Source organism: Python bivittatus, unplaced genomic scaffold, assembly GCF_059951505.1.
Source record: "Python bivittatus isolate LINGU-HERP-01145 unplaced genomic scaffold, Pbiv_v1 ctg000560_np1212, whole genome shotgun sequence".
Classification (NCBI taxonomy): Eukaryota; Metazoa; Chordata; class Lepidosauria; order Squamata; family Pythonidae; genus Python; species Python bivittatus.
Window position 1 is genome coordinate 6,230,231 of NW_028277083.1, and position 210,050 is coordinate 6,440,280.

At 42.8% G+C, this 210,050-nt stretch overlaps 11 protein-coding genes across 19 annotated transcripts; 4 read left to right on the forward strand and 7 right to left on the reverse strand.

Annotated features, from left to right (window-relative positions):
• Window positions 1-1,187: 1,187 nt before the first annotated feature.
• Window positions 1,188-15,446, reverse strand: PMS2 (PMS1 homolog 2, mismatch repair system component). Its single transcript, XM_007425155.4, has 15 exons — window positions 15,143-15,446; window positions 14,557-14,690; window positions 14,322-14,408; window positions 13,341-13,443; window positions 11,676-11,859; window positions 10,713-10,880; window positions 9,147-9,244; window positions 8,577-8,676; window positions 7,862-7,946; window positions 6,396-6,548; window positions 5,174-6,017; window positions 4,412-4,579; window positions 3,743-3,843; window positions 2,998-3,167; window positions 1,188-1,805 (listed from the first exon to the last, which is right to left on the reverse strand). The coding sequence occupies exons 1-15, from the start codon at window positions 15,214-15,216 to the stop codon at window positions 1,662-1,664; spliced, it is 2,613 nt and encodes an 870-aa protein (XP_007425217.1). The 5' UTR covers window positions 15,217-15,446; the 3' UTR covers window positions 1,188-1,661.
• A 796-nt stretch (window positions 15,447-16,242) lies between these two features.
• AIMP2 (aminoacyl tRNA synthetase complex interacting multifunctional protein 2) lies at window positions 16,243-22,582 on the forward strand. 2 transcript variants are annotated; one of them, XM_088148068.1, is made up of 4 exons: window positions 16,243-16,399; window positions 18,564-18,770; window positions 19,818-20,049; window positions 22,058-22,582. In XM_088148068.1, the coding sequence occupies exons 1-4, from the start codon at window positions 16,385-16,387 to the stop codon at window positions 22,441-22,443; spliced, it is 840 nt and encodes a 279-aa protein (XP_088004194.1). In that variant the 5' UTR covers window positions 16,243-16,384; the 3' UTR covers window positions 22,444-22,582. The 2 variants fall into 2 exon arrangements, with proteins under 2 accessions (XP_088004194.1, XP_088004193.1); XM_088148067.1 differs by having other exon boundaries at window positions 16,250-16,537.
• Window positions 20,061-39,037, reverse strand: EIF2AK1 (eukaryotic translation initiation factor 2 alpha kinase 1). Of its 3 annotated transcripts, XM_088148064.1 has the most exons (16): window positions 38,679-39,037; window positions 34,550-34,708; window positions 33,397-33,533; window positions 32,607-32,638; window positions 31,824-31,923; window positions 31,327-31,407; window positions 30,638-30,738; window positions 29,975-30,031; window positions 29,557-29,851; window positions 28,976-29,084; window positions 28,720-28,826; window positions 25,083-25,203; window positions 24,906-24,985; window positions 23,712-23,945; window positions 22,983-23,125; window positions 20,061-21,898 (listed from the first exon to the last, which is right to left on the reverse strand). In XM_088148064.1, exons 1-15 carry the CDS (start codon window positions 38,923-38,925, stop codon window positions 22,994-22,996), a joined length of 1,992 nt encoding a protein of 663 aa, XP_088004190.1. In that variant the 5' UTR covers window positions 38,926-39,037; the 3' UTR covers window positions 20,061-21,898; window positions 22,983-22,993. The 3 variants fall into 3 exon arrangements, with proteins under 3 accessions (XP_088004190.1, XP_088004189.1, XP_088004191.1); XM_088148063.1 differs by lacking the exon at window positions 20,061-21,898 and having other exon boundaries at window positions 22,635-23,125; XM_088148065.1 differs by lacking the exons at window positions 20,061-21,898; window positions 34,550-34,708; window positions 38,679-39,037 and adding an exon at window positions 34,085-34,497 and having other exon boundaries at window positions 22,635-23,125.
• On the forward strand, window positions 25,642-28,263 carry ANKRD61 (ankyrin repeat domain 61). Its single transcript, XM_088148178.1, is given in 4 exon segments — window positions 25,642-25,785; window positions 26,911-26,966; window positions 27,254-28,138; window positions 28,140-28,263. Coding segments are annotated over 4 exon segments (1,209 nt in total).
• A 5,027-nt stretch (window positions 39,038-44,064) lies between the features above and the next one.
• USP42 (ubiquitin specific peptidase 42) lies at window positions 44,065-73,505 on the forward strand. 3 transcript variants are annotated; one of them, XM_088148069.1, is made up of 17 exons: window positions 44,065-44,136; window positions 52,671-52,917; window positions 54,562-54,762; window positions 55,477-55,587; window positions 55,889-55,991; window positions 56,095-56,162; window positions 56,269-56,339; window positions 57,449-57,531; window positions 58,086-58,197; window positions 58,516-58,656; window positions 60,189-60,289; window positions 61,427-61,580; window positions 62,615-63,364; window positions 66,393-66,484; window positions 67,690-69,000; window positions 70,043-70,365; window positions 72,066-73,505. In XM_088148069.1, exons 2-17 carry the CDS (start codon window positions 52,680-52,682, stop codon window positions 72,116-72,118), a joined length of 3,912 nt encoding a protein of 1,303 aa, XP_088004195.1. In that variant the 5' UTR covers window positions 44,065-44,136; window positions 52,671-52,679; the 3' UTR covers window positions 72,119-73,505. The 3 variants fall into 3 exon arrangements, with proteins under 3 accessions (XP_088004195.1, XP_088004196.1, XP_025020497.2); XM_088148070.1 differs by having other exon boundaries at window positions 67,693-69,000; XM_025164729.2 differs by lacking the exon at window positions 44,065-44,136 and adding an exon at window positions 44,469-44,942.
• A 274-nt stretch (window positions 73,506-73,779) lies between these two features.
• Window positions 73,780-128,123, reverse strand: CYTH3 (cytohesin 3). 2 transcript variants are annotated; one of them, XR_015797421.1, is made up of 15 exons: window positions 127,791-128,123; window positions 100,245-100,327; window positions 99,706-99,770; window positions 97,651-97,717; window positions 94,759-94,877; window positions 88,228-88,308; window positions 87,139-87,251; window positions 85,766-85,914; window positions 84,490-84,602; window positions 79,213-79,291; window positions 79,050-79,121; window positions 78,137-78,291; window positions 75,093-76,882; window positions 74,211-74,963; window positions 73,780-74,133 (listed from the first exon to the last, which is right to left on the reverse strand). XR_015797421.1 is itself a non-coding variant. In XM_088148073.1 (13 exons), the coding sequence occupies exons 1-13, from the start codon at window positions 127,816-127,818 to the stop codon at window positions 76,810-76,812; spliced, it is 1,194 nt and encodes a 397-aa protein (XP_088004199.1). In that variant the 5' UTR covers window positions 127,819-128,119; the 3' UTR covers window positions 75,560-76,809. The 2 variants fall into 2 exon arrangements, 1 of the variants encoding a protein (XP_088004199.1); XM_088148073.1 differs by lacking the exons at window positions 73,780-74,133; window positions 74,211-74,963 and having other exon boundaries at window positions 75,560-76,882; window positions 79,213-79,289; window positions 84,491-84,602; window positions 127,791-128,119.
• Window positions 128,124-133,848: 5,725 nt separating this feature from the next.
• LOC112542893 (uncharacterized) lies at window positions 133,849-150,374 on the reverse strand. Its single transcript, XM_025176837.2, has 6 exons — window positions 150,328-150,374; window positions 142,133-143,029; window positions 141,296-141,396; window positions 137,955-138,114; window positions 136,642-136,822; window positions 133,849-134,204 (listed from the first exon to the last, which is right to left on the reverse strand). The coding sequence occupies exons 2-6, from the start codon at window positions 142,952-142,954 to the stop codon at window positions 134,011-134,013; spliced, it is 1,458 nt and encodes a 485-aa protein (XP_025032605.2). The 5' UTR covers window positions 142,955-143,029; window positions 150,328-150,374; the 3' UTR covers window positions 133,849-134,010.
• Window positions 143,952-148,326, reverse strand: SMIM10L3 (small integral membrane protein 10 like 3). The gene has a single exon (XM_088148076.1). The coding sequence runs from the start codon at window positions 147,676-147,678 to the stop codon at window positions 147,292-147,294; it is 387 nt and encodes a 128-aa protein (XP_088004202.1). The 5' UTR covers window positions 147,679-148,326; the 3' UTR covers window positions 143,952-147,291.
• A 56-nt stretch (window positions 150,375-150,430) lies between the features above and the next one.
• On the forward strand, window positions 150,431-166,307 carry RAC1 (Rac family small GTPase 1). 2 transcript variants are annotated; one of them, XM_088148074.1, is made up of 7 exons: window positions 150,525-150,697; window positions 158,790-158,861; window positions 159,708-159,825; window positions 162,766-162,822; window positions 163,839-163,901; window positions 164,485-164,644; window positions 164,979-166,307. In XM_088148074.1, the coding sequence occupies exons 1-7, from the start codon at window positions 150,663-150,665 to the stop codon at window positions 165,107-165,109; spliced, it is 636 nt and encodes a 211-aa protein (XP_088004200.1). In that variant the 5' UTR covers window positions 150,525-150,662; the 3' UTR covers window positions 165,110-166,307. The 2 variants fall into 2 exon arrangements, with proteins under 2 accessions (XP_088004201.1, XP_088004200.1); XM_088148075.1 differs by lacking the exon at window positions 162,766-162,822 and having other exon boundaries at window positions 150,431-150,697.
• Window positions 166,308-167,065: 758 nt separating this feature from the next.
• On the reverse strand, window positions 167,066-187,342 carry DAGLB (diacylglycerol lipase beta). 2 transcript variants are annotated; one of them, XM_088148072.1, is made up of 16 exons: window positions 187,183-187,342; window positions 183,788-184,001; window positions 183,118-183,269; window positions 180,392-180,566; window positions 179,251-179,509; window positions 178,355-178,477; window positions 177,271-177,398; window positions 176,192-176,318; window positions 175,480-175,563; window positions 174,506-174,583; window positions 173,900-173,980; window positions 173,661-173,788; window positions 171,495-171,563; window positions 171,325-171,397; window positions 170,287-170,540; window positions 167,066-169,339 (listed from the first exon to the last, which is right to left on the reverse strand). In XM_088148072.1, the coding sequence occupies exons 2-16, from the start codon at window positions 183,880-183,882 to the stop codon at window positions 169,144-169,146; spliced, it is 2,022 nt and encodes a 673-aa protein (XP_088004198.1). In that variant the 5' UTR covers window positions 183,883-184,001; window positions 187,183-187,342; the 3' UTR covers window positions 167,066-169,143. The 2 variants fall into 2 exon arrangements, with proteins under 2 accessions (XP_088004198.1, XP_088004197.1); XM_088148071.1 differs by having other exon boundaries at window positions 183,788-183,918; window positions 187,183-187,309.
• A 1,420-nt stretch (window positions 187,343-188,762) lies between these two features.
• Window positions 188,763-205,311, reverse strand: KDELR2 (KDEL endoplasmic reticulum protein retention receptor 2). The gene is made up of 5 exons (XM_088148077.1): window positions 205,098-205,311; window positions 197,249-197,349; window positions 195,045-195,203; window positions 193,024-193,276; window positions 188,763-190,570 (listed from the first exon to the last, which is right to left on the reverse strand). Exons 1-5 carry the CDS (start codon window positions 205,186-205,188, stop codon window positions 190,536-190,538), a joined length of 639 nt encoding a protein of 212 aa, XP_088004203.1. The 5' UTR covers window positions 205,189-205,311; the 3' UTR covers window positions 188,763-190,535.
• Between the last annotated feature and the right edge of the window lie 4,739 nt (window positions 205,312-210,050).

Below are 210,050 nucleotides of genomic sequence, written 5' to 3' on the forward strand. Positions count from 1 at the left end.
GAAGTTATCAACAAAAACAATTGGCTTTTCTTATCCTGATGAACCTCTTTCATATTTGCTCCTTCTTCAGGTTGGACCTCTATTTTTTCCAAGAAAATAGGGTCACTGTAGTTATTCGGGGAAATCAGGGAGTGTCTTGGGAAACAAGATTTTCCCTACTAATTCTTCAATACTTTCCTAACAGACACAGCCTGTGTCCAGTCTATTAACTCAGGTGCGGCTTCTCATGGTTATGCATTATATTTTTTGCCTGTATGGTAGTTAATACCAGACTTCAGGTTTATCACCGGGACCTTTACGCTGTTGTGTTTTGACATCTTGCCTTCACCTGTCCTAGAGGGCAAGTTTCAGAAAATCTATTTTGCAGAAAGGGTGTGTCTTGCCAGCCTGGGAATATCAAACCACTGGTCCACGTGTTACTCTACTGCAGTATTTCCCAACCTTGGCAACGAAGATATGTAGACTTCAACTCCCAGAATTCCCCAGCTAGCGTCCTGGCTGGGGAATTCTGGGAGTTGAAGTCCACACAGCTTAAGCTTCTCCAGCATGCTAGCAAGGGAATTCTGGGAGTTGGTCCACACATCTTCAAGTTGCTGAGGTAGAGAATCACTGCTTCTACTATAGCTTCTATAGAGGGACATACATGGAGGTTTTAACACCTCTAACTAGCCCGTTCCTTAAACATCTGAATGAATTCTGTATCCAATGTCATCTGGTAGATCAGGAACCTAAATAATTCAAATTGTTGCAAAGTTTACATTAGCAGCCTGTAGAATCTATGCATTATTGTTGGGAAATTAATTGTTGGCTGTACTGTGTAGCATATTCCCTAAAGCCTGAGAGTGCTGTATTGTTTTAGTCTTATTATATTTTTCCTCTTTTCTCTATCTTACTTCATCGTACGTGATCTAATTGTATGATGGGTCTGTGGCTTGTAATAAAGTAACTGATCGATTCAAACTTTATCATTCATTCGCTATTAGATAAACCAGTTACTAAAGACTGGATTACTACAGAATAATTGTTTAAGCCTTTCATCTCATAGTTACTAAAATGCCATGACACCAGTGTCCTGTAAAACTGACACTTGGCATTAACCATCCGTATTATGCTTACAGGAACTGGCCATCCCATTTTAGGTTGTAGATGAGAACCACTCCGTTAAAGCACAAAGAATTTTTAGGTATTTTAAAAAGAATCTTTATTTTAAAAATGGGTCTGCTATAAAACAGGAGGTCCTCCAAACAGAGTATGTTATGTGCCCTTAATTCTTTCTGTACACAGGGAAGAGGAAATCAATAAAATGAAGAGCACGGGCAGAAAACAAATGTTCCCATAAGGGCAGCCATAAAACAAGCCCATTTGGGGAAAAAGAGGAAGGGCAACACTATGTTTTCTGGCCATTTTTTCAACATAAATGCGAAAAAGTCTTCTTTCGGAAGGCAGGAGATGGAAAGGTATTGTGTCCGTATTAACTGAACCACCTGGAGGGTCTCCAGTCCTTTTGAAAGAGAGAGAGAGAGAGAGAGAGAAATGTTCTTTTGCAACACAAAATAACGATTTAAGCTTCTGGTCCAGCAAAATCAAGAACCTGGGATTCTAAAACGAGATCACGATTGCGTTCCATGATAAAGAAGTGCTAATACAGCATGAACTGCCTGTCACTCTTGAGTAATGAGGTCCAGGTTGACCAAATGTCGTATTGTGGGTCTGCCATGCGGACAATTCCAAGGGTGCTCGATTTCACCCATGTGAACGATCAATTTCTTCATTTCACTGGCAGTGAGTGGGGTTCCAATCATCACCTGTAATAGGAACAAAGTCGGAGTGTCAATATCCATTCCTTTTAGCTTGGCTGCTCCCTTGTTCTTTGAAATACCCCTCTCAAGGTCCTTTTCATTGAGAACTTCTGGAGCAGTGTTTTTCACCCTTGGCAGCTTGAAGATGTGTGGACTTCAACTCCTAGAATTCTGGGAGTTGAAGTCCATGAATGCTGGCTGGGGAATTCTGGGAGTTGAAGTCCACACATCTTCAAGTTGCCAAGATTGAGAAACAGTGGTCTAGAGCAGTGTTTCTCAACCATGGCATCTTTCAGATGTGTGGACTTCAACTTCCAGAATTCTGCCAAGGTTGAGGAACACTGATCTAGAGGACATGCCCAGTGAAAAGAGCTATATAACCCAGACCTCTCCTTTTTACCCCCAAAGGCTTGATTTTATAAAGAACTGCTCAATTGTGAAAGTCATGTAATGAGCAGATCTTCCACATGATTTAAAAGAGGAGCAAGACTCTGAACTTTCCTTAAGTGGCTACTCTGAGAAAAGAAGGAGGCATTTGATGTTAATCAATATTCTCCAACTTAACTACTCATTCATTTACTCTGTCGTAAACCCAAGCTGCTTGGTTTGCAAAACCGCAGGAGTGGGAAGGCAGGTTGGGCCTACGTAATTGGGGTCCCTTCAATGCAGGGAGAGTATGTGAGTTCTCCTGTTTTTCCAGCTACTCCAGGATCACCCCAAAGAGACTTGGGAAGGCAACCAAGAACTACCCCAAATTAACAGAACTGAAAATCTTCTTAAGTGGCTCTTCTATGCCTAAATAATTAAATCACAGTGCAGAATAAAATGAATCAAAGATAGCAACAGAAACCAAAGATGGGAGGGTCCGTCTGTTTAGCTTCCATGGGAACCCGGCACCTATGGATGCTTCCCTTGGCTCCGTGACCAAAAGGGGAACCCCACCTGATGCAAAGCAAACCCCCGAGGTGGTTCTAGGGTCACCTTTATTTACATGAATGCCCCTTGGCCTCACGGTCTCCAGAGACTTCCTTAGGGAGTTTAAAAAGTGGGTACAGCAAGGCCCACTGACTCTTCATAATGAAGCCCTGTGCGGGTAAACATTTTCGGAGGCTGCCCCAAAGTGTTTTGAAAAGGTCCAGGGTCCCCATCCATCCAAAAGGGTTACCAAGCCCCAGTCTGCAGCAACTGCAATACTTACGGATTTCCGACACGCCCGAGAAGCAAACATTTGCCTTACTCTGGATGGCCTGCACATGATTCCTGGAGAATCGCTTAACATAAAGATTAATTCTTCTATGTCTTGAGGACCAAAAGTCCAGTTTCTGCTGGTTGGTAAGGATATGAGCTTAACTCTTTGAGTTACAGGAGCTGAAAGGTTTTAAAATAACATCACTGACACGGTCTCAGTGTAAAGACAGTGAGAACATTTTAACATCAAACCCAGCTGCTCGCGTGATAGACCTTGTGAGCTAAGTTTTAAACCTAGGGGATTTTTGGGGGGGCAGTAAAAGAATATCCAATTGGACCCCACTTTCAAAGACTGTTTAAATATCACTATTTCAGACAACTTTAAAATGAAATTGTTTGACATGCTGATTTTTCTATTTTAATTATTTGAAAGTTGTTTCATACTTCCATAGCTGAGACAATCTGCAATTAAAATAATGGAGCAAGACTACCCGCATGTGCTACAGAAAATCCAGAGTGAATTTTTAAGACAGTATTTTTCCAGCAACTCTCCCCAAACAATTAGAAAGACAATTTCAAAAGCTGCTTTTTATTCTATTTTAGTCAGCTAAGATCTAAGTCAGCAAGGCAACCTGGTTTTTTTTTTTTCCAGTTTCCTAATGGATAACAGGGAAGAAACTGATGTTTCCCCCATGCTAGAACTTTCTCCCCATTTCCCTTACAGAAACTAGGAAAGATTGTAGGCCAGAACTCACCATTTTCATCAACGACAAAATCAAATCCATTTTTTTGGAAAATCTCCAGATTATCCATCAAGACACTTTTACTCACAGCAGTTAAATTAAGATTTTGAGGCCTGAAAAAGCGGGGCACAGAAAAAAAACAATAATAGCCATTAAATCTGAGGCAGCCCTTGTGGAGCTGGGAGTGTGTGTGTGTGTGTGTGTGTGTGTGTGTAGAGAGAGAGAGAAAGAGAGAGAGAGAGAGTGTAAATAAATAATACATTAAAAACACTGAAAGCCCAATATGAGCCATTCACTATTGTTCATCTAAAATTTGCTATCAAGTATCCTGTTTTTGTATAGCCAAATCAGTTTACAAACTGGGGGAGGGAGGAGATTCACAGGCGCATACATAGAGCAGAGAGAATATGACAGTGCTGGCTGTGGGTGATGGGAGAGATTATCAGACTGGGAAAGCCTACCTGGCAGTAAAAAGCAACACAGCACATCACAATGCAAAGAATCAGCACTGACAATGCTAATTTAGCTCAGAGCTCGGTTCACACTCTACATTCAGCTATGACCCGGTTTGCTTGTTCATGGCCTAGCATGTTGGATGAACACAAGCCAACTATGGCTCAATTCAGGAAACCACACTGAAATGAGCCACGGGTGAACTGGGACAGTCGAGAAGACACTCACCTGATCAGCTTCTGCCCCTGCAGGACCGTGTGCTCCTGTAACATCTCAAAGTTGTATTTCTCATCTGAAGCGTGCTGATCAACGATGAAGAGGTCTGATTTCAGCTTGGTGATGATAAATCCTAGATTAAACTGGCCAACTATATCCATCTTAGCAAACATGTCTTTACTGTATGCAGAGGGAGAAACAGAAAGATATGTTGACTGTAAGATGCATCTGCTCTTCAAAGCAGCCTTTTTCAACCTGATGATGTCCAAATGTGTTCGACTGTTCCCAGCAGTGTTTCTCAACCTCATCCATTTTAAGATGTGTGGACTTCAACTCCTAGAATTCCCCAGCCAGAATAACATTTAGCTTATATCCATAACTACATAGTCACCCAGAGTCATAACAGGTTAGGGCAGCCTATAAATCTGACAGATTGTAAAGGAATCTTTATAAGTATAATAATATAATATAATACAATATTGATTAATCAAGTTTGTACGGCCGCCCATCTCACAAAAAACGACTCTGGATGATGTACAACAATCCAATAAAACAACACATATATAAAACAATCGATATAAAAATCAGTATTAAAAATGATACAGAAAAGCAAAATATACAAAGGGAAATAAGAATATCCACCTCAGCCATGCAGGTATCTAAGCATGTCTCCGGTTATTTATAATATAAATAAATGAATAAAGAAATAAATGTACAAAGCTATCATCTGTCAATAGCACTTATTTTTTAGAATGGCTCTCTTCTCTCCAATACCTTATTTCCTTTCTTAACTCATCCTCCGCCGTTTTGCTTTCCTCCGGGCTAATCTTTGCCCTAAATTTTCTGAATTTCAGCATTTCCCCTTTGGTCTCCTGGCGCCTAATTTGCTTCTGGATTCGGTCTGCCAAGGTGCTCCAAGAGATGGTCAGAGGCACTGTTCTCTTTTCTATTTTCACTGGGACGTCGTACAAGGGCTGGGCTCCAGAGTCCTGCTCACGCGTCATCTCCGAGGAACTGGCTTTTGGGGAACAAGGTTGGCTGTTCTTAAAACGTTTTGCTTTGGGGGATAAATTCCCTTTGCTCTGGTTTGATTCAGAGGGCCAGAAAACCCCACTAGATCCACAGTCGCTGCTCTGAATTTCTTCTCTAAAAACACGGGGTTCTTTGCTGGGGGAACTAACAGCACTTTCAGCTCTAAGATGGGCACTCATTTCTGGGGTGCTCAAACTCCCATCTGACCCAGCAGAGGCACTGCCCAAACCAGAATCGCTGTCTTCAATTGATTTCTCCAACTTCCTGCCTGCAAGCGGGGATCTCCTTGAATCGACCTCGCTTCCATCTTCAGCCTCCTTGTTAGAAGCAGTTTTCTTTGAGGGAGAGGCTGAAATGCCAGCAAACATTTGGAGTTTTCCCCGGTCAGGGGACCTGCATTTCTGTTTGACTTTTTCAGCCTCTTGAAAAGCAAATGTCTTCCCTTGAGAAAGAGAAAAGGATTTCCTCAGTCGAGCAACGGCCAGGTCTATTTTTGCTTTCCCGCCCAGATTTGGAGGCAAAAAACTGCATGACGTTTCCGAGGGACGCACTTCTCTCTCGTTTTGGAGAATGCTTTTCAAGTTCCCTGCCAAAAAGTATGAAAAGAGAACGGTGGTGATTTTGCTAGCCTGGTCTTCGACTTCCCACTGATTTATTTATTATTAAAACTGATAGAGCCGCCCATCTCATATACATGACTCTGGGCAAAAATAAAGATAAAAAATAAAAAAGAACGGTATGATAAGGAAAATATACAACAGGAAAAAAAACAATATAGAAGCATATTAACAAATCATCATAAAACACTTCATAAAATTCCACCCGGCTGCACTCTATCTGCAATGGATCATAATCTTCCAGCTAGCAGATCAGGGAAGTCTGAGCCATTGTTATCAATCTGTCTTAAAAGCTGCATACAAAAATGGAAATGGGTTTTACTTTAAATAGCAACTTGGCTTCCTACCTTCAACATCCATCAGCTTTTGATTGACCTCCAATTTATTAACGTCCCTGCCAAACATGGCCATCAGTGACGTTTTTAGGATGGCTAATAGAAGCTTCTCTTCCTGGAGCAAGATCTGCCTTTTATCCGGCGTCACGTTGACGTCCACGCATCCTGAAATCAAAAATATTCACCATTTTTTGGTTCTCCTCCTTCTTTGCACTTACGGATGGGCTCCCTTTTGTGACGTGCGGTGCTCATGCAAAGTTTCTCTGATACTGTGTTTTGTTCTCTCTTAAGAGAGAGAGATTACTGAAAAGTTCCTTTCCAGATTCTAACTGGGAGACCACAGTTTCCCCCATTCTATCTCGTGGGAAAATCATTCAGAGTTTTTGTTCTCTCTTGCATTTCGTTCACTTGTCGGTTACATCTGTCAAAAAGCAAGACTATCCCTTGCTGTCTTGTGAATTTGAAAAGCTGGCTTTAGTCATGAGATAGCAGAAGCCTCTGCTAGACATTGGTTAACAAAAGTAGCAGCTGCTTTATTTTCCTGAGCATGTACTGAATTTTTATCACACTGTTGAAATTGCCAGCCTTCTTGTCAACGGGCTAATTCAAAACTGGAATATTGCTTGCAATCGAATTAAACATCAGCAGCAGCAACATACGTTAAAAAAAACTCCACAGTCAGCACTCAAATATTAGAATAATGGCTATAAGTCCAACGTTAAAGATTAAAACTTCCATGGGAAAACCATCCACAATAACTCAAAAACCATAAACACAACTGGGAGGGTAGAGAATATATCCAATCATTTGGGTTGGAGAACTTCTCTGAACTTGGATTTTTATTTGCAGACATTTCGTTACCTGTGCTTTGGTCTTGGAGAAGGGAAGTTTGTTGGTTAGCTGTAGAAGATGCCTCTCCAAGGTCATAGCTCTGAAGTTCTTATCTAAGAGGGTATGGAAGCATCTTCAAATGAAAAACCAAATTCAGAAAATTCCTCCAACCCATCATAAATGGGACTTCTATCAAATGGTCCCAACACCATCTCCATCAAGATGACCATCAATCACCAAAGGCCCTCTGGACCAATTCTGTCTTCACTGCTCTCTGGAAGACCTGAACCATGGGGGACATTCTAATATCTAGGAGATAGCACCAACCCACCGTTTTAAAAATATATTCTGATGTGATGGAAATGGTCGGCTTTGATCCGACCATCCCCGCTGTCTTTCAATGGGAAGTTAAACTTCAGACCATGTAAACTTTCCAAGTTGGTATCTACATTGTCAGATTGTAGTCTCTTTGTGTTTTAAGGCAGCTGACAACTTTGTTTTGAAAATAAAAGCTGCTGAAATAAAATTCTGTATTTCCAATCAAGCTGTGTAGAAACAGGAGATTCATTCCAAATGGTAGTCAGGGACACAACTGACAAGCTTACACATTTAGTTAAAAAAAGGAAACAGCAGCACATAAGACTCACCAGATTCTGCACGGATGTTAAGAACAATAAATGGATATTGGTGCTTATTATACATATGATACACTTCATTCACAACTTTGGAAACCTGTTCAGAAAAAGAAGAAGAATAGATGTCTATTCCTGCTCAGTTTAATTCAGTTGAGACTTAAAACATTGGTTCCAAACCAGTGTGGTTTATTTATTTTAATTATCTGTTAAAATGTCTGACAGCCACTTTGGTATAGTGGTTAAGGCACCAGGCTAGAAACTGGGAGACTGTGACTTCTTGTCCCACCTTAGGCACAAAGCCAGCTGGGTGACCTTGGGCCAGTCCCTCTCTGCCAGCCCTGGGAAGCAGACAATGGCAAACCACTTCAAAAATCTTGCAAGAAAACTGCAGGGACTTGTCCAGGCAGTCGCCAGAAGTCAAAAAATGATTCAAAGGCATAAAAAAAAAAGTTTAACGTTTATATCACCCAACAGCTGAAGCTCTCTGGGCAATTTACAATAAAAGGCACTAAAAATACTGTTGGAAGAAAAACATATTCAATAAGATGAGGTGAAATGCAAAATGAAAACACCATACATTCTTGACAACAGCAAGGTGGTCATTCAGAATCTTAAACAATATGGATTAAAATACAATTGCAACTCTGAGAGCAGAGCCAAGAGAGAGACTGAGTGCCAGAGAGAAGTTAAGACTAAGAACTCATCCCACTGCAGAAGAAAAATGTACCTTTCCTGGATCACACGGCCGCTGGTTAATAAAGAAGAATTGCCTATCCGCAGCACTTCTCCCATCGCCGTGATTGCAACGGGAAACAAATCCTGTGATGCTGTTTAAAATGAACACGTCAACAAGAGAGTCCCATAAAAACAAAGATTAAAAAAGCTGATCATTTGACGTATTTTTAAAAAGACCCAGATGAGGCTTGTGGAAATTCTCACCTGCACTTGCTCAAGAACAATGTATATTCCTGAAGTATAATGAATAACTCTTTTAATCCAAAGCCCCTCGATTTGAAAAGCACACGATCCCTCTGTTCAGCTTGTTTATCAAAAGATCCACACTTTTATCCAAGAAAATCATGCTCCCCTTTCACTTAGATGGGATTGCTTCATCTGAGTGCTCAATGCAGAAATTAAAGGAGGTGGTTTCAAAACAGCCCTCCCTTTTGGCTCAGAACGACAACCAAAACTAAGGATATGTTGTGACTGGCAGCCCTGAATCTCTGGTTTTTAAGCCCAGATGAACAACAAAGAGGAAAGAGATCCAGAAAAGGTCTTTCCCATTTTTTTTACTCACGTATAAAGCTTAGTGGGCATATCAGAAAAATGCAAGCCATATTCTTCACAGACTTCTCCGCTCGGAGGCAGCTGTGCAAACGGAATCAGGGTTTGTACCTGGAAAAGAAATAACAAACTATACTGAAATTGAATTCCCAGATGCCCTAGTTTGCAAACCATAATGCAAATCTAATCGAAGCCTTTCCTCTTGCTGTTGCCTCAACATTTCTAATACAAGATTGGCCCAACTATCTGGACCGAGCCCCTTTTCTGCCTGTTCTACCTTCTTCTCTGGTTTAACAACAGGCTTAGGCAGGAACCCTGCCTCTACCAGAGTAGTAGCCTCCTCGGTGTCCAAAGGAGAATCAGCCCCTTCTACCGTTTCCATCCCTGCTTGTCTGATGTAGGCTCTAGTGAGGGGTCTGGTTTCTGCAGCCAGCACATTGGCTATTGCCTGCAAAGTCTGAGGTCGGCAAGGACGACATTCCCTTCCTTTGGCAACTAAGATTTGGTTTGTTTTCTTTTCATGTACAGTGCTTAATGAGTCCTTTGGGTCTGAGCCAACAGGAGGGGAGGGAGGGAGCACAGGATCCTGCAACTGTTTCTCAACAGCCTGCTCTTCCGCAGCCAGAGTCAACCAACCACATTATGACTCGATGCGATATACAGGCCAAACTTCCTGCTGTCCATCTTTGAAGCCCACCTATGCCATTTTATAAACATGGTGCTTCCTGCCATGTGCTAAGTTTTGGACAACCCCAAAATGGCAGAGTATACCCTACAGAGCTGAATTGGCAAGCCCACGGGGAACTTACACATGTCAGAAACCTGAATGCAATGCCAGTGGATTCAAAATCACAGGTTCCCCAGAAACGTTATTTTGAATTTAGGCTTCAGCCAACTTGATTGAAGACATTGGAACAGATCTAACACTTAGCTAATATTATTACTTTTTCCTTGAAGCATGACTGTTGGCAAATGTAGAGCTTCGTTGCAGTCCTTAGAGGAGTTGTTTTTAAACAGAGGATCAAAAATTTGTAAATAAGGCAGTTTTTAAAACAATTGACCCCCAAACCCAACCACTCTTTAGATATGGCTTATGCTTATGTGATTTATTTTTCTTCCACCCAAAAGATGATTATATTTGTTATATTGTTATATTTAGTATTTATGTATAGGGTTTGGTTTATAGGGGATTTCAATGGATTCAGTTTTTAATTATTTATGGGTTATTTTAATTGTTATAGGCTTTTGGTTTTTTAATTGTGAGCCGCCCAGTGTCACCCATTGGGGGAGATGAGCGGCATACACATTTAATAATAAATAAATAAATAAAATTTTGTGACTGTGTTAACTTTTAATGCAAAATAGAGTTCCTGGCCTTATTGCAGATTTTGTCCCATCACTGAATACAATAACAGGTCACCAAACAGAATACAGTTTCAAATGCATAGTATTGATTTCCACTGAATTTTAACCCCTCTATTTAACTAGATCTCCCAAGCTGTAATATTCAAAGGCAGTTTTCTTCCAATCAGCAACAGCAACAGCCACAGCAACTGCAACAATTAATACATAAAAATACCTGTTTTTGTCCAAATATGGCGCCAATATTTTCCTTTAAAGTAGAGCTTCCGCTGGTCCACACCACAGCTTGCTTTTTCCCTTGACCAACCTGGTTGGTGCAGTTAATTCGAATCCCAGTGCAAATGATGCAGTACGCTTGCAATACCTGAACCATTCTTCCAAACTCCTTTGGGCATGTAAAATAGAAAAAAAGTTATTTTTGAGTGAAACCATAATTATAAAGAATAGATCTTGCCTAGGTTTTTTCCCCCAACATACAATTTGTGATCAATGCCTTCCTCTCATCTTTTTAACGGTTTCCTAGTTAACATCTCCACCAAAAAAAAAACAAAACTTGGACATACAGTATGTAACAAGATTTAGTGATCATGAACAGTATGAGGACAATAATGAGCTGAGAATCTTAATCTATTTAAACTTAAATCTACCACGAGAAGTTCACTAAGCACGCTTAGGTTCCTTGTTGCTATTACAGGCATCTAAAAACTAAAAACCAAGGCATTCTTTATTGCAATCTTTGTACAGTTCTTTTTCAACAAGCCTCTCTTTTTATTGGAGGTGGAACAGTGTGGCGCAAATGAATGTACATGCCAATTTGGGCATCAAATCTAAAAAAGATGCTCATTTAAGATTTTCCTTTTGCATATATTTTATCCTGCTTATCTATTGCCCAGCAGTCAAACTGCAGTATTCAAACCTTACAATAACATATGTAAAGCATGGTACATTTTTCAGGGTTTTATGCTCTCCAGGGTTTAGAACCACAAAAAGATATCTACGCATGCATTCAGGCTGAAAGTCCTTTTTTTAAAAAAAAAAATCTATTTACTCAATTTACATCTCAGCAAGGGCTGGCAGTGCTTTATTTTTAGTCACCTTAGTGGTACTTGTCCTCATTTCAGTTCCTCAGGAAGGTTTCTTTCTTCCTGCCAGAGTTAAAAGCAAGGTCACTGACTCCTACCTTCTTTATGTTACGCTGAAATTCTTTGTGTCGAACTGGCAAAGTATGAAACAGCTGCTGGACGCTGACAGTGGTCCCCTGTGGCCGGGAGAAAGGGACTCTCCGGGTGATCTTCCCGCTGTGATCAAACGCCAGTCGTGTCCCGATATCGGCAGACTTGTGACAGGTGACAACGGAAACGTTGCTGAGCAAAAGAATGCGTTCGTTTTCACGGTTAACAAGGAAACGCAGAGAGGCGAGGAAAGACTCGAATACAGAAGAGGGACAAGCCTGGGGTTAAGGCAATCCTCCCAAAAGATGAGGCGGAAGAAGATTAAGCACCTGCAGAGAAATCCAATATACTGCCCATTTTCCCCACCTGGTCAGCTGGAGTTGCCAATTGATACTGAATCAGTCTTAGAGATTTCTCCCCACCGAAGGCAAGCACTCAACGCCTGCAAAAATCTGCCACATGGTGCCCACCATTATACCCAACTAGTCCTAGTTGCCATCATTAACCAAATCCCACGGTCCTTAGGTAAGGCAACTTCCTGCTGGCTTCCCACAAGCAAAGGCAGTGGGGAAGCCGCCCAGGAAGTTGCAAGGCCCAGGTGGTTTGCAAGCAAGCAAGCCGGCAGGCAGGTAAGTGACTACTGCCAAGTGGGGGAGGGCACGAGGGGGTGCACGAGAGGTGTGGGATTGGTCAGGAAGGGTGCGAGGGGGTGCGCAAGCGGTACGGGTCAGAGAGGGTGTGTGAGAGGCATGGTGCGGGTCAGGGAGGCGGGTGCAATGGGGTGTGTGAGTTGCCAGCACGGCGCAAACACAGAGGGGCCGGGGAGGGCGAGACGTTGACTTTCTGGGGAAGCTGGCAGGGAAGGATGCAAATGGTGATCACGTGATCGCGGGGTGCTGCAACCAGTCGTAAGTGCGAACTGGTTGCCAAATGCCCCACTTGCAATCACATGACCATGGGGGTGCCGGGATGGCTGGAACTCTGAGGACTGGTCGTAGCCGCTACTAGTTCAATGCCATCGTAACCCTGAACGGTCACTGAATGAATGGTCATAAGTCGAGGACTACCTATATAATCATTACTTGCATAGTCACTATGTGTTTACTTTCTGCTAGTCAAAGAACAAAGTAAAGGTATTACATTATGTTGTACTATATACATATATGTACGTGGACAACTAGAGGCCATCACCCCAAAAAGGGTAAGGCCAACCCAACAAATTAAACATTTAAATAATTAGCAAAGGAAGCTAATTATTAATGGCTAGCAACTAAGAATAGTTCACTGCAAAGGAAAGTCTCCCGTTTGTAAAATTAATCAGTTCCCATTTGCATACATGCACACAAAGCATTCCCTCCCCACACAAGGGCACACAGAGAATGAAGCCACACAAACCTGGGTTCAGCAGAATAAACCTGCACACGCTTGTCCTGGTCTAGGTCATACAGAGCTCAAGGGCCCTTCTGCCTCTTAAGTGTACAAAGGCTGCTGCTATGCTGGGGATAGATCTGCTCTGCCCAAATTACTCTGTATAAGCTGAGATGGGAGCTGGAGATCTATGCAATGTTTTCCCCTTTGTTTACAGCAAGGAAGCAAGCTTTCCTGACTGAAGCTGGCATAAGATTCACCAACCGTTCTAGCTAGAACACTTCCCACATGGACAAGCTTCTTACCTTAACGCACACAAGGAACTCAGAGCTTCACCTCGAAAACCAAACGTTTCCACATTGATAAGGTCAGAGAAATCTTGGATCTTGGAAGTATAATGCTTCAGTGCTAGAAGAGATATGTATCTCTTAAGAGAAGTAAGAAGAGGATGGGCCAGGAGGCAGGGTTTCTCTGGGCTGGCCCCCCATTATGGGACAGACTGATGCCAGAGGTGCACTGGCTCCCCTTTTTCCTGGCAATTCAGAAGGCACTGAAAATTATACATTTTTAACAGGGCTTTGGCCCCTAGCAAGGAACAAATAGTGACTGTTTAATTTTCCTACACTTTTGGAGGATGAGGGAAAGGTTATTAATTGATGTTTATTGTATTGATTATTTTGTACCCTACCAGGTCATTTGACTGGGGTGGTTTGGAAATGCTGGAAAAGAAAGCAAGGAAGGAGCTGAAGGGCTCTCACCCTCCTCTCACAATCTCACACCATTGTTAAACCTCATGAGAGCTTGGTGATCTCACTCCCAAATCTTGAGAGATCTTGCGGAAAAAAAAACCCACTGAAATGTTGCAAGGCGATGCTAATCCTAGCACATTTTTAAATGATTATATATAATTTAGGTGCAGGCATTGTTTGGGGTGCCCAGGCACCCACAAACATCAGGTTGCCAAACTTTGCATTACAAAGAAAAGAATAACAACAATCCAAGAGGTTCAGTTTTCAAACATCTCACCACACCAAACAGCGACCTTATTTTTTTTAAGATTGGATGATAAAAGTAATTCTTTGTGAAAGAACTATGTATTAACTGTAAATAACATTAAAAATGAATAGACATGCTTCACAGTGAATTATTGTTTTGTTTTCAAAAGCACTACGTCAGCTTTCCCAGATTCAAAATCTGCAACTGGATACAAGTAAAAATTGTATCAGAACAAAAGTTGTCCAAAATATTTTTCTTTGCCTATGAAAAATGCACGAAATGCAGCATACTTAAGCCTGCAAAGTTTTCCTCTTCTACACCGCAGCCATTATCAGAGACTTCAATAAGATCTGTTCCATAATCTTTAAGCTTCACTTCTACAAACGACACAAAAAACAAAACAAATAATGAAGATTAAATCTCTACAGACATTTTCCTGCTTTCTTCCCTCCAAACACCAATAGGGAGCAACAGCATGACTAAAACAGCCGAGATTTAACAACTTTAAAGCAACAAGTAACTTACCAACATTAGTGGCACCAGCATCTAGGCTGTTTTCCACCAGCTCTTTCACGGCAGTAGACAGATTCAGCACCACCTGGCCTGAACAGATCTGATGAACTGATCTCTGGTCGATTGGCTTGATCGCTTTTTCCACCCTTTGAAAGAGAAAAAACAATAAAAGAGGCCTTGTTTCTTACACACTTCGCTGCTCAGAAACCATTACGGGACTCAGGACTGTATTCTGTGGTTTCTTTCATTTCCGCTCTCGGACTGTAACGTTACCTTCATTCTGAATCAGATTTTAAACCGTGCTGAAAGGCAGCCTAGGAAAACTCGCTTTGGTGGGCAACACGGCCTCTCTTAAAACCGGACCCAAGAATTCACTTTCCCCTCTGGGCAATATCCGGAGACCTGCAGAAACAGCTTTGCAGCCATTGGCCCAAAGAGCGTTTTTTGTGTCTGGCTTTCCTGTTTTCATGTGTTTTTAACCGTTTATGAACCGCCCAGAGTCGCTGGGAGTCGGGCAACGCATACATTTAATAAAAATAGATTTAAAAGAGTGGTTCCGATTTACAAGAACGGGAAGTCAGGTTTTATACACACTTACACTGGAGTAAATTCCATGCTGCTCGGAGCTGCAATTAATGCAATTCTGGCCTGCTCACTTTTCAAACGGGGCATGCAAATGACATGCAAATAGGATGCAAATGAGCGCGAAGGGCGCGGTTCGGCTCTGTCCCGCCCATTTTCCCCTCAGTCGATCTCACGGAAGGAAATCAAGGATCGGGCCGGGGCTCTACCCGGGCCCGCGCCTCCCTTCGACCCCGCGACCGAGGCGCGCCGCTCCGCCCCGGGCGACGCGAGGTCTCTCCCTCCGCTGCATCCCTCCAGCTACCCAGGCTCGCGATGCCTTCTGGGTAAAATCCTTGTCCTCCAATCGGCGCGGCGGAGCCTTCTCATTGGCCCATCAGCGCACCAATCAGGGAGGAGAAGGGATTAAAAGGAAGGAGGAGAGGAATCCTAGTGAAGCCCGTCGAGTGAGGAATGGGGGAGGGGAGTCGGATGTAGTGACCACCACTTCAGGTACGCCATGGAACCCAAGGGCCTCCCAACGCCGAAATACTGTGTTCAGAGCCGTGTTTCTCAAGCTCGGCAACTTTAAGATGTGTGGGCTTCAACTCCCAGAATTCTCATCAATGACCATGCTGGCTGGGGAATTGTGGGGGCTGAAGTCCACACGCCTGGAAATCGCTATGGTTGGCCGCCGTGATTTAGAGTTTTAAAAAATCGGCATTAAATCTAAAACAGAAACGCTGGCTGAGAAGGAGGTCATGATAGTACTGCGAAGAGCATCCCTCAATCTCCGCTCATCCTTGTGGAGCTCCGTTCGCACGAAGCGCTGACCTGGTTGCTGAATTCACCCGTTTCCTGGGCTGGGCTACAACACGCCGAAGCAGCAACTCCCCCAGCCTGGCAGGGGGCGCAGAGGCGTCCGCTGAGCCTGGGCCCAAGAAGCGTATTTGAGTGGAAGCCGCCCTTCCCCGCACGAGGCGACGATGGACTCGCTTGTTAACCCGAAGTCCAGGGTCAGCGCCGTTTTGCCCGCCCTCTACACTCCGTCCTTCGGGCTTGCATCAGATTGCGGCGAAGGCCAAGTCCGCACGCGGCCGACGCAGAAGCCCCGCCCCTTTCGGCCGCCGGGAGCCGCCAATGGCCTTCGCGGCCGCGGCGAGCGAGCCAATCGGAGGCGCGACGGGCAGGGGGCGGGGCGGGCTCCTCCGACGGGAGCCGCGCGGGGCGGCGGCGCGTCACTCGGCCGTCGCGTGAGGAGAGGCGGCGGGCGGCCGCGATGCCGATGTACAAGGTGAGGCCCTTTTGCGACGGGTCGGGCCCGGCGGTGCTGGCCGAGCACCTCCCCACCTGCATGTACCGCGTGCGCTGCGCCCACCGCCCGACCGAGGGCGGCGAGGGCTCCGGCCCTTCCTCGCCGCCGCCTCAGCAGGTAGGAGCCGGCCGGCCCTGCGGCGCCTCTCTTGGGCTGGGTGGGTGGGTGGCGGGGGGCCGCCGAGGAAGGCGTTCCCTTCCTTTCCTAGCGCCTTCGCTTTCGGACTGCCGCTCCCATCCTCCCCAGCACCCGGTTTCCGCCCTGCCCGCAACCCACCCCCTTCGGACTACAGTCCCTATCCGCCCCGCCCCTTTTTTCGAGCCTGCCTTTTCTCGTTCCGCCCCTCCCGAGTGTGCCTGGCTCCAGGTCCCATCAGCCCCAGCCCAGGGCGGTGGGAGTTGTGGTTCGAAACCTTTGGCGGGGCGGCCTTCCGCAGAGACCCGTTGGGGCCCCGCGCAGACGGGGTTGGCGAAGGGGCCCCCTTCCCTCGCCCCGGAGCGTCCCCGGATTCGGGTCCGGCTGCCTCCCTTTCGCTTTCCTTTCACTCCAGGCCGCCGACCTGGCCGAGTCGCCTCCCTCCCCGAGGTGGGGCCGGGCCAGCCCAGCCCAGCCCAGCCCGGGTCCGCCCGCTCTTCTGCCGCTTGCTTTGCCTTTTCTTTCCTCTCTTCACTGGAGAACGTACGCTCATGATCCAAAAGGAGGCGGCGGGGGCGGTCCAGAGAACCGCCGCCTCGCAGCAGGGCGCCCGGTGCCAGGGCATCTCGAAGCAGGGTGCAAAATGCGGCTGGGCGGAATGCGGAGCCGCAGCGGCTTAATCGGGAGAGGAAGTTTCTCCCTGCCTTGTTCCCGCAAAGAAGGCCTGGCTGAAGGGAATAGGTGCGGCAGGGGAGTTACAGGGCATCCCTCGGAATGTCCTCCTTCCCCAGTCCTGGCCCTTGTGTAATGCGCTGGATTACAGTTCCCTGAATGCACAGCCACAGCAGGTGTAGCTCCCAGCACAGCTCGGATCAAGGATGGTGAATTTAAACAAATCAGGGGGAAATACGCTGTGTGATCAAATGACACACACATGCACCCCTGGCAGACTTCCACTGAACGGAACGATGTTTATATTGCTGTTTTTATGGTGCTCTGTAAAGGGCCTTGGATTACGTTTTGACCAATGGCAATATTTACATTGGTTTTAACATCAATACATTGCTAATTTTCTCTTTTGATTTTAATGTGTGAATCTGTTTGAGAGTTTATTACAGTTTTTGAACATTCCTCACCTTAGAATGGCAGGAAACGATAGGAAGAGTCAGTGACTGGGTTCAGACATCATAAGACATAATACAGTTTGTTTGGTTCAGATTAGCTTTTTAAAAAAACAGCCATTATGGTTGATTCAACATGGCTTAGCATAATACAAGCCCAGTTGTCACAGTAGTAATGCAAGCCAAGCTCCAGATCCTAAGACAGCTGTACCCATATTCCTTAAAAAATATTTGCACATGTTGTTGAGACTTGACTCCTACATTATGCTGGTGACTGTTTTTGATTAGGAAGCCAGTTTTGAGAAATAGACCCAAGTGTATAACCAAAGACAGTTCAACAGGCAGACAACTTTCAAGGAAAACTTTGACTCAGTTATTTTAAAATCTACAATAATTTGTCGGTAAAAGACGGTATCTGTTAATTCTCCTCTAAATTTGGTGCAAGCTTTTAAGCCAAAGCTATAATACAACAAATGTTTAAGACGACTTTGGTTGTAGTGGGAAAAAAATTGGTGTTCTTTTTCTGTGAACTTAGGGAACTGCATGAGTGGGCAACAGGAATTCCAACTCTTTGTATCCATCTGTTTGGAAGGGGTAATATTTTTTTTCTTCGGTGGTTTTGAGGCTGTCCCCTGGTTGTTAATGCAGCAGTGTATTAAGTATAAGCTAATTAATCATTACTGGATCTGTACATATCAGCAACAATCCCATGTGTGTATTCATGATATCAAATGCTGGTTAGAGAATTAGTATTTTGGATAAGTTCTAATAGAAACCCATTCAATTAAGTGGGATTATGGTACCTACAAAGGGACATCTGAAATATCCAGTTTTGTTCTGACACAATACAAAGCAGCTGAGTGAATGCTAACTTAATTTTCATTTAGGATGAAGTTGATCCAGCACTCCAGGAGCTTGAATCCCGCCAAGAAGAGATTTTGAAACGCTTGCATGAATTGAAAGCTGCTGTGGATGGGCTCTCAAAACTGATCCAGACACCCGATGCAGACTTTGATGCCACTAACATAATTCAAGCTGATGAACATGCTCCTCTGACCGTCAGCTCTGCAGAACTTGATAGTTTACTTGGCAAGGTAAGTCTGGATGAATTTTTCCTTGATTGTTTACATTCTGCCTAGTGAATAATTAGCCAAAGTTGGTTGTTGTTGTTGTTGCAACTTGCAATAGCAAGTTGCAGCCTGACCAAAAGTCCAGATACATTTAGTGATGGTGATTCTACAAAGTTATATTGCAAAAGTATCGACCAAATGGTAATATAATTTTGTCCCAAGTCAACAGTGATGCCAGAGTTGGATTTCAGGGCTTTAAGGAAATGGAAAGTACACTTGATCATTCAAAATTGGCTTAAAAATGAGAGGAACCTGTTTGTTTTTAGTTATTTACAAATAGTTACTTCAGCTAGCATGAGCAAAAAGCGATTTAAATTAAACTGTTGTTAGTGATGAATACCACCTTGTATGTTAATAGCTAGCTAAGTAAAAATAACTAGCCCTTTCTCCTTTATCTGGGAGTGGCATTTGATTCTATTTCCTATCACTTGGTATATCGGAGTTGGTACAAATTTTTTTGTGCAGTTCCTGACCTTTGCAGAATATTATCGCCTAAATGTTGAGTTGCTATTAGTAGTAATTGCCAAATTTTTCCATCTTTGTGCATATGCGATATTTCATGTCTTAACATTGTACGTGTTATAGGATGGATTCAAATGTAGTGGTGCAACAGTACAACAGAACATTGTACTGTTCTATGACTACATATGACTAAATCTGGATCCAGTTCAGCATCTGTTTAAGACAGAGATTCGTTTTTTTGTTTGGGCACTCTATTCTTGTAACAGTCTCAGAAGTCTAGCATTTTCAAGCTCTCAAAGGTGATGGCTGGTTCATCTCTTGCCACCTACAAAAGCCATTTATGTGGTCTATCCCCTGCTTCTTCTCCACAGCTAGTTTAAGCAGGGTGGAAGATGAAGTGAATAGGCAGTGTCAAACTGCAGTTAATCTATGGAAAGATAGTTGCAGTACTAAAAAAACCGCAGAATATTAACTATAACGTGTGGAAAAGCTCTAAAAGAATGGAAATCTCCTGAATAGCTCACTAAAGGCAAGTCTGTTTTAATGCAGGACTATGGCGCTCTAAAGGATATCGTGATCAATGCCAACCCCTCTTTCCCTCCATTATCATTGTTAATACTCCACAGTTTGCTGTGTGAGAACTACAAGATACTTTCAACTGTTCATACACACTCATCTGTGAAAAAAGTGCCAGAAAACCTCCTCAAATGCTTTGGTGAGCAGACAAAGAAACAATCGCGCCATGAATACCAGTTGGGATTTACTTTAATTTGGAAAGACGGTAAGTCCATGGGCATTTATTAATAGCTGCTAGAACTGTTAGAGTTAGCTTATACCATCTTACTATCATAACTCATAACATGAAGATGTATGCTTGGATCTTTGTATCTAAAATGGTTTTAAGTATGTCTCTGCAAGTCAGGATCAGTTTATGAATGAGATTCAAATCGTATTTTTGTTCTTCATGGCATATTTTATAATATGAACTGTGGCAAAGAACACAGGCCTTGCCAAAGTAAGTCTTAAAAAGAATTAATAGCTCTTTACAGTGTAGTCACATTTTATAGGGCACTTTGTTGTACGCCGCCCAGAGCTGCCTGTGTTGAGATGGGTGGCTATATAAATTGGTTTAATAAATAATAAATAAATACATTTACAATAGATTGTGAGAAGATCTGTGATAGGTCACAGCTAGTTATGCCTAATCCAGATATTTTAAAATCTGAGATACATAATTCTATAGTATAATGACATTTAAAGCTAAACCCTGGGCAGCCCACTCCCTCTCCTTAGAAGTAGTAAAGGTAGGCAATGGAGCTAGTGGGACACTTTCCTGTTTTCTTTATTTTCACAAAAATCCTAAGGTTTTCAGGAATTCCCGTTCTTAGAATTGATTATGCGCCATCAAGTCATTTAGTGACCCCACAGATATTTTCCATGACAGTCTGTCCCCAACCTGATCCTTCAGCTCTTCCAATAGTTCCTCCATCTTGCTGCTGGTCGTCCTCTTCTTCTCTTTCCTTCCACCTTTCCCAGCATTAGAGGCTTCTCCAGAGAGCTGGGTCTTGGCATAATGTGTCCAAAGTAGGATAATTTGAGCCTGGTCGTTTGTGAAAACTCTGGGTTGATTTGTTTCGTGGACCGTTGGTTTGTTTTCTTGGCTATCCACAGTATTCTCAGAGTCTTCTCCAACACCATAATTCAAAGGCGTCAATACTCTTCCTATCCTGCTTCTTAGAAGGTAGTTTGAAAATGCCCTTTTAAAGATTCCTTTACCCAGCTAATACAATTAAAATGATGAAATTAACTTGTAATGAATTATAGAACAAGCACACTGCCAGTTCTTACTGGCCTTAAATTCAATCCCTTTGAAGTAGATGCAATGAGATTTTACCTGTGGTTATGAATTGGAGAAATCATTGTTTGAAAAGCGTTGAGGGTACCTGAGCAATGTAGTGACAGGAGGAACTGCACTGATTAGACTCAGTGTTGCAGTGAATACTTTGGCAATGTTAGCTTGGGCTGTTCTTGCTGAATTATTATCTCAGCTATTTGTCATTCTGAACCGAATCTGACAGCTAAGCATAGCTAGCATTATCTTTGGAAGAACTCAAAACACGAAGAGTGGCACATCCATGCACTCCCTGTCTACTTCAAGGACATTGCCTTAGCTAGAAAGAGAATCATAGGGCAGTTTTGATGTAGCTGCAAGCTTTCTAAGGTGAAGATGCACCTTCTGTTGTTGTGTCTGCCTTTTGGAAGGATCCTCCCCCCCAAGATTTGGATGGCCCTGATCCACTTAGCCTTTAGGGGAATTTAAAAATCTGGCTTTCGCTCTAAGTATTGGGCCAGGATGATAACTGAACCCATCTTCCAGGAGATAGTGTATGATTGGTGAGTCTCAGCTTTGTGTTGTTGATACGGTTGATGGGTTTGTTTTTGTTGACATTGGATGTTTTTATTTGCACCATTATTTGGGGGGGTGATCTTTATTTGATGTATACTGCTTGGAGTTGCAGTTGGGTTGGGTGGCTACATAAATCTTTTAAATATGACGCAAGATGGAGAAGGAAAGGCTGAGGTATTTGAAGATGTTTGTTGCTTGCTGTTCATCTTGAGGTATTCGTTACCTGCAGAGCAATATCTTATGTGAAAAATCAGGCTGGCAACCAAGGAAATGTCTCTTCAAACTCCATGAGACCAAAAAGATGTTTAGAATGAACAGCGAATATATACTGGCTCTTCAAATGTCATCAGTGTCTAATACTCTATTGGGATTATCATTTCAGTGCCAAAACCCCAGATGAAGTTCAGCATTCAAACCATGTGCCCCATCGAAGGAGAAGGAAACATTGCTCGGTTCTTGTTCTCCTTACTTGGCCAAAAGCATAATGCAGTTACAGCCACTCTGATAGACAGCTGGGTCGATACTGCCATCTTCCAACTCCAAGCAGGAAGCAATAAAGAAAAAGCAGCAGTTCTGCGATCCATGAATGCAACCCTTGGCAAGACCTCCTGGCTGGTGGGCAATGAATTGACGGTAGCGGATATTGTGGCCTGGTGCGCCCTTCAGCAGACAGGGAGTACGGATGCTGTTCCAGCCAACGTGCAGAAATGGCTCCGATCTTGTGAGAATTTGGCACCTTTTAATTCTGCTCTCAAGTTATTAAAGTAAATTTCTATCCTGTGGACAGGCAACCAAATTCAACGTTTTCTACATCTTATGTTCTGGCTATGAATCTGGGATGTTTGTTGGACGAATGAGATTTTAGAAATAGTCAAGCTGTAATGCCAATAAAGATATCAGAATTGTCTTTTGTAAAATGATACTTCTTCAGCAAGAAAACGAGCCCCTAGTCACTTCATGGACATATCTACGTGGTCTCCTTGGCAAAAATTTGGGCCAGGTTTGCCATTTGAGATGTTTTCCTCTTAATATTCCCACTTAGCCTACAACCCTGGAATCTCCTGGCAGTCTTTCATCCAAGCAGTTTCCAGACCCAATTCTGTTTAGCTTCTTTGGGATTACCCAAGATTGGCTGGTCCTGCTATCTGCTGTAACTACAGCATTTTTGTTAATGTAAGAAACTGAAGAATTTCAGGAACACTTATCTGTAATTTCTGCTCAGTTCAAATGAGAAACATCCACATTAAGACCTGGAACATTTTATATAAAAAAATAGGACAAGTTAATAGTAATACACTTACAAGTACCTTTGGTTCACTTAAACAGGAGAGCCAAGTGGCTTAATTCTGTCTCTTTCATCCCTCTCTTGTAAAAGTAATTTAATTTTTTCTTTAAGCAGTTTGATTTCTTCTTCTTGCTTCATTACTTTCTGCTGAAGAATACAAATGACCTAAACAAAGCAAAGCAGACAATTATTGCAGCCACCCTACATCCAAAATAATACTAGTCCAGGAAGTAGAACATCTGATAGTACAGCATAATTTTTTTCAATGGCTATTCACTTCCTTTTTAAATTAAGAATACCCAGCTTAATTTCACTTAAATTATATTCGTGGTTCACATTTCAGCATGTAGGAAGTGTTGCATCTCAAACTATGTTGGGACATCATTTGTGGGGGAATACTAAATGAAAACCACAATTTACTATCTGGCCAAAGAGTGCTGTCATCTAAGGAAGAATATCTCAGATTCTCCTGTTCTGGCATTTCCCTTCCGCAGCCTTGTCTTGTGGCAATTCCAGATGACAAATGTAATTTCTAATTTATTACAATATTTTGGGATCCATGCCTCTGAAAAAGGAAGTCTTAAAAAAAAAAAATAAGGATATAACTTCAAATGTTACACCTTTTGTCCATTTGGGTTATCAATCTATCTGTGAGCCACACCCAGGAAGCTGTCTTACATAATAGAGGCCCATCTACTCCAAGTATTGCAAAAGGAGCCCCTTGACAGGAACAGATCTTGCCAACGCTTACATTTGCTGAGTTATGGAAGAGTTCACTTTCCAGAAGCTGAATGGCTGTTGGTCTATGTGAGGATACATTGCTGGTCAGCAGCTTCACATATTTGGACTGTATTGGCCATCTTCCACTAAAAGAAAACGGGAGGCTGCCACGTCTTAAGCCCATCAAAACTTCTGTTCTCTCCATTTCTGTTCCAAATGGCTGGAAGAGTTCAAACAGGATGACACCCAAGCTGTACATATCCGACTAGGGAGAAAAGAAATGTTCAGGGTTACAACTCTTTCCAGATTTTAATACAATTTTTTAATATTCCTGTCCCTCAGGATCATTGTTGGGATGTGCACTGTACAACAACAGCTATATAGTGCCTCACACTTGACCCATACACTAGGGAGGCAAATTTTGGCAAAAGCAGAGAGGTGGGCCAGAAACTTTTCCAGGTTGATATTTCCCACTTCAGGCCACCTTGGCAATTTCAAAGCTGTACAATGTTTGCCTTTTAGGCGATCGTTCTAAAAAACTGAGAAGCCCAAATACTTGTACAGATGCTGGTTACTGAGGGGATAACTGGGATTGGACCCACATAGGAAAATGGGACACTCACATCCTGTCTATTCACCAAACACCTGTCATAGCCACTGCAGCCAGTCTGCAATATACCCATTTTCCAGAAGGGACAAGTAAGGATCCTGTGTCCTTTCCTCTCAAGCTTCCAGTGTGCTCTCTATCCCCCTCTAAGCTTGCTTGCTTGGGTGGGTGTGCGTCTGTGTCTTCCTGGATAGGCAGGCAGACTTCTAAGGCACAATACAATCACTGTAATTTTGTAAGGAATAAGCATTCTTGTAAGTCAAGGCACATTTGTCTTTCACACCGCAAACACCTCTTTATCTTTTAAAGAGAGATTGCCTCCCAATATTTTCAAAGCCGATGGCTAAATGGCTTGGTAAGGATTAAAGACTGCTGCTTGCTGTTGTTCTGTTATTTCTTATGGCTGCAAACAATCCCTGTGCCCTACTTCCTTCATGGGAGCATTTGGACTTTCAGTAGTTTTCCATGTCGAGGGTTTCGTGCCTTTTTAATTAGTTCACCTTTAGAATTCTTGGATCGGCATCCTGCCCTTTGACACCTATGCTAAAAAATACAATTTCACAACTGGGGTCCTGTTAAAAAAAGCTACAATTACACTGGAGGTTTGGATGGCTGTACCTTGAAATCATAGTAAGAGCCTTGGAGTTGTTCAGGTGAAGCATACAGGCAAGTGCCTACTCCGGAGGTATGGATGAATGCTATACCAAAATAGAGAACGTTAGCGTTTTTTTAAAAAAATCCAAAATTGCTATCCAAATCAATAACTGAAGCTCTACTGGAGTGCTTTATGGTTACCATTATTTTTCTCTGCATGTAGCAAGTGGGTTGTATCTTCCTCTATAATATCTCTACAGGCTAACCCAAAGTCTCCTATTTTCACATGGTGGTCAGGTCCTTGTAGAAAGATATTTCGGGGCTGTGAAAACAAATGGTGAATGTATTTCAGAAACGTTGGCCCACTTGACGTGTGAAATTTAGATTAACTGAAAATGTTAAAATAGAGCGAAGAGCTAAAGCTATATGCTAACCAGATTCTGGTTGTCAACACCAAGTAGGGGTTCTGACCTTGATGGCCCTCAATGGCCCCTTCCAATTCTAAGTGTCTTTTCCAGTGGTGATGTAAGCCTGAGCTGAACATGTCATCATTGCAGAGGTAATACATCTCTCTGCTGGCCTGAAACCTTTCAGAGTTAGGCCACTGGAAAGAACTATGAGATCATCTCCTAACTGGTTCCAGAACCAGGCAGACGTTGGGCACCATCATCACAAAGGGACAATGGCTCACACATAAGGTTCTAAGCCTCTGAATTTGCTCTGTACCAAGTCTTCTAAACTAGGCATTTCCTTTTCTGAGATGGGTAATTTGGTAAGAAGTCCCTGGAAATGGGAAAGTGAATGGACAGAAGAAAAATTAATTGAAGCAATAATGACCAATGATACATCGATGCTTCAAGATTTACTACCCTCCCATTCAGTCTACCAAACCGTTATCTGCCAGGTAGCCATCTGCCTAAATCTTAAAGACTATAATATCAAGATACATAGAATTTGATGTAGAATGCTCAAAAGCCAGTATTTCTGAAAAAAATGTTTAATTTAGTACAGGTAGTCCCCAGTTTCAGAACAAGTTCTGTTCCCAAGGTCTGTCCTTAAGTCAAATTTGTATGTAAGCCGGAACAGTATTATTGTATAATAGAGGTAGTCCCCGAGTTAAGAATGCCCAATTTACAGATCACCCATAGTTAAGAACTCAGTCTACTGTAGCAAAATTTTAGTTAAATACACAATGATTTGAGTTAAATACCCAATGGTTCGAGTTAATTACACAATACTATTTATACAGTATTATACAATAATACTGTTCCAACTTACATACACATTCAACTTAAGGGCGGACCTTGGGAACAGAACTTGTTCTTAAACTGGGGACTACCTGTACTGTATAAGTAGTAGTGTGTATTCAACTCAAATCATTGTGTATTTAACTTGAATTTTGTTACAATAGGCTCTGTTCTTATGGGTTGTCTGTAAACTGGGTGTTCTTAACCTGGGGACTACCTGTATTACAAATTCATTCCAAATATTATTTATATGTTATTTCAACCTGACTTTTTGACAAGCAGCAGAATGACTCTGCAATCTTATGCATATCTAAAAGTAAGATCCACTGACCCACTCTTAGGATTTAAAGCTAAATGGGACTTAATTCTGAGCTAACAAGCACAAGTCTATGCAATGAGGCTGTAATCTTACACACAAATACATTGGATTAAGTCTTCACTGAAAAAGGGTTCTTTGGCTAATCCTTCAGATATTTATTCCAATATAAATTATAAAATATCTTAGCAGGTTTCCTGCAGAGGTCCCATGCTTTCAAAACAATCAGCAAAATATATTACAATTAAACTTTCTGCAATCAGTTTCTGGGCATTAGTCAAAGTTCACATCAGATTCAGAGAATAAGCTACTATTTGAGACAGTAGAACAAAATGTATTATAAATACAGTAGAGTCCTTCAGACGGACTGATTTAATTAAAGTACATCAAATATGATGAGTTGTTCCAATAGCTTACATGTTACCAACTATCAGTTTTATATCTTCTTTCTCCCCTACTGTCAAAGAAACAGCAAGGAAGGTATGTGCAAGATAATATACACAACGAAGATCCTGAAACGAGGTAATGTCTTACCAAATATCAGAGGTCATAATATGGGATTTGGGAAATGCTTAACAGGAAGAAAATTCCCAACCCCTCTTAAAGGCTTCACCATCAACATTGCCAACCCAAGCTGTTTAGCAGTGAAAGACCAAATTATGGGAAGTCAACTTTGGTTGGTTGGCTGGAGTTGATGATGTCCAAAATATCTAGACAGCGCCATGTATTTTACCCGTACATATTAGACATTACAGTACAGAGAAAAAGGGCTTGCAAAGTATTTATTTATTTTATCCCTGCCCAAATAGCCACCAAACAGCAGAATGCTCCCAGGAGATCCATCACAGAACAGAAGAAAGGAATGATAAAAAACATCTCCCTGTCAAATTGAAGGAGAACGTCAAGACCATAAACAGTTACATGTTTGGCCACCATGATCACCATCCTCTCCATTTAGCTGTAACAATTGGGTGTCATCACGTAATACCGGACCTGCTGAAGCGGGGGGCAAAAATAAACGACAGAGCTAAAGCAGGCCAAACTGCTCTTCATCTAGCTTCAGAAACCCTCAACCAAGAAGCCATTAAAATGTTACTCCGTTGTGGTGCCAAGGTAAACTGCACAACTCCGATTACCGAAGAGACCGCGCTCCATTTGGCTGTCCGCTCCTCTTCTTCCAAGGCTGGCATTGTCTTAGCAGCAGGTGGGAAGTGTGTTGAGCTTCTGCTGCTGAATGGCGCAAATGTGCACATGAAAGACTGGGAAGGCCAGGAAGCCATTCACAGCGCTTGCCGAAACGGCAGAGAAGACATCATTAATCTCCTCTTCAATTATGGGGCAGACGCTAACTCCTTAACGCAGCAGGAGGAGTCTCCCCTTTTCCTATTCCTCGAAAAAGCAATAAATCTAAGAAAGGCCAATGTTCTGAAGAAGCTGCTAAGCCAAACATATCCTCTGAAGCTCACTAACTATGAAGGTCGCCTACCTCAAGTGCTTGGCCATCCCAACTGGGAACCGCTGAAGGACATGCTCCTGCAAGCGTCTTTAGAAGTGTGGTCCTTGCAGGATATTTGCAAATTCAACATCAGGAAGATATATGGAGGAAACTTGAGATATTGGCTCAAAGGGATAATCCCAGCCCAACTGTGGGACTCTATATACATTAACCAAGAGTTCTCATATGCTTCAAAAATAAATGATTTTTGACTGTGTGCAATGTGCACACCAGTCAAGAGTAGGAGAAATTAGGCCCTGTGATGCTAACCAATGTATCAAAAAAATAAAGACTTGGCTTTGTGTTCTGAGTCCATCCACATGAACATTTATTTCAATACAGTGCACTCCATCTGTTGAAATATTTATAAGAAAAATGGGAAGGGATTTCTACCTTTAGAGATGTGCAACAGACATACAGCAGAGCCTTTTTAATCACTATTAGAAGGAATGTAATTATACCTGAACACAACAGAAATTGGGGAAAACTCAAAAACAGGGAGAGGAGGAAATGGCATGCATGGTAAATAAATATATATTAAAAAGGTGTTCATCAGTTTGAAGTGACAGAAATTTGTGTTTAAGGAGAAGTTTCTACTGTTCTCCATATCTAATATGATGCCAATATATAGGTGTTTTTTAATTCTAAATATTTAACTATATATCCATGTTCTTAATGCACTATTTGAATACAGAATTTATAAGCATTTTTTTCTGTGGCATATGTAAGCCACAGGCTTATGGAGCTTCCATAATAGCTTTAAAGGAGTATTTTACTTACTTTAATGTCCCGGTGCATGACTCCCATACTGTGGATATAATACACTCCTTCTAGCAGCTCTTGGAAAATCTTTAATGTCCAGTGTTTCTCAATAGGGTGATAAGAACCTTTAAAAAATGTGGAGTGTTTAATGTTCAGTACTGGAATGTCTTACAACAGCTTGTTAACAAGTCTATTTTAAAACAGTGTTGTTTTAAAAAAAGAAAATCAAGCCAGCGGTCTTTTCAAGAACAGTTGCTTAAACTTTAAGGCTTACTAGAGGCATCTGCTGCCCTCAGACATATGTCATTTCTGGTAGCAATCCAGTCACATAAGGAGGTTTCACACAGTTGCATTTGTATGTGAAGCATCAGGTGATACTCGGTCTAAGAAGAAAACAGGAATGCACACTTCTTTAATGCACCGCCACAAACATGTATAATACTATAGCAAACCTAGGAAAGGCCATGCAGTTCCTAAAAATCAGAACTGCGGCAGATAATTTACTGAAAAATCCTTCCTGCTTTTCCATCCTCAAAACTCTTCTGGGTCATATATGGGGTAGGGAAGCCTGACACAGATGATGCATTTTTGAGGACTGCTTATCAAAAGTTCATATTCACCAACTTCTGAATAAATACACCATCCCTCAACACTCAGACCGTTTCAGACCTGCATGTAAAAACACCCCTCCCCACTTCACTCAAACCACGTGGTTCACCAGGGCTGTGCAAATCCTGAAGCATCTTTTTCACATAATTAGCACAATCCTACTCCTTCCCTTTAATAGTACTTAAAACTATTCTGCAGAAGTATCAGAGCATAATTAAAACATATTCAATATGAATTTGTGCTTACTGTACAGGGCTGATGCCAAGACATCTCCTTCTGCAGATCTTCTTCATCGCTGCGAGAATCACTGGCATTTGCATGGTCCCTATTTTGACTACTGTAATATAGGATTGATGACTGATTTATGCTGTCCCTTAATCTGCTGGTCATGTCATTTTCGCCACTGCTCTCATGTGTCCCTAGAGGAAGTGCGCAAGCATTCATTTCACTTCCTTCAGAGTTTCTGCTGAGAGAATCCTCTGGGCTCCCATTGGCAAAGATAATGGAACTGTCTTCCATTTCTTGAATGGAACTCTGATCCCTGCAAAAAAGCGAAATCAAGGCAGTGAAGGAGACTGTACATCCTTCACTGTCCAAGAAAAAAAAAGAGGGCTTTTCTTTGGAAAAAAATGAGGCTGTTCTTGTGGAATCCTAGAATACGTACTCAGAATTTCCTTGCCCAGAAGACATTTTGAGAGATGGAAGATCCAAGACTGAGTCACCTATAATTGAGAAACAGGACATTTCATAAAGATAATATTATACTGCTGGGTTCATACAAGATGGACTAGGTGAAAATCAAACTGGATTTTACTATGTTTTGCAATTCGTTGGGGGCATTATATAATATGTGAACATGTCTGTTAATCCAGGTTTAAGATTGTAGGTCTGTACCCAAACCATTATCTCACTATTTATTAATACCATGAAACTTTCAAGTTATTCAGCTTTATAAATATAGTGATGAAAGACGAGGAACCTGCAGTCATCAAGAGGGCTGGGAACTAAATTCCAGTCTCCCTCTCCGTTAGCCTTTCTGGCAAGGGCTGATGCCAATGACACTGCCTTGATTTCACTTTTTTGCAGGGACCAGAGTTGCATTCAAGTCCAGCAACATCTGAAAGACCACATGTCCCTATCTCTGGGGTCAGCAACAGAAGTCGTACCACAGTGTAAACAGTACAAGTTACCACGTGTTCTTTTTTCAATATTAGTGACATATTTATTAAGGGTGTAAGCCTCATCAGGTCCCTGCCAAGACACTAATGGAGAAAAACTTAAAAGGATGATTATGGATTATATAGAGGGCGGAATGAAGTTATACTCCCCTTTTGGACCTGTTGGTTGAACATGTTCCATCCAAGCAGTGTGGTAACCTACAATATTAGGATGCTGCAGCTGAGCCAAGACCTTCACTTCCCGCAAGACCTACAAAAAGATCAAAGAGGACTTGTACTTGGCATGGCCAGAGGAGCCACTATTTCCCAAGCTGTCCACAGTGTTGCCTGGGGCCTTTCACTTTTGCCCTTACCCACTAGCGAAAGATGTAACTTCCCCAATAAGGGGACCACAGGCCTAAAGGCACCCCTTGAAAAACTCGGCACCCCAGGCAAATGGTTTGAGTTGGATGATGGGAAAGACTCCTGAAGAGCTGGGCAACGTTTCCCTCCACCCCCCCATGGGCATTCCTCTGGGAATACAACGAACAAATCGTAGGTGGGATTAACGAGCAGGAATTGCCAAAGTGAAAAGTGAGTGGGGTTACCCATTCAACCCGTTTCCTTCTCTCTCTCCCTCCATTCTTCTTCCCGTGCATGGGGGCAGGAAGAGAGTACCTTTGCTAAAAGTCTACATCAACGATTAGCAGAAGTTTTGAAACAAGACCATGAAATAGCAACGTTTCTGCTTGCGGGCCAGAGACTTCCTTTAACTTTAAACATCAACTAACCCCGAGCCGAGAACCACGATGCCTGCCTTTCCACAACGCCCTCGAGCAAACATAAAACAAGCACATACCTTCATGCAATCTCGTTTCGTGGCTTTCTTAATCAGGATTTTTTTAATCGCGTAGAATTGACTATCAAGTTTATTTCTGACCTGAAAGTAGATCAACAGGGCAGAGGGATATAAGAGAAATTTAGACTAATTTCTCTGATAGAGCGTCCTTTTTGCAAAGAAGTTTAATCCAGACACAGTGATTTCAGAAACACATATATAATCTGCCAGATTCAGAATATGGGCATCGGGTGGCAGGTGGGAAGAAACACATCATGTGTATCATGACATAATTGCACAAACAATACAAATTACATAATTTCACTTTTCAGCAAATCCAAACAATCTTGTGGTTTTAAGAGCGTATTCTTGCATCACATTCTATAAGTCTACTCAGAATAAAATCTTAGATATATTCAAAGAAGGCCTCCCAGAATTTCGATCCACCACCAATGAGAATTATTCTCCATTCCATTATAAACAATGATAATGCTGCTAATATAGTCAATTATAAATACCTTATATACTGTTCCATATCCTCCTTTTCCGAGCCTCGAAATCTCATCAAATTCATTAACATAGCGGGATGTCTGTGCTTCAAAGAGGATTTCATTTTCCCTAATTTTTAAAAGAGCATATTAATAGTTGCTATATACAAATCAGCAGTGCGAGAACAATCACCAACAGACAAATCCACCGTAGGACTTCCCGTCATGGATAGATGAGCAAAGTATGGAAGTAGGAAAGACAGTATCTTTCAAGCAGGAGAAAAAGATCAGCTGTCCCTAACTGGAGGCCTTCTAGATGCACTGCCCTGCACTCTTACCGCTCATCACTAAATAGAAATATCAGTGCAGCTTGGGAATCTAAATCTGTGGAAGCAGGGCTGAAAACCAGGAAGTTTTGCAGTACTTGACCCTGTCTCTACACATGCAGCCACCATCCATGTAGAAAAATATCCAGATTGGTGACAGCCTACCAGGATCACACTGTTGATTTATATCCTGCCTTAGACACATCTCAATTTTTCCAATTCAGACAACGTGGGAAAATTCTCCCTTCGGAACAGAAACCAAAAGACTTTAGTCTCTTCTTGGGATGCCCAAGACTTTTACATTACATGATTTTTGATTCCAACCTGACATTAACCTGAATTTTATATCTGCAATGCAGGAACTCCAGAAACCAGTGCTGAATGCACTTCATAGAGAATAAAGCTCTACCAAGCAGTTTTAAAGTCAATGTGTTTAATAAAATAGGCAGCTGATTTAAACATTACTCACAGGGATTTGAACACGTACCTGTTTCTGCAGGAATCACCAAGACCAACTTCCTACATAATACAAAGAAAGAAATGTCACAGTCGGGTTCAGTAACAAACGCGCAATCCAAAAACAAAATCTGATTAGTGAAAATAAAACGAAAGCCAAGAAAGCAAAAATCAGCAGCCTTTAAGCACAAATGTTAATCCAGCAGAGAAGCCGTTTTGAGCTTCTTTTCCAATTCCTTCTTATTCCTATTCTCCAGGTATTTTACAAAACCGTACCTAAGGAAACCGAACATTAAAAAAAAACAAAAACTACACACCTTTTCTGGTCACCCAACGGATCAGATCCATGGTTTGAAGATCTGCTTGCAAAGCAGAGTTTGCATTAATTGTGCTTAATAGGAATAATAAGCTGCTCTGAACCACAGTTGCCTTTTTAAAGTCTGAAAGCTGAACCCTCTGTTCAGAGTTTTTCTTCAACTCCCAGGATTCCCCAGCCAGTCCCAGCCAGCCCCCCGCATCTTAAAGTTGCCAAGGTTGAGAAACACTGCTCTAGTTTATATTCTACCATGCAGTTAATATAGCCTATCGTTTGGCATGACATCCAAATGAACCGGAATAATGGTGTTTTGTTCCCTCCTCACCCTCCTTCAGCAAAATAAGATGCATCAGCTGTAATAAACCCACCAAAACCACAGCAGTGAACTGCCAAGATTCCCCATTTTGCACGAGTATTAAAAGAGTCATCCTGGACTGATCTGAAACCCCATATGGTGTGCTAGCATGCTTTTAATGGACATGCCGGGAAGCAGAGAGAGAAATACCTCACTGTGTATTTGCTTGTTGGCGGCTTTCATTAGTTCAGTAATAGCTCGATTATGCTGCAGTCGCAAACTGCTGAATTCTTCACAGACGGCGAAATCGGAAAGCAAGCGCATCTGAGTAAATGTTTTACAGAGTACTGTATGAAAAAAAGAGAAGGCCATTTGAAAATAAACCTAACACTATTCAATGCTTGCGTTCATTATGGTTTTATGGCCTCACTCTACTTAAATTGCTTTTATTTCATTTAAATTATGTTTACAAGCCCCGGAGGGTGGCTTCAAGAATAATAAAAAGCCAGATATTAATACAACTAACAATTATAATAAAACTAGCCTCATCCAGCCCTCCAAATCTAAAATCCAGTAAATAATAGCAGCTAAAAACCATCAGCAGGTAAATAAAAAGCAACTTAAAAGAGAAAAACAAAGGGAAAAGCGGGGAGGTTTTAAACTTCCCTATAAGACTTAAGGCTTAATTGCTCAGGTAATGCACTGCAGAGGAGGAAGGCCAGGTCACTATTAAAGGGCCCTTTGTTACAGTGCTGTTGTAACGTAACAGTAGACAAGAGTAAAGCTGGAAAAAAAAATGAACCCACAATGATACATTCATATAAACTGAAGCCCACCACCTGGCATGTTGTGGCAATCTGAGTATCTTTAAATATCTAAATACAGAGACATGAAGTACCTATTTAATCTATACAACTTTAACCAATCAAAAGATCACATTTCCCCATGTCAGGAGCTTTGAGGCCAAATGTGTGTCTTGGACTTCTGCAAAGCTTAAGATCCCCCTATTTCATACCTTCAAACCTGAAAAATGCAAAAAAAAAAAAGGGGGGGGGACATAAAATACAAAAAATTTCAGTCCAACCCATGGGGTATCATTATGACATCACTGGCCACACCCTCAATACAGCTGTGGGCGGAGCAAATGGCAAAGTATATCTGCAGGGCCGAAAAAAATTGCCACTTTAAGTATGGACAAAGAGCGTCTTGAACGTGTTGATCTTTTTATTCTCTACCCTTCTATTTAACATGTTTATTGAATGTAATAAAACTGAGATCAAGCGAATGCTGCTTTTTGGTGTTACTCTCTGGGAAGTATTGTCCCCAGTCTATTCCACAAGCTCAATTCAAACTCTTCACTAACATTGAAACAAACGCCTCGAACGTGTAGGATCTTGAGTGTATATGTGGCAAAGATGCTCCAGCAGAGAAACTAGCAGGAGCTGATTGGCAAATGAGGACGTGATGTTCATTAATTTCTGGGAACCATTTGCACCCCGAAATTCAGTGGGCCAGTCAGAATCTGAAAAAAAAGAAAGAACAAGAAGGAAAGTGGATTACGTCTAATTTGTAGTACCTTGAAAATAAGATCTAAAGGAGTTTCAAATACGTTGGGCTGTAGTGTAAAGAACCCAGATTTCTTCAAAGGCCATTTGATTTTCTTCCCCCTTCTTTCCGTACCCTTTTGAGAACAGATGGAAACTGTGAGGAGTGCAGCAATAATCCATTATTTATCTCAGCCTCCTATCGACGCCATGGAATATCAATGCTGCAAAGCTGTTTTATGGCCATATGAAGGTGCAAGACCCATGTTCATAAGAGAAATGCTTTGTTTTCATGACAAATGGGATGTAATAAAGATGCAATCCATCTCTAGGGCTATATCAGCAGGGTTGCTTTAAAAAAGCATGTGTGTAGGAAGCAATCATCCCCAGAATTATTATACAGTCTATAAGTAATACATGTATTGTTATATGGACAAACTGTTATTACTCATTTATAAAAAGCTTTATTGCTCTTTCCATCTCCTTGTTTTATATTTATGGTACGAGCTACAGTAGTTATAACATTTTTAATAAAGAAAATGTGAAAGAAAAATATAGATTATCGCATACGATAATTTTGCCTGTGTTTATCTGTGTGCGGACAACTAAATTGATTCCGTCTCATACAGAAATACTATAGCAAGAAATTCACATGCAACTTGTGAGTATCCACCACATGTATATACTGCAGTGAAAAAATACTAACACAACTACATTGAAGCTTTTGGGCAATAGGTGATTTCCTCCCAAGGTGTGGAATTCCAATTCCCGTTAATTCTCATCCAGCCTAGCCAGTTATAGAGAGCATGGGATCTGTAGTTCAACAATACCTGGTCACTCAGGGGACCCATTCCTCCTCTATTCTACCCTCTAGTTATCACATGATCCCTCTTTGCACCAGTAACCTGCAAGTTCATCTGGTTATTTACATCATTACTATTATTATTATTACTACTACTACTACTATTACTATTATATTTTTATCCTACCTTTCTTTATATATTTTTGGTCAACTCAAGGCTTTATCTTAGGATAAATCAATTCTAAACAGGAAATAGCTTAACTGCTGAAATCCTTGTAACTCTATCCCTTTCACGCCAATCAATGTGCTAAAAATGTTGTGAGATTTATGCCCAGCCATAGAATTTACTTTTGAATTGGTCTGGGCAACCAACCCAATATCTGTGCAGCAGACCTGTTTTTAAGCAAGCATAGTTCAGAATTCCAAAGATCCTAGTTTCCATCTGAAGTAACAGAAATGACGCTGATGCAATGATACTGCAAACCAAGTCACAAGGCCCCTTCAGAGCAATGATGAAATAGCACTTTCCCTCATCTGCCTCAAGGTAAAGAAATGAGATCCAACCATGTGAAAGTTCAGCCATCCAATATCCTTCAACACTTAGGCTATAATATCTCAAATAAGGTTCTACAAGGAGAATATTTCCAAAAACAGAGAGGAAAGGAAAAATAAAAAATGGCAACAGAATTACATGGAAAGTAGCCATTTAACTGAAAACCCAGAACCCCAAAATGCCTCTTCCTTGTTTAGCAAGGAAGATTTTTCCCCTCAGGCAGAACCGAAGGAACACTAGCTCACCTCTCATTCTGAATTTTAAATCTCTGCCCAGAAACTCTGAACTGGGAAAAATGCAAGGCTTCCTATTTTACTTTTTTTAAAAAAATACACATAATTTAGCATTTTTAAAAAAGGTATCTTCTTTCCAAAGCAAGGCTGTCAACCTGCACAGCTCAAAACTGTATTTTCTAAGTTCACTTTACTTCACAGAGGAAATATATAGATGTAACAAATAAATTATTAAGCTATCTTTGACTGTTCCACTTCCTACATCAGGGGTAATACCTTAATATTCCAGCCAAAATCTTGCATGTAGAAAACTAGCATGTTAGGGAAAAGGCTGCAACTGACCTTATCTTCCAGCCCAACCCTTTTTCTAGATGCAGGTAGTTTCCAGCAAAAAAAGCATTCAAACAGAAATTGAACAACCCAGGGGGGAAAAATGCATATGGTCTCTCATGTGGATTAAGTCTCCCAGGTGAACTTTACCACAAAGCTATTCCCTGCTCAGGGGCACTCTGCTAAGTGTGTTTTGCAAATGTGGAGGTGGGTGGAGAAAATTGATTCCATTCCTGGAATTAATTAGCTTTCTTATTAGAGGCTGCAAGTAGTAATTTGCACTTTATTATGCATCATTTGCCTCCATCTTCCTCCATCAACTTTGTAACCTCCTCTTGTTGAATGTCAGATTATAAAGGCTGCCGGGCAGGGACCTTTGTCTAATCCATTGAACAAAACACACTAAAGAACAGGGGAGGGGGTGTCCTTGTGTCACCTAATGCAACTCACAAAACACTAAACAATACCCAGAAATGTAATTATTATCTTGTGGGTCTATTTTTTTTTGCATATCTATATTTTTGTTTATTATTTGATTACTTATTGTTAATCAATAAGTAATTAGTTACTTATTAATACATTGACTTATTATTAGTTGCTTTTTGTCATTTGAGGCATTACTAGTATTGCTTTTATCATGTCACTTTGTTGTAACTTGCCCAGAATCTTTTATTATTGCAATAATAATAATAATTAATATTGCAATAATAAAAGATTCTGGGCAATTAATTATTATTATTATTATTTGGGAGGGCTACAAAAATTGCAAAATAAATAATTTTCTATGGGTGTACACGTGTGGGTGTATATTGACACACATACACACAATTGTTTATATGCACGCACAAGTTATAGATGCATAACTATATATCAACTTGACCTATGAACTACAATTCATACCTGTATTATCCAGTTAAGACCCAGCTGTGATAATGTACAAGTATGATATCTAACCCATTTATAATCCAGAACTACATCTATAATAATCTAGAATTTTATATACTTATATGTTTAAACATACACATCTTTCTCTCAAATAAACGTATTTTTATATACCCATCCACTTACAATCCACAACTGTATATATAATAATCTAGGCTTTTATATACATGTATGTGTATATTTATGCATACACATATATCACTAAAAAAAATCTCTTTATGCAACCCACTTTACAATCCCCAGTGCATACATAACAATCTAGGGTCTCTTATGTATACATATATGTATCAAACACACACACTCTCTCTCGCTCTCTCTCTAAAATAACCATCTTTTTATACACCCCCTGCTTCCAATCCACAATGGTATATATAATATTATCTAGAACGTTATATACATGTATATTTATACAGATACATACCTATATCACTAAAAAAGCCATCTTACACACCCCTACTTACAATCCCCAGATGCATATACAATAATCTACACACACACATACACCTCTCTCTAAAATAACCATCTTAGACACCCCCGCTTACAATCCCTAGTGGCATATATAATAAACTATATAAAAGAGACCCTAGATTAGTATGTATGTACGTACGTACGTACACACACACACACAGGTATATATACATTTTATTTTATTTATTTATCATATTTATATAACCGCCCATCTCACACAAGGTGACTCTGGGCAGGGTACAACAATAAACATTCACATTCTCTCTCTCTCTCTCTCTCTCACACACACACATATATACACGTACTCTCTCACACACGTGTGTATATATGTATACATATATATAGATATATACACACACACACATGTATATACATGCCGTACTGTACATACACGCACCCCTCTCCCTCACGAATAACCACCTTTTCCTCCCCCCACCTCCAACCTACTCACCTTCCCTACCATCGACACGCGCGCACGCATTCCCACACACACGCACACAGACACCCGCTTTCCGTTCCCGCGCTCGCCCTCCCTCCCTCCGGGGCCACGGCGAGGCCGAGGGGCCCCTTCCCGCCCTCCGCGGCCCTGCAGAAAAGCCCGCCACCCCGGCCCCGCGCACCGTCGAAGGGCAGCTCGGCTGCCGGCTGCTCCTCGGGGAAGCCGAGGGCGGCCCGCGGCCCCTCAGCCCGGCCGCCGCCGGCCTTCCCCCGCCACATGGCCGCGCGCCTGCTGCGCCTGCTGCTGCTGCTGCTCCGGAGGCCCGGCCCGGCCCGGCCTTCGCTTCTTCCTCGCGCCAGGCCCGCCCGGCTCGGCGGCGCCCCCTGGCCGTGGCCGCCCCCGGCCGCGCCCTCCACTACACGGCCCATGGTCCGCACCCCGCCTCAGGCCCTGGGAGGTCGGGGACTGTGGTGTCAGGAAGGGCGGCCACCAAATGTTGGGGATGAGGGTGAGGATGGACTCGGGATGTGGCACTGCATGGCCTTGGATGCTGAGGCGGAAAAGCAGAACCTGGTGGACTCTCTGCCTGCCACTGAACCGGGTGGACTCTCCCCCGGCGACTCCACCTGGTGGACTTTCCTTCTCTCAGTGAACCTGCTGGATTCTCCCTGGACTGAACCTAGTGGATTTGCTGCCTGTAATTGAACTCGGAGGACTCTCCTCTAACTGAACCTGGTGGATTCTCCATTTGCAATTGAGCCTGGTGGACTCCCAGCCTCTAATCCAACCTGGTAGACGTTCAGCATCTAATTGAACCTGGTGATTCCCCCTGTAACTGAACCTGGTAGATTCTCCATCTGTAGTTGAACCTGGTGGACTTTCAGCCTCTAACTGAACCAGGGGATTCTCCGCCTGTAATTGAACCTGTTGGCCTGGAGCTGGGGAGGCATTAACCGGCCAGACCCCTGAAAACAGGGCCTCAGAGTCAATGCAGGCGGCTGCAGACATGGGTCAGACAGTCAGATCCTGATCTGGGGAGAGGCCAACCCATAAATACACTGCCACTAAAGAGGGCTGAGCAGAGGAGATCTGCAGGACCCCTTGAGAGAAGAGGATTCAGATCCTCTCAGTAAAGCCACACCAGGATCTCTGGCTGGACAAGAAAGCAGAAAACTCCCCGCTTTCCAACCTGCATTCCTGCAGCTTCACTTCCAAGTTCCCGGATCTGTGGACGGACCTCTGGTTTGACCTTGCACTCCCATCTGCAGACCCTTCTCTGCTGTAGACCCACAGCCAGCTTCTTACAGGAGCCAACCGCCTTTGCCTGTTTCCAGCCAGCAAACCTTCTTCCCTGTTATAAGCTACTGGCAGAAACTCTAATCTGTAAAACTAAGACATACTTTACCTCTTCCTCTGCTCCTGTGGAAGATTTAGGACAAACCCATGAAAGCTTTAAGATTTGCAAATTGCCTCGTGCTGTTACCAATCTACGACTTTACACAGGATGGGAAGGGGAAAGCATTCATTGCTCTGCATCAGCAGCATTTCATGCCTTAGCCCTCTGCACTCAAGTCTATTTACTCTGAAGTCCCAGTACTGAACTCGGGGTGATTTACACCTTCCCACACATGCATCTTATGTCCACGTTTATGTCCCTTCCGCATAAACATAGGGTAGACAGACTCAATTTTCTGATCTTGGCTGGTCTGGAGAAACTAAAGAGGATCAGATCTGCTTAACACTTGGATGGAAGCACACCAAGAAATTCTACAGGCTGTAGGGGAAGGAAGGAAGGAAGGAAGGAAGGAAGGAAGGAAGGAAGGAAGGAAGGAAGGAAGCCATTTCCATTATTGTTGTAAAAAAAGCTGCATGGGCAGGATTATTCAGGATGGAGCAAACTAGTTTCAAATTTTAGGCCCCTCTATCAGTCATTTTGTAAATTATTTATTAATAATTGACATATTCACTCTCCTGTGCATCTTCCTTCAGACATTAGTCCCTTTATGTTTAAGGAAACATATTCTCAGGTAATAGATTGACATATATCTATTATTCAATAAACCTCGGTTAAAGTAAACATGGATTAAACCAAAACACTTGTACATGTGTCTTCATACATAAGTTCTTCGTAAATAAGTTCCAGTGGCTGCGTTCACGTGACACACTCAACCACATACTGTACTAACTGATCACATTTTACCCAACTTCTTATGCCATGCCAGACAGTTAAGGCAGCTTATGGCTGGTAAGTTGTGGGTGCCCAAAAATTAGGTAATCAAACATCTGCAAGCACTAATGAAGTAAACATCAGGTAATGAAACATCTGCAAGCAAACCACCAAACTCAGAAACCACTAAGGATTCGCAGTTCAACCCTGAACTACAGATACTGTATTCTCTTCTATTGCAGCACTAAGGACTCCCATAAAATTAGGTCAGATGAATACACTGCAGGTAATTCAAAAGCATTTTCTCGCAAGTGAAGGATGCATAGGAGCAAAACATATATTTGGAGATGTTTCTAAAAGCCAGCTCATGTCAAAAATGAGAAATGAATATTAGTGAGAACAGCTAGCTTTATTATCATTTGCATTTCACTGAAAGTAATAAATGCATTCCCGCTGCTAACATAGCATTCAGATCAATTATTTTATTTAAATTCGGATGGGACCTTACATGATAAACCTATGCAAAATTAATCCCATTAAAGCTCGGTGAGGCTGGTTGCTGCTGAATTTCATCCATGATGTTCTGGATGTATAGTTTTGGATCTGGTAGAAAAGAGGCTTCCTAATTTGTATGGGTATTCAATAGGAGGTCTAAAAAAAGCCATATTTTACGCAGGAGCCATCTGTGTCAAGCTAATGGGGCCATCCATTTCTCTGGGGAATATGCAGTTCAAGAACTCAGCAAACCGAGAGATGATTAATTAAATCATATCTTCCCAGTAATTGTAGTGAAGGCTTCTGTTTTTTCATGATCTGTTACAAAAATTTAGAATGGACACTCCTGTTCACCTTGATGTTTTCACTCACCGTAGTTTCCCCCAATTTTCTAGAGGATTTTTTTTGTCTCCTGTCAAAACCCAACAGATTTCAAAAGTGAGTGCCTGCAGAGTGCTATTGAAAGCACTTGCAAATCCTGAATTTTTGTTATCTACCAGACACTGTTCTACATTCACACATCTTTATCATTTTTTTTCTTCCCAAGGGCAGAGATGCTTGTGGGGGAGACATAGAATTTGGGGAAGATCTATAGCGTTAATATCATTTTTCTGAACTAGGTACGAAACATGGGATAATCTACCTCATTTTGATGAGCTCGTATGAGTTGGCAGTCAGTGTTCAGACATGTCTTTCAGAACTTGGAAATGTTTACTGGGGGTGTGGGTAGGAGTGTACCTCTCTTCCAGCTTTCTGAACGGCGAAATACCTGAATAAATGAACAACTGAACTGCTCTTAGCAGCTGTGACATTAATAACTGGTGGTATTGAAAGTTTATTTATTTAACATATTAGATCAGGGTTAGGGTTAGGGTTAGCCTGGGTCCCTCCAGTTCTGTTAAATTTTAGAAATGCCTGGTTGCATCTAAAAATCGCAGACTCTGCCAGGTTGGAATGAGGGATAAGCAAACTCAGGGCCTCCAAGCGGGTTGAATTTTTATTCCATGAATTCTAATCCACATGGCCTGCAAAGGAATATTGGAGAACCCCAAAACTCTGCATGACACCAAGCTGCTAGTTCTTAAGAAGTGACATAAACATTTTCCTACTCTTCTGTGCTTTCTACATCTCAGCCATGACTTTGAAATTCCAGCTGTTCTGATGGGGTGTTCTGGAGCTTCACTGTAGTGGAGCAGTCTATCAAGACATCTCTCTCAGCCCTGTGTTCAGTGCTTTCACCAAATCTCACAGCTCCTTGGTCTGTGTATCTTTAGTACAGAACAATCTCCTTCAACTCTGATTTCTTTTTATTTTCGGTGCAATTTCATTTTTTTTTTCCTTTTGGGAAAGCTTCTCCTTTCCCAAAGAACCAAGGATGTAAATTGCCAGTTTATCCTCCTAACAGCTTTGTGAGGTAGACAACTTTGACAGGTTGACAAGATACTCTCTGGTCAGCAAGAACTCACAATAAAAGAAAGATCCAAGTGCAGATCTGATTGAGCCCAAGAGCTGAATGTGCTTCTGCTAGTGTGGTAGCAGCTCCTTGAAAATAATGCCTTATCTAAAGAGGGACGGGGCCCAACTCACAGCAGAGCATGTGCTTTTGAATGCCAAAAACTCCCAGTTCCATTCCAGATAAGGAATGCCATTGCCTGTAGCAAAATCACTATCACACCCCTACAAAACTGAATTTGACACGAATCTGTGGTCTCGCTTCTATGCCCCAAAGGACCCTTTTAATCGGGACTAGAAACATGCTTGCTTTCTGACCTAAGGATTATCGCTCAAGGGTCAGCATCCTCCGCGATTGCAGTCTCAGATTCTCTCTGCGTCTCAGGCAAGCCTTTTTCAGAAAACCAGGAGCCCATGGATGAATCGATGCAACATGCTAACCCATGGTTTATTGATTGGTTTCAGGGGATACGTGGAGTCCCCTCAGTTTGCACAACACTTGGAGGTGCCAACGGACCCATCCCGCGTGTGTTAGCCCTGGGTGTCGGCTGAACCGGCCAAAAGACTAGTGACTTTCATGATCAGCGGCTTGACTCAATATAAGGAAGCTTTCAGTGTTTCTCAACCCTGGCAGCTTTAAGATGCGTGGACTTCAACTCCCAGAATTCCCCAGCCAGCCGGCTGGGGAATTCTGGGAGTTGAAGTCCACGCATCTTAAAGCTGCCAAGGTTGAGAAACATCCTCCTAGAAGCTTGGCAGGGGAATTGCTTTCAGAATGCCATCAGATGCTTCAGGAATTCCCCCTCGCTTTTGAACCCGCCTTTCCAAACGCAAGCTTGCCAAGGATGCTAGTCCCCAAGATTTCTTCCCCCTCCCCCCCGGTGGGAGACGGGGGGAGGGCGATCAGGCAGCCTTCATGCGGGAGACGATATCGGGGCACCACTCCCACTGGATGGGACGCAGCCTGCCATCCCGGCGAAGAAGGAAGGAGACGATCAGGTCTGTATTTCGCCTCCTGCTGCTCAGCCCGGCCGCCCCTCCAGGGGTGCCGGACGGGAATGGTGGGAACTGGAGTCCTCAGCCCAGGCTGCACCCATCCGACCTGGCCTGATCTGGAAAAAGCACAGCGGGGGTGGGGGGGTTGGAAGCGGAGGATGGGAGGCCACCCGGCGATCAGCCCGCCCCGGGAAAAGGCCAAGTAGGAAAAGCCGCTCCCGTTTCACGGCCAAGACTCGGGAGGGCGCCCGCGGGCGCAGCCCGTCTCCCAGCGCGCGGCGCCGGCTCGGCCCCGCCCCTCCCGGCCCCGCCCCGGCGCCTGCGCGCGCAGCGCCCCCTGCCGCCCGCCGTCGGTAGCGGCGGCGCTGGTCCCCGTGTGACCCAGAGCCGCGCCGGCCGCCGGAGCCCCGGATGCAGGAGGCCGGGCGGATCGGGGACGTCATTGTTCCCCGACACGGGCGAAGCAGGAGGCGGAGGCGGAGCGGGCGGGCGGGCTGAGGCCGAGAGCGACCCGGCAGCGCCGAGCCAGGTAACTGAGGCGGCGGGAAGGCGGGCGGGCCGGCCGGCCGGGAGAGGAGCGGCGCGAAGGCGCGCTAGGCCGCCGCCGGCCCGCGCGGCTCGGCCCGGGCCGGGCCGGCCCGGCCCGCCCCCCTGCTGAGGCGGGAGCGCCCCCTCAGCTGGCCGCCGCCCCCTCCCGGCCAGGCCCCGCCCCTCCCTCGGCCGCCGGGCTGCCCACCCCCGCGCGGGGGCCGGGGGGCGAAGGCCGGGCCCCTCCTGGGGAGGCGGGGGCGTGCACGCGTGGGGTGGAGGGCCGCGGGGCCCCCTCCTCCTCTCCTCGGGGGCTGGGGGCGCACCGCGGGGAGGGAGGTGTGTCTGCGCGCGCGGGTGGGGGGCTCCTTCGCGCTCCGAGGCCGTTGGGGGCTCGGCGGGCGGGCGGGAGGGCGGGCGCGTGCCTCCCGCCAGGGCCCCCGCGACCCCCGCCAGGCCCCCGCGGCTCCGCGGCGCGGAGGGCTCCCTCCCCGCGCCTGCTGGCGGGCCCCTCCGGCCTGCCCCAGCCGGCCGTCCGGCGGCGCGGGTGGCCCTCCGACCCGGCGCGGCGACAGGGAAAGCGAGCCTTGCTCGCTGGGGATCATGGGCGTTGCAGTCCGGCCCCCGGGCCGGGGGAAACCGAGGGGCGGTCCCTCTCGCGGGCAGCCGAGCCCCCCGCCGGAGGGCCGCCTCTGCTCACCTGCCGCAGCGAACAATAACCACACCTGTGCGAAGACCCCCCTTGTCCGACCCGTGTCTGGAGAGCGCGAAGTGCGCGAGGCTCCGCGTGCGGCGCATCCCTTAAAGGTGCCCTCGGGCTTTGCCACGGACGCGGCGTGGGGTGTGCATCCTGGGGCGCGGATCCCTGGGGTTAAAGCGGGGGAGCGCGCACGTGCGATACAAAAGGATTTGCAGAGAGAGGGCTTGTGGGTGGCTTTGCATAGGCATCCCTGTCTCCCCCTGCCCTCCTTTGTCTGGGGACTTCTGAATTATTTCGTTTTTCACCTCTTCAGGTTTCCCGTGGGATGGCTTGGACCCTGTGGCTCCCTGTTTTTGATCCGCCTATATTTTGAGCAAATACTGCTTCCCCTTCCTCTAGTTTGCAAGCAGCCTGCATTCGCTCTCCCCTTCCAGGGCGCCCGGTCTTTATTTTGCATTACTTGCCTTCACTTTTGCCTTCTCCTTCTGTTGCCCAGTCTACATTCCTCCTTTTGCTGTTGAAGGGGGTGGATTTTAAAGTCACTTGTCATTGGTGTTTCTTCCCTGGCTTGGTTGCCATGGCCACTGCCTCTCAAATGAGTGATTCCTTTACAGTCCCGTCTTCTCTTTTCCTCCCCCTGCGTCTGGGAATCAGGCCTTGATACGGTGGGGATGGAAATTAACAGAGGCCGGTGCTGTGGATTCTCTGCGGCGTCTTGGGCCTGAGCTGGCACTCCTGTTTCTCTCTTTCCCTATTTGAGGAGAAGTGTTGCAGGAGATGTCACTGGATTTGGACAAGGGTGGTGAATCTTTCTCCTGCATGAACATTTGCTGGGTGACGTGTTGATATGAAGTTGCTCTTCCTTTAGTGCAAATGATAGAGCTCCGACACAGTAAATCCCAAGGTAGTAGAACTCAGAATAGGACTGTGAATATGGCTTTGCCTTCCCACATAGGATGCATGTCTCTCAAGGAAAATGTCTTTCAGATGCTCCTGTAATATTAATTTCCAGGGCTAAGGGAAATTGGCTTTTTATAGATTGTCTGCTTGCTTTCACTGTGGACTGATTACTGCTCTGTGCTGCTTTATAGAAATATTAGCCTCTGTTGGCATAAATGATGTCTTGTAGCTATGAAACTGTGACCGTAAATCTACCTTAAAGGTGCCCTTAAACACACAGAATACTCCTTGCAAGTTAATTGCTTATTCAGGCGGGCGAGATCAATTCCGTTAAGAGAACCAGTTAACTTAGTGGTAAAAGGCTGTTGTTAAATTGAAAGGATTCAGGCAGCAGACCAAAGCTGGAGGAGGAAAAAGAATTAGAAGCTCTTAAAAATGAATCAGTTTAGAATCAAAAGTAGAGGACAGTGCACTGTTTTACACAAAAATAGAACTGGTGGAAGTGGGAGTTTATTGCTAGAAATTCACATTCATACTCATCTAGGTCTCTAAAATAATTCTTGATTTCTAATTAGAGATCCAGTGCATTTAATCAAGGCATTTGCTTTATGGTAAGTTGTGTTCTGTTGAGTTCCAGGTACGTTTTTTTTCCAAAGGGAATGCAAATTTTAAAGTTCAAAGACAAGCGTGAACCATTTATCTTCTGCTTACACTGTGATTGTTAAAGGTATTGTTCTTTCTGAGGTTGTGTTAAAATAAATTTTAAAACTATACTGCAGTTCTGCTTCCAGTTCTCAGTAGTTGGGCTACCTTTGTGTATTTTTGATTTGTGTAATAATTATAGAAATGCCAGATTTTAACAGATGCATGCTTTAATGCAAGAAGTTAATAATATGCCAGATAGTCCTACAGTGTTGTGCCTCCCATTCCCTCCACAAAAGGCTCCTGTCTGTAACACAGTAGTTCACACATGGGCAACTTTCTTATCCAGCTTGAGCTTCCATATAGAAACAATAAATATGCATCTGTAAGGATGTAATGTTTGTGGTGTATGTGCTGAGCATCAGATGATGGAGGAATGAAGCATTACAATATTCCAAACGATAGCCATGAGATATTTAAGCATTTTTTCTTTGTAAAGTGTAGGGGCAATTGTCACATGTTAACTAGCCCAGATTAAGTCATAGAAGGGACTTGGGGAAGGGAGGGCTAACTGGAATTAAGATGGAAGTTACACAGAAGTAAAAAAGGCAGCTAAAATGCTCATGTTTCTCCTTGTTTACATTAATGATGCTCATCTAGCTACATTGCTGTCATATATTCTGAGGAATATAGGAGGGGAGAACTGCCATATACTTGATCCCATGAGCATTAGTGCATTAGCCCATATTGTCTCCTTTGCGAGTGTCTCTTCAGGGATTTCAGGAAGGTCTTTCCCTTCACCTCAGACTGGATCCTTTTCCTGGATCCCAGGGATTGGGCCTCCTACATCCAGTGCATGTGGCTTGCTTCTGAGTTCCCCATCCCAGTTTTAAAAAACTAGTTGTCTCCCCATATCCTCATAATAAAGAGTCCAGTGGATTCAAGACCGTTTGTATATTGTCCTAAACTCTAATATATTTGGTTTGATTTTGATTTAACATAGCTTATGAACCAAGCCATTGTAGTTTACAGTATAAACCATGGTTTATGGGGGCCCTTTGAAAGGCTGGTGGCTGCAGCACAGTCTCTCAACTTGCTGGAGGGGTTCAGGAGGCTGACATCACCACAAGGGGTGTGACCAAAAATGTTAAGCTTCTTTTGGGGGTGGGGGGAATTCAAGGATGCAAACAAGAATGAAAGGCTTTTGGAGGCAAACCATTACCATCCCCACCCTTAAAAACCCTCCAAACTCGTCATGGTGAGGGAGGTTTAATGGTGGTTGTGAGTCTTAGAGAAAATCCACAACCATTCCAAGCCTTAAAAAAAATTTTTTTTAAACCCCAAAACCTTAAGCACACAAAAAAAGCCAAAATCACATTGCACAAATCCAGCCATTTGGTAGAGTAATATTTGGGTGCTGGGGGTCACAGATTGCCCACAGCTTAGTTTCACTAAGTTTACAGTTTAGTAAAACTTGTGAATAGGTTAGTAGGGCTTGTTCAGGAAACCATGGTTCAAAAACCATAGTTAGGTGTGATGTTCGAAGCCTATCTTCTGTTTCGTTCTGCTCCTTCTCAGTCAGCTGACACACAGTTGTGGTATCAGGGTACAGACATGCAGGGCTGGCTTTTGGCTGAGGCTGAGCAGCCAGAAGTTAGGGAGTGCCAACGCCACCCCACTTCCAAATCATTCTAAAAATGCAAATCTTTGCAGCAGCGGGAGGCGGCACCATCAGTCAGCGTGGCCTAAGGGCGCCATATACCCTTGAGCCGGCTTGGCGTGTGTCTATTCTTCCTCCTTCCGCTTCATGCAAAATCATAGGTGAAAGGCAAGGCAAGGCCAGTTAACCCAATGGCCTTTTTAAGTCCTTTCTGACTGCTCCTGGAAAAGGGAGTGTGGCATACTTGGGCCTTCCAGTTTTCCATCAGAGAACTTATCATAAGAAAGCTAATTTCTAGTTAATGGAAGAGAGACAGCCCTGAATCCCACTGAGGGTGGTCTGACCCTAAATGAATTTGCACGGACTGGTGGGATCACATGTCATCTGTTCATTCTGAGGGACGGTGGGGTCTTTTAAGCCTGCCTTTTGGAAAAAACAGAAATTATGTAACAAAGTTAGTTTGTATGTGGCTTTTAACTCCCTCCCGGTTACTGTAGCTGATTAAGAGATATAAATATTTCCTTTTACCCGATTCATCAGTTGTTTGTTTTTGAAGGGAGGATCAAATACACTGTAGCTTCATTTTCAGCCCTTCATATTTTACCCTTTTCCTTTTGTCATATTATGCACCCTTCTTTCCTACAGGAAAATCCCACTCCCCCACAGAATGTATCCTTTGGATTTGCATCTCCAGGCAAATAATCTGAGTGGTTGATAATTCTGAGTTCTCTCTTATTGCTAGCTTTGCTCCAGGCACCCCTGGAATACTGTGCCTGTAGTTTATTGTCATCCAAATGAATTTTGGCTTCTTGTCTTCTTTCCTGCTGGTTTTTCCCCCCCTGTAAACAAATCTCCTAGATGACTTGCAAGTGAACTCAACCAGCAATCCTGTAATAGGGTTCTTTGTAAAACAAGGGACTTCTTACCTCCAATCTGCCTCTTTCCCTTCTCTTTGTACATTGTACCTTTCCTAGTTAATGGGAAAAGGAGAATTCTGCTTAAGATGTGCTTTCATTGCTATTCAAATTAAGGACAATCAGCCACATGCAGGAAATGAGTAAATACTTGAGCATGTTGGTGCAGAGGCTCCTTTCTCAGTGTGATTTTTATTCTACGATTGTGCAATTTTAGTAATTTGAGCCTTACAATTCCGTGAAGGAAATGTGATTTAATAGGGACTTCTGAGAATGTGTGGTTTTCTAGAGCAAGGAAAGCTGTTAAATGTTACTTTATTTAATCTGGTGCATGTAAAAACACTTCCAGTATTTGTCCATTCTCAGTCAAACCACAGGCTTTATCAGTTGAGCATCAGGAGGTTGTTGGGACTTAAAAGTTTTGCAGATTTCACAGTAAGAATGTCAGATGCTGCCTTTCAGTGGACGGATCACTCCTTCTAGCCCATGTTTTGAAGGGTGTCTTTCCAAGATTTCTGGAGTTTTCCAGGTCAACCTGGAGATGCGAGAACTTGGAATGGATCTTTCTACATTGAAAGGAGGTATTCTGCTAGTAACCAGGATCCCTTTTCCTTGTAACTGCAAAGAGATTAATTTCAGGAAATTGTCATTCATATTGAAATGAGAAAGCACTTCATCTTGCAATGGCTTAAAAGTTGGGCTTTTAAAAAACAAATCCTTACTCCCCCATGAAGTTTACTGGTAATCTGGGAGCCAATGTTTCTCAACCTCAGCAGCTTTAAGATATGTGGACTTCAACTCCCAGGATTCCCCAGTTGAAGTCCACATATCTTAAAGTCGCCAAGGTTGAGAAACACTGCTGGGAGCAGTCATCCCTCAATGGGTTTATAGGTTTATTTATTTATGTATAGTACTTCATGGAACTGAAGTACTATAAAGAGTAATTCCATTTCAGCCTTCCCTTTTTCAGCCCCAGGGCCTGCTCCAGCAGCTTAAATAATAACAAAATAGGCTTAAAACAACCAGTAACCCTTAACTACCTCCCCACCCCAATCAGGAAAAAATGGGAAATCGTTCGTTACACACGCAAGCTTCTACAAGTTGTTTCTGCTGTTAGTTCTTTGGCTTTGAAAAATGCAGCACCATGATGGTAGCTTATTTTACACAGTATATTTTAGCTTTAGTGGGCCAGTGTCCCTGTGAGTAACAACCAGAGTGCCTTCTCTAGGCAGCAGCATGATGGCAGCTTTGTGTGTTTCTTCATCCCTGTATGTATGTATGTATGTATGTATGTATTTATTTATTTATTTATTTAATCCATTTATATGGCCACCCAATTTCTGCATGGGCTGTCCTTGAAGCTCTTCTGAAGGCTACAGCTGGTCCAAAATCCAGTGAAACAGGCAGTAATTATCAGTCCTCATTATACCGATGTGTCACTGCTGCTTTGCGTGCTGCGTTGGCTACCAGTTGGCTTCCGAGTGCAATCCATGGTGCTAGCTGTCACCTATAAAGCCTTCCTGACATCATTCATTCATTATGTGCCCTCAAGTCATTTTCAACTCCCAGCGACCACATAGATAGATTTTTCTCCATGACGATCTATCCCTAACCTGGTCTTTCAGGTCTCCCAGAAATGCCCCCATTGGCACTGTAACTGAGCCCATCCACCCACTGCTGGTCATCCTTTTCTTCTCTTTCCTTCCACCTTTCCCAACATTAGAACCTTTTCCAGAGAGCTGGGTCTTCGCATAAGGTGTCCAAAGTGTAATAATTTGAGCTTGGTTATTTGTGCTTCAGGTGAGAACTCTGGGTTGATTTATTTGTTGATCCGTTTGTTTGTTTTCTTGGCTGTCTGTGGTATTCTCAGAGTCTTCTCCAACACCAGAGTTCAAAAGCATCAAAACTCTTTCTATCCTGGTTCTTTGAAGTCCAACTTTTGGTTTCACAGGGAGTATCATTGCTTGTGCTGTTCTGAACTCTGTAGGTAAAAAGACATCACAGCATTTCAGTATCTTTTCCGAGGCCTTCGTGGCTGCTCTACCAAGTGCTAGTCTGTGACCTGTTTCTTCTCTGCTTGTTGCTTAACTCTTGATGGTTGATCCTAAAAGTCAGAAGCTATCTTCTGAAGATATCGTTCTTCACTATCAATTGGTTGTTGTACCTGTTGGCATGAGTTTGGTCTTCTTTATATTTAATGTTAGTCCCATTTTTTCACTGTGCTCCTTGACTTTTATTTGAGTGACCACCTGTCTCCTATTGTTTCTGCCCATCCGGTATGATCGGGCAGAGCGGGTGCGTTCTTGGTGCCTTCAGTTAAATGTTGTTATCTTGCAAGACTGAGGAAGAATGTCTTCTCTGTTGCAGCATCTGCCCTCTGGACAGCTCCCACCCATCAAACGTTCTGGAAGTCTCTGTTCCTAGGCCTGCGGTTAGGGTTTTTGTGGGGTCCCTGGCCCCCACAATTTTTTTTCCTGGATGTTATTTATGTGGCTTTTGTCCAGACAGTCATATTCCTTTTTTTTTTTTAATTACATATTCTTTTTAGGAATTGTAAACTGCTCACAGAATCTTTTTAGAATAGGCAGCCTCAAAATCCAATCAATCAATCAATCAACCCACAAATTCTGGGTGGCTAAAATAGGGGTAAAACATATTTTTTTAAAAGCCAAGAAAGATAAAAAGAACACAAACTATAGTTACAACCAACTACAGTCATATTCCCGACCTCTACAAAATGGGCTCATCCCAACAGTTTATATGACCCAAAGGCAGTTGTGCATCAATTTCCTGTTTTGGTTTTAGCATCAGAGGGAAATGTGACCTCGGCTACACTAGTGTTCCAAATGGGAAAATTGGCAGAATGTTAGGTTGGCCAGTGAAACTTGGGGGCTCATGTTATTGTAGATGCTGAATTGATTTAATTTTCTTTAGCGGCCAGTAAACCTAGGTATGTCACTTTCTGTTTCACAGATATTGCCATCACTTCTTTGGGTGGAATTAAATATACTGGGTAAAAGGGTGGGGATGTAACTGTGCATTTTATATTATTTTATTGATTTTACTAAGTTACAAGTAATAGAAATATCCACAGCTATGTTTGTATTGTCCAGTTGCAATTCGTTTTTGTTTTTTGGTTATGAAGCAGGTGTGTGTGTGTTTTTAAAAATGAATGCTATTTTGAAATTAACAACACCATGAGTTGCTGGAGGAGCTAATGCTACTACGTAGCCATGAGATATAGTTTTCATAAGCTTTAGCTGTTGTTTTTTTTTTAATGCCTGCTGCTCCTTCAAAACTATTAGAGAGCTCTCAGTAGCCAGAGTACTAGAAAACAAAATGATAATGCATTTCTTCCATATGAAAGATTCACTTCTCTTTGGCAGACTTTCCTTCATGGAGGAAAAGAGACCGTGTGTTCTCTCTCTCTTTTAAATGAACTGAATTCTTTATTCTCCCCTTGCTGGCTGAGTCCAGGTAGTCCCCAGTTGAAGACTGAGTGCCGTTCCCAAGGTCTGTCCCTAAGTCAAACTTGTCTGTAAGCCGGAACAGTATTATTGTATAATACTGTATAAGTAGTATTGCGTATTTAACTCAAATCATTGCGTGCTGTAGTTCTCTGAAGTCTAGAACAACTGGAAAGTTGCAAGTTGAATAAGGACTGCTCTGCTTCTCCTGCTATATGCTAAAGATTTTTTTCCCCCTCTTTTCTTTTCCAGAGATGAACCATGACCATAGTTGACAAGACGTCTGAGTCCTCAAAGCCCTCGGCTTCTGAGAAGCAGCCTTTCAGCTCCGTGGCGCCAGCTTCCGGTGATATGGACTCAGGCTCTGCAGGATGGGGTGCTGTGTCTTCTTCGTTAGAAGTGCCAAAACACAAGATCTCCTTGGGACCAGTGCCAGGAGCTGCAGTTTATTCCAGTGCATCAGGACCAGATAAATGCAAGCCTTCCGCCAAAGAGCTGTGTGAGTTACCAGTGCTGTTTAAAAGCACGGACAAACCCTTTTTAATGATTATCGCTACACTGCAGTTGGGAAGAGCTGTTCTTGGTGATTCTCGGTTATTCTTTCATACAAAAATAAAACAAGGTGCTTATGATAACACTATCCAAGAGTGTTTATGGAGGCAAACAACATTAAGAAAAGTTACAGTACACCTGTTTCTCAAGAGCATTTTTAGCTTTTTATCAACTTACTGTGGCACATGTTCTGCTTTCTATAGTGCCAGGTTGCCAGAAAAATGATAAAAAAGGGAATTAATAAGCTGTAAAAGCAACCCTCCCAACCACCCACAGAGGTGTGGGTTCCAGGACAGGCTGCCTTCCAGTCTAAAAAGCAGCCTGGAGGTTTTGGTTGCAATGATTTAATTCCACAGTTTCCATTTTCATCTGCATACATCTTGGGGCTTTGGAATAAGTTGCACCAACATCCATTTGGAAACTGGAGGGTAAATTTGGCCATGAAACCTCTTTGAATTGGAAGTTACTTTTGCGTATAATAGCATGCTCTTGGCTAGCTGTCCATATAAAACAACCCATTAATATACAGCCTGTAACTCCTTGGTAAATGAAGCTTTAAGCGTCTGCTCTGGGGGCTGATTCGTACGCTGTGCATCACCTCAAGCTCTTTTTTATATTGGATGACCTCTTGGTAGCCAAGGAGAAAACGTCCTGTAAGCCAGCGCCATTTCCTGACTCACTGGCAAAGTTCATTGTGCCACTTCCTGAGGGTGATGTGTGCAGGAGGGGGGATGGGGAGGGGGAACATATTCCCATGCTCGTGTGAGTTGCACAGGGAAGCGATGCACTTAAATTACTTGTTTTGCCTGGCTGCATCTCAGGAGGTGAGAGCTCCTCTCACATTCCTCCTACAAAGACCAAACTCCACCACCAGCTCATTCAGATTTATAAGGTAAGCCAAACCCTGCAGATGTCCGTCACTTGCATAACCTTCCTTCTGAAAAAGAATTGTAATTGTCACAGCAGATAGTGTGCAAATGTGTATTTCTCTCTCACACACACACACAATCCCAAAGACGTTTCCCCTGAATGGGAGAGCAGATTTTTATATTTTATCATTGCAAAATGGGCAGCAAGCCAGCACCATCAAGTATTCCTTCCTGTATGTTTGAGAAGAGAAATGCTTTCTTTCTGAAAATGTCCACTTAGTGCAGGCGTGCCTCCTTTAAAATTAAAGAACACATTTCTTTTCCTTCAAATTTCTGTTTCCTTAACCTTCATCTTTATGCTGTCTAACATATTGATAAAAGAAGCCACACCTTTCACTGTAATACCAAAAAAAAAGGTCAGCTAAGTATCTCTCATGAATTGTAAAAGGGGGAAATAGAAAAAAAAGTGACAAATTAGATTCTGCCTCAATAAATTTGCTGGCTTTAAGAGCTGAACATGACACTTTGAATTGTTTTTACTTTAGGGGTTAATCCAGCTATCCTTATGAACCCTTTGTTAATTAATGTCAGTGTTTTTCAGCCCTTCTTTCAACTGGAGCTCCCGAGGCTCCTACTTTATCCAAGAAATGGGAAGAGTTTATTCCTTTGCCTAATTTTTTTTTTATAACCATAATTATTTCCTGATCTCTAATTTCCGACAGCTATTGGTGATGGGATTGCGGCGCCCCAGAAGGTCCTCTTTCCGGCAGAGAAGATCTGCTTAAAATGGCAAAAGATGCATCGAGTTGGAGCTGGTCTCCAAAATCTTGGCAACACTTGTTTTCTGAACTCAGCTCTGCAGTGTCTGACGTACACCCCTCCCCTTGCCAATTACATGCTTTCCTATGAACACTCCAAAACCTGTGAGTATGTTTTATAACGTTTTCTCCTATACATTGAAAAAGAAAGTCTCAGCTGAAAAGCATATTCTTCAGAGGGTGGTTCAGTCTGAGTTTGGTTCTGTTTTTTCCCCCAAATATGCAGGAACAGCAAGGCAAATATTTCTATACAGAGGAGCCACTCCAAGCCTATGTTTGGCTAGATATTTTCCCAGATGTTTATGTCACGTATAGAAATTGCCTTGCTTGCTCAATATGTTGAATATTTTATGTACTCTTTATTTATTCAATCAGTGATCATTCATATCGTAATGGTATATGGGAAAGATGTTGGGAGACGGGGAAAAGAGATGCTGCCTAGGGAATAGTCAGATAAGAGGGAGCATAGCCCACAGCTGGATAGTGGACAGGGCAAGAGGCTCAGAAGGGACCCTCCCTAACTTCTCAGGTTGTAAAGGAGGCAGGGGCGGGGGGAGGATTGCACTTTCAGACTTGCAAGATTCTGTTAATGTAGCTTTACAATAAGGCAGAATTAGCTCATCTGGTCATGTTTCCTGTCTGGTCTACCTAGTAAGGCTGACAAATATTTGTTGGCTCTTATATGACCCCAGTCTCCTCTTCCTCCTCCCCCTTAGTTTCTTGTGGGGATTTAGGCTGCCAGAGGTATTGTTCTATTTATCAAGTATGCACATTTTCATAATGGGATATATCGTTTTTTTTTTTCTTCTTTGCATGCAGGTCACGAACAAGGATTTTGCATGATGTGCACCATGCAAGGTCACATCAACCAGGCTTTTTCCAATTCTGGCAATGTCATCAAGCCGATGTCTGTCATAAATGACCTTAGACGTAAGCCTCTATCAGTGCTGGCGTATGTGTATGCAAAGGGTTGTGACATCCAGTTGGCCCCCTTGGCCACTAAGCTGAACCCAGGGGTTGAGTGGTGTGTTTTGACCCCTCTGTCATACTGAGAATTTCTGTTCCTTTGGATTCCCCCCCAAAAAGAGAGCTATATGCTGTCTCTAATAGGTTATTTTGTACCTGGAAGGGGGTTGGTTCAGCTTAATAGGCCTGGTCTGCACTTTGATTTTTATTTTCTTACAAAAGCTTTCATAAAATATGTAATGTGATCTTCTCCTTTGCTTATTAGGAATAGCAAAACATTTCCGTTTTGGTAATCAAGAAGATGCGCATGAGTTCCTAAGGTACACTGTTGACGCTATGCAGAAAGCATGTCTGAATGGTAGCAACAAGTAAGCGGCAATCCATATTTCTTTTCTTGATTATTTTCATTCCTAGATAGATAGGTGGGTTTTTAATTCTTATGTTTGATCTACCTCTGTAACTTATTTTTAGATTGGACAGGCATACCCAGGCGACCACCTTCATTCACCAGATATTTGGAGGATATCTCAGATCTAGAGGTACACCCCTAACTAGCTCCCCTTTTTGAATATTTTTTAAAGTTCATTGAGAATATCGAATATTCTGATTTTTACTTTCATAAATCTCCTTTTTTTTTAATTTCAGTAAAATGTATGAATTGCAAAGGTGTTTCAGATACATTTGATCCATATCTGGATATTACATTGGAAATAAAGGTACGTTTTCATTTCTCTTTGTGGTGCTTTGTTTCATGTTTTGCAAATTCTTAATTAAACTTAGTGCAATACATCCCTGTGAATGACTATTTTTTTCACAGTAGCTAGCAAGAACAAACGTAGACATTTTCCCCATGCTTGTAAGCACCAGTGATATGCTGTTGGACCAGATCAATACAGCCATCTGATCTAACCCCTGACATCTTAGGGCAGTGTTTCTCAACCTTGGCAACTTTAAGCTATATGGACTTCAATTCCCAGAATTCTGGGAATTGAAGTCCATATAGCTTAGAGTTGCCAAGGTTGAGAAACACTGTCCTACAGTGATGCTTCCTATTTTAGAAGCACAACAGGCATGTGATCTAAAATAATGGGGTTTTTGGAGTCCTTGGGGTTCCCCGAGCTTGGTTCTTTTCTTGCAAATGTTTCATACAAACGTTTGCAGGAAAAGAACCAAGCTCAGAGAACCCCAAGGACTCCACAGTTCAACCCTGAATGTTTTTTCTGTTGTTGCTGCCCTCCTCCCCACTACAGTAGCTATAGCTAGCTATTCAGTGGTATTTATGCCTCAGATCCTGAGGAATTCCACTTCATTGTCACGATCAGTAGTTAACAGTTGAATATTCCATAATTTTTCCCTTCTCAACTCATGACTCTTGCCCCTTCTCCTAACAGTGGATTTTGTTTCTTTAGTAAGGCTTTGCATGAAGAATGTGTTGTTCTTTTTATGCCCCTATTTAAAACCTTGGAAATTACATTATTGTTTTGCTGAGCAGAGGGGATAAGAAAGGATACAGAGAATTGATCATTCTGCAGAATTAATGGTGACGAAGCATTAGATAGCCGGAAAGGGTTCTGTCCATTTAGAACAAGGCTGCGCCCCATTTTTAGGCCAAGAGCTGCATTTATTCTTGGGGTAATCTGGCCAAGGGTGCTCTGGAAAAAGTAGCTGGAGGGTTTCTCTGGGTCACAGCAAGACTTTTGAGGTTGTCCGGTTGTGCACTGCTGCTACAAAGATTCCAGCAAGACCTAGAGCTATCGTGAGTATTTGTACTGAATTATTTGCTTGTGAGTGCTCCTAACAGTTTTTTCCCCCCGTTTTCTTTCAGTCAGCTCAAAGTGTCAACAAAGCTCTGGAGCAGTTTGTCAAGCCCGAACAGCTGGATGGTGAAAATGCATATAAATGTAGCAAGTAAGAGGGAGAATTAATATGTTCTATAATTAATAGACTGATTGATCTCGGGTGTCTTGCATGGTTACAAAACCTGAGATTTAATGCCAAACAGGTTTTGCTGTGTTATAATTTATTTAGCCAGTCATGGTATGTATGTCTATCTTTTTTGCTCTGTGTTTGCTTCCTAAATGCACATGACATACTTTGAGGAAAATGAAAAGGCCACCTCCTCTTACATACCTCGGGCAAACTCTACGGCAGTGTTTTTCAAATTTGGCAACTTTAAGATGTGTGGACTTCAATTCCCAGGGTTGAAGCTGGGGAACTCTGGGAGTTGAAGTCCACACATCTTAAAGTTGCCAAGTTTGAAAAACACTGCCCTAGGGGAATATCAAAGGAGGTGAATCTAAGGGTGGAAGGAAGAGAAGAATGCATTGGCTGCTCTTTCATGTCTTTAAGCAAATCTAAATCTGTTTCAAACACCAATTCCCAAATAGAAAGTAGTTGCGTGAACTTCAGGAAATGGTCAATGTGAGGGGGAAAAAAAGTCTTCAATCTCTCTTATGTTTTAGGTGTAAAAAAATGGTTCCTGCATCCAAGCGGTTTACGATACATCGGGCTTCAAATGTCCTCACCTTGTCCCTCAAACGGTTTGCAAATTTCAGTGGCGGCAAAATCACAAAGGTAAATTCCATGATTCATGGTCATGGCGTAGCCCTATAGCAACATGAATGTTAAAGACTTGAATGTACACTACTCAGCATAGAATTAAGCCAGATGAAGGTCTGTATAAATGAACAGTGCTTAGGAGGGGGTGGTGTTAGATGCTCAGGGTAACCAATTTGCGGCATTTCCACAAACATAATTGTGTGAACTGATGTTCTCTGTAGAGACAAGTATAAAAGCTTTAATTTTTATGAGGTGGTTTCTCTGTGTGTGTGTGTTTTTTAAACTAGATTCTGTATGCAAACTCAGAAGTACCTCTCTGTCTGTTTGGTTTAGGAGGTGAAATACCCAGAGTATTTAGATGTCCGACCGTATATGTCCCAACCAAATGGAGAACCAATAATTTATGCACTTTATGCAGTGCTAGTCCATACGGGCTTCAGCTGTCATGCTGGACATTACTACTGCTACATAAAGGTAAATGTGTTCTTGTGTTTCCCGTCTCACTGTTCTCAAACATGAAAGAAGTTGTGTCTGTTTTATAATAACTGGTTACAGTTTGAAATGGGTGAGTAGTACAGACAGAAAGCAGTACAGATTGTTATCACAGCGAAGTACGAATAATTGATTCCACTAACCCATAACTCTGAATACGCTGTTATGTGAAATACTAAACGTAAACCAGCATAAAATGTAAAGGCCTAACTCCCAAATCATATAGGGGTGATCCTTGTGCCCTGGAATACTTAGACGTCCAATATCTGCTGTATGTCATTTCAGGTTTGTTCGGTCTCATTTATTATTTTATCTTTTCTTTCCATCAAGGTGTTCAAAGCAGCATTTGTCCTTTTTTAATTACTATAATAGTTCTGTGGGTAGGCCAGGCAGAGAGTGTAGATAGCAGCATAATAAGCCACCCTGGGTTTTGCTAGGTGGTAGCTTTTCCAGATGTGCGATCTTATTATGATTTATAAATTAAGATTTATCGCGTAGAGTGTGAGCCAAGCCATGATTTAGTGCAGTGTATGAATACATTCAGTGATGGCCCAATGTGAGTTTGGCAAAGGGATTGAGATTTGAACCCAGGCATTTAATTCTTTAAGGCAGCGTTTCTCAGCCTTGGCCATTTTAAGATGTGTGGACTTGAACTCCCAGAATTCCCCAGTCAGGGAATTCTGGGAGTTGAAGTCCACACATTTTAAAGTGGCCAAGGTTGAGAAACGCTGCTTTAAGGTATTGCATGCTCTCAAGAAATTTGTGCTTGCTTTTAGATTCTAGTAAATGCTTATTCTAAAACTTAAAAGACTATCTTAGTCTCTTTTTCCTTCTGCAATCCTTTCCCTTCTCGTTCTGCTAAACAAAATATCTGATTGTTTAGTAACAAGAATGGCTCTGTGTATTTCATTTAGTCCCAGTAGAGGGCATAGTTTCTCCTCCCACCAGCTTTAAGGAAGGCCTTTTATTTTCCAATTAAAACTGAGCCATGCTCTTTCTGAAGAGCATACCGCAGCTGCTTTTTCCTAACTTTCTGTCGCTGTTTTCTGGAGCGTACACCGAAGTGTCTGCAATGGTAATGCATCTTTAAGGATGTATTGCTGTAGTTTCCTGCAGAAATGGTGGAGGGGTTGAAAACAGTGAAGCCAAAAACGCTGAAAAGCAACAGATACAAAGGTCAGTTCTGCAGGCTGGGCCTCCTTCCAGACCCAGCATTGACACCGGACAGCCCCGTCACATCTGTGGCCCAGAAAAGCTTTTATCCATTTTGGCTGATCACCAGTTGCATCCCTTTCTAGAAGAGGAACATCTGGTGGGATCCAATTCCAGTCAAAGCAGGGGCTCGGTCTCCCATCCACCAGTTTCGTTTTTTTAAAAAACACCTCTGATGTCTTGGTGGGAGCCAAAGGTATTCTTCAAAATAAAGGTGACGCAAGAGGTTGGGGTTTGGCTTTGCCTCACCTTGGAGAATTGATTTACTGAGAGCAATAATTTTTTGTTGTTCTTCTTTTTAGGCCAGTAACGGGCAGTGGTACCAGATGAATGACTCCACTGTTTCCAACAGTGACATCAGAACTGTATTAAATCAACAAGCCTATGTGCTTTTTTACATCAGGTAGTGTCAAGCGCTCAAAATTCGATTTTCTACCCTTGGCACAATGATCTGTCTTGCATTTTTGCCCCACTTCTGGTCTACTAACCATATTTGCGGATTTGGATCAGACAGCAAGTCCATCAGGACCAGCTGCTAGATCTGTGGGGGAACTGCAGTATTTCAGCAAGGGATTTTAATTACAACAAGCTCTTTTAAAAAAAAGTCAATATTAAAAAAAAAATCATGTCTCTCAAAACGGCCCACAGGCTGTGCCATCCAACTAAAAATCCAGGACGTGCACTAGGCAGCAGGAAGAGAAAAAGCAGAGGGAAGGAATACGTTCGCTAAGGCTAGAACCAAGCAGGGAGATAAAGCAGGCTTTTTTTGTCCATTTGGGCCAGGCCAGAAACTTGTCTGCAGGGGAGAAGACACGTGCAGCATCATCCCAGTGATCCCTATAGCCTGGCCGAAGGATGGGACCCCAGATTGATACTTTTCAGCCCTCCACCCTAGGGCAGCTTATCCCCAGGATTCTTTCTAGCAGAGTGTAATGGTCTGTGAGAATGTCCTGGAGAGATAGGAGGAGGGGGAGCAGCAGTCTAGGCAACACTCAGATAAGCGGCAGCTGAGCCCTCAGAAGGAATGGGGGTGTGGCAAGCGCCTCAGTAGGGACCCTCCCTAGTTTCTTGGCTGTAAATGCGGGGGGGTGGGTGGAGATGTACTTTCAGACTTGCAAGATTCTGTTACTGTAACCTTACAATAAAGGTAGTGTTAGGACTCACGGTTGGTACTTCTTGTCTGGACTACCTCTAAGGGCTGACACAGAGAGAGGAAGGAAACTCTCAGCAGCTGCTCTTTCTCTAGCCGATATAAGCGGCCATGACCTCTTCTTTCTGGAGCCAAGAATCCAGCTGCCAGCCTTTCTTGGTCCCCCGATCTGTGAATGGGGTCAGAAGGATGACATGGGAATCCAACTGTTGTTTCTCAGACTCAAGTTTATAGTGACACTAAACCACCACTTAGGGGTTTTTTTGTGGGGGGGAGGAAATATGGTAGGGTATAACTGTGATAAATAAGGATGCCAGCCTAAGAAAAGAATACCAGGTTGTTGGTGAAAGGAGAAGTGAACATGGATTAATGTGACTTTTTATTTATTAGGTCCCATGACATGAAAAATGGTGGCGAACACATTCATTCGGTTCATGCGCCAGGGCAGTCTTCTCCCCGACCTGTTATCAATCAACGGGTGGTCAGTAATAAACAAACTACTCCGGGGTTTATTGGACCTCAGCTCCCTCCACACATGGTTAAGGTAAGTTAAGGGGAATCAAAGAAGCTGTTTAGAGAGCCAGGATTTAATTTCTGAAATAAAGTTCTTATCACACCTCCTTTTATAATACATTGATAAGATAAGGGAAATAAATGTTGCGGCACTTTCAGAAGTTTGGTTCAGGAAGAAACCTGTCCATCAGGTGAAAATGTTCAATGTAGCATTAATATTTTCATATTTAATGGAGCAACTCAAGCTTTCTCCCAACTTTCTTTATGCTGCTTTGATTCTGAATTGGCTTGCACGTGTATGTCCTCAGTCTTCCTTCTGAATGTTAAAGGAAGATTGTACTTGTGGAACAAGAGCAGAGAGGAATGATTGAGGCTTCTTCAAATGTAGCTGAGCTATGAGAGTTCCATTGACCATCCTGGAGCAACTGTTTCCCTCTGTAAGAGCCACATACTTCCAATCGGATTCTCCTAGGATGCTCTACCATAAGTAAAGCTGTAACTACAGCAACTGCAACTGTACTATAAGTAAAGTTCTGTGATTGTTGTGTTAGAAAGACAGATCCTCTAAGGCAAATATAATTACAGATATCTAATAGGCTGAAATAAAGCTCTAGTGTTTGTCTGCTTCTAGAGGAAGATTTGTGGTTTCTTTTCCTGAAATCCTCAAATTGCAGCAGCTCAGTTCAAACTTTGTGGCAAGCCATGAAGTTTGGACTCAGTGTCACCACAGTAGAACCCAAATGATGATTTGAACATCTAGGTGCACTCACTGTTTGTATTGCTGGCGTTTCCATTCTCTTAGCCTCAGATTCTTGACCCGCCACAGGACAGGGCCTGTGTACTGGGCCTTGTACAGCTGTAGCTTCATCGACAGTTGGCCAATTCAGTCATTGTGCTGAATGGCGTGACAGTTCAGACACCACATCAAACCATGGTTGAGGAAATGCAACTTTGGCTCTATTTCTGACATGAGGAAATACTAATATGGGAGGAAGGGTTGAGGAACTGACGTCTGGGATCTCTTATTTTCTGTTTGTTTGTTTTTCCCCTTTTGTATAATTACAGAATTCAAATCATTTGAATGGAACTGGATCCTTGAAGGAAACTCCCAGCAGTACTGTGGCAATTGCTAGCAATGCTTCCCTAGTCAAATCTCCTTCCGCACCTCCTGCCATGTCCATCTCAAATTGGACCATGAACAGGTCAACTGCTGCTGCCACCCCAGATCCTTCCAAGAAGCCAAAACTCACCCTCAGTATTCACAATAACAAGCTGCCTGCTCGCCAAAGCGTGTCTCATGCCAGCTGTACCTTGGACAACCTCAACAAGCCTGCCCCATCCTCCACCATTTCTAACCCTTCTGCAGTGCAATCTACCTCAAGCACGTCCACCGTATCGGCTGCTAACCAAGTCTCCAAACCAACCACCCCTAGCGAACCTTGTTCCAAGCTGATAATGAACGGCAAGTCCAAACGCAGTCCTAGTACATTGGTCCCTTATGGAGCAGAATCTTCTGAAGACTCTGATGAGGAATCCAAAGGCCTGCTGAAGGAGAATGGCCACGCCAAAGTGTTCAACGGCATTTTATTAGAAAACGCAGCTGGTGGGCTGGAGAACTCTTGCTTGTCCTGTCACAACCCTGAAAAGGAGGGGCCCCAGCACGAGTTGCCCCAAAACATTACCGTGGTGGTCTCAATTAGCCTCAACGATGCCCCTAAGCAGAATGGACAGTTATGCAATGATTCCACCTGCCAGGTGAAGCCAGTGAAATTGGCAGACAACCCGTTTTCCAAAACCAATGGATTGCCTGGAAAAGTGAGTGTATTTCTGTGGTTTGGAATAGTTATGATTCTGGTTCTCAGCAAGCCTTAAGTTGCAAATCTGTGATCCCAGAAGATTGTCTCGGAGCCTCATGAGGCAACCATCTTGCTGGGATTAATGAGGTCTGAGACTGAATGAGCAGTGGGCTGAAGTCCCTATGCCTTCAGTTACTGTGAAGCTAGAAATGACCCAGAGCCATCTTCAGGAAGACAGGTGTTTCTTCCTCAAGTCTCTAGTCCAGTGTTTCTCAACCTTGGGAACTTTAAGATGTGTGGACTTCAACTCCCAGAATTCCCCATGCTGACTGGGAGTTGAAGTCCTGGGAGTTGAAGTCCACACGTCTTAAAGTTCCCAAGGTTGAGAAACACTGCTCTAGTCAGTTGTTCCCTCCCCTTTCCTTTTGTTAGTTACCCATAGTTTAGTATTTCCTATGCAGTCTTGGAATATTAATACTGGTCAGGTCCCCTCTTAACCAGGATTGGAGACCTTTTTTAGATTCAAGCTGAGATAGGGCCACAGATGAATACTAATGCTGAGTAGGAAAAGACAGGTGCTTAATGCAACAATTCTGGGAGCTGTTCGTGTTGGAAAGCGAGTGAGCGTTCTTGAGGCTGCTCTGTAGCTGGCAATCTCTGCACTAACAGCCCACCTTCTTTGGGGCCACACGTGTCACAACTGTCACCGCCAAATGAAATTGAATGTGCTGGATTCACGCGTCCTGCAAAGCTGTGATGTGGTTTGTTTTGGTTTGGGCAGAATGTGTTGTGCACACTCAGCCACAGTTAACCATAGTTAAACCAGGGCTAAGCGCAGAAGTTGACAAACTGTGGCCCTCCAGCATGGCCAACGGTGAGGGATGCTGGAACCTGCAGTTCATCATCTGGTGCGCCACAGATTGCCCCCCCCCCCCGGCTTGGCTTGTGGCGTGAACCGTGCCACGGCCTGGCACAGAACAGGACAGCCTATGAATTGCAGGTTCTCAGACGAATATCTGGGCCTGGAAAATGCTCCAGTTGCGTGATGGAGATGGGGGGTCGGAATAGATACTCCCTTTTGAGCTCCTCCTATGATGTATCGACCCACCCCTCCTGATGGGGGAGCAGGCGTAGTTAATGAAATAAGCCACTGTAGGCAGAGTTGCTTGATTTGCATAATTTATTCATGTCACAGAATCCGGCTCTTCTGGGCGCAGAACTTGACTTCTTTTGCATGACGTATGCCCAGCCATGCTCTGCCCTTATTCAGGGAGCATTCAGACAGCTCGGGTGAAGTTTGGAGGCAACACGCTAGCAGCCCTAGCATGCTTTGCAAGTTCAGAAAGGACCTGCGGGGCCTGTGACCTAAGGTTGCAGAATATTCTCACTCCCTTCCAGGTACGCTCCTGTTAGTCAGCTCTGCCCACCTCAGGGGCTTTTGCCAACCTGGCCTGCTGCCTGGGATGGTGGGAACTCCAGCCCAGGGATCTGGAGGGCACCAGATTGGGCAGGCTGGTATGCACAAGCTGATTCGTTGCTGGCCCATCCCCTGCAATGCGCCTTTCCCCTAGTCCCCGACATGCTGTGGCTGCCTGCTCAATTTTTGTTGGACTGTTTGGGGTGGGGGGAGTTACCACCTTAACGCTTCATAAAAATATTTTGTCCTTCACCTGATCTCCCTTTGCACCTCAGAAGTCTCCTCTGGGTTGACTGAGTTCAAGCCACCTGAACTTGTGGGTCCTTTCCTAAGTCAAAAGTTGTTTGTAATTCCTTCTCTTATGACACAGTCAGCTCGGTGGAATGGCCATCCTCATGGATGGTTCTGTACTTTTCCAAACTGAGAAACTTAAACAAGTTACTTCTAGCCCAGTTTCTCCAACTCTTTTTTGAACAAGTTCCAGATAGGGACAAGAACACGAAGCTCATTTAAACAGGAAAAATGACTTTATTTAAAGTCAAAGTCTTTTAGGCTGGTATGTTTCTTAGAGCAATCCAAATGCATCACCCCAAAAAGGACATAAGTGTTTTTCTTATGGTGAACACAGTTATTCCCATTATGGTGTAATGGTGGCTAGAACAGTCTTTCCAAGCAGTTGCCCTTGAATTATGCTAGATTGCAAGTTCCAGGGTTTTACACCATTAGAACCAGCAGGGCTGGGAGTTGTGGCCCACTTACTTCCTTTGAAAGGCCCTGAGTTGGGTCAAGGCCAGAGGAAGAAGCTTGGGTGGGGAGGGGTGGGGGGGTTGCTGGGGTCCAGGCTTTGTATGGCCATGAAGCTCATGTCATCTTGGCTTCATCACTGACGCTTTTGCCAAACTGCCACACAAAGGAACGTCCTTGGGGTTGCCGTCTTGAACTCTTTACAGAAAAGGTGGCTTATAAATCAGCCTCACATACTCAGTGGCATAGGAAGACAAGATGTAAATCCAATAAGCCAATGAAAGGAGAAAAATAATACAAGTTCCGCTCCTTTGTAAATTAATTGCTGGCTAAAAGGAGAGGTAAGGTTATAGGGTGGGGAAAGGAAAGGGAGTAAGATTGATAGAAGTAACAGGAAGAACGAAACTGCAAACTCTGGGAATAGCAGTCGGCGCAAGATGGAGAGCTTCTTTTCTCACATTGTTTAAGCACCCAGAGCTTCAGCAAAGTAATAAAAATACCCTTGTACGCTAGGAGGGTAAGGGGAAAAATACTGTCTGTATTCATAGCTCTTCCTTCTTTAACTTCAGAGTAAGATTTGGTGCTTCTTAACTGGAGAGGAAAGGCCAGAGCATAGTGCTTAAAGCTAGCTTCCCGTGCAGGCAGCCTCAGGGTTGATCCCTAACTTTCCAAGAAGATGACCACTGAATTGCTCTAGATCAGGTGGGGACCCCTGGTCCTATTCTTCTTCCAGGTGATGGTTGTACTCTTCTTGGGAGCAAGTCAGGTGTGCATATTTTACTGCTACATGGGAGTGGGGTCTTGGGTTTCATACTGGAGTCTAGACCAGCTGATCCCATTGCTCAGTCCTGTCATTTTGTTAACCTTGTCTGTTCTGAATCTACAGGGTTCTCCAGCAGCTTTGTCCCCAGTCCCTGAAGAGAGGGTCCTAGACGCCTTCAGATATAAGCAACCGAAAATCTTGCCCGGGGAATCCAGGTAAAATGGTCTTCCTTGATTCTGAATCTTTGAATTTGTTTTGAATTTTAAAAGGCAGATGATTAGCTCTCTTTAAAAGAAACACATCACGTCTTTAAAACCAGGTGATTTCAGTAATCTAGATAGCCAGTAGTATAGCATTGTAGTTTTGGTGCTGGCCTGGTACTGGGAAGATCCAGGATTGAGTCCCCACTTGATCACAGGGTCTATAGAGCTACCCATCTCTCAGACCAACCTACCTCACAAGGTTGTTGTAGAGGTAAAATTAGAGGAGACTCCTAAATATACCACCTTGAGTTCTCAGAAGAAAGCGGTGCTAAAAATTCAAAAGAATAAATACATTGGTGCTTGGAACACATCTAGACTTAATACACTTCTTAGCTAGATATTCAGGTGACGTAGATGCCCACATCATTCTGTTTTATTTTCTTTCTATTTTTTATTATATTTTCCATGTTTCCCCCTTTGGGCACATGAATTTATATTTTGTGTACGCATAAGTAGCTACGCTCCAGTTAAACAAACTGAATTGATTTAATAGACACGTTTTATTGCTTTCAGTGGCATCAGGGTGACTATGATTTATCCGATTTTGTAAAAAGGGGAAAGTTGACTTGTCTTCTGTTGGTGTGAGCATACATGTGGCACCTTTAGAAGACACGCTGTCTGCTTTTCAAGGTCGATAACATGTATTTTCTAGGATAATGCCTGGTCTTGGCAGATTTTATAAATTCTTTCATTAAATGGTTTATAGTTCTTTAAACTCAGAATTGCCGTCTTCATTGATTTAAAGTTTCAAGTCATCATCTTAACTGCTTGATGGTGTGTCCTGCTCCTGTGCTGGTAAATTCTTCCTGCCTACTTCAGGAACTGAGGGAATCCGGGTGAAACAAGGGATCGGAGATAAGAAAGGGAAGCAGATTCTGAGGCTGCATTTTTAAGCTGCCTTGCTTTGAAGAAAAGGATCTCCATGTCTCTGTGTTTGGGGCAGTTAGAATTTTATCTTATGAGATGAGGAAGACAAACTACTTTTGGCAAGATAACCTTTTTATGGGCCTCACAAAATCTGTATTGTCAAATGCCGAGAGTGGTCCCCAGTTTTTTTTCCCCCTTTAAAAAAAAGTTCCCCAGAAGTTAAAAGTTCCTAGAACATTTAAGAAATGCTCATGTTGAAATCCTTCTCGCATCTTTCTCTTTCTGACCAGCAGTGCTCCTGAACCAGAACAATCGTTGGCCGAGGGTGCTTCTGAAAAGGCCTCCAATGCCCTTCCCAACAGCATCCCAGCCCCCTTGCCACCTTTGGAGCCCGACGTCACTTCGACCACGGAGGATCCTTGTGAAAGGACCGCCCAGACGGAAGACAGGCCGCTCAAGAGTGACAGGCAGCACGATCCTCAGTCCGGTTCCCCAGGAGCAGAGGAAACAGCTTTCCCTGGACAAGTGGATGGGGAAGCCCATCCTGAAAGGGCAGGAACATCAAAAGAAGAGAAGGCAGCTTTCGAAAAGGGCCCTGAGCTTGCCGAAGGAAAGGTGGGGCCCACGGAAAAAGATGGGCAGAGTCCCCGGATAAGGTCGGACGGTGAATGTAGGCCTCAGAAGCTAAAGGCCCTGCTAAATGCAGGCGAGAAAGGTCACGAAATGCAGGACAACCCCCAGAGCAGTGAGGATGCCCCGTGTGCCGAAAATTCCCCCGTTCCACAGCCCAAAATTGTCGCCGAGAGCCCGTGTTCAAAGGAGGAAGGCAAGCCGGCGGAGAGCAGCGAACCGGTCCGAAGAAGTGTCGAAAAGCCAGGGCTAAGGTCGCCCCCCAAGGAGAAAGCCCACACCTACAAGAAAACTGACCAAGAGCATTACCGTTCCAAAAGGAAGCGCTCCGAAAGCGAGGAAGAGGCGGCAGATGGGGCGGCCGGCCGGAGCCAGCCCGAGGGACATTACAGCAAGCAGAGGTGCGCTTACAGCAGAGAGCGGGCTAAGCAGCAGGACCAGCACCGACGGGAACACCACGGCACAAGCTACTACAGATTCCCGGGCAGCCCCGATCCTGCCAGGAGTTTGGGAAAATACCCTCCTTACCGATCCCGCAGCAGGGGGAAAACAGACTCTGAGCGGAGCAGGCACTGTTACGGGAAAGGAGAGAGATCGTGGAGTAGGGAGAGGTACTACCAGGAGACCCCAAGGAGGTGGGATGGATGTCGATCTTACAGTTACTATTACTCCACTTCCCACGTCCCCAGGCATAATCAGGAGAGGAAATTTGCTCATTCTGAGAGAGACTATAGCAAATCAAGTCACGTTTACAGTAGCCCTTATAAGTACGATTATTATAAAAGCCGGTGGAGTCAAGACCAGGACCGGAAAAGACGCTCCCCAAACCCTGAGGCGAGCGAGTGCATCCTCGAAAAGAGACACCCCAAAATCTTGCAAAGCAGTTCTCTCAGTGAACAAAGGGGGAGGAAACGCAAGAAGTCCAAGAAGAAGAAAAAGTTAAAAGATAAACACAAAGAGAGAGATTACAGGTGAGCGGAGGAGGGCGGGAGGCTGGCGACGTAATGGGAGTGGGTCACATATCTTTCGTTTTATTAACCTATACCAGAGTCACCAACCCTGTCCTCTCACAGGAGCCGAGATGTCCCACTCTGCCCCCCAAAGGTGGCTGAAAGATTTCAGGAACTTTAATTTTTTTTAAATTATTTTTATTTCGTTTGGAAAGGTCTGGCTGATGTGCTGTGGCCTACCTCTGAATTAACACTTACTTTTCAACAGAATCCTCCAGGAAGTGGATATAGCTTCATGACATCGGTGTATTAATATTATGGGAGAATTGTGGTTGAAATGTATGAACTATGGATTAATAGGGTGGGCTTTAAGCACTTTCCTTTCTTTTAGCCCTAGTTCCTTATCTGTAAAATGGGTCGCACAGCAGTCTTCACTCCCCTCTTTTTGGAATGGCTGAATGAATGAATGAATGAATGAATGAATGAATGAATGAATGAATGAATGAATGAATGAATGGAAGCCACAGAAAACTTCTCTTCATTCAAGGCACGAGGACAGCCGATAGGTCCTGTGTCTACCTATTGCATCGGCCTCTTCACTGAGTAAACTGCATAGTAATTTAAAACGTACCTTTTTCTTGCAGTTCAACAGAAAAAACAAAAAATTCCCAATGCCTTGCAGGGATGAATAATAAGATGATAATCCCATCAAATTTGCAGACTTAAAGGCGCAATGCAAAGGCAAAGCCCCTGGGAAGGATGCAGGAACAAAGAAAGATGAGATCCCGATTGGGTCCCTTTCTGCTTCAACAGGCAGATAGATGGTCTCTCTGGGCAGATCCAAAGTTTGTTTGTTTGTTTAAATTCGTTATGGCTGCCCAACAGCAAGGGACAGTTAGCAGCAGGAGGAATCCCTTCTCCCTGAAAGCATCAGTGCTCATAAACGTGTGCATAGGAAAAGGTTAGGAAAAAGTTAAGGGAGCCCTCCTTAAAGGGGCAGTGGCTGCTTGGATCACAGTGGCCATGTGGCTTTTCCCACCTACTTCTTTTTGCTTCCCTTCAGGCATCGCCATGATTCCGACCCCTCTCCCTCCAGCTCTGAGGCCGAGACCCACAAACATAAACATAAGAAGAAGAAGAAAAAGAAGAAGAAACATACCAAGAAATCAGAAGACTGCAACGGAAGCTCAACACCCCTCCTTCCCAAGCCAACCGCCTTGGAAATCAAGAATTTCAAAACCTGGGAGGTGCCCAGATCTTCTTCAGAGGCTTGTAGAAAACACAGCCCAACTTCCCGCAATGAAACCACGGCTGTTTGCCAGAAAGCAAAGGGCCTTGAAAGGAGCAACAGGGATGGCTTCTGTCCACTGAGAGATCATAAGATTGGTAAGTAAGGGAGGCTGGGAGGAAGATGATCATTGGGGTGACTCAGTCCTTGCCCTCCTGTCATTCTTTGAGGTTCTTAGAATCATAGAGTTGAAAAGGACCACATGGATCGCCTATTCCAGGGTTTCTCAGACTTGGCAACTTTCAGATGGGTGGACTTCAACTCCCAGAGTTCCCCAGCCAGCATGGCTGGCTGGGGAACTCTGGGAGTTGAAGTCCACCCATCTGAAAGTTGCCAAGTCTGAGAAACACTGATCTAGTCCAACCCTCTGGGCAGGAAAATTAATGAAAGTATTCACAAGAGGTAAAACCTCCAGAGTTTACAATTTTTTCCTTATCTTCAAGCAAAATACAGACACCCATAATTCACGTGTTATTTCTGGTCCTAGGTTCTAAGGCCATAGAAAATCATTCTTGATCATCTTCTCTGTAGCTTCCATTTGTGTACCTGGACACACATCTCCCCTCAGTCTAGCTGAAGAGCCCAAGTCTCTTCAGCCTCTCCTTTTAGCTTACTGTTATTATTATTATTATTGCTCACCTTCTCTCACAATTTCATGCAATGGCATTCCAGCTCCATTTTTATGCCAAAAGTCTTTTAGTAAAGGTTCAGGTGATGGAGCCAAGGGCACCAGCTGATCTCTTTTCTTTCGGACTTCATCCAACCACAGTTATGCCAACCAACCTTAGAAGCAAACTCCAGCAGACCCTTCTACCTGCAGGGTCTAATAATGGGCCCTGCCTTTTGCATTCAGAGTTTGAGAAGGTCTGGATCATGCTCATCTGGACCACCAAGCCCCCATGGGATTATTCTGATATAACCCTAGCTTGTCGCTTTTGGAAGCCAGCTAGAGAATGGTAGTATTGCTGGTAGCAGATACCAAATTCCAGCAAGTATTTCAGAATGCTGTCTCTAGCTGGGTGCATTCTGGCCAAGAGCTGGGCATCCTCCATTTATTTCAGTGATTACTGTACTTATTTAAAAGATTTATATTTATTTATTTTATTTATAGATCAGATTTGTCACCACTCATCTCGTTGAAATGACTCTGGGCAGTTTAACAACAGAGTTAAAATCCATTAAAATGCAATATGAAAACAATCTTAATAATAAATAAATTCCAAGAATGATGGAGAATTGGCAAATAACTCAGGGAGCATCATCAGGGCACTAACCACCCCCATATATGGCCGTCCATACTTTATAAAATAACTCTGGGTGGCTAACAGCAATTAAATAACCAAAGGCGCAGAATTAAAAAACCCTTTCAAACCACCAAGCGCCCTAACAGTTCCATCGCAGAACCACAAACGCCAGGCTCACCTCCCTTCCTGACCCAGCATCGTAACAGCCTTCTTGAAGGCAAGGAGAGAATCTGTGATTCCAAAGTGAAGGATTCCTTGAGCTTTCTAGTATTTGTTCAGTTTTTTTTATTGTTATTTGTGGCTAGGAGCTAGATAACCACCATGGGAAGGGAAATGTTAAGCACCAGTTTTAAAGCTGCAGAATTGTTAACGATTGCTGGCTTTTTCTGCATTCTCACTGCTACGGACTAGTTTGTTTCAGAGAAAGACGAGAAGTGATGGTTTTTCAGCAGTGCAGGTGGTAGAGTTGTCACATGCCAGTAAGGCTGAGAAGTGTTGGGCTACGAAAACCTCCTCTTTGCCTCAAAAATCACATTGTCATCCTTGCCTTTCAGATCCGGAGTGTCCATTGGAAGCTATTCCTTCACAGCTTACAGTGTATTTATAAACCGAAAAGCGATTAACTCTTTAATTCATAATTGGTGCTTCAGAAAATACTGTACAGGATTTTACCATTGAAGAACCCCCCCCCTTTTTTTTTTTAGTTTTTACCTAGAGTCTTTCTTCTTTTTTTTAAAAAAAAAATTTCTCTGCAATCCCAAAACACAAGAGGATGGACACTTTCTACAGCTGCTGAACATTGTGAACTGTCAATGTCACAGTGAGAAATACTGCCCTGGATCAGAACATCTCAAATGCTGCTTCGTTCCACGACTCAGGTTGAATGTGTTTGTCCACGTGATGTTGCTCCAAGTCTACATATTTGGCGCAAGGGGCGAGGAAACTACAGAATTAGCAAGCTGCAACTGATAGTGTCTATTTAATTTAAATAATTATTTAAACATTTCACACGCAACTTGGATTTTTGCGAGAGCTCCATCGGTTTCCCTCGGATGTCTGCTACTAGAAACTCAACGTCATTTCTTTTGTTGGATTCCAGTCTTGGACTTTGTGAAGTGTGTGCTGTTCAGACGCTTGCCAGTTTTTGAATGTATCACAGAACATGTCCGAAGACCGCTTGTCACCGCAGCCTGTCCTCCGGCCTAATCTTTGGGTTCCCGGAATTCATTTCAACACCAACTGGCCATTGCAGTGTTTGGGCAGCCAGTTTCTTGCGGGAAATGCTTCTGCCTCTGTTTCCCCCACTTGAGCGATCCTTGTCTGCCTTTTGCAGCGTCTCCTGCTGTACCCTCCTGTAGGCCCTCAGCTGCTCCTTTTTTATTTCTATCCCTCCTTCCCTCCCTCCCTCCATCCCTTTTCAGCTTTTCTTCCTGTCCTCTGTCGCTTTGTCCTCGGGCATCTATCTGCTCTGCAGAGTTACTCTACTGCTCTTTAGAAGCGCTCAGATTGCGTTACTGTATCTGGGCTTCTGGCCTACGCCGGAAGTACGCAAGAGCAGGTGCCGGGTCCATAGCTGCCGGAAGGAGCCATTTTCATTCTTCCGCTAAGTTTTTATTGTGTTTAATTTTAATGTAGTGATGCTTGTCTTGACAGGTCTCAGCCATCTGGTTCTTGTCCCTTCAAAGTTTCTAGTTACAGACACGTTCATACTGTGATTTATTTTTATTTTTATTTTTTAATGATGAAATGCTATCAAACTGTGATACACTTAATTCACTGGTCCTGCATCAGGAGACAGAGTGGGGAAAACTGTATTAAATACAGTTCATCTGAATAATCTGTCTGATTTATACAAGCCGTGTTGTTCAGAGATGTCTAAAGTTTGATCTTTGTTTTTTTAAAGATAAAAGCACTTGCCCCACTTGTAAATATATGGCATGTAAAATTTATATAGTATATAAATCCAACAAATCAAATCAAATGCGTTTCTGTGGTTAGTTCAGTTACATCTGACTGTAGCTGATGGGTATGAACTGTTGTTTCAGCACAAATCCTCTGAAGGTCACACGAGTTTAACCAGCTCTTGGTTCAATTGCCGTTACCAGCAAGGTCTCATTTACTTTCCCTCCAGTACTTGAGTGTTGTAGTGTTTAAGCAGAAATAGCACCCCTTCGTCAAATTCACGTTTATTTTTAGATAAAGTGACGGCTTCGTTGCCTAAATGGATTTCAAAGCAGTCGTACTAGATCGCCACAGGTGGATACGGAATTAGATTGCGCACTTTATTGGTAACCAAGCACTCAGTCAATACATAAATGTACACTATATACATTGACTTTACATTTAGTTGTTGATAAGAAATATTCTACAAGAAAATAGAACTGGGGAGTTACATACTCATTTGCGATACCTGGCCGAAAAGGTCCCTGTACAGAAAGAAAATTGGTTCCCTTACTACCACTAGCCAATCTCAAGAACACATCCCTTGGGTCATGATGGTACCAAGGCAAGATTTGTTGACAAAGCATAATAGGCTAGGATCACATCATAAGCACATTAAGCCAAAATTTCAGCTAGGTTAGAAAAGCGTTCCTCAACCGTAGTGACTTTAAGATGTGTGGACTTCAACTCCCAGAGTTCCCCAGCCAGCTATGCTGGCTGGAGAACTCTGGGAGTTGAAGTCCACACATCTTAGTGGCCTCAGCTGCATCTCTTTCAGTCATAGAATCATTCCAGTGGGCCACTAAATCTAGCAGAATTATGCCACAGAGGATGGCCCTTGATTCGTTAACCATGGCTAGTAAGGAGCCAGCATGATGCCTTCATCTGTCTCTTGAGCCTTTTTTCCAGCAAGCACACCTAGAAAGATACGTACTACCTTTGTAAAAATAGGGTTTTTCTTTTAAAGTATGAAGTCTTCTAAATGCTCTTAAGCTTAAAAAGTTTTTAATTTAGTACCACACATGGCAAGCCACCCAACATCTTCAGGTGAGCTTCCCAATCCAAACTCCCTGTTACGTTTCGCACCCGTCAGGCCAGCTGAACCTAAAGTGCTATTCAACTCTCTCTGCACCCCGACGACTCAAAAACTAAAGAGCCTAAGATTGGAAGGATAACAGTGACCCAAGGTGAGCAAGGCAGAACACAAGGCTGTCAGCTCTGGGCTCAAAAATCCAGACGAACACCAGATGACAGCAGGGATCCAGCAGGCGGTAATGGTCAGTCCAAGTTTTGTAGCCCAAAGATGGTGCCCGGTAAAAATGGCATTCCATTTACCTTCTCAGTGAGGGAAGAGGTGAGATGGAGACCAGAAGGACTGAAGTTTTTAAAGGAATGCTTGGTTCCCCCCCACCCCCAAATATCTGGGACAAACAATAGAGGCGGTCCATCCAAATGCTCCAAGGAACTTTTGGGTACCTCCTGCTTTATTCCCTAAATCAGTGTTTCTCAACCTTGGCCATTTTAAGATGGGTGGACTTCAACTCCCAGAATTCCCCAGCCAGCCATGCTGGCTGGGGAATTCTGGGAGTTGAAGTCCACCCATCTTAAAGTGGCCAAGGTTGAGAAACACTGCCCTAAACCAAGCCTAGGCTCCCTCTTATCATGAAAGTAATAACAAATAAAAATTAAGAGCAGAAATTCTTAGGCAAGTTCTTACAAAATGGCAGGATTTGGGATGGGGAGGGGGTTTGGCCCATGGGCCCAGAAAAGGTAGTCCGTCCTTGGCACGCAATGGGTGCACACACGTAACCACCACCACCACCACTCAAAAAAATTGCACAGGACAGTTACGGATGCATCTCACAGATCAAGCCCTGAAGATGTACCCAAGATTATCCACTGGTATCCAAGAGTAGACCGTCATCTGTGCGGTCAGTATGAGAAAACCAACTTCTAGAACACAATTTTGCCAAAGCACAAAGAAGGATCAAAGAGGAGATTTTGATATCTTCAGAAAGCTAGTACCTTGAGTAGCCAAAAACTTTCAGAGGCCTTTTAAACTAAACTAAAACTAAAACTAAACTTACACCTTTTGTAACTTCTTTACTGACCTTATGACTAATTAAAAGTTTTGGCTCAGTTGGGTCCCTGTTAACACTGTTGTCAATGCTATCCGGTTGGTGACCACCAATGCAATTTGTTCTTTTGACCTTACTGAACTTCTTGTCAGCCACTGATGATTCTCCTGAGAAAATACTGTTAGATACATACATTTATAAACAATCTATATGCCTAGCAAGGGTATTGCTTTCTCATTCACTAGGAAGCTTACAGATCATTATTTATTGATTTATTTTTTGCCCACAGAGGATTTCTAATCAGAGGGACTGAAAAATGCAAAACATCTCTGGTTTTGCTTTCTTTTAGGAATCCCTCAATCTTATGGGTTCCAAATAGAGGGCTGAATAGACCTAACCATGTGAGATTAAGATCCTCAGAATTTCTAATATATTCTGACCACAGTAGATAATCCTTTTCTCACTTGAGGCTTTATGCTAAATCCACCTCTTCATCAGAGGCTTCCACAACATCTGACAGTTTCATGTACACCACAAGGCAAGTCCCCCTATGTCCTTCTATGCAAGTCCTTCTATGTGGACATGTGTAAAAGGGGCACAGCTTACACAGTGATGGTGTGACTCTCGGTTTGTCATTTTCCCCCTCCCCACCCGCCAATAGCTCTTCTTTTTTAGCAGGCACAGCAGATCCTGTAAATCCAGTTTTCTGGAAGTAGAATGAGAACTTCCTAGAGAAGACAATACAGAGGATTGCACTAAAAACCCAAGAGAAACAAAGTTGGGGAATTCCAGTTGGGGAAAAAAGCAACATCTTGGAGAACTTTTCCAAGCAGGACCATCTGTTGAGGAGAGGGAGATGTGATCACACATCAGCCACACTGGTGGGTTCAACATTATGCACAACAGTCTGGACATAAGCTGTATGAGCAAGACTCTAACGATACAGAGGAAAAGATTTCCCTGTACCAGAAAGGCCATAACATTGACTAGTCACAATCCCCAACAATGCCTCCCACACGTAAAGAGGGACAGGAGATGCTTAGATCATTTTTGGTTCCACCACACCCCCAAAAGGGGCATAAGGCTCCCAATTCGTCCATTCCCCCAAATGACCCATCCCTCTAACTGAAGGTCTTCCAGGAGCTTATGGTAGGGTAGAAGACACATGGGCAAAGGGAAAAACAGATGCCACAGGAAAGAGACAAGGTTGCTGGAATGAGGCTGGTTTCCTTTGCACTTGCGCTTGGCACATGGATGGTGAGAGTCTTCCTCATCACGGCTACTTTTTATTAGCAATCCTCCTCTTCCGAGTTGCCAGCATGTCATAAAAGGGATCCTTGCTGATGCTTGCTCTAAAGAAAAAACAGTTATTAGGCTGGGTTTGCACATTGCCCTAATTCATGGTTCCTCTGGACCAGCGTTTCTCAATCTTGGCCATTTTAAGATGTGTGGATTGGGGAATTCTGGGAGTTGAAGTCCACACATCTTCAAGTGGCCAAGGTTGAGAAACACTGGCCTGGACCATGACAAACTATGGACAAGCCATTGTCTCTCCATGCACATTGGGCGGTTACTTTCCACCTGGTTTCTCAACGCTAAGGTAGCGTTGACTGAATGGCAACCCCCTCCCCATGTCTCTGGTTGGGTTCGCAGATTGCATTAAGCTAGGTTTGCTTTAATCATCATTTGTTGAACAATGGCTGGATTCTCCCAGCACAATAAGCTAAAAGCAGCAAGGCACACGACGGCTTAGTATAAGGAGCAAACCAAGGATTAATTTCCTGCATTTCTACTGTAAAATATGGTTCTCCTTCTTCTCTGATTATAAGCCAGGCGATGCAGTTATTAGGGCATTAGACAAGGATCGGGAGATCTAGGTCCAAATCCAAGCTAAGCCATGGAAACTCACTTAGTGATTTTGGGTTCGCCAAAATCTCTCAGTGGAACCCATTTCATAAGGTGGTTGTTAGGGACAGAATTGGAGGAGGGAACATGTTCCATTTTGAGCTCCAGGAAGTAGCATGAGATATAAATTAAGGGAATATATACACATGAAGGAGAAAACAAACTCCTATTGAATAGGTACAGAATTCCTACATACAACAGCCAGGACCAGAGATCCAAGTGCCTAGGCGTAGAGCAAGTCTCATGGTGCACCAAAGACAAGGAAATGAACTTTACAGGCTGAATTCACACATCACACTAAGCCACAGTTTGTTGATCCATGATTTGTGAAGTAACCAACTTCACTGACTGGTTTCTGGTCTAGCACCAAGTCATTATGATGTAATGCTGGAGGTGCTGGACCAGAAGTGGAGAGACCCAGGTGGTAGTCCCCTGCTCAGCCACAGAAGCTCCCTGAAGGACTCTGGGCCAGTCCCTCCCTCACAGCTCAACCAACCCCACAGGGTGGTTGTTGTAGGGAAAAATAGGAGGGAGTGCTATCTATGCCCCCTTGAGTCCTGAATCAAAGTTAAGATATCAATCAATATAGGGTGAACAAGTATATACGATATGCAAAACTCAAACTAAGCAAACCACTTTAAGCTGAGCTCTCTGTTCAGATGGCCTTGTGCCACTCATCTCTGAATTAAGAAAGCCCTCACTTGATGGATTTAATCCACTCTTCTTTTTCTTCAGGTGTGGGAGCAGATATCCTGTAAACCACGTGGTTGCCCTCAACCACCCGGCCATCAGCTTCAGTCTTGCAGGCTTTTATCACCTGTCCTTTGTGGCTAGGGTTGTACAGCTCAAAGCAATTCTAGGGAGGAGAAAACAAACCAAGATTGATAGTCTAGTAGTCTCCATTTGGCATGGAGGTGCTATGCTGCAGAAGCGAACATACAACAAGAGCTTCCTTTGACAGTTGTTACTATACAGTGTATTCATATATGTCATTCTATTTTATATAAGTCAGTATAATTTCTCCAACCTACTTTTCCATTGGTTTAATAACCAAAGTGGTTTACAACTCAAATCAGCAATCCATAACATAACAAAGCAAGACTTAACAATGACCTGATAATCAAGAACAGATAAAAACTAGACACAGAAATTGATATAATGGTTACAATTGTATGACTGGTGATTATAAGGTTTTTGGATCTGAAGTTCTTAATTAAAAAAAAAAGTTGAACAGCAGGGTTGGGGTGGTTCAAGGAAGTCAAGATGGTGACCTCGACCATATGACTGAAGCTCTTCGCTTGTAAAAAGGGAGAAGGCGTCAATCATGTGGTGGTGGCTGTCATTTTGACTTTTCTGAGCACCATCTCTCCGCATACGTCCCCACCCAATTGTGTATCAGCAATTTTCTATTTTATTTTAGCAGATGTTCACATTGCTAAGCAGTTGAAATGCATCTCCAGGACAAGAGTTTATCAGCAAGCTGAGGGTAGAGAAGCCAGCAGGTACACCCAGAAGAGCTGCTCATTAGGGATGAGGACTGATGGATAGGAATCAAGAAAGGTCCCTGGGAGAAAAGGATCTTCTGAAGAAGATGGGGAAGGAGGGAGATCTTACTGGTTTTCTTGGATCCTCAACTTCTTTGATGCTGAGGTTTTCCAATGGGATAATTCCTCTGGGTTCTTTGTCCTAGGAATCCAGGAAAAACAGTATCCAGTCAATCAGTTGAAATAACTTGGATGTAGAAGTGACGTTATCTGCAACATCAAGCCATACTTACGGTTGTGTATTCAAAATAATAGAGGCAGTTATCAGTCAGTATAAACCATCTCCTTTTCCACGTTTTCACTCGTCCACCTACAAGACAAAAGGCAACCCCCTCAGTTAGATTGGGTTTCATCCTAAGCTACCATAGATGGGACAAAATAGAAAAACTGGTTATCTTGTTACTTCATTAAATGATTAGGTGGGTCAAAATCAGACGATTGAGGGGGGAGATGGATACAGAAGTAGGGTTAAAATGAACACAAGGTTACTGAGAATCTCCTTATCCAGAAACGATAGCTGGGTTGGTTTGCTGAGTTAAGCCACGGTTTGTGTAACTATGATTTGACAAGCCACAGTTAGCTGAGTTCAGACACAATACTAATCCATGGCTTGCCTACCCATTGTCAACTGAGCTGACACTGGCTGGGTTCACACATCTCATGGAGCCAAATCCAAATGGCCTGCATTATAGCTTAGCATGATGTGTACATCCAACCAGTATTATGAAATGCTGTTGCCTGCCTACATTCTTCAACCATCTGAACACTAGGGGAAAAACCTTCCAAAAAGTATATTAAAAAAACCTTCACTGTACTGTATCTGAAATGGAGTCTTCTCTCCCTTTCCCCACCAGTATATTCAAAAGCTCGTTTGATCAGAAACGAAAAGAACAAGGACGCCTTCTGTTCCTTTCAAGCTCATGATTTAACCAAACGGTTATAGAATTCAGGCTGTCTGCATCAGTCCATCCAGATTCTATTCCTCATCAAACCACAAATCATTTGGAATTCTAGAAGAGGCCATGCCAAGAAAAATGTAAGGCTTGTGGTTGGAAAAATTTGGAATTCACACTTCAGTACTAAAAGATGACTTACCAGTTGTAATGTTGGGAAAGGACGGGGGAAAAGTTTGACACCCACAACTTGGGGGCTGATGAGTGATAGTTCAAGTCAAAGATCTCAAAGAGATGTCAGGAACATCTTCTTGACCCACCCAGCAGAAGGTAGAACAAATGGTTCATTTGTGTTCCAAACTCTTGCCAAAAGTTTAGGCAGAAACTATTTTTGACGCTCCCAAAAATGCAGCCAAGGATCTCTTTAATTAGAGATTTGAGAGGTGCATCACCCCCATTTTATCTCATTAGCCTTCATTCTCTGCATAGCCAAATTCATTACCAATTATTCCAGAAATATCACTACATAGAAGAATATGTCTACAAAATTATCATCTCTTCATAATCAAGTCACTCAATTCAGGAATAGAAAACCCTCTGCACCAAACCCCTTTGGGAAGATAGCTCTGCATTCGTGGTGGGCCATTTATTATTTTTTAAAAGACCTCAAACTCTAGAACAATGGCAGGAATAGGCCACACATCCTGACATTTTATTTCTCGCTCTGCAATACGAACTCTAACTCGAAAGGCCATATTTTGTCTAAATGAATGAAATGGAAGTTCATGGAGACTTTGGGCCAAGCACTAACTCTCAGCCTAACCTATCTTACAGAGCTGTTGGGATAAAACAGAGGTGAGCATTTTATGGACACCGTCTTCAATTCCTGCTGGAAAGGCAGGGGTTGGATGGATGAAGGGTGTTTAAGAGTAAGTTAAAGCTTCCGTAACATTCACATGAATGTCTAATTTCCTACCACCAGCAGACCCATGTTGCATAACCCTAGCAGGGCAGGAGGAACAGCCTTTTCCTGGTTGGTGGGTAGATGGATGGGTGTTTGAGGGCACCAAGCAAGGAATTCCAGAAAGAAAACACTCAGGATGGTGGTGAATTAATTGCAGAACCTGGGCACTTCTAGGAGCCACCCAGAACTTGATTTAATTGCACCAACCGGATCAAACTCCTACTCAGAATCAGTGGCAAAGATGACTAGCTTGAGGTAGATCCAAAAGCTGGTGGCACGCCAACATAAATGAAGGATCAGCCAGCAATGGCAACTGCTTATCTTAATTTGGAATCCAAGTCCACCCAGATCATTGAGGGCCAAGCTCTTCCTTCAAAGGCAGTGCTAAAATCCACCTTATTCTTTCTCCAATGTTTCCTTCTGCAAAAGGGGCCTTTGTTTTTCTACCTTGTCCTCAGTGTGCTTTAGAATTTCTTCCAAATTTCTCTAATTTGCATTTTTCCACTAAGGGATTTTCAGTATTCAAAAGGTGAAGGTGCTGGCCACGTACCAGGTAAGCAAAGAAGGCATTAAAGAAGAGACAGTCTACCCTCTCGCTACCTCGTCAGGAAAATGCACATGACCCACAGAACAGTTCCTTTTCAGCAGAAACATCAGAGAAAGCAAAATAACACATTCCAAAATTGGATATATTTATTTCCTGAGCAGAAGAGGAAGTAATTAAAACCAGACCTTGGCTATTTACAATAAATGGTTTAGTCTCAGACAGTTGAGCTGAGCGGTTGCCAACAGACACTGTTATTTGGAATTTTTTAAAAAAAAATCTTGTCCAAAAAAACCCCTCCCTGGGATCTATTGCTTGCAAAGATTTTGTCCAGCTGCAGTGTCTACTAATATGCAACAGGGATCTGATTTCATCTTCCACCCCCTCAGTTGGCCCACAATTAATCATTATGCAATGTCTCCAAATTCACCCAAAATAAACTTGGGCGTTACCAATTTTTTTTTCCCCAGGCAGGGGGGGAGGGAAGGAAATGGAATTCTTAGCACTACCCCAAAAAGTATTTATTTTGGGGTAGAAGGGAGAATAAAAGGCACAGCAAAAGCAGCAGGAGGGAAACATCCTGGAGAATTGGAAAGTAGATGTTTTTCGTGCTGCCGAGTTATGCAGAAATTGTGCAATGTAAATTTCACGCAGAGAAGCCTTCTAATTTAGATGGGGCAGTCGTATCATTGAAGGTGATGGACACCTCGTTGTAAAATATCCAGGAAATCATGCAGACTTTGAAGGGTCCTGTAGGATTGGGAAGAGAAAAAAAATCTCTTTGCCAGTATCTCATCTCATATCCGTTCTCTATCAATGAAAGTGACACCTTTAGAAGAAGACTCCGGATTCAACCCGATGCAAACATCTGCTAGGGCTTCTTAAAAAGGCGAGGAATGGGTTTCTATCACTGCTAACCCAGGGGGATCACTAGGGCAACCCCCCACTTGTGATCTGGGAGAGGGCAGATTTGCCAAAGAAGAAAACAAACCTCAGATTTCTGGCAAAGATTTCTGGCAATCCGGTCCCTAGGAGGAGAAAAACCATCTGCCGTTCATGGACTGTTTTCCCTCCTCCGTAGCTTTAACATACAGTAGTAGCCAACTCTTGCCTCTGAAATGGACAGGGTGAGACTCTGAAACTTGTCCTTTTCAAACAGACAAGTCAGCAGTAAGTTAGCTGGGAACGAAAGCAGCTGCGCTCTGGGGCAGATGGTCTCACGAAACCTTTATTTGTAACTAAGCCCTTTTCAGAAGAGTGGAGAGTTTGGACCCAGAATATCAACTGGCCACCATGTCATCAGAGTCCAGGTGACTTTGGAGAACCTCCGGTTTGGTTAGAAATGCCTGCTTTGGGAATGCGCCAACCACCAAGATTCCAGGTAGACTTGGATGTGTAAGGTCCAGAGGCTCCTTAATGAAGGTAATGATTAAACCAAAAGATGGCTGAAATCTCACTTGATGGCCAATTCCAATGTGTCTACTGAAGGTTCTCCACTCACCATTTTCGATACTTCATTTTTGTGTTTTGTGTGAGGGCCGCCTGAAAAAGTCACTGTGCCTTGATTTATGTAGCGGATGTGAACTTTGAATTTAAAACTTATTTAAAATGGGGGAAGGTGCCCCAGTACGACTCCTGCAGATAATTTTCTGGTTTCCTGAAAAACATTCCAGAACTCCTCTACCAATGGAGAATTCTGTTTTTACCCTTCATATAAACTCTTTCTTGTTTGAATTCTTCCAATTGCTAATCCACCAACCTTGATAAGTCCAGCTACATGTCCTTGGTGCATAACCTTCTCATGATTATCTTATCACGGCAACAGCTGAGTACAACCAGACGGTATTTGTTAAGAGCTGTTGCACAGGGATCAAACATAGAAGAGAAAGACACCAGTAACTTGGGCAGGAACAAAAATGTACTACATCAAAACCTCACTTTAGCAGACTAATGGGAGAGGGGGTGTCCGTTATTGACAAATGTCTGTTAAATCAGAAAGTATTCTCCCACAGCAATTTGCATTCTTTGCGCCCATTTATGAGGAATAGTGACACTATTATGCCGATGGCATTCATCGGTGCAGAAAATTGGTCTGTTCCATGCAAAACGTCTGTTGCATCAAAACCCAAGAAATCGAGATTTTAATGGGAAATAAAGGGAAATTCACGGGCTACTTTGGTGCTCTAATTCCACAGAGGTCAAACCACATGGTATCAAACTGCCCTGAATATCAAGGGGGTCAGTGACAAAGTGTTAAGACGTTACCAAGGACTCTGCAACTCGCTAAGGTTTCCGATTTAGGCGCACGCCATTCTGCAGGCTGTAGTGCGGTGTGGTCCAAACTTGGCCACTTTAAGATGAGTGGACTTCAACTCCCAGAATTCCCCAGCCAGCTGGCTGGGGAATTCTGGGAGTTGAAGTCCACTCATCTTAAAGTGGCCAAGTTTGGACAACACTGCTCTAGTGACAAGCACAGAAACGTCAGCAAACTGATGTTGAGAAAGGGGTTAAATGAAGACAGAACCAAGCAACAGAAGATGAAAAGAGGGATACGTACCTCCTAACGCAGAATAAGAAGAGACAGCCAGTCACAGAACAGAAAGGTGATAGATCTCAGCCCAAAAGAAAACAAGAAGGTACGTTTAAACCACTCATTCCCCAAAATCGTAGCCCCAAATCAAACCAACAGAAATGCACAAATAACAGAGTGGGAAAAAACAGAAGACATCCAGGTATAAAAGAAAAAGGCATGTTTCTTTTGGGTGTGGACCCAAAAACCAACAGTAAACGTACATTATAGCATATTGACGAGAGATTATTTAAACCCAACCGAGCTGTTGATGCGTGAGCTCGGATGCTTGAAAAAGGAGAGGAATGCTTTTCGGATGAGATGGGCAATCTCAGAAATCAAATTTCACGTGCCGGAGTAAAAGAATCAAAAAGCAGGAGTAGGAGATCATGAGGCGGAAGGATTGCCGATGAAATAATGCTTCAGCAGAAAGTAACAATACTGCCATTCTGTTCGATTTCCAGCACAGCAGTGGAAGAACAGAAAGGAGAGAGGCAAATCAACCATATGCCAAGGAAAAAGCCAGAATTTATCTACTGACCTAATTTCAGGAGCCAGCCTTCTCGATCCGGGTTAAAAAATGTGTGGGTTAAATCGTTCCCATCGTCTTCTGGAATCTTAAAGGGCTCGTTTTTAATACTTTCATATAAATTCTAGAAGAAAAGAGAAGGCAGAAAACTTTAACACCATCTGGCCAGAGATACATTCTGTTCAGAAATCTCAAACAGAAATCAAGAGTCTGTTCTTCTTCGAGGACCATTTGGCAACATCTTCTTTAGGACATGTGACAACTTCAATAAGTAATTGTTAAGCGCTTGGAAATGAAATACAGTTTGGTCCACAATCTACAAATGTGTTTGGGATGTATCCAAAATGTAGTGGTTGTATAAGTTGGGGAAATACCGATTTCGCAAGGCAGACTCGTTCTCTCTTTCCAAGAGAAGGCTTCCCACTCTGAAGAAGCCTCATCCAAGGCAATCTTGCCAGATCAGGAAAAACAGAGTTTCCTGCAAGAAGGACAGTCAACAGGTCGCCACTACAGTAGAAAAAATATCTAGATTGTCATTTGAGAGCCACATGCTCCTCTACAAAGCTGCCCGAGCAACAGAAGGAAGGGGTGTGCAAAAAATCATCTCTAGGCAGAGACAGAAGTTTTCTTGGCCAACATCCTGGAGAACAGTTGCAAGACAGAGGAGTAATCGTCTGGTAGATGGGCCAATAGTCTAATTCAGCATAAGGTAGCACTACAATCTAAGGCCTTTGAATACATGAAGGCATTCCAATACATTGTATAAAGAAGGAGTAAAAATCAGTGGCCTGGTCTACACCTTGCAAGACATCGTGGTTGCATGAGTTCCGAGATCTCTGGTTTATGCATTATACTAAGTCATGTTGCTCCTTACAGTGTGTGAAGCCAGACAGGGCAACACAGCAGCTAGCATGTTGGACTAAAACCAGGGGCCAGTTTGTTGTATCACCTCAAAGCTTGATGGTCACCGTTGTGCTAGTCCCTCACTCTAAGGTTACTCCATTTCATAGTATTGTTTATACTAAAGGATCAAATTCAAGGGCAACTGTGTATATCATCCAGAAATCTTTGAAGACTTGATGGAATGAAAAAATAATAGGACCAATAATAACAATACAACTAATAACAACAGGAATACCATCACTTCTCTACTGAGATCTAACGTCCCATGATGTGAACCCTGTTGTGTTGGTTTCCACAGTGATCAGTACCAAGAGCAATGTAGTTATTCCTTGGCCCCACTTCAAAGCCCTACATCACGTGCTCATCCCTTTCAAAGCCACTTACCCGTAGCAGTTCTTCTGGGAGGTCTCCACCCTCATTAATACCTCGGTTCATAGAGATAAACCTCTCCGCTGTTGGCTTGTCTCTTACATTGTGGTTGTGTAGACTTGTGTTCAACATAATGATTGCGAACGAGAGTACGTAGCATGTATCTGGGAAACAAAACATCAAAGGAGGACGTTTGCCCCGCACAGCTGCTTGTAAAACCAGCCTCTGGCACATGAGGAATAAAGTAAACAAGCACGTTCTCATCTCTTACTACCCCCAGCAGAGAGAAAAGCCATCCTGCTGGAGTTGTGTTGAACTTGGGACACAAATTTCTCAGGCATGGGTCCAAGAAGGAAAACTTAAAGCTGTATTTCAGTGTTCTAGGCATGAAATTACTACTGGCAAATTATTCTCAATGTCATGCCATTTCATGACCAGACAACTTCCCAGGACAAAAATGATCTTCCTCTTGCATGTTTTGGTTCAGGGCAATCCTTCTATGATGGAGCAACCCACAGTATCCAATGAATTTGAATTGTTTGACTATGGTTTTTTCTGCCTGTGCTTAAGAGGAGTGGAATCCTTTGATCAAAGCTAGTTTGCAACCTGGTTTGGAAGGCAGCCACAATTTGCCCGTTCAAGTGAAGCAGGAAGCTCTGTATTGTGTTATACAAGAAGTAAGTCAGTGAGCCAAAACATGGTAGAAAAGGAAGGAACGTATGAAGTTGATGTATCTCATCTGGAACCCTATTAACATGTGTCATAAATAAATGGCATCTATGGAGACTCCATTGTAACATGTTTTGGACCAACCCATCCCTGTGACCAAAAGATAGCTTGGAATCTAGAGATTTGATTCTACACTCCAGAAGAAACCAGATCATTACAGGGTTTCTTCAGCTTAGTTTCTGTCAACAGGGATTCACCCATCACATTAAGCTTTAACTTGTTTTTTTTTTTTTTGGTGAGGAGGTCTTGAACTGTTAGATGAAACCAATCATTGTTTTATAATCATTCCTAGCAGAGATCATCTCTTTGCTCAGAAACAACAGAAAATAATATTTGGACAAAGATGATGAAGATGGTAAAGCAGGATTTTTCTTACATTCTAAGATACAACTTCTACCCATAGTTTCTTGAATAAATCATAGTGGCCTGCTTCACACATAATGCTAAGCCATACTGTGTATCTGGCCAATTTCCCCACCTTCCAACCCCTATTGCTCTAAAGAGGTTTCCAAAAACATAGCAAAACAACAGTTGTCACCACTGACAACCATTACAACAGCCAGCCAAGCCATTACAACACCAAACAGGTTGAGACTTGCAGAATGTGGGAGCCCAACTGATAGAGGCAAAGAGCAGCAGGAAAGGCCACATCCACTAACCTGTAGACTGGAAGACCCCAGGGTTACAAAGGCAGTAGCGTGAAGCAAATGCTTCCATCATACGATCAATTTTTTGAGCTTCTCCAGGCAATCTAAAACTCCACAGGAATTGCCTGCAAAGATATCCAGAAAGTTGTGGACAGAGTACAACCCAAGTCCAAGCCTCTTGCGAATAAAAGGAGACTCTCATGAGTTCAGGCGAATCAGAAATTAAACATCTGTATATCAGATTGGGTTTGAAACGTTTCTCTGAAGGTCATCTTGGTAGCTTAGCAGCTCAAGCAGGACAAGGTTTGCTGATTACAGAAGTCAGCCAACCTGATCTCTTTGTCTCCCAACACAACCTTTTGACCTGTTGCAAAAGATCAATCAAGCCAACCCTTTCCGTGATTTCCACAGCAACGGTCTGATCCAGCGGATTAGATGGTGCAGGCCGTGCACAGGAGAGGATTTAACATTTAAGAGACTTAAACATGGCTTAAGTTTCAGCTCATGTCCAGATGGCTTCATGACCACGCTAAGCCATGACTGGTGTGATCCTGGCGGCCTTCGTTCACACTATCTATGAACAGGTTCCTGCCACGCTTGAAGCAACAATAGAGTTTGTGCCCTGTACAAACACAGCCAAACAGGGACTTATTCAACCAACTGTGGTGAAGTAAATCTGACCCTGGTGATTGTCAACAGGGGTGGTTAAAAAATCAAGATGGCAGCCAAAAGGGGGCGGGGCTTCCATCATGGGGTTGTGGCTGCCATCTTGATTTTTTAAATTATCCCCGTGGACACACCCAAGATAGCCACATTGGTTAAGCCATGAATTATGCTAAGAAACCACACCAGTTGAATTCCCTTAACACCCCAACTATTACTGTACAAACTATCTTGTGGCTTAGTGCAGGAAGCCGTGCGTAGTGCTAAACTCAACAAGTAGGGCCACAATTCTGTATGCAGATATGGAGGGTTAAGTCCACGGATCTTCCTAACACCAGACAAGTCTTGCAAATAGTGGGGGGGGGGGGTTTCCTGCTTCAAAAAGGCAAAGGATTTTTAACGTCATTTTTCCAACAGCCTTTTAAAAATATTTCTTACCGTAATGCTTGGACAAGATTGAGATCTGCAAACTCGTGGAGTTCAACAAAAGCCTGAAGGACTTTGATATTAAAGTCATCCCTGTAAAAGAAAGAAAAAAATGTTGAAATAGCAACCATTTCATTTAATATTCAGCTGTTGGGCTGTTGAGGTTGATGGTTTGGGGTTTTTTTTCGTTTTAGTTGGCCTGTTATCAAGCTGTACTCATTGGTCCAATGCTAGGCAGTCCTCAACCATAACCTTAAGAAATTAATCTTATTATTAGCTGATTGAAGAAGGCATTCATGTCAAAGATCATATGATTCTATTACTATAACCAAGATTTTCTTTTTCCAAAACGCATACTGATTATTCCAGCGACAGTGAAATTCATCTCCTCTGGCTTGATTTCAAACAGGACGCACCCTCCTCCAACTGGTAGGTCCCCCTCTCCTGCACGGCTAACCATCACGTCTCCATCACAACTGACTGTTACATTCAGCAAAATATCAGCTTGCCTGCTACCATAATGAACCAGTTTGGTGTGTTTGGTGGTTAAGGCACCAGGCGAAGAAACTGGGAGTCTGTGGGTTCTAGTCCACCTTAGGCACAAAACCAGTTGGGTGACCTTGGGCCAGTCCCTCTCACTCAGCCCCAGGAAGGAGACAATGGCCAACCACTTCTGAAAAACCTTGCCAAGAAAACTGCAGGGACTCATCCAGGCAGTCTCTGAGAATCGGACATGTTTGCAGATATGGGGGAAAAAAACATAACAGGGAACCACTATGCAAATCACTTGTATTTCCTTTCTCAAGGGCAAACCGAGAGAACCTGTCCTCACACAGATTGCCTCCTTCAAGAGTCAGCAGAATGGAGTTCCAGTCTGTCATCCTATTCCAATGAGAGACAGGAAACCCAGAAACTTGGTTTGTTTTTTTCAATGAGCTCTTGGGACTGTCATGAAGCCAACGGCACTCCAAATTAGAACCTCTGAGCAAATCCTTCAGTCTTATTTACCTTCCATACCTTGTCAAGTTTTCTGTCAAAGATGTGAACGCTAAGGTCATGATCCAGCACCCATCACATTTCTTTAACGTAAGCAATAATGCCATTAAGACAATGATTTAGCATCAGTCAACCACGCAAGGATGAAGTCCTGCAATCCACACGGTGTGTTTGAAAGTCATAAGTAGATTAAAATGTTGCAGATCCGCTTCTACCCCAAGAAAGGGTAGGCGGATTTTTACAGCAGTTCTCAAAGTGAACACCACAAACCTTTCCAAGAATTTTAATTAGTATGTCGAAAAACCCACTAATTAAATTGGAGGCAAGCAAGTTGTTGTATAAATACTGTGGTGTGCTTGCCAAGGGGAAATAAATGTGGTGGATCAAAAGGCGTGTTTTTTAACCTTAGCACAATCGTATCAACAACAACAATGATGATGCAATTTAGCAAATATGGTCCAGGAGAATCTTTTGGAGAAAGATCTCAAGATCTTTTGGAGCATTTCAAAGATCTCAAGATCTTTCTCCAAGACCTCACTCTTAGTTATAAAATGCTCCAATTATATTGAATGAAGATTGGGTCCAGTAAAAGAAAGTAATATAGAAGCAACAATTCCTGTTCTCTCTGAAAAAGAGCGCATAAGCGTGAAAGATGGTTGCAAGATTCCCAGCTACTACATGAATAAGTTCATATAACATGTTAAGCCATGGGCATCTCGGTCTGTGTACAGGGGACAACAAGAGGGGTTACTTGATGCCATATGCATTGTGACGTCATTATGCAAGTGATATCATGGTGCACATAATATCATTATGGCTTGTACAAGATGCCCTCTCCTGAGAAATCTGTATGCAGGCCAAGAAGCAACAGTTAGAACCGGTCATGGAACAACCGATTGGTTCAAAATAGGGAAAGGAGTACGACAAAGCTGTATACTGTCACCCTGCTTATTTAATCTATATGCAGAGTACATCATGAGAAATGCCAGGCTGGAAGAATCACAAGCCGGAATTAAGATTGCAGGGAGAATCATCAACAACCTCAGATATGCGGACGATACCACCCTAATGGCAGAAAGTGAAGAACTAAAGAGCCTCTTGATGAGGGTGAAAGAGGAGAGTGCAAAAGCTGGCTTGAAACTCAACATTAAAAAAACTAAGATCATGGCATCTGGACCCATCAGTTCCTGGCAAATAGAAGGGGTAGAAATGGAAGCAGTAACAGACTTCATTTATTTGGGCTCCAAGATCACCGCAGACAGAGACTGCAGCCATGAAATTAAAAGACGCTTGCTCCTTGGGAGGAAAGCTATGGCAAGCCTAGATAGCTTATTAAAAAGCAGAGACGTCACCTTGCCGACAAAGATCCGCATAGTCAAAGCTATGGTTTTTCCAGTAGTAATGTATGGCTGTGAGAGCTGGACCATAAAGAAGGCTGAGCGCCGAAGAATTGATGCCTTTGAACTGTGGTGCTGGAGAAGACTCTTGAGAGTCCCCTGGACTGCTAGGAGGTCAAACCAGTCAATCAACCCTGACTGCTCATTGGAAGGATTGATAATGAAGCTCAAGCTCAGATACTTTGGTCACCTAATGCGAAGAGAGATCTCTTTGGAGAAGACCCTGATGCTGGGAAAGATTGAAGGCAAAAGGAGAAGAGGACGGCAGAGGATGAGATGGTTAGATAGCATCACTGAAGCAATGAGCATGAAACTGAGCAAACTCAGGGAGGCAGTGAAGAACAGGAAGGCCTGGCGCAATATGGTTCATGGGGTCACGAAGAGTCGGACACGACTTAACGACTAAACAACAACAAGTTGCCCATGCCAAAAGCAAAACAAACTTTATCTTAGCTTAGCATGGTAGGTGAATCTAGCCTCTGTGATAGGCTTTATGACAGGCATGTTTTATGAACAGTCATATAATACTTGGGAGAGATGAGATTGACATCTGCAGAAAACCTGATCAATATCTTGGTACTGATCTCCTGAAGCCTAGAGAACCTAACTACTATGTATATGTAGCAAACCAGGACTACCTCTATCTCAGGGAATCCATAATTCTCTCTGTTGTAACCCCATCCAAGGTTATGGAGTGATCTCCTTGTTGACCTCAGTGCAACAGCTGAAGATTGGGAGATAATTCTAAGTAGATCTCTGAATGACCTTTGTCGGGTATGACCTCCTTCTTTGTAAACTGGGAAGTGATCACATGAATGTTGGGAGGATGAAAGAAAGGGAGGAGGGAAAAGCAAAACAAAAGAATATTGCTGTCTCCCTGGATTGAAACCAGGATACATTATTAACATGAAATTGTCCTGGCTTGAATTCCTCATCTCATAAATTCGATTGATATAAATGCTCTGAACAATTTTACAAGTCTGCATTGCAAGCTGATAGCACCCCCCCAAACAGATGGACCCACAGCAGAGTCTTTTAGATATATTTTTAGTATGTAGATAGATATTTAACTAATGGGAGAAATGCACGGAAATGAGTTTGGAAAATTTCTCAATAACTTGCTAAAGATAATACACAGTTGACTAACATTTCTTGTGTCCAAGTTGTACAGACCATCTGTTTTCATTAATTATAGAACGCAATGCCAGTCTTAAAATTCAACCATCATACAGGACAATGGTCTTCAGCATGAATGTGTCCTTAGGGCTTTACATACAGGGATTAACTCTGGGTTCCCGATCAATCAATTTCACAATCAAATGGTTAGCAAGTGTCACAGATTTCCTGTTTTGTAGTATAAGCTGCACACGGAATCTTGTGCATTTTTACCCTGACACAGATTCCACCCATCATGCTAAGCCACATGATCTACTGAATAAACCACAATGAGTTCATTTGCATAGGCCACAAAGCAATGATTTGCAAGACACAATGACTAGATTCAAGACATCAATACGCCTAAAGAAAACAAACAATATTATGGCTTAGCATACTGTGTGAACTCAATCATTGTGCTTATTTTTTTAAAAAAAACCATTGAAATCCTGATTTATCTCAAACCAAGTTACTCGCTTTATGAGACTTAGGCTACTATCTTATGGACATGTTTCCTGGAGTAAGTCCCATGGAGCATAGTGGTAATCAAATATTGAATTGTCACATAAAATATATATATTTTTAAACTACTGTCATTCTAGGCACATTTTGAACATACAAGCTTCTTTTCTACAAAACTGATAAATCTCAGCCTTCAAGGATTATATAGGTTTAAAAAAAAAATGTAACCTTGCAACCCTACTCCAAGCCAATTTAATACAAAATATGTTGTTGTTTTTCCCTTTTGACCATCTCCTGCACGAAGCAAATGTGATATGAACAAAACCTAAATTCCTATTTGGCCAATGTTGGTAGAATCAAGATCAGCAGAAGAAAACAGAGTCATGGACAGAGTTCGGCTGGTTGCATTGACAGCATTTCTCTTTCTCGCCAGCTGAGCTCCTTCTTAAGTGCCTTGGGGACAATGCTGGACCTCATTTTGTCCTCTTGAGGGGCATGCAAGCAGAACAGGCCTGCCATCCTGCAGTGTCTTTTACACAACTTTCTCCTGCCTGCATTATCACAAGAAAGCAGCTTAGTGTTTCTTAGAAGTAGGATTAGGCTGGAGATTCATCCCCAAAGAGTTTTAGGAATAAGCTCCTACTGCTGGATGAATTCTTTCTTTGATTCCTGCAATTTTACGCTGGGAAGATAGTTGAGAAGAGGCTCCTATATTCTTTGTCTCTGGAAAGCATTACAACCGAAGAAACCATGAGGACTCCATCAAGATGCTCTCCATCTTCGCCCGTCTGGGCTATTTTGAGGCACGTTTACGAGTTACGCACCCTAAGCTTGAAATAGTTTGCAGGCAAGAGAATCCAAATGAAATTGGAGAAGTCAACCCTCTCAAGATGATTTAGATGGCAACCTCCATTCCCGACCACTCGTTTTTTAAGCCCCCCTTTGAATTTATGTTTTTTTCAATCACGTTTGTCACCACAACAAAGGGTTCTTTCAATGTCTTACTATTTTTACTAAAGAATTTTTCCAAAGGAGAGAAAACTAAAAAAAAGATGACTACAAAGACAGGATAGGTAGAATTTTAGCAATAACAAATAAAACTAATATGCCTTCTAAAATTAGCAATTGCTTTTTATTTTGGTCTTCCAATATTCAATGCTGCAGCCTATTTTTAAAAAATCTAACTTTGAAATTCCCCCAAGATTTGTATTCTGGATTCTTTTCTCAGCTTTTGTCTCTCTCTCTTTCTCTCTCTCTTTGGTCTATGAATGCATATTTTAATAATAAATTAATGATGGAAAAAAGCAGAAAAGCTTAGCTGCAGAGTGCATGCAATGCACGTTGCAGAGAGCAAGGCCGACGGGCATATTTGGAATTTGGAGAAAGAGCACATTCACAAAATGGTGCCCCTGAAGGCTTCTCTACAAAATGGCACCCAAAGGAGATGTGGGCAGTCAACCAAATCTTCTGTGACATTCTGAGGCCATCTCCTTCCTTAACTGCTTTCTCACCAAGCGGGCTCACTTTAATTAAACCAAGCACTGTGCTGAAGTATCTACCATCTTTATCCTCCAAGAAGACCTGGGAAGACATCTTTGGGGCATTGTGGAATACAGATGAAACCACAATCCAACCTTTTGCTTTGCAGCAGCCCAACTTTCTATATATGGATAGTTTTAAGTGAATAGATCTCTTTTTCAAAAAAAAAGTCCATTGGGGCAGGACGCCTGACGGCCACCAAAGAAAGCACTGACTTTCTCAACCTATTCTTGGAATAAAAGTTCTCAGCTTCAAACTCCTAGTGTTTCCAGTTGAAAAGATCAGGTTCCCTTGAGGGGACAAAGTACTGGCGTGAAGCCACTTAGGACAAATAAATCTGGCTTGGATATTCTATTACCTCAAAGGGCAGAAAAGGTGGGTTTCTAAAAACCCAATAAATCAGTGTGAAAGTTAGATGGAAGAACTGGCCAGTCCTAACCAGGAGCTCCAAGAGAGAATGACACAACCGATCTTTGTGGTGGGTGGGAAGGTCCCTCTAAGGTAGGTGTGACCAAGGCAAAAATGAAGTGTCCTTCCATTTACACCGACATGCGATTACAATGAACTCTTAACAGGATGGCTTTCTAGTCTCATGTTTAATATTTCCCCACTCAGCAGCGTGAGAAACTACACGGTGGAAATGTTGGGAGGGCTATGGAGGGGTTGAAATGCAGCAACGGTGTGGAACTCACCCCTACAACAGCAATCAGAGCTGCCAACTTTAATGTGCTCTGTGGTGGGACCTGGGATGGAGCTGCCTGGCCCTTCAGTTGAACTGCAATATTTACAGTGCTTTCAATGCTAACTTTTTTTTCATACTTCAAAGGCTCTTTTCATTGGCTCAGAGATGGGATGGTGCTTCTGTAAAATAACTTCTCAAGTGTTCCTATTCTGCTGAACTTCCTGGCATAAAAGCAGAGGAAGATCAAGGTTGTAAGTAAAGTTCTCTACGTCCATCTCAAGGAGATACACACCGGGACTGGCCTTCACTTACCTCTCACCAAGATAATCTCCAATAACCGTTTTATTTAGCCCTTCCCCTTTATAAAGGAACTGAGCGATGTCCTCTGGAGTATTCTGTAGGAGATCATTTTCAATGAGAAACTGAATTCCCTAAAACAGCAGAAAAAAGGAAGACAAGAATTCAGGCTTTGTTCCTCTTTATCGAAATCTACATTCCGGAAATATCAAGAAGCTTGAGAGAACATTTTCTTTTCAGCAAGTAATGACCCTGCTTGTTAGTCCAAGGAGCAGAAAACAAAGTGAATATTCAGCAGATTCAGCAATAGGAACAGTTTGCAGGGGGCGTCCGTCCGCGGAGGGTCAAAAACGTCAAGGTGTAATCAAAGCCTGTCCCCTTTTGAAGATAAAAAGAGGTGGGGCTTCACTTACACGGTAGCCACTGCCATCTTGACTTTTTTGACCATCTCCTGCAGATGCCCCTGACACTTTGGACAACTTTTGCTCTTTTTTTACACTTCTTCTTAAGAATGGAGAAGTCAAGTCAAGAAGAGAAAATTGAAACTAATGTTTTTTTCTTACTTTCCTGTTCCTGGTTGATTGAACAAGGAAACTCATCTACCCAAAGCTTTGGCAATCTCATGGTTGGGTTGACACATGGCTAAATACCATACTAACCCATGGCTTGCTTTAACCATGGTTGACTGAACAAGCAATTGGGATTACCTATAATGTTAAGCTATCATGTGGCTTGCTTGATTCTGACTTAGTGTGTTGTACAAACTCAGCCTCTGCTGGTTGGGCTCTGTCCCTTCTTCATTTTTTTTTTTGAGAGAGAGATGCATTTGAACATTTTGACTCACATTAGCATCAATAGAATTAAATACCATTTAGAAAATGGCATTTTAACTACACTTTGAAACGGGACTTAATGGGAGCAATGCTTTGGCAAGATTTATTGCTCTTTCTCATTCTCGAGACAGCTGGAGCCAGAAACGGCTGGAATGGAAATACAGTCCTGGGTTCCTTTTTCCAAACAAACAGGCATAAAGTTCAAAGCAGGTTTGGGATGAAGGAGGAATGGGGAAAAACAAACGTATTTTTGACAGAAGAAACACCGAGGTTGATGCCAAAAGGCAACCGGTGCTGACTGCTCCTGAGGAAGAACAATGTCTTGAACTCCTTTATCAGCATAAGCCCAATGCTATTTTATCAATCTTGGAAACTATTTTTAGTCTCGAAAAAAGCGCAGTTGCTTTTCACTCCCTTTCTGCCTGTGTGTGCAGAAAATTGCTACCGCAAAAACTTCCCTAAGTATCTAGCCAAACTGCAAAACCCAAGAATCAGATTTCCTTTTGAAGCTACAGCATGAGGCAGTGTTTTGTTACCAAAAAGGATTAGGTTTCCTTCCACAAAACCACCAGGAGTAAAGAAATTTGTTGCAATTCAAAAGCTCGTCAAGGGATCTCCTGTTTTCTCTCTCTCTTATTTTCTTTCAGCTCTACGCTTCAGAAATTCCTTTCCTGTTATAGGGCCTGTTTTCTGGAGATCCAGATGTCTCCCAAAAATGAAGTTATCGTCCTCTGAAACAAAATAAAGATAACCACTTAGGGAGAAAACAAGGCTCCAGATGTATTTAGCTCTTAGGATGGAGGGAGGTGAACAAGACAAAACAGACTGTGTGTTGGCAAAACTGCCTCTCGGAGATCTAATAAAGAAAAATGGGAGAATGAAATAAAGAATGAAATGTAATAAGAAAGATACATTTCCAGAACGGACTTCGACAGCACACACCGATGATGCAGAGCTCTGTTTGTTAGACTTCTCCAGCAAGGTGGTCCATTGGAGATCAGGGGTGTCCATGGAGGTGGGTTAATAAAACAAGATGGCGGTTGCAATTGCATGCTTGCAGTTGCCATCTTGACTTTTTTAAGGTCCTCCTTATGGACCCCCGAGAGCTGGGTAGCTGAGGCAAACACCAATGCTTTAAGGAAGCTGTAATGGTCTGTGAGAATGACTTTGGGAGACAGGTAGAAGAGCTGCAGACTAGGCAATGGTCAGGCAAATGGCAGCTGAGCCCGCAGAAGGAATGGGGGCATGGCAAACATCTCAGAAGGGACTCTCCCTAATTTCTTGGACTGTAAAGGGGAGAGGGGAGAGATGTACTTCCAGACTTGCAAGATCGATGTCAGCCTTGTGAGGTAGTCCAGACAAGAAACATACCCAGAAGTACTAGCCCTATCTTTATTGTAAGGTTACATTAACAGAACCTTGCAAGTCTGAACAGAATTTTGCAAATCTCTCCCCCGTTGCCTTTATAGTGCAAGAAACTAGGGAGGATCCCTTCTGAGACATTTACCCTGTCCCATTCCTTCTCTGGGCTCAGCTGCCACTTATCTGACAGTTGCCTTGTCTGTGACTCTTCCTCCTCTCTCCCAAGGTCATTCCCATATACTATGACAGAAGCTGTTGGAAGTAGCACTTGGAAGGAGAGAAACAAGCAAGTAACACACCTTTACACAAAGACAATCCATTCTGAGTTCCATCTTGGGGCTGTCCTTCTAAGGTACCACAATCTACAATCTAAAAAATGGTTTTGCAGCAAACTATTTTGATGCCATTACAGATACCTCCTGAGAAACCCATATTGTGAACCCAATGGTTTATGGCTTAGAACAGTGTTTCTCAACCTTGGCAACTTGAAGACGTGTGGACTTCAACTCCCAAATGCTGGCTGGGGAATTTTGGGAGTTGAAGTCCACACCTCTTCAAGTTGCCACAGTTGAGAAACACTGGCTTAGAGTATGGGATGAACTCCTCCAACTATGGTTGATTGAATAAATGGTGGTTAAACAAACAATGGCTTGGGGCACATGAAACAACTCAGCCCAAAGTAAAGATTCTCAAGAACCAGAAAACATCTCACCTTCTTGGGATCCATGTTGAATTTTTTTCTTCCCATTGCAACTTGCTTATTTCTTTGGGTAGCTTTACTGTCAGTTTGGAGGGAAGAGAAATGAAAAAGGAACACCATTAGACAAAAAGACTTGTCTCCATGAAATATATTTCCACCATTAAATTTCAGGCGTTATTTACAGCATCATAGCACCCGATGTAGCCAACACAGAAACTACAGCCTAGTTGAATCTTCCTTCTCGAAGTTAAAAAATTGTTATTAACTCAGACAAAAATCAGGAGTTGCCTTGGTTTTATTGCAGAGAGTCAGAAATGGCATCTACATATTTTGACATACCAGAGCCAGGAATTATAGGGTTTTAACCCACAGACCAGTTAAACTGGATTCATTCAAGCCAACTGACAATATAATACACTGAGTGTCTGGACTGCCAATAAGTGTTTAGGTCTTCTGGTTTGCTAGCACAAACCCACAACAGAAACGATGGCAGAGGCTGAATAAATGAATGAAGGACGTTGTGCCAAAAACACCGTGAGAATTGCAGGGTTGTGCCAACGGCAAGATGCAAGGCTCTTTCCAGTCCACTCTCCAAAAAGTTGATGCAGAAACATCAACCATCATATCCTGAAGACCCTTCAGCCACTCTGAGTCCAGATGCACTAAAATAACACTCTTCGTATAAGAAAAAAGGTTGTTTCTTCCCCCCCCCACAAAGGCAACGAAAATTACATTTTTGCTTGCTAAGACCCAATGGCAGTTTAAGATATAAAACCCTTTCCTTTGCTTTAAAATGTATGTCTGCTCTGGATGCAGAAACGTGTGTCTCTTGCAGCAAAGGAGAAAAGATTATACAATAAATTGAATAAACAGAGAGATCTGATGGGAAAGCCTACATTTATGGACGGCAGAAAAGTTCCTGCTGGCAGATAGAAATTTTCAGTTGCACCCCAAATTTAGAATTTGGTAGGGTCTGTTTAGAGAAAGGGAGTGTGTGAGTCTTTGAACATGGATTGCTTTGTATGTTATGTGAATGTTTTGTGACATATGATTTGTTGTGTTTAAAATGACATTGAAGGTCAGGTCCTACTTGTTTCTTTGTTATTTGGCACTTAGACACACCCAGCATTAAACCACAGTCTGTTTAATCATGGTTTGTCAATTCAACTAACTGGCTGGGTCAGACTCCTCACTAAGCCCATAAACCTGGCTTTACAAGCTACTGTGTGTTGTTTGGCCCAGACAATACACTGCTAAGCCACCGTATACTAGATACAACATATGAACCCAGTCTTTCTGCCCCAATTTCAGTATGACAGACATCAAATGTAAATGGGGCAACTCTGTTGAATGGGTAGTCTTGCAACATGATGTGCAAATAGGAGGGTCAAAGGGAAGGAGCAAGAAACACTGTGTGCATCATGACGCAAGACACCAATCTTGTATTTGCATCGTGTGCGTCATGACACGACGATGCCTGCAACATCATTTTGATGTCGTCATGGATCCTACCAGATACCAGTGTTCCATAGCCCTCTGAGGAAGAACATTATGGCAACAGAGGGATCCACTGGACCCCTTCCTTCAGCCCAAGAAAATAATCTGCAAAGAACTTGTTGAGTTACTGAGCAGAGCAGAGCAAAACTTCTTCTGCTATCTCTCTAGGACAGTGTTTCTCAACCTCAACAACTTTAAGATGTATGGACCAACTCCCAGAATTCCCCAGCCAGCCATGGGAGTTGAAGTCCACATGTCTTAAAGTTGCTGAGGTTGAGAAACATTGCTCTGGAGACTTGAGAGATGAAGGTCAGGACATCAGCCAAAGGACCATGACTCACAGAACTGGAGAAAAATCACAACTCCCCACTTTGTCCTAGCCTGCAAAAGCTGACCTCCCACCCACCCCCTTTTCTTCCTCCCCTTCCCTTGGTCTCCTCAGCTTACAAGCCTGATCTGAGCCCCTCTGAGAGACCAGCACTACCTGAAAAGTGGGCAAAGAAATGCAGCTGATACCTAACAAATAACGAATATATTGTCCATGAAGCCCCACAGGCCAAACCAACTCACCTTTCCTCTACGCTCGTCAGGTGATCGATCTCAGTCATAACTTCTTCAATCTCAAATTTTAACCGCTGCAGAAAGAACACAAGTCACAGTATTTTGTTGGTAATACGATTGTCGTGTTGTTGGCTGGATTCTCTGCCTTGTCCTTTATTTTGTTCTGTTCCTATTTGTCTTTCTTGGTTTAGTTTTTTTTGGGAAACCGTATTGCATTTTCTTTTCTGTGCCCTATTGTGAAGCCCCCAGAGTCATTCTGGAGTTGGGCAGTGCCTACATCAAATCAATGAAATTAAAATAATGGAATTATAGGAGCTCTCCCATAAAATGTACTCATGGGACGGCATTTCTTCCTTTTTCAAAAAAGGAATTTAGATACTTCATAAATCTGGGGGTACCTTTATCTGCCATGTCACTTTATTCACATGAATCTGAACTAACTTCTCTTAGTAGCAATTATTAAAAAAAACAACTCTTGAGTTGAAAAACAGCCATTTAATCCAAGCCAGGAGACGAGAAACTTTATGAATGAAAGGAAAAGGATTTACCTCGATATCATCAATTAATTCTTTTTTTCTACGACGGATGTTTAAAAGCTCTTCTCTCTCCTCCACAGAAAGATCATCGGGCACTGGAGGAAAAGAAATACACACTTATGAACAAACTAGAGCTTGCCCTAAGCTGAGAACTGGTGGCTGGTTGAAAATAAAAGGACATACGGATTACTTCATCCTTTGCCCATAAAGAGAAACTCCATCAACTGAGTGAATATTATTAGTTTAATAGCAAAGACCTCACGTCAGGTTTATTTTCCCATAAAACACTCAACAATGATTAGCAAGGAACTCCATTAGATGCGCACATCCGCATGTTGGCTAATATAGGAGCCCTTCACTTAGCTCGAAAATTATAAAAGCCATTTGCTCCTCAAACTCCATGAAAAGCAGAGGCTGAAACAATTAACAACATTAAATGGTTCCATGTCAGTGGCAAAGTGCACGCATGGAGACATTTTAAACTGCAAGTGTTTTTCCTTGTCTACAAACAGACCCATTTCGGGAGCCGAAAAGGAAGAGCATCTCTGTTTCAATCAACGCGGCTGCTGAAAAAAGTTCATTTTTGACCAGCTCTTTTTCATTCTGCAATGGAAATGGGCTATAATCTTTATTTAAGATTTAACAGCTACAGGGAATTACATTATTCTGCTCAGTGATGTATAAAGTTGGGCAAGGAAAAGGAAAAACGAGAGAGATGTCAGCATTTTTGACGGGAGATTTTATGGGTTTTTTCATTTTAAAAAACTCAACTCATCCCTACGAAAGGCCAACTAGGTTTAAAGACGTTTCAGAAAGTAGAAACCGAAGCGATCGAGTTTTGGGTCATCACCCATTTTGATATATCGGAATCATCCAGAGAAATATCACAGAAAAATACTGGTTGACGGAAACTGCTCTCACCAACTGGAATATAACAATAAGAAGGCAAAATTCCTCAACCCAATTTTTGCACAGGAACTTTGTTTTCAACACTGCTTTCTTTTCTAGTTGTCAGAAACCCCTTACAATATTTTTTGCACGCTGCTACTGTTGAGCTAGAACAGTATTTTTCAATCTTGACCACTTTAAGATGTGCCGACTTCAACTCCCAGAATTCCCCAGCCAGCTGTTGGGGTTGGAGTTGAAGTCCACACATCTTAAAGTGGCCAAGATTGAAAAACACTGAGCTAGAAGGATGCAAATGGAAAAAAAAAATCAAGGACGTTCTTTCAACTAAAAAAACAAGACATTTCCTGGACAGTCCAAATTACCAAACACAAGTGCCCCTTAATGGCATCTGGAATTGTTGCATTCAAAATTTCTATTCCTTTTAGAGCCCGAACTCACAAAAGAACTACTTGCTTGTTTCAATGTTTGGCCCAAGCGAGAAAATTAATTAATGTTTTGTTCAGAGTCAACGAAGCCCTTTAAAGCGAGGACTATTTTTATCCAGGTTTCTAAGAAGAGCTCTTGCATATGAGAAAATAGGGACGATTAGCTCAATATGACAGAGTTTTTTAAAAAAGGAAATTACAACCTTATTTTGAACGTTTTTCTTGAAAATGGCCTTCATGGTATTGCTTTCATCTACCGAAGCAACATGATGTTTTGCATAATTCTTTATAAATATGTCCCTGTGTCTCAGGGTATATGTCTGTTTAGGTACCTAGGTGTCCATGTGAATGCATGAATCTCTGTATATATTTATCCTTGTACATACATGTAGGCATGAGAACCAGTGTAGAGTAGCAGTGGTTAAGGTGCTAGATGAAGATGAAGCTGGTTCTAGCTTCTGGATCTGAGTTCCCCCTCAGTTCCAGAAGCTCCTTGGGAGACTCAGCACCTCTCTCTCTCTCTCAGCCCCACAACCAATATAGTTCAGTGGTGAAGGTGCTGGACTAGGAGATGGGAGACCCAGGCTCTAGTCCCACTCAGCCACAGAGGCTCCCCAAGGGACTTTGGGCCAGTCCATCCTTGTCAGTCCAAGATCCAGTGTGATCTGATGCTGAAGGTGCTGGACTAGAAGATGGGAGACCCAGGTTCTAGTCCTTCCTTAATCAATGAACCTCACTGCTCTCTGCCTAATCTATCCTAACAGGGTTGTAATTTGGGGGGGGGGAGATATGGACAGAAGTAGTAATATATAAATCGATATGAATAGAGATTCATACAGAAGATTAGTTATCTTGGCAAGCTAGTATGGTGTTATGGTGAAAGTATTGGACTAGGGATGGGAAGATCTAGGTTCCAGCCCTCCAATAGGCATGGAAGCCAGCTGGGTGTCTTTGGGTCAATCCCCTTCTCTCAGCCCTCAGCTGGGAAGTCGAAAAACTTCCATCTAGCAACCCACACTAGGCCAGTGCAGTAGATTATGGTCTATAGTCCTCCATGAAGAGCTTTTCATCCTGCAGCGTATTGCTTCCAGCTGATAACACTAGTAGTGATAATAATGTCTCTGTAGATCTGTGTAGATGGATATAAAAACTTTAAAACAGCAGGAAGGAATAGCTGGTCTTTGGTGGAACAGAGCTCCATGTTTTGAAAAGCTTTTCCCAGAAATGTCCTAGACCTGGCTGAATTGGGTTGGCCATTAAGCAAAATTATTCCAGGGTGGGCTGGATTAAGAGCTGTAGGATTCTTTGGACAAAAGTAAAGACGACGCATTATAAATAATTTTTGGGAGCAGCAGAAGGAAGTCTCCATATGTAAAACAAGAAACATATTTTGGCTGCTCTTCCAGGAACATACCTTTGATCTCCCAAAGATTTGGACAGCAAGCTGATACCATGTAGGAAGTCTAGAGGATAGGCTCTGTTTGGTTAAGTATTGTAGTCGGGCCCTAACATTCACAAGCCAAGTCAAAAATTATCCCCCACCCACCCACTGTCTTAATTTCCTTAGCAGTAGAACATTAGTAATCCTTCAGTTTACATATTTCTGAAAGCCAAGAACTATGAAAAAGCAACTAATAATAAAACCTAACCCTGCTTCAGGAGAGAGACTGCTCTGCAACTTAACCAAATTTAACAAATGCTACTGTTCATAAAGGGAAAAGATTCACATGTTTCTTCTTAAAAAAAATTACAAATATTTTTATACCTTCAGTGAAGATCGGCAGGTGCTTCGCCTTTTTAATAATCCTCCTTCCACTTTAACCCACTGTCATAAATCTGATTCATCTATGAAGTATTTTTCAGACCACGGCAACAACCAGAGTCAAGCTTAGACCTACTTGGCCATGCAGATCTTTTCACTCAACCAGCACAAGGTCTCCATCTTCCTTTCTGGCAGGTGCCATGTAATGTTACTGATGAAAGAGAGGCACTTGGTTTTATTAACAGAAGGAAAAGGCGATTTCTAAGGTGGGTTTGACATATTTCTCCCTGATCATAGTGGACCAGTTTGGATGCCACCCTTACTGGGCTTATAGTTAAGCACTGAAATTGCCATGAAGATCATGGTTGGCCAGCTATCTATGCATGGTTCATAATTGGAAGGGGGCGACAAGCATCATCTAGTCCAACTTTCCTCAATGTGCAGGAAAACCAACTCAACCATCCATGAGAGGTGGTTCTCCATCCTCTTCTTAAAAACTTCCAGAGATGAAAAACCCACCGTCTCCATAAGGAGACTCTTCCACTGTTGTACAGTTGTTCCTAAGTGTTCATTTAAGCATAACTACTGGATAAGCTGGTTCTGGATCTTACATACTGGTGGAACAAGCGTAAGCAAGCTACAATGATATAACCTCAGGGTGCTTAGGGAGACATATGCGACCTGGGGAGTACAAGTTGCTCAGCCTTGGTTTCACACATTATGGAAATCTAACCACTCCAGCACATCATCCTTTCTAAATGCATCACGGAGAAATATACTTCGGTTAAGGACAGAATCATCTTCACAGCTTCACAACCTTCACAACAAGGGGGCAAGAAAGCAAATTGAAAACTTCTGAACAGATAATCCATAAAATAACCGGACGACCATTCTGCTCCTTGGGTGGCTGCACCATTCCCACCACATTAGCTCCAACTTCAGAGCTACTGCAGCAAAGCAAAACCTTAAAATGCCAATTAGATTAACTGAATTCCAACTGCTTAACAGTTTTGTCATCCTGGTGCTAAAAGACTTGCTCCACTTATTCCTTCCCCATTTCTTGGGTACACACCACATTTAAAGAGGAGAAAGCAGTGAGTTCACTTCCTTGTATTGGGCTACGTGCCCAGACTGCAGCTGAACTTGATCTTACACTGAGTTTCTTATCGCCATTAATTACATTTTAGAAATGTAAATCAAATCAAATTTAATGTTTCTCCTGCCTCATCCCACACTACTTTCCCAAATGCGTCCCTCAGGACATCGTTCAAAAACTCAGTATGTTCCTTGGCCTAAAAAACATTGGACAGACACGCTCTGCTTAAATTTTAAGAAGAATGAGAATGTGGGAAAGAAAATGTGGCTCAGAATTTTTTGTTGGATTTATCAGGTATAACCTGTTTTATTTCACCATCCATATGCTTCCACCAGACTTTGGAGTTTGCACTATTCCAGACATATCTGAGTTACATCATTAAGCTGAATTAAAACAAACCTTATCAAATAGTTTCAATGCTATGATTTTTTTCCAAACAACGTTAGTTTAATCTTAGTAATAGGTCAGGATTTTTAGCAGATGACTTCTGGTTTTGAGGCATTTTCACACGCTGAAAAGATGCAACTCTGGGGGTAGGGGGGCACATTTGAAGGCATTTCAAGCTTCTTAAGACTTTCAGTTCAATACAGCACAAGTTATTTATTTACGTGTTCTAAATTTCTGTTGTCACAATTTACATGCAGACAACCTTTGAGACAATCCAGAACAAAATTAAATTTGATTTAATTTCTATTAGGCGAACATAGAGTTGATATGATGACACTCTGATTTTTTTTCCTGATTTTCCTCTTTGTTCTGTTTGAAGATTTCAACTGGGTGGCAACTTTAGGGCACACCTATGGGGGGTACATATTGCAGCTCTTAAGCCCTTAAATTCTACCTCTTTCAATATTCCCAGTTATTACAATAAATAAATGAATTTTTAAAAAAGACATAATCCTGTAAAATTCGTGTAGTGGCCAACTTTGATTCTACATTATTTTTAGATTAACATCTAAGCTAAAAGCAGCTGTTACAATGAAATAAACCAGTCCAATCCATTTTTATAAACAGATTTTCTCAGCAATATTACTCAACTTCTCTCCAAACACACACTTTCCTTCTACTTAATGGTGGTTATCTTAGCCAGCTTCTGTATAACATTTATTTATGCAAATGTGCTTAACCATGGCTTAGCAAATAAAGCACAATTTCCTGGATTTGTAGAACACACTAAGCCATAGCCACGCTAAGCACATCATGACTTGCCACATTGGATGAACCAGACTTTCATATTATATTTATTGCCTGGGATGATTTTCCCCTAGAAAAATGTTCCTTTTGGAAATTGTACTTCTAAGGAGGGAAAGGATCTCAGTTGCCTTTTTTCTTAACCAAACATGCTGAAGACCCAGCTCTCTAAATAGCTTTGGCCCTCATGACTTGTTGCTTGAAATTAACATCTTCGTCCAAAAAGTTAAAACAGGGTGTAATCTTGAACTGGTGTTCAGAAAGGCAGTTCTTCTGCTCGTGGATCCACTTTCTCGCAAAGCAGATGAACATCTTGGCTTCAGAAAGTGGAGGGCGTAAGTCTTCTACCTAAACATTGGGACATCCTTCTCTTCACCTTCTCACCCTGCAAGTTCATGGGGCCACGTCCCACCATCACAGCAGACCTGTCCAAATTGGTTCTGGAGATTATCTGGGTCATTTGGCAAATAATAAAACATGAAGAAATGAACAGATGGTCTATCTAGATCTTCCCACAAAGAGCAAAGACAGATTAGACAACGGTCAAGTCAAAGCATTGTTTGGTAAAGGAGTCACAGGAAGGGGAACACTAAGAAGTCACACGTTTCTCCTGAAAGTCCATTATGTCTTCACGTGGCTTGGCAAATGTTTGTTTAGCTCTTTAACAGCCAGATAACTGAACACTTAGCTAGATGTCTCTTACCCCCCCCCTTAATTACCCCAGCGATACAAGTAGTCACATTTTGAAAAATACATATTTAAGCTCAGATAATACATGCTTTCTATTCTCATCTGTTCTTTTATTTTTTTTCCATCACACACCACCATCTGATAACAAGCAGGTCTATAATTTGTGTACTCTGCTGTCATCTCTCACAATGTGCTTTTATAGCATGAATATAAACGGCTTGGAAATGGCCAGACAAAACACAAAAGTAAACTCTTTTACAATGAAGTGATGGATTCTCTCTCTCTCTCTCTCTCTCTCTCTCTCTCTCCCTCTCTCTCTCACACACACACACACACACACACACCATTTTTAGAAAATAAAGACTGTCATTCTGTTCCTGTAAACAGATGCATCTTTCTCACAGGCTTCCTTTCCTGGGTTACCTTTAAATGATAGCATTTTGTTTAAGAAATTATGCCCATTTTTTCAATGTTATGGCACGATGTTACTGCCCTGAGTTCTGGTGATGGCTTCTCACATCTCACTATGTTGTTAAAAGGGCTCCTTCTTCTTGATCTCCCATGTCGTATGAAGCCATTCCTATGGTTTTTAAGCCATCGTTTACAGTTTTGTATTATGTAAGGACCCCTACTGTGACAATTAAAAAACTATGGTTAAACCCAAGCTTAGTGTGATGTGTGAACTGCAGATGTAATCAATCTGTGTTATGTATGAACTAGGCCAACAATTGTGGTTAGTTTTAATTCATAGATGTAAATGGACACCGGAGACGAAAACTTAGTAATGTGAAAATATGTAACACACAGCATCTTGTTTTAAAAGAGGAATTTCAGATTTCCTGGGTTGTTTTTATTCAGCAATATTTGATTAGTTATTGCTCAGTTAGCCCTGGTTGGGGTTTAAGGAAATAAAGAAGTGGGTTTGGGGGATCAACCTCAGGAGAGAAGCAATGCAACTCACAGACAGATGGAGAAAGAGCATGGATCCGTTTTGTATATTTTGTATATCCAGGATGAATCTCCAAATATTCATAGAGGAAAGTTTCAGAAGGGTGCTGACCAAGTGTTAGAAGAATAGGTCCTAGTTCTTTCATACTCCCCTTTGAACAAGACTTGAGTAGAAAGCAAATCAATCTATTTCTGTTCAAGGTATATTAAAGACAAGAAAATCAATGAGTCTGCAATTCTGTGCAAAGTTCACTAGATAAGGTATCACCTCCAACAGAAGCTACACCAAGATAAATGCCAGGAGCTTTGGCTGAAGGACAACCAGCTTTTGGAAGAGTCAACCACCCCAGTTGCGGGAGAGGTCACAAGATAACTGGCTTAATTTAAACCAAGAAATCAAAGAATGAGAGGTTTTAGTGCTTTCCCCCTTTTGCTACATTAGAAATTATAATTTGGGGGCCATTTTGCAAAAGAATAAGGCCTTTCATAGCTTTTAGGCCAACCTGAAATCTCTGGACAGCACCCACATACACTCCACTGTAAACTATGATGAGGACACATAGGGATGTGTGAAAAAACACTCAACATTGTTCAAGCTTATAGTAGCTCAACAGGACAAAGTTCATACATGAACAAAATTAAAAAATGGAAATAAGGAACTTGGAGTTTTATGTCCTGGGTTGCCCCTCTAAGACTGAGAAAGGAAAAATATTTCTTTTTCTAGATATGGTCATCGCTAATAAAGAAGAAAGAGCTAGGGAATATATTCTTTTTTACAAGGTTCAACATGAACCTCCGAAAGAGCCCAGACTCAACGTCAGAAAAGCAAAGGGGGAAAAAAGAGAAGAAAAGAAAGACATTTCAGCAGAGAAAAGGGGGGGGGCAATTCCTGACCAGTAATATTAGTACCACATGTTACTAAAAGAGGCAAGGCTCCCCCAACCCAACCAACTAAGATTGTTGATATGTTCAAGCCAAAGAATTTGAATTTAGCCAGAAGAAACGAAGAACGTGTTTCCTAAAACAACAATTCCTCTTATGTCTCAGATAAAAGAAAGGAATGTCTCTGGGGTTTGCTGCAGCTAAATTAAGAGAACTAGGTCCTGCGTTTTGCACACTATTGTCCTATTAGCGATCGGCCTCAGATCTCCTTTGCCAAGAACTCCCCCTTTTTTCCAAGACATCTTGCTTTGGTGTAGTCCTTTCCTCAGAATGTTTTACCTTCCGCAGCTCAGAGGGTGCCCAACGTTCACATGCAAGAAGTATCTTTGGTTCCCATTGGCCTAACTGAAGAAGCAAATACCTGCCAAAACCTGTTTAAGGGCCCTATTTGAAACAATCAGGAAGCCCCTCAGGAATCCCTTAAACTAGTTTACAATTCTTAAACTTGATTGTCCTTGAAGAGCCAGTCTACCCAACTCAATATGACTTACAAGAAATTGACAAGTAAGAGCCAATATCATCTGCATTTGATTGATTATGTGCCATCAAGTTGTTTTCGACTCCTAGCAACCACACAGATAGATTTTCTCCATGATGATCTCTCTCTAACCTGGTCCTTCAGCTCTTCCAATGGTGCCCCCATCGCCACTGTAACTGAGTCCCTCCACCTTGCCGCTGGTCATCCTTTTCTTCTCTTTCCTTCCATCTTTCCCAGCATTAGAGTCTTCTCCAGAGAGCTGGGTCTTGGTATAATGTGTCTGAAGTTGGATAATTTGAGCCTGGTCATTTGTACTTTGAGCGAGAACTCTGGGTTGATTTGTTTGATGATCGGTTTGTTTTCTTGGCTGTCCATTGTACAGATAGCCCCCGACTTACAACCACAATTGGGACCAGAACTTCCATCGCTAAGCGAGGGAGTCTTTAAGTAAGTTGTGTCCAATTTTGCAACCTTTTTTGCTGCAGTCGTTAAGCGAATCATGTAGTTGTTAAGTGAATCTGGCTTCCCCCTTTGACCTTGCTTTTCAGAAGCCCCCTGGGAAGGTCCCAAATGGCAATCACATGACCCTGGGATGCTGCAACTGTTGTAAATACATGCCGGTTGCCAAGTGCCCAAATTTTGAACATGTGACCACAGGGATGCTGTGACAGTTGTAAGTGCAAGGACCGGTTGTAAGACACTTTTTTCAGCGCCATTGTAACTTCAAATGGTCATTAAATAAATGGTCATAAGTCGAGGACTACCTGCATTCTCAGGAGTATATACCCATCCATCAATTCCATCTCAGGCATTGAAAATATTTCCTCTCTTATGCATTTAAGACATACTTAATACGTCTTAAATATATCTTAAATATTTAGATTAGGAATAAAAGGAGTGGTGGACTCTCCTTTGCCTGAGATGAAGCAGAAGTCAGAGGCCCCTTGGTCTGGAATGGTGTAATCGTGGATTCCTGCACTGGGGAGGGGGTTGGGCTAGATGATCCCCCAGGAGCTTTCCAATCTTTACATTCTATGAATCCACATCAGGAAGAATTTCCTAATGGTAAGAGCAGTCCACCAACGGACTGGGCTACCTTAAGAGGTGGTGGAATCCCCTTTGTGGAGATGCTCAAACAGACGCTAGATGGCCATTGGTTTGGGATGCTGTAGTAACAGATACCTGCACTTAGCGGGGGATGGAGTGGATGACCTTCACGATCCCGTCCAACCCTTACATTTTATGATTCTAAACAGGACACCAAGCAAGGCCTAAGAAACAGCCCATTGCACGTATAACTGTGGCAGTGATAAACATCAGCTTCCCAGCCTTCGGAGCGTCCAATCGTGGGATTTAGCAAGGCCCAACCATCCCCCCTTGTTCCATCCTTGTTCGACGCCACTGATGAAAATCAACGTGATTTATTCTCATGTGCTCTTCGGCAAGCCACCCGCATCAACTTGTGTTGCATTTTACTAACAGCCAAGAAACAGACAGGAAGCAAAACGATTCCCATCTGCAAGCAAATTTAGAGTGCTGAGTCTAGATTTAGATTTAATTCTTGGCTGGTTCCTGACAGCCGCAGTTCTGGACGCTAATTTGTACATCTAAAGAGATCCGGCCGGTAATCAAATCCTCCAGTTTGTTATCGCTGGATGTGGCGCTACACAATTGCACTGTGAACTGCCTACTCCGAGGCACAGAAAACAACGGCAAATAATAATTTTTCTATCTCCGGGGGGCTGAACGGTTGTTAATTTGGAGGCTGTCACTTCCCAAGGGTTCATCTATTGAATGGTGACCAAGAGGAGACCAATTAATCCGATACAAAAGCCCCCGTGCCAGCATTATGCAAAAAGCCAGATGAAACGTTTGCAGCCCCATTAACAGAAAGAAATCCTTGGAATCTTTAAACCAGCAATATTTGATTAGGCACAATTCATGCCCACAAACGTCTTTTTCGACTATGCTGGGTTTCTATGCTTGCAGGGTTAACCATTCGATTTTTTGGTTTGGCAGAAATCCATACTATTCCTCCATTTAGAAATCCCACGTGCATCATTCGTGGGATTGAGAAACTCCCCTCTTTTCCCAGACAAGTTGCCAGGGCAGATCTGTGGCCAGTTATTTCTGAAAACCTAATATCAAGCATGCCCACGCACTCTTCCAGAACATATGGATCTTGTCTGAGAGTTCCTTCACCACTGGTTTAGGGATCGGCACAACCACATTTAATTATGGCTGATGGACATTATGTAGGGGTTTAACTTTAACCAATCCGCCCCTCCAAGAACACCGGACCCTTGTACCATCCACTGTTTAACCATGGTTTATTGAACAAGGGTTCTTGCAACACTTAAGCCATGAACTATGAATTACAATGACACCCCAATTTATCAAATCTTGACACAATGCACTTCACATGCAACAGACCAAATACCCATGGTGACTCAGATCATTAGCATCATGACATCATTGCACAAATGATCCAAATCATGTCACTCATTTGATGACATCAATGCCCAAATGACATAAAAGGGCATCGTTTGCCTCATTTGTGCAAAGAAGCCATGACAGAAATGACGTAAATCAGAAATAACATATTCTCTGATTTAACAGACAGTTGGGAATAACAGACACTGCTAAATGGTCCGCTAAATCAAGATTCTGCTAAATCACAATCCGCTAAATCAAGGTTTCATGGCATAAACTACAGTGATTGAGTTAATACAGCCTCCTAAGCCAAAGCTAAACAAACCATATTGTGGCACAGCGCTATGTGTGAACATGGTAATCGGGCCTTTCCACTGACAGTAAAATGTCGCCTTTGTGGCTGGATCAACTCCCTCAACCTTTGCACGCTGACACATGCAGTCTGGCTGCGGTATGTTGCAAACAAGACGAAGTCTGGCTCCTAGAACTCCGGAGAAACCAGGTTTTGATTCTCTTCCTCTGCTTTAGAAGCAGATACAGCATGAGCCCCACATGTTTTTTCACCCTCTGCTTTTCAACTGGAGGGAGAAAATATCTGCCCCACCTCCTGCCGGCAGAAAGAGGGAGCAAGTAAGGATGGGTACGTCCTGATGTCATAGTGGAAATGAAGCAGATAGCATAATCCTCACCATTTGCCCATCATGGCACACCCAGCAACATCGTGGCTTGTACTGGACACCTGTGACTGGAAATGCTGAGGTTGGAACCGGGGATTGTGGGGCAGAGAGCCCTCATCACACTGCTGCTCCTAAGAGTTCCATGAAATCCACTCCAACAGATTCAGAAAGGTTACGTCTTTAACTCGTGGGCAGTATTTTCTATTTTCATAAGAAGCCCAGCTCCCATATGGACCATAGCCAGAAGAATGAATTCAGAGCAGAGCAAGTGATTTTGATGGCACCGTGACTGGTGGAATGTGCCAATGCTATAATTAGATATAATTAGATTGTATTGCAATACCTAATTATAGTTCCCAGATGCATATTATTAACTCGATGCTAGCCCAGCCTCCATCAACAATGGCATTACATATGTATAAGAACAATGCCACTTTAGGACTTTAAAAGCAGAAGGAATGGTAGGGTGAATTGGTATCTGGTGATCAAGCCCACTTTGATGCTAACTGGGGATAGGTTTGACTGACTGAGCCAGGACCTCTCTTCTAGGAACTTGGAAAAGATATAATCTGAAAATTGCATGCCGATAACCTTCATTAACTTCATTTGTCCAATCCAGAGCCCTTTCTGGAAAGAGGAAACTTGGTGACTCAGTCACACCACAAATAGAATTTTAGAGTCATTTTCTGAACATTCTGAAGGACATTTACGACTTTTGAAGGGACAATTTTTCTGCTCCTCAATTAAGAAAGACATAGACCATTTAAAATTGCAATACACTTTAAAGTAGCCAAGCTTTTAACCCAACCCAAAGGCTTTGCTTGATCATACAAGCAAAAATGAGAATATAGCAACTCATAAATTCTAAATAAAAGTAAAGTAAATGTATGTTTGATGGGAAGTAGGCTTTACATGAGAAGCGAACCCTTAAAATCTGGTTCTTTTGAAGATGGGTCGATAAGCATGCAAGACGTTTGGAAGCAATAGGTCTTGTACAAATATTTTGAGAGAGTGGCATAACCACTGGGTGCCATTTTCTTTTTTTTAAATAATTTTATTAGATTTTAAAATAAGAACAATAAAAGCTAACAAAGACTAATGTTAAAGATAAAGAAGGCAAAAAGAAGGAAAGAATAAGAAAGAAGAAACAAAGTCAAAAGTGCAGAAAAAAAGAAATACAAAAAGGAATGACTTCCAACTTTTCTCACAACAGATATAAGTAACAATTTACACTCAACTCTGACTCTAAGCTTACAACATCACTTTCATTTTTTCTATTGTCCAGTATCGATTCTAGTCATCAAACCCATACAACATAATTTCATTTTTTTTTTCGGTTTCATGCAGGAAGTCCAAAAAACTGGTGGCATTTTCCATTCGACCCAAAGATCAGCTCTTCATGAATGAAGCCTGGCCCTGTTTCCACACCAATTCAGGACCATTCAAGATGACAATTTCTGGAGGCCTACAAATAAATCAACGTTCAAAGCTAAGTGCTTTTCTCTGCCATTCATGCAGACACTATCCTTGTCAGTTCCTTAATCTGGATTATTTTAAGATGCAGGCAAGGATGGAAGAAGAAAGCCATCATCTGCCAAACAGCGAGGATGTGCAAGGACGGACAAGATGTAGATAATAAGTAATTCCTTCACGATTTACTACAGGATAAATAACTCAACAGGCTATTCTGATTTTGGAGCCCAGCTACTAAACATACCGACTATCTGCAGGAAATATTAGCCACTAACTTCACGACTGTATCTTCTCCCCTGCTTTTTTTTTTTTTAATTTCTATTTGGGGGAAAAGACTGCAACAGATGTGGACATCTATAGTTTTCCAGGTGTTGCGAATTACAACTCCCAGCAGTCCCAGCCTCTCTGGTCAATGGCAAGGGATGCTGGGAGTTGTAGTTTAGGGATATCTTGAGGGGCACAGGTCCCCCACACCTAACATGGAGAACTAAGGTTAACCAGTCCCTCAAGACATTTTCTCCTTAAAAAAGCGAGTTTTTCTCCGTTTCTCTAAAAGCACAGGAAGATTGCATGAATTGCCATCAAGAGCACAGGCCTTTCAGCTGGGAAGCCTGTTGTTTTTTATGATCCAACTATTACTTAATTTTGAAAGGAAAAATAAAAATTTGCAGGCACCAACCATGGAAAAACTAAACATGTAAGCTGTGGGTTTTTTTTAATTATTTCAATATGGCCTCTCAAAAACAGGCCTGACATGGAGAGACAGATTTCCTGTTTGCTTTTCCTCGAATATTTTTACACCACGTCATTTTTTTCCCACCCTGCCCTCTTCCTTGAGAATTTTTACACAATGAGTTCGACCTGACCACCACGAAACCAAGCTCATTCACAAGCAAAAAAATCTCCTACAGCTGGATCCTGTATTATTCCCAAATGAGCGAAAGCCATGTTTATAATACTCAAGAGCCTAGTAAGCAGTGGGAAAATCTGACCTACTTTGTGATAAATTAATTTTCCCAACATGTGACCCAACCGTTTTTTTCTGTTTTGTCCCATATATGCACATGTGCCTTGCATCTGATTTTAAAAAAAGATTTAAAAAAAACTGTAGAAATTCCCCCATCAATGAATTCCATACAGACTTCTCAAAGCAATACCATGAATACATTCGCATCTGAAATCTACCCTCCCACCAATTCCACCGACAGGAGAATTACATCTACTTCGTCTTCCTTACTGGTTTCCTCAAGGCTTTCAGAAAAATTATAAGCATTTCTAGGCATACAGGATCCCCCAAGACACTTTTTTGATGCTCTGGAGACGTTTTAAGCCACTCCTGGCAGGAAGAACCGAGCAAGAAATATGCAGCACGAAAGTCAGCTTCTTCAGGAATTTGTGAAATGTTAATGCAAGCAAAGCCTCCAGAGTTGGAAGCAGTCTTGATTCCCTTTTAAAATAAACTTTCTCCAGCAGACACACATATAAATAAATATGTGTGAAATCATATTCTCTTAACTGTGCAACACACCTATTTCCACACTATTAGCATCTGTTGAAATCTCACTTTTGTTATGTATGTTGCTATGAAACAGTCAAGTACCAAGAGGTCCTTTTGAGACAAGCTATAACACACAGTCACACCGCTGGGCCCAAGGGTGCACTTCTCTTTGCTCAGCTGTATTCCCACAATAGCTTTCTTGCTTCATTTTAAGAAACTGGAACCTCAGCGCTGTAATCCAGAGTGAGGGCTGGGGCATATACTTGCTCCCACAACTGTGCTAAGAACAGCTTAACTTGGTTAATTTAGTACTGGCTAAATAGAGTTCTCACCCAAAGCACAAATGATCAAGCTCAAACTATTGTATTTTGGTCAAACTATCCCATGTGGACCGTTATGCCAAGACCCAGCTCTCTGGAGAAGGCTCTAATGCTGGGAAAGGTGGAAAGAAAGAGAAGAAGAGGATGACCAGCAGTAAGGTGGAGGGACTCAGTTACAATGGTGATGGGGGCACCATTGGAAGAGCTGAAGGACCAGGTTGGGGGATAGATCATCATGGAGAAAATCTATGTGGTCACTAGGGGTCAAAAACAACTTGATGGCACTTAATCAATCAACACGAAGACTTAGTTCTCTGGAGAAGTCCATAATGCTAGAAAAGGTGGAAGGAAAGAGAAGAAGAGCATGACCAACAGCAAGGTGGGTGGATTTAGTGACAGTGGCAGTGGTTGCACCATTGGGAGACCACCCAGATAGACCTTCTCAAGGACAATGTGTCCCCAACCTGGCCCTTCAGGACATATCATTCTGGAGAAGATGTATGTGGTTGCTAAGAGTCAACACCAACACAATAATCTTGTGAACTCAGCCACCAGAATTTGCAAATCCCCGTGTTATGGTGTCATGCTGTACTCAGAATCAGCAGATGCCATTTATCCAAGAAAACACACTTTGGCCCCATGGTGAATCAGGTCACAGACTATTATTTCGCAGATGTCCTTCTAACCAAGGTTTCTAAGGGTGACACACCCTAATGATCCAAAGAGCAGGACTGATCTGTGGCTTCCCTTCCCAGACGGGCAAGAGAACTCTCACATCATTTTCCCCGTAACGAAAATGCCCACGATACAAAAGGCCTCTGAAATGCCCAGATGAGAACAGAACAAACGAATACTCGACCAAAAGGCATACCCAGTGTTATAAAGCAGGAAATTTGCCTGTGTGAGTCAGCCGTTTAGGGCAAGTTAAATAAAAGCACTGCTTTCAGAGATCACTTGTCCCCTTTTCCTTTAAGGTTTACTTAAACACAGCCACGGTTGGACGTTTCACAGGACAAGATGACAGGGCCTCCAGCTATGTTACGATGCGGTCTGCCAGGTTTGGCTTCGCACGCCGTAGGAACCGAGCCAGGGGCCGCCTTCACACAAACTCACCAAGCTGGCATTTACTAAACCACAGTTTGTTGAATAAGCCACAAACAGCTAGCTTCACACGTGCCCCAGTCCAAACTAAACAAACCATATTGGCGCAGCGTGCGGATCCAACTGTGAGAATAAAGCCAGTTCTTTGAGGAGCCAAGATCCGTGTTTCCTGCATATATTCACAGTCCCTGACTGCGGTTATTAAGATCAGTTGCGGGCCCCAGATGGCATCTCAGCTTAATCCAAACCTTGCCTAAGTTTTCCTACATTTGGAACGTTACAGAACAATTTGTACCAGTAGATCATTTGGTACTGTACACAGAAACCTGGGACAACTCACACTCGCCTGCGCTGAAAGTTTCATTTCAGCAGATGAGAGAGGCTTAGGAGAAAATACCTAACAGCTGTAGGGCCCAGCTGCATATTTTCCAATTCCCTTGGATTGCATCTATCCTGCAGCAGCCAATCTATAAACAATCTTTTAGAGCTATTTCGAGACATGCCATCGCCCTAAATGCAGTAGTCACATTTAGGTCACCAGATGGTGTGGAAGGGGACAAAGAATGTCTCGCCTAGATGTTGCCCAACAGAAATGTTCAAAGCTTATCCTGTTGACCCCCAAAGCTCTTCATCGGAGGGGGTCCCATTGCAGGAGAGTTCAGGAGCCATAACGGCTAACCAGACTGTTGGCCAGGAAACCGGTGTTGGGTAGGTACGAGGATCCGGCGTGAGGATCTCCAAATAACATGCAGGATGAAATCCAACCCAACTTGTTTATGACTGCAAGGAGGACACATCCACGTGTCTTTGCCCAGGGAGCGCCCTCAGCGCTTGTCCCATTAGGACTTTTATACAATATTCAAACAGGGAGGAAAAATACGATTGGTCAAAATTTGATACAAATCACACCTGCATATAACACCTTGCTTATCCCATAATATACAAGTGGGGGTGCAATTATAATTATAATAACCTAGGAGGTGTGATTTTAGGGTCCTTTTGTCATAAGGTCATGGTGGTTCACCAGTCCAACCGCAGAACTGGTCTTGTCTGGTTCTGACCATTAGTCCTGGGCTTCCCTCACTTTCGTAACTCCCTTTTCTGCCCAGCAGCAGCCAGTACAGGCCATCAATACTGGCTGAAGACATGGGGAAGGCTCTCAGCCCTTCGAAGTGGGCCAGGTCAAGAAGTAGACACTGCAAGTTTCTAGGATTGCTACTTGATGGTTGTAGGGTATAATAAAGGAATCTTGAAAGTTCTGAGTTTCTCTCTGTCCCAACTTCTACTAAACCAAGCAAGGAGGGGCTGTTTTGAGTTTCTCCTCACACTTCCTTCTGCCATCATACAGATGAGCTTCTTCTGTACGATGAATCCAATTCCTACAATTAGCTAGTTTCAAGTCTCATATGGGCCAACCTGATGTGGTTGTGTTGCCACAACTGCACATCTATCCTTATTGCTAATGTTAGCAATAGCCCAACTGTGGTTTGTTTAGCTCTGTCAACACCGTGTGTGGCTCCAGCGGCTATGGTTGAGTCATCCTGGCTTAGCATGTGGTACAGGCCCCATCAATTACAGTTTGTGGTAACTAATCCTTAGGCCAAACTATAAACTAGGGTAGACGCAGCCATAAACCAGTGTTGCCAGCTTAGCATTTCTAAGGCTGGGTTCATTGAACGCAAAAACCATCATGTGGTTGTTTGGTTTTGGCTTCAGTTGTCATGTGAATCCAGCCAACTGTGGTTTACGCAGATTCTGTATGAATGTAATAGAACAAACTTTTTATGGAGCAAGAAGGTTTTAAGTGGATCTCTTCTGGAGATGTTTGGACAGTCAAAAGCATCCCAAGGATAACATAGGGTTGATCCATCCAAATCACATTTCCTCTTCATTCAGGGATACTTCTGCAATTCTCCAACATTTTTTCTGGAGAACTAGAGTTCTGGGAATATCAAAAAGCTAAAAATATACACTGTTTATGATATCACTGGTCACTAAAATATCTGAAAGAAAGTACTGAGAGGCATCAAGAATAAGTTAAAGGGAAATATGCATCTTCTTGTTGAAATGGTAGGAAGTTCACGGTCTTCTGTGCAATGAATCAAACTGATAAATTACAGATATTCTCCTATAAGGCCCAGGCAAGATCAATCTATATAACTGAGCATTCCAAGGGTTTTCAAAGCTCTCACATTGCCCCTTGCATATTAAATTTAATAACGAGTATTTTCATATTCAGGATGCAAAAATCATCTCAACCATCTACACTTTTCAACCTGGGCTTCAAAAACGATCAAAGCTGCTCTTAGCCATTAATGAGAAACTTAAGCAGCTGTTATATTTAGTTATAGAAACAACTGCACCCAAAAGGGCCAGTGGGAGACTAGAAATCTGAGAATATTTGCTTTCGTTCAGAAAGAAAATTTTAGTCTACAAGGCTAAGGATACAGAATTTCTAGGTTCATGTCCTGAAATTCAAGACGCAGATGCAAGAAAACTGCTTTTCCTGCAATTACCGACTCTAAAATATTTCAGTTGCTTAGAATATTTGCAAGGGACCCTTTTATAAAAGATGTCAAAAGCTGAGGAGAAATGGGAAAGTGTCTCAAAAAATTGCACTCCAATTATTAGGCAAATCCAAATGAGTTTGTCACAAGTACATACTTTAACCAACGTCAAGAATGACAAACAAATCGAGAAAATAGTAACACGATGTCCCCTGTAAAACAGACATTATACATCAAAAATACAAACATTAAAAAAAACCCAAACCAATAAAAATAAAAAACGTGTAGGATCACTCTCCCTACAGATACACACATTCTAAACTTGAAAATACTTGCCTACGCTCAAAGGAATTCTCATTATAGATCAGCTAAGAATTGAAAGTTGATCCCATGGGACAGGATAAGGGCAAAATCTACATTCAGACATCAACAAGGGAAGGCAGTAAAAGAAGATCACATTTTAATCTGATAACAGATTCCACTTGTGGAGGGGGTGTTCAATAGTCTTCTAAGTACTGATCACACCCACTTATTTTTTCCTACGTTTGTACCATGGTGGAAGAAAATGTACTAACCAGTATTGCCCACGTGTTCTTGTGATACGATTACTCCTTGTATGCACAGAGTGTGCATTCCAAACAAACACCTGCGAATAATACAAAGTTCACTTCTCTGCACAGAGCTTCTTCGTGCATGAAAAAATATATGTCAGCCCACTTAGTAGACCATACCAGAAAATCAGCTCTACGGTAAATCTCTTCTACTGAGATTGGCTATAAAAACAGAATTTTGCAATCCTGATTGTGCTGCATCTCCTCCCCCTTCTTATATTTCATTAAATCAGGGAGGCGTCTGTCTGAGCCACTTCCGAATGTTATCTCATCGCTCGGGATTTAAAACATGTTTCTGCCCCTTTTGCTTAGGTAAAGGTTCCTGCATATTTCCATCAAGGTCATCTTCCTGACTCTACACCATTCAATGCTGACTTCTGACTGGCTTCGTTTTGAATGAAACAGCACTCCGAACATGCACGTTCTGCCCTTCAATAAATTAGAGACGGAGTGTCCATCTTGTGAATGCTGTTCAGAACTTGGAGGTGAACTGTTAAGAGAAGAATAAGCCAGCATCCTTAAATCATGTGCAAACTGGGAATGCTAGCTTGTTCTTCTCTTAACAATTCATCTCCTCCTAGATCAGACCATGGAACTTCTAGTATCAAAGGTGGCATATTCCTGAATAACAGCTGCTGGTGAACGCAAGGAGAAGGGTGTTCCTGAATTTACATCCTGTCTCCTGGGCTTCCCACAACACCCAGTGGATTGGCCACCATGAGAAGAGAAAGCTGAACAAACCATGTCATCTGGGCTCTTACTCTGCTCTTTTCCTTTGCTCTTCCTGAAAGCTGTTCACCCTCAGTTTCAGCGTCCATTAAGCACCACTTAAGAGATGTTGGCCAGAAGAGAGTCCAACTGGATGCAATCGCGTTGATGCTTTGTTGGGGTTTTTTAAAGGAACACTTAGAACATCACACCACAAAGTTTCGAGAACCTCCAAAAGGAAACCGAATAAACCCAACACAGATGTTCACCCAAGACATAAATACGAGTCTTTGTACTTCATAGCAACTAAACAGGTTGAGCTATTTCCTTCTTCGGGTGACTCTCCAAGGAGCAGCAAAAAAGAAGACCAAAAACCCGACGCACACATGGCTTTCTCGTGAATGGTGTGTGTCTGCTGCCAAGAAAAAGAAAACGCAGCGGTGCCAAACAACATTTTGCTTTATGGAGCATCTGTTAGCTCAAGTGGGGGAACAGGGATGTCAAATGTCTAAGTAAAAAGGCAGAGATTAATAGGGGTGGTCACGGGGGAAAGGAGGAGGTCCAAGCTGCAAGGTGAATCACTCAGAAACAGGACACGCCAACATTTAAGCTGCCGCTGCAAACTTTTCCTTACCCTGTGCATATGTATGCATATTACATCAGGCATGGTTCTTCTGTAGATGTCTCCGCAGTCCAAGAAAGGACGGTTGTTGGCAAGAGATGAAGCCGACAAATGTTTTCTCATCTCCGGTCTGCTTACCTGGGTGTCTCACACACCATATCAGACACCCAAACTCTGTACTGTGTTGACAAGCTAGCAAAAAGCTTAGTGACCTCCTTATTAACTAACACTGATCCTTCAGCAACAACAAACCCGCTCTTCTTCTCTGCCGCTCCATCATTCTCCAGCTCAAGTCAACAAGACAACTGAACACAACATCGAAAGGTGGCAAAACGTGTTGATGGGGGTGTATAGTTTTGGATTTGGGGACGTTAGCCTTTTTCTGCACACAAAAATGCTATACCAAGGGTTTAGCGTGAATTATTTAACATTAATTTGACTAATTCAAGGCATGTTCTCTGCACTGGGGCCATATTCAAATGCAACCCTATGTCGGAATTTGGTGAGCACATAAAAAAACCAGTGGAGCTTCCAGAGCACCATCAGGGCCACCATCTTGACTTTTTTGACTGCACCCTGGAGACACCCCTGGCATCGTGTGCTAAATAAACCACCGCTGACTATGTTCGCAGACGGTGCTAAGTCATAAACTATGGCTTCTGTAAACTAAAATGGTTAGAATGCACAACAGAAGCCAGAAATAAGCCACCCAAATGGGTCTTTAGCACTCAGTTCAATGGCCTGGCTTATCCATCAGACTAGACCATGGTTGTGTTATCCATGGTTTGTTGATTAAGCCACAAGGGCTGGATTCAGCCAACATATGAAGCAAAACAAGCGAACTAAAGGGTGTCATACCCTTTTTCCACAAGGAAAAATTAAAAAAAAAAAATCAAGAGAGCACCCATGTCTGTGCAACTAAAGCCCCACTTGTTTTTCATGTGCATTGCACATGCTACACCCACAAAAAAGCAAGCCATTGATTGTGCAATTGATTTTTTTTTACTCCCCCGGGAACATCCCCGGCACCATTCCCGTTCTGTATCAACCAGACCTATTTCTTCTGCCCTTAAGAGCATCTTCTTCCAAAAATAGCATCTCTTTATACCCTTTGCAGTTTCCCATTGCTGTGTTTAAAAATCCTCATTCTTTCTTTTTTACATGAAGAACCAACCCCCCCCCCATTCAAGAGTGCAAAAGAACCACCAATAAATAAATAAAGCTGAAGAAGTTTCGGATGACACAGACGATTCATAAACAAATGCCGTATTTATTTTAAAAAGGGAAGAAAAGAGAACAAGTTCCCCAAAGCAGCTGCAGTTGAGTCTCTGTTTCAAGCAAGCAAAAATAAATAAATGAAGGATGTGCAGGATACTGGATCACTGAGGCCATATTATACAAGGAATCTGAATTCAGGAAGTGTTCTTACTCAGTGTCAGGGTGGCGTTTGGTTCTGAAAACAAATCCCTTGCTTGCCATTTTAAGAGAAAGAAAGAAAGAAAGAAAGAAAGGAAGGAAGGAAGGAAGGAAGGAAGGAAGGAAGGAAGGAAGGAAGGAAGGAAGGAGGAGAAGCAGAAGGAGAAGGAGAAGGAGAAGGAGAAGGAGAAGGAGAAGGAGAAGGAGAAGGAGAAGGAGAAGGAGGAGGAGAAGGAGAAGGAGGAGGAGAAGGAGGAGGAGAAGCAGAAGGAGAAGGAGAAGGAGAAGGAGAAGGAGAAGGAGAAGCAGAAGGAGAAGCAGAAGGAGAAGCAGAAGGAGAAGGAGAAGGAGAAGGAGAAGGAGAAGGAGAAGGAGAAGGAGAAGGAGAAGGAGAAGGAGAAGGAGAAGGAGAAGGAGAAAGAGGAGAGAGAGAGAGAGAGAAAGAAAGAAGAGAGAGAGAGAGAGAGAGAGAAAGAAAAAGAAAGAAAGAAAGAAAGAAAGAAAGAAAGAAAGAAAGAAAGAAAGAAAGAAAGAAAGAGGGAGGGAGGGAGGGAGGGAGGGAGGGAAGCAAGCATCCAAAGCTGGTTGTCCTTAACCCGGGACTACCTGTCATGAACATCAAGGACCACCGCTCTGTAAAATGAAAGGGCAGACTTCATGCAGAAAGCATGAAGAGAACATGGGGAGGAGTACATCAAAGTGTGGGTATGTGCGTATGCATATTAGGACATTTGAATGAACTGTGAAAATTAAAGGAAACCACATCAAGAGGCTTTATTTGTCAGCTTTGCAACACTTAAGAGAGGCGAGACAAAAGATCTCTCAATTCTCCCTGGGCCTCGGCTTTTCCTGTAGCATCTTAGGTTCCTTCGGTCTCATGAAACGTTTTATCTAAGGAGCATCTTCAGACGTTTTCATAAAAGCGGCTAAAGACGGACCCCTGTGGGTATTTTACTGGTGGACTTTCTCACACCAAAAGGAACATGTCTCTTGGTCCAACGCGCTTAATTGGACACCCGACACCAACTGGGTCATTTTGCAGACATGATGAAGTCTACCAACTGGAGTCACTAACAACACCAAGTGAATTTTGAAGCAACAGAGCTTTATACTTGGAGAAGGTCAAGAATGGAGAAACTCTCAGCCCAAGATTAACTAACATTACTTGAAAATCTCCCTTCCCTCTTGGATCTGGTATGCTGACTTTTCAACCCTTTGACTGGGTTCCGACACCACCCTAAGCTGTACCTTTATGCTGAGCAAACGCAGTCACTCAACTTGGTAGGTCACATTTCTGGCCTAACCAAAAGGCTTAGTCAACAGGGTTGGGTGGTTAAAACCATAGCTGGATGCAATTGTGAACTGAGTCATATCATACTAACCCTTGTTTTGTTTAACCCTGGTTTATTGAATGAACTACCAGGTGGACACCTGAGGCCAGTGTTGTCCAAACTTGGCCACTTTAAGATGAGTGGACTTCAACTCCCAGAATTCCCCAGCCAGCATGGCTGGCTGGGGAATTCTGGGAGTTGAAGTCCACTCATCTTAAAGTGGCCAAGTTTGGACAACACTGCCTTAGGCAAAGCCCAAACCACAATTTGCAAACCACAATAGCTGTGACCATCAAACCATCCACCTTTCTTAGCCTGTTCTGAAAACTCAGCTTGCAGTAGAGGCAACCAATTTTTCCATAGCGCCACATTCTTGGTTTAAACTCGGCAAGTGGCACCGTACATCGACCTGTTATTATTTTTAAACCTGGAGCGCCCCACCTACCAAAGTATTTTAAATATGGAAAGTTCAGCTTCCTTGTTGTGATTGCTAATTCAGGACCTCTTCTGGTCCTTCTTGGCCCCCCAGTTTTGTGGCAGATGAACAAGTCTTAAAGCGACACTATGATTTTTGCTTTTTTTCCAGAGGAACCCTTCCACATCTGCAGCTGCCTGAACAGCTGGGGAAATAGATGCTGAGAGATATCTATGGAAGCCCTGCTTGTTTATAGACTCCTTGCTACATGGCATTGATTCATCCTTGCATGTTTTCCTCTTCTTCTCAAGATAAATGCACCACACCCACAGTAAGAAACTCTGGTTTCTTACATTGGATGCTTGTAGTCATAACCCAACAATTACTCATGCGCCTTGGAAAAGTTTCAAGGCTCAGTGCATACCTTTCTATCGTACCTATTAAAATGGCATTTAAATTATACATCTCTACCTTTCATTTCAAGACAAACTTTTGCAATGGGAGCCAAACTCTGCAGCTCAGAGTTGGCACGGTGTAGTGCAGGAGTTCTTCTCCAAGCTTGGTTTGGGGGCTGCAGAGGGAGGGGTCCGCAGGGGGCAAAAAAGTCAAGATGGCGACCACGCCTGCCCAAAGCCTTGCCCCTTAGGTCCAAATGATGTTGCCTAGTACACTAAGGAAATGACCACGACCGAGAAACCAACCTCCTAGGACTCCAACTAGGCCCAAACATATAAATGTTTAAATTGAATAACATTAGACACTTGAACATGAAACACCGTACTGTGCAAGGAAAAGAATCTGACCCTGACTGATCATCTCTAAAGCTAATTAGGTTCAACTTGGATTAACCCAATATACCACTGAACCAGAGCCAGCCCCCCATGTTTGGGCTGAAATTGCCACCTGAAATTCAAACACGGAAATAACTCCACAGCCAGGCATACCGCCAACGAGGTCCTGAAGATACACCAACGTCCTGTTTGGATTATGAGAGCTGTTTACAAACATTTCAGTAAATGCCTATGGAAACCTGGAGAAGCCTCCAGCGATTCTGGCTGCGCTTAAAGACAGCCACGAAGCCAAATCAGATTCTGCAACATGAAAGCACAGTGATGGAGTCTGCACGCTCAATAACCAAGACCATCGGGAATGTGTCCCAACAGGCCAGGTTCGTATGTTGAGCCAGAAACCATGGTTTATAAGCCAAATTGACTGCATTAGGGCAAGATACTCAGCCAGACCCTGATGGCTTCGCGCAGTGTTTCTCAACCTCGGCAACTTTAAGATGTGTGGACTTCAACTCCCATGCTGGCTGGGGAATTCTGGGAGTTGAAGTCCACACATCTTAAAGTTGCCGAGGTTGAGAAACACTGGCTTAGTGCAATGTGTAAATGAAGCCACTGTCACACACCAGCTCAGTTCACGCTTCACACTAAGCCACTGTTTGTTTTAAGCAAACCTTATGAGGGGATCCACCACGGTTGGGTTCATGTACCACCTAAAGTCATAAACCCTGGTTTACAACTCAACCGGGTGGCCTTTACACAACCCCTAAGTGCAAAGCCTAACAAGTCACATGATGGCCTATGGAACAAATCACGGTTAAACCAACCCTGGCTTTGTAAGATGTGCAAACTGGAACAGTGGTTGGCCACCGCAGAGGAAATGACGTCTTTTGGGCACATCCATCCGGCAACCGCACCAAAGACAGACAATGGTTGCCCTATGTCAGGAAACAAGAAGCAACCATTTATGGTTGGCAGTGATACCATCAGCACGAACCAACCGTGCGAAAGCAGCAACCTCGGGCTCCATCGGGCTCCGATGGCCCCACGGCCACCTTTCTCCCTTTCTATAGAATCTTTATATCCAGCCCGAATCATGCATGCATTCATGGCTTTTTCCAACCATGGGCACAACCCCCAAACAACTAAGCTTTCATTTGCCTTCTTTTCAGAAACAGTTGACCTTTCAGGGGGAAACGCAGGGCAGGGGGAGAAATCCATAAGTGAGGTTGCAGGATAAAACAGAGCTCCTAATTGTCCTCCACGGTGAATGGAGCTGCCCGATTCTGAATTGGCACACAGGACTCCCGTCTCCCGTCAGAAAGTCCCAGTCCGTGGCAGCGTCCCTTCCAACAAGCTGCTTCTTTATAACAAGAGGCGTCTGGAAACAGGGGTCCTTGGCCCCCCCATCCGAAGAAAGCCAACTGGGGGCAAGTGCGGGGCGGTGAACGGCAGAAGAGGGTGATGCTTGAAAGCCAAAGGCGTCCAAAGGCGAGCTTGAATGGGGATATTGACATTGCAAAGATGAGAAGGAAAGGCTGGGATGGGAGGGTGGGCTCGAATCCTGCAACCAGGCATCGCCATCTTGACTTTTTTGACTCAGCCTTGCAGACACCCTCAGTTGCAACAGTTTTAGGGCAATCTCTGCCTGGACAGATAGGAAAAGAGAGCTTAAAAGGATCTGTAGTCCTGCACATCTGGAAGTACAGAGACGGCTGGATCCCAGACCAGAACTTCCCCAGAGGTAGATCCAGCCGTCTCTGCTCTTCCAGATGTGCAGGACTACCGGTCCTTTTATCCTCAGCTAGGAATTGAAAAACCAGATCCGACCTCAAAAATATGGATTATGCAAGGCTTTGATGTTAGGCCGAGGAAGGAAGGTTGTTTTGGGTTTAGGATGTCATGCAAATCCAGGGGAAGGGTTGTTCTTTAACACAGCCGCCTATTTGTTCAGAGGCAGTTGTGTTTTTTAAAACACGTGAAATTGGAGTGAAACTGCGGTGAGGCAACTCTGGCCATTCAGGAGAACAAAGGCCAAACTTCATTTTATCCCTGATAATGGCCAACAGAATACTCAATACCAACAGGAGAAGGAATGCCAGAGAAAAGGCCTAGTTATTATTCATTTTTCAAGCTGGCTTATCTAAAGCACGAGGACCCTGCCCTTCGTTCACCTGCGACTGCAAATCCAGCTGATCCTTAATCAACCAAGGGCTTCGCTTTTCAATGAAGCAGAACCAGAAATTCGGACAGCCGAGGGTATCAGAGGTGAGTAAGTTTAACTTTGAGAAGTCGGAAATCACACACACAGAATTGACAAAGAAAATAAATATATAAACTAAGAGATCTGGCTCCAAGTCCTTCCATGGACAGAAATAAAGACAGGTTGGGGTAAGAACAGAATTTGGGGGTTTCGAATCTAGGGCTCAGACCAACGGCATGAGAGGAACCAACATGCACTGGGGTTTAGACAGTCATGCCCATTAAAACCTCCACTTTGCTTTGCATAAAACTATTCATGGCAGGCACCAAATATTATCAAGTCTGCAACAATCTCCGTGCACCCAGCAGGATGCCAGGGGCACTGGGACTGCAGCTGGACTCCAGCTCCCATCATCCCTGATCCCGGGACAGGGTGGCTGGAGGTTGGCACAGGCGGCACCGGAGGCCAGAGGACGCCAGTCAGCCTGTCCTGTTCTGACTTTGCTGAGATAAGACATTTATCCAGCTTTGCCCGTGACACGGCGGAATCACACCCTTGCCATACGGGGTGGGTGCGTGTGTGTGTGTGTGTGCGCGCAAGTGTGCGTCCCACCACAGAGCCCCCCCCCGCCCGCCCGCCCGCAACCAAGGTTAACCCTAAACCCGCGCAAGTGCTTTGGCTGGTCTTTCGCACCGCGGCCACGGCGGATCGTGGGGACGGGCCGAGGCGTGTTCGCGAGCCCGCTCGCGCGATTCCCAAAGCGGAGGGCCCTCCCCTGCCGCCCCCCTCCGGGGACGCCGCCTGGCCCGGCCTCCTCCTCCCCAGCCCCCCAAAGAGGCGCCCCCCAGACGGACCCCGAAGAGTCGGGGAGCCCCTCTGCACGCGCTCAGAGGCGCTCTCGCCCGGCCCCGGCGCGGGGGCAAACGCCTTCCATCTCCCCCTCCCCTTTCCGCGGACGCCCGGCCGGAGCGGCTGCCCCGGCCGGAGGCAGCTCCGGCCGCCGCCGGCCTTGCTCACCGCTTCCGCCGCCGCCGTCTTCGTCCATGGCGGGGCAGCGCGGCGGGCGTCGCCCCCGGAGCAGCCCCGAGGCAGCCGCCGCTCCGCCGCCCCTCCGCGCCCGGGACGCTCCGCGGACCCCGCGCTCGCGATCGCCGCCGCCGCGCTGGCAGCTGCTGCAGCTGTTGCAGCTGCTGCCGCTGCTGCTGTCGCCGTCGCCGCTGGCTCGGCCCGCCCGCCCGGCCGACTCATATGACCCGGTGCCGTCCCCGCGGAAATGGGCGGGGGACGCCTCGCCTCGCCTCGCCTCGGCCGCGCTCCTCTGCCCAGCCCTGCCCGGAGCAGCCGCCGCCGCCGCCACCGCCGCCCGGCTGCCAGAGGATGGGGGCGCGCCGGGGCAAGCCTGGAAGCGGCCGCGAGGGGGCACCCCGGGGGACCCCGGCCCGACGGGGCGCCCCAAGGCGACGCGGGCGGGGCAGGTTAGCGCCTCCGCCCCCCCTCCGCGACCCTTCTGATGGTCGCGATGACTCTCACGGGAAGGCGCTGCAGGGAAACGCTATTTGGGGAAAGGGACACGGAACATTTTTATTATTGCCCCCATCAGGGTCATCATCCGTAAGCCTTATGCGGAATCACAATTGTTATTAGGGGGAGAAACCGCAGGGAAACGTCATTTGGGGAAAAAGCACAGGGAAATAATGTTTCATGGCTGCTCTTCTACTATTATTATTATTTTTTTAATTATTATTATTATTAGCATCCTCACCAACGTAATCCTTATATCACTAGTTTCACTGTGATTACTGTTTTGGGAAGAAACAGGAGGCAACTGTTCCTTGGGGGGAAAGCCCAGGTAAATACTTTATTGTGACAGCTATTCCATTATCATCCTGATCCCATCATCCATAACCCTTATATCACTGTTACTATGACAGGACGAAACTGTAGGCAAATTTATTTATTTATTTATTTATTTATTTATTTATTCATTCATTCATTCATTTATTTATTAAATTTCTCCCCCACCCATCTCCCCCCAGTGGGGGAACTCTGGGCGACTCACACAAAACATTAAAACCATAAATATATATATATAAATACACAAAACATCAATTTAAAAACATTACTAAAAAAGGAAAAGGAGAGTCCAAGAAGATGAAGAATCTGGGCCTCTATAATATATTTAATATTTTTGGGAAACCGACCACAGGTAAATAATGTTGCTCCTCTCTTTACTGATATAAGAATATTTCAGAGATAGGCAGCTGTATAAAATGAAACGATAAATACTATTTCATTTTATATAGCTGCCCTTCTCAAATAGATGGCTCTAGGTGGCTCACAAGAATTGTTGTTGGTCAGTCATTAAGTCATGTCCGACTCTTCGTGACCCCATGAACCGCATCGCGCCAGGCCTTCCTGCCCTTCACTGCCTCCCAGAGTTGGCTCAGTTTCATGCTCATTGCTTCAGTGATGCTATCTAGCCATCTCATCCTCTGCCGTCCTCTTCTCCTTTTGCCTTCCATCTTTCCCAGCATCAGGGTCTTTTCCAAAGAGTCCTCTCTTCCCATTAGGTGACCAAAGTATCTGAGCTTGAGCTTCATTATCAATCCTTCCAATGAGCAGTCGGGGTTGATTGACTGGTTTGACCTCCTAGCAGTCCAGGGGACTCTTAAGAATCTTCTCCAGCACCACAGTTCAAAGGCATCAATTCTTCGGCGCTCAGCCGAAGCAATTAAAAAAAAAAAGACAAAAACAAGGGTTTAAAAAGCAAGGTAAAACAATGTAAAAACCAGATGACACAACCTATAGTCGAGGTATTCCAAGATCCATCGACGACAATCCACGCAGGCACTGCACAGGCCCTCCCAGGACCCTCCCAGGACCCCTGATGGCTAAACCACATCTTCAAGGTCTTATGGAAACCATCAGGGTCAAGGTCAATCGGATCTCCAGGGGGATGATGTTCCAAAAGGTGGGCATCATATCATCTTCCTCATCCTCATCCTCATCCTCATCACACCCTGGATACATTTGTATATTGCCCTAAGTCATGATTTGTTCAACCATGATTAATCGCCGAACCCACCATTGATAGGACATGCACAACAGCCAAAGCCCAGACCATCTGTGTTCCCACCACATACATACCTGTGGCCAAATTAACCATGGCTTTCTCAGAGAACCCAGTTGTCTGGTCCTTCAGCCCACTAAACGACTGGGCAACTAACCGCTGGCTCTCTTCTCATCAAAAATGGTTACCTTCATTTTTACAGTAAGCCACAATCAAACATGACCCTTTAATGCGTCTTGGGAACCAAAGATTCCTTCTCGCATTCTGGCCTAGCATCCAGACTTCCAGCATTACGTTTCACACGAACTTGAAAGCCATGATATCAAATACATGAATCCACTTTCAGACTGGCAAGATTCTATTAACATCGCCTTACAATAAAGTAGAATTAGCCCACCTGGTTGTGGTTCTTGTCTGGTCCACCTGGTAAGGTTGACCCAGAGAGGCAAAGACAGTCAAGAAATTTGTGAGTCTCCCCATGATGGGAGAATTCATCCTTAAATAGCAGAAGAAGAGCAAAAGAACTAACCATTCTCTGCTTCAGATACTTTAGAGCAAGGTTCCTCAACCTTGGCAACCTTAAGACGGGTGGACTTCAACTCCCAGAATTCCCCAGCCAGCAAGCCTGGCTGGCTGGGGAATTCTGGGAGTTGAAGTCCACCCGTCTTAAAGTTGCCAAGGTTGAGGAACCCTGATTTAGAGCAGCAAGATGGGGTCTACAGACCCACCTGCCCCTCAAGCTGTCTGAAGGCCATCTAAACCTAGTTCTAATTCTGCCTGGTTTTCACGTGCTCCACGACGACTTCAATTTCGCCTCTCCCTTATTCGCAGATGCTCATCGTTGCTGTATCTGTGCAGAGTGAGAAGCCATTCCAAATCGCTAAAAGTCCTTCCGTCCCACATCACCCATCCAGCTCGAGAAAATGGTAGAAAGACTCTCGTTAAGAATAATCAAAAGTCAGGTTCCTATTACAACGCGGGAGCCGGCTTTGAGGAATTAGCCAGATGTCTGTCAACAGTAAGGGAAAAATAAGGCCAGTTGAAACGGCGCTCCATTGTGTAATGGAAGAAGGAAGGGAATGCCAATTTTAAAGGTGGGGTCCCCAAAGCAAAATTATCATTTAATAATATATATGTTGATTGAATGGCATCATGTCATGATTTGATCCCAGGCTTTAATTTCGGGTAAATAAATGGCACCAAAAAAATCTTCATTAAGACCATGTTACAGTCTCTTCGTTGCTGATGAATTGCACTGCACAGCTGAAGTTTAGGAAGACTTAACACCGAAGCTGGGTTTGGTTATTTTATCCCAAACGGGTGCTTTAAATAAAAAAAGGAAAATGGGACTTTTCCTTTCCTATTTTTCATTTTGTTGTGGAAGAGAAGGCTTGCCCAACCTTTCTGGCGCATCCAAAGACAGAAGAATTAAAGACAGAAAGGAATTTAAACACACATACACACACCCTAAAATGAGGAATTTTCCCCAGGAAGTCCTATTCAAGTCCTCTTTTTTTTTTTTTTTTTTTGGTGTTAGGGATGCGTTTGATGCTTTGATGTCCCTTTTTTGGCCAGAACAGGAATAATACAAGTTCTCCGTGCAAGAAAGCAACAGCCAATATTTAATAAAACGATAGAATTAGAAGCTGCCTTTGAGCCATCAAGAGCAACTTCCTTGGTTGGGGCAGGAATTCAAATTAAAAAATCTCAACATGTGTTCAGTCTCTGCTTGAACACATCTAGTGAAGGGAAATCACCAACTTTTGGGTTGATGAATTCCTCTGTTGAATTGCTCGATTAGGGACAGGGATGTCCATGGAGGTGGGGGTCCAAAAGCTTAAGATGATGCCTGCAAACATGTCGCACATTAAAAGGGGGCAGGATGCAACTCTATGGTTGTGGACACCATCTTGACTTTTTTGACCCTTTCTTTGGATGCCCCTAGTAGGAAGGGTTTTTCGGCGTTCCGTTTTAGCCATCCTCCAGATTCAGTTGAGATCTGCACATTTCCAAACGCCTTGGCCCTGCAAAGGGTTGGAGAGCCCGTCTTATTTTCTTCTTTAAACCGAATGGAATAAATCGAATAAAGAAATGCATTTACCACGAGGGATGGAGGCGGTCACAGCCTCAGCCTATGTGTGAAAAAGAAAAAAGATGACATCCTGAGTGACGTCTGGTGAGGTTGAATTTCCAAACAGAAGCAGGAATAAGATGAGGCCATTTTTCTTTAGAACAGGACAAGTTACCATTGCTAAGAGGGGCAAGGCAATTTTTCCAAACAATTACTCAAAATATTGTTTTTTACAAAAATTAGCACTGCTCACTGTTTTGCACATTAAAAACAGTAGAACTAGAGGCATCTGCCTTGACTTCTAACCTTCATGACTGCAAAGAGGTTCAGACGTTGACATCGTGCATTGCGCTCCAGCAGTGAATCAGCCGTCTGCAGAGGTTAAGACGTGGGGGATCTTTAGTCCATGTTCACACGCTATTTTCTAACTGTGGTTTTGTGGCCTCAGTAACCCACCTACGTGCTGCTCAAGTTCTCAGATTCTTCTAAAAACTGCTTGGGCTGTGCCCCTCACATCTCCTGGAAACATTTTTTTCAAGTATCTTCATTATACTAACCTAATTAACCAAAGAAAATTTCACATACATATCACAGTACTTACCATATAACTTCAAAATGAATAATTCTGGTAATAAAAGAACAACATGGCGGGGGGGGGGAGGCTGGGGAAAAGCCTGGAAATTTATGTTATAAGTAGAACTCCCCCAAATGGGACCATTTTGTCCTTTGATTCTTGGTTGAAAAATAAAAGCCCCCATCTTTGGGGTCAGCAACCTGCCGCTGTGAACAGGCGTAGATTCCTCCTTCAAATGTTGCATGATCATCTCCTCAGCCCAGCCTCCCACCCCACGTCCTCAAAATCCACCATTCTTGATGTGTCTTCATACCTTCCAAATATGGAGATGGAGCCGAGGAGAACATACACATCTTTAACACACATCATCTCCTGAAAACATGAAGTTACAGCCTTGGAGGAGAATCTAAGATTATGTCCCAAAAGGGCATCCTTAAACACGATGAGGGTATTGCTGATTTTTCAAAACTAACTAAATGCCCATCACAATCAAATTTCCATCACTGGAAATTTCTTTTTTGCCTCATTCTCAGGCTAAGCATAATAGCTGATTTCTCCATTATTAAAATAAATAAACAGTGTGTTAGAACTGTAATTAAAAAGCAGCCCATGAGTTTTAAAGTATTATTATTATTATTATTATTATTATTATTATTATTATTATTTCAACAACCAGCCCCTTCAAAAGATGGATGGCCAGGGAAGGACAAAAGGTGTTTTGAAAAAACACCTAAATTATTCATTTTACAACTCACTCTGACCTTAGCTCATGAAATTTATGCTCTCCACTTAGAGCTTAATAGTGATTTTCAAGTTTTTAAAACAATCGATTCAGTTATTCACATTCAGTTAATGATATACTTTGTTATATGTGTAAATCCCTTTTTATTCATTTGTACGTTACCCTTTCATTCTTTCCATTCTTTTTCCTTTCCTGTTTCTATATTTTCTCTAAAATGTCCAACACAATATATCAATGTCCAATCACATATATTTTTGAAAAAAATGAAGAGGTGCCTAAAACAGGCCAGGGTTGGTTCTTGATGGACCATAGGTAGTGGTTCTATGGGGTACCACCGATAAGACCATGTTTGTGTCCCCATCGAGGTACAAGTTGGAAAGCAGGGAGGGAAGAACCCTCATTTGTCTCTTCTAAGAGATGACAAGGAAAGATCAACATTCATTTCTCTCTCTACTCTTATGGACAAGAATGTCCACAGTCCAACCTAAGGTTTGGGAGAAGATAATCTTTTCCACTGCTTCATTGGTTGGCACCCCAAAACAGACTAATTTTCTTCTAACTTTTCTTCTGTTGCCTCCAAGTTGAATCGTGAAACCAGCATGAGAAGAAAATCCAGATGTAACCTCAAGGAGGGTAGAACTAAAGTGGAATTTAGAATATGAGGAGCTACTACTGGAAATCATAACAACAACAGGTTGAATGAAGAACATATCCCAAGTTTGAAAAAAAGCTTTAATATAAAAGAAAAACAGAAACTAGAAAACATGCATTTTTAAAATTCTATAGAATTTCCTTCGAGACTGATCGGGCCAAGATGGTGTTTTCAAGCTGAGTTTTCTTTACGTGCATTTTGATCAAGCCGGTGATGGTTTCATTCCCAAACATTTCGGCAAGCTGCAAAGGTGTCACGCCTCCCATAGCACTGTTTACATCAGCAGCAGCATTCAGCAATAAATAGCAAATTCCCAGATGCCCTGAAGTCATTAAAAAAAGAAAGCAATCTTATGAAGTGACACACTCTCTCTCTGTCCATTTATTCCAAGACTGCCATAAGATCTAGTTTTACTTCTCTTTTAACGACTTATGTATTATTAGATTTATATCCCACTTTTCACACTGGAATTATTTTCCCCTCAAACAGCAACCCTGTGTGGCAGGTTGGGCTGAAGGAGAGGGACTAATTCAATGTCATCCAGTGTGCTTCAGCAATTGAGGGGGGCCTAGAATCTGGGTCTCCCCACCTAGTCCAGCATCTTAACCACACTACCACACTAGCTCTTGGGCTGAGATATGGAGACTGGCCCAAAGTCCCCCAGGGAGCTTTCATGGCTGAAGAGGGACTTGAACATCAGTCTCCCCACTCCTAGTCCAGCATCTTCATCATGGCACCATGTTGACTTCTGGGTTCCGAGAGAAGAATTGGTCCAAAATCCTCCAGGGAGCTTCTGTGGCCAAGATGGGACTAGAATATGAGTCTCCCTGCTCCTAGTCCAACACCTTCACTGCTACCCTACACTGACTCTTTTTTACTAATATTTCTTCTGTGATCTTGCTCCAAAGGGCAGGATCCAAAGATGGTAGTGGAGGTAGAGCCAGGTTCAAAATGGTAGCTTAGTTACCCTATGAGACTTGCACTGGAATAACAGAAGCACACCTCCGTCTATATTGCTGCAGATTAAGAATTGGAACACAGACCTCGAAAGCCAGCCTGCAAAGGAACACAAAAGCCTGAAGAACTGTATTTCTTCCCTATTTTACAGAGAAGAGGCAAAGGCCCTTTGTGAAGGATTCCAGATTCCACCTGCTTTCAGATCATCGTGGTTTGCTATGTTTCAACATGACCATTTGTAACACGACCCTTTCGTTTGGATCTTCCATACCATTGGACTCATTAGTGACTCAGGTACAGCAAAATTTCAGAACAATATCCTAACTAGTTTAGCAGCCAATGTGTAGATTAGAATCTACCAAAGGCAGTATGTCACATGTACCATTCAGACTTAAAAACCTGTCAGTGGGGCGCATTGGAATTATGATGTATCGTTCAGCACATATTTAGAAATATTCATGCAGTTAGCAACAGTTCCTTGTGACTTTCCTTGCTCACTTATGACATTATTGGTTCAATGATAGGACCTGAAGATCAGGGCAGAGAGACTTTCATTGTGGGAACTATGGGTGGGTAGAATATACACCATGAAGAACCGTTCTGCATGTCAGCAAAGGCAAGGATCCGGGGTGTATTTAACTCAGTTACAGCAGTGATGAATGCACAGTTGGAAGACCTGAAAGACCAGGTTACGACAGAACGTCCTGGAGAAAATCTATCTATGTGGTCACTAGGAGGCTACACCAATGTTTCTCCCAGAATTCTGGGAGTTGAAGTCCACACATCTTCAGGTTGCCAAGGTTGAGAAACACTGATCTACACCAATGTGATGGCTCATAATCAATCAATCAATCAAATTTCATTTCTCCCTGTTCCCTTGGAAGGCAGATCATGGAATAGATAGAAACTCTCCTTGTTAATTCAGAAATCAATACACAGCAGCATGGGTAGAAAAAAATATCAATTGTGTGACTCCCCACAAAAAGACCCCTTCCAAAGGCATGAGCCAGAATTTTGCTTTTAGTTTGGGTTTTGTTTTTTGTTTTTGCATGGGGGGATTTTAAGAGACAAAAATGGCAGAGGCACAGAAAAATTCCCACCTACCCCACAACTGAGACCCTTGAGTCTTGGTTTGGCCCATTTGGGGGCAAGGCTTTCAACATGGCCCCCTCCAAGCCCAGCGCAGCCCTCACACTCATAAATCTTGCCTTTGTGTAGACAAGCATGTAACACCTTAAACAAAATTCTACATATAGCTGTCCCTATAATATAATATAATATAATATAATATAATATAATATAATATAATATAATATAATATAATATAATATAATGTGTGTTTATTTGTATTGATGTAAATCTTTATTCTACGCATATGCTATCCTTGAAGGAAGAGCTGGACATTTCTTACTAGGACAATGGCATTGAAGGAACCAGGGAAGCCCCCAATCCCCAAGATTACTATTCCAATCAGAATTATCTTCCCTTTTCCCTTGAAAAAACTCATTGAGTTGCTCTGGTACAATTGCAGATCTCTGCAGGCTTACCTCTCTGCTCTTCAACAATGTTGTTCATGATGGATGTAGTATATTTATAAACCCCGCTTTATGCCTGCCCTGGAAACCAGCTTCCACAGAGGCTACCAATAAGGGAGAATTATTACCATCATTATGTGTAATAGCATCCTTTTATGAAGGATCCAGGGGGGAGAAACCCAGTGAAAAATGTCCGTTATCCAAGCATCAAACATAAATGTAGGAGGACTATCCTAAGAAGGATATAACTCAATGGCCAAAGTTTACCATAAACAATTGCAAGGTGCAGTGGAGTTGCCCCATCGCACTGGGGGTTTTGGACGTTCACGTTAATCCCGGGGTAGTGTAAAAGCAGAGAAATAAGATGCATTTTGCCAGTGTTCACTGCAGCGTGAAGAGGTGTATTACCATTTTCAGCAGCTTGGTTTACATCAGGTACAGGAAGTGCCTGCAAACCAACACATTGACAGCATTAGCAGGAAAGAGCATAACTTGAAACCTGAAGGTTCACCTCCACCATCCCTTCAAAAGAATCTCCAAATAACTTTAAATGGGAATGTATCCCAAACAGGGAGAATAAGATTAGAACTAGATTAAATTGATTTAAAATAACATAATTTACATTTAATTTAATGGCCTTTTACTTTTTCTGTGGATCCTACTCATTCTTTGGCTCTAAAAATGCGATTCCTGCAATGACATGGCAGTGCCATCCACCTCCTATTTCATGGTTGTCCACTAATAGAACAGCCAACGTTTTCTTGTCTTAAATGTATCTCCCCTGATATAATGTGTATGTGCAGACACTCCCTCTGCTGCTGCCTCCCAAGACCTCCCTGAATTAAAATTGTACACTACTCATATCATCGGTTACTTGGTGGCAAAGACAAGGTAAGGAAATTGTCCTAAATGTCTAGGTTGAGAAGCCTTCTTGGTTGACTGCTGTGGGAAGAAAGTTGCCTTGGATCTAATCTGGCAGGAAACTATGTTCACAGGTGTCATTTGTTTTGGAGTTGTTGAACCAAAACTTAGGCCGAAGCCCAGGCATGGGAGAACTTGTGTCATGGCATCCTTCTACCACCACGAATACCAAGATGATGAGATGTCTTCTTGATAAAAGTGTTGTTCTCTTGGCATTCCACACAGCCTACTGCCTAATTGCTAGATTTGGCCTTCTTACAAGGTTTCAACCCTTGTTTTAAAAAAATAATTCTGAGTTCTGAGAATCCAGATGCAACCAATGGGATGGTGCCTGGGGCTTATTCTAGCGCCTTCTTCATTTGGCCCCAGAAGTAAAGATTTGACCCTGAAAAGATTTCACCTGAAAAGACTGAAAAAATGGTGGCCAACTCTTTGACACATTATTGTTTACCTTCCTCAGAATGAGGAAGCATTATCCCTAGCTGTTTTTTTTAATCTATAAAAACCCTATCTGTATCTCTTCCAATCTGATGTTCTCCAGCTCTACCGGGTTACAACTCCCTCACCCCTAATCAAATTGGGAAAAGCTGAACCAAACTTGGAAGTATCTTTGGAAATCTACAATAATAAAGGTTAACAAAATCTTTTGCACAACTGACCATTTCAAGAAAATAGTCCAGAATCTTAGACTGGTCATGGATAGTGGCCAAAAATAAAAGATTTCGGTTCTTTTCATCCACGATGCTAAGGTCCAGCTTCTGGCTTTTAACAAGATAATCCAAGACATCTACATATCCCCACTGAACAGCCTGCAGAGCTCTTAGAAGGAGAAAAGCAAGGATATTAATGGCTAATACCATTTGCAAAAGACCAGCATCAAAGACAGGCTACTTTGATCATTTTCATCTCTACACAAATTGAGCGAGGATTTTCTCCTACAATTAGTAGGCAGGATCCAAAGAGGCTGGATATTTATAACTTGTCCTCACCTAAAGATGCAGAGAACAGAGAGGAAAGGGGATTAAAACAAAAAACAAATCTTACAACTACAAAATGCAGCAAAAATAACAACTTACAACATGATGAGATTGGGGACCAAAATTATTGCTAGATAGCTTCTACTAAATTTTATGAACAGTAAATGATGGCTTATGATTTAGCATTAAGGGGCAACCAGGCCACTATGCCTTGTTCAACAAACTAAGGTGAAAACAAATCAATTTATGTGATGTTGAAATTTAATGAGTAAAAACTATCCATTGTCCTTTGCCAGATGTAAAGACAAGTAGATTTACACATGATACAAAGCCAGAATGTGGGTGTTATGGTCTTAGGGTATTGTTTGAACACAATCACTGTGTGTTATAAACCATGTTTATAAAACTTCAAATTTTATAAAAGGCTTCAAAACAATGGGGGAACCCAGCCAGTTGTGGCTTCTTTAACAAACTATTGTTCAGGGAAATGTGGAGTAGCATGTGTGAAGCACATTCTCAGTAGATTCCACCAAAAAAAACCCCAACCACAGTACTGTAACTACCTTGCTGTAATTAAAATTCAGGTCGATCCTATGGCGCAATACCTTGTCTTAGATTTTGATCTTCTAAACTGCCTTGAATTATGGGAAGAAGAGCATTGCGTGTTCATATTTAAATCATCACCACAAATACATGCCTTTCAATATTGATACAATATGCTACTCTACTAAGATGACAACATAAACCCTGCACATTTCCAGTGACATTTAAATGTTGATAAATGTACTCCCCCATCGAAGAACTAAAATTCTCCAGCTTAAGGAGCTTCAAACACTTGACCTCTAACACCCTCCAGTGGTGTGAGCAAGCAATTCCATCATCAGCTTCAAGAAACATCTGTGTTTTGTCGTATCTACCTAATTTCTAATCTAAAGAGTTCTAGTTATCCAGAAGTTTCTTTGATTAAACTATGTTCTAATGACATATGACAACAGTGAAAGCTGATGTAATCTGCTTTCTAATAGAGACGTTACATCAATTGTAAGAGACTGAGTAGTTGTTTGCAGACAAGTAGAGATTGTTGAATAAAGATTTTAAAATTAATTGGTTATGGTAACCCAATTTGTCTATGCCACTGCAGAATCTCTCTCTCTTTCCTCTCCTCTCCAAGATACGTGTCTGAGAGGTGATTTTGTTTTCTCTTTTTAAACTACTGGAGCAGGTCCCATGAAAAATCTTCCTTCCAACCTACTTCTCTCCATTCTCCTGTTTCCAATGTAGGTGCATGGAAAAGACATATCCTCACACGATTTAAGAATTTGGTGCATGGAGACAGAATGGAGACAGTCCCAGGTTTAGAGGGCGCAAAAAGGGAGCAGATATTTTGAAGGAGGTCACTCAATGGCACTTGGTCACAAGGATTGGGTTCTTCCAAAGACGGGCAGGTTTGATCCTTGGTGAACTTAGTGTGGTGTGTGAACTCATCTGCTGTCATAAGACATTATGACTTATGCAACACATCAAGATTTAAAAATCTTAGGCTTAGCATGATGTGCAAACCCAGCCACTGAGTATACAAAAGCTCCAACCTGAAAAGTAATGTCATAAGCAGGATGCTGGATTAGGTAAGGGCTCAAAGATGATATCTCTGGCTTTGTCTGAAAGGCCAAGTTGACTGAACTCCAACTCCTATCAGTCTTAGAAATCTTGGGTGGTTATGAGGCATGATTGTGGTTACAGTCTGAATTCACCCACCATTTAGCATGATGTGTGAAAATTTGTAAACTATGGTTGATGACTCTAGCTTGCTCCTCCACCCAGTTAGTTGGCCACAGAGGATGTCTAGTTAGGAATATTTTAAAATAGTCTTGGCTCTGAAGCTTGTAACTGAGTACAGCCCAGCCAGGAGTTAGGAATTATTATCCACCGGAGTAGCCAATAGTACATGTACCCAACCTCTCGTTTGTGAACAGTGGTTCATTCCTTGTCATGCCAAGCCAGCCAATTGTGACTTTTTCAACAAACCATAGTTAAACAAACCTGGCTCAGCTACTATGAGGAAACCATGCAAGAAATCAGACTATAACACATGGGTCCCGTAATCCCACCCAAACTGACTTGGATAGTGAACATTAGATGGGAAATGCATATGAAATACTTTCCTATTTCTTGCAATACTTCCCAAGCTGTCTGTATCCACGCTTGCATTGAGGAAGTGGGGAAATTAAATTTAACACACTTCTGTGTATGGGAACTATGCCCAGGTTTGACTGAATGGAAACCCTTAATTTTTAGCAACATAGATGCCAAATCATAGGAATGCAGGTCAACAAGGTACAGTTGCCAAAAAAAATTCAAGCCAATTTAATAAGGTTCTTGTCCAAACTCTGCTGATGTGAACAAAGAACACAAATAGCAGGGATTTAACATCTTCCAGAAGGAAGGGGACAAATTATAGCTGCTTTGTTGCACCGCCAAATATTTAGGCAATGAAACTTCTACTGTCTCTTTAAGCAAACAGGTAGGGCAAGTAAACATTTTACAGTCATACCCTGGGCATTAATCCAACCTCACATGATTTTGCTGTCATATGCAATGTTTCCCATTATTACCACTAACTTGTCCTGTTTGGAAAAAAGAAAAATCCAGCAGCTTTTCAACACCTGGGTCTATATGAATGAAATGGTGGAAGTAAACTATTCCTAAGCATTAAAGCATCTTAAGTGGGCAATTTGGGGCACTAAATATGAAACTGAATACAGGCATATTATTCAGAGGAACATTATACAAGTCTTTCTCTGACATGCAAACATCAGCCACATTCAAGCAAGATTGCTTTTCTTGTGAAAATGCCATCAAAAAGGCAATTATGCCCGACTTCATAAAGCAAAGCAGGCGGTCTTCAGCCATAATAAAGAGTGTATTCATTCGTAATGCAGTGCAAGATGTGCATCAGTTCTAGTTTAAAATAAAATAGAAAAATAATACTGTCAAAGAGATTCTTCAAAGGCCAACATCCTTACCTTTCTTTAATGACTTCAGTGGATTCTTTTCTAGTGGCAGAACCAGGACTCTTGATGGGTGGTTCAGAAGAGAGCTGGGTGCTGACCAATTTCTTATAGAACTAAATTTTAAAAGTCGGGCACTTAGTATGTGACTGTGCATCTTAATTCCAAATCTCTCTGATAATCAACTCATCTAAAAAGAAATCACTGTCACAAGCAAAACATATACAATCACAGTTGGGACAGTCATCTATCTTGGTCCTTTTTCTAAAGATATTTTGCTTTGTTACAAAAGTCCCAACATATCAGCAGAACTTTTTCCAGGCTGTTTGGACCACCCTGTTTTCAAAGTGGCGACTTTATAGGAAGTTCAACATTTCACTCTGTTCTACATTTAGATGCACCAAAGTATTTGCCCAAGAGGGTACCCAAAGACATTGAGGGTCTACAGTCCCATCTTCCCATGCCATGGTCAAGGTCAAAGCTATGCTTCATATGTTATGTTTCTGATGGACTCCTGAAATGCTTCAAAAATATAAGTTCATAGTAAACATCTTTCACTTAGATAAAAATGCAAAAAACTAGGATTGGCTAAAAGATATGTTGCCGCTGTAGCAGATGGCAAAAGACCCATCAAGTTGAAACACAACCCCATTGATAATAGGCTGATACTAACTTAGAAGCGATGCCCCATTTTTATCTAACCATCTAACTGCCTAATGCTACTTCGTATTGGCTTTCTAGAGTGTTCTTAAACCACACCAGTATATGCAGTCTCAGCATCTGGTCAATGTTAAAAATAACGTATAAGCCAGTTTGCAATCCTGCACCAACATTTCTCACTTGGGTTTTTACCTTGACTATAGCATGCCAGAGGTTCGCCAGGGCAAATTCTCGTATAGCGAGCAACCACTGAGTTATCTGAGGGTTTTTGCTTGGATATTGTATGTTGGAAAGCATTTCCGTGTATCCGGATGTATTGGGTGAAGACATGAGGTTCAAGTAATCCAAAAAAACATAGGGGTGCTGGTTACTGGTGAACCCCATTGGATATTCACTCAGTGCAGCCACCAGGATGGAACTCAAGTCTGAAGGCTGAAGGTCCTTACAGTCCAGCCCTTCTAGGAATGCAAGATGCACTTCATCACCAATAACCCCCAATTCCAGTTCTAACAACTGTTGCTTCTGGTTGTGGTGGAGCTCAGATAGCCAGAAGTGTGCAAAGTGTACAAAGTTCTCTCTGGAGGAACTCCACCTGCCCAGCTCGCAAAGGATGCCATGAGCTCTCTCCAGCCATCCCGTTACTGTGGTGCTATCAAAGTGGCTGAAGATCTTCTCCAAGAGATTGTTTTCTGGTAAAAAATGCAGATTGAGGGATTCCTTGAGTGACACAGCTCCACTGGCCACCTTGCTCAGGTTTGGCAAGACTTTTTTACCAATATGAGGGAGTGGGACGGCTTTGAACAGAGGACAGTTCCTAATCTTAAGGGAGAAGAATTCCTTTTGCAAATGGTTATTGTCGGAGTGAGAGCTGTTCATCAAGGAATGGATATCTGGAAGGTGAAGGATCTCCTCTTGCTGATTCAAGGCACTTTCCTGCAGCTGCTGTCCCAAATCCTCTTCCTGTGCCATATTGAGAGAAGAGAGTGGTGCCACTCTGTCCTCAACGCTCTGCATTGTAGTGTACCCCAGTATACGGTGGATGCCTTCCTTTGCAACGTAAGTCACGATTTAATAGATCTCAATGTGTACCTGCATCAAAGCAAAAATAACAAAAAAACACGGGCAAGTAAACAAGAGTTGGAACCAACAGGTGGAAGCTTTACTGAAGAAGATCCAAACTCATAATAAGGAGGAATTTCCTGGCTGTGAGAGCTATTTAGCAGTGGAGCAATTTGCTTCCTGGAGTCATAGAAGCTCCATCACTGGAGATTTTCAAGCAAAGATTGGACAGCCATTTGTTTGGGATGGTCTGAGGATTCTGTCCTATGGAATCATTCAGTTTGGGAGTTTAGTGATCTTTTCCAAGGTCCCTTTCAACCTTATGATTCTATGTTTCTAATTCTAACACATATATTGTTAGAATTATAGAATAAGTCTATTTTACCTGCTTTCTGCATCTTTTCACAGATTAAACTGAACTGGCCAATTAATTATTTTAATGATGCATTCAGATCACAGAAACCTGGACATATGACATGATCTCAAAGTGTAGTTTACCACCACAAGTAGAAATCACTTTTAGATTCCTATTCTGCCCACTTGAGAAGACTGGAAGCCCTTACTTCTTTTTAAATTAACTAGTCACATTAAATCATCATTTGGTGAAAGAAGCCAAGTCCCTAAACTATGATTTATGATTACATCCACATTTGTTTCAACAAACCAAGTCACACTTTTAATCATCCCGAACTGTTTCAGCAAAGTAAGGTTTAAATTAATTTGCTTTTTTTTCTGATTGTTGACTACTTCATTTGGGTTTCTCTATTTCAGGTGGGCTGATGCTTTTGTTCATCACTAAAGTCCCCATTTTAGAAGGAGAAAATAAAGTATGAATTTTTGCTATGATCATCTACTTGTTAATGTGCATATTATGCGGCTTTAAGTTACAACCCAAACCACTATTTTCACAGAATTGTTTTAAGTGACCCCTCTGAAATCTTGGCAGGTGTTAATCTTTATAACTCAATAAAGCAAAACATTTAAATTGACCTAAATCATCTTGCACATTGTTTAATTTTGGCTTAGCATGACACGTAAATCCAGCCACTGTGACTTATTCAACTTGTGACTTATTCAACTTATTTAAAACAAATTGTAATGGAGTGGCACAGAAATCATAGAACATACTTCCTCTTGTGTTTTATTTAGGAGAGCTTTTTAACCCATTTTAAGAAACCCACATGAGGAGATATAGTATAAATGAGATCCCCAATCCAGGATTATGTCTGGAAGTTTTTGTTCTTGATGGCCTTAGCTTCTTTCTTAGTAATCTTGGTTGCTATTATTATTTCTCACTATAGTGTGTTCTTTTTATTATATCTTTTTTGTATTTTAACCTTTTTGCTATAAGAACAGAATGTAAACCATTCAGAGTCCTGTTGGACTGGAGGAGCATATCGGCTCCTGTAATGAGTAAGTAAGTAAATAGAGTAAGTAAATAAATGAATTAATAAATTAGCTTGGTGTGAAATGACAATCTACTTTATTTTACAGTGCAGAGATTTGCGTGCCATTTCTGTCAATCACAATCATACACTAATCAACTCCTGTCTCATTTTGGATTCATAAACTAGGTTATGACACTTTGAAAACTTACATTGCTTGATCTTTATCTTTTCTTTCCTTCTACAACTAGATTACTGCAACTTAACCCTTTGGCCTTTTAGTTAAGTGTTGCACATTACTTGCCATCCTCCAGCAAATGAGATAGCAGAATATTTATTAGGCAACAATCACTAATTCCAACCAATAAGACCTCAGGAAGTAGTCTGTGATGTCATAATCCTCTATTATTCCAGAGTGTCATTTTCTTCAAAAATAAAATGGAATATTAGACCATGTTTATTATTATTATTTTTAATAAATGGAGTTTCTGCTGAGCCAAGATGGTTACAAACCAATCTTCATCATGAGAAAAACATATTAAAGAGGCAATTAAAAATATTCATATTAAATTCATATTAAAGAGGCTATTCAAAAGAGACAAAAGACCAGAAGATTGCCTCACCAGCAATCATCACCCAGATGAGCAAAGGTTACCACCAGGCACACAATCAAGCAGTAAGTCGGTAACGACTGAGCGCAGATTAAAAAAAAAAAATCAAAGAACTACCAGAGGAGCAAAACAGAACCCCCACTCCCACCAACACTGGCAAGGCAGACCACAGTCCATAAATAGAGAGCAAACTCCATCCCATTTTAGCACTGAAGATGTTACCTAGCCAGGTAATGAAACGTTTCCAAGAAAAGAACCAAGCTCAGAGAACCCCAAGGACTCCACAGTTCAACCCTGAGGTACCCATATTCACCTCTATTGATATTAAAGAGGAATTTATTCTACTCTGAGCAGGAGAAAAACCAGTTTTAAGACACTTTATGAGTTCTACCTGCATATTACAACAGGGCCCATACCCCAAAATGGAATATGACCAGCTACATGCAATTGTTAATGAACATTAAAGATTACTGGTTAAGGAAACATACATGAAGTGCAAGAGAAGATCTGTAAGACTCCAAAGACCTGCATTTTACCAAAAGACACTCTTTGTCCATCTACTACAGAGGTGGGCAATCTAAAGGACTCCAGATGTTCAGTGAATTACAACTCCCATCATTTCTGGAAGCACAATCAAAGTGCAAGATGCTCAGAATTGTAGTTGAATAACATCCGGAGTTCACAGTGAGCATGCAGGTGTTTATATGCACTTAGCCAGAATTTATTTCTTTGTTAAAACTGATTTATCGCCTACCCTCCAGAAGTTCAAGGCAATGATCTCTCCTCCAATTGTTTTTCTCCTCAAACCACCATCCTGTGAAGTAGGTTGAGAAAGAATAACTGTCCAGTCCTCCCTTTTACGAGATAATTTGGAAAAGAAGGGTCAGGGTATAGGTTGATCTTAACCTTCACATATGCTTTTGTAATTTCTCGTTTTTATATTATTGTTACATTTCTGTTTTGATTATTATTGTTATTTTAGATTTTTTTTAGGGGGAGGTTATGACAGCCAGATAGGTCTAGTGTTAAGGCACTCACAGCCCCAGGGTGTAGACAAGAGCAAACCATTTCCAAAAATATTGCCAAGAAAAATGCAGGGACTTGCCAGTGTAGTTCCTAGGAGTCAAGACTGACTCAAAGGCAAAAAAATGGTATGTTAGTCACCCAAGCTGGGTGGATTTATTTATTTATTGCCTTCAAGTCAGTCTTGACTCTTGGTGACCACATGGACAAGTCCCTGCAGTTCTTTAGGAAGCATTTTTTGGAAGTGGTTGGTCATTGTCTTCTTTCTAGGGCTGAGAGAAAAGGATAGGCTTAGGATCACCCAGAGGGTTTTATGTCTAAGATGGAACTAGATTTTTCCCACTCCTAGTCCCTCTCCTTAGCCACTAGACCACTGAACTCTTTGGGGGAAATACATGTTAGTAAATAAATGATAAAGACTTCAATTCAAATCTTGATTATGGTCCTAGACTGGCATAAAATACAATGAGAAAACATTACATCCATTTCAATAATCACACAGAAACTGAGTTAAATAAAAGCTAGGACTGCTAACACAATGTTGTAAAATAAAAATATTAAGCTATCTCTATAAACATTCTTAATATTAATACAAAGAGTGAGAACTAAAGGGTTGGGGGGTCTCTGAAGGCCACGAAAAGGAGATAAGAACAGATAAAGATTAAAATAACAAATAAAAGAGGAATACTCAGTAACTTTACCCAAGCCCAAACCATTAATTATTTGTTTGTAAATTTTAATTGCTGCCAGGCAAAATCTAGTGATGTGTATGTAATAAATGGTTCTTGATCGGAGAGGAGAAATAAATAGTAAAGACTTCAGCTCTAGTCCAGGATGCTGTAAGAACCCATCTTCTGGGGCCACCTGATGATTCAGCATGTACAAGTCCAGTCAAGTGCATTATTTAACAAACCATTGACTTAGCCATAGGTAAACATTGCAGACTCAACATGATTTCCTAGGTTTCTACCTAGCATGTTGTCTGTGATTAGCTGATGATTCAATCATATCTCCTGCGTAACCACTGGACACACACATCATGGGTTAGTTTTAACCTTAGTTTGCTTTTTGTGGCTTGGCTTTTGTGGTTAGTGTATAAACCTAACCTTTTTATTAAGTTTATGAATCAATATATTGTATGAACCCAGAAAATAAGTTAACTCAGTTACTAAGCTGCCAGTGTGTTGTGTAAACATGGCCTGTGGGTAGCACAAACCCAGAAAACAGGGCTGCTTCAGGAAACCATTATTAGTTTGCAGGATGTCACTGCAAATTATCCATAAAGTTGACTTGGTTTCAGCTTCATGTGTGACACGAGACCAGGAACTGTGATTTGCTCATGAAACAGGACTGCACAAGTCATGGCTTGAGCAATGGGTGAACCCAAGTTGAGTACAAAGTTAAAGCAAATGAAGGGCTGAGCCATGCTCGCCCCCTGGGTTGAACTCCCTCCTCCAAAGGTTACCTGTAGCCTGACGTTGAACATCATGGAAGCCACTAGGTACAGGTAGGAGAAATTGATGCGGAACTTCCAGGCCAATTCAAAGAAGATGAGGAGGGTCCGCATCAGTCCTTTACAGAAGATCCCATATGAGTGGGCAGTGGCTGACTGGGAGAGCTGGGCAGCCAAAGCAGATAGCAGCACAGTTGCCACCGCCATTGATACCCACACACACCTGCCAAGCCACGCCTCATAGGCTCCGCCTCCCACCTGTACAAAGATCTGGATGTCCACAGATCAAAGCAATGCAGCCCAAGAGATGATCTGGATGCTATCTTGTTGATGATGACATGACATTCCTATGTCACAATGCGCTGCTCTGTCTCGACCAATCCAGTCTTTGTATAACAATAACTCCTTCCCATCCAGTTCATCATCCATAAGGTAAAAAAGGAAACTAGGGGATGAGTTACACTGGACTTAATACTTATTACCAGGAAAAAATGGTTGAGGAAGTGGAAGCTGATGGACAACTGGGAAAGCATGAGAATGTAATCCTAGAATTCACCATATTGCAGGCAGGGAGAACTGACGTTAGCCAGATTAGCGTTCTGGATTTCAAGAGAGTTGACTTCAACAAGCAAAGGGAAAAAATAGAAGGATTCCATAGGCGGAGATCTTGAAGGGAGAAACAGTTGATGAGAACTGGGAAGTTCTGAAAAATGAGAGGATTAAGGCCCCAAACCCAAACAATACCAAAGGGAAAGAAAAAGGGGAGACTGCTGATAAGATTGGTGTGGTTGCATAAAGACCTTTTTGATAACCTGAGAAACAAAAAGGATAAGTTTAAAAAATGGAAAATGTAACAAAAACAGAATATCAGGAAATCACCTGGATCTCTAAGAAGGGAATCAGGAAGGCCAAGGCTCAGAATGAGCTGAAGCTTGCAAATACCAAGAATAACACCAAAAGGTATGTGCAGAACAAGAGGGAAATCAGGGAAATGGTTGGTCAGCTGGTTGGAGAAAATGGCAAGATAGGGACAGACAACTACAGGGAGCAAGCTGAAATGCTTAATTCTCTTTTTGCATCTGTCTTTCTGGAAAAGGAAAAAGCGGTCCACTTTGTTAGAAGCTGCACCAAGGAGAGGTGAGAACAGAAGAAAAAGGTAGGTACTAATGGACCTGGCAGATGTGATCTCAGAATTCCTGACTGTAATTTTGAGAACTCCTGGTGGACATGGGAAGCACCAGAAGGTTGGAGAAGAGCTAATGTGGTTCCAGTCTTTTAAAAAAGTGGAAAAGTGGGTCCTACTGAGTAATCAGCTTGACCTCAATACTTGGGAAAGTTCTAGAAAAGATGATCAAGCAGAGAGTTTACAAGTAGATAGAAAGGAACAAGGTGATTATCAAAACCCAGCATGACTCTCCTTGTTAAAATAGATTAATAATAATAACAGAAAAAAAAAATAGAAGCATAGGCTGTGAAATATTAAAAAAATCTTTTACATCAACCTGTACAAATCAGTGCCAATTATAACTGGGCCTATAACTACGATTTTTTTTTCTTTAAATGTAAACACAGTCCTTTTAAATGATGCTATAAAAATCGACACGGCTATTATTCTCTCCTCTTTCATGTTCTGCAATGTGTGTCAATTTTTCCAGAATTACATCAGTGTGATTTTTCTGGCAGCTCACACCCATATAAAGTAATCATGTTTTTGCTGCCAAGATTCATGATAAAAGTCCCACACGGATTTCCTTTTCCTAAGTAAGTACTAGCTGTCCTCATTTCAGATCCGTCTGAATTGAGGAAAAGAACATTATCAGATTTATGATACGGACAAATCTTACGGGAGAAAAAGTTTTTTTAAAAAATAAACAATGATAGAGCCATTCAGTTTCGTTTACGCAAATTTGGGTGGTTTTCATTATCTTCTGACCATCTGATGTAAAACAATGAGAAATTGACTTAAATTACGGGAATGATTTCACCTTGGCCCCAGGGACACAGAAAGAAAAATCAAAGGGCACAAACAATGTCAAATGTCCCAACTTCACATTAAGCTCTAACATGGTTTGTTTATGTCAGAATGTCATGTGATTGCAAGCAGTTATTTGCAAATCATGGTTTAGGGGTTAGTGGGTTGAGAGCATATACCTCAGTGTGGCTTCTTGAACAAATCACACCTTGGGTTTAATTTTCTTTTTCTCTTATTTCCTACCTTTAATTTCTTTTCTTTGCTATTATTCCCCCTCTTTTTTCTTTTTCTTATTTCCTACCTTTATTTTCTTTGCTATTTCCCCCCCCACCTTTCTTTGCTTTTTCTGTCCTTCCCCTAATATTGCTCAGAGTGCAATGGGGTTGTATGCATGGGGCTGAACAAACCATAGTGTGAACCCAAACACAGAGGTTCATAAACTAGAGTTATGCTTAGGATGCATTAACAAACCACAGTTAAAACATGGCTTCAACCCAGTCACTTCAGAAGTCCCCATTTTCGGTAGCTTGTTTTGTAATAGAAAAAAGCAGTTGCAGCCGTAGCTGCGTACATGAGATAAAACAAAGGTTGACAGTAAAAACCAGCCCTCTTTCTCCTCCTTTTCACAACTTTAAAGGCATGAAGAGAACCAACATGGCGCCCCCGTCAGACCGAGGCCAGACACCGAAGCGACCAATAGCGAAAGAAAAAGCAGAGGAAGAGAATGACTCTCCTCAGCCGCGAAGATTGCCGAACATAACCGAAAACCCGAGTCCGAGGCGAGCCGGCGGGGAACGCGCCACTCGAGCTTTCCCGAACCCCTTCGTTCCTCTCAGGCCGGGGGCTGGGCGGGGCGGAGGAGGCGGCGGACACTCCCGAAATACCTCAGCGATCGGGCGGCGTGCGTCCAAGGCTGGCAGAAGGCCTTCCGGAAGGCGGGCCTAAGACGGGCGGTCGCGCGCGCGCGCGGCCGGATGTGAGCGGAGCGGTCGCTTCCTGTTTCCTCCGCGCTCTCCTCAGTCGCCCGCCCCGCGCTTTGGGTGGTGGCCGTTGCCTCCTACGCTGTCGCTGCCGCTCTAACCCTCCTCTCGGGGCCCTCATTCCGGTTCCTTCCGGGGGAAGAAGCAGCCGAGGCGAGAGAGACAGCGGAGGCGCCGGGGCCTTTCCTTTCGCTCCCCGAGCTCGCGCCCACGCTCGCCCCGACCGAGCAGCCGCCCCGATGCAGGCCATCAAGTGTGTGGTGGTGGGCGACGGGTGAGTGTCCCCCCCGCCGCCTCGCGTCGACCTAAGGAGAGCCTATTTGGGCGGGCCCGCGGGAGGGGAAAGCCGGGCCTCGGCCAGCCAGCGCTGGCTGCGGCTTATGAGAGTCGGAGTCCAGCCTGCGGGTGGGAATCCAGGCTCCCCCTCCCCCCAGGCCCGAATATGGACCCTGAAACGGTGGAAGCTTTTCTCAAAGAGACTTGGGGTTGATGTAGCCTCTTCTTCACGCAAAAGCGTGCTTTGAAAGGGGGGGTTGCTTAAATTGGCTGGGGAAGTGATGATGGAGGGCAGAAAAGTGGTTTCCCTCTTTAATTTTCCCGGGGGGTGGGTGGGGGTGGTTTAATATAGGGTAGCCTTTATTTTAGGTAAATTAGTCTCAAAATTGCGCCGAGGGAGAAGAAAATGCCAGGCGGACAGGGGAGCGTATGAAAATTCATTGGTAAAGATTTGGAAATGTAATTAGAAGTAATAATAATTGATTAAACTTATGTGCCTCCCGATTCTCAACAACTCTGGGTGGCTTTATTTATTTAGATGTACTTTCTCTCCCTCATTCTGTCCCCCCCCTCCCCAGTTTTTGGGGCGTTTCCACTAGCATGGGAAGGGCATCCTTTTGCTTGCGTTTCCATTCCTTTCTCTTTTTGAACCCTTCAGCTACAGGAAACACCGGCTGCTCCCCTCTCGGTGCTAGAAGTGTGGAGCTGGGCCATTTTATGTCTCTTTAATTGTCTGCCTTTTTTTTTTTTTTTTTTTGGCAGCCTTCTCCAGTTGGGTGTACTCTGTACGGGTTGGACTACAGTTCTTGTCATTTATTTTACAATAACGGAATAAAATAAAATCAGCCAGCATCCTGGGTGGGGTTGGTGGGGGGTTGCAGGCCATCCCTTCTCAAGGTGCCAAGTTAGGTAGGCTGGAAGAGTCAGGATGCGTTTTACTCTGCGTTAGGTCTCCCTACTCCGAATCTTGTGTAATTACTACCCGATTAATTGGAGCTTATTCCCTCATATATGCAAGATTGCAGCCCAGATATCTCTGTAATTTGTTCCTGGGAGCTGGGACTTCTCTGTGAGCGAGTTACTAAATAGCCTGCAGCAAGTCTACCTAGACTTTACATAAATCCATATTAAACTAAGTAGACTTGTCTGCCAGATAAGTGTGTGGTTCAGTGGGGCTGGTTCCCAAGTAAGCATGCATTGTGTTCAGGCTCTGCAACAGTTGAAGCATTACTTCTCTTCTCTTCCTCCTCCTTTGCTCCTAATACTTTTAATACGGTTATCTGAGGAGCCATTATCTGAGGAGCTGTCTTGCCCCTGTTACATCAGCCTGCCCCACTCAGTCTGGCAGAAGGGGCATGTTGCAGACCCCACCAGTCAAGGAATTTTGACTGGTGGGATCTAGGAAGAGGGCCTTTTCTGCCGTGGCCCCCGCTCTACGGAACAACCTACCTCCCGCAGTGTGGTGCGCCCGCACTCTCATGGCCTTCAGGAAAAGTGAAATCCTGGCTATGCCAGAAGGCCTGGGGGCCAGATGGGGGCTCGCATCAGTGGAAGTGGCTTGTGGGGTAATTGATTTTGCCCCTCCCCCGGTCATCTTGAATGTTTTAAGTATTTATATATAGGGTTTGTTTTACAGTTTGACTTTTTAATGGATTAATTAATTTTAATTATCTGTGATATTTTTTAATTGTTCATGGGTTTTTGGTTTTAGTTGTGAGCTGCCCAGAGGCACTCGTTGGGGGAGATGAGTGGCATACAAATTCAATCAATCAGTCAGTCAATCAGGCTTCCTTATGCACCATACAATCTTAAGTGCATTTCAGTTGCCCTGATCAAGGTGATTTTAATAGGTGAGCTCAAGGCACTCCTTGAATTGCAGGATAAGAGTAAACCTTTGTCTTTTGCTGTGGGGCAGTTGCTTAATATAAAAGCTATATTGGCTTTGTTTGCCTTGTCTGAGTTAAGATGGTCAATAAGGAAATAGAGAAATTCTCCACTGCTGCTTCCTTCTAAAAAAGAGCTTTTTTCTATGGGGTGCAAGCCCAGTGTTTACATGCACGCAGTATAAGTGCCCCTAGATATAAGGATTGTCAGCTTTTGTAGAGAGAGGTGGATTTTCTGAAAAATCTTATCAAGGCAGCTGAGGCTTTGGAATGCTCAAACATTGAGTGGAGAAATGATACGATATCCATGTAGATTTTGTTGTGTAATGGGCAGAGGTTTCCAGAATTTAGTGGCTGCTGTTGTGTGCTGTGTTTTTGCCTTTCTTTGGTATGTCCTCAATAGTATGAAACTTTGCTTTGTTTTGTGGTTAACGAAAGAAACATTTTTCAAAGGCTGAAGTTATTTTGAGACTATACTTTTAGCTATCTTTATAAAAGAAGCCAGACCTACTGAGCACACTGGCATGTTCCCAAAATATTTTTTGAGAAGTTGTGCTTCCTGCATGGAGCCTTTGAGATGAGTCAGTTTGATAATGGAAAGAAATGAACTGTAATGAGATGAACACTCCTGATTTTTTTTTTTTTTTTGAGGGTGATGGTGAGATTAGTTGTGGATACGGTGTTTTATGGAGGTAGTTGTGCACAACTTAAACATTTACATAATAATGACTCAAGCTTTTGCTTGTTTTCAGCCCTGAAATTTCCCTGAAGCCTTATCCATAATCTGCCTAAATTTGAGTAGTAACTTACATTTGAGCAGGGCCAAATGGTGCAGTTTAGGCATTGAAAATGTAGCTGAGTTTCAAGAACTTGAATTTTGGAAAATGGAAGTTTTCTCTTTTCCAGAGGGATCCAGATAAACTTCAAAATTCCCCAGGTGCCTGGGCATCCAGATCTCTAAAGTGAAATAATGATGTCTAAGATTTAGGGTTTTTTTAAATAGCTCTGGATAGCATCTTAACTATGATTCTAGTTGTCAAGTATTTAAAATATTTTTCCAGCCCTGCCTTTATTGACTCTTGATTTAGCTTGAGTGTGGAGGGGGATTTACCAGATCTTCTCTTTGTATTAAACTTGCTGCAATTCATCATGGGGGAAAGCTGTGCACAAAATTTAGTTTTGGGGCTGTGCAGCTTTTGTTTCCCAGGGGAATACATGGCTAAACATGTATAATATTGCTTTTGTTTATGCATTATTTTTACAATAAATCATTGCTGATTCTCTTTTCCTAACTGCACTGTTAATGATACATGATATTAACAAGTCATTTCCCATTGTTCCCACCCTTTTCAAGATCACTGATGTGGTTGGTATATTATGTATTAAACTATTTACAGTTACTTCCTTTTGCATTTATTAGTTTTCTTCTGGTATGATTTAAAAAAAAAAGAATGGAGAAAAGGGAATTTAGAAGGCATATATCAAAGTCAAGATAAGGGAAAAATAAAACATTTTTCTTTTGACATGGTCTCATGTTAAAAATTCACATTTTATAATGCCATGGGGAAATTGAATAAGACTTGTTTAAGATCACATTGTGCTTTTGTTACCAAAAATACAGCACAGTTAAAGTAAAGGAGGACAAGGTTAGCCTATGATGCTTAACATCTCCTATAGTTGGCATATGTCTAGAGGTCTAAACAGAACTATTCAGATGTATTTTTTTCCTGGATTATGAGATGGAAATCTAAAGTTAAAGCCTTTATATCTGCCAGGTCAGCTTACTATTGCAATAGCTTTGATGTAAGTTTCCCATCCCAGTCTGGTTGCAATTCTTGTCAGAGAGTAATTGAAAGAAATCTGGTGACTTTGTGAAGTGCCATCCAGTTCTTTAGCATTTGAGGCAGCTCCAAGCAATCTGTAATACCTAGCACAGTGTTTCTCAATCTTGGCAACTTTAAGATGTGTGGACTTCAACTCCCGTTGCTGGCTGGGGAATTCTGGGAGTTGAAGTCCACACATCTTAAAGTTGCCAAGATTGAGAAACATTGACCTAGCACATCTATGCTAGTGTGTAATGTTGTATTTGAGTTGTAGATTGCCATAGGGCTAAAAGTATCTAAAATTAACCTTGAAGAGTTTGGAACGGTTTGAAAAAACTTACTTTCTGAACAAAAGTGGGATAAAATAAAAATGTCCTTATCAGTCTGGGCTTTCCAATTCACCAATTTATGACCAAATAGAATAAGCAGGTTTTATAATAGTGGGTGTCGTCGTTTCTAATACTGCCTGTTTCTGGTTGTTAGCATTTTTCATCTTGCCCATGCTCAGCTATTAAGTGTGTGTGTGTGTGTGTGTGTGTGTGTGTGTGTGTACAGATCAACAGCACACCCAGTAAACTGAACACAATTTAAAAGTAGCTGAGGTTTGATAATGTAGAATATGAATTTCTTCCTCGCTCCCCAAAATGCCTGTATTTTCCTTAAGAAGGACAAGCTCAGTATATAGATCAGTGGTGATTTTAGGAATCTGAACATTGTAAGGCAAAAACACCCCTACTGATTCTCTGCTTGAGTGTCTGCCTTTCACATTGCAGAGGACAGTTATGGATTCCCTTCTGAGAAGTAAAAAGGTAACATCTATGCTCTCTGGGCAGTTCTTGACTCTCTGAAAAGCTTGTTAGATACGAATGTAAGTGTTGCTGAAATCATGGATATGTGCCACATATTCTTCTTCCTGGCATCATGATCTAATAGGTGAAACAGGAAAACAATGGAAAGAAACCCAGCTATTTACTTAGTAACGCCCTTTGCTTCCTTCCCCTGCACGGATTGGAACCATATGTGGAAGGAACAGTTTTAAGACACCCTTGTATTTGTCTCCTCGCCCCTCACGACAGCAGAGACCTCTCTTCCCGCAAATCATTTCAACACAACAGCTTAAAAGGTTTCTCATAACTTTTAGGGGATGAGCAGTGGTAATTTAATAACTGGTTTATGGCATTCGCTCCCTTCTATGATTCTTGTGTTTACCGAGAAGCTGACGTGTTTGTGCCCTAGGAAGTGAGGTTTGTTGTGAGTGACCTTTCCTATTCTCTCTCTTCCTCCCTTCTCCAGCACCCCAAAATAACCACGCACAAAAGAGAGAAAGTAACAGATTCTTAGTATTGTCGAAGGCTTTCATGGCCGGCATACGATGGCTGGTGTGGGTCTTCCGGGCTGTGTGGCCGTGTTTTGGAAGTTTTGTTTCCTAACGTTTCGCCAGCACCTGTGACCGGCATCTTCAGAGTGCAGGAGCACAGACAGGAGCAGTTCTCTCTGGGCACAGAACTGCTCCTGTCTGAGCTCCTGCACTCTGAAGATGCCAGTCACAGGTGCTGGCGAAACGTTAGGAAACAAAACTTCCAGAACACGGCCACACAGCCCGGAAGACCCACACCAGCTAACAGATTCTTAGCTGCCCTTGGGGGATCAGGGAATTCACACTGGCCAGTGTTGCACCCTTAATGCTGCTTTGCAGAGTAACTGCTGCTTCTGCTTGGATTTATAATACCCTCACTGACTACAAGGTTGGGGGAACAAAGTGAATAGTCATCCGTCCCTTACTCAGTCCTGTTTTGAGCCTCTGCTGTTGGCTGTCTTCTGTGCAGATGTTCAATGTCAGCTTTTATTTTGGTTTGGAATCAGATGAACTGATGATGTGTCAGATGCTAGCTTTTACCGTGTGGGCCCAGAACATTCTTCCCCAGACTAGTTAGTACCATCCAATTGTGCTGACTGCAGCTCCCATAACCTCCAGCTAGCCTAACTGTTGGCCAGGATGGCTGTGGATTATGAGAATTCAGATCTTAATACATGTTGATGAAATTAGGTTAGGGAAGATCAGCCTAGAATGTTAGTTGTAAACACAGAAGTAAGCAAGGGATTTCTCAGGATGGTGTATCTTCTGAAGGTGATTTCTATGGGTTTCATGCCCAAGGAGAGTAGATAAATAAGTAGGACTATTGAAGTTCCAGAGACAGGCTGCTTCCCAAATTAGAAATTTAAGTTCCAGTTTAGAAAGACCTCTACAGGATTAAACAGTCAGTATTCTGTATCCCTGCATCTTTCTGCCTTGTAGCAATTCTTCTGTGCTCTGGCTAGTTATGTATGCATCCAGCAATTTTGACATAATTTTCCCCTGCAATAAACTTGGCTTCCCAAGAACTGTCAGTCTTTTCTGTTTATTTGAACTGGAGAATCATTACAGAGTCTAGGTAAATCAAAATTTCGTCTTGGAGCTGAATACAAAGCTGACTCATTGGGCTGAAAGCCAGCAAGCTTAGAAGACAGGAAATTTAGAATAGAACAAATGTGTTTGTTCTTGTGGGTATTTCCTTCTCTTAGTGGACCTGTTTGACTTGTACCGCACGACCACTGTGGAGGCTGTTTTAATGGCCTGGTTATGCTTGACTTGAAATCTTTCATTCCTCTTTTCACTCCCTTGGAGTGGCTCTGAAGGTTTCCTGCCTTGTAGGAAATCTGAGAGAGATTGGCTACTTAAAAAACTTGATGGTGAAGGAGAAACAAATCCACATTTATTTATTTATGAAATTGTTGATTTGCCATTAATTATGAATACAGTATAATAATCCCAGAGCAGAGAGAGCATCTTAAAATCAGGACAAGTAGAGTAGGTCCAGTTAAAAGCTTGAGCAAGCAGATCTGCATCCATTGGGCACTGGTGAAACCTGCAAAGCGCAGCCAGGTAAACATTCCATCAGAAGGAGAACCGTGCACCTTTTCTTGTTATGCCTTAAGATAGTAGGGCTGAACTGAGCAGCTGTGTGATGCACCAGCTCCCACCCACTCCCCCAGGAATCAGATGGTTTCAAAGCTTCTAGCAATTTTAGTTCTTTGATTTGGAAGTAAAAGTCCTGGCTACCTTGCAGTCATGCCAGAATGACTTAAAAATGGCAAAAATGATGAAAAACATGACCATATCTGGAGGTGGGGATGGATTTTTTCAGGGCAGTTGAAAAGTCCAATTTTTACTAGGATAGGAAAGCGATGGATGAACTAAAGAAAAAATTAATTTTATTGTAATCAGTCCCTATGTCAGAGATCTCATGTTTGAATTCACAGGCATGCTTTTCTCTTATTTTGGCAGAGGGAAAGAAAAATAACTTCTGCCAATCCATTAATTGAGAATAATGATGTAATTCAAAAGTCCACACAGAGTGGTACAATTAGGTTTCTGGTGCAGTCACACTTATTCAGCAGGACTTTGGCCTGTGCTCTGTAAGACTTGGTTGGTGAAAATTACATGTGTGTCCTCTTTCTCTGCATTGCTTCCTGTCTTGTTTCACTGTCATGAGAAGTGAACCAATTAATGAGACACTACTTGAATATGACTCTGCTCTGACCTGAAAAGTAAAGCTCAAGAAACCTCCATTCTCATGAAAAGTCCTGGGCTTGTGGGTGTTTTTCTTACTCTGTTGATATGCTTCTCCCTACGGTGAGGTTCTTTTCTCCTTGCCACAAGAAATTCCATTTAATCAATTTTGTTAGGCTTCATGGTTGTAAATGCACAGAACAGGGTTTTCAAAGCATGCTAAGTCACTCAGCCACACATGCCTCACTGGGGCGAACCGTTCTACAAAATAGACATTCTGGTTTAAATTGACACACAGGCTTTCATCTTGAGGACTTTGCAAACACCAGAAATCACAGTCCTCCAGAAGGTTAAGAAAATTCAAATAGTCTAATGACCCAAAGCTGAGATTACAAGTTTTGGCTTCAGGACTTGAATTTAAGTTGCAGAAAGATTAAGATCCATGCCCAGTATCCTGTCCCCCATAATGGCCATCTGTATGCTTCCAGAAAGTTCACAAAATCATGTCAGTGCTCCATGTTGGTGGAAAGCTAGTATGTCAGCTGGCGAAAGCTGGCCAGGTCTGCAAATAAGTTCTCCGTAGGCAAGATGTATTTGATGTGGGAGTTCAGCCAAGTATGAATTTTAAAGACTAAATTTTAAAGATAAATCCTTTATCCAGCCTGGCATGAATATATCTAAAAATAAGGTTCAACCCTGCAGTTAAAGGATTAGATTTATCTTGTTTAAAGTCAAGTACTATTAAACAGTTAATTTTGCTCTACTGAATGGCTTGCTTGTTAGCTCCATCACATGAATAAGTTCTTATGGCAATTTTTTCCTCCTCTTTCACAGTGCTGTAGGTAAAACATGCCTACTCATCAGTTACACAACCAATGCATTTCCTGGAGAATATATACCAACTGTGTGAGTATTTTATTTTTCTCTTGAGCATTTTTAAGTGTTCGAAAGACCATAAAGAGAGTTCATTTGGTTGTTTTATAATAGAGGAGCTGCACTTTAAGTTGTATTTCTGGCACAAATATTTCTTTTGCTTATGATGGGATAAGTGGCCTTGTCTATATTGCTCTCCATCTCTGGAAAATTAGCATTTATTTTATTTATTCAGTTTGTACACTGCCCAACTCCCAGTGACTCTGAATGGTTCACAAAAAACATAAACTATAAAATAATAAAAAATAGCATGTCAGAAGAATGTGCAATGCCTGCGTAACAATACACAGAATTCCCCAGGATTTTTTGAGAAGCACCTATTGACTGAAATGAAGTCTAACATTGCTTCATTTGTTTTAATATAACTCACTTGGGAGGGGTTTCCTGTGCCTTAGACCTCATGTGATGAAATATATGTTCTATTTTAAAGTATGTGAAATAATTCTGCATTCCTTTAAAGTAATATTACAACACCGGTTATTATAATAAAGCACACTTTAAAAAAAAATGCAGAAATATCACAATGTCAAATTACAGAAGCACATTGTCAATTTTTGGAGAGATCATTGGAGGAAAAACAAGACTCTTTCAGCCTCTTAGTGATACAGGCTTTCACAGACCATAGTCAACTTTGAAAATGTTGTAAAATTACTAATCTTTAAGATGCCACGGTTTCTCTTAATTTTATCATTCAAAGGGAGAAGCCAGGCTCCAAGATTGGGTTTAAACCTCTTATTGATGTGTTGTTTTAAGCTGCATGTACACTGACATGGGCTGGGTTTGAAGAGAACGTGCTAACTTCTTCCTGTTCCCTGGCAGCTTTGACAACTATTCTGCCAATGTGATGGTTGATGGAAAGCCAGTTAACCTGGGCTTGTGGGATACTGCTGGACAAGAAGACTATGACAGGCTACGCCCGTTATCTTACCCACAAACAGTAAGCTTTATATGGTGGAAGAGCTGACCGCACCTTATTACAGGCTTGCTGAAAATCAGAGGGGCTTCTAATTCAGTGTAAATGCACTGATCCACCGTCCCAGATACTTACAAACTGGCACAGTAGTTCCAATATCACCTGTAGTAATCCTTCCTCCGGCAAGCAGGTCGGAAGACGCAGAGCTCCCACACCCATCGAGCAGACTTTCCACATTATGTGGTACGCCTGCTCTTTCAGCCCTGATGGTTCCAGATCTGAACCAGCCATGTTGAAAGCTCCCTCGGAAAAAAAGAATGAGAGAAGTGGGAACTCCTCGTGCGTGGGCTCATTTTGAACCTAACAGCCCTGGGCAGCCAGGCTGGTGTGTAGCTTCTGCAGTTGATACAGGAGCATTGTATTGGTTGCCCTATGCCTTCCTTTCAAGTGTGAATGTTTAGCGACTGGCTAAACATTAAAGTAGCTGCGTATTTGTAGAACTGCTGCGTTGGAAGCTGCTGTGACATAAGTAACTCTTGTGCACAAACCTGTCTGTCCTCCATCAGTCTTGTGTGTTTCTGGGACTGGTGGAGTTTCCAGTAAAATGTCAAAATCAATCCTGAATATTCACACTTCCCTTTCATATGACTGCTTTCACTCTCTTTACTGTCATTAATTGCTTTACTGCTAACATTTTGAATATGCAGAAGTGTTCTGAATCTGTGGCTTGTTCATCCTGTCCTGGGTTCCTTTCTTGCTCCCAAATGAACAGGTCGCTTCCCCCCCCCCCCAAAGCAGTCCATTGGTCCCATGGCTGACTTTTTTAAGGCTTTAATTCAATGTTGGACCAGAGGCCAAGCGAAACAGTTATAGCGCTGTGCTCAGAACAACATAACCAGAATCAGACCCCGGTGGAATTAATAAATCTAGGAGGCAGAAGAGTTTCATCAGCAAGGCTGTGGATGGGAAGTCAGCTGTCTTGCTATAAAGCCAGCTTTGTTCAGGCTGTCAGGCACAGTCTGACACTCCCATGGCTAAGGACAATGTTGGCTTTTCACTTCAGGACGAGAGATGAATTGTGACCGAGGCCCTAAATTAAATGAACCCGTTAGGTAGCGTAGCTGATGACTCTGCAATGAGATGACTTGAATTGCTTTAAACAGCAGCACTGTGGCAGTGTAGTGCAGGTTGATGCTTGCTCCTGCTTGCTCCCATTTGTTCATTCTGGGCTTGGGAGTGAAGGATGCGGTACAGGAGTTGTCTACTTGCTTTCAAACTAGCGGGTTTTACAGCACAGTTCTTCCAAATCTTTTTTTTGTTCAAAGTGAGAAACTAACTAGGGTTGTTTTGAATTTCCCCACTTCCCCATGGCAAGTTAAGGGAGTCCGTGTTATGTGTGATTTAGCCAAGTGTGTTTTTCCAAGACTTGGTTGTCCTAAACAAAAGCACACATGAGCAATTTATAAGCTATCCATGTACTTCAAAGCGTGTTCTAACACATACGGACACACCTTTATGACAAGCAGTGTTTGCTCTCAAAAGTCTGGTGACGCTGTTCTAGACCTACCCTGAATTTAATGTGCTTCTCATTGTGAGTGAGAATGTTTTGTTTCCTGATCAAAATTGGCCAAACTGCCCACCAGTGATGCAGGTATTTCTTCCTGCTTGTCCTTCTGGCGTTGCCCTGAGTTTACCGCTCTGAAAACTAACAACAATAATTCACACGCTTCCCCCAAAGAGACCGAGGCCCTTTCCTGGCTCTTCAATCGGTGCATTTTTTCCCCCCTCTTGCCACCCCTCCAATGAAAAAGCTCAGCTGTTCAGTTCTGTGAACTTTTTTTTTCCCTTTCACTTGCTCACTAAGTGTTTTGCACGTACAACTCTGGGAAGTCCGTTTCTGTGCCTTGCTTTGGCTTTACGGAAGAGCAAGATGGGCAGAGGGCTGGCAGAGCCATTGGTTGATGGCCTTGCTGCTTCCAAGAAGACTGCCAGAAAAGAAAAAGGAGTCCTTTGTTCCCAGAAGGGCCTTCGGCGTGCAACAAGTGACTCATCTGGGACAGCCACCCAATCCCAAGGGGAAAGCACACCTCTGAAGGGTAGCTGAGTGGAGAAAGAGCAGGAGGTGTTGTACGTAGGGCCTCTCCTCCGCTCCTTTGCTAATAGCCTCAAAAACAAGTGAGAGCTAAGTACTTTGCCAAGCCCCAGTGCTTTTCTAGGATTGCTGAAGAAGCCTTTAATATTGTAAGATACCTCTCCCTATGTTGCGTGATGAGATCTCCAGACTTGTCCCTGCAGAAAAGTGCATATCTGTAACCTCAGGGTAAGATGATAACTTGAGCCAAATGGTATCGAAGAAGGATCTTAGGTGCCTCTGGCCGTTAGAACGTTTTGTAATCTCTTTGTAAATGGGATTGGTAAAAGTCGTCGTAAATTCCAGAAACAGCTTCTTAGGGGAAAAGTCCCCTACTTTTAGAGACATCTAAGCAAATACGCATAGCAAAATGTTCAGATTGGTTGCAGTTTTCTTCTAAATGCTTCCTCTTTGGATGCATAACCTAAGTTCCTAAGTACATGTTCCTAAGTACAGAAACATTTTCCCTAGGGAAAAAAATAATAATAAAACACATTGTGATTGGCCTATGGGACCTGACTTTTGGTACCCCCTGTATACATCTTTAAAAAAAAAAAATTAAGTATATACACAGACGCAAATACTTTTTTCATGTAGGAGATCTCCCCTCCAAGAAGTTAGGCTAGAATAATTTCCTCTCTGGGCAGGCTAGTTTTCTACAAGCAGAGGAATCTGAAACAAAAACTGGGGCCCATTCAATTAGAAGTCCGACCTCTTGCAGTTCTGAAGCTGTAAAATCCTGGGAACCTTGAACCCCCTTTCAGCCGATGAACAAAGAGCATCTTTCCAAGCATCTCCTAACTTTAACTGAAGTTGTCTCGTGCTATTACTAGGTTGAAGGTACGAATGGTAAGGATTTAACTTCCAGTGCGAAACGCCAGCCACTCTGCGTATGTAACGCTTTCATCCATTACATTCCAAGTGCTTTTGCTGCACTCTCCCTCTTTCCTGCTTCTGCGGCCATGAAACTGGCTTCCCGTCCTCTGCCATCTTCCTGTCCCTCTAATGCTCTAGACAACTGTTCCTTAACCAACAGTTAAATCAGGCACTTACAAAAGCGGCTTCCTTCAAAGACTTCCTGTCTTTGAGGGGCTGGGAATGGTGGAAAGGAGATGGGTTGGACACCAGCCACTTGGCCGGCAAGCGAGAGGAGCTGTAAGGGGCTACGGGAGCGTACCAACTTTCCACCAACTTTCCACCAGTTACCCGGCTGCATGGTTAATTACGGTTGCGAATGCTTAACTGTGAAGGCCTCAGGAGCTGACCTCCCCGGTGGCCTCAGGCTACAGCTCAATCAACTAACACCCCAGAGCGCTTCTCTGATTCTTAGCAGCCCAGCTGTTGATCTGCATTTGGGATAATTTGGAAAGATGCGCAGGGGGAAATAATGTGGTCTAGGCGTAGAAGGGTTTTCTAAGTTAGGCACTTGAGAAATGGCATTTGCGAATGGTAGCTCATTGCTGATTCGGTCTGGAGCAGATGGTGTGAGAGTAGATCCTGGCTTCTAAAGTTCCTGGTGGTTTTGAACAGAAAACTAAAGCCCTGTATTTGCCCCCCCTCCCCCCCAAGCTGGCTGTCACTTTACAGAACAGCGAAGTGGGGATGACTAATGGAATATAAGTTAAGACAGCATGCCATCCAAGTGTATGCAGTAGGAAAGGAATCAGCAACTTTTTTAGACAGAAGACTAAGACAACATTTGATGGGTTCCTTTATTCTTCTAGTATTTCTTGTCTGCTAGTATTTAATTCCATCTTGAACAGCAAAGAAAGATAATTTTAACATGCTCTATCCTGCTAGCCCAGTGTTGCTATTTCTTGGTCATTAGAAATCGTCAGAGGAGCTAGGTATGTGAAAATCATGTCAAGCCGCTGGAGACTGAGATTCTGATAATGCTGTTTTGCAGGATGTGTTCTTAATTTGCTTTTCCCTTGTGAGTCCAGCATCCTTTGAAAATGTCCGTGCAAAGGTGAGTAAAAAATTGCTGTTCCCCCCCTTAAGAGAGACCTAGGCTATTAATAGCAGAAAAATAAATTAGTCCAAACGTTCAGTGAAACTAACAAAACATGGCTTTATAAAAGAAGGAAATCTTTTTGGAAATGGAACTGGTATCCGGTTTGCCACACCGTGTTTAACACAGTGTAAAAGCCGGTGGCAAAAGTTGTTTTTGCTGTTGTGGACTGTCAGTCAAGCTAACAGCGAAGTACAACCCAAATTTTTCATTTTGTACACTGCCTATGAGTAAGCTGCAGTAGATTTTGTACAGTGCATAGAAAACCTTGGCACCTCATAGATTGTCTCAGATTCCTGGACTGGAGCCTGTTACGTCCTCCTTAAAACAGGAAAAGGGGGAACTGGTTCCCCCTATATGTCTGAACTCTGGGCGTTGTAATGCTTCCTTTTGTGCACGTGTGGGTCTTCTAAAGCAGTGGTGTGTCCACTGGTTTGCATGCCTTAAAGAATCTGACTTGTTGGTGGGAAGTTGGCTTCTTATTTGTTTTGACAGTGTTGATCTTCCGGGCAGAACATTGACAATTTTCCTTCTTCTGCAGTGGTATCCAGAGGTGCGACACCATTGCCCCAACACTCCCATCATCCTAGTGGGAACCAAACTTGATCTCCGAGATGACAAAGACACTATTGAAAAACTCAAGGAGAAGAAACTGACTCCTATCACCTATCCGCAAGGCCTTGCCATGGCGAAGGAGATTGGTAGGGCTTTGACCCATGCAGAGGGTTACTATTAGATTCTCTTTGGACTGAGGCTGTAGTGCAGTGTTTTCCAAACTTGGCAACTTTTAAGATGCATGGACTTCAACTCCCAGAATTCCCCAGCCAGGAATTCTGGGAATTGAAATCCACATGCCTTAAATAAAGTTGCCAAGTCTGAAAACACTGCTGTAGAGAAATACTTTTTTTTTAAATCCTTTCAGGAGGATGGATATTGTAGCTTCCCTGTTCTCCTGTTGCCAAGAACACTTCTTATTCTTTGATTGTAGGATGTTGGGATGTGTGTGTTCTCAGAAAAGTTTGTCTTTTTTTGTAGGCGCAGTAAAATACTTAGAATGCTCAGCACTTACACAGCGGGGCCTCAAGACAGTCTTTGATGAAGCCATTCGAGCCGTTCTTTGCCCCCCTCCGGTAAAGAAGAGGAAGAGAAAATGTCTGCTGCTGTAATGCTGACTCCCCCACCCCAAACCTTCTGTGCTTTGCTTGGAATAATGGAGCGTTCACATGTTTCTGTTTAAAAAAATGGTTCTCTTCCATCAGATTATTTTGAACAGCAATCTTACCTTTTCCTTTGTTTAAAAAGTTAGGTTCTTCTTTCTTCTAAAGAGATCTTTTTTTTAAAAAAAAAGACAGACTTATATAAAAGCCTTATTTTTTTCCCCCACTCTTTTTGCTCAGCTTAATCAACTGTTGCCAAACTATTTGCTCCTTACTCTGTTGGATTGCTGTGCTTTGTTATGTGGAGCACCAAGCCTGTTTTTTAAAGTCAGGCAGGTGTCTTTAAAAATACTAATGTTTATTAGGAATTGCAACACTTTATAGGATTTTCCCGGGAAGAAAACACTGCTGTCTAATGCGCTCGTTCCATCTGACAGCTTTCACATCCATTTTCATGCTTGAACAAATGCAATAATTGACAACTCCAGATTCACCCTTCCCTTTTTTTAAAAAAAAACAAAATCAAACCTACTAAGGTCTGTGATTAAAGCTATTTTTTCTTGAAATGTATTTGTCTTCCTTCATATTGCTTTGTTGGGGGAAAGACAGCTAGATTGGTCAACGGAAACAACCAGAACAGTATTTTGACACTCTAAAGATCAATTTACACTACATTGTCAACACACTAGTTTAAAACCGAGTGGATTTTTTTCTTGTATGATAAGACCTACTAAAGGAAGCCCCCTTCTGCAGCTAATGAATAGCTGAACAGCAGGTTGGTGTTTTTCTAGAGTGTTTGTCCACATTTTTCTGGTAGAGCATTCAGTCTACTGCAATTTTGAACTGGTCCTCTCTTCACATGTTCTTGCTGGATGCTTTTCTTATAGAATCTCCTCCTGAGCAATATAACTTGTATTTTAAAGCATTTCTGATTTATATTAGCCATTTTTGGGGGGGGTAAGCTAGAGTAGTCAAGCATAACTTTCGGTCTTTTTTCCCCCCCATCCTATATATACATGGTTTAAAAGGCTTTCTTTAATCTTCAAGGTGACTCGGTGTAAAAATCATGGGCAGCTGAAATACTTTTTTTTTTTTTTTTAATATTTCACTCCACCTTTCCTTATTGCTAATGTCACTACCTGTCAGGTATCCTGAAGCTGTATAACTTTACTAACGCTGACATAGCCCGTTTTAACATTTCCAGGAACACATACCTCCTTTCGATAGGTCTAATAATGGTAATCAGGTCTGTGAGGTTCTGTACGTCCCAGGTGCTGGCAAGAACACGTTGATCTCCCACCTTTCAACTACTAGAACAAAAAATAAATATATATATATATAAATATATATAAATGGAGTTTGCAAGATTGTGAAGTTTTTACATTGATCTTTTTTGGTAATGCAGGTTAGCAGTCTGTTTTGCATGTATGACTTAATAAATTCTTAAATCACACACAGGCTACAGTCTGACTCTGTGAGCTGCGTTAGTGTATCGAATGTGTGGTACCGTGGCAGGCTTCTTGCCCCAGGGACGGGAATTTAAGCGCCTCACGGGTTAAATTCTTTGTGTCCGCCGTGCAGATACACAGTGGGGCTCGGCCTTTGTCTGCCATGACAGGTTTCCCTGTCTTAACCCAGTCTGGCTTTATTTCTCTTGCCTCTTAATTAAAAAAAAAATCTATGCTGGCACTTCATGAGATTCCACTGATGTGCGCAGCTGCAAGATACCTTCAGGCAGCGTTTGGCCCAGTGCCTTCTGGTTCTGTGCAGCGACCTCCCAGAAGAGGCATAGGTCTTGTTGGCCAGGAAATGGTAGGCGTTTCACTCTAACCAATATGGAAGGCAGCTCTTGTGAATCTTCCTGCGCGTCTTCTCGTGTCCGCAGCGACAGGCTGTGACACTCTGGTGGTCCCTCCTGTTTATGAGCCGTGCTCTTTCACCCCTAAAGGGAAACACAAGGTTGATCGGGTGGAAACTTGTTTTTAATGGGAAAAGTATCAGGATGTTATATATAGACGCTGCTTAGGCTAACGGTACTCGTTGCAAGAACTCTCCCATAATTTCACCCTGTTGTGCATTTGCCGCACGCAACGGTGATAAGAAAAGTCCAGAACACCACTTTCATCTACTCTCCCAACAAGGTTGCTTTTATACATAAACACTGCTTACGGATCCCAAATGTCGACAGCAAGCTTTAGGGAACCCACTGTAGGTATTTTGATACATTTTTAGTGGGGGGGGACCCTCCTTTACTGAGAGACCCTTTAAAATCCTCCAGTCTGAGCACATAACACGCACATATAGCATGATTAGTGGCAGGTGCCAGTTCAGATAAAACTTACTAGAAACCATTCAATTTTCAGTGCCTTTAACAGATCCTGCTCCTAGAAATCATCTAACCCCAAGATTAAAAGGAAAACATGCTGAATAGGCACCAAACATACACATACATACATACATACATACATACATACATACATATATATATATATATATATATATAAAATTCCCTTCTCACCCCTATGGTGGGTCTGTGTCTTCCTCAATCTCGGGTCCTCTACCAGAGGCCTAGGAGTTTGAGGGTTCTGCACAGAAACTCAGCTGTTTCTAGCACTGTACTCTTATGGACAGAGAGCTCAGATGTTCTTCCTGGGATCTGTGGGAGCCCCTCTCCCAGCTTAGGAGTCACGGTCCCAAGTGCTCCTACCACCGCTGGGACCACTTTGGCCTTTACTTTCCACATCCCCTCTAGGTCCTCCTTCAAGCCCTGGTCCTTCCCCAGCTTCTCATATTCCTTCTTCCTGATGTTCCTGTCACCTGGCACCCCTACATCTGTCACCACTACTGTCTTCTGGTCATTGTCTACCAGCACCCTCCTACATTTTCCAATCTGACTCTGGAATCCTATGTCCTGGCCTTACTTAAATCGTCCTTTTAAAAAACCCAATTGCTGACCTTGTTATTTGCTGCTGAAATCAGAATGGGGCAAAAAAGAATGGCCAGCTCAGATCTAGTTCACTTCCAGAACGGAAATACATTTGTTTTTTAATAGCATGCACTCTTCCTGATTTGCATAATTTCTCCAGGAACCCGATGCATTGAAAATTAGCCTACTTTCCTTCTATCAGAAGATCTATGAAAAAAACACAAAAAAATAGTGCCACATCCCACCAGCGACCATCAGGGCGGCAATTACGTGATTCGATCTCTGAATTTGTTTCTGGACAATCACACCAAGCTTTATCAGCTGTATATGTGAGTAAGAATTGTTTTTTTGAAAAAAAATGACAAGGTCTTGACACAGCTAAAATGATCCTTCTGGTTTGTACTAACACAGGAAGAACAAAAGACAACGGATTTTAAATTTTCTGTAATTGCACATTTAGCGGGGTTAAAGAACTGTAAACAAAAGTAGACATAATTGCACATATATCCAAGAATAGAGTTCAGTCCGTGAAAAGCATCTGAAATGCTAATTCCTTTGCAGAAGAAAGAGAACCAAGACATTTCTGATCATCAACAGAAGCGTAAGAACTGGCAAGGGATCATCACTGCATATCCAAGTAGGTGATGTCTTGAACTTAATTTTCCCCAACATTCCTGATTTACTTACACATTTACAAGTACTTCATAAACCTGCAGTTACATGTCACTATGCCATAGGGAACTGTTTTGAGGACACGTTTCAGAAAAACCTGTAGCATATCAGTTGGATCTAAAGTTCTGGATCTTTAGGATCACATCAACCACCACTCTCCGTCTCCCATCATTTGGGTTGTTCTCAGTCACAGCAGTCCCTGGTCAGACGTGACATATTAAACTTCATTTTCAAATCACATCTTTCTGTCAAGACGAAACACCTCAGCTTTAAAAGGCTCCCATTAACAGAGCAGTCCAGAAGACGTTACTGCAACCCAACGTCATCCAGAAACTTCTGAAGATCTTGCCTCGGTTTCTGCTTCAGACATACTGAGCTGAACTGCTAAAGGCTGCTCTTGTGAATGCCTGGAAACAGTCATGTTGTGTTTGTCCGATCTCTGCAATTATACAGCATTCAGAAAGGTGTCCCCTTGTGTTTGGCAGGAAAGGCAAGCTGTATTGGTTTCGAGCAAGCTGAACAGAGCTCTAAGGACTACGTCTGGCAAATGATCGGTTATCATCTTGGGGCTTACTAAAATATTACCAAAGGCAGTTTCTCTCGACCAGTTTGCTGAATATTTGACTTCGGAAGAGAACCACCTGCAAAAGAAGAAAATGTCAATGCTGGATTTGAAGTCTAAGGCTCCTTGCCTTATTTAAATACTTTCTGTTCCCTCACAGGAATACAGAGTAAACCTAGTAAGCCACAATATTTTGGATATTATTAACAATTGAGTGCAAAATTTTTCCTGCAAACTTTTGCAAACTCATGTTTCAAGGATGAAACAGGCCACCCTGAAGATCTGGAAGGGCTTCAAGTTGGAAACAAATGGAATGACCATAATAAAACATGGAGATAAGCCCTTCACACTAAAAACAAACAATCTGGGAAGCTTTGCAAAATATTATGCTTGGAACATTTCAAAGCAAGATGTTTTGCACACTCCTAATATAGAACAAAATATGGAAAGGGTTTCCTGAAGGCAAAAGGTTAACACACGATTTCAGTTATCTTGTGCTTGCCAACTCTAGCATAAATGAGAAGAGCAGAAAAATAGTTCTTGTACATGTGATGCCAAAGAGGACTTAAGAGAAGCTTGCTCATGCAAGCTATTCTTAAAATAGATTATTTCATAAGGTCAACCCAAAAAAATCCAAGACAGAGAAGTTGTATTTTCTTGCAGATGGAGAACAGTCTGGATATTAGTGCCAAAAAGGAAGAGTGTGCGTAACTTGCAACATTTACATTGTCAGCAGTATGGGGTTGGGGGCATGGTTTCCTTTAGACAAAGGTTTTTTTTCGGCTTCAAGCTAAACAGCCCACATTAAAACATTTAAGTTCATTAAGTATTAGTGCAGTTTCCCTCTTTTTATTGGACTTGCACTGATCAAGCACGTATTGCTAGATTTGTGCAATAACTATAAAAGGGATCGTTACCTCTTCAGTCCTACATATTCAGGCAGTTATGATCCAGAGTGCCTTTGCTTACGATCTTCGAGAAGATGCGTCTGACCACAAAGTGACATCCCTCCCTTAATAAACCTACCTTCTTGTGCTGTTTTCTTCAACAATATGGATGATTCTCCCAGGAAGAAACAAGTGAGGATATTGAGGACCAGAACTTAAAGGGGAATTGTCATCTAAAGTAGTGTACGAAGGAGAATGGTGGACCATCAAGTTCTCTTCAGCTAGGAGAGGCTGGGTCAAAGCATCTTGGTTTCTACCATCCAGTTCTGTTGGGAAGTTATCAGGTTTTCCTCCAAAGACTTCATACCAGCACCCATGTAAGAGAATCTGGTACTGAATGTTGGGCAACAGAAAGACCAAAAGAAGAAGAAGAAGAAGAAGAAGAAGAAGAAGAAGAAGAGATAAGGAAATTATGAAACTCTTTGATTTTATTGGATCATGTTAAGGAGAGCGGGCAATAAATGACCAAGAACATTTCTACCCACGCTGATTCGGAGCTCTGCTAATATCATGATAGCACAAATCTTAAGCTGCAGTACTCTTTTGACCTTCCTGATTACTTAATGTGAAGGGAAAAAAAATGATTTGTGAAAAATGTGGAGGGTGGAAGTTGACTTCAGTGCCCAACAACCTGCTTTTGAATGACATCTCAGTGGTGTTACGGAAGGTCACGCAAGAGTGAGAGCAGAAGAGAATAAGAGTGGTATTTCTGCTGTTATTTTCCCACCTACGCAACTGGCCCATTAAGTAAGAAACAGCAAAAGTTAAGCCAGCAAATCCACCCACCCCAAGTTAAGAGGCCCATTCAAAATAATTTACCAAGGAAAGTACAATAAAACATAGGACTCGTTTATACAAAATACAATAAGTTTTAAAAAATTTTAAAAAACACAGTAGTCATAGAAATGTATTAGAAATATATATGGACTAGAATAATATTTGCATTAGATAAGTATATATCGAATTGTAATGTATTGTTATAATGACACATTAATATGTTTTTTGTGGAATTTCTTTCACTTTTTTCTTAAAGCGCTTTCTATGTGCGTTTTTTTTCCTTTTCAATAATAAGAAAATAACTAACCCCCCCCAAAAAAATTTACCGAAGGATTTTTACCTTGGGTTTGTTACAGTTGGCAACGATTCTAATGATCCTTTTTTTGAGATCTTCCAAGTTGAGCATACTTAACCTGTTTTGTGCACAACAGAAGGGAGAAAAGGTCACAATTCAAGGCGTTCCCTACAAGACACTGTTCTCAACACGAACTACATACGTGACACCCTTACCTGGGAACGACGTCCTTTCCCACGATGACCGACACAATAAACTGCTTTGTGTAGTCTGCAAGGGATTTGCTTAAAAAGAAGAAATATTAAGGGAAGCACAGTTAAGTCACCTGATGATGGATTTTCACTATCGATATAAAGACAGAAATGTATTTATTGACATATCCATGTGACTCCCCTCTCTTCTTTTAGAGAATCAACCACAGGTCTACTTTCCATAGGTGCAAGATACACACCTAAATGCATAGTATACCCAAACTCAACACAAGATTTTGTGGAATTCAGGAATAAAAAATCTTGGTAGCTGTTAACGTAGTTCTCGTTGTACGCGGGCCTTCGGTCTTTCCAAACCGAGTGCCCGTATTTAATTGAGAGAAATCATTTTTCATGTACGAACCAGCCTGTAGCAGTTTTGTTTAGTTGGAATGGCTGTGGTTTATTCCCACAATGGAGGAATGGATTGTGAAGATGTTACAACTGGCAGAAATGGCAAAACTGACCTGTCTGGTCAGGGATAAAACAATTTAAGTACTTTTCTAAAAGACTGGAAACCTTTTATGGACTTTTTGCTGAAAACGAGAGAAAAGTGAAGTGCTTATTTATGGATTTGATGACTGAAAAAGAATTAAATATGGGCCTGAAGGGATTTCTGTAATACTAAGGAGGGAGGTTAGGTAATGAATTTGTTAATTTCTGTTACAAAGAAGATCAAAAGTCACTTATTTTTGTTTCTTTAGTTAATTTTCTCTTTTTTCCTTCTTGTTTTTCACACTTTTTCTTCTTTTTCTTTTAATTCTTTTACTTCTTCTCTTAGGTTTGTCTTGAACTGTTTGAAAAAATTCTTAATAAAAATTATATATATATATGTGTGTGTGTGTGTGTGTGTGTCTGTGTGTGTGAGAGAGGGAGGGAGGGAGGGAGGAAGGAAGGAAGGAAGGAAGGAAGGAAGGAAGGAAGGAAGGAAGGAAGGAAGGAAGGAAGGAAGGAAGGAAGGAAGGAAGGAAGGAAGGAAGGAAGGAAGGAAGGAAGGAAGGAAGGAAGGAAGGAAGGAAGGAAGGAAGGAAGGAAGGAAGGAAGGAAGGAAGGAAGGAAGGAAGGAAGGAAGGAAGGAAGGAAGGAAGGAAGGAAGGAAGGAAGGAAGGAAGGAAGGAAGGAAGGAAGGAAGGAAGGAAGGAAGGAAGGAAGGAAGGAAGGAAGGAAGGAAGGAAGGAAGGAAGGAAGGAAGGAAGGAAGGAAGGAAGGAAGGAAGGAAGGAAGGAAGGAAGGAAGGAAGGAAGGAAGGAAGGAAGGAAGGAAGGGCTGTGGTTTAAAAGTGAAGCAACTCTTTATTTGGACCAGTTTATTTTTCACTGTTGACTGCTTATTCCACAAGGATGTGCTTGTTGAATAAGGATGGCCAAGATGAATGAAGAAAACAATGGCCCACCACACTAATTTTCATGTCAACCCAGTTCTTACAGGCAGGACACTTTTCTCTCTCTCTGTTGAGAGCTGTATTCTTGCTGGGATAATCTGTTAATACCAGTCTTTCAAGAAACAGATATTGTACGTTAGGGAAGCATACAATCATAGGGTCTGAAGGGAGCTGGGAGGTCTTCTAGTCCAACCCCCTGCCCCATGCAAGAATCTTCATACCATCCTTGACAAATGACTGTCCAGGAATGCTATTTTATTATTGTAGGGTATATTAACAGAATCTTGAAAGCCTGTCCGAGTTTCTCTCTTGCCCCATCTTATACTAAACAAAATGAAGGTGGGGTTATTTTTACTTTCTTTCTCACACTTCCTTCTGTCCCTGGACTGAAGAATCTTTTCTCCAAGTTCTCCCTTAATGGTCTCTCATATCTTCCCCAAGGTCAGCTCTAGATTCCTTTACAGCTGGGGAGTCCACAAACTTTTTTCCACTCTCCAACATTTGCTCTCCATCAGCTGGCCACCATCACAGTTTCTGACGTCTGACTACTTGCAAAGACTCTGACATTAGGCTGAAGTCCTTAAATGCCAATTTCCACCTTTTGGGAAAGCATCTTGACTCAACAAAATTCATCCAAGCCACCATGGCTTCCTTCAGGAACTTCCAGGGAATCCCAGCTCAATCTGGCCCCGTGTTCTGTTCCCCATTGGATTGATGTCCCTCCATGAAAAGAAGTAACAGGATCAACATACCTTAACAAACCCCCAGGTGGAGAAAAAGCGTAACATCTTAGGTTGGGAAAAGAGTTTCTGAGCATGATAGCCAAGATGGAGGCACTCCCCCCGCCTAAGCTGTGGCCAACAACAACGAGTTTATATTCCTAGGGGAAGAGAAAACAAGGTAGGAGAAAGAAAGAAATCTCAATAGAAGATGGAGTCCAACTCAACAGTTGCACTAGAGAGACAGGCAGAGACCAAAAGCCATTACTTACTGGAGCAATGGTAAGCGCTTGGTTCAAAATCCCATCGTTGATCAGTCTTCCATAAATGTAATTGGCAGCCTGGGTTATCCCCTATAAGGTAAAATGACAGAGGTTAGTAGTGCCTGTAAGGCCTCAGCTGCAAGTCATGAAGCCAACTTCCTCAATTACAGCTCCCATCATCCCTACCCGGTACAGCCCACTAGTTCATGAAGATACTACTCCACCTTTTGCTACTGAGTGGCACTGATGTAAGGTTAGTAGGCACAATATAACATGCCCTTCTCAAGGGTGGCACCCAGTCCTGAAGCTATCTCATGAGGTTCCTCTCTCAGTAACCACCTGGATTAGCTACATTGAATCTTCTATAGAGGAGCATTGTAGGAGGGCACTCTTGGATAATACAAAATTGACAGAGATTTATCAACTCCTGGGTTCAGCGGTTTGCCCCTAATAATATTCTGTGTTATTGATTTGCTCCTATAATGATTATTAGTGGGCTTAAGGTTCCTAACTGAGGCCAGGAATGTGGGATATATCAAAACAAGAGGGTGCTGCGTGCCAAATGGTCTTTCTGTGACTATCTGGCCAATAACAGTTCTAAAAATACTTGCCAACCTTATGCACAAGACCGTTTTCTAGGACATCTTCAAGAGTTAGGTTTTCACATTCTGCTGAGAGGTCTGTTAGGACGTCCTGAATGCAAAAGAAATATAACACAGGTCATGGATTTTCACTTGCCTGTCAGACACATTCAAGATTATTATCACAGCCAATATAAGAGGCATATTCTTAGCGACCAGGTTCGCCCAGCAAATTTCATCTAATCAACTTATTTTCTGGATTCTCAGTATACACTAACCGAACTTAGCATGTTGTATGAACACAGAAGCCAGAACTTTAACTAACTTAGTTTGTTGTTTTTAGTGCTTTCGAGTCAGCGTTGACTCCTGGTGACAAGTCCCTGCAGTTTTCTTGGCAAGATTTCAGAAGTGGTTTGCCACTGCCTTCTTCCTAAGACTGAGAGTCTGACTGACCTAAGAACATCCTAAAGTGGGACTACAAGTCATGGTCTCCTGATTTCTAGCCTGATGCCTTAACCGCTATATCAAACTGGCTCTCCACTAACTAACTTGGTTCCCTGACCTGTATGAACATAGCCGTAGAGTTAAAAAAACCGGACGACAGAAGACAAACCACCGTCATCCATTTTCTGGAACACTGTTCCAACAATAATACAACATAAAACATCTTGAGTATCCTGTTCCTCATCTGGTGCCCTCTAGCTATGTATAATCTCCATTGTACCGGGTCGGGTTCACTGGTCGGGTTCATGGAACTGAAGCTCAGCATGGCTGGAGGGCGCAAGTTCTGAGAAGGCCTTGGCTGTTCCACCCAATTCAAGTACATCTCTCTTAGACTCCAAATAAGATGTTTAATTAAAACCATCAATAGGAAGCACCAACATGAAATGGTCAAGAAGGGGAAGACACAAGAGGAACCAAGGGTAGCAGGGTAGTTTTCTTAGGGACAGATGAAAATATTCCATAAGCAAACCCTTATTCAACGTGAGCCATACACAGAAAGACTACCTCAAACGATAAAGTTCCTCTCACAGCTATAATGATAGCTTCTTTCTGGTGATCCAAGGCCACAAAGAAAGGTATCTCGAAAATCTGAAAACACAAGCAGCAGAGGATAAAAAGGAGGGTTCTCCTACGCTTGGACTCTTCTTATAGGGCATTCAGCTCTGAGCGGTATCATCTGACAACGGCTCATCATATGTAAGCAGGGTGATAGCTATTGTCCAATGAGAACCCCATCAGCCATCACAGGCTGAAAACTGCTTCCAGATATGGAAGCTGGGCTCTGAGCTATCAGCCAAGGTGGACCATCTTTCATCTAGGCAAGTGTCCTTTTACAAAAAACATCTATAGCATTGCCCATCCCACGATCTATGGCAGCAACTCACAGATTCCATAGGTCAGTTCAATCTTAAGGGACGGAGCCCCAGTTAAACAGATCCCAACTGAAATCTCCAGTTCCAATGGAGATATTTTGTGTTTTGAAATAAGGTGTTTTCTAATTACTATCACATGTAGCAGTGGGACTCTTGCAGCCTTCAATTTTCCAAAGCCGTTTTGGATCAAAGTTATTATTGTTGGCCCTTTTTCTCTTCCAAAAAAATTCACGGACATCCTCCACGGTCAAGCCACTCCAACGGAGAAATCTCTTTTTGGGCCCCAAGAGCTAAAATTGAGAAGGGACTCAGCTGCTTGCCAGAGACGCCTTCAAACTGCTTACTTTATTGTGAAAGCTGATGTGGATGAAATCTCTGTTCTGCAGTCCTGTTATTTGTAACATGGATCCAAAGTTCATGTTAAGGTAGTCGTTGCCAATGATCTCCGTCTGCGTTGGGCTGTTTCTACAACTAAGGAAGGAAGGAAACCAAAAACAGTGAAGAGTTGAGAACAGCTGCATTTCTGCACACTACAGAGATGTCTTACATCCCACACTCCCATTACGTAATCTAAATGCAATATAAATTCAGTGCAACAGGACTGGTATTCAAGCAAACGAGGATGCATTAGAAAGCCTTAGATGATTAAATTTAATGATAATTAAATAATTATTAAAAAAAAATAATATGGAAGCATATTTAAATTATTTTGTTGAGCAGGTTATGCAGCAGATTATCTCATTCTTTGGCTCTGGCTCTTGGTTTTGATGTTCTGCTCCAATTTTGTATATACATAATGAACTATTCTGATATTCTTCTCTTGATCATTCCTGCCTTCCTTCTCTTCTTTTTTTCCCATGTCTGGTTTTAAATTAGATTCTTTGTATTTTCTAAGAAACTACAGATGGTATTTTATCAGCCTAAATCTGTGCTAATAACATGGAATTATTATTAAATTATAATCATGTTATCGTTAATTATATTAATATAATATTAGTAATGATGCAAGAGTGTGATGGGGTTATTTATGCAAGCAGCACGGAGGATATTTTCAGGCTTTTTAGGGTACAGAAAAACCAAAAGTTAGTTTTAAGAAACCTAATTTTAAATTAAAATTTTGAAAAGATTAACATTTTAAATTTTAAAAATTAAGATCTGACATTTGAAAAAACCTAATTTGAAATTAAAATGTTGAAAAGATTGATATTTTAAATTTTAAAAATTGAGATTTGAAATTTGAAAAAACCTAATTTGAAATTAAGGATTCTACGATTCAGGTTACGTTTCACCCACTGAATCTCCCCAGTTATCCAGTTCTACATCTTGGACGACCGGTTTCTGCATGCAGCCCTGCGGTTAATACACGGCATTGTAAAAACCACACTTTTTTTAAATGCTTTTTAAAAACGTTAAGTTGACCTACCAAAACCCTTTCAGTTTACAGAGACCCGTGAAAGGCTTTGTCATGAGATAGTAGGGCCAGCCATAGGCAGCTGCAGCAAACTTCATATAATGAGCAGCGTTTTCTAATTCAACCTCCAAATCGTTCACCTGTGAAAGGGACCAGCGACAAATTGCATCAGCCAGTCATTGCAGCAGGAAGCAAAACAACAGGGGATGGGCTCTATAGTCCAAACATCTGGAAAACACCCAGTTGGAGAAAGCTGGACTTGAACAACAGCTGAAACCGCTCTCCTGGCTCAGGTTTAAGTCTCCTCTCAGCCACAGAAGCCCCAGGGGATCTCTGGCCAGTCCCTCCTTCTCAGTCCAAGAACCAAGGTGGTCTTGTGGCAAAGGTGTCAGACCAGGAACAGGAAGTCCTGATTCTAGCCCACCCTTGGCCATGGACTTTGGGGGACTTTGGGCCAATCACTTGCTCTGAGTCCAACCTACGTCACAGGGTTGCTGTTGAGGGAATAAAACTGGAGTGCAATTTCCCGGTAAGCCTCCTTAAAGTCCTGGAGGAAAACTGGGATGTAAATATAAATGGAATTTGGGAATTTACACGATAAATGTAACATGGCAACGAAGCAATGAATGTAGCGGCAATGAAAACAGACTTTGTTGGGAACGTCCCATCACCCTCCATCTTCTCTGAACCGTAGCCTTCTTGAAAAAGTGGACTGAACCAGAGTCGCCACAGGAATCTATAAATCCACGTTTTCCAACCTTTGCAAGTTTAAGATGGGTGGGCTTCAAGCAAATGTTTAAGGCCCTTAGGGCTCGCAAATGTTTAAGGCCCTTTGCTACATTTGCTTCAATCGGGATTATTTTATTTTATTTTTATTTATCATTAAATTTATATGCTGCTCATCTCCCCCAGAGGGGATGCTGGGCGGTTTACAATTCATGGATTAACACAATTCCCAAGTGCAACAGGAAAACATGCTTCGTTCTCCCCGGAATACTTAGTCATGCGACACAGAAAAGGCAGCTGCAAGGGATGGCGTGTGCACGTACAAAATTGCACCCGCGCATACCTGCCCGAATGGGTCCAAGAGACTTACTGCAGGAGACGACGGGGACTGAGTCAGAACTTCATCGAGGTCTCTTGAACTTTCCACCTTATCTTGCTCCTGGTGCAGCAGGGTCAGGCCGGCGGCTATGTCACTTGGCACTAAGTCAGTGTCCTGCAGAGAGAAAGTGACACATCCTTTCAGATGAATCTGTAAAAACCAGAGTCAGGCTGAAACGTCGCGGCGGGGCGTGACTCTGGCTTGCTGCTCAAAATGCTCAGGGCTCAACCACCTCGTCGTTGTTCCTGGCCTTGTCCTGCTGAATGTCACCGCTTGATTTTTTTTTCCTGCTACACCGATAAAAATTATCCTACTTCTCCGATGCTATACTATAAATCAGGGTTCCTCAACCTTAGCAACTTGAAGGTGGGTGGACTTCAACTCCAGGAATTCCCCAGCCAGGCTGGCTGGGGAATTCCTGGAGTTGAAGTCCACCCACCTTCAAGTTGCTAAGGTTGAGGAACCCTGCTATAAATCATCGCAGGTGAATGAACAGATGTAGTGGTGCAAAAGATTTTTCATGAGCAGGTCTAGATCTCAACAATACAAAAAAGTGTAAGAAATCATCACGGGTATTCCAAGTATGTCTTTTAACATCCATCCATCAGGAAAAAGCTGCCTAAAATCATTCAAGAATCATCCAAAAACTTGGACACAGGCAATAAGAACTAAATTTTTTTACCAAACGTGAGAGTTGAATCCTACCCGATTATTTTCACGTGTTACTTTATTAGAACAAGATGCATCGAAGCCTCAAACAGCAGATCTTGCTGGCAGTTTTTCTGAAGCTTCGACCAACCGAAACTAAACTGTGATTTAGTTCATTCTGCTGTCACAGAATTCCAGCGAGAGCACAAAGAGAAAAAAAACAAGCACGGAACTCTTACCGAGAAGTAACAACGGAAAAGTTCAGCGATGCTCGTGAAAGCCACTCGGTGATCGTCATCTTGCATGATGCAGCAACACAGCAACCGGATTCTTTTTTCCCAGACTCGAGTTGCCGACTTCTTGATGTTATAAAGCAGCTGCCCCGACTGGCTGCTCTCCAGATCGCGACTAGAGTGGTTAGCCAGGTAGACCATCTTCCTCCCAAGGGGATCAAAGATAATGATGATACCCACGATGGTAAAGACAATGATCACCCAGCTGCCATGAAGAACAGAGAAGAAATTCCATAAATACTGAGGAGGACATCATTGCCCACAACACTTGCAGCTCCTAAAACCTTCCCAGGATTCTGTGGCCAAAATGTGGGGGCACCTACTTTACTCAAGATCCACCACCCCACCCCCAAAAGCAGGAAAAGCCAAACATTCTGGCCCTCAAAAAGAGTTGCCCAACTTTGGTGAGAGATAGCACCTCTTCAGCCAGATTAATTTCCCTAGCCAGCATTAATTTCCCAGCATTACTGAAGACACCCCAGCTGGATCGCATCTGAGATCTTCCGTGTGCAAAGCAAATATTCCACTCCAGTTTTCAAATCCTGCCCCACGTCCCCATTCTGAGTGCCCTCCACCAACTCCAGAATCCTCAATCTCCATGGCCACTGCTGAGAACTTTGAGACTTGAAGTCCACATATCTGGAAGATGCCCAGGTTGGAGAAGATATTCTCACAGACTGGGTAGGCTTGTCCAAACACTAGCCTAGGCTAAAAGAGGGTTGGGTCATTGTGATTTGGTGGGTTATGGGAACCCAGCCACTATCAGAGATGATTGGGTGAACCAAGCATAACTACAGTTGGTGGGTTTGGACATTCACATGAAGTTTTGTGAATTCTGCAATTTTCATTTTGTTCAGCTGAGTTTGACGCGTTGTGTGAAACCATCTATCAGACAGCTGCTGGAAGCATGGCATTACTAGGACCTACCAACAAGACTCAAGTAGATGAACTTGAGGCCTCATCTATCTCAAAGACATCTTCACAAATCGAAGAAAATATCCAGCTGCAACCAAAACAGCTGTGTATACTTCTTCAGAAAGCCATATCCAGCCTCCTTCTCTAGCTACAGAAGGCAGAACGTCCTCACCTGGCAATGACAGTCCCAAAAATGGCATTTATCATAGTCCTTTCACAGTTTACTCTGCTGTCAGCGACCCATATGATTCCCACAACAGCCCAGACCAGCTCTGGTACAAAGAGGGCCAGACGGAGGTACAGAAGTTTGGGAAGTGATTTTCTTGGTCCAGGGTTGGAAATGGTTCCTGGAAAAGATAGTCCTTCCACTCATAATACTGTACGTTTCTTTTTATTTATTTCAGAAAAAGTTAAGATGCAAGCAAAACACCAAGGTACACTAGCCCCCCATTAAATGGAACAACCCTTCAACTTTAAAAAAATGATAAAAACCAGAAAAAGAGGAGGAAAAAAGAAAGACCCAAGCCAACAAACTAAATAAAATAAAATAAGAAATCGTATATATTACAGTTAGCAACAAATACCCTATATTATAGTATAATCAATATTATTGTAAAGTATCATCAAATGTAATCCTGTAAGTTTCTAAAGAGGTATTGGAATATAATACTATTTTTATGACATTTCAGATTTCTTGTCTATCCAACCCTAGTTCAGTATCTATGCCTAATTTTCTATATCATCTTTGTATTCTTTTAAACCAGTGTTTCTCAACCTTGGCAATTTTAAGACGTGTGGACTTCAATTCCCAGAATTTCCCAGCCAGCCGTGCTGGCTGGGGAATTCTGGGAGTTGAAGTCCACACGTCTTAAAGTTGCCAAGGTTGAGAAACACTGGTTTAAACCATATAATAAAGGCAAAAAAACTTAAGATAATATCGTTATTGCAAGCAACTGGGATGATTTCTTTAAAAGATTTTCAATTTTAATTGAAGGGGCACTGCAAAGCAACCCCAATTCTCTGTTACTAAAAAATAAATAGCCAAAGACCTCATTGTACAGACTTCTCTCTGTTTAGACCCTGTTTCGGTTTCTTCTGATAGGGGTCTGGTAAGTTCACACTTAACATAGAGGTGTGCAGTAGACGTGTGTGGCTCCGAAGCAAAAGAGGTGTTTTGATTGAGTGCGAGCACCCACACAATACTTCATGGTGCCTCCTTAAAGAATCTGAATCTTTTCCAAAGTACACACACAGCTGTTTTTAGACCGAAAGCCTCTGAGAACAGAAAGAGGTTCCCTTCCTATGGATTGACTGATTAGGTGCCAATAAGTTGATGTCAAAACTTAGCCACCGCCTAGGAAAACCTTCTCCAGGATGATCTCCTCTCCAACCTTATAGGAGAAACTATATTTAATATAATGGGACTCTAACAAAAGATGATCTTATTTCCTTCAGGACCCAAACATAGATGTCATTACTAGAACTGCTAAGTTTATAGGCAGGGCTGTCCAACAGGCAACATGTTTTATGCAACACGCTGAGGCTGCACGCAAAGGTGAAGAAGTCACCCACCCGTATACTGGTTTTGAACTGAAATATTTACCTTCTTATGTATCTCTGCATTGTATTTTATCTTATACTATTTCATCTTACTCTTTTATCTTTACTTTATCTCACCTTACTATATTTTATTCTATTTTACCTCACCGTAGTCTATTTTATCTCATTTTATTTTATTTTGGCCCATGTCCATGCTTTGATATGGTCAACACACTAATCAATAAAGTACAGTATATCTATCCATCTAACTATATTTAACAGAAGTTATTTATGATAATAATTACAAGATCATAGCATGCACATAGGTATTTCTGTGTGCGTGCATATAATTACTGCTTGGACACGTAGATCTCTGTTCTAAATAGCTTCATAAATATTAATTGGAGATCATCCTTAAATTGCTTTCAGAATAAGTTACGCTGGTCCAAATGTAAGAATCATCACTAACTGATCACTGCTTCTATGATATTCAATAAACACTTAAAATGATTTATGGGATATTGTAAAGCTTGGTGAATTGCTGTCTAATTTACATCACCCACAACCAATTTAATTCTCTTTCCCTCTATACGCCCCTACTTGTTTGCAGAACTTTCCCTATATTTTTATTTTATTTATTATTTATTATTAAATTTATATGCCAAATCAAACCAAACTATATATAGTTTGGCATATGTGTGTGTGTGTGTGTGTGTGTGTGTGTGTGTATCTATATGTATGTATGTAACAGTGGAACCTTGGGTTACGAATGCCTCTGTTAACGAACTTTTCGGGTTACGACCAGCTCCGGCCGCAAAAATTTACCTCGGTTTGCGAACTCCGCCTCGGGGTACGAACAGGATACGTGGCCATTTTCCGCCCCTGACACGTGTTCCGCGGCCACTTTTTCGCCCCTGACACGTGGTCCGCGGCCACTTTTCCGCCTGACACGTGGTCCGCGGCCACTTTTCCGCCCCTGACACGTGGTCGTAGGGAGGGGGACTCTCCCTCCAAGCAACAGCCGCCTCCCTGTCCTCCACGCCAGAACGGATTAACGGTAATTACACTGAACCTTATGGGGACATTTGCTTCGGGTTGCGACCAATTCGGGGTGCGACCAGAGTCACGGAACGAATTAAGTTCATAAACTGAGGTTCCACTGTATGTGTGTATGTATGTGTGTGTGTGTGTGTGTGTGTATATATATATATATATATATATATATATATATATATCTCCGCCAAACTATGTACCAAATCGCGTTCTTGATGGAGAGCATTTAGCATGATTGATGTTCAATACCGATACTCACGCAAGTCAAAGTGCTTGATTTATAAGCTAACACAGAAGGCAAATTACCTTGCATGCTGATGTACACAATAGATGACAAAGCCCATATGATGAACGCCAAGAGGATAAGGAGGATGAGAAGGTAACTGTTCAACAAGCCACCTCCAGTACAGTTAAATTTTCCTTTGTGTATGGAATACAAAACCAAAATTCCGATCCACCTGAGAGGCCAAAACAAAAACGTGGCAAAGTATTAACACACCAGAAAGAAACACTGGATCACCCTGCAAATTCACAGCACCAGCCCTGTCTTTCCAGAAGAGCAAGTTACTTCCAACCGAGCATCAAACCCCAAAGGACTTCACAAAGGGAACGAAAAGCCCATCTCCTACAATGACTTCAAACAAGCATCCTCCGTTGAGGTCTCCATTGTAAACAGCTGCAAAACAGCAAAAGAAAGGTTTGGAGATTGCAATTCCTAAAATTCTGGAAGCCTACTGGTAGCACCATGGTGACAATGTCACGTCATGAGATGGATTGTGGCTGAAATTCCCCCCCCCCTTTTTTTGCTTTGGGGACATCTAAGGTGGGCATGAAAGAAAGGGTAGAAAATGCCAACGTTCAACCACAATTAGATCCCCACCGCAAGATGGACCGGTTTCCAAATCAGAAACTTCTATGGAAGCTCAACTACTAAGGTATCTAGTAGCAGCCCTACCACCGAGAGTGGTCATCTTACCAAGTCACTCTGATGAATAATTCAAAGGCTCCAGGGAAAACAAAATCATCACTGCCGATAGCCCAGCGCCTCCCAAACATCACCATTCCAGGCATGGTGGAAACGAAGTCAAAGCTGCAATCCTTCAACCGCTGCAGGAGAACAAGGAGACCCAACACCAGGTTATGTCTTTCTTGCCCGTCTCTCCAAGGGAAAACAACTCGGAGCGTTGAGCCTATTGGCGTAAAAACATTTTTATAGGTTTACCTTAACAGGTTTTACAGAAAGACATGGAGAAAGATTGCAACTCCCCCCACAAAAGGAAATATAGAAAAAATGACAAAAAATACAGCTAGCCAAGTTAACAGAAAACAAAATTAGATTTACCTGCAGAGTGTCTTAGAATCAGAGTTGGAAGAGACATCTAAGTCATCTTAGTCCAACCCTCTGTTCTGTGCAGGAATCCACTAGAACTTCTCCAGCAGATGCCACCCAGTCTTCGAATGATGAAGAATATCCACTATTGTTCTAGGCAGATCATCCCACTGCTTAACAGCTCTCACAGTTAGCCTGACATTTTTAATATGTTTGGGCTTTCTTGACCTCCTTCCCGCTCATCATGTCCTTCCAAACTTCTTGAGGACACCATTATAATCAACCAAGGAGCCCTTCATCTCATTCCTTTCAGCTTTATTGGTTGCACCTTCCAAACAAGCTTTGGTGAAGCCATAGAGATTTAAGAGATCTCTTCTGTCTTTCTCTTTCCTGCCCTTACACACACTTCTCAAGAACGTTTTGATGGCACCATAAACAAATGGAATATTTATTGGGGCATATATTCTGATGGGACTATTGAAGGAGACTGGTCCAAGAGTGGACAGCCTGGTGTCCTCTAAATGTTCTGGATGACAAACCCCATAATTCTTTGTCACTGGCTAAACTGGCCAAGACTGATAGGAGCAAAACTTGTAAACATCAAAAGAGCCTCAACTAATTCACTAATTTATGAAGGATTGTACCACTGTAACTGATAGCCTTTAAGAGTCTCTGGCTGTGTTGTATTATAAACCAGCCTTTCTCAACCTTTTAACTCTGGAGGAATAATGCTCAGGTCTCGAAGAGCCTCTGTATAAACGTTGCAAAAACATGAAAACTTCACAGTACCAGTCACTTCTAGCCTAGACAATCCATGTTTTACGAGAACAGCAAATCAACAGGCCAGCAGTTGAGTCACAGCATGTACAAATTCCCACCACTGCAAGTGCAAAATTCAATAAATATTTTTTTCAATCATGACCTCCTGATTGGAACCCCCGTTGAGAAAGGCTGCCCTGCACCATAAGTTTACAAACCACAAACCCCCTTGCTAAGTTCTAATCTCCCCAAACCCCCATATTATGTTTTAGCCTGCCCTGGAATGAGGCCTTGATTTCATGCCCTACTAGAATTTGTTTGTTTAGGCTGTATGATCATTAACCATGGTTTATAAACTAGTACGCTGCGACAAACAGCCTCTGATACAGCAAACAGAGCACAGAAGCGTTATAGCACTTTTAAAAGATTATCTGATTTAGGGTGACGTAGTCTCATGAGCTAAAGCCCACTTCGAATCAGTTCATCTTTAGAGGACCCCAGACTATATCTGCATCTGATACACCTGCAGACCAACCTGAAATAAAACCAACCTTTTGTTTTTATTTCAGGTTGGAAGGAAGGAAGGAAGGAAGGAAGGAAGGAAGGAAGGAAGGAAGGAAGGAAGGAGAGAGAGAGAAAGGGAAGGAAGGAAGGAAGGAAGGAAGGAAGGAAGGAAGGAAGGAAGGAAGGAAGGAAGGAAAGAAGGAGAGAGAAAGGGAAAGAAGGAAGGAGAGAGAAAGGGAGGGAGGGAGGGAGGGAGGGAGGGAAGGAAGGAAGGAAGGAAGGAAGGAAGGAAGGAAGGAAGGAAGGAAGGAAGGAAGGAAGGAAGGAAGGAAGGAGAGAAAGGGAAAGAAGGAAGGAGAGAGAAAGGGAGGGAGGGAGGGAGGGAGGGAGGGAGGAAGGAAGGAAGGAAGGAAGGAAGGAAGGAAGGAAGGAAGGAAGGAAGGAAGGAAGGAAGGAAGGAAGGAAGGACGGAAGGAAGGAAGGAGAGAGAAAGGGAAGGGAGGGAGGGAGGGAGGAGGGAAGGAGGAAGGAAAAATGGAGGGAGGAAGGAATGAGAGAGAGAGAGAAAGAAAGGGAAGGAAGGAAGGAGGGAAGGTAGGTCCCAAATAAAGGACCAACCTGAAAAAGGGGCAAATCTGAAAGAGGTTCATCAGGATAAAACATTTTAATTGTTGATAACTTTGCTTTTACAAAGGGAAATTCAAGAGCTGAACCAAGGAACCCTTGACCAGAATGCCTATTCTAACAAAAATATCGAAAAAGCATAACAAGCGATGAAGTCAGAAGCAGCAAATACGAAACAGGATTTCTGCCATCCGACTGGGCATTAAGTGGTCCCATTTGGGCGGTGAAAGTGAAAGGACCCAAAGGCCAAAAGGCCAAAGGCGTCTTTGAAAAATAAATACATTTAAAGGACAGCTTTCTGAAATCAAGGATCTTCCTTCATAATAATGGTGGTGGCATCGGTGGTGCTCAACCTTGGGAACTGTAAGATGGGTGGACTTCAATGCCCAGAATTCCCCAGCCAGCCATGCCGGCTGGGGAATTCTGGGCATTGAAGTCCACCCATCTTAAAGTTCCCAAGGTTGAGCACCACTGCTGTAGATCTACCCCGTGCATTGAAATAATAAAACTTTGTAGCACTCCCAAGTCCCCTGAACTCTGACAAAACTCCCCAAATCTGTCCCCCCAGCACGAGACCAGGGAAGTCTCCGCCCCAAGAAAGGCGACCCGCTTAGCAGGCTCCGAAGTCCCTTCCCCTCTTCCGACCAAGGCAAGCCGCGATCTGGCGATCTGGCGATGCGCAGCGCCGTTATCTCTGCGCCCACCCGGCCTCCCGTCGCCCTGTCGGGGGCGGCCCAGCGCGGACCCGGGGCCAGCTGGAAGGGCGCTCTCCCGCAAGCCTCACCGGACGGACTTCTGCTTTTTCTCCCCCGCGCCAACTTTCCGCGGCTGCAATTCGCTCCGTGAAGAGCAACCCCGCCCTGTCGCCTTCTTTCACATGGGGGTACGCAAGACCCCCCCAAGCTTTTCCCTCCGGGCCCCCCAAGCTTCCCCCCACGCTTGCAAGCTTTCCCCTCCAGCACCCCAAAGACCCATGGCCCCCATCTCCTTCCACTCCCCCATGCCCCCCCACCTCGACCCCTTGCAAATCTCTCCCCCCGGCAGCCCCGAGCTTTGCCCCCCCAGGCAAGTCCGCTCCCCAGCCCAGGCCCTTGCAAGCGGCCTCCCCTCCTTATTCCCAGCGCCCCCCCCCGGCCCCAGCGTTTGCAACCCACCTTCCCGGCTTTGCACCTTCCCCGCAAAAAAGCAGGTCGCCTCGCGCCGCTCGGCGTCAGAAGGCAGTGACGTCACTCCAGAATCCCCGGGCCGAGTGTTCTTGCTGTCAGGTAGCCTCTCCGGAAGGGGCGCATGCGCAAAGCCCTCCGCTGCCCTTTCGGCGGCTTGACGGAGCGGGGATTGAAAGAAAGGAGCATGCGCAGACCGGAGCAGGGGGAGGCAGTCTTTCGAGCTAAAGAGGGAAGTATGACTCAAGAGAGCTCCAGGCACGCCACAGTTTCGGTTTCGTTCGGATTCCGTGGGACGCCGGCCGGCCGCGTCGCTCGGGATTCCAGCTGCGCGTTACAAACGCCGCGAGTAGGAGTAGGCTGGGCAGCCTGCTTTGCAAAGGGAGTCCCCTCGCACCCGAGAAGGGGCTGCGGTCGAGCTGAGTTGCTCGTCTGTTAAGGCAGAACCGCTTCCCGGGGAATTGCTTTGAGAACCCTGCAGTGGGGGTACGGTAGCGCCTTGTTTAATCCGCTTGGAGAACAAAATGAGGCTCTTTAACACGCATCCCAAACCTCTGCAGGATGTTTTCCGTCCGCTCCGAGTTTTAAGAGATTGCCCCCAGTGGTTTAGAAAAATAATGCGGTACCTAAAAGTTAACAAATGCATTTAGGGCATTTTTTTTTCGTCTTTCAAACTTGGCAACTTTAAGAGATGTGGACTTTGACTCTCAGAATTCTCTTAAAGTTGCCAAGTTTGGAAAAAAGAGATTTAGGGCATAGAAGTTTTCATGGACAAAACTCCCATCAGGTGCAGTGCTACCGTGATTTGGCCAAATAAGTATTTTTATTTGTGTAGTTTATCTAAGGGAAGGGGGAACTCAGTTTTCCGTAGTTCTCTGAAGGAATGTGGCTTGAATACAAGGCGGCTTGAAATGTAGCTCTTCAAATGGGGAGGTGGTTAGTTTAAAGGGAGAAAAAATCAGGGACGGGGTTTCGCATCTTTCATACTTTGAAAGCCTTTGAAACGTGTGGTATTGAGTATCTTACCTCCTGGTAGCTTTAAGATGTCCCAGCCCAGCTTCCAAGAACTGACCCTACAACATATATACCACCACAAACCAAGTTCTATCAACTGCAGAACAAAGCACCCTGATTCATACATTTTATTATTATGGCCACCCACTCCGAGACTCTGGGCAGGTTACAAATCAAGCTGTGGTTTCCTTAAGTGTTGCTGATGGACTAAATTATTGGTTGCGTCTAGCCTTCAAATCTTAAGAGGTGGATTTATATACACGCTGAACCAAACCACGTCTATCTGGGCTTAGCAGAGTGTTATGGAAATAATTTATTTCTGGGAGTTGAAGTCCACACATCATTCATGAAAGCAAAACAGGTTTCTGAAAAGGCACAACACTGTGATACTATCATAACGAAGATTCATAGAAACCATTAAAAGCCGCAACAGACTCAGCTGCTGTCAAAGAACTTCTGCTTCTTGCCTGATTCCTCCTTTGCCTTACAAAATGAGGTACCGTCCTTGCTAGGAACTTCTCCCCCAAACCATGCATTTCATGAATAAGACACAGCAATAGAGTGAGAAAAAAAATATATATTTGGAACAGAAAATTATACATACACAAAATAAAAGGTTTGAGTTGAGGTGCTGCTTTTCTCCAGTCAATAGATGACTGACCCTCTTGCAATTTCAGATAGATATTTTTCCTGTGAAGTTCCTGCTCTTTTCGCCCACTTCTTTCATTGCTTCGACCCACCAATAATTGCTTCCTTCAATTTACAAAAGGCTTAGGTGATGGGAGGTGGTGCTGGAAGCACCAGGAAGCACTTCATCTGAAACTAATTGAGGTGACTTATGCAAATGATCCAAAGGCCTCAACTCGCTGCAAAAGAACAATTATTTGTTCTTTTTCTTTAGTCTATTTGTCAGGTAGGCAACCACACAGATCCAGGAGGAAGACTCAGCGGCTTCCGCATTTCGAAAGAACCTTGGGCTCCAACCATCCTAGGGCCAACTCTCTCAATATCACTTCAGTACGTTCTAACGTTTTCTTTGCAGCTATTGTGATTAAAAAAAAAAAAATACTGCCAACACTTTACAATTTGAAAGCTACACCTATTTTGCAGATAAATGAGGCGGGACGGTGCCTTTACTGTATAGCCAAGATGTAACTGAGCGCTGATTTGAACGCTTCCAAGTCACAGCAATTCACGGAGATCAACTGCAGCAGCGGGATCATTTGAGGACACCACAATGGAGAACCACTTCATAAAATGTTTATTTAGGATGGTAACACAGGATAAATCATGCAACAGCTCAGTAAAAAAGGGAAGCTAGAGAACAGGACTTGGTGCTGCTGATTCAGGAACAAGTCTATAAAAGTGACAATTAACTGTCCAAAACTGGCACATCTAAAATTGCCGGAAAGCTAAACAAAGACATTACTTGTAAAAGGATTCTGTATTAAAAAAGTCGGAGACATCGTTAAAAATTGCCACCTATAGATTACTTCAACTGGACAAGTGCAGGGGTAGTGTTAACGCTGCTATGAGTAGGAAAAGAAAAACCTCCAAAAAATGTGGAACGATTTTAGTCTGAATGGGGCACGTGGAAACAGGAATGATTGCTGCTAAACCACTACATTGGAGAGAAAAAAATCTGCATTGGCACCAAATAGTCTTAAGCGAATGTCATCAGGAGGTGAACAGAGGTAGAGGAAAGTATTCATCAGCAGACACTATAGAAACATCCCTTTGTGGAAAGAGGAGGAAAACGAGCGATTCGAGGCATTTGTGAAACGGTGACATCTTTTCCATGAGACTTTTCTGACATTTGTAGTTTGATTCCAGCCGACACAAAACTCTCAACATTTGGGGGGAAAGGAGGAAAATAAATACAGCGGAATGAAATTTGAAATCAAACAGGAAAGAACAGTTACCATCCAACAGTCAGCATGGGCCTGGGCGCGTCAAAATAACTCAGCAATTTAAAGAGAATCTTTTGAAAATAAGTGTTTGCACTTATTCCTGATCACCAAGAACCCCACCCCCCCAAAAAAACCTCACTGTTTTTGGAACTATTCCAATTGAAACTACACACTGAATTAAATCCACACGGTATTAAGTTTCTCTCAGGTAAAAAATCTTTATACATAGTAATAAAAAAAGAGAAAAGGCAAGATGCCTCAAACAGAAGTCAGCTGGTTCTCTGGTCCTACAGAGCCCACGGAGGACTCTCTGCAAGAAGAGGGGGAGGCCATCTGTTCGAGCATCTTCAACCTCTTGAAGGTCAGGATTGTTCTGTCTACGCATCCAAGATGACAGATGGGGATGACTACCCTTGGCACTTATGCTGGCAAACTGAGCTTCTTCCCTTTGAGTACTGAAAGAGGGAAACAAGGTCAATTCACACAGGCATCCGATCCAAAGCACTGCTGCTGTTCACACAGGACAACAACTGGGGAATTCCTTTACATTTTTCATTGCCAACAAACAAAGGTCTCCACTGTAAGACATGCAGAGAAGACAGAAGGAAATGGAAGGGGTGGAGAGTTCAATAAAAATTACAAGTCCTCATTTAGCAACCACAACTGAGACTGGCAACTCAGTCGCTAAGCGAAGCAACCGCTAAGCGAAACCGTGACGGTGCTTACGATCTTCCTTCAGACCTGAGAAAGTTATCAATGTGAGGATGGGTCAAAAGTTACCTTTTCATTACTATTGTAATTGTGAATGGTCGCTAAATGAGGCACTAAATGATGACTACCTGTTAATAATGGTAATTCTGAAAGAGATATTAGACACTAGGTTGGAGCCCTGAGTATCTCTGAAGTTGCATATCCCCTCCTTTTTTTCACAACTTTTATTTTTTTCCTGATTTGAAGCAAAGTGTAACTTGATATGTCTTTTAGGACCGGTAAGTTGTGGCCTGTGCTTGCCTCACAAAGCCGGAATAGAAACAAGGTAGGGAAACCCCACAAAGCAGGTTTCAGAAAGCCTTTCCAACATCGGCAGCCATAGGAGGCACCTATATTTTCTTCCGTGTAACAAAACAGCATGTTGTATTTATTTCTGACTCCCGGCAATCACAAACCACAACCTGGTTGGAAGGAATGGGGGAGGGGAACTATAGTCGGTGAAAAAATGGAGGGTCCTTGGAAGGGAAGGGAAGGGACCATTGAAAACATGGAGTTTAAAACAGAAATAATATTAGCCAATTTAATTTACTATTAGCTAATTCAATGTTTCTCAACCTTGGCAGCTTGAAGTCCACACATCTTCAAGTTGCCAAGGTTGAGAAACACTGAACTAATTTAATACAGAAATAGCATCCAGTTACTACCCAACACTCCCCATGAAAAAGAGACAGCCCATGGAGTTCTTTTTCAAGTTTTCCCTACAGTACACATATTAGCTCTTTTTCTTTTTTCAAGAGCCCAGATTTATAGGATTCACCAAGCATTAGATTAGAAATGAAATAGTTCCTGCTTAGGCACAAGGAGAAATTCCAACTCAGCCACAGAGATCCATGGGTAATCTTGAACCAGTCACTATCTCAAAGCCTTGCTTATGACACAGGACAACTATGTTGACATGATGAGAGGTGAGCACATGTATTCCTGCTTGCAGGATGAGAGAGACTGTCACCAAAAATCAGATCTACTCCTTGTTGGGATTTCTTCAGTTCTCTAAAACTGGCCAACCCTGGTGTGCCTGGATCTCAACCCAAATCTTTTGTTCAGGAACACTGCTCTATTTTGTAAAGCAAAGATGGTTTGAGGTGTCTAATTTCCTTCACTTTTTAAAATATAGCGATGCCCACAATATATTTATTGCTATAATCAGTGGAATTAAATGGGCAAGGGAATGGCAACCGAAGCCACCCAACTGGAAGAACCGGTTCCACTGCCACATTTTCAAGACAGGGAAGCATTTTAATGCGTTCTCATCATTTGCAAAGGGGGTAATTTAGGCCCAGGTACTGTACTTCTAAAAAATAACTGTACCCACTCCATCCCTTTCTATAGGAAACGTACAGGTCCTTCTGTGGCTGCAATCCATTTCAAAAATGTGTTGAGGGAAACAGGGAAACTATTCCAATTGCCTAGGATACTAAACTTACGGAGACATGATTCTCCCAGTCCATCAACCTAACAGACCTGGAGGGTAGCAAGGTTGAAAGAGAGTGACCAGCCCAAGGTCACTAAGGGAAGTGCCAGCAAAGGTCTCTCACAGCCTACCCCATTTTCAAGCTACTTTAATCCAAGCTTAGCATACATAAAAATGTATTATATTAAAAATCTAGAGTCGCTTGCAGAGGGAGCATACACCAAATGAACCAGACAAGGAAAGAAATATGCCATTCAAAATATCTTCCAACATTTTCCCCAACTATTTCATGGTCCTGATCAATGACATTGACTTACTTATTTGTGGTTAATATGGGCTTTTTTAAAAAATGCAGAGCTCAGAAACAATGTTTTGTCATAGAAGGACCATATTCTATGAAGCTGCAGAGAGATACAGGAGGAGAAGTTGGCGGGGGGACCCTATAGCTTATTACATTTCCTGAAAATGAGATCTAGAAAGATCCACACCCACTCTTGCTTTGATGAAGCTTTAGTGTAACCTATATAAGGTACCATGGAAACATACTGTAGGAATCTAGATTCTCCTTTTCCATCCTGGTGCCCTGTAGCTGAGCAGGACTATACCTCCCAGCATCTGCAGCCATGGGGAATGATGGGAGCTGGAGTCCAACACAACCACAGGCCATCAAGTTGAGGAAAGATGCTGCATGACAAGTCGTAACGTGAGTTACCATGTGTCTCTTACCTTTTGTAACGTACAAATAGAAGAAGTCACAGTACAAAATAGTCTGGACCACCCCAGCCACCACGGCTATGAGGTCAAAGAATCCCTCAAAATAGTAACGCCAAATCCAGTTGATAAGGTACAAGGCACGGTAGAGGCCCAGAAAGAAAAGATAGTGAGTAGTGATGGTCTCTGCTTCCCCAGTTTTACTGATCATAAAAAGTTGGGGAAGAATCGCAACAGACTCCAAGTAGATGGAGAAAGTCCACAAGATCTGGAAGAATAAGACAAAGATGTTCAAGTCATACTCTCAAGAATTCTCCATCCACCTCTTGAAAACAATGTTGGAAAAACCCAATACACATCAAAATGCAGCAAAAAATACCCAAATGAGAAATAGAGGAGAGAAAGAGCTGTGTAATGCATTCTTCCTCAATCCGGGTATCTGTCAGATATGTCAATCAAGTCCCAGAATCCCCCAGCCAGTACAACTATTTCTAAGAAGGGTAGAACGTGAAGTTCATATACCAGGATGGCATCAAGGTTAGCAGCATTGCCCAGCATTGGCAAACACATCCTCTGAAAGCTTTACACTCATACTGCAGCATACAGCATGCTGGCTGGGGAATGCTGGGAGTTGAAGGGCATACATCTTAAAGCTGCTGAGGCGGAGAAACACTGCTCTAGATGACTGATCTTATGCATAGCGCAGATCAGTTGGAACGTAAGATGCATCGAAGTCATGCCCCCTTTTTCAAGCTAAAATGATTTTTAAAATAGTAGATCTTGTTCAGTCCTCCAGATGGCGGCAATCACTTCTCAAATGCTGGCTGAAGAACTTGAGAGAAAATGAAGGACAAAAGACAGAATTTACTTTCCCAATATTTGTTTAAGGAACTGGGCATCTGAATAACTAAAGCAGCAATCCTGTATGTAAGTGGGGAGCAAGTTCCCTTGAATTCAGTTGAACTATACAGCTCGAATGAGCAACACCACCACCCCAACTGAACCCCAGCTGACTACAAGGGGGTTCTACGACTACATCCAACCCTTCCTTCAGGCCATGATGCAAACCTGCTACTTCTCACTGTTCCCAGGCTTAAATTCAAGAGGACAATAAGCTTGTCTCGACCGCCTCTGCTGTGCGGGGCAAAAACTTTGGGTTCATATATGGGGCTAAACCATAGCATGTTTTAATAGGGGTCTGCTAACTAGATTACAAACAGCTGGGCTCACACATCAGGCTAATGCATAAGCCATGATTTAGCAACGCCCACAGTGTTCATACCACACATGTCAGACAAAGCAAACAACCCATATTATGGGTCAATAGGCTGCATGAACCTGGCCTGAATTTATACACAGTGACCAAGCACATTTTTTCCATTGCTTTGGATTACACTGGGCTATCCTTAGCCTGTGAGCTTACCAGTTTATTTGCCTGGGCCACCCGCAAGGAAGGTGAGCTGTTCCACTGTTCCCACCAGCTCTGCTGGGAGTCCTCCCCTCCCTGGACGGCTTGCATTTCAATTCACCAACTCTGAGAGTATGGGGAGTGTGTGTGTGTGTGACTTCACTTTCCCCCTATTATTCTTTCCCCATCCCTTTTTCCCTTTTACAACCCTGCAGGCAGAAAACATTATATTGGCTGTGCAAGATTTAAAAAAAAAAAAGCTTTATGTATAGAAAACATGTTTACATTAACCTGTCATTTATAGATAACTATTGTGTTTGTGGGTTGGCTGTAAAGCTGCCAGTACAGTGCTTTTCACTGTATCGATGATAAGGTGTCAAAACTCTTCAACTTTTCCTTTTTATGGGGTCATCTGCCCATCTGTATGATGTAAATCATCTGTTTTGCTCATCACTGAAAATGAAATATATTTCTACCTCTCCGTACCCTCAAGAAAGGAAGGAAGGACCCACAAAAGTCTCCCTTCATTGTCTTCTACTCGCTTTGTTGTTGTTTTAAAAGATTAACCAGTGTACTGTTGTCTTGGTGATACCTGCACTGCTTCAAAACACAAATGTTTTGGACTCACCTCTAGAGGGGAGAAGTCATGATTGACCAGAAAAGAGAGTCCGCCAACCGGAACCACAAGAAACTCGACTCTGAACGTATCATGATTCCCATCATAGGTAGCCTTAAATTTCATGTAGATCAGATAGACTGTAGCATATGAGCAAGCAATGTAGATTAGCTGAAAGGGAGAGATCCAGATGTGTTATCAAGCTTCTAATCAGCTTCAAACCTTCAGGAAAAGCATTTTACATATGTAAAAAGGAACCTTTGTGCATTGTCTGAGTGAGGTTCCCTCCCTGAGTTGCTCAGTAACAGACATCAGTTTGCCACACTGTCTACCTCACAAGTTTACATTTTTGTCTGAAGACACACTCTTTATATTATGGTGAAAGTTATCTAGAATATAAAGAGATGCCCCCCCCAAAAAACACCTTTTTTCCATAGCAACTCATTGACTGACAGACTGAAACCAGTTGGACTCAAAATCTGGTGGCTTGAAACCAAGCCCATCTCTGATGCTGCAGATCCCGAATACAGGGGTTTTCTCTGCAACCTTCCATGACTCCAAGATACATCATATCTTAATTAACAAAGAAATGAAAACTCTTTAGAAACCATCATAATAAATGTTGCAGACCAAAACATGTCTATTGAGTATTTTTTCATAACTGAACCACCAGCAATACTTCTGAAGCAAGACTGTCCCTTCTGGATGGCAGGCAGACCATCTTAGAAGATTCACTTTTGAAAGGGAACTTGCTCTCTGCAGCTTTTATAGATATTTAGCTTCCTAAATCTGCTTTCTGATCAACCAAGATGCTTTTCCAGTAATAAGATTTTCACTGAAATAAGCATTGCAGCCCAGGTTATAGGCACTTCTAACAAAACTGGATTTTGTTATAAACTTGTTGAAAATACTAGATGCTGACACGATTAATGTGGGGAAAAACAAGAAAATTTCAATGGCTTTTTCAAGATCATGTCAGTAATGTTGGAACCAGAATTTAGGACAGTCACCTTTTCTAACCTGGCACCCTCTAAGGGTGTACTAGCAACAATTCTGTTGACCACAGGGTTTTGAGACTCTCCTCTAACCTGACGCTTCCCAGATCTCCTGGATATCAGTGTCCAGGGTAGAGTCTGTGACTAAGCACAGCTACACAAATGCCTTCCTAAAAATTAAATTTCCAGGTAATGCATTTAGAGTAGAAAGCTTTGCAGTTTGTTTGAAATTATTTTCCAAAGACTAAACTCCATGAATTATATGGCTGGATTTTAGAAGGTTAAAAGAAAATTGAAGATAACCATTATTCAGAGGGCTGAAAACATATATCTCAACTGTTTTTCCAGTTTTAATCTTCTCTGAACTATGACCATTAGTTCTCCAACCAGACAGGGAATTTAAACTGTTGTGAGATAAATGAATCAACAAATACAGATAAGCGCTCAGTCCTACAAATATACGAGCTTGATCTAAGGTGCTTGATATTTTATGTGGGCTTCTGACCAGGGATAGAGATCTATATTTCTTTAAGTACAGCACCTCTGCAGCTTTAAGCATTCTCATATTATTCCCCAAACCAGGCTTTTAAAGCATTTTTGACTAATGGTCCAATACTATTCAGACCCAGAGCTGGCTAAACCATTTCAAGGTCAACATGTTCCTACCTCCAAACAGAAGTTAAGAGATTTATGGAGGTCATTCAAAAGAAGAAGGAGATTCAGTTCTCTTCCTTGGAACTTCAGTGCCTTCTTTGTTGTTCAGTTCCAGACAAGGCTTTGAATGAGGACAAGATTTGCAAATACCAACACAATGCCAAGAAATTTATACTACTGCCGCTAGATGGAGACGTGGACACACAGTCTCTAATCTAAGGCAGGCCTGATGGTCCTCCAAAAGTAAAATGTGCTTAAGGAGTATCAAATACAGTTTTGATACTCTGCTTTGGCAGACACCTTGTAAGATGAATGCTTTGAATTGGAACATTAAATATTGTTGCCAATATTCATGGCAATAACACAACTCACCACATCGAAGTGTGGAACTTGGTTCCAAGCCAAGCTGCAGCACTTAGAACAGAATCAAGAAGCTTTTAATAACTTTCGCCAGCAATTTATTCCTGTCCAAACTGGAAAAATCTTCTAGTCATGAAATGCATACGGCTGCAGACCCCAGATGTAATTAATGGTTTGTAGCCCTCTTACTTATTCAGTATACTGTACCTTCATAGAAGTGTTATAAAGTGAAATGAATGAAGTGAAGAGATCCAGGTATCGAGTAGTGAACACCAGTGCAAAGAGAAGCTGACTTTTCCCAGATATACCTAGAGCAAATTAAAAAAAAAAAAAGAAAGAAGAGGAAAGTCTTTTTTTCCCTTTCTTTTGGTTTTTACAGTATGCCAATTGCCTTTATCTTAAACCAGTGTTGGCTGGCTGGGGAATTCTGGGAGTTGAAGTCCACTCATCTTAAAGTGGCCAAGTTTGGACAACAGTGTCTTAAATGCTTGCATCAGGCAGGGCCACTTTATGTCCCCCAACCAAAGCTTATGGAAAGAGTCCATCCATCTTGTGAAAGTCTCAAGATGGATATCTTCATATGCATCATGATCAGTGATTTGCTTCTGTCTGCTTGTTTTACTCCTCAATTTCATTTCCACTCCATTCCAAACTTGCAATCTATCAGGCACTGTACTGAAAAGGCTAAATCTTCATTGAAAAGACATCATAAATAAGAGCCCAGGGCAATTGAGATGAATTAAGAGCAGTTAGCCCAGTAGTATTGAAAGTCAATTTGGTTTTAATGCCTGCCTTAGGCGTGAAACCCGCCTAGGTGACTTTGGGCCAGTCATTCTCTCTCAAGCCTAGGAAGAAAGTCTGGCAAATCACTTCTGACACTGAAAGGGCCTGCCCATAGAGACCTGAACTAGGGCAGCAGATCAGTCAGAAGGTCGCCACAAATGACACATTATTTTCATACTCTGTTTGTGGGCTTCTCAGAGTCAGCTAGTAGGAATGTCAACACTGCCAAAATGGCTAAATAGTTTGATCCCACAAATGCTAATATTTATTGGATGGCAAACCTTTGACCCCAGTTGAATGCAAACAGTTACAGGCAAGGAGGACCTCTGCAGAGCAGATAGAACGTCCCTGCTTCCCATTTCCTTTAGCCACAGTTAGAAAGCAAATGCTTCAGTTTAGAAAGTTTGTGTGCAAGGACAGAGACAGCCCAAGACAAACCAAACATACGAAGGAGAATTTGGCTGTTGAGGGTAAACGCAGGCCACATTTACTCAACTCATGAAGCCATAGTTAATGAATTGATTCTGGTGTAGCTCATTGTGTGCACCAAGCCAATGTGGGTATAAGTTTGCGGCTTAGCAAAAGGGGCAAATCCAGCAGTTTGTGCTTAGCCAACAGATCATGGTTAAAACGCAAACCATGCCTGTGTTCTTCAATCAAGTTAGATTTGAGGATGGTTCTCTTCCTCCAGATCCTAAGGCTTAAGATGCACCAAGCCACAAAAACACTAGCCTTGCAAAATATTTGCCCCATCTTTCTACTCCAAACATGGTTAAATTGAACAAGAATCACTAGCTGGGTTCACTCCAAACCCTTATCCTAAACCTGGATTAAGAAAGCACAACTGCTCTTTTTGCAGGACACACAGTGTGCGTGGAGCACGTTGGTCAGGCTCACCGTAAACTGCTATGAAAGGGCTGGGCTTCCAAACACAGAAACCACAAACTACCCAACCCTACCTGAGGCAAGGCTATTGTGTTGCACAGACCACACCATTCAGTGTCAAGTAACAAAAATTGCCGTGGGAGTTTCACCAATTGCCTAATTAGCCCAGGGTTCACCACAGCTTTTAAATAACACAAATGCAGTTTTAGCTTGTGCTTTCTGTGTCAGTCAAGGACTTTGGCAGAGAAAGGGCAGCCATGAAACGCAAGGAGCGTGTATCTTAGCATCAAGGTAGAAGAACCTATGCCTCCCAATACTGCTAAACTACCACAGCTAGCATCTTCCATGTTGCTGGAAACAGCTGTTCAAAACCAGTTGGAGGTCTGTGTATTCCCTAGCCTGCTACAGCAGCTTTGGGCATTTAAGCTGGTTGCATGCCTGGGAAAGATTAGAAAGGAAGCAATTTCCATGATGTTAGTTCTCTTTCTTCTCTTTGATCTCCACTGGGATCCTAACCCTGTTGGCAAGATCACAACCCCGATCCCAATCTGCGAGAAACTCTCCCAGGGGCAGCTCTGAGCCTTAATGCAGTAGTTCATTTATCCCCAAAGTGTCATTTCTACCAGGAGCCCCTCAAGCAGGACACAATGACTAATGCACCCCACTCCCACTGATAGTTTATCAGGAAGATGCAATGATCTGGATTTGAAGGAGAAAAGATGCTTTTTTTATACACAGGAGCACTGATGTTGCAACTGTTGGCAACTTCTAAAAGCAGCAGCATTTTTCCCTGGGCTTGTGAAGGAGCAAGACACATGGGATTTAAGGAGGTGTTGCCAGGTGTGTGATGTGCACATTCACATGTGCTCTAAATCACCTTTTCTCTTTTGAATCTGGATCCTTCCATGGCTCCAACATTTACAACCTGACAAGCAAGGTGTTTAACACACACCTCTTCCCACTACATGGAGTTCACAGGTCACAATTTTGTAAAGGTAACACCTCACTGCTAGAAAAGCAGGTGTTGATAACAATACAAGCCCCGTTGTCTGAACATACTGTGGGGTCACATGCCCCACTGATTAGCTCTACCATGCATACAAACTTCCTGTGAGCAAAGCTTCTGAGCCGTAAATGCTGCGTATTTCAGCAAGCACCGCAAAAGTATGGAGGCTCTGTGACCTACTTTTTATGCCCTGGAGAGGACAAGACCTAGTCATTTAATCTATATCTATCTACTTTCTAACATTAAAAACAAACTCCAAGTAAAGATAAACATTCCCTCAGGTCAAATTCAACTCTTAGCAACTACACAGAGACATCTGTGACATATTTATTTATTTTTATTTATTTATTAAATTTCTCCCCCACCCATCACTAGCTCCTCGACAATGTATATTCTGATCATTTTGATTTACTGTAAAATCTGCTTCCTTGAAGTCTTTCATTATATATTTTATTCAAAATATATATTTTTGCAACAATAGTTCTTTTTCCCTGATGCTTTTCTGACATCTCAGTTTAACCTACAGCCCTGGGATGTCCCAGTGATCTCCCATGCAGGTACTAACCATGACCTGCCCTACTTAGCTTTTTCAAGGTTCAGTCCAGCTCTGCCTAGCTTTTTCGTGATCACACACCACATTTATTTATATGTACATTTGTGTGCTACATACTCCACAGATTTTCCCACCCACATTTTGATAAAGCTCTCTATGCAACTTAAAATGGGGGCACGTAAACAGGCCTGACACCGAAGGAAATGGGTAGGGAGAGAAAGAGAAGGTAAATATGCCGTCACAACTACCAAAGCTTGCATAATCTTTGCATTCAGTAAAACACCAGGCCAAAGAGCTATCAAGAGACAGTTTGGGAACAGCACCATCCAATGGATAATAGGTTAATCCAGTGGAGAAATCCTCATTGCCACAGCTCTGTTGCTAGGGAAGATTATGCCAAGACTGGAGAAAACTCCAGTTTATAAGCTTTCGACTCAGTTCAAGCATGACCCTAACCCACAATGTAGTTTGCTAGTCTTTTGGCTTAGGGCAGTGTTTCTCAACCTCAGCAACTTTAAGATGTGTGGACTTCAACTCCCAGAATTCCCCAGCCAGCCAGGAGTTGAAGTCCATGCATCTTAAAGTTGCTGAGGTTGAACAACACTGGCTTAGGGTGATGAATGGACATAGCCATTAAATGATTTAGTGTTGCTTGAACTAGGCTGTTTTGACAATGGTTAAACAAACCATGGTTTAATATGACATGAAAAATCAAAGTATTCCTCAGCACCAGGGGCCTTGTGTTCTATTTCACTAGCTCCTCAACAATGTATATTCTGATCATTTTGATTTACTGTAAAATCTGCTTCCTTGAAGTCTTTCATTATATATTTTTATTCAAAAACAAAGCAGTAGATTAAAGAAAATGCCACTGCAATGATGTTCATTATCTTTTTTTTTCTTAAACACTTTCCTATGGGACAGCAAGCATGCAATCTATTGCTCCTCGTTCATCCTTCTAATATTGTTGTTTCTTGAAAAGTTAATATTTTAGATTCAAAAGTCTGCATAAATGAGTCCAAAAGTCTTCATACCAATTTTTTTTTGTTAATCAGTCTTGAAGGTCTGTGTATAGTTGTTGCCAACTTGCTTTAATAAATAGCTATATTAAATGAATACGATTAGCTTCAGTGTAACTAATTCACATTTTACCATAATGCCCCAAATGCTAATGCTTCATTTCAAGCTATTCCGAGCAGAGTAGCAAACAGAACCTAAAAACAGCCCTACAATAATCATGATTTTCTAGTTCCAAAATGCTTCCACTAATTGATTTCCAAGATATTTGCATCATTTATAAAAAAAAAAAACAGGATTAGGCCTATATAAATCATTCAGTAAGGCTGTATCATTTTCTCCAACCAGGTCCTTCCAGTTGTGCAGGATTTCAACCACCACAACTCCCATTCAGCACAGCCTCGATCATACTAGCTAAGAATCATGGGATCTGAAGTCCAACACACCTGGGCTATTGCTTTTGGTAGCCAGCTTTGCAGAAGCAACTTTCTGCACGGATGATTTGCTCACAGACACAAGGATGACAAGACTCGGATTACATCTGCTCTCGCTGTTTAGTATTTGAAGACACACAAAACCCACGTTACATGATATATGAAAAGTTAGCAGCAACTAGACAACCATACTACTACTGTAAAAATGGAATGGTTTAGGGTTTGCAAACAGCCTTCCCTAAATCTGCATCTCTGAATGGACAGGATGGTAACTCTTCTGTGCCCAACCAGATATGAACTGCCACGCTGGCTGCAAAAATGGGAATTATAGTCCAATGTATCTGATGGGTGCCTGGCTGGGGAAAGGCTGCACAGGACAACGGAGTCATACTTCTGAATGGTTCTTCCTACAAGGGGACACGTGGCTTTTTCAGACTCTGCTTCCTTCTCAACAATAACTCAAGTCCTGGCTTTAAAATCTCTTCCAATAAAATGCCAAGGAAGACTGATTTATTTCAACCACTTGTGGCCCTTCATTCTCCTTAATCCCACTGTTCTAAAACTGCTGGGTTTGCTTGCCAGAGGTCAAAGCACATTTTGCACCACGGGACTAGCCTGGAGACACCAGAACCCCGTTCAAGTCATGTCACTGATGCAAGTTAAACAAACAAAAAGTGCTTAGGGTTAGTAGATGGGTTTAAAAAAATAGTCCAAAGCACAAAAAGGTTTAAATGCTCGGGGGGGGAGGGGCTTTTAATAAAATCTGTTAGTTGGAAAGGCTACTTCTGTTTATCAGCAATAAAGTTACTTTCAAAATAAGGTAACCACAGAAGAGGCAGCATTCGATTTCATCTGGGAACGCATGACAAACACCCATCTCTTCCATAATCAGTGAGAATCCTGGTTTTCTACTAAGAAATGAGCAAGTGGAGAATGTCTCTTCCCAGACAGTTCTGTTCACCACACCTTCTCTGAGTTGCCACGTCAGACTAACTCAGGCCTTCCAATTGAAAGCCTACTCTCTCAAGCCTGGATTCATTTGCTTCCAATTTTCAACTGCAGTTGGCAAGACGAGGAAGAGCGTCCATCAAGCTCTCCGAGCCGGATCACCGCTTAACCCCTTCATGGAAAAGGAAGCCAACCACCTGCAGGGGAAAGGCTCCGGCCGTTCAGGAGCAGGAGCTTTGGCCTTACAAAGTCAGCAGGAAAGCGGGATCGTTCTGCTCTTGGAAACAGCAAAACGTCACTGCTAAAGGAGAATAGGTTGGGCCCCACATCGCACAACTCCAGAATCTCAAGCTTTGTTCCCCCCCCCCAAATCCATTCATTCCATTTTTGCACATCAATTCCATGGGGAAGAAGAGACATGTGGGATCAGCTCCCTTAGTCCCGGAACATTTATTTTATGATTTCAGAGTCAAAGACCAAAACAACACTGGAAAGTGGTTCTGCTGGAAATGAACCCAGCACTTCACCTTTCTATGCTAATAAAGGTACCATTCATTTAAACCAGGGTTCCTCAACCTCAGCAACTTTAAGATGGGTTAAATTTTAAAGTTGCTGAGGTTGAGGAACCCTGATTTAGACCACATCCCTGGGTTTTTAATCCACAAAGGTTATTCCCTGCCCTTAATATTTCCAATGACTTTTCAAGTAAATCTTTTAGAATATTTTTAACAGCCTGCCTAGATTTGGACCCCATTCTGAGCCTCTGGTCTCAATCAGCTTCAATTCCAATTGCAGTGTAGGAGCTCTGTATTTGTGATACAGAGAAATAAAAAAGCAGTACTATTTCCAGTTAATTCCCATGGGACTTTCATACACCAGTTTCTCCTTTGTAGCACCAAGGGAAAAGGTCTCAGTGGGGATTCTGAATCTTTTGTGTTTGCAAATGGTAGCTGACAGCTTTCTACTGTTACAAATGTAGCCCAGCGAAACTACAGAAATATCTTTAAAGATATGTCTAGATTGCCCTATAATTTTTTTCTCTATGCCTTTGTGTTTAGGATCAGAATCTTAACCAAATCCTTGCTTTCTAATACTGCATAGGTTTTAAAAGCAACACCTTCTCAGCCTTCTAAATAAAGAGGGGTAGTACTGATTAGGGATAGGGGTACCCACCACATCTGTAAGCCACTGTATCTTAATCTTAACCTTTAGAATTGACAATTCACACTGACTCCAATACTCAGATCAACCATGTGAGAGATGCTAAACTGAGAAAAACCTATGGTTATTCAAAAAGCAGACCGGAATTTGAACCTCTCTTCCTAATCTAGTATACAATGGGCCCCATTCTTCTGCCCAAAATACCACTTTTTTGCAACATCCCCAATTCCCCCTCACCTAATGCAAAACTCCCCATCAACTACACCCACAGGAGACCAGCATTAGCTATATAAGATGCATCTCGGAGACCCAGTGTTGTACTCAGTGATGACTCTATTGAATGCAGGACACCCACACGCCTGCCTCCCACAAACCGGGAAGCTAAGCAAATCTAAGAAAATCTGCCCTGCTTTCCTCTAACCTCCCTCCCTGCAAACAAACTCAACTGACCCACCATTGATGAAGAAAGATGTACGCCTCCCACCCCAATCCACGTTCCTCAACTGCTCCTTCCTAGCATGCAAAGTCCAGGTGGGGACAGGAAAAATTATTAAAGCAGGGGGAGGACGAATCTCAAAGCCACCCTTCCCATAAGACCCCAACCCTAAAGGTGCAGCACCCCCACCCACGCCAGTCTTCGCGGAAAGCTCTCAGCCCCACTGAAATCTCTTTTCCCTCCAACCCCAGCTACGGAGGAGATCCGCAGTCCCTCTGCCTCCCCGTCTGAAAGCAGAGTCCTCCCCATGGAAGGCGCGGCAGGCGGATTCTCCCCCCAAACTCAACGCTAATCCTGCAACCCCAGGAAGCGGCAGGCAGGGGTCCGTACCCCAAAAGGAGCCCCAGGTCTCCTCCCAGTCAAGCCCACCTGCACGGGATGGGGGGAACTTCTCCCAACGAAACACCCCCAAGACTGAGGGGGAACCTAACCCTAAGCGAGCCCCCCACCCACCCACCCAAATCCCATCCCAACCCAAACCAGCCTGCAGCACGAAAAGGGGGTGGGGGGCGCCACCCCCTCCCAGTCTTTCCCCAAGCCCCCCAAGGAGGGGGCGCCACCCCACTTCCTCTCCTCTTTCGACAACCCCCTCCAAGAAGGGGGCGGGGGTCGACCTCCCAAGACCCCAGCAGCCTCCTAAGCGGCAAGCGACGCCCCCCCAGCCCAGCGGGGGCCACGGGGACCCCCCTCAGCCCAGAGAAAGGCCTCCGAGGCGCGCCGGGCCACGAGGCCCTCGCCCGCCGCCCCGCAACCGCCCGCCCGCCGCCACACACCGGCGCACGAGCGGGTCTTCCAGATCTTCAGCAGCAGGATGATGATGGCCGCCAGGTGGGAGAGGTCCCCGGTGAGGCGGAAGATGTTCATGGCGGCGGCGGCGGGAGAGGAACCGGGGACCGAACCGAAGATGGCGAGCGCGCAGCGGGCACCGAGCGACGTGGCCCGGGGACGTGGCCAGAGACAGCCAGCGCGGGCGCGGGGCACGCCGGGAAAAGCGCGCACCGCCCTCTGAGGCGGGCAGGGGGAGGAGGAAGCCACGCCCCCGCCCGGCCTATCTAGCCCGGCCAGGCGGGCGGAGGGGCCGGCGCCAGTCGCCGCTCCGGCCCAGCTCTGCGCACGCGCGGAGGCTTCGGTTCCCCTCCGTTCTCTCGCTTCCTCCGCTCGGCTGCGCCTGCGCGCCTGCCGCCGGTTGTTCAACTCGGCCGGCTTTCTGTACGGAGCCCCACGTGGCGCCGGCGTTTTTCCCTCCCTTTGGCGCGGTGCGAAATAAAAGCTGCCCTCAGTGAAAAAGGGAGCCCAGAAGGAAGTGAACTGATGATTGATCGGTTATTTAGGTAGTCACTGACCAGTGTTTCTCAATATTGGCTGCTTGAAGACCTGTGGACTTCAACTCCCAGAATTCCCCAGCCAGCATGGCTGGCTGGGGAATTCTGGGAGTTGAAGTCCACAGGTCTTCAAGCAGCCAGTATTGAGAAACACCAATTCAGCCAATTTATATAACCTTATCTCACAAGCATGACTCTGGGCGGCATACAACAAGGCAGTTAAAAACAAAAATGGCAACTATGAAAACCAAGTGAAGACTGCAGGAGAATGAACAACATCCTAAAGACAATGCAGCCAGCTCACCGGCTCCAGGCCATCAAGTTGTTTTTGACTCCTGGCAACCACACAGATAGATTTTCTCCATAACGATCTGCCCCCAGCCTGGTCCTTCAGCTCTTCCAATGGTGCCCCCATCGCCACTGTAACGGAGTCCATCACCTTGCTGCTGGTCGCCCTCTTCTTCTCTTTCCTTCTACTTTCCCAGCATCAGAGCCTTCTCCAGAGAGCTGGGTCTTGGCATAACGTGCCCAAAGTAGGATAATTTGAGCCTGGTCCTTTGTGAAAACTCTAGGTTGATTTGTTTGATGATCCGTCAGTTTGTTTTCTTGGCTGTCCACAATCTTCTCAGAGTCTTCTCTTTCAAACACCAGAGTTCAAAAGCATCAATACTCTTCCTCTCCTGCTTCTTCAAAATCCAACTTTCGCTTCCATAGAGGTCACAGGAATGCCACGCTTGCACAGTTCTGATCTTTGTAGGTATAGACACATCCTAGCCTCTGACTGTGTTTTCCCAGGCCTTCATGGCTGCTCTGTAGTGGAGAAAATAAACCTTAACAAACAAAATGGAAGTTGCACCCTTTTTCTTCCCGTCTTTTAGATAGGACCAGGGTCAAACCCAGTTCATCTCTTTGCCAAATTGACCCTTCCTGCCCCAAAGCCCCTGTGAGACTAGGCTGAAGCTGCCATAACCTAAAGATGAAGCAGGCACGTAAGCAGAGAGGACAAAAGCCAGGAAACTTATCTATGAGATCCCTTCAGGGAGGTAGATAAGAAGGAAGCAAGTCCTTAAGGGGGAAAAAAAGGACCTGAACCAGAAAAAGGAAGTTGGGCCTGAGCACATGGAAACCCTCATCCCAATCCCATCAACTTGTAAATCAACCCAGCAAGGACTTTTGGGGATAAAAGGGGTCCCAAAGCCCGCCCACTCTGAGTCGTCTGAGTCATCTGAGTCACCTTTGGATCCAGACTTGGCGGCTTCCTTCCCTCTAGCTAGTGCCTGGCAGCCTAGTTGGGAAGGACGTGGGTAAGTGCGTGTGTGTGTATGAGGAAGAGCAAATGTACCTTGCAACCAGTAAAGTTTTGCTGTTACTTTAAATTCCCTGGGTCTCCGTGTATTCCAAAGAACCTCTTGTGCCTCAGTGTTCAGTTGGAAGTGATTTGTGTGTATCCCTAATTATTTCCCCGCTGTTGACCAGGGCTGTGTGTCTGTCTGCTCCAGCCGCACCTCTCTGGAGAACCCAGGTAGAAAGCAAGGGGGGCTGACAAGATCAACAGGCTGTGAGTGTGTGAGTGAGTGACCATAAGCCGAACCTGGGAGCAGTGTGTGTAACACCCCCCCTGCAATCCCATCAAACCAAAGAATAGAAGCTTCCTCACCAGTACAGCCCAAAGGAACTGTGACCTAGAGGAACCCCAACCTTCCATCCATCAGCTGATGACCTCAGCATTCCATCTCCTTCACAATGAACTTCCCCAGCTCTGCTCCCTCCTGAAAGGCCCATTTTACCTAACAATAGAATTTACCCCAGGTTCACTGATAAGGACCTACCTAGCTTCCCCCAACTGGCCAGCAAACCAGATCCCTAGGATTTCCCACCCGGTAGCCCTCAACTTCTATAAAAGTCTTTGCTTTCCTATTGTTCAGGGTCTTTCTTGTAAAGCAGACACCCAACAATTCTTGCAATAAACATGGCTTTTCTCCTTAGTGCTGTGGCCCTTCTTCAGACTGAATCCATGACAGCTCTACCTAGTCTGCAGTGTATTTCTTGACTGGTTCCTTTACTGTTGATGGTTGATCCTAAAAGGCAGAAGTTGTCCATCACTTTGATACCTTCATTGCCAATTTAATAGAGGATTGCAAAACACATCTGGCTGCTGTGCTTTTAAATATTTTCCAATTCTCAGAGTACATGTGTTGCAATAGGCTAATGTCCCCTTAATTTCACTATTAATATTAATTATAATTTGACTTGTAGATTGCAGCGATCTGGTAATTTTACATCTTGTGTTAGCAATGTTGGTTTCCAGCTACCATTCTATAGTTTTTATACAATAACATTTATATCACACAATTTTATACTGCAATCTATTAGGCTTGGTTTCCATAATCAAGATTTTAGTGGAACCGTGATTTTTATGGTTTGTATTAGTAATTTCAAATTTTAGTTATTTTTGCCCAGCTTGTCACAATGGGATGATTATAAATTTCATCACTGAATGTTATGTTATGCTGGTCAGTACCAAAACAAAGATTGTTTCTACTAATATGTTAGATAAAACCTGACTTATAGTGATGGAAGACTTTAGTCTTGGTGTACGGCTGGGAGAAAACCAGTGTTTTGACCATGCGGTGTGTATTTTCCTAAATCTCATATCACATCAACATTTAAAGCTCCTGTGTTTCCACAGCACTGAGGAAACTAACATTTTTTTTTTCCACCCAAAGCCCATGCTGACAGCTAGACATATATCTTGTAACTCCTAACAATGAACTTCAGTGGTGCATGGCAGATACAGTATTTAACTGATAAGGAAATCAGCAAAATCACACATCCGGTTTCCACACTTAACGTTCTGGCCTGGAACAAACGTGAAACACGAAAAGGGCAGGTTTGTAGCCGGCTGAATGAGCAGGAGAAAGTAGAGTGATCTCTCCATTCCCCTGCGGTAAAACCCAATTCGATCAGTGAAAGTCTTTGAGGACAAAGACATGGGATTGAAGCAAAGGGACTTGTTCCCCAAACCGTAATTCTTAGTGCGGCAGAAGGAAAATCCGTACATTTATGATGGAAGCATCATCTTACGTGTACGACGAAAACGTAAATGAAATCAAATGAAGTTTAAAACAAAAGCTTCTCTTGGCAAGTCAAACAAGAAGCTTTTTTTTGTTGAGGTTCCCCTTGAGTGTCCCCTTTTTCTCTTCCAGAAAAATGGCAAATTGGTTATCCAACACACACCCACACACATCCAAAAGAAGCCACATGATTATAAAAGTTGGCTTTTATAACAAACAAAAAGTTCTTTTGTTCGTTTGAAAACAAAATAAGTGAAATTACATACAACTATATTTCCCTGTAATATTTTCTACCATATAATAGAAAGGAACGAAAAACAAGTATCAAGGCTTTACTTTTACCATAGCCCAAAAGAATGCACCTAAATTAGTCAAACGCATAATTTAATTCATCCCTAATGCCTCAATTGCACTAATTAAAGGCACAAATGGGAAATTAGCATTTGTAAAGCAGAGCACCATAGATTCAGTTATAACCTAGATATTTTTTATTTTTTTTTTTAGCAATGCCTCCTGGCATCAAATGGACCCAAGAGCCATTCTTAGGAAATAGAGGATTTTCTTTGTCTTTCTGGTATTGGGCTTTTGTGAGTGAGCACACCTACCATAGCAACAATTTTGTGAAAGCGTTCTCAAAATGCCAGCTGTAGTCACTGGCCAAAAACTTGCAAACCAACATAACCCCAATGTTTGGAATTAAACATTTCTCCATAAACAGTAAATACACCCAAGGACCTTCCATTTTAAAAAAATAAAAAATTGTATTTGACTCTATCTAATACGTTTGGTGACAAGTTGGTGTAGCAAAAAAATAGCATGAGCTTTAAGAGATATTCCATTTCTATATTTGTTCCAAGTTATATTTCAGGGACATTTTACATCAGAATTGCATTTTTATTTATATCTACTTGGAATTAAGTTGTATTCTTTTCCGTGGACGTTACGTTTGAACCAGCTACACAACTTCCAACACACCTAACAAGATGCAATTTCAAACATCTGCAGGACATTCAGTTGGGTGTCAGGTTGTAGAATCAATATCTTTATACTTCAGGTTGTAGCAGATTTAAATCACTCTTTGTAGAAACCCACTCGGAGAAGGCAGGTGAAACATTACCAAGACATAAACTAAGTGCAAATAGAATATATGTAGCTCAGGCTTGGGGTTCTCTGAGCTTGGTGGTTTTCTTGCAGACGTTTCATTACCCAGCTAGGTAACATCTTCAGTGCTAGAAAGGAGTGGGGTTTGCTCCCTGTTTATATATAGTAGCTTGCCCTGCCAGTGTGCTTGATTGTTTTGTGTTAATCTTGGTGTTAATCTCTGCTTATC

Bases quoted from the DNA above. Each gene is read 5' to 3' on its own strand.
- PMS2 (XM_007425155.4), bottom strand. From the start codon at position 15,216: ATGCCCCGTTTGAAAAGTGAGCAGGCCAGAATTGCATTAATTGCAGCT. The intron at 6,549-7,861 runs GTGAGTCTTATG...TTTTGATTTCAG, and splicing joins TAACATCCGTGCAGAATCTG to GATGCGTGGACGTCAACGTG. The intron at 1,806-2,997 runs GTAAGTATTGCA...TTCCTATTACAG, and splicing joins CTCGGGCGTGTCGGAAATCC to GTGATGATTGGAACCCCACT.
- AIMP2 (XM_088148067.1), top strand. From the start codon at position 16,385: ATGCCGATGTACAAGGTGAGGCCCTTTTGCGACGGGTCGGGCCCGGCG. The intron at 16,538-18,563 runs GTAGGAGCCGGC...ATTTTCATTTAG, and splicing joins CCTCGCCGCCGCCTCAGCAG to GATGAAGTTGATCCAGCACT. The intron at 20,050-22,057 runs GTAAGTCCATGG...TTATCATTTCAG, and splicing joins TACTTTAATTTGGAAAGACG to TGCCAAAACCCCAGATGAAG.
- EIF2AK1 (XM_088148064.1), bottom strand. From the start codon at position 38,925: ATGGGCCGTGTAGTGGAGGGCGCGGCCGGGGGCGGCCACGGCCAGGGG. The intron at 29,085-29,556 runs GTAAGCACAAAT...TTTTCTTCTTAG, and splicing joins CTTGGCATCAGCCCTGTACA to ACCGAGTATCACCTGATGCT. The intron at 25,204-28,719 runs GTAAGTAAAATA...TTGTTTTCACAG, and splicing joins TCATGCACCGGGACATTAAA to CCCCGAAATATCTTTCTACA.
- USP42 (XM_088148069.1), top strand. From the start codon at position 52,680: ATGACCATAGTTGACAAGACGTCTGAGTCCTCAAAGCCCTCGGCTTCT. The intron at 52,918-54,561 runs GTGAGTTACCAG...AATTTCCGACAG, and splicing joins GCCTTCCGCCAAAGAGCTGT to CTATTGGTGATGGGATTGCG. The intron at 69,001-70,042 runs GTGAGCGGAGGA...GCTTCCCTTCAG, and splicing joins CACAAAGAGAGAGATTACAG to GCATCGCCATGATTCCGACC.
- CYTH3 (XM_088148073.1), bottom strand. From the start codon at position 127,818: ATGGACGAAGACGGCGGCGGCGGAAGCG. The intron at 88,309-94,758 runs GTAAGTGAAGGC...TTTCTTTTACAG, and splicing joins GGAGATTATCTTGGTGAGAG to GGATGACTTTAATATCAAAG. The intron at 76,883-78,136 runs GTGAGGGCTTTC...TTTTTTCTTTAG, and splicing joins GAGTGGATTAAATCCATCAA to AGCAAGCATCAGCAAGGATC.
- LOC112542893 (XM_025176837.2), bottom strand. From the start codon at position 142,954: ATGCAGAGCGTTGAGGACAGAGTGGCACCACTCTCTTCTCTCAATATG. The intron at 141,397-142,132 runs GTAAAAACCCAA...TTTAAAATTTAG, and splicing joins TCTGGCATGCTATAGTCAAG to TTCTATAAGAAATTGGTCAG. The intron at 136,823-137,954 runs GTCAGTTGTGCA...GTTGGTTTGCAG, and splicing joins TGGACTATTTTCTTGAAATG to GCACTTCCTGTACCTGATGT.
- SMIM10L3 (XM_088148076.1), bottom strand. From the start codon at position 147,678: ATGGCGGTGGCAACTGTGCTGCTATCTGCTTTGGCTGCCCAGCTCTCC.
- RAC1 (XM_088148074.1), top strand. From the start codon at position 150,663: ATGCAGGCCATCAAGTGTGTGGTGGTGGGCGACGG. The intron at 158,862-159,707 runs GTGAGTATTTTA...GTTCCCTGGCAG, and splicing joins GGAGAATATATACCAACTGT to CTTTGACAACTATTCTGCCA. The intron at 162,823-163,838 runs GTATGTAACGCT...GCTGTTTTGCAG, and splicing joins CGAAACGCCAGCCACTCTGC to GATGTGTTCTTAATTTGCTT.
- DAGLB (XM_088148072.1), bottom strand. From the start codon at position 183,882: ATGCCTGGAATGGTGATGTTTGGGAGGCGCTGGGCTATCGGCAGTGAT. The intron at 180,567-183,117 runs GTAATTTGCCTT...TATCTTTTCCAG, and splicing joins TGTGTACATCAGCATGCAAG to GAACCATTTCCAACCCTGGA. The intron at 170,541-171,324 runs GTAAAAATCCTT...CCCAACATTCAG, and splicing joins CCAACTGTAACAAACCCAAG to TACCAGATTCTCTTACATGG.
- KDELR2 (XM_088148077.1), bottom strand. From the start codon at position 205,188: ATGAACATCTTCCGCCTCACCGGGGACCTCTCCCACCTGGCGGCCATC. The intron at 195,204-197,248 runs GTACAGTATACT...TCTCCCTTTCAG, and splicing joins TTTATAACACTTCTATGAAG to CTAATCTACATTGCTTGCTC. The intron at 190,571-193,023 runs GTAAGAGACACA...TCCCTCTTTCAG, and splicing joins CTATTTGTACGTTACAAAAG to TACTCAAAGGGAAGAAGCTC.